The sequence below is a fragment of the Brienomyrus brachyistius genome, chromosome 17, assembly GCF_023856365.1.
Source record: "Brienomyrus brachyistius isolate T26 chromosome 17, BBRACH_0.4, whole genome shotgun sequence".
Taxonomy (NCBI): domain Eukaryota; kingdom Metazoa; phylum Chordata; class Actinopteri; order Osteoglossiformes; family Mormyridae; genus Brienomyrus; species Brienomyrus brachyistius.
Genome location: NC_064549.1, coordinates 12,246,057 through 12,532,258, shown reverse-complemented (window position 1 = coordinate 12,532,258; position 286,202 = coordinate 12,246,057). Strand labels below are relative to the sequence as shown.

Sequence of the window (286,202 nt, the reverse complement as noted above, 5' to 3'; positions counted from 1 at the left end):
ACCTTGTCAGAGTTGGAGCCCTGGTTCTAGTTTGTGAGCCAGGCAGGATACCACTCAGAAGTACGAGATGGAGAGGGGGGACCCCAAGTCACCTCACTGGAAGCTAGTGGTAGGGACAGCGGGGAAATGTATTAAATTGCAAATAGTACTAATGCTATTTGCAAAATCAGTTTTAAATTTAATGAAAATGACAGTGCTAACCTGTAGGGGGCACAGTTAAGGGGGGTCCATCCAGGGCACCATACATGCTAGAAGCACCACTGCTCAAATATATATTTTAAGTGCCTGTTCTGTTTAGGTACACCTTCTTGTTAAAGCAAAGTCTGTCTCTCCAAACACTGAATCAGGCAGCTGAAACTGAATATATACAGCTGAGTATTTGTATGATGCAAGCAATTTTTTTTTTAAACCTGGCATAATTGTTAGTGTCAGACATGGTGGAGACAGCTACCTTCCTTGGAATTTCACACGTCGCAGACAGGAGTTGGTGAAATAAAAAAAAATAAAAAAAACTCGTCGGGCCTTTCTGTTGTTGATAACACCTTGTTAATGAGCGAGGTCAGAAGAGAATGGCCAGACTCGTTAAAGCTAAGAGGAAGGGCACATGTGTAAAAATAACAGCTCATTATAACAGTGGTGTACAGAATGGCAACTGATTGCTGAAATGGCTCCATAGCCGACTGGTTCTGGAGACAAAGGGGATATACATGGTACTATGTAGGTTTATGTTATATAGTGGTTGGAGAGTGTAGTGCAAGAATCTACTTAATCACTGTTCATCTAATTTGCTCAAATATTACCCAAGGGGTTCAGCGAAATACTTATGAAATATCACCACTGAGGGTGAATTCTAGGCAATCCATACCATCCCCGCATATGTTTGTCCCCCCAAAGTCCAGTTTGTTTGACTAGTGTGACCTGGTACGTTTCACCGTGCCCAAGACCACTTGAAGAGGTGGTTCGGGCCTCAGTTGAATTGGACTCGGGTGTGTTACACATCCAGTGTGGTTGCTAACCATGCCCAAACGCGGAACACAGAGATGACGTCAGTGAAGCAACACTGCATTCGTACACTATAATGAACTGGACCCGGAAGGAACGGATCAGGTAGGTCGTACAGATCAGGTAGGCAGTGCTTGCTGGAAAGGAAAACAACTGGATGCAACACACATATAAAGTAAAATACAGGATTATCTTCTTAAATGTGCAGCATGAATAAGTGAAAATTGTTATGCGGCACGCACAATAAGAGGGCCGTGGATCATCGCACCCAGAACAACTCCAAATAAGTCACAAGCTATAGACTCCATTGTGAAACTCCATGCTGTGTGGTTGAGCTTTTCTTATTATATTTTGTTTTACACAAGAAGTTATATGCTCCTGATGAAACCGTGCTCAGGCCCGGAACATTAAGTGCAATGTGAGGCATCCGGGCCAAGTGTGAGTCCGCTTGGAGTTGCAGCTGAATGCGCCTCATAGGTGGCTGCTTCATGCTGACTGCTGAACACACAGTTGAACTGGATTGTTGGGTGCAAATGTTTACAGAACCATGTCACTTCTCTTAAGCTTTCAGACATGCACTGCTACTCTGAACTTTTCAAGACGTGACCCGGAAGTGCCGTTTGTGTGAATGCATGTCTGAATCGGATGTTACCTTGCTAGTTCCCTAGTGTACAGTGCGAGTAATTTCCATAAGAACATAAGAAATTGACAAATCTTATCAAATTCCTATTGACCCCCATGCGCAAATGGTGCAGGGAGAATTCCGGAGAATTGACTGCTAGTGAGTTGACGTGTTGATGACGTTTCTGTTATAAGACTGGTGTGAAAACGGAACAATAGAAACGTCCAAATACTTTGAAGACGGGTCATTTACACAAAGAAGATCCCAACAAACACAGCTAACTGGAGAGATGACAGGATTGAAAACTTCAATCAGTAATAGTGTTGTCACAATACCAAAATATCAAACTTCGATACGATACCAAGCAAAATATAGAAACGATACCATTTTTGATGCTCAATACAGTATGTAATGTAACTCCATAAAGAGTAAACTGTTTACAACCTTTTGAAAACTCTTCACTATAAACATAAAAACCTTTGCATTGTCAAAGTGTAATATTTCATACAGTAGTCGCTATTGTAAGTGCGCTGTAATCACATTCAAAAATATTCATGAGCAGTAAAACGGTTAACAATTAGATGTTGTTTTATATTGCAGTGCGTAACAGAACAGATATGCATTACTTGCCTTCTTTATCTTGTGTCTCAACACGCAACATGCTGCTGTTTCGGTAAATCATGGAAGCGATAAGCACTGAAGTGGCGGTGAAGAAAGAGACAGCTCAGCAGCCACAGCATCTTTTAAAAGAGGAGATATTGCGGATAAACAAGGTCAAAAGATGTGGGTGGTGTGGCGGTACTTTTTGCAGTTTAAAGTCTGACATCTATTAAGATAAGGATTCGGCAAATTTATCGAGATTACTGTGTTTTGGGTGTCACAATATGCCTCTCGTTAATACTTTAGGCGTACTACTCATCGTGGCCATAAGTAAACGTCCTTATAATACTGAAAAGCTGACATCCTGACAAATGTTTACACCGGCCATCATGATGTGATATCGTGCTGTCCTATTTGTAAGTAAGAGGTCTATCTCTCAAACTCCTTTGTATTGTTGCATGTTGTTGCTTTAAATGTTTAGCTAAATTCATGGTGTTTGTCAGTTTTGTGCAGTGGACCAAATTGCATACAGGCCTGCGTATGTCCTGCGGCTTACCATCTTCATTTGGCACACAGTTGGAGTATTTCCAGACGTCACTCTAGCTGCATTCTTTATTGATTAAGCGCAGTGGTGAAAGCTCTGACACTTTTGAACTAGTCATTTTAGTAACACCCCATGTGTGAAACTGCACTCAGGTCTAGGCGTGCATGGTAGCCCTATGAGAGTGAACCGGAAGTACAGACTCTAGAAAAATGAGTGTGTGAGACCATTTTATTCATAATAAAATCTTTAGTTTTGACAACACTAGTCAGTGGTGCTGTAAACGAAACACTACGATTTCTGCAGTGTACTTTTTGCATCATGCCCTGCCTCCTGCATGCTCTATCCAAACAGCACCCCTCTAAACCAACCAGAGTGTTTCTAGTAGGTGTGAATCGTTTGACACCCATGATCTCCAGTTGCGTGCTGTATGTGTGAAAGGGCAACTTCGGTAAGTTCATGTATGACAGCGAGTTTAGAGTTCCCTAGGTGTGATTCTGATGCGATCCACGGAGCAGGTACCCCTAGCCTACCTTTTTCACCTTGCGTGCCATAGCCTGTGAAGTTGCTCCTAAATAATAATAATCTTTGAACAAGTGTGTTCATGGAGAGCTCCAGTAATTTATGGTGTGTTGGCTTTCCAGAGCAAACGCTTGCCGGAACTTGCGATAAGTATCATCGGATACCATCGAGATGTTTCAAAATGGTCATTCTTTAGATTTATGTCTTCGCATTGCACCAAACACTGCCAAGTTACACTTCTTTCTGTTCTGCAAAGGTCTGTCTAAATTGTTTCATGCATGTTCTGCCTGTTCAGTTGGAAGTCAGAGGTCACGTGTAGGAAGGAGCAGTTTCCTGCCAGTCCTTGGTTCGGTACAGTTGACCTCTCCATGATTTGTTCGGTGCTGGTTCTGGGAAGAGCTGAGCTCTTTGAGGCCTAACCCGGCCTCCACATCTTCCCACATTGTTCATAGCGACCTGGTGCCAAAAGTCATCTTGATTGAATATCTTCTGTTTTCCCACACTCACGCCTCTTCTTGCCTCCAGCCAGCGAGTAAATCTTCCTGCCTGAGACATTCAGGGATAAGGTCTACTATTTGGCTTTCATTCCTAGGTTTAGTGTTTTGTTTTGCTAAAATGTGAAATGTTTTATGGGTCATTTATATGGATCACTGTAATGAAATTATGCTTCATTTACCATTTGCAGAATTCTTCTTTTTGCATATCCTGCTTTGCACTACTTGGAGACATACATATACACAGCCATTACATTAAAACCACCTCCACAAGACCTCTGTAGGTGTCCTGTGGTATCTAGCACCAAGATGTTAGCAGCAGATCCTTTAAGTCCTGTAAATTGTGTGGTGGGGCCTTCATGAATTGGGCTTGTTTGTCCAACACATCCCACAGATGCTTGATCGGATTGAGATCTGGAGACAAAATCAGCACCTTAAACTATGTTAAATGTTGGGGGGTCCAAACCAATAATTATAAAATGTGAGGAGGACACCTCCCCCTCAAATTTAATGGCGCCAATGCCCATTGTGACAGCCATTTATTCTGCGGATTAAAGGCCTAGTTTAAGGACCCGATGGAGATATAGATATTCTGCTGAAAACAGTACTTCAGTCAGTGACCTTCTGATCACAGGCACAGAGGCCTAACTTACTCAGCCATACCCACCCCTGGTGTTATAACACCAGGCATGTACAGAGACTCCAGTTTACACACTTAGTGTGTTTACATGCACACTAAGAAAATCATATTTTGTTAGTCCGTCTAAAACCAGACATTTAAAGTACATGTAAACATGTTAGTCCGAACTGAAATTTTACTAAATCTAATTTCCTAAAGTTAGACTAAGACACCCAGATAATGCAATTGGGATATGCGATTTACTCCAGCTTAGGTGCTCTCTGCATGCTTTACAGTTTCCCATCTCCCCCTTTGACCCGGAAGTAACTCAAGAAGCCAGTAGATAGAAGAAGCTTGGCGCATAGCAGAGGTTATGTTGTTGGCACAGATACAAAGAATAGCGTACATCTTGTTTGTAAAATATATATATATATATATATATATATATATTATATATATATAATTTTCCATAGAGCACCTACAAAATGCACAGCTGTAAAGGTGTGCAATTCACTGCTCAACTAAGGGTGCCCAAGGTACCATACTTTGAGTACTTCAAGAAGGTACCAAAATTATGGTACCTCAAGGTGTCGGTTTTTACACTGCTGTAAAAACTGGTACTGGCAACGAATGACATCACAATGAGAGGCAGGTTATTTCATACTGAATTTGGCTTTTCTTTGAAGACTTTTTCTTACCTTCAATTTCATATGGATGTTATAGCGCAGGGAGTTTGTCTCGCTAAAACATTTTTACTGTCAGGAAAAAAAAACTTAGCAAGTTTTGCAATTTTAATCCATCCATCCATTATCTTCCGCTTATCCGAGGTCGGGTCGCGGGGACAGCAGTCTCAGCAGGGAAACCCAGACTTCCCTCTCCCCGGCCACTTCATCCAGCTTCTTCGGGGGAATTCTGAGGCGTTCCCAGGCCAGCCGAGAGACATAGCGTAGCGTGTCCTGGGTCTTCCCCTGGGCCGCCTCCCAGTGGGACATGCCCAGAACACCTCCCCAGGGAGGCGTCCAGGAGGCGTCCTGACCAGGTGCCCGAGCCACCTCATCTGGCTCCTCTCAATGTGGAGCAGCGGCTCTACTCTGAGTCCCTCCCAAATGACCGAGCTCCTCACCCTATCTCTAAGGGAGAGCCCAGCCACCCTGTGGAGGAAACTCATTTCAGCCTCTTGCACTCACGATCTCGTTCTTTCGGTCACTACCCATAGCTCATGACCATAGGTGAATGTAGGAATATAAATTGCCTGGTAAATCGAGAGCTTTGCCTTTTGGCTCAACTTTCTTCACCATGACAGACCGATGGAACTGAGAGTAAAGGTTAACACGAATTCCGTTTTTGTTTTATTTTTTATCTCTCTTGGATTTTAAGTTTTTATAAGCTGCCAAACCGAAAAAACTGAGCCTATAGGTCTCATAGCTTTCAGAGTATGACTTGATGACTGTATCTATTTCCTGTATGTACTTTTGTCTCCTAAGCGAGTTTTATCTCGCTTGCTGTTTTACCGCTGCCCTTTTAAGCATTGTACAACAAAAAAAAAAAGTTTGATAATTTAACTTTGCTGTCCACCTTCGAATCTCTTTGGCACTTGAGCACCACAATATTTATTGTAACTTGCAACATGTTTATAATTTATTATTAAATCTGCCTGGCAGATCGATCTTTCGTTTTCCACAGAATTTTTTTATTTTTTTTTACTCTATTAAGCTCGCAAGTTGTTTCACTGCCAGCCCCAGCAGTGGTAGGCTAAACTATATTGGTTATGGACAGAATTTTCCAGGTATATGGAAAGTTTGGACACAAGATCCCGTCCCGCTTTCACTGATGTTATGGTTCCTGCTTTTCTGTGGGGCCGTATTTCTGACCCGGGGCCAGTTCTCTTGCAATGGAAACGCAGAACCAGTTTTGCTCCGGCTCCAGGTCCGGGACCATGTTAGTGGAAATGAGGCATTTGTGATTAGAGATCTGGATCCACATTTTTCCCACTCGTAGTGTGAGGAGCTGCACTTTTCTATAAGCGAGCACCGCTGTTGAATCCGAGCAGATGCTTCGCCTGAGCATAAATATGGCGTTAGTGTGAATCCTAGCAGTTTGCTGTGCTCCATGTCACCAACACAGGAGTCAAGTTCACAGCGCCGTGTGCTTTCGAGCCTGACTGAAGCTGACAGACGTCTGAGTCAGGCAGTGGTTAGTGGCTGAAAGAGGAGGCTGTGCCGGAGGGGAGCTCTATCCTGTGCTGAAATTCCCTCAGACGTTGTGTACGAGTGCAGGACACTGTGCTTTCTCACCCCAGTCCACTGGGAACGATAAATAAGTGCACCTTCAAAAGGGAGCGAGAGAGAATTCCTTTGTTCCACAGCCAGGATTTCTTTTTACTTCCAAGTAGGACAGTTCTTTATTTGGGTGGGTGGGTGAGTGCGGGGGGGGGGGCTGCTCATTACTGAAATGTTTTCTTTATGGTTCCAGAAGAGCTTCTAGAAGATTCCTAAAGGCTGGCTGACAGAGTATTATTTGCCCATTAAGTTGTTTGGCTGTCTGGGCTGACGGCACCAGCTAGGGTGTGACCTCACCCACTTTTCACTCCACGTTCTCACTTTCAGCCCTGTAATTAGATGCTGTCCTGCACCTTCTTTCTCCTTTTTTTTTTGCTTGTCCTTTTGTTGTCGACAGACTAGCCTGTGTGGATCGAGGGAATCAAAATGCGACTGAAGTTGCCATTTAAAAAAAAAAAAAAAACGTAAATCTTGTCCGATGTTGGATTTGAACCTCAAACAAAACTCTCCTGAAAACTTTCGTCAAGTTAGGCCACAAGAATACATGTCCAGGGCTTTGCAATCACAGTTTATAGGGGATATTTTTAACCCTGGCTGGCTTCTGAGCTCTCCAGTACTCGTGAAGGAACGCGTATAAGAGGATTCAGAACTGTGAAATAAAATATACTGAGTGTTTGATTAAAATGTGGCTCGGTTTACAGCTCTGTGGCTACCAGACCCTTTAAAACTGCTCATCCTCTGGCAGAACTTCTCTGTATTAGCCTGATTTTTTTGACAGGCTTCTGTTGACGGGAATATGACTGGTACCAACCTTTATGGGGAAAAAAAGGATTGCATTGGAAAGGAATCGGAAGACGAGTGGGTGAGAGGGACTGTTTTTTTTGGGCAAACCCGGAGTGGCTGGAGATAAGGGACAGGCCACGTGGGCAGTGCGACCCGCGAGCGCCCAGGAATGGGGTTCTCAGGTTCCGTAGGCTGTTTATAGCTCTTAGACTGCAACGTTCAAGGGCAGGGAAGGTCGTGTTTGTGCTGCTGTTGCCATTAGAGAAGAAATTGGGATTCTTCGAGTCTTATGCAAACCAGTGTATAATAGATGGTACTGGAAGTTCCTAAGGGAATCAAGTCAATCACTAGCAGGCTGACAGACATTCCCCCCACCCTCCATAAAGGACGTCAGAGTGATGAAAAGGAGGTGCTGGCTGAGTTGGAGTTACCGCATTGCGTGCGGTAAACGCGGTGTGTTAGTCACAGGTGTGGATTTGTAGCATTCAGAACTTCCCTCCCTGACTTCTACTGTCAGCATCATTTCGAGATGTCAGATGTAAAAACGGGATGCTTCAGATCGTTCTCATTTTGTGCGGACAATGCAGAAAATTTACTTGACCTCAACGGAGCTGCCATGTCCCTATGAAGAACACGAACACCCCCGCGCTCTGATTTATTTGTCGTCAGCTGTAGCAAACGGTATAAACAAATATTTTAGCAGATAGCGCCCGGAGACGAAGCGTCAAGTGTCAGCCATGGCGGGCCAGCTCCTGTGCTGCTTGTTAGCATTTCCTGGGTACTAAGATGTCCCTCATTTGGCCTGCTCTGCCTCTCCAGACCTAGGTAAACTCTTCACAGGATTGTCAGTCCCAGGGAATCCAGGAAGTTCCAGTTTTGGCAGTTTCCGTAGTTAAAGATACTCTCCCAGGAAAAAGAATTCTCCCACCCTGGGAACTAATCTTGTGTGATCGTTTTCGGAAGCATACCCACTGTGAACAAGCCCCCGATCTGGTGGAGACTTTAGGGTTAATTCAGGATGGACCTGTCGTGGTAGCCCATGTGGGTGTTGATTTAAAATGTTTCCGATTTAATATTGCTTGTGGGGGCGTGTGTGTATTGTTGTATGCCTGAGTGTGTGTATTGTGTTTCGGGTGCTGCATGTATGTGTGATTTGGCTGCCTGTGTGAGCTGTCATGCGGATTAGCCAATAGGATGTCGGCCAGCTGATGAGTGGGCTGAAAAGGTCCTTGGTCTCTCTCGTTCTAGTCTACCCACAATGCAATGCTTCCAGGCCTCGTTTGGACAGCAGCCCCATCTCAGTGCCGGTGGAGCTCAGTGTGGCCACAACGCATCATAAACATAGTTAGACACAGAATTCAGTGTAGTCATTTTGTGACAGTGCAGAAGATGGATAAATTATGCCACATATTGTGCAGTTTTCTGTCTACTTCCTGTCGACTTCCCATCAGCCACTATTTTCGGTCATTAGTTCAGCAGTGTTACGTTTGGTTTTCTTTGTTCAAACTCAAGAAGTTTTTTTTAAAAAAAAATAAAGTCAGTAGATGTCTGATAGTAGTTTTCCTCCCAGATTACACACCGTAAAAATGTTTAGCACCTGTGTGAGTCACTGCTGCAGTCTACTCAGGTCTGAACTTTTGGTTTAATGGTACAAGCATTTGATGTGTGAAGGACCTGAGGGTTTGATCATTGAATGGAGTGCTGCTTTGCGGGGGTGGTGTTTTTTGGTTCAGGGGCAGGGTTACAGTAGCACTGGTGCTTGTGTTTGGGAAGGAGGTGTATTGATGTAGAGGTGAAGTTAGCGTGTGCAATGCTGAGCTGAAGAACAGCTTCCTTATTCCCATATTTTGTAGGAGGTGAAGATCTTTCGAACCCTGATCTTGGGCGAGCTGGAGCGTGGTCAGAGGCAGTACCAAGTCTTGTGCTTTGTTACCAGACTTAACCACAATGAGCTCATCTCCAGCGAGTCCATGGCCCGACTACGTCAGGTAGGATCTCGCCCCAGCCGGTAGATCTGTGGTGACCTACCCTGGTCAACATGTCCTTCAGCCTATAGATAGTGCATCTAGCACCTGATCAGTATGCGGTAGGTGGTTAGGTTAGTGTGTAGATCAGGGGTGGGCAGTCTTATCCGCAAAGGGCCAGTGTGTTTGCAGGTTTTTGGGGTAACTTTAAGCTCAGTTGTTCAAACCCAGGTGTGAGGACTCTTCAGCCAATCAGTCCTCTAATTAGTGATGCAATTAGGCAGCGAAAACCTGCATAACCGACAGACCATTCTGGATATGACTGCCTACCCCTGGATCATTGCCTACAAAATTAGAATTGAAAGAACATGCTCCTCCTTCAAGATCAGAGTTGGCTCCCCTTTGCTGTGTCCTCACTACACCCCCCCCCCCCCACCCCGAGGTCAGCAAGCCCATGATTGTATTACAGAAGAACCCACGGGCGATTCGCTCAGCAGAGGAGCGACGGGGCATGGAACAGCTGAGCATGGGCGTGGCCGTGAATCTGAGCCAGGCCGGGCAGCTGAGCCCCCACCTCCATAACGTCTGCAGAGAGGCGGGTGGTGCCATCTACACCCAACAGGCCGACGCCCAGCACTGGCTGGACCATGGTGAGCTCCCCCCTCTTGATTACGCATGTGACCCCAGGAAGGCGACAGAGATAATGCGAGCCGTCAACAGGGCACCTGTTTAGCGAGTATTTATGGCAGGAAAGGCACTGCCAGTTTCCTTTCTGGAGCAACATGATGTCAAGCATCACATTAAGCTTAGTTTTGTTTCTCTGCTGGCTGCTTATTGATTCCCAGAGACGCATCATATTTTAGATTAACCCCCCCCTGACCTAAATCATGTGCTTGTTTTCCTCTAGGTGTGGAAGGGGCCACATTCCAGCCGCTGCCCCAGTCATGGGAGGTGCCGGGCTTGGAGGACTGTCCGTCCTCGCCGGGCCTGTGGCAGCCCTGCGTCTGCCGCTACAGCCTGCGGCTGGAGTGGTACCCCTGCTTGCTGCGCTACTGCCACACCCACGCTGCCAGAGCCAGCCCCTACAAATGCGGCATCAGGAGCTGCAGCAAAGGCTTCCACTTTCGCTTCTATGTTCCCTACAGGCATCTCTGTCTGTGGGATGAGGAGGACACCTAGACGCACTGCCAGAGGTCCACTGCAGCCCCACTCTAGTGTCTTGTCCTCCAGCAGCCTGCCGCATTCATTTCTACATGGGCTGGCATTGGGGCTCTATACTGCCCCCTTGTGGCAAATAGTAATATTACACACAGACATGGCAGCTTGTATCTGTGACTGACGCAGTCAAATTCCTGTTCCTCTGAGAAGGAAAGATTGTTGTAAGGACTGTTGAAATCCCTTGGTGTGAATCAGGTTAGCAGCTTCATGTCTGCAAAACATCTGATTGACTGGTTTCACTCTGTGGGGTCGTTAGTGTTTTCCTGAAGATGGGATGTGATGATACAGAGTGCCAGTTTGTCTTAATTTAGGAGGAGAAAAGCCCGCCTGGGACCAATAGGGCAGCATTAGAGTGCAGTCTGGCAGTGTATCGATGTGCACCTATGATGTAGCGCTCGCCTGATTGGTGCGTGCTCATTAGGGTCGCTACAGCAGGAGAATTCCACACCCCCCCCCCCATCTCCATGCTTGCAGATATAGAACACCTTCATTACTTATTTAATACAGATAATCAATTGACAAACAGAAGTTTTCTGTAGTTTCCTCCATTGGATTGTCACAGATTTTCTGTTGTATAGAGGTAAATTATAAAGAGGAATTATTTCAGGAAATGACCAGCTGAGCAGGGAAAGCGGGAGGAAGGCGGGACCTCCGTCATCAGCCTGTGATGTCATCACGGCCCCCCTGTATCCCAAATGTGTGAGCAGGTCTGGAGGCTTTTAGCTTATAACACACAGCTGAGACTCATTGCAGCTCATTTTAATCCCATTGAATAGCATATTTATATAGTTGAAGCATAGTTGAGGATGTAGAGTTTAGAGAGAGAGTGAGTGTGTATGGCTGAGTGTGACATAAGATGAGCAGGACCAAGTCTGACGTGAATTAAAATGGGTGTGAAATTTCTCGTTTTCAGCAAGCTGTTTCGCTTTTACATGTTCATAGGTGGGATTTGTGTTATGTGCCATTGTCTGGGTGATCTTATAGTTTTTGGTGACTATGTGCTGGTGACCGCAGTTTTGGGCAGCTTTACTGTTTGATCTCCTTCCCAAATAGAAACTTGGGCCACTTCAGATAAGACCTTCAGATAAGTCTTCTCCTCGAAAGGGAATTCAGTTGCCTGCCCATGCATGCTTATTGTTTGGGATACTGCATTTTCTTGCACGTATTCAGCTAAAGGCATTACTTTTCTTAGCCACGCAAGTTTCTTTCCATTTCAGGGATTTAATTGAAACCAAAGAATGCATTACTCTGTCAATCATGAGAACTGAGCCCTTCACTCATAGGGGATTTGGAATTTTGATGCGATTGCGGGAAATGACAGGATTGTGAGTTTATTTTCACAAGTCTATGCCTTTTTAGGCTTTGTCCTCTGAGGAGTGAAATATGCCTCTCAGTGCCTCTCAACAGATTAATGATGCTGAAAGCCTTAAGTGAAGAACACTGCCACCTGCTGTTTCTGTGAAGGAATGAAATGAGTCTGTGCGTCACAGAAATATATAACTTTAAGTGTCTGATGCCCCTCATCTGTTAGAGTTCTGTTTGACAAAAGAGTAACGCAGTGCTATACATGTAGTGGTATTTATTAAAATGTTTAATTTTGTTTATGCTAAGCTCTTTAAAATCATATCAATTAACTGCCACTTCCGGAAATTTCTTACAGGTGCCTTAATACGTCATGCAGCTAAAATGAAAGTTTATTTTTATATTGAAATGTGGACAAAGGACGAATACAGTAAGTAATTCGGGAGGTATAACGTTATTTATGTCTACATAGAAATATGTTGTCCTGCACACAATAAAGGCGTTTGATTGATTATATTATGGTTTTCTCTTTAACTTATTTTGAAAAATAATGTAACTACGACGAAAGCTTTCCACTGGAAAGCACCAATACCGCAGCAAGCGTCCGATTATATTTTTAGTTACAAATGAATACAATTGTTCTGTAACACAGTAATGGCACTGTGAAGAGGGGAAAATCAACTTAAGTTAAAACACAGCAATTGTCTAAGTACAGCAGGCGCCCAAAGGTGCGGAGCACGTACCTTCCTATGAAGCGGAGGATCTAAGCAGCGAGACTTGCCGCCGAGGTGCGCCTCGTACCTACCGGTGATTCGCCCAAATAAACAATAAAACAGCCGACTTTGACCCTGCCTTTCCCAGCTTCTGATGAATATACAAATATTTGACATATTCACATGTAAATAAATTACGACCGATGTCGAAGAGCAGCATCATAAGGTGCGCACGCTGGAGTTGCCTGTGGCGCCCGCAGCCGCACCTCCCGACACATGATGGAAGCCGCATCCCAATCTTTCTAAAGTTTATTTTTTGTTAGGTCCATGATGTAGTATAAAATATAAAGATGGTAACGGTAAACTATCCGTGCACATCTACAGGTAAGAAATAACAAAATGCGATATTACATTCTACCAGTTCAAAAGAAATTTAGTAAACGTACTAAATAGATTATAAAGGTGTCAGCGAACCCATTTTGCTAGCAAATCTGATTTATTTAATGCGCTGTTAAATGTTTGGTTAAATGTTTCCAGCCTCTCGTTAGTGCGGAAGTATGATTCCCCCCTCGCGTACCATCGGTCATGGATTCATATCCCAGGTGTTTGAGCAATTTTCTCCGGGATTAATGAAGTCTTCTACTTCTGATGATGTGAAATATATGATAGTTCTCAAGAATATGTGCAATGATGACCGTGACATGGTACGTAAGGATTTTATTTGATGTTGCGTTATAGATAAAAAAAAATGTAACGCAATCGGTCATATTCCACCCATCCAGCTTTTATACTGATTATTTACCATATTTATTGATGTTTATTTAGCAGATTTCCCATATACTTGGGAATAGATACCCATTTAACCTGGTGAAGTACTCGGGTAACGTGGTTTAAACTGGAATGATAGAATTTAACCTGTTAGGTGCCAGTATTTGTTACACGTCAGGGGTCATAACAAAACGTAGAACAGAGATGTCGCTGCATTTCTGTTTTATTGGTGCGGTCTGGTATTTGTGTAGCTATACTACGATAACACATTCAACAAACTTATTTCCCCTTCGATGACGTAAAACAAAAGCTAGAGGTAGTTTAGTTGATTCTCAAGTGGAACCAAAATTTAAAACATCTTAAACATCTTAAAACACATTGTGTGTTTGCCGTGTATGTAAAGTCCTTAGAGGGTATGTAATCTTGTATGTGTTGTCTGTGCATGATCTTCACACACTCATACATTTACACAGAGGGATGCATTGTTTTGTGTTTAGGCTTTAATCAGGTAGGCCTTGACCAGTGTTGGAGAATAACTAGGTAAAATTACTGGGAAACAACATAATCAAATTACAGTCACTAATCAAAATGTTGGGGAATTACAAATGGGCTACGTCCGAGTATGTTTTTTTCGTTAAAAGCTATATATGTGTAATATTTCTTCCTTCCTCTTTCTTTGCGCCTTTTCGCCATGCAGAAATATCTTCTTTTGGCATATTTCCAGAAAGAGTCTTTTCGGAATTATTGCCCATTTTAAAACATTTACTAGAGAAGAATTCAAAAGTAATCTAATGTAAAAAAAAAAAAATGACATTACTTTGATGAAATAATCAAAACAATTACATTACTTATTACATTTTTAACATGGAAACTAGTCATTTGTAATCTGTTACATTTCAAAAGCATGCCTCTCCACACTTGCCGTTAACCTCGTAGGGCATACAGGACATATGAAGTCCTTCACATTTAGATAGGTGGATTTGTTCATGGTGTAGATGTTCACTTGTAATATGTAACATATGTGTACATCTGCATGGACTTCCACAGTATAGACTTCCACAGTATAGACTACCACAGTATAGACTTCCACAGTATAGACTACCACAGTTAAACTCACATTATGTAGCTGGAGCCACTGCTGATTTATGCAAAATAGTCAAACACGGATAGGCTGCATCTGGAGACACATGCAAATTGTCCTTCATCAGTCTGGTGTGACCACTGAGAAAAGGATGGAGCGAGACCTTCTCTACCTCAGTGGGTATTGAGAGAATTTGAATTTTTGCCTTCTTGTCTGCAGTGGAAGAAGGAAAGGAAGATCCTGTAAGGTCACTTTTTTATACAGGTAAAAACAAACCGTCTGCATACTGTTCCTCTACTTTATGAATATGGACTTAATCGGTAAATCATGAGAAAGGATTGATTGGGGTTAATACATTGGCACAAATATGGGAAGATGTGAACATTTGAATCTTACAGATAAAGTGAATGTCAGAGAGAGAGTGAGAGAGATCCCATGCAAACAGAAGACGGGGACACCCCTAATCTTATGAATATTGTAACAGGAACTGTCTCTTTGAAAAAATGTCGGAGTTAAATTCATTAGCTGGGTTTACCGATGGAGGATGTTTCTGTGAGACCATTTAGTAAAATTAGCAGCTTTTGTTATTGCAGACATTAAAATGAGCTCTGAGCCGGAGGAACCAGCTCCATCTCACGACAAACAGCCAGGTGAGAAAAGTTCCCATGTCAGAAATCACAGACCGTCTATTGAACTGGGTGCTGCTGTGTTTTGGGAGACAGATGGTTACTCTGCCTGTGGGATTGTCATGCTCATCTTAACAGTTGAATTAAAAGTTATACGTAAACTGAAATGTGCTACCAATTAGCAATTCTGAATTTTAAATAATTATTAATTATTAAATGAAAAGCAAACAATATATTCAGTCAGAAGAAAGTATGTATATTTTTTGCTTAACAGAATAGAAGATTTGAGATATAAAAACATGTACAGTAATATGGTATATAGATAGTTGGTATGGGATTTAAGGTCCTGTTGTGTGTCTACATAAGGTGCTTTGTGTACATGCTGAATTCGACTTCTATTTTAAATGTTTTTTGAATGATCTGAAAGGCTAAATGTTGAACGTGCATGAACAGTAAGTAAAATGCGACCTCTGAAGTGAGTAAACTCAGAGACCTGCATGTACTCAAATGGCTGTATGCTTTGCATGGTGGAAGCCTTGTCTTTTCAAGAGAAAGTTTACGTGATTAATTGACGTAGGCTGTTTTTGTCTTTTTTTATTTTCAAGTATTTTCTATTAAAAAAAATAAATCTATTAGGACCACGATGCAAATGGGACCCTGGTATCTATTTCTGCTCTCTCAGCACGACTCATGTGGGATCTCTGCTCGGTCTCCAGGAACATCCGAGCCCTCTATTCAATGCAAAACAGAAACATGCAGAAGTTCAAGCCCTTTGCTGTGAAATGGTTGTTGTTATATTATACTTTTCACAAAAATGTGAGGAAATTGGTAACAATGGACATGGTCCTAAATTGAATAAATGGCAGCTATGCCATTTCTTGGTCGGTGAAGTTAGGGATTGGTTGATGTTCAGAGTTGGGTAATTCAGGTCCAGAAAGTATAAATCCAGACTGGGATTTTGTTCCAACCAACCAGTTGAGTACTCTGTGACTGTGACTCCTTAACTGCTTGGTTGAAACAAAATCCCGGTCTGGACTTGTACTCTCTGGACCAGAATTACCCAGAATTCACCCGCATGACCTCGCTGACATTCCAGTGGCACTTCTGGGCTCCTAGATGAAGAACATCAAGTCATCAGAACACAATGCAATGAACAAAAATCAGTCAGTGTTTAAGTAGCTGAAATTATTGGTAAAGAAGGTGAATGTTAAAGAGGAAACCACACCGACCTCAACCTTCTCAGACCCATCTTTAGTGTGAATTTGAGAGCCTCCCTGTATTGTGAAAAGTTCAGCTGCCCTCCACCTTGCGTATCTATCCCAAAGATGGCCGCTGTTTGCTTTTTGTGAGTTCAGACAGCCTGTAATCACACTGTGTCCTTTTATGTTCCTACACCCTGCCCCATAATGCTGCCCTACTGTTCATTCTGTTGAGTAGCTCACAGATTACAGGAAGTAGCTCACCTCGTCTTCCTGCTTCTGGTTATGACAGCTCCGCCTTATCTTTGAGCTTAGCGCCGGCCGCTTGCTTGGAAGCCTGTAAACATGTAAATGTGGTGGTCTCCGCATGGTTGCCACGGTCACACGCTCCTGCCTATTTGCATGAGCCCCTGGTTTCCATACTGTGACACAGTGGTAAGAAGCAAAGCATTTCCATACTGGAGGAGCAGCAGATCCCAGGCTTGCCACATTCCCCCAGCTCACTCATTTGACATTCAAATGAAGCCAATTACTGCTGTTAACCCCAACCCAGCCCTAAGCTTAACGATAACTAACCAAACAAAATACATAATTATTTTTTATAAAATGAGTTTCCCCTTGTGGGGACCGAAAAAACATCAATATAACAGGTTTTTATCACACTGTGGGAACATTTGGTCCCCACAATGTAATATTTACATGCCCACACACACACATATAATTATTTAACCAAAAACATTTTATTATTGGTGCTCAGTCTTTACTTTTATTATCACATCATATCTTCATTAAAATCTAATACACTTCCATGCTTTTCTCATTTTATCACATTTAAAATTTATTACGTTATTATTCATTCAGTTATTAGTCACAATTAATTATTCAATTAATACTTTCTAAATTGCTTGTATAATTCTGCTTGAAATACTCAGTCTTTTTGTTTTATTTGAAAAACAAGATACAGCCACGGAAATAATTAAGAGACCATTCATCTCTCAGTTTATGGGTGTCCATCTGTGAATAACATACATCTTTTCTGCAAACTGCAGTCTGGTTTCTCATTAATGAAGGGCTTCTATATATATATATATATATATATATATATATATGGTGTACTGTGGAAAAACTTAAGAGACCACAGCACATTTTTTGTCACTTATTTCTCAATTTATGGGACTGCATCTGTGAATAATACATACTTTTTTTGCAAACTGTAGTAGCCTGGTTCTTCCCTGTTTCTCATTAATGAAGAGCTTCTTCCTTGCTTTATGGGACTTCAGTCCTGCTTCTATGAGCCTGATATGAACTGTCCTAGCAGTGCACTTCACACCCGCACTTAATTTCCATTCCTTTTGATGGTCACTTGATGTCATTGTCTGATTCACAAGAAACTGTAGGATAAGTTAACAGTCATCTCTGGCATTAGAATACCACTTCCTCCCTTTCCCTGGCTGGTTTCTGATCATTCCCAGTGTTTCCTGCTTCACCTTATTCTTATGTACTGCTGTCTTAGAAACTTTGAACCTGAAAGCATCTTGCTGCTCCGCATTGCCTTCTGCCAGCAGAACCATGATTAAACCAGGATTAACAATGCAGATTTGTTTAAAAATATAGAACGGTCTCTTAATTTCTTCCACGGCTGTATATAAAAAGGAAGATGAGAGGGGGAAAACTGGGAAAACTAAAATTGTCATAGATGGGATTGGTGTTATATCTATAGAAATAAATGGAGAGACCTGAAAAAGATATAGACACCTAATCTGTGTGTGTGTGTGTGTGTGTGTGTGTGTGTGTGTGTGCCCTGCAATGGGCTTGTGCCACATCCTGGGTTATTCCCTGCCTTGTGTCTGTACCTTGCAGGTTGGGCTCTGGACCCCTACGATCCTGCACAGAACAAACGGGTTCAGAGAATGGATGGATTCAGATGTATCAATTATGTGAAATTGGATGTTAGCTTTGAAAGGTTGATGGACATTGAAGAAATGCAAATATTCCACAAAGAATGGTGGCATCGATAATTAAACATAAAGACAGCAGAGGGCGTAGTGATTAAAGCGCAGCAATCAAATACTGTAACGGCTCGCAGGCCAGCAGTGAGCAATGTCTGTGTCATGGTTTGACTCAATGTCTATGTTTCTTTCCCCCTAGATGAACAAAATGGCCTGGAATTTACGAGACAAGTAAGTGCATTTTGCCGTTCGGGGACTAGAATGGAGAAAGATGCCTGAGAGATGAGGTCAGAGCTCCACACTGATCAGGTGTCAGACTGTGAAAGGGGTCACGGGTCACACGGGAGAACAATGAGCCGCTTTTCCTCTTCAGATAAAGACCGAAGTCACCAGTGACTCTTCAGACTCGGCGAGCTCACGGAAGCCGTACGCGCTGCCGTGGGACGCCTCCGAGAGCACTGCTCCGGTGACAGCGGTATGACACACACCTGCCGTCCGGACCCCTGCAGACACTCACAGGCAGTGACCGTCCCCAATCCCCAGGAACCCCCCCCCCCCTATAGATATTCAGAGGATACCACCCCCCATTCCATAGGATTAACACCCCTCCCCACAAACACCCTGGGGGTATGACCCTTCACTTCCTCGGGATTAGCACCTCTCCCTACAGACATTCACGTGGCACGCCCCCGCCCCCCTCTGTTTGATCTGGTATGCCTTGTCTCATGGGGGGGGCGGGGGGGGGGGGGGCTTAGTCTCTCTCTCTATTTTAGGCTCTTGAGTCCTGCATTTGCATGTTCAGCTCCCAAGAATTTAACAAAAAACCCATCATAAATAAAAGAGAAAGAGAAAGCAGACTGATATGTACAGCTTATGGAACAGGGCGTCCGGCAAGAGCTGCATCAAGGTCTCATTCTATGCTGCTTCATGCCGGCTTTGCCAGCTGGCTCTGTTATCGTCATGCTGAGACGCAGATTACAGCAGCACTCTGCCTTTTGAGAGCTGCTACCTCTGAATGTCCCGTTCAGGTCCCTTTGCTCCCATTCATGTTCCATCTTTACAGCCCCCTCCCTTTCACAGGAGCCCTCGCCCCTCCACCCCCTGCAGCAGCTGCTCCTGGTTCCCGGCTCACACCTCTCCACCTCCTCCTTACTCCTGTCCCAAGCACAGGGCAGCCATCAAGGTTATTATTATTATTATTAGTAGTATTATTAGTATTATTATTATTATCTGTAATATTTACTATGCCGAGGTCTACTTGCACATCCTTATTCCATTTAAGTCTTATTTATTTCTTATTTATCGCTCACTTATTCCCATATTGTCTTGTATGTTGTATATTGTTGTATTGTCTTGGATGGATGGATGGATGGATGCTCTGCTGTTACCCTTTGCTATGACCCCGCCCCCCTCCCACCCACACACCCCACAATTGTGATATGCGAATTTCACTGTGTTCACTCCAAAGAGAAACTTGAAATTTGAAACGTGGGAACTACACAATTTGGCCTCTGGGGGCACTATATAAAGTACAGGCAAGATATTCAGTAACCTGAAGCAGATATTTTCAACTTTCCATGGACCAGGGGCCCTCTAAATGAAAGGTGACAAATGTCTGATCAGATAAATAACTAAGAACTAAAGACTGGGTGGGGCGGGGGGGGGGTGGGGGGGGTCACTTTTAATATACACTATATGGACAAAGGTATTGGGACGCACGTCTTAATCATTCAATTCAGGTGTTTCATTCAGAGCCATTGCTACAGGTGTATAAAAGCAAGCACCAAAGCATGCAGTCAGGTTTACAAACCTTTGTGAAAGAATGGGTCGTTCTGAAGAGCTCAGTGAATTCAAGCGTGGTACAGTCATAGGATGCCACCTTTGTAATAAGTCAGCTCATGAAATGTCTCCCCTGCTAGATATTCCATGGTCAGCTGTAAGTGGTATTATTGCAACGTGGAAACTCAGCCAAAAAGAAGCAGACCATGTGAAGTAACAGAGCAGGGTCGCCGAGTGCTGAGGCACGTAATGCGTAAAAGGCACCAGCGCTCTGTTGACACAGGAACCTTGGAGTTTCAAACTTCCTCTGGCATTAACCGCTGCATAAAAACTGGGCGTGGGAGCTTCATGGAATGGACTTCCATGGGCGAGCAGCTGCATGCAAGCTTCACCTCACCACGTTCAATACCAAGCGTTGGATGGAGTGGTGTAAAACGCCTCTACTGGACTCTGGAGCAGTGGAAACATATTCTGTGGAGTGACAATGCTTCGCAACATGTTAAGACATTTTGGACAATTCTATACTTCCAGCTTTGTGGTAACAGTTTGGGGAAGAGCCCTTTTTTGTTTCAGCATGACTGTGCCCCGGTGCGCAAAGCAAGAGCTTCTCTAGATCAAAGGGCAACTATTCCCACGGACACACTCCAAAATCTTACATAAAGCCTTCAGAGAAGAGTGGCAGAAGTCATAGCTGTACAGGGAGGACCAACTCCATACTGATGCCTATAGATTAGAATGGGATGTCATAAAAGTTCCTGTAGGTGTAATGGCCCGGTTTCCCAATATATATATAGTGTTCCACTTTGGATGGTTTCCCCACGTTGAAAACCCCAGGCTTAAAATAAGCATGACTGTCATTGGTAGGTTGTTAAAAGGATAACAATAGCGCTGACAGCTACTGTGTACAGAAGGTCTGCACCATTATTTGTGCATCACCGAGGAGTCGGTAGCTAGATATTATAGTAGCTGTAATATTTGTTTAGAAATGTAGAGACATGGTATTGCAGCCTGTGACAGGAAAAAGAATTAGCTCTGCTCATTGTGTTAATATGTTGTTCTTATGTTCCTAGCATTACTGCAGCAAAACCTGCTCTCTTTGCCCTCACAGTCTCAGTCTGGTCTACTTCAGCACCAGCCTGGATTAGCACTGATACCGCAGGTAAAAGCTCTGTTCACTGACCACATGTTGTACTGCTCGCATGATTAGCCTTCAGGTATGATACACGTCACATCCCTGTCCTCACGCAGGCAGTGAGTCGGACAGGTCTGGCGGGGCCCTGTCTGAATGGCCACCCAGAGGTAGCACAGGTACCCAAACACGTGCCTGCCTTGCAGCTGGATGAAGCCAGTGAGCTAGAGGACCTGGAGCAGTTCTCCAAGGCCTTCAAGCAGAAGCGGATCAAGCTAGGGTTCACTCAGGTATGTCAGCACCCTGGCGGCCATTTTGAAGTATCGCAGTGTGGGTATCCTCTGAATATCTACAGTTGCCTAGTGTACTTTCTGTTGCTGTACACATTAAACTAACAACCATAACCGTACCCTAACTTAAGCATAACCGAATTTTACCTTCAACACAAAAGTGTGGAAGCCTGTGCTAGTCCAGAAGAATGACATGAATTTGATTTGTTCACAGTTAAAGCTATGGCTCGTGAACAAGGACCTCTACACACTTGCACAGACACACTCTGCTGCGTCTTTCCTAGTCCAGACGCTGTTGCGTCTTTGTATTCCAGGGGGACGTGGGCCTGGCGATGGGGAAGCTCTACGGCAACGACTTCAGCCAAACCACCATCTCCCGCTTCGAGGCACTCAACCTCAGCTTCAAGAACATGTGCAAGCTGAAGCCGCTGCTGGAGAAGTGGCTGAGCGAGGCAGGTAGGTGCCTCACATGGGTAGGAGTCCCAGGGGGAAGGGGGGGGGGGGGGCGAGTATTTGGCAAAAATATCATATCGTGATATTTTTCAGGCTGGATTACGATCCACAATCTTATCACGATTCTTTTTCATGTTGGTTTTTACGACGATGTTGACAATTCCCCAATTTTTTCTTTTGAGGTGGTTAAAAAGGTCCACCATGTTGCCATTTGACATGTGAACCTCATATCTGCAAATTTCACTAATAACTGTTGGTTGCATCGTGTTCGTTTTGAAAAATCCAAAGTACTGATGTCTAACTCTTGCGACCAACTTCTCCGTGTCGCCTACGCCACTGCGTTCCCAAATAGGCAATGTGGTGCATGTTGGGGAAAGGGTGCAAAGGGGGGGGGGGAGAAATCCAAGGCAGTACCTACAGTTTGCTGTTACCGTTTATTGCCATGTCCAAACAGATTTTGTTTGACAAAATGTCTTTAGATGCGTGAAAGAGCTGTAAGGCTGCAGCTGCCACAATGTGCACTGTAGCACGATACTAACGATCTCTCCATAATGGCAGGTCATGGAGATATGTTATTTGTTCCTGATCTAATATTGTCAAATCTCACACGCCTAGTAGTAGTGACACAGGAGCATGTTTACTCCAAGAGGTGTTTACACTGCCCCCTGAAGGCAAAACTGTGCACCTGCACCTAAGTTAGAACCACTCTTCGTTTCTTGCTTTGTACATGCTATGATTTGTAACTAAATAATAATGAGGATGTGATGATGCCCCCCCCCTCCCAGAGAACTCCACCTCTGACAGCATGGTGAGCCCTGCTACTGTGCCCCCCCTGGTGGAGGGTTTCGGTAGGAAGAGGAAGAAGAGAACCAGCATAGAAGCTAGCATCAAGCTCACACTGGAGAAGAGGTTTATGGATGTGAGTGAGAGTCTCTCCATTCAGATCCTCTGCAGCCCATGGAGAAATTCAGCACAGTTTTCAGCATGCCTTGCTTGTGATGAAGGATTTCCTTCTACAGATGTATAATTGCGTAGAGGTATAGAGAAACAGGTATACTGCAGGGACCAATCTATGATTTGACATGGGGTCTAGAACTGGTTTTGTGTACAGTGGTGTTTCCCAGTCCAGTCCACAAGGACCCACAGACAGTCCACTGGGAGTTGGGAGGGAGCAAAAATGTGAACCGTCTGGCAGGGAGTATGGAGGGAGCAAAAAGATGGACCGACTGTGAGTCCCTGAGGACCAGATAGGGAGATACTGGTGTAGAGATGTGGTACAGGCATAGATGTGATCTAGTAATTTCTTCCTGGGTTCTGGGATGGTTGCTTACTAAATCGTTGGGTGTTATATGTGACCCAGAACCCCAAGCCAAGCTCGGAGGAGATCTTGCAGATCTCGGAGCAGCTAGCGATGGAGAAGGAAGTGGTGAGGGTCTGGTTCTGCAACCGGCGGCAGAAGGAGAAGAGGATCTGCAGCCCGGTTGCCATGACAGCAGCAAAGCCACCAGGAGCCAACCGGCTGGTGAGTCCTCTCCCCCAAACCATCGACTACCCCCTGGCTGAGTGTCCACACCTTTCCCTGACCTTTCACCTCATAATTTTTTTCCAGGCTGTTGGACTTCTGTTCTACTATGATGCTGTCAGACTCTGTTTGTTGTCATCTGATAGGTGTCCGTCTTTACTTCCTGTTTCAGGCAATCACTTCCAGGTCCTTCAGTCCACTTGCTATAAACGGTGGTAAGTGCAAACTAGTAGGAGCCTCATTAACGTTGATGGTGCTTATAGCCACTCCTACGTAAGACCGCAACCCGATGCTGAGTCTGCATTCTCCCTTCCAGTGTCCTCCACCACCTCCCTCAGCAGCCCCAGCCACAGGGCCTCCCCTACTGGCCTCTCCTCTGGTCCCATCACACTGACCTCAGAGGGGGCCACACAGTCCCTCAGTGCCACAGGGTTCGTGAGATCGCTGTTACACATATGTAAACACACTCAAATATACACTGTTGTCATTTATTCATTTGATTATATTTTATTGATTAAATGTCTTCATATGTATTAATCACCTTTGTTACCTACTAGTGCAGCTACTCTGATTTCAGTCTCGGTTTTCGTTTTTGTTTTCATTTAATTTGTTTTCCCTTATAGACCATGGTACCGTGCATGGAATGCTTCATCCTGTCTCTACTGAAAACGTACAACAGGAACTTTTGCTGCAGTGTCCTGGAACACCTCAAGAACCTGGACGTCCAAGGAGGGACGTTGTGCACATTAACCCCATAATACGAAGGTTTTACATCCACTGAAGTGGCAAATGTCCTTTATCTGTGCATTAATCGGGCAAATCTTCAATATTTACTAGTTTTGCTTTAAAGCTGCAGCGCTTACATACCCGAGAACGGCTTTGAACAGTTTGTGTCCACAAAGTTCTCTGTAACATGTATTATATGATGTATTTACAAGTACCTTAACAATTAACTGTTGTTTATTTCAAGGTAAAAAGCGCATATGATGCGTTTATCCGTCCAATGTAAATAGTAACTTCTTTGTATTTTTATATTTTGAGTATACCTTGATGATATGCGTTCGAACGTTCAAAGAATACTTTAACGAAAATTAATAAATTTTGTGAAAACAGATCACTTGCCTCTCTTTTTTGAACGGAGTTGGATATTCTGATATTGCTCGCACCTCATGTTAAAATATTATTCATAAAGGCTATCTCATCATGCCGGGAAATTTTAATTAGTAAAACGGTGCGGATTTTTGTGCAATGAATTTTTCCTCCAGCAGGGGCCGCCGAGATTTGCTCTGATGAAAAGAAGAGCTGCTGAGAAATCCTTCTGCCAACCCAGCGCCCTCGTTGTTAACAATCGATGCTTTTCTCCATGGATATTTTTTTAGCGAATGCTTTCCGGTTCTGACCGATCTGAGGTCCTCAGTTACCGAATCTCCTTGGCTGTCCGCTGAGAGAGGCTCCGCTTTGGTCCTTGAGCATCAGAAGATACCGAATATGTAGCGTTTGGAGCATGTGCGCAAAAGCATCGCGCAGGACGCGCCGCGTTCCCCGATGGAGGCCAGGTACGCCTTCACATTTTGCACCCTGGACAGCTCTCTTTTGCTGATATTTTGACCATCTCGTGTTTTAGCCATGTGGGCTCTTCATGCTGCAGCTGCATCCTACGGCTCATGCGTTATTTACTGGTCGCCCTTACTTACTGGTGTTCGCCATCTGAATAATATGGATATTTGTTTAATTTTTTTTATCGGCGCATTAGTGTACAAATTTATGTTTTCTTGTCACGGTGCAGTTATAACGCAGTCGGAGTTACAGTATCCGGCAATAAATAATTGCACGTATAATAAATCAGCTCCGGCTCAGAAAAAAAGCAATAATTAAATTGACGTCTAGGTGGCTCATTGTATGGTTAAATTGAGGATGGAAAGTGAAGTTGGATTATATTAACTAGCAAATAAGCGGAAATCGAGGGTGTTTTGGAACACATGCTGCAGGAGATGCATACCTATACCTGCCGAAGTGTCACATTTGTGCCCAACCCTTATTAATGTTTCTCTTTCCTGCAGACAAATGTTTGCTAAAGTGATAGTTGCTTAGCAACCGTCCCTTACTTACTGTGACTAAGCAGCGGTACATGTGGTGCTGGGCTGCCCTCCCACACCTCCTCATGCCCTGGGTGGGACCACAGCCCTGTATTCCAGTGACCCCAGTACACAGCTCAGGTTGTCAGTGCTGCCTCCCTGCGCAGATGTTTTTTCCGGTGGTGTTGTGAAAGTTCTTGGCCGCTGCGTTCTCCCCAGGCTCTTGTGTAAGTATCTCCAACTTGGAGAGCAATGAGAATTTAGGGGTTATTTGTCAGCGTAGAAATGAAGTAAGCCTGTATCGAACACAAGCTGTAGGGACAGCAGGTATGAGAGCGTTTAAACACTCATGACAGAAATTAAACTTGGGCTTTAGAACAACAGGTTGTCGGTTCTGCTGCTGGGCATGTGAGACCCTGGTTTTTGGAGTACGGTGTTCAGAACCCTACTGGTGTTCAGTCTTGCCATTCAGCAACACGCTCGCATGCCCACTTGTTCAGTAATGCATCCAGATGTGTAACCCAAGATAAAACTAGAAGCCAGGCAAATCACTTTGTATGAAAACCTTGCTGAAAAATCACAAAATGATGAGATATCGCCGCGCCCATGCCTTGGCGGCCATATTCAGTGGGACCTTTGTGCCAGTTTTGAAACGTTCCAAAATGTCTTAATGTTTCCCAGTATGAATAGTCTGAGCAACCTCTGCCTTTGTGTGTGTTGGGTGGGGCCAGCAAGGGAGGCGGTTCTGGTTGTGGTTCTGGCGACTCGGGCTTAGACGCATCTTCGCTGAAAGGCGTAGCGACGGCTGAGGCAGGACGGACCATTCCTCGGGTCGAAGTAAGTGAGGCAGAATTTCTTAGAAGTATCGCAGCACTTGTTACCCCTGGTTGCCCAGAAAGGCTGCTCTCTGATTGGACACGGTTCCAAAACGGGGATTGGTTGGGATGTGCAAATGTTATGAGGTGGATCCGGCGGAGTGCAGGTGTGTGGCGAGTCCTGGCATACCTGTCGGGGGGGGTGATCACTCTCCCCTGCAGGGTCGCTTACTTTCACCTGGATCTCCTCAAAGAGACCAGCAGAGATCAACTGAAGCTTTATCTCCTATTCGGAGTATAAGTATTCATTTTTTGTTTATTTTTGGGTGAAAATATCGGAGCAGACCACATTTTTGCAGATTGCTATGGACACTTAGTGATGGATTTTTTTTCCCGACTTTGGTTTCAGTTTACGCAGTGAAGACATGACCTCGCTTCTCCTACAAGTGGCTGTCTGCCTGGTCGGCTGGATCTCTTTCTATGCCCTGCTGTGTTTCCTGAATGGCCACCGTGGATATGAGTGGAACTGCCGCCTGGTAACGCTCTTCCACGGTGTCCTCATCGTCTGCGTCACGGCGTACATAGGCTACGTCGATGGCCCCTGGCCCTTTACGCACCCAGGTATATACGCACTGTTGATCTCACTCACTCCGCTGTTCAGGGATTGGTCCAGCCTTTCATTCTGATCTTAACTTTTGAAATTTCTGGTTTCTGTCACTTTAAATGATCTTGTTTACGTTGTTTTTTGAGAATGAGTAACTAACATAAAACAGCTGTCTGTTTTAATTCTCGCAAAACTGTAGCATTATAAAAATTCTAAATGTACCATAATCGGATATTTGAAACTGGACATTTAAATTCCTCTAATTCGGTTCCATGATTTTGCTCCTTACTGGGAGTCCACAATTTTGCCGGGAGCTGGGAGGGAGCAAAAATGTAGACTGCCTGTGGGTTGGAGAGGACCGGATGGGAAACACTGCTCTGATTGGCGGTTCTGGTCAGGGAGTAGACTGTCTCTCTATGCTGTGCATTTTGCAGGTACGGAGAACACACCCATGCAGGTGCTGGCCCTGGTGCTCAGCCTGGGCTACTTCACCTTCGACATGGGCTGGTGTGTCTACTTCCGCACGGAGGGGCCTGTGATGCTGGCCCACCACACGCTGAGCATCATGGGAATCATACTGGTGCTCTGGGTGGGCGAGTCAGGCATCGAGGCTTGCGCCGTCATCTTCGGCAGCGAGATCACCAACCCCCTGCTGCAGACGCGCTGGTTCCTGCGGCGGACAGGCCGCTATGATGGGCCGGCGGGCGACACCGTGGACCTGCTCTTTGTGGCGCTCTTTATCTTCATGCGCATCGGCGTGGGCGGCCACATGCTGTACTGCGAGCTGGCCTCCCCCCAGCCGCTGCTGGTGATGAAATGTGGAGGCGTGGCCATGTACCTCCTCTCCTGGGTCTTCTTAGCCAACATCATGCGTTTTGCCTACCGCAAGTGTGGCGCTAAGTACTGTCATTGGCAGCTTCGCCGCAAGGGGGCAGAGGTCAACGGGCATGATGGGAAAGTGGAATAAAACGTCTCCATCGATTGGCTCCCTTTCAGTTCTAATCTCCTTTCTGCTTTTTCTATTCCTACTTTAAATCTCGCTGACGTAATGTGACCTTTTTTTATGTCATGTGACCATGTCAAGTCCCTCCGACTTGTTTTTTTTAATATTTTTAAGCCATGAGAACTTCAAAACTTTCTAAAAACCATGAACCAAGTTTTTGAATGAACCTTTACTGCAGAAAAGCTTTTCCAGGTAGAGGATGTTAAGCTGAATTGTGTCTGAGACCATTTTAGGAACAGCTTCGTGGGATTTCATTGGCCATTTCCAGTAAGGAAGTAAACTGTCTGTGAGCTCTGGACAATATTAAAATATAAGTGGCACCATTTTCTGGGTCTGACCTTTGTGCTTCTTTGAGCATCTTGTTTGGAGAGCAAATGTTTGAGGGTGAAAATATGAAATGTCCCTGCGGCAAATAAAACAGCTTTTCAAAAATAATATAATGTACATAACATCATTTCCATAATTTTCAGTATTGATTATTGGTCACCTGATTCCTATATTACTGCATTTTAATCATACAGAAAATGTAAAGCCAAACATTTTTAAATGCCGCTGCGGATATTGATCAAAATCACAACAGAAAGCTCCAGTTTTTTACATCTAAAATATGGCTCAGTACAGGTGTAGTTGACGAAAATTTAAAATAAGATCATTTAAAATTGAATTGGATATAAGCAGCTGTGAATATTAATTATTGTTGCAAAAATCATTTGCAAGTGTTGATGTATAACATAGCCTCTGTTTGGTTTATATGGAGCATCCTATCCGGTGTGTAACCCTGCCTTGAGGACTATGCTGCCTTAGATAGCCCCATACCCCCCCCCCCCCCCGACCCAGGAGAAGTGGTTGCAAGACAGCTGGATATTAATGTTTCCCAATCTCGTCGTCTGGGACCCACAGATAGTCCACGTTTTTGCCCCTTGAGGGAGCAAAAACATGGACTGTCTGACAAGGAGTTTGGAGGGAGTAAAAATGTGGGCTATCTGACGGGGAGCTCGAAGGAAGGAAGAATACGGACTGTCTGATAGGGAGCAAAAATGTGGACTGTCCGGCAGGGAGTTTGCAGGGAGCAGAAATGACTAACTGGAAGCTGGGAAAGAGAGAAAATGTGGGCTAATTGACAGGGAGCAAAAATTTGGACTGTCTGACACGGAGCTCAGAGGGAGCAAGAATGTGGACTAACTGGCAGGGAGCTGGGAAGGGTGCAAAATGTGGACTGTCTGACAAAGATCTCAGAGGATGGAAAAACGTGGACTGTCCGACAGAGAGTTCGGAGGGAGAAAAAACATGAACCAGCTGTGGATCTCCGAGGACCAGCATGGGAAACACTGCTCTATATGAGACAGATCAGTAAATTTCTCCATAGGGTTGTTTTCTGTGGCTATTGACTGTTGTATATAAAATCTGTGATCTTTTGGATCTTTTTACCACTTTAAACAAAGTGAACATGCCCCTCTCTGTCATTGCTGGAGGCTGTAGGAGTGACAGAACCAAGCGGTCTTATACCAACACGGAATCTTTATGGGCATCCCTCCAAAGAGCTCCTGATGGGGAATAAGAGCCTCACATCCGAGCCGATCCAGAAGGCAACTTACTTTCCCTTTTCCCATAAGCCCTCCACATGATGTAATTCTGCGTGGTCTCAGATTAAGAGCTCAGAATTATGAAACACTCCAGCATTTTAAATGTTTATATGCTTTTGGTCACTGTAATTTAGAACATTGCAATAAATAAACATTTATCTTATTCCTTGATAAACACATTCATTATTAAATGGCTTGGTTTTGGATGCATGTCTTCATGCGATTTTTACAGGGTTTTTTTAACTTAAATAAGTCTTGTTTTATTCTTAATGTAAGACTAACTAGGTTAATTGAGTTTATTTTAAAAATGTTCATTTTCTTTAAGAAATGCACTTTCTTTGGTAGCCACATCCTTCTTGTGACCATTGTTGCACTAATTCACTATTTCAGCAGAATTACCATTAGCTTGTGTAAATTTGCATTACAAATCCATTTCGTTCAGTCATTCTGTAGTACTTTTTCAAGTAGGAAATTGTGGAGGAAAGGTGAAAATATCCAAGTTGCAAGTGATCGGGAATGCAATACATCATGTTGTGCGGTACTACTAATCCATGCATACCACCGTAAACCACAGGTAGTTTCATGTCTCCGTGCATTTTGAGATGGTGGTGACCCAACCAGCTCGGTTTAGTCTCACTTTTGGCCCTGCTTATTGGCAGGGCCATGTCAGTGTAGGTATGGCTTGCATAATTTACAATGGAAAACCATCTCTACACAGTCCAGCTCAGTTCTGGCTGGCAACGGAAAAGCGACAAAAGAGAACAGCCACCGACACTTGATCTTGTTACTTGTTACACAAAAAGATTTTTTGCAAACTTTGCAGACACATTGCATGGGTGAGATCAATCTAGAACCAGGTCAACACCAAATAACATTCTGATATTGTGATTTGCAATTGCAATTTTTACCACATTCATGGAATTTAAAAATGCATCCTAGTTTTTTTTTTTTTTTGTTTGTTTTTTTGTTACCACAGACAAGTCTTGCCATGGGCATATTTGTCCATATATGAACAGATTGATGATACTTGTCTGGAACTAATCAAATTTTGAGACAACTTGCATCAGAATGGAAGTAATTGTATATAAAAGAGAAGGACAGCTTCAGTCACTATATCTTGTCATCGTGATAAATACAGACGGCATCAATCAGTATCGGGCTAACGCCGGATAAGAAAGTGATCTGATTTTCTATCAGAGATTGATCTCGCTTGAAAATCACAAAAACGCTTGTAGCCTTAGTGCCACATAACATATACAGATATGAGGGTCTCGTGATGGTTAGTTGTTTCTGCAACGCATGTGCGTCAAAACTGTCATACTGGCCGTGTGGAAATACAATTACTGTCATTTATGCTGATTTAAGAAATAATCAAAATTTCAGAACGCGATGTATGTAGGGCCAGTGCTGAACACAGTTTGGTTTCTAAATGTGTTCTAAATCGTTTGGTTAATTCCTCTGCCTACTTAAAAGTTTTATCTTGGCTCTTTGTAGTATATCGGTTATCAGTCGAATTTTCCAATGCATAAATATGGCGTTGTCAGCAGAAAGATTAATTCAATAATTAATTATTTAATTCAATAAATGCATTTGAGGTACAAATACAATTCCATCTGCTCCACTTTAGCTCCACAACTTCTATCTCCTCACTGCACTTCCAAATTAGTGCCGGTGCTTGTGGTCAACCAATCATCAAGTTTGTTGCTATAAGCCCCGCCCCAGTAGTTCGTGGTTGAACAGAAGCCCATTGTAGGAACTCAAAGAAGGTTCTGGAACTACAATTGGACCCTGTCTCCGAAAAAAGTTCCTGTGAGAAAATGCATAACTGTTCCTACTAATTTAGCAACAATTTAGCCCCAGTCATAGCCTGGTTCACACTGAGGTAAGTCTTACAAAGTTGGGCTTTAAATCCTGATTTTTTTGGAGAGGTGGGTACAGTGTTTTGGATAGGCTAGTCTTGGGTGGTATTATCTTCATGTTTTAGATATACCGCGGTATTTTCATAGTGGGGATTCCCCTGTCTATGACTTCACAATTCCAGAATAGCATTGCTTTCGGAGAAAAAATAGTCAAAATACTGTATACTGTAGGCTATACCAGACACATTTTACTGCCAGCACCCCAAACCTCACCCACAGTTGATTTTTAATACATCATACCGTCCAGACATTATAGAGCGGCGTAAGGTATTTTAAAAAGCTGGCAATTCCTGTATTTCCAGATGAAATTAGCAGGGGGGCACCCCACCCCGGCTGTCACTCATCGGCTTCTCTGAAATCACTGAGCTTGAAAGAGGCATGTCTGTGTATACGCTATACTGTAAGGCCAGCATGACAGTCTGATACTGTCCCAACCTTACGTACGGAGGCTAGAGACCGAGTTTGGGGGGTGTGGGAGAAGTAGGGTTTTTGATGGTTTGATGGAGGGGGGGCAGTGACGGGGTTATGCAGGGAATACATTGCTGTCGTTGCGATATATTTTAAAATAAAATGTATATAATTGTAAATCATTTTCTGTACCTTATTGAATCTGGAATATGCATTTTCCCCACACAGGGTGTATGTTTAATATTCTCAAAATGAACTAATAACGTATCTTGTGTACTTGTGCTACATTTATATATAAATACATTGTACTGGTACAAATATATGTTCATTAAACATTCACTTTAGTTAAGAATAATTATTAGTTAGGAATTGGGAAACATAAGAATCCTTAATAATACCCATGCAGTGCAGGGAGAGGAATACTTGGGAATGCGCTGGATGAATGAATCCTTACAACCGTTCATTTGCGTTATTGGAGCCGCGATTGGCCAGATGGGCCACATTGTCCGTGCGGAGGGCGAGGGGGCGGCCGGGGAACGGGAGCAGCGAATCGGAGGTACCGGCGGTCGGTCCGTGACTGCGTGGCAGACAGATCTGACGCTCCGTGTTACACTTAATCACTTCGCTGTTAGGCGTCTCTGTATAATAAGGTGTTTTTAAAAATAAATAATAATAATAAAATTCTAATATAAATGCACAGTATGCGGTAAGGAACGGCCATTTTTCTAATATAAACAAATGCAGAAAGATATAAAATCACATAAATCACAGAAGCACGAGAAGAGCTTTAGTTGCTGCACTGCTATGCACTACATTGATTGTTTCATATAATTGGTTATTATGTATCATTCAAGATGGTTATGTATCTTACTACAGCTAGTGTTTGGGTGCGATCACAATAGTAAACCGACACGTTTATTTTCTTCCCGATAATTTGGTTTTCTTCTAAATGGGATGTTTTTCTGGCGGAAGTGTACACCCTGCGATGAGGGAGACTTGGGTTAGGGCGGAGTAACAGGAGTATTTTTGTTTAAGGTTTAAACTCATTTAATAGGCCTAGTTTTGAGAGGCACAATCCCGTATCGCTTAGAATAAGCCTTTTTTTACGCCTGGGGCTCTCATAGTTCACTAATAGTTACATCGATAGTGTTTTTGCTTGTTAGTGGATACTGGAAAACGTCCGTGCATGGACACTGCACAGCTTCGGGAATGTGACTGTAAAACTGCAGCACCGGGATGGAAACCCTATGGAAACATAGACACAAGAGGGGGGCGATCTGTAGGTCTGGCGTGTTGAAATAAAGAATGGCGGCCCACCGCTGTATTTCCAGCTGTCCCGGGCTACCGACGCTTAGTTGTGAAGGTTTTATTTATTTTTGCTCCTATTGAACCAAGGTCTGATCCAGCATCGGAAAGAAAAGGAGGTCCACCAAAGTTGTGCTTGAAACCTCGTTTCACTGCAAGTCTCCCCCCTCCGCGAAGACACTTTGATGTTTGGCCGTACGATACGAGAAGGACTCGTAAAGGACCATCGTCGGCTTATTTTTTTTTAAGGAAGAAGTTTTCTTATTTTCCAATCGCAACGTGGGATGTCTGTCTTATTGGCTTCAGTTAACGGAGGGCCCACGATTTGGGGAAAATTACGTTTACTTTAAGCAAACGAAGTGGATGAAATCAAACTTGTGATTTCGGTAGCTGTGTCGTGCAAACGCGGGCGTATTTTTGATTTTTTTTTTTTTTTGCTAAAGTTTGCGAACAAACACCAGATCGACGTCTTTTAAAGTAGAATTTGGATGCTTGAGTAAATCTGGACCTTGGCGATTCAACTTATTTGGACAAAAAAGGTTAATTGAAGCTGGTCGCCAGAAGCAAGGACTGCTAAAGGAAAGGAATAAATATCAGACATTGAAAAGCAGTAATAGAGCGCTGGGCGATCGGGGGACCTTCTCAGGAGAGGCGTTATGGAATGCGGGTATGCTTATTGTTAAAGAAGAGACTGCAAAACTCTAGCCAAACGTGTTCAGGTAGTTTTGCTCAGGTTCTTTGCCACGCCATAGCATACAGCAACCCTTCGACTAAGTGGCATATATATCTCGGCTTTGATTTTCGTTTTGCTTAAGGGAAACCCCGACTGTAACACGGCCACTTAAACTTTAAAAGAATATTGCTGGCTTCGTTAAACAATATTGCATACCTATGCATAGATGTTTAAGGGGGATCTGCTATTTGTCTGAATGTTTTAGTGTTGCTGTAGGATGCTAATTGGATATAAAACGAAGAAGTAAGGAAGGAATCCCAATGAGCGGATTACAATCCACTGACAGGTAAACACACGTACTCTGTGTGTCTTTGTGTCTTTACGGAGAATGTGTGTCTTTTTCCGATTGCTGACTATACATGTTACTGTTTAAGACGTGTAGCCTCGATCAGACTCCAGCCACGTATGACAATGTTTCACAATAACAAAATTTAAACTTTTAAGACATCTATTAAGTACCAGTGGTCTGAATCACTTTTGGTACGGTGCATGAAATTAGTGTATACCTCGTCAGAACGGTGAACTACGAAGTTAATGAAGAGTCTAGACTTTAATGTGGGCCTGTTTTTTTTCTGTATTCCACGCCATCCTTTTGACGTCACTTTGGTTCAGATGATGTAAGAATTAGGATCAGAGTGATGTGGTGGATGCTCGTGTGTAATCTCTGTGCATCTATTAGCAGTGGTCCTATCAGCAGAGGAAATGGAGCCAGCCGGGGACAGTCGCGGTGTCTGCGGGGTTTAAATTAGCCGTGGAGTCCTGGGCGGTCGCGATAACATGCTGCACATATGCGCTGCCACTTCAGTGCCCAGATTAGACACATCTGGCTTAGGGAGTAAAGGGGAGAGTGGAAAAACACTATAAGAGAATCCTGCATTAGTGATGCCTTCATTAATTGCAAGAAGTGATTTGGGTCATTTTGATGACAGTTTCTTAATTGTATTGCACTGTTAGCGTTGGTCAGGACTTGGTGGTGGATTTCAGGGAAAAGTGTGTTTTTACATCACTTACACGGAGTAGCCTGGACCTCTGTGTAATGTTTACAGCCCTGTTCTGTAATGTGTGCTGTCCCCTTCGCAGATTTACAGTTATCAGAAATAGCGAGGAGAGTCGGCTGGTGGGATATGAGGGCCTCAGAGGACAGGAAGCATTTTAAGTGCCAGCCACCTCTGACCCCCTCGTCCCGCCATTACATAACAGGGACATTCATGCTTCTGACCCCGATTTAATGTGACTTGTGGTAACGCTCCCTGCAGAGGCCTAGCTGAGGTTTGCGTGAGCCCATGCCCTTGAGCTCTCGTGGCCGTTATGAGCCCTGCTTCCTTCCAAAAGCGACGCTGTAGTTTTATTTAACGATCCCATCGGTGCCTCTCTTTAGGGCTGCTGTGCTTGTGAATTGATGCCAGTTCCTGTGTTGGGCATCCTGGGATGTGGGGCACCAGACCACACAGTCTCTAGTACCAAGCGAGTCACATAAATGGGTGAACGAGCTGTCGTCACGCCGCCATGCCGGCCTTTGGCGAAACACTCTGGCTGTGTGTGTGTGTGTGTGTGTGTGTGTGTGTGTGTGTGTGTGTGTGTGTGTGTGTGTGTGTGTGTGTGTGTGTGTGTAGCTGAGGTGCTCAGGGTTTTCCAGGAGCGGAAATCTCTTCCTCTCGCTGTCACTGTTAAAAAGGGAGACATCCTGCTTTTTCCACACCTATGCCTGCTGATGTTTGCCTCCCGTCACGTCTGACAGAGTCATGCCTTTTTGCGAGCGAGCGTGTGTGTCTGTGTCTGTGCGTGTTTGTCTGTGTCTGTGTGCAGGATCAGGTAACCTACCTGTCTGGGAATTCTGCATGCAAGCAGATGTTTTCAGGATAAAGCTGAAGGTGGCGTGGGGGTTGGGACATGATGGGTAATGATGTGGTGAAAGCAGCTTGCAGAAGGGCACTGAGCAGAGCCTCAAACGTACCCCCAGGGGGCGCTGTCCCTGGCTGCCTTGTGGTAAACATGCCAGGAGGGTTTCAGGGTTTGAGGTAAAAAATGAGTCCTGGTGGTGTTGGGTGGAGTTCTTCACATGTGTGGTTCTTCCTGAGCCGCCGGTAGCAGCAAGAGGCAGGCCGGGTTCTGGGAGGCCGAGCCTGAACTGTAGACTGGATTCTGCATCCAGACAGCAGTCTGATTGTGTTTGCTGTCAGTTCACGTAAAGGGTTAATGTTTATGTAGTGGATTCCTCCAGTGTGTCACCTTTGACCCACATTTACTCAGACTGGGGGCCACCTGTCAGCTCACCAGGCCAGTGCCGGATTGGCTGTTCTAGTGAACATCATCTCGCCGTAAATCCAGGCGTCGGCAGGCAGCGGCTCATGTGCCGTGATGCCGGATTCTTCTCGTGCCCTAAAGCAGCGTGTGAAACATCCTCACTTCTCCACACGTTAATCCCTGCGCTGTCGGTCTGCCAAACTGACGCCTCAAGTGCGTCTCCCTCTCACCCATCGTTCAGCGCCTCCTGTCTCCCTCTCTCACATGCCTTTGGTGTATCTCTACACCAAACTGAGATCAACTCAAATCCAGGCATGTATATAGACATTCACTATGTATATATAATATGGGTTCTTAATTTGACTTTAGCTGGAAAAGTGTGTGCCATATATATATATATAATATACATGCACACACACACACATGTAGTAATTCTTTGTTTTGTAAATAATCTCTATAGCCATAGACCTTCATTTCACTTCTTATGGAAATTCAGTGAAATGGAAGTTGCTACTTCCACGCATAAAAATCACGTTGGCACGCCCCGTCCGCCGGCTCCCCATGCCAGGACAAGCCGCTTTATGCAGCCCCTGGATGGCAGTGCGCCGTGGCCCCTTCATACCGCTGACCCTGGGGGGCTCCAGTAGCGCAGGTGATACCGGCGCTTATCTGCTGCATCACATCTGGGGGGGAGTCTGTGGAATGGAGGGGCAGGTCTGACTCACCATTAATCTGTATGGAGGGGTGGGTGGTTTCAAATGGATTGGGTCTGGAGGTCTCGCCAAACTGTGAGAACAGCCCCCTCGCAGAACTGGGAATTCCTGAGTCAGCCTTTTCCTGACATCCCCCCCCCCAGACTCCTCCTCTTGCAGGGTTTACCTAGTGCAATGTATGCCGTCACCATCCTATAGAGGGAGCTGGTCGGTAGTCGTCCCAGTTTCACTGCATGGTCGCAGCCATGGTAACAGTCACGCCCTCCTGTGCCATTTCAGCTTCTCAACCCGTGTTTTTTCCGCCCCTGTGGATCCCATGATGGTATGACTTTGTGACTAAATAAGACTCTGCAGATAGAGGCCACAGGAAGCCCGAAGAGGCGTAGCTTTGGCCCTGTGCAGTGTCTCTACACCAGTCCGGTCCTCGGGGACCCACAGACGGTCCATGTTTTTGCTTCTTCCTGAAGGCACTGATGGAGCAAGTCGTGAATAACACAGGTTAAATACTGATCTCATATTTGTTTATCATTAATGAATCGTGATGCATCTTTTATTTCTAGTAGCAACTACATTTGTTCATGATTTGTTCGTTTTTTTACTTTAGTAGTAACAGTTATTTCTATGTAGTTGTGCGCCATCAAGTGCAGTTTTACCGTTTTCCTTTCACTTTCTTTAGCATTTAATTTTAGGTTTTTCGTAACTTTCTTGATAAACCGTTTACTTAAATGTCTAATAGCTCGTTTTCTCCAAGTGATGTTGCTACATTGCTATGATGAAACGGGGAATTTCTCAGAGTTTTCTCAAGTTTAACAATCATGAAGGGAAACGGAAATAATTCACCAAGCAAAAATGTTGATGGCATTTTATCTGGACAGTGCTTTTAATAAATATTTAGAGAACTGTGTCAAAAGAAACCAGCGGGTTGTATGAAAAATAATCACAACTGAACGTCAATGTAATCTCTTGGTTAATGCCTTACGACTAAATTTATATGTGGATTTTAGGCAAAATCACAGCAAAATGTGAAGGATTTACTAACTTAAAATTTTCTTTGTGTTTACTGAAATAACTCAAATTAACCTCTAGTCATAACTGTAGTTGAAATGAATGATTACTTTGCAATAAACAACTTACATACAAGAAAACACCCCAATGTGCTGAGAGGTACATTTAAATAACTGAGTAATCAGGCTGCTTTTTATTAGCAGCGGACCGTTATCTTAGAGCGCTGATGGGGGGCACTTTCGGTTTGGGGATGGTGGCTCCGAATGGACGTCCGGCTGAGCAGAGACAGTGTAGAAAGGCGTCAGGGTCTGAATGCTCCTGGCCTCGCGCGGGGTGCCCGCCGTGTCTGCCTCCTGGCCTCGCGCGGGGTGCCCGCCGTGTCTGCCTCCTGGCCTCGCGCGGGGTGCCCGCCGTGTCTGCCTCCTGGCCTCGCATTCAGTTAGCAACAATTGCGCTCAGTGCACAGGCAGCTGAGGCGGCCTGTTAACACGTGGCGGTGGGCGGGATCCGCGTGTGAAGAAGGGTGTTTCCGGAAAGCAGAACCTCTGGGCTCTTCCTGGGCACTGTGAAAGGGGGCCTGTGTTCCAGCCGCTCAGGGAGACTTTCCATAACGTCGGAGTGGCCTCAGCTTGCAGCCATGGAAACGCAAGGGGGACTGGGTGGGGGAGAGGGGGGCTTAGCAGTGTATGACCTATGCATTGTGACCAGCCAATGCCATGAGACCCAGTAAATGCGGCCGATTCAGCCTCAAGAATCGTCCATGCTGTCTGACTGCTGGCAGATTTTAATTCCTGTCCTCCCCAGGCACATGGAGATGTAAACAGATTGCAATCTCACCCCGCCTTCCTACTGACCTTTTTTTCATTCCCAATTAGAGCCCCTGATTACTCTGAGTTATTAAGGGCCCCGGTATCGCCTGCCCCCTCCCCCCAACACACCACGATTATGAGCTGGCCTCCATCTGCCCTACCCCCTCTCTCGAGGGGACAGGAAGGCGGTGCCCATGCCCCCCTCGCCTATGTACACATGGCATCATTATGGAGCCTGATACTCACCGCGTTTTGTAGGAAAGACACCCCAGCATAGGTTGATTACATGGGGTGTGATGGAAATGGGGTGGAGTTTAGCCAGGTCACTGGGGTACATCTCTATGCAGCTGCATCATGTTCTTATTCATTGGGAATAAAGACTTTTATTTCTTTTTCTTTTTTTTTTAATACCCCCCCCTCCCAGGACTGGTAACATCCTCAGCCAAGACCAGCTATCCGACCAGAGGTCTCTGCACTTAGATTCTACAGGTAGGTCTGTGTATATCTGTTTTTGTGTGTGTGTTTATCTCGCTGTGTGTGTGTGTATATCTATGTGCGTGTAAGTGTATCTGTGTGTGTGTGGTCAGCCATGTGACAGGCTGAACCTCTGCTCTGTTCCTGCATGCCAGTGAGTAACTCTGATAACGGACTTTCCGGCTGTCAGGATCGGTGATGTGATTGGCAGGGCTTCTGCTCTACCCCAGCTGCGGGGGTGTATAAAATTTCATTGTGTCACCTCTCAGCCCGAGTGCCGTGTGCCGTGTGCTCGACGTCGCGAGGTGCCCCTCCTTTTAACCCCTGGATGATCAGCAGCGTGCTCTGGGAGATTCCGTGACCTTTCACTCGACGTACTGACACTCACTCCCATGTGCCAAAAGTTGCCACCAATATAATTTTCCGTCCCTTTCGGAAATGTTGACTAAATCGTCAACCCGGCGATATTTTTAGGTGTCTCCCAGCTGTGAGTCAGCTTTGTGTAGTTTCAGATTTTTATTACGTACCAAAATGCACACAGAGCTCATTTTTGTTGTACAATGTTTTTTCAGTGTTGCAGACACTAATTTAGTCTTAAACTGCTTCTTAGGATAACTCATATTCTGGACTTACCTGGAATTACATTACGCCTGCTGGAATAGTCCTGGCCACTGGTTGATTGAGTGACGAGACCTTTTAATGCTGGGAGTGCGTATGACAGGCGGATGCTTGGCTAAACCTCTGGTGGACACTGACATCGCCTCCCTAGAAAAGAGGCCACGTGGGATCGGGACTTCCCCAGTCTTCTCTAGTTGTGTATATCGGTTTTCCCAAACCAGTCATTTGAGACTTACAGACAGTTCAGGTTTTTGCTCCCTCTTAGCTCCTGGGAGCAAAAATGTGAACTGTCTGGCAGGTAGCTGGGAAGGAGCAAAAACGTGGACTGGCTGGGGGTCCCCGAGGACTGAGTGGGGTAACACTGGTGTAATTTACTGTTGCCCCCTGCAGGACAAACCTGCATGTGTATATGATGCAATTTGAGCTTCATAAATCACCCACTGGCTATATTCGTCTGCATTGTATGTCTTTGACTGATTTAACTAGCACACAGTTGGTTAGTTTAGAGCACTCTTTCCCAATATGGTCCTCGGAGACCCACAGTTGGTTCATATTTTTGCTTCCTCTGAGCTCTCTGCCAGACAGTCCACATATAGCTCCCTCCCATCTCCCAGTAGTGAAAATGTGTCAGTGGGTCCCCAAGGGCATAATTGGGAAACACTGGTTTAGAGGATTAAACCAGACTGTAAGTCTTAGCACATAGTAAATTCACCCATCAGGCCTGCAAAAGCACAGTGAGGCTACATGCAATTAATTAGTGGCAAAGTTTTCATTTAAATTCTGGAAACCCCTGCAATAAAAATGAAAAGACCATTAGTCATATAAAGACGTCATGTGTCTTTGTTCTGTGCTACTGAGGGGGATAAAAACCACTGCAGAACTTATTTTCAAATTAAAATTAATGGATTGTGTCACATTACTGTGTTTTGTCAATGTAATTATCAAATTTGTGAGTAATAGCTGGAAGACAACTGGGTTAATGACTGAAGTGGCCACCAGAGGGAGCCCATGTTCCTGGAATAAGCAGTAGTGGCGATGCGTGTGTGCACGCACACACACACACACACACACACACACACACACACTCTCACACACACAATACACTTCATGAAACTTAAGAGGGAACATTAATCCTCCCCCCGACTCGCCACGCAGCATTAAAGTTCGCTCCTGACTCAGAGTGGCCAACATGTAAAAAATAAAAATAAATAAATAAAAAATCCCATGACTCTCCTCGCGGCATGGGCGTAGCCTCGATGCCCCCGCCAGACCCCAGTGTCTGCCTTATTCAGTCTGGCTGTGTGGCCACTCCCTGTCTGCCTCGGAGGCCCCCGCCGCTGGAGAATGGCCCACACTGTCGCTGCAGCTGGAGCTCCACATCAGCCCTTTGCGGGGAGAACAGAATCTAAACTCTTTTGTAGGGTTTAATCTACCCATAGTTTATTTTGGTTTGACTGACTTGTTGGTTGGGGAGTAGCCTATTTTCCCCGTTATATTAAATTATTTTCTAAGTTAAATATAAAGTTCATTTCGGAGTCAGAGTGTATTTTGGCTTTATGATATGGTAAAGGACCATAGTTTTTGTGTGAAAAGTTCCATCCCCCCCCTCCGTGCTGAGTTTGGTACAGTCCAGAGTGAAGTAAAGGTCTCGTTGAGTGAGCACCCGCGGGCAGCACCATCGTCACCTTGGGGTACAAAGGAATAGAGGAGTGCCCTCTGTTTGCTTTGGCGTCGGCCCGCATGGGGCCTTGTGCGATGGCAACCAGAGTGTAAATAGCAGGAGTGCCGTGATTTTAATTTTTTTTCCTTCCAGCATTTGACCCGCCCGGTGTGACATATCTCTGTTGCATGCTCAGGGCTGGTGCAGAGATGTGTGATCATCCAGAGGGACGACAATGGCTTTGGCCTCACAGTCAGCGGCGACAACCCCGTGTTCGTGCAGCTCGTCAAAGAAGGTGGGTGACAACCAGCAGGGGGCGCTGTAGCCCAGTAAATTCGCCATTACATTTTGAAGCCTTTGGAACCTATGTTTCTACCTGTCATTTGTTTTATATACTAGAAGAGCATTATTTTCATATGTTTGGCATCACCTCGCAAGGACCTTTGTTCACACTGGGCGCCTTTCCCTTTTTGCCCTATAGATGGCGCAGCAATGCGTGCCGGTGTCCAGAAAGGAGACCGTATTATTAAGGTGGGTCTTTGGAAAGAGCCACTTCCATTCTGTGATCCTCCATTCCTTTAGACTTCTTCCCGTTTTAATCACGACTTTCTTTAAAAAGACTATACGGCTTTATCATAAACATTTTCCTCGTAATTCCACAACAGTTTCAAATGGCCATACAACTTCTGTGGGAGATATGCTCGGTTGGGAAATGTGTCCCCATGTTCCTGTTAGTGGGTTTTTAGTCTGTAATGTGCCATTATGGGCAGCGCTGGGATGATTCTGTGCGTCTGCGCTGAGGAAATGGTCACCGTGCTTCACTGGGTGGAATACAAAGATGAACCATTTTTCTGTTGAACCGCAGGTCAATGGGACATTAGTGACGCATTCGAACCATTTGGAGGTGGTGAAGCTCATCAAATGTAAGTCTTTCGAAACACCCCGTCGAGCACAATGGAGTTTTGCAGAAAAAACGTATCGCGTAAAGGAGAAATGTTGGTGTTTCGTAGTTAAGATCAGGTCCGCAGTAAGAGCTCGTTAAGCTGCAGTGATCACTTTTGGCCCAGGCTGTTCACTGTGGGCTGGATTGGACTGCAGTGGCGCTTTCGATGAGGGCTTCTCGTTCATAGATGTGTGTCTCCTTCCCAGCTGGATCGTATGCAGCCCTCACTGTCCTGGGGAGGCCCCCTGGTTCTCCTCAGATCCCCCTTTCTGAAGGTGAAACTGGGGCGGGGTCGCCTCTGACCCCACTCTACCCCTCTGGAAAGGTGGCAGGAGAGCGTGATTCCTGGGACCGGGATGCTGCTTCGAAACTGCTGCGGGTACGAGCCGCTCACTCCTGCGCATTTACACCTCCTGACTGACCCCCCCCCCCACACACACACCTTCCTGCTCATTCCCTAAGGATACTGCCAAAGAGTCCCATCAGGAATGATCATCACTCACCTACAGGAATTATCTCCAGTGCCTTAATAGGCTGCAAGCTGTTCCGCCCCATCGGCCTCCGATTCCACCCTATCTGCATCCACTTCCTGTTTTCTTGCCTCTGCCCCCTCCCCGCCTGTGAGTTCTGCCTGCCCTGCTCCCAGCGCACTCTGCATGCAGGAAGACTGCAGTGAGGCGTGTGCCTGCCCTGATCGGGAGGATGTGTGAGGAGCAGCAGGTTTGAAGGGCGGGGGTTGTGTTTGGGCGGCGGATGGCGGATGCATGTTCTTGTTGGGTGGCGGATGTATGTCCTTGTTGGTTTTGTGGAAAGTCCCTTTTCGGTAGAGCGGTAATGTGCTTTTGGATGCATGCATTCTGCTAACGTGTGTTCAGCCTGCTACGCCATGCCGGTTTGGCCTTTTTAAGCTCTGTTATAACATTGGTCTGCTTGGTACTTTTTCCCCAAGAAACTTTCTGTCCCATGGCAGTCAGAGTAGCTGGGGCTTTCATTTCAGTTGGCGATGGCTGTTTGTTCTGAGTTCTGAACCCCCCTGGTTCCAGCCTCTCATGGGGGTTGGGGGGGGGAGGGTGGTCTGGGTGTGGGCATGACTGATAAGCCAGGCGCTTCCTGCCTGCGGCTTCATGTGGCATCGGACCAGCCAATCGCACAGAGTCCTGCTAATGAGCGAGAGAGAGCGAGGGAGAGAGGGGATGGGGTCGTCCCTCAGAGTTAAGGCGGCAGATCAGTAACCTAATGTGAGGTCTTACTATTTGTCATGTCCGAGGGTCTTCATGTGCGTTTTTCATGAGTGTGTTTTACCCCATGTCCGTGACCCCTGTGGGGTGTGTTTCAGAAGCTGCCGGTGGGCATATTGATATGCTTGCGGTAGCACCTGGCTAAACATGAACCTAGTTCAGACACAGCGGCCACCCAACGGGTCGTGTTTGGAGGATTCTGACCGCACCGTCCTCTCCGCAGGCTCAGCCAGGCCTGGCGGAGGGTCCGAACCAAAGGGAGCCCCTAGAGAGCAGCCCAGGGATAACGCCCAGAAACAGCGTGGGCTCCTGCCCCTCCCCTGACCCCGAGGATATCGCTGACCAGGTGACGGGTGGCAACTTTTTGGGTTGCACTAATTTTCCTATCAGCCACTAGGCATTTTATTGTTACATCATCGTTTATGGTAACTGAGCATAATGATGCTTTGCTACATGGCTTTTGAGGGGGTTCCTAACTCTTTGGCCCTCTGCCCCTACACAGAACTCCCACTCCAATTCAGGAAGCCCATACTTGCGGCCAGTCACACAGATAATCGGTGCTGAAGATGACTACTTTGAGGCAGAACAGGAACAGGTGATACCCCCTGCACACGTTCTTATTGATTTGCTGTAACGTCTGACTCCGCCCCCTTCACTGACTCCGCCCCCTCCTTTTAGATCAATGGCCAGTGCAGCTGCTTCCAGAGCATTGAGCTACTCAAATCCCGGCCAGCCCACCTGGCGGTCTTCCTCCACCACGTCTTCTCCCAGTTTGACCCTGCCCCCCTGGTACGAGCCTGCATGGCCCGCTGAATCTGAAAGGCGTAGGTGCCTGCTGACCCCGCCCCCTTACCTGTGTGTTGCTTCTGTGCAGCTGTGCTACCTCTACGCCGAGCTGTACAAGCAGACCAACTCCAAAGAGACCCGGCGCGTCTTTATGGAGCTGCACTCATTCTTCATGGAGCGAGGGGCGGTGAGGCCAGCCGGCCAATGCCATGCTTCCCATCAGCGGCGTGACACAATCATGCCACTAACATGCCACACAAACATTCACGCTCCATGGCACACGCTTACTCCACCACACACGTCGCAGCTGAGATGAATTTACTGGAATGGATTAAATCTAGCGTTTAAAATAGGCTACTTAGTGAATTAGACAGCTTGAGTTTCAGAATCTGTATCTCCCACATACCTGTGCAACTCCCTCATAAACTGTCCCTTATGTTAATTATGCAAGCTTTGAGTTTATGGTCTTAAAGGTGCGGTGTGTGTTGTTTTTTTTTTTGTTTGTTTTTTTAATGCAGAACCTGAAAGTCTCTGTGCCAGAGTCCATCTCCTCTGAGCTTGGTAAGTGTGTGTTAGTGTGGTTGGAGTTCCTTTGCCCTTCTGACCTCCTTGAACATTGATTCCCAGGGAGAAATGGTCAGCCAGCCTCCCTAATGAGTTGTGGGTGAGAAAGTCTGAGGGTGTTTTTTCCTCTGTGTCTCTGTATGTGGGGGGGGCGGGCCACCCTCAGACCGCAGGAGACCTGAGCTTCTCCCCGAGGAGCTGCACAGGCAATATGTACAGGCGCTGCAGGACTCACTTCTGCCTGAAGTACAGAGACAGCTGGATGACTTCAGGTGAGAGTGTGTGTGTGTGTGTGTGTGTGTGTGGGTCTGCGTGTGGTCTTTGCGGGGACGTTTTGAAAGAGAGGAAGACCTCAAACTTTAGCGAAGCCTTTTAAAAAATAAGGATTTTTTTTTTTTTTTAAGGAAGGTCCACTCATCCAGATCCCATAATATGTAATCAGCCTCATGTCTTCTCCATGGGCTGGGGTATCAGAGCAGTTCACTGTTCTAACACTTGGTGGGAAGCTCTTGCATCTGTGCACGTGTTTACGAATCAGCTTGATGTGCGCAGGCAGAAGCGCTGCATGGGCCTGACGCTGGCCGAGGGGGATCTGGCTCGACTCGACGTGGAGCAGAACCGGGAACAGAGCCGGGGGCCACAAGAGCGCGAGCGGCTCTGTGCCGAGAGCATCGTCGGCAAGGTCGAGGACGTGCTGTGAGTTTTTCAACATTTTTTGTCTTTTGCGTCCGGTCGTTGCAATGGTAGGTAACGTAAAAATTTTAAATGGCAAATGATTTTTACGTTTGACTTAAGTGATCTGAGCTGTGAAATCCTAATAAAGATTGTAGCTGTTTTTAGTCTCTCCTACTTCTGCTAATAGACTAACATTCATAGTGACCTCTGTGTGTGTGCGTGTGTGTGTGTGTGTGTGTTCTTGTTTCAGCCTGACGTCGCAGCTGGCGGAGGAGGAGAAGTGGTGAGGGGGACTTCCTGATTCCATTCCCACACCTCATTGCGTGCTGTGCTTGCCGACGGGCTGCTGGGTCGAATCTTAACAGGAAGTGTTTCTGCTCCTGGATGACCTTTTTTTTGGTTTTAGTTCTCTGAAAGGCTCCGGTCCTCTGGTTCTGGCTGGCAGAAATGGCTCAGCCCTGTTTCAGTAGCATGGGGGAGTCAAAGGGTGGAGCCAGGACAGTGGGTGGTGTCAGACATTAGGGCAAGTAATGTGTGTAAGGGAGGCATCACCTGCTTGTCTTTGGCGGTTCTACATGCAATCCGCTGGTGGGACGTTAGAGATTCTGAAAGCCTGTGATCGTGTCCCTTTCCTGGGTTCTGTGTCGCCCTCCCAGTGCCACCATGCACTACGTGCTCCTCAGCTATATGAAGTACCTTGGCGTGAAGGTGAAGGAACCACGAGGCCTGGAGCCCAAGCGTACACGCATTAACTTTCTCCCCAAGATTAAGGTATGGAGCCGCTTTTTGGTGTCTGTCCGTCCGCCAGATGGACATGTGTTCTCACATGCTTCTGTGCTCTGCTGAAGCAGAAGAGGGTGGAGAAAGAGACGGAAGACAAGGGCAAGTCGAGGCTACTTCACAGCATCCTCGGCGGGCCCCCACGGAAGCCTGGACCATCCAGTCAGTCTTTAGTATCTCCGACCCCCCCTCCCCGAAATGAAGGCGATATTCCTGTCTGATTTCTCCCCAATAACATGGTGCGTATTTGTGTCTCTTCTGCAGGTGGTCGCGTCCCGGACCCACCTAAGCCCCGCCCACTTAAGCAGCCGTACCAGAGCTCTTTCTCGGTTCCTGAAACCCCCGAAGCCTCCCAACTGATGCGTCAGCGGGGGGGGCAATTCTCCGAGAGCTCCGAGCCGCCCACCGTTCCTGCTTTCCCATCACAGTCGATCGGTTTTGAGGGGGGAGATTCTGGTAGGAATCTGTGTTGCGCGATTCCTTGATATCGCCTGTTTGCATGTGTCGTATCGGAGACTCCTTAACCGGTCCCATGGTTGCTAATATATCTTAATTTACTTTCATAGACTGCATTGTGTTGTCACAGACCTATTTATTGAGCTGGTCTGATCCTGCACACTAGTGTGGGTTCACCGGTAGTTTCAGCCAAGCATGTTGAGCTACATTTTCCATAGATGCACGGGTTGTGGACCTAGGGGTTATGCAGATACTGCCTTCTCCTTACATGTGTTCCATGCTGCCCTCTAGTGCCTGGAGACCCCAGCAGTGTTCCCTACAGCACCACACAGTGCAATTTCAGCCCCAGTAACCAGGATCAGCTGCAAGAGGATGACCGGGAGAGTGACAGGTAAAAACATTAAATAGTCTTATGATACAACAACAGTCATCATTTCTTCAAGGTTACTGTGTGGGTGTGGGTGTGTTGTTATTTTATTCTGGTTTTGTACTTTGACTCTTCCCTTGCAGAAACCAGGATGGAGGAACTCCCAATCCAGTCAGAAAGTAAGACTGATTTGCTCTTTACCATATTTTTACTTTAAAATGGCTTTCTTTATAGGTTTTTACCCAAAGGGACGTGATCATCCTTACTTGATTATTGTCCGTCCCACTCACAGAATGGACACTACAGGACTCGCTGAGGTTGAAAGTGAGGATGACCAGGGGGGCGAGGTCAGCTCTGAGCCCCACCCTCCAAACTGGCAGCATCTGGTAGGGAAGGAGGTGCTAGATGGGCTGACTCCACATGAGATCAAGAGGCAGGAAGTCATCAATGGTGAGCAGTGTGACATTCTGGGTAGAAGGCAGGACCTTTGCTGATCATTGAGCAGTATGGCATTCTGGGTAGAAGGCAGGACCTTTGCTGATCATTGAGCAGTATGGAATTCTGTGTAGAAGGCAGGACCTTTGCTAATCATTGAGCAGTATGGCATTCTGGGTAGAAGGCAGGACCTTTGCTGATCATTGAGCAGTATGGCATTCTGTGTAGAAGGCAGGATTTTTGCTGATCATTGAGCAGTATGGAATTCTGTGTAGTAGGCAGGACCTTTGCTGATCATTGAGCAGTATGGAATTCTGTGTAGTAGGCAGGACCTTTGCTGATCATTGAGCAGTATGGAATTCTGTGTAGAAGGCAGGACCTTTGCTAATCATTGAGCAGTATGGCATTCTGGGTAGAAGGCAGGACCTTTGCTGATCATCATCATCGGATTTTTTATTTAAGGTGCAGGGGCATAATCCACACCAATGGGCCCCCTTCCAGGTAGCTGGCTAGCTGCACGCATGGCAGATCTCACCCCAGATCTCCAGTTGCCTCTGTCATTAGGGTCTACAGCTGAGAGCTTCCACTCTCTGCGGTCTCTCTCTGTCAACTTTTTCCATGATATTTTTGGCCGGCCAATTCCATGCTTTTCCGCAACTTATAAGTTAAATGTGTCTTTGTTTGCGCCGCTGGAACATTCCACATGACCATACCAGCGAAGTCTTCTTTCCCTTAGTACAAGGTGTAGGTCTTCAAGACCAAGCTGCGATAGCAGCTCATTTGACCGCACAGTTTCCACATCTTCTGGTTTAATGTTGCAGATCTGTCTGATCATAGCCCTGTCATTGCGCTGTAAGCGATGAAGGTTTGGCGCGGTCAGTGCCCAGGTCTCACTGGCATGGAGCATAGCGCTCCGCACACAGGTGCTATACGCTCGGCCGCGTGTCTTGTATGACAGGTAACGTGATGAGACCTGGTAGTTCCTTCAACCTTTTCCATGCAGTTTTTACACGCGTGGCGGTTGCAAGATCACTTCCCACAGCTGCTGAAAGCATGTCGCCTAGGTAGCAAAAGGAACCTACCACCTCCAGCTTGTAGGGTCCAACTTGAACTTCACTCTGTGGTCTGCCGTCAAGTGGGCAAGCATTTCCCAGGCATCTTGAGCACCTGAGCAGTATGGCATTCTGCGGAGAAGGCAGGACCTTTGCTGGGGTGAATCTAAGTTACAAGAATGCAAAGAGCATACTTGTGGTCTTGACAAGACTGGTCTTGCTAACTTGCCTTCCAATCATGGGATTGGTCTTCTTTGGCAAGGATGCAGCTGATGTATGCTTGATATTTGGGGTGGAACATCCGGGGATTTTTACCGTCCTCTGTACTTGTGTTCTTAGTATTGGAACTGGCAATGCAAGATGATGTAAAATGGGTACACAAGAACACAAGTATGGTTAAGTATGCATATTGCGATTCACCCATGATCTCTGAGTAGTGTGGCATTCTGGGTAGAAGGCAGACCCATTGCTGATGTGGGAGCAGCGTGGCATTCTGGGTAGAAGGCAGACCCATGGCTGATGTGGGAGCAGCGTGGCATTCTGGGTAGAAGGCAGACCCATTGCTGATGTGGGAGCAGCGTGGCATTCTGGGTAGAAGGCAGACCCATTGCTGATGTGGGAGCAGCGTGGCATTCTGGGTAGAAGGCAGACCCATTGCTGATGTGGGAGCAGCGTGGCATTCTGGGTAGAAGGCAGACCCATTGCTGATGTGGGAACAGCGTGGCATTCTGGGTAGAAGGCAGACCCATGGCTGATGTGGGAGCAGCGTGGCATTCTGGGTAGCTCATTCTTGTCTTGCAATTTTACTATCAGGGAATAGTTGTTTTCTCAGATTAAGCCATAAAGTAATGTGATAAGTGGTATGTGTAATTCAGCTGATCTAGTGTTTGGGTCACCTTCTCAGTAATGGCTGATTTCCCCAGTTCATCAATTAATTAATGAACAATTACTAGTGGTAATTAAATAATAGCTTCTCAGATTTTTATCCAAGTGCCAGAGGCAGTTCTTATTTCTACAAGTGTGTGTATGTGAAGACCAAATGTCCCCACAATGTGATGATAATGTGTAATTTTCACCCGGGCACTTGTCTCGTCACACAGAGCTGTTCTACACTGAGCGCGCTCACCTGCACATGCTCAGGGTGATGGACAGCGTGTTCTACCAGAAGCTGAGCAGGGATGCCATACTGCCCCCTGCTGATATCAAGAGCATCTTCGCCAACCTAAAGGAGATCATCCAGCTGCATGGTAGAGGCCGCCTGCCGCTATCGTTAATCTCGCTGCCTCTGTGGAGTTCACACTGATCTGGATGCTTGTGTGTTTTTCTCCGGTTTCCCAGTTTCCATCATGGAGCAGATGACAGCCATACGGAAGGAAAAGGTCTCTGTCATCGACCATATAGGAGATGCGCTACTGTCTTGGGTAAGGGCATGATGGGATGGCTCCCCTGTCCCAGTGCTGCTGGAGCATGGGCCTTGGAAACTGACCTGGCAGCGTTTTTGTTGCTCCAGTTCAGCGGTGCTGAGGAAGAGAAACTGAAGCAGGCTGCGGGAACCTTCTGCAGTAACCAGCCCTTCGCTCTGGAGCTCATCAAGAACCGACAGAAGAAGGACCAGCGCTTTGCAGCCGCCATGCAGGTAGGGGGCGCTGGCGCTCATCGGACTTCCCCACGCCTCGCCGTGACGCAGCAGTGACTCTGGCTCCCGTTTCCTAGGAGGCCGAGAGCAGTCCGCTGTGTCGCAGACTTCAGCTGAAGGACATCATCCCTGCAGAGATGCAGAGGCTCACCAAATACCCACTACTGCTGGAAAACGTCGCCAAGTACACAGGTGGGGATGGGCCGGCACAGGAAGGCGTGGGCTGTCCAGCCCAAATTTGGGCGTGTTTCTGCTTTGTGTGTTTCTGTGTCACCTCACTTGATCCCAGCGCTCAGGTTCAGAGAGTCAGACCCAGGCATTAAGTGGATCGCTCTGCCATGTCGAGCATTTTACTCATAGTGAAGAAACTTCATGGGGGGGGGGGGGGGGTGGTGACAGGGACCCCCCGATATCTGGGCTTGGAGCACGTGTGAGCTGCCATTCATTCTGTCAGTTAGGAGTTAGGAAACCGTCCTTCTTTGTGGGGCTATGACCAAATGGGCCACCATGCCGTGCATGTATGTCTGTGCAGGGGACCCTGAGGAGAGGGAGAAGGTGCGGAGGGCGAGCGAGTGTTGCCGGCAGATCCTGAACCACGTAAACCAGGCTGTGAAGGAGGCGGAGAACAAGCAGGTACTGTTGCTAGTGGACCGGCGTGTGACTGTACTCTGGGATCTTAAGTGGAAGAGCTGTGTGGGTAGAAACTACAGCGTCCGTGTGGAACCTTAGCAATTCGAGTTAAAATGTAGATTTTTTTATTACTATAGAGAGGGCTGCTACATGTCTCTAGCTGCTTTGAAGAGAAACGTACAGTTGATGTGAAGTGTCTGTGTCATATTGTGTACTGCACCCCCTAGAGGTTGGAGGACTATCAAAGAAGACTGGATGTTTCATCGCTGAAGCAGAATGAGAGTCCCATGGTCTTAGAGCTGAAGGTTTGTGCCTGTTGGGTCTTGCTGCAGCCTATAGCCTGGGAGCATTGCTGTGTGGAGGTGGGGGGTGTTCGCCAAGCTGGCTCTGGCGGGCAGGGGCACCATAAAGGGGGTGGGGGGCTAGTTAGGATAATTCCAAGGGCGCATGTCATTCAGAGGCTCTAAAGAATTGGAAAATAACTGGATTGGTCTGGACTGGGGAGCATAATATGATATGATATAATGGGGCCCAAAATCTCCAGCAACTCTCTTTTTTTTGGGTGGGGGGGGGGTTGTTGGCTATAGGGGCTGGCTGAGAAACCTCTTTGATCTTTGTGTTGCATTTCCTTTCCTATAGAATCTGGACCTCACCAAGAGGAAGATGGTCCATGAGGGATGTCTCTCTTGGAAGGTGAACAAAGACAAGCCAATCGGTGTGTTTGCTTTGCTCTTTCGTTTATTCTTCAAAGAATTCTATGCCTTTTTCTCAGTGATTATGTAGGAATGTATACTGACAAGCCAAGCTGAGGGACTTGGCAGTGGGAAAGTCTACAGTGGGTACTGCTGACTGGTAGTGTTAACCTGCTTTGAGTAATTGACAGCGGATTGTGAGATCCCTGCCAGTTATTTTGTTATTCCACCTCCCCATCCAGAGCTGTACACATTGTTGCTGGAGGACATCCTGGTCCTGCTTCAGAAGCAGGACGATCGGCTCGTGCTTCGATGTCACAGCAAGAACACCAAGCATATTTTCAGCCCTGTTATCAAGCTGAGCACGGTGCTGGTTCGTTCTGTGGCCACAGGTGGGGGTCACTGTACCTGATGTTTTACTCAAATCAGACAGACTAATTCTTGAGGATTTTAGCAGGACAGTCAGAATCATACTTACTGTGTCCTAACCTCTTGTGTGCGATGCTATTCTAGACAACAGGTCCTTCTTTGTGCTCTCCATGTCGGAAAACGGAGCCCAGATCTATGAGCTGATGGCTCAGTCTGTGTTGGAGAAAAAGATGTGAGTCCTTCCCGGGTCTGCCTTGATTATTGCAGATGATAGGGGCTTCCTTTAAAATTCACCTTGTGCTTTATCCTCCGTCCACCAGATGGCAGTGTCAGATCACTCAGGCAGCAGATGCCATGAAAGCAAAACCACACACGGTCATTCCTTTACCTCAGGCAGAGTATGTAGTTTGGTGATGCATTTGTTTACCCACGGCAGATATGTTAATTTAAGAGTTTTCTTTCTCGAGGCAGCCTTTGAATTTCTTCATCTCTTTTCTGTCCTTTAGTGAAGTCCGGGATGCAGCTGAGATCATGGCCACCAGCAAACTCCCGCCTGACTCCAGCTTCCCTGGGACTACCCACTCAGCAGGTAGCTCACCTCCACAACGTTCTCGAAGCCGACCGCCATGTCTGAGACGTGTGAGGCTCTGGGCATGATTGCAATGTTGCTGTCTTGTCCTCAGAGAGAGATGCCGAATTTTCACCCGCTTCTGGTCCCAACCCCTTTGATGGGATCAAGCTGATGGAGGGAGAGATGGAGGACGAGGCGTCATCGCTCATGGATCTCGCCGACAGGCTGGCCGCCCTACAGCCCAGGTCACGCAGGCGTGTCACGCGTGTGGACGGGGAGGTTGACGTGCCCGTGTTACCCTCCAGGGCCGAGGAAGCCTTGAAGAGCTGTGAGTTGGGGAGCGTGGATCACATGATTGCAGCGGCCAGTGCTATTGGCTGCTCCCTCTCTGCTACATTCTGTGTGTACCGTCCCGGTAACTCCCAGTAACTCCTGCTCCTTCAGTGGCCGCGCTCAGGCAGCTACTGGTGCTGCAGCTGTCGCAGGAAGGTAGCAGGGCGACGGGTCTCCAGAGAACCACCTCCCTACGGCTCCGACCCACACCATCCTCAGCCTTCACCCATAATGGCGGGGAGGAGGGGGGCCAGGAGGTGGCCTCAGTGGAGCAGAGCTTTCCGGAGGCTTCAGAAGATTGTGAGTGCTTTGTGGTACCTGTATGGGCCACACTGTTCTCCCCCGGAGGTCGTTCTGATCCTGCTGCCAGCTAATCTTGCATTCCCCCTCCCCTTCCTCCCCCTCAGCAGGGTACCTGGTCCTGGCAGGTTTCGGTGATCTGACTGAGAGCAGCACAGACGAGGAGGACCCCCTGTGGCGCGAGTCAGTGGATCCGGAGCCTCAGCTGGCCTCCGTGTCAACAGGGGGCTCCGCTGACCCTATGCGGCAGGTGTTGGCTCACCTGCGCGCTCTGCAGGTTAACCTGTACCAGTTGAAGGTGCGTACCTGAGGGCGGCCTTCTCTTATCTTCTGGGCCGTGGAACTTGCTGTAGCATGGCGAGAACATAATGTGCTTCAGTGAAGTGCTAGTGAAGATTTTAACCTGGGATACCGGCTTGGGCCGTTCAATAAACAGATGAAACGCATGAATGCTGGGAACATGCTGCATTTATGTGTGTATGTGTATATATAAAGATTGTTATTCCCGAGACTGGTGGCCGCAGTAGGATTCTCTCTGTATAGGCTTCCCTTTCAGAATTCTGCCTCTTTCCCTTGATTTTTCTCATCTGTGTCCTTGTATTTCAGGACATGGAGAGGAAGTATCACAGACTGCAGCAGAAAGCACAGAGACGATCAGCTGACGCAGACGAGAACAAAGGTGAGGCTGGGAGTGGGGGCCCCTGCTCCACTGGGTGTCAGAGTCACGGGCCATGCTCAGAGACACTTCTCATAAATTTCACGCCGCGAAGCAATGTGCCGGTGTTTGCCGGGGATGCAAATGCGGCTGCTTTTTGAAGACTCTTTCAAAGGCCCCCTGTGTGACGGCGTGGGGCTCTACGGGAGTTTCTGTGTGCCTGGCTATAATTTGGAAACTACCTTCGAGCGGGAATAGGAAAAGGGACGTCTCTCAGTTCCTCACAAAGAGAGCTAATTTTGGTGATTTTTGTTTTCTTTTGTGTGAAAAATACAGAAGAAAAGCCCTTTTTATGTTTCTATAAAGCCTATCTCTGTGAACCTGGCTCTGTAAACTTGTCATCACCCCCCCTCCAGATAAGGGTTAGAGTGACTCACCCCCTCCCCAGCTATCCAGCCTCCCCACCTGCTTCATCCTGCGCTGAGGGAAGACCAGACCTGCCCCAATTACACCCAGATCACGTGGGGAAAATCAGCCAATCAGGAACGACTTTGAAGCCTGGAGGTCCAGTTCTCCAGAAGACCCAAGCACACAGAGAGTGCCAAAATGTACTGGACTGAATCTGGGATACATTTAAAAATAAGCAGTGAAAGTAAACATTTTAAAAATAAGTCTGTTTTTAACCCTGAGGTATATTTATTGTTTTTTTTTTGTTATTGATTTTATTCTTTTCCTTTCTGACCACTTTGTCCTGTGTGCTGACCCTCTGTATTCAGGCCTCCTGGAAGCCTGAAGTTTTCCAAACTGACACATGGACTGATCTCTGATGCAGTGATGCAGACTGACTTGGCCTTTAGGATCATCAGGGAGTTTGGAGTTCACTGGCTGGGGGTTTAATGCCCCTTCCCAGCTGGAGATTATAACTGAAGCTGCCTCCCGTTAGCCATGCTGGGGGCAAGTGGCAGCTTCTAGACGGGGCTTTGGCTCTCGGTCTGACAGGGGTGACTGACACAGCCCCGTTATCGGGCATCTGAGAAGCCCCCAAAGCTGCATTTCCTGCATTTCATTTACAGATAAAATGCTCCCCCCGCCCCCCAAGATGTCTGTGGGTTTCATTCCGGTTTGTCTTTGGGTTGCACCCCCCCTTGCCGTGTTTGTGTGTTCACTTTGCTTGCACTCACAGCCTCGCCCACATGTCTGTGCCTCGCTTCCAGGGGCTCGTGCTGATTGGTCAGTGTCACCGATGATCCTGCCTCAGGACCCTCCCCTTCTGTCTTCCCCTGCCCCTTTCCTTGCCTTTTAACCTTTGCCAGCGCCTGCGTTTCTGCATGTGGGGCTTCTGCCCGTTGCCACGGGAACCCGCCAGTCTCGCTTCATTCCCCGTCGCTGCTGCGCAGTGACCTCTGGAATATTCCAGGCTGATGCTTATCCTGGCGAGCCGAGTGGGAACTGGTACCAGAGCTGGACTGTGGAGGGGTGGGCGAGTGGAAGGATCCAGGGAGTATTTCCTCAACTATAGCAACACAGAGAGGTGCGATTGCTTTGGGGGAGGGGGGGGGGGTTGATCATAATATTTTAGAAAGAACTGACGGAGAGCTGGACCTGGGGACATGCTGTATAAAAACTGTACATTTTGGATCTGATGGTTAGGCATCCATCATATTAATGTTTAAGACCCCCGTCATGATTGTAATAAGTTCTAAAAAGATGAAGAATAAAATGTGTGGAAACGTATTGCTGGTTACAGCATTGAAGTGAATCACTGGGAAATTAAGTTGCAGTAATAATAAGTGGAAGGTCTTCAATTATTAACTGATAAACTAATGATGCAGTGTGTGATTTCAAGTTCAATGCAAGAAAATCACTTTGTTTTTGGATTCCGGGTGTCCAGTCAGCTTTGGTTTGCTTGTTCGTGGGGCCCTGGTTCTCTGAGCAGTGCCGTCCTTCAGATGGTGCCCTGTTTTTGACATCCGGCTTGTGTGTGTGCAGGCCCTGTGTCCCCTGCCTTGGTGCAGGTTCCTTTGTCTGCCTTTGTCTGCCAAAGCAGGACAGCTTGAAGTGTCTGTGTGAGGAGTGGGGGGGGGAGGAGGTGGATAATGGTTTTAATTTACAAAGGATATGAGATCAGACCCTTGTATGTTAATTACGGAGAAGCTGTACAGATCACATGCAGGTAAGCTTTGCCCTGTGCTGCACCCGACATCCTGCCCTTCCTGGACGTTCATGGATGGCGGCTCCCTGAAACCCACGGGTGCCGCACGACGCCCCGGAAGTTTGTCATTCCGCTGTTGAGCAGCATGAAAATGAGCTGGCAGGTTTTACCACAACCCCACCCTACCCAGTCACCAAATTTCACAGCTATCCTCTTGACCCATAGCCATAAATAAATTTCATGGAGGGGAGTCCCCCTAGGCAGCTTTTACTAACATAAATAAATTTCAAGGGGGGTTCAAACTCGGGGGGGCAGCATGGTGGTGCAGTGGTTAGCACTGTTGCCTCACACCTCTGGGACCCGGGTTCGAGTCTCCGCCTGGGTCACGTGTGTGGAGTTTGCACGTTCTCCCCATGTCATCGTGGGGTTTCCTCCGGGTACTCCAGTTTCCCCCCACAGTCAAAAAACATGCCGAGGCTAATAGGAGTTGCTAAATTGCCCATAGGTGTGAGTGAATGGTGTGTGAGTGTGCCCTGCGATGGGATAGGCTCCGGACCCCCCGTGACCCAATAGGATAAGTGGTTTGGAAGATGGATGGATGGATGGGTTCAAACTCTAACTTAACCACCTGCCAACGTGCCTGATTTGTGACAAAAAAAAATTTCGGGGGGGGTTTAAACCCATTATCTTGCTTCTACATGGCCTTGTTGCGGGTGTAGAAAATGAAGGGGAGGGTATACTGTAATACCACCCAACCATAACCAATGCCCCTCTCTCCGCCTAATTGTCCCTCGTCGTCCTCCCTAAGATCAATATCCCTAATGTCTCCTACGCTGCCCTCTTTGAAAGATGTTCCGTTTGCCGCACCCCTACTCTCCGCCCCTCAGTGTTGGCCTCGTCTCTGTGCTCGTTCAGAGACACATGTTGCTGTACATTTAGCCTTTTTTAACAAACTGTGACATCTGCACTTGTCCTTTTCACTCAGTATAGCGATTATACACAGAATCACCGTAGGAAAACCCTTCCTGTCCCCTCCTGCCTACTTTGTCTGGCAGATGACCTGCAGTTCAGATCATCTGGCTAATATTTCAAAATGTTCATGTTTTTTGCTTGAAGCTAATGCTCCGTCTGTGCCATGAAAATCCCGATATTTCCCTTTGACTGCCTTTTACTTGTGGCAGCATTTATTGTGTTAATATAATCAATAGATCATTGCTTGTGGGCATCTGTAGTACAGGAACCACAGGAAGGTGGTTTGTATGCATTTGTACTGATGATGTTTCATTGATGATGCTTTTCCTCGGCATAAGCTGATGCAATGGACTGAAACGTGAAAGATGACATCATAGTTGCTTATAATGGCGTGCTGACCAGGGAAAGGGTTGGAACTGGCCCAGTCACCCAGCATGAGTGCTTATCGTTAGCTTTAGCATTCATTGGGTCGGATTGGATCCAAACCCCGGAATTTGTGGCCTGGAGGGGGCCTTTGGGGAGGGGAGCATAAATTCCGGTTTGTGACCCTGCACTTTTTTAACAAGACAGTAGCAGTTTGTAAATCTCATCCTGCCAGACACTTTGCAGCCTGCTGGTTCAGTCTGAGATGTTCAAGCAGACAGTTTAAAACCAGGGTTCCCCATTTCCGGTCCTGGTGGGCCAGTCTGCAGCACAGTTTGCAGATTCCCCTGCTCAAACACACCTACTAAACCTGCAAATTAACTGGTGAGCTGAATAAAGCATGTTTGAGTGGGGTAATCTGCAAACTCTGTTGGAGTCTGGTTTGAAGGGGGAAAGCTGCTATTATCCTCGCTTATGCACTCATGCCCCCCCCCCATTGGCTGTGCCCCTGAAACTCTTCCCCTTTCTCCTTCCTAATGTGTGACCCTGCTTAGAATCATCAATAACCTTCATTTGTTTTGCACATGACACAATGTGTCATTGTTGAGGCTCAGGCGAAGGATGAGGAGGAGCAGTGTGGAGGTCTACAGTCTATGACATGACATTGGGCCTCACAGTACATGTGGTCTCCTCGATAAAGACCCACTGTGGCTATAGCTCCTGCCTCACTATGCAGCGGAGTCGAGGACTGATGACCGTAACTGCTATAAAATCCATTGATTCTCCCTGTTGTGCACTAACCCTTCTCACAGTTAGGGGGCGCTGTTCCCCAGGTTGCCCAATCAGTTCAAAGCATGTGAGGTGTATTTTCTCAAAACCGCTTAAGTTGACATTTTTGAATTGGCCTGTTTAATTAATCCCAGCTCTAGGTATTAACACACGACCTCTTGTAACTGAATTAAGTGTGTGTTCGTAGTGAGTTGGGCAAACCTGTACCCAGTTACGGACTCCTTTGCAGTACTTAACGGGCTAGTATATGGATGAGAAGAGAATTAACGATGGAAATTATTTTTAATCATGGTACAAATGTACAATGAGACACACCCCAGGGGCTGAATGAAGGGACGAAAGCTGCCCTGCTCAGTCATTCTCACGATCTCTTTAAATATGCTGCATTCCCAATGCGTAGGTGATCTACATCATTAAAGCAACAAAATGAAGCTATTTTACTGTTGTGGGGACTCATCCGCATCGGTGAAGAATTTGCTGCGTGCGCGTTACTGGGAATAATGGCGGAACCCCTTAGTATTGTCTGTGACTGTGACATTTTCCTATAGTAAGTCTAAAACCAATGGTTCAGTGTGAGATATCCTGTGAGTCACGCCGTACCCCTTCTGGATGAAAGCCGGATCACCACGGTCGTATCATGTGCGACAAGGGGGCACATGGTGTCGATGCCAGGGATGGCGGCTACAGTGACGCGTCGGTCTGCCTCTGGCTGGTCCACGCTTTTTTTTTTTGGTGAACTGACAGCATGTCCGGTTCAGCATGACCTATCAGAAGCCACCAGACCATTGCCCGTGCAGGGATTGGGCTCAGGCGAAGGATGAAGAGGAGCAGTGTGGAGGTCTACAGTCTACGACATGTCATTGGGCCTCACAGTACATGTGGTCTCCTCGATAAAGACCCACTGTGGCTATAGCTCCTGCCTCACTATGCAGCGGAGTCGAGGACTCATGACCGTAACTGCTATAAAATCCATTGATTCTCCCTGTTGTGCACTAACCCTTCTCGCAGTTAGGGGGCGCTGTTCCCCAGGTTGCCCCAATCAGTCCAAAGCATGTGAGGTGACGCGAGTACTTTATGGTTGCCTGAGTATATTTCAAGTTATGGGTTCAGCCTCCACTGAACTCCAGGGTGGCTGGTAGCCTTTGGCAGCGCTCTCCGTCACTGTGGATACCCCTGACCCTTGGCTTCAGCCCACGTGCATCGCGCACTCTGATCGGTTGGTCTTCTCTCCCGGAGACCGTCCACACAGCGAGTGATCTGATCTCTGCACTGCATACAGGACGCACTGTTGTCCTATCACCTTTAATCTTTATTATTATGCCTTTTTTATTATCCATCTCTCTAAGTCTAAGTGTGCTTTTATTTTAGGTTGTTCGCTGTATTTTCAGAAGCAAGCCAATGTTTTTTTTAGTCTTTTCAGAAAAGAATCGCTCTTTCCACTCTGTTACTTCTATACAGCTTCTTAATGCATTGCATTTTAGAATTACTTTTATAATCCATTACTTGAGGCTGCAACGCTACTGCCTTTCTTAACATGTTTCATAACAGGTGTTTGGGGGGGGGGGGGCGGTCAGACTATCACGCCTAGTGTAATCTGAGTTTTCTGTGAAGAATTTGCCTGAAATAACGTTTCCTTTGTTGTGCAGCGGTAAGTTTCAGTGTTTTTTTTTTAAGGCAGTGGATATTCAACACCCCCATATTCCAAATTAATGAGCGTTGTTCACTGTGGTGCAGAAGAGTTTGCGTTTCCTTCCTTAAGTCTCTTTACCGTTTAGTTCAGACACAGAAAGCCTGAGGGGTCATGAAAGTTGAATGATGCCACACTGTTTCGCATAAATCATGAAATAACTGATGTGGTGTGGAGACCCGAATCCGGTCTACAGCCTTTTCTGTCAGAATAAACCTTTTCTCAAACACGTTTTCTCAGCAACACGATATATAAACGAGAGAGATCAACCTGTCCTACACTGCACGGGCTTATAAATAACGGTCCTTATTGCCGTTTTCTTTTTATGCTCACATTGTCAGCTGCAGTATATTGACTTTCTTGCTCGTAGAAAGACATCCACTAATTACGAGACGGACACTCTCATAGTTTATCTATAACCCTGTTCTCTGTGATGTTTTGTCAGCATATTTTATCTAACATACTTTACACACACACACCCATGCGCGCGCGTATATATAGACCTTTATATACAGAGTATAGGTAAGTGGAAATGGGAGAAACCGTACATTTTTCCTTTGCTGATAAACCCCCTACTGTCACTTCACTCGTTGAATTAGGGAAAAGTGGATGAAATGTAAGAAAAGAAGTGCACACGCTGAACGGCGCCTTTTGCATGCTAATATACTCCATGAATGTGGTCTGCAATAATGAAATGTCTTGTGCCCATTCCGAAATAGGCGGCGCGGCACTGAGCTCTCCCACACCTCGCGGCACCGACGACGGCCCTCAAGCGTCCAGCGCGGACTTGATGCAATTTGTGGTAAATGCATCAGTCGGTGAAGAATAAACGTGAGATAAATAATTCAGGAAACAGGATGCATCTTCTGGCACTTTCCCCTTTTCCCAGCTACGATGCAAACCAAGCGGCAGATACTTGGGAACAGAGAGAAACAGGAGTCCCACCACGGGATCAGTCTTTGGGCAGTCAGCAGGTGGCTGCAAATGACCACTTTCCGAATGCTTATCTTTGCATTTTATCATTCCGTAATACAATGCTTTTAGGCTACTGTGTTTTAAGCAGTACTTAAGTTTGCAACCTTTCCTAATTAATTAAAAACTTTCACCCCCACAATGATCTAACGATGAATTCATATCTAATTTCTATCCATTAAATTGCAATTGCACTCTTTGTATTCCGTTGTTCCAACATCACTGCATAAACAACACGCAAATCCATTAATAGCCTATTCACAAAACAATTACAAATCATGTGTCAAAAAATTTAATGTGGAAAAGAAATGCCCAATCCGTCATGATTAGATCTTTACAGTACTTGAGAATTATTACAGAGATAAGATAATACATGTTTAGTGTATGCGAGCATGGATGGGGATGCTGAAGAGAAACAAGTTGTGCGTGTTGCGAATCTGCGCGCTGGAGAAGCTCATGGTGGAGCCCCGGCGCTCTCTGGGAAGCGGTCTTCCGACTGCGTCTCATCGCCGTTTTACCCTCCCGCGCTAACCTGCTTTCTGTCCGCCACTTTTACTAGTGTTAATTACTCTGTCACGTCAATGAGAGAGCTTGGTCGCTAAGTCAGTGACTTCTCGGACCCGTACGCCGTCTGTAGCCCAGCCGAAGCGGCGGTGAGTCTTCTGCGGCAGGATCGAGGGGGGTGGTGCAGGGACAACGATGCCCTCTCCTTTCCGAGGAGAAAACTATATGTGCAATTTCTAACACTTATGTTTCATTTACTGCCGACGATTTAAGGTAGAATTAGAGTAACTGAGTCGTTTCGGAAGAGGAATGGTCTACTGAACCCCACTGGACCTAAGGGATCGGTATATTTCAATATCTTCATATGTGTGGATGCGGATATTTAACAGGGGCGACGTGTTTTGAAGCTGTCATTAAATGGATTCCTCTAATTTCAAAAAATTAAACTGAAACAGCCGCTGCGATTGACCAAGATAAGCGTTGGTCGCGATAGTTACTGCATGACAGTATGACGGGGTGAGGGTGCGAGCAGCGCCCGCAAAATGAGGTGACATTTTCTCACATTGCGTGTGCTTGCAATTCGTCCGATATACCGAAATAAAAAAAATATATAAGTAATCAAGAAAGGCTGAATTACGGAGACAGGGAGCCTGGAAGGAAGGCAACAAAGTGGGGAAACTGATGCTGAAGAGCCAGGTAAGGACGCGCCGATTAGTTCTGTACTTGAGCTTATCCTAGCCTTCGTGTTAATGAACGACTTTTACATTATAATTAAAGTTTACAAAAGTGATTTTCGATTGCAAAGTACATGACCCGTTTTCACATAAAACGCATATCTTTTACTATAAGCTGTAATTTTCCCCTCTATTTACGTATTTATTATGAATGCCGAACATGCTTTAAACATATAGATAAGAGTTACACCCATTTACACATATATGTGATGCATTTATTATACGGCCGTCTCAACGCGTATAAAATGCATTTACGTATCTCCCATTTGCTAGTTACAGATGCATATATTAGATTTTGTTACACTGCACTTTATCATGGGAAATTACAGTAATGGTTATAAATTTAAAAAAACAGCGGTATTCCCAGTGCCGGGATGCAGCTGTTCGGAGGTTGGTAGGTGGATGCATGCATGCATCCCCGCTTTGACACTCTCCCCTGTGCGATCCGGCGAATCTACTGAGGATCGCACCTTCACTTCACTCTATGCGCGCCGCGCACGCTCTTGCTTTCTATTCTACAGCACACTGCTGAAAGTAAATATTTGAACATGTTCTGCAACATGTCCAGAATTGAAACCATCTCTTGTAAGTATTTGCCTTTTTCCTTTGGCTTTATTCCACCTATAAAAATCAGCTGTCAGCTTGCCGTGCTGTTGATGAAGCACCGTTATTTCCTGCAAAACCATCAGTGCCTCGTTAGCTGATATTCTTTTCGTTGACTTTGTAATGCAATGGATTAGAACTTAGGACTCGGAAATTATAGTAAGGAATAAGTACAGTTTTACACTAGGAAAGCACAGTAAAGAAGTGTCATACATTTAGTGTTACTGATTAAGCACCTGCTTTTAACAAGTCCGCTGAAACTACATAAAAAATCACCAGCTCCAGAGGACATAGGACATAAGGCTTTTTAAAATGAGCATCTGGGAGATGGGTACCTTCTTGCATACACTGTACCTGAAACCACGGGACAAACCTGGCACCATTTGTACTTAAAAAGCCCTCCAGACAATTTTTCCAAGGATCCCGAAGTATTCGTCTACTAAATTTCCTCAAAGTTTTAAGTCAGTGTAATAGGTTGTAATGCTTTAAATGTCTCGGGTCTAGAATTGTTTGGTTAATTTTTCCTTGCTAGGGCCTGTGTTTGAAATCTGAGGCTAATCTCCCTTGTTTGTTGCCTGGGGTTGGTGTTAATAGCAAGCAGCCAGTTAGTCGCTGCTGACACTGCGAGACGGACCTCAGGTTTCCTGAATATCGTTGGGCTGCTGCTCTCCTCTAGTAACCTAGCTTCAGAAACAAATATTTGCATATTACGCTTTCCGAAATGACTGGCATTGTGGCTCTCTGGCTAACACTCCCTCTTCCATCTCCCCGCTGGTTGGTATAATTCCCAGCCTGATACTGAAGCCTGTATTTTCAGTGCTTTCCTCCACAGCGTTATTACATGCAGTTAGGTGAATCTTTTTTGTAGAAATTATAGGACTGTTCTATTAACAAAAAAAAAAAACAAGAATGATAAATAAGGTGGTAAAGAACAGAGGTTTCGGCGGAAAAGTGTGTTTGTTTGCGTTTGTACTGTACTTTAATTACAGTAAAGGCGCTGTCTGATCGGTTTTCATCTTAGGTGAGCGCGGAGAGCCCGTGCGCTGACGCGAAGGTAGACCGCTCGGCGGCTCCTTTACCGCGGTGCAGCCTCTGCAGAGCTAAGGGCTGCCGTTCAGCACTGCTGCTCCCGGGAGCCGCTCTCCTGTGAATGCACATGGGACATGCGGCGGCCGTTTGCGGGGGAGACCGGGTTATGTGGTGGAGGTAGATGAGTTTGAGGTGTGTGTGTGTGTGTGTATTAGCTTTATATTACATTGTGAGAACTAAATATATACGTTATGACGTTGCGGAGACCATTTTCAGGTCCTAACAAAGATATGTGAATGCAATCAAAAAAGTAAAAATGCCAAAAAGTATATTATTTTGTTTGGTTATTTATGGTTAAGGTCAGGGCTGGGTTGGGGTTAAGGTCGCCATGTTGGGATTAGAAATGTCGCCATAGAAATGAATGGAGAGTCCCCACAAAGATATAATTACAAACCAGTTTGTGTGTGTGAAACCGAACCGTTAGTCCAGATAACTACAGGCTAATTAAGAGCCAGTGGAACTGACCAAGGGGGCGGCATGGTGGTGCAGTGGTTAGCACTGTCGCCTCACACCTCTGGGACCCAGGTTCGAGTCTCTGCCTGGGTCACATGTGTGTGGAGTTTGCATGTTCTCTCCATGTCGTCCTGGGGTTTCCTCCAGGTACTCCGGTTTCCCCCCACAGTCCAAAAACATGCTGAGGCTAATTGGAGTTGCTAAATTGCCTGTAGGTGTGCATGTGTGAGTGAATGGTGTGTGAGTGTGCCCTGCGATGGGCTGGCCCCCCATCCTGGGTTGTTCCCTGCCTCGTGCCCATTGCTTCCGGGATAGGTTCCGGACCCCCCCGCGACCCAATAGGATAAGCAGTTTGGAAAATGGATGGATGGATGGAACTGACCAAAGTACCCCAGTTGAGGCTTAATTATCACCTGTCTTTTCTCATTTTCATCTTACCAAGAATGAAAACATATATAGAAAATTTACATTTCATTTGACATCAGTGATCTGTTTTAGTTGATCCGCTTAGTCACAAATTGTCACAGGTTTCTGGTGCAAGTCCGCTGTATCTTTGCATTAATATCATCTCGTGCCTGTTTTTTTTTTTTTTTTACACAACTGGTCCACTTTGATGTTTTCAAATGTGCTGACAGTTCAGTATTAATGCAAATTTAATGTTCAAGTGGCTTTACCCAATAAGCGACCCCCGCCACCTCATCTAAATTCTGATGTGTTTGATTCAGAAAAATGAGAACATATTCTGCCTTCGATTTAGATCCTTGATTTAATCCAAACGTAATATGTAGATGGAGTTTATTTAATAGAACCCTCTGAGACGAAGAGCAGAAATAAGTGGATTTAAAAAAAAAAAAAACTTTTCATGCTTTCCTTGATTTTATTCCACTGGGCATTATTACTGAAGCTTTTCGGTGAAAATTCGCTGCTAAGCGTAATTCGGCTCTTTCTGCTCTGGGATGGGAAGCGATGCCGTGTGGTGGCATGCCTGTCCCTGGGACCACCCGGCCTCCTCGCGCTCCCATCGAGCTTGCTGGGATTTTGACCGTGTGGGATTAGGTGTAAATGGGGCCGGCAAGCTGGAGGAACAATTTGAGATAAGTCTTGTTTTGAGATGGTAAAGTCCTGAGGTCAAATGGGTTTCAATTTAAAGTTTTATCTTACCTACAAGACACCACATTGCAGTTATTTAACACCATGTAGTCATTAATGATGTCTGTCAGAGCAGCTCCAAAGAGTCTTTGTGGTGTTGGGGGGGAGGAGGGGTAGGTCATTGGGTCTTTGCACACGGTTGTTAACCCCAGTTGCTCCAGCATCTGACTGACTCTGCTCTGTGATCCTCACTTGTACATCACTGAACTGAATGTGGTGGGGGGGGGGGGTGGGGGGGTGATGCACAGGAGTCTTGCGTTCCCATGAAAACCTGTGCCTTCAACGAACAGTATCTGCGACCCCCAGCATCAGTCACTGAGCTGCAGTTATCATCGAGGGGTTCAAAAGGCCTTCGATAAGACTCTGTAGCTTTGATACGCAACAGGCTGGTCCAGGAGCATCCAGTCCCAACATCCCTTGGCAAGTGGTTTGAGGAAGGAGAGCTGGGGATGGTTGGTCTCTTGCATGGATTGTATGAATGACACACTCAGAGGTAGATCTGAGACTGGTGCTCCCCGCATTGCATGCAGAGGAATATCTTGTATAAATAGTGACAAGGACTGAAGCAGCGGCCCACAGTATTTATGTAACACGTTCGGATGCTCATGGGAACAGCCACCATCCCGTCCTGCTGCCCGTTTCCGATCATCGTCTCGGCTGTTTTCCGCTTCGCTGCTGACTCGCTTGAACGTGAAGTGACTGCGTGCCTTTAAATCCCGTTTAATCCCCCATCCCTGTGTGTTTATAGTGAGCTAATGCGCGGGGTGACACCCCCCTAGCGTGCATTCAGAATGCCAAAACACCCACAGGGACATTGATCGCAAACCGTGATTTTTTTTTTTTTTCTTTCTGTTATTGCTGATGATTATTCTTGGCTTAATTCTCATGGCGATTTGTGGCTAAAGAAGGAGGGTTCTGTGTTTCAGATGCTGGTTCTTGCTATGTGGGGACTTCTCATGTCACCCTCCCTGTTGTGGATTTAAACCCCTGGAGATGCTGTCCTTAGACATAACAGACATTACTACTGAGTAGAGGGCAGCCATTACATGCGATGGGAAGGCTGGAGATGGGTGTGTTGTGCTCATTCTCCCAAAATGATCAGCTGCCATATTTCCTTTGTGCTACTAGACAGTTATTTTTCTAATTTAAAGTAGGTTAATGTCGCTGTGTTCTGTAGGAGTGGGTAATTCAGGTTGGCTGCAAATTGTGTCATTTTGTATCATAATTTGCAAGACTGCGATCTTGAATTTGTTCGTTTGAGAAGCACACCATCCGGCTCATGAACAGCCTTAGTTTGTAATCCTGCTAACTTTTGCGTAAAATTCCTTTATATATTAAATCTTGATTTCAGTTCCCCGCTCCTGATCTTACCTCTCAGAACTGTGTTTAGGCCGGCTTGAAAATTAATATTGTCTGGATCGATTTTTATCTGTTTGGTAACCATCCCCAAAACTCGTTGTCTCTGGGTACGTGCCAGTCGCTTCAGTGCGCGAAATCCCTATCTTTGGATGTCGATACTGAGTGACCTCCAAAACACCTAGACTGATCTTCCCACGGTACTTCAAGCTATTTTTTCGTGCAATCCTAGGTTTAAACAGGGGGTGTGTTTCTTTTTTTTACAGAGTTTTCATTTGGCTCACGGCCAGCTGATATCTCCATGGCAATCTCACGGCACGGCCAGTTTAAATCCACTCACGTAACCTCAGCCCCCGACTCTCCACACTAGACCGTGCTCCCTGCACAGGTCGCTTCCCAAACATGCAGTCCGCCCTCCTCCAGCTGTCCCCATAAACCACTGATTGCGACCCCCTATCCCACAGTCCTGCCACCCTGCAATGAGAGTGGACAGAGATGTCTCTCCTTAGCTGGCTTTCCTGCTGATCGAGAGGCCGTGTGCGGTCACACCTGAGCACGGGTGGCCTTGTACTGCAGAGCTGTGTTAGCCCTGGCCCTGACACCTGAGTTATCTGACTCTATACTCGGCCAGCAGGTGGAGGTGGATCTCAGGGAGAACGATGAAGATCAGGAGTTAAGCAGCTTCCAGTGTTGTGACTGAGCTCTTGATTATCACAGGTGGGGGAGAGAAACTCGAGTCACCAGCTACCAGGTACCGGAACTCTGATTTTTCCATGCCTGTACTATGAGGTATTGGATTTGACTGCAGGTTGGTACAGAATGCTGGTGCCCAAGGATGCTGGTTCCTAGACTGGCGGATGGGTCCTACTACACAATGACAGGATCAGGCCTGAGGTGGCATTTTTACATACAGTACCAGCAAAAGTTTGGACACGCCCAGCTACCTACAAAAGAGAGAGAGCGTATCATCACATGACCTCATTATCAGATGTAAACACAGCGGAAATGGTTTCAGAGGAGTTTTGCCAGTGAGTGAAGGAAAAGCAATCAATGAGTGCTTAGCATGTGTGGGAGCTCCTTTGGGACAGCTGGAAAAGCATCCCAGGAGGCCACCTGGCGTAGCGGAGAGTAGGGTTTTAAGGGCTTTGCTCAAGGGCCCAAGGTTGGATCACTCTGCCGACTTAGGTGTTTGAACTAACAACCTTCTGTGTCCCAACCCACAGAGCTGCCCCACCAATCCAGTAATGTTTTGGTCAATGCATATAACTTATATCTTACTTTATAGTTTTGGTGTCTTTATAAGTATTCTAAAATGTGGAGAATAGTACAAATGAACCTTTCTATGGGTAGGCGTGTCCAAATTTTTGACTGGTAATCTGTTCCTGTGTGATCACCCTTCTTTAAACTGGTATCCTGTCCATGGTGTCTCCTGCATTATACACTTTGCTGTCTTGGATTGACCCCCATGAACTGGATAAATGGCTGAAAGCTGAATTGATATTAGGAAATACGCAAATAGACTTTATTTTTCAGGGAATGAATCTGTGCAATCATTTTGAGAATTCAGCTTGAGAACTCCCCGCATATTTGATGTTCGACAGATTATAGACCGCCCATGAGCTCACGGCAGCTGAATTCTTTTAATTTTGCAGGATTTGAGAAATGAGTGTTTACGACTTGAAATCAAGGTGTGGAAAGCTGTCTTTGATGCTGTATGTGTATATCTTTGAAGTAATGCAGATGTTACCTGCCAGGAACATAGTGGGAATAGACAGGTATTAACCCTGGAACACGGTTCCCATGTAAAAAGGTTTTGTACCACATTGAAAGCAAGTAAAATCCATGATCAAAGAACAGTTCTTCAAACAAGTAGTGTGGCTCGTGGCTGAGCGTCATGGATAGCTGTTAGCACTAACCTCAGCTCGTGGCTGAGCGTCATGGATAGCTGTTAGCACTAACCTCGGCTCGTGGCTGGGCATACAGTACTGGATAGCCATTAGCACTAACCTTGGCTCGTAACTGGGCGTCCATGATAGCTGTTAGCACTAACCCTGGCTCGTGGCTAGGCGTCCTGGATAGCCGTTAGCACTAACCCCGGCTCGTGGCTGGGCGTCCTGGATAGCCGTTAGCACTAATCCCGGCTCGTGACTGGCCATACAGTGCTGGATAGCCGTTAGCACTAATCCCGGCTCGTGACTGGCCATACAGTGCTGGATAGCCGGTAGCACTAATCCCGGCTTGTGACTGGCCATACAGTGCTGGATAGCCGTTAGCACTAAACTTAGCTTGTAACTGGGCGTCCATGATAGCTGTTAGCACTAATCCCGGCTCGTGACTGGCCATACAGTGCTGGATAGCCGTTAGCACTAATCCCGGCTCGTGACTGGCCATACAGTACTGGATAGCCGTTAGCACTAACCCCGGCTCGTGGCTGGGCATACAGTACTGGATAGCCGTTAGCACTAACCCCGGCTCGTGGCTGGGCATACAGTACTGGATAGTTGTTAGCACTAAACTTGGCTTGTAACTGGGCGTCCATGATAGCCGTTAGCACTAACCCCGGCTTATGGATGGGTGTCGTGGATAGCCGTTAGCAGTAATTGTGGCACGGGACTCAGCTGTGCCACCTTTTGCCCCATTTCCCCCTCCCCTGCCCCTCTGCCCTCTGAGGACAACTTTCAACAGTTTATTATCCGCCTAGCGGCGCGTGGCTGACTCTCCCAGTACTGGGTGGGTGGGGTTTCCGGGGTGTGACAAGGGTGGCAAGACTCACAGGCTGCTGGTTTTACTGTTGCCATCTGTCACTAACTGAGGCAACCAGTGGCAATAGGTGTCAGGCAGAACTGAGACCAATAGACTGTTCGGAAAAATACTCCTTGGACCAATTTTTTTTTTTTTGTCCTTGACTGAACTTGTGACATCGTCCTTGAGTGCTGTTGCCAGGTTGCTAGGGACAGTGTCTTAATGATGGGTCCTTGATAAGGCATCCTTCCCCCTGGCCCCCACCTTCCTGGCCTGGGAATGGGTCTGTGCTTTGATTGAGTGAGTGATCCAGTCCGCAGTGATGCTGGACAGGATGGGAATTAACTATTAACTAAGTATGCCATTCCTATACGTATGCTCTTTTTCGTCGTGACCGTAAATAATCTTTAAAGCTGCGTGAGAACAACCAGTGATTTTAGCGTGAGAAATACGGGGGCAGCCTGTGACGGGGACCATGAAGCGATGGCCTGGCTGCTCGGCCATCGGCGCCCTTTCATCGGCCGCCGCGTTTCATCATTCTCGCCTCTCAGAGCTAGGTTCCTCTCCTCCACCCTGACAGCTTCTCCCCGGCGTGCCCCCACCCCCACGTGGCTGGTGGTCTGGCTCGAGTGACATTTCACACTCCCGAGAAGGCACACTCCATTCAGTGTGGCCTCAGGAAAATCACTGACAAAGGAGGCTCTCAGCAAGGGGGCTGATATGCAGCTGAATTAATGGTAGGTAAAGCAAGTAGCATAGACACCAAGGAAAAACAGAGGATGTTTGCATCCATGAAGAATGTTCAGGACATCGTATGTTCATGTCCTACAAGAGGCCATGCTCTTGTACCCTTAAGACAGTTGTTTGACCTGGTTCTGTTTAAAAATGAACAGATTTAATAGTATAAATGGGTAAACCTTCAAAAGGCTTGATGGACAGTTAATGCTTTATTAATTCTATTAATGTTTATAATCAAAGGTGTGGGGGAGAGCTTAAAGATGACAAATACTGTCTCTTCTGTCCACTGGACTGAATTGGACACACCCACCCGTCTGAGCACCACTGTGTCCTCCCTCTGTCACCCCCCCCCCCAAACTCTTCTGCTTCCCCTTGTGGGTAGCTACACCTTATCTGTCCTGGTTTCAAGTTTTATTGTCCTGTGTTTGGAGGAACACCATGAAATTCTACAGTTGTGAGATAGAGGGCAGGTTGCATCATGGGACTGGACAAACCGCAGTGTACAATACAAAATAAGACAAAAAAAATGAGTATACAATAAATAAATGTGCAATGGGGATAAGGATGCAAATAGACTAGAGTATAATAAAATAAATATTGATGAAGTGCAGAAGTGGAATTTTAACAATGTATAATGCAATGGAATGGGGGACAGATGCAGGTTACCGGAAGTTTAGCGACCTGAAGGCTTGGGGGCAGAAGCTGTCTCTGAACCAGTTGGTGTGGGTGGTGATGCACCAGTTGCATTTTCTTGGGGGCGGGAGTGTGAAGAGCGTGGGAGCTGGGTGGCTGATGTCCCTGATGATGGACTCAACCCTCTTTCTGGCAGTAGGAGAGGTTGATGGATTGCAGATTAGAAAGATCAGTTTTGATGATCTCGGGCAGTTAGGTTACCCAACGACACCGTGATGTATCCAGTGGGGATCCTCTCAATGACGCAGCGGTAGAAGTTCACCAGCTTGTTTTGGTTCTTAACCTAAAGCTCTCTCACCTCCTCAGGAAGGACAGCCTTTGCTGAACCTTCATTGAAGATGCAGCCGGTGATTAGAGACCATGAGAGAGGGAGCCGGTGATCTGAATGCAAAGGGACCTGAAGCTGTTGACTGTCTCGATGGGAAAGCCATCAATGAGCAGTGGAGAGCGGAGGCCTTTGGTCTTTCTGAAGTCAATGATGATCTTAGTCTTGTTGAAGTTCAGGGAGAGGTTGTTGAAGTGGCACCATGCACTCAGGTATTTTACCTCCTTCCTGACGACTGCCTTGTCGCTGTCACTGATGAGGCTGATCACTCTGGGTAATCCGTGTTAGGTAGAGCCTTTACCAGTTTGGCAAACTACCTGTCTGTTGTGAGAGTTCATGACCCACCCTATGACAGGGCTATCTGAAGAAAGGCGGGAATCTTCCACAGTGGCGTCGCCTCTCTGCCTGGTGGTAACCTTGCATGGACACGTACTCAGAAGGAATGTGTAGATCATTGGCGACTGTAGATGGTGCTTGTTCCTCTGCGGGAGGCCGTCTGCAGAAGAGTGGGCGAGCCTGCTGTTTTGACGCGAACGTGTTTCCCTGTCACTGTGCTCTGTGCTCCGCTCTTTTTCTCGTATTTTTGCAGGGTGTAAGGACTTCCTGCTTTAAGCTGCAATAGCACAGCAGCCCGTGGAGGCAATGCAGAGGTAACCACGGTGTGCTGTGAGCTGAGGGGGCACAAGGAGGTGTGGTTATGGAAGAGCTACCATCTGTCCATTCATCCATCCTTCTTTCCATCCATCCATCCGTCCATTCATCCCTCCTTACATTAGTGCATCTTATAACGACTTATCCAGTATAGCCATGCAGCACATAACGACTCTGGCAGTCCCACACTGCTGATTTATTCTATGTTAGTTTATCACTAGCCAGAACAATCCCCCCATGCTGTGTAACTCGTATTAATAATAGCAGCTTAATGAGCGTATGATTTGGATCGAGCACCTGTTAGCCTGTCATGCTAAAGGCTTCGGCAGAAAGCCGCACGTTGCTTTAATGTTAGCTTAAGTGCGACGTAAGCGGCCGGCTAACGACTGTTAAGCTACGCAATGTGGGTGATCTTCCAACCGGGCTGGAGCATGCAGTGACCATTTCACCAAGAAATTGATCATGAATCCCAGGGATAGTTCTCATTTCCTCAGTTTGACCTCTTCATTGTCTGGCCCCAGGCCTCATAGAAACTTGTGTTGTAAACTTTTCCTGCTACTTGTGGCCAGTAACCAGTTAGTATTCCCATTCTCAAAGTACAAATGGTAGCGCTCAACGTGGAAAGCTACCAGATCCGAGAGAGCATTTGAGCAAAGATGAAATTAATAATCATTGCAGTTACCTGTATGATTAACATCACTGTAATTAAAAAATTTCTGTGGGATTAGCATTTTTAGCCATTAGCAGCTAGCCACAGGATTAGAAATATTGCGATTAGCATCCTTGTCATTAGCAGTTATGTGTAGGATTAGCAACGATGTAATTGTCCATTACCTGCGGAATTAATCTCCTTGTCTATTTGTAGCATGTTGGGTTATCGGAGTTTAGGAGAGCATTGCTATTATGTAAAACATTCATTGTGTGCTGGGCTTTGCATACCATGCATCTGAAGCATGGCTGATATCAGCAGTGGTGCAGGCCTTGACTAACGTAGCACAACTACATTTGGTGATGTAAGCTAGCAGAGGGTAGCAGGTAGCGAAGTGGCTAATGATGTGACTCATGTCCTACTGGACGCTAGCTGCCTGCAGGGCCAATTTGATGAATTATGCTAATATCCTCCCGCGCCATTAGGCCGCCGTGTTAAGGGCAACCTTTTAATTAACACAGTTGGCTGTTTAATTTTTTTTCAATCTCGAGTATTTCGGGACGTCGAGCCACTTAGTGAACAGACTCCGGGGCAAGGTCGCGGGATCACCGGAGGCAGCGGGTCGTGGTCACGAGCACCTGCTGTAGCCGGCCCGTGCTTAGCGAGCACAGAAAGCCGTAGCAGCTGCTAGAGGAATGTTGGGATGCCGGCTGCCGCTTGGTGGGCGGTTCAGGAAATGAAGGTACCCTCCTGGGCTCTTTTCGAAGCATATCCTCAGGCGAGGAGCACTGTTGGCAGAGTATAGCCCTCGCTAGTACTGTATATATTGGTTTGGCTCCTGTCACCCAAGCTGTTCTTCATAGAAGTTAATGTCTTGTTTACGGTATTGGTGTTTGTGACCCTGAAAATGCAAATGCTACTTTGATCATTTTATTTATTTATTTTTGTGTATTAAAGCTTACCAGTCCAGCTTCCCCGGCCACCATGGGGCAATGTCATCGTAACAGCTTATGAATGTCGGCTTTCCTTGTGTATGCAGCTAAGAATTTGTCTGGATGTGGATCAGTTGAGTTGAGGAGGAGGTTTGGAAATTTAAAATGAAGAGTAAGGATGGTCCCATTGCACCAGCCTGTCACAGGGCATGCACTCACTCACTAGCCTATCAAAGGGTACTCAATCACCCAGAGAGTTCCACAAAAAGGGCAGTTTAAAGTTACCATTTCACTTTAACTGAATTTCTTTGGTTTATGAGGTTAAGCCAGGCTATCCAGAAGAAACACAGAGAAATATACAAGCTCACACAGATGAGGCTGATTTCCAGCTCACAGCTCCTGTGGTGTAAGGCGACAACACTACCCAGCGAATGAGTTTATAAAGAGCACTTTAAAGGAAATCATTATCCTTTACAGGGAATCTTTTATTAACTTCCTGTGTTTGTCTACGTCCTTGTGACTTTAAGTCTAGTTGAGTGACGGAGGAAGTTCTTTCACTGAGAGTTTTTCAGAGCAGTGCAATTGAGCCCCCCTGCCCCGCCGGCTTTGTTGCGGCAGTACCCCCCCAAGGGGCTGTGGACCATACTCTGTGTTCCCGTGGAGACGGGCAGAACCTGTCATTCTTAATGACACGCTAACCTTTAGCAGCGTCTGCTGGAAGTACTGCTTCCTGCATTTCCTGTCACTGGTTTTTGTTGATATAAGAAAGGCTGCTAGGGTTCCTGTGGATGAGATGAGGGTCATGGAGTGTGCTAGTCCAGTAGGATTCTGCCCTGGATAGATCTGCCATGCGATGCGTGATGCAGGAGGACATTAAAACTTAAAGTTTACCCCTTCAAAGAGCCATTGAAGATGTGTTGAGGGAATAGGCTAGGCTACACGGTTTACCACACCTCTGTGGGGGTGTGTGGGTGTGTGTCTGTGTGCGGTTTTCCATGGGCTTCCATCTCCTCACCTTGGAATCTGGTTCCAGGTTGGAATCTGATGGTTTGTACTGTAATCTAGTGTTTCTGAATCTGGTCCTCGGGGGGCCCCAAGACAGTCTCCTACTGGGAGCTGGGATGGAGCAAAAACGTGGACCGTCTGGGGGTCCCTAAGGGCCGGTTTGAAAAACACCGCTGTAATCAGAGGTGCTGATTTCCTTCCTTTTGTAGAGTTTGACTGAAGCACAGGCCGTAATATTCCAGACGCCTACAATTGTAACATTGTGTCTTTTTACATTTACATTTCTTCCTGGGCTCTGGCTAATTAACATTTTTGCTGGTATCACAGTGATTTTGAGAAATACAACCCCCACATACAGGGGGATGGGGGGGCGGGGTGGAGGTTTGAACCCACAGCCCTTGTGTCGTCAGGTTTAGAGCCTGACGGCCAGCCCAACATTGCTTGTCATCACCAGCAGTGTGAAAAATAGATGTCTTATTGGTGAATGCGAATTGGGGGTGTTTTCACCTCTCTGAGAGGATCCTTCGGTGGCTCATTTGGAGATTGTCCCCCACAGCAGGCAGCGAAAGTTCCTAGCAAACCGGATGAACTGGCAAACGGGAACAAGGAGGATCGGTTTGATGTGATCACATCTCCTGCATCTGTGGAGATGCAGGTGCTTCTTGCCGGCGTCGCATTGTGCATCGTGTGCCTGGGAGAGCGGGAATCCCCGGTAACCTCTCCCCCCTCGTTCCTGGGAAGCATGGCCGACCTCAATGCTGGCATGTGGTTTCTCGATCTTAATCATACTTAAATATACTTAAGTACCCGAAATATGGGGAGTTCAGATCTGTTTAGATTTATGGATCTCCTGATTTTTCAAGCTTCCATTTTATCATCTTTAAAAGTAAACCAGCATTATCAGTCCTTTTCTTACTGTCGAGGTGAAACATATGAGCTTAACTGTTAGCTGTTAGCTGTTAGCTGTGCACAGTGTGCACTGTGTGTGAGGTCCCACCCGGGACCTGAACCTGATTAGTTTGTTTCTTCTGGCCAATGTGTGAACACTGTGAAGTGGGTTCGTGCTATATGTGTGTTTCATGTTCAAAAAAGTCCCACTGTAAACACCGGCTGCGTCTTTGAATCCATCTGCCGGGTGACTTTTGCACAGTATGCATACTTGATGTCTCTGTGCTGAATGTGTTGACCAGGGAGTGCATTTTCACTTAATACATCAGATGCACGGGGAGTCATTGACTACATTAATAAACATAGTGGTGTGAAAACATCTCTTGTTTTGTGAGATTGGATGACCACTTGTTTGTTGCAGAGGCAGGATTCATAGTAAAACACATGTGCAGCAATTGCCTACCTGCAAATGAATTATTTCACAGATGCAAATGGAAAGTAAGGGATCTCTCAGCTCGGGTGGCCTGTTAGGCTTTTGTCACTGCTGATCTCCTGAAGACATTAGCTTGTGGTTAGAATGAGAGCGCCTCGAGACCGGATTATGTTCATTATGAATAGCCATGCTGTGCGCATTAATTATGGATTTATATAATATTCCTGCTAGCACTTGGACGTATTGAAACATCCCTTCACACCACCTCCTGGCAATATTCGCTTTTAATTTCTTTGCGCTCTAACTGCTCTCTCCGTAGAGTTTCCCTGATGTATGCCCCCCTAGCTCCGCGCTGTTACGTTGATTAGTCTCTGCCTCTTCCCCCCCGTCTTACTCATATGTCTTCGGCTGCTCATTAGCACCGTACTTCCAGCCTGGCTGTTTCCTTAGTTTCCAGACGGCAGCAGCTGCTTCCGTGGCATGGGTAAGTCGCGGCGGCTCGGGTGGCAGCTTGATGTTTTGTTATGTTGCAGAAGACAAAGTGAGAAGCTTGTTGTGTGGAGCGGCGTGTGTTTAGTTACCTGCTTTGCAGAATCCGGCACCAGTGGAGAATAGCATGCTTGCTCCGGGCGGGACAGCGAACAGAACCACATAACATGAGAATGTAAGGATGACTTTGTTTGGGGAGTGGAAGGGGAATGGGTGTAAAGAAACAGTGAGGAAGAACTGAAAGCCAAGGATTCAGCACAAAGGGCGCATGGGAAAATAGCAGAAACCAGCACAGTGGCTCGGGCGTAGCGCTGTTGCATGAGAACTCTGATGGTTCAAATCTCACCTCTGCTCTGTGTGTCCACGCTCTCCTTGAGCCATGCCAGTGTCCTCCTGCATAGTGCAAATGTCTTGTGCTGGCATCTCATCCAGGGTGTCCCCCAGCCGGGTGCTCTGTGCTGTTAGGGATGGGCTCTAGGTCACTCTGACCAACGTAAGCGGTTAGAAGATGGGTGAACTGACAACTTGGATGAAGTTAATGTGTCTCGGTTAAGGCTGAAGCCAAATTTAAACTGCTTTATCAATATTAAGGTTTATCATTATTAACTGAATGCCAATGATGTCGTCCTTCCAGATGGATTTTCCATGTGGACTGAGGCTGTCTGGGCCCCTGGAGAATGAGAGACCAGGGTTTCTAGCTCAGCTTTGTGATTTGCTGCCAGCCAGGAGCTGGAGAATTATCTGTCAATCAAATGAGTTTCCAAACCCATAAAAGGTATCATCCCTTGTTCTCCACGGTTCTGATGTTCCCGCATCGGGAGTGAAAGTGAAAACATGGTCTGTCTGGTGGCGAAATGCATCATTACACACTAATGGCTCTATTTATTCCTATTAAACTGCCTCCCTCACTAGTAATCTTACAAACACCCTGAATTCTTCTGTTGTGTCGCTAACATGAGCTTGTTAACACAAGTAAGCGAGAATTCCCTCCTTTATTAGAGTAACACATTTTCTCCTCCGGGGATCCTGAGGGGAATAGACCTTCGGAAGAGATGCCCATTATGTTCACATCAGAGTGCCGCATTTGAACGAGCTGCAGTAACACGACCTCAGTTACCGGCCTCGGAGGGGCGGGGTCAGAAAGGGCCCGCCTCCGGGATCCAGGAACAGGGGCAGGGGGCCAGGCAGATGTATGCCAAAGGGACAGAGTGGTTTGGCTGCCTGAGAGGATAGGATTTACGAGGTCAGACGTTCTTCTATATCTCCATGTTTAGTTTGCCTCGAGATTCTGCCGGCTAATCGGTCTGAACTGCCTTCTCCATGAGCTTCCCCCATCAGACGTGACTTTATCAGGTGTCGTGAAAGAGTCGTCACTGTCAGCCACTTTCCTGGGGCAGCGTGATCCGAGCCGTGTCCGCCCACCTGATAGTCATTTTGGATCAAGGTTAACAAGAGGCCTTCTCCGGGCTTGTTGACACCTGCAAAGAGGGATGAACTTGGACTCAAGCATATGTTATGGAGGCGGGGCACATGCTGAAGGGATGTGATGAAGGCACGGCTATTGGCGGAGCAGATCCACACCCAGATCTGATGAGGCGTGTCGGGTTGGGCCATGGATCGCTGAGGCTTTCGCACAAACGTGGAGCATGATGTCACTTGAGTTGTCAAAAATCTGCAAGTTGTCCTCTCCTTGGGTGACAGTGAAAAATGCAGACATGTAAGTCATGGTACCGTTTTGCATAAAAACCTTCATCTTCCTCCTGCAACCTTCTCCACGCTGGGATCTGGGTTGGAAGTGGTGCAGAGACGGCAAAGGATGCCCCTGGAATGTCCAGGATCTCGACTTATCGAAATTCCACAGCGGCCTCATGAGCAGGCACAATAAATCCGCATGAAAGCGAGAATGCAGCCTGCTTTCTGTTACAAATGACCCATCTATCAGCCGCCACTGATAAACCTGAGCGATGAGCATGGATGCCCTTTGTTCTTCCCCCTGGCTGCGGCTGAAGGGCGTCCTCCTCAGGAACTTCGTCACGATGAGTTTCTGACATGATACCCGCGGGGCGCCGGTAAATGGCCACATGGGACCTGCTGGTGCCGGTTGTCCTTCGGTCTGGCTTCTTTTTTTTGGTGGTAAACTGTTTGCTGAATCATGTTGGGCTTTTTGGCTGAGGCCAAGTGAGCTGGAATGAGAGGAAAATGTCAGACGGGGGGGGGGGCCAGAGTCAGGTGACACACAGTCACCTCATTACCGTCTCTTTACGGTCGAGACCGTTTTTCTCTCAGGCACTGAGAAGGCACTCAGAATCTGTCAAGGCAGCCCATTTCAGGACCCCATGCCGATGTCCTCTCACGACGTTTCATTATTCCAGTCCTCACTGCAAAGTCCCTGTTCCATCCCTGTGTCGTGCGGTCCCCATTCTTCCGGGCAACACACGGTCGGGTCTGGCAGAAGTGGCGCAGGATCCGGGACGACTGGCAAGAAGCCTGCTGCAAGTGACAGCCCCATGGTTGCGTGGGTGAGTCCGGCATGATCTATTTACTTCTACACGGGTGCGAGTCCCGCAAACAGCCAGTGCTCTGTGCTTCATGCGATGGCCTTCCACGCTACGGAGCAGGGAGTCAAAAGTAAAGGGGGGAGTCCTGGGCTTCTAGCAGAAGGATAATCAATGATTTCCGTAGAAGTGCTTCAGGAAGTTATGGAGCAGCAGGGTGCAGGCACAGTAAATGGACAGAGTGCTGGGTTGATGATTTCGGGTTTAAATCCCCAGATTTAAGCCGCAAGGCTCTTCTGAAGAGCCTCTGTAATTGGCCTGATGTGTAACTCGGTAAGGATCAATGCTGGACTGGTTGAAGATCTTTCCCCAGTAAATGAACGAAGAAGTAAAGTTCAGAATCCATACCAAGAATACTGAAGCTTTTCTTAAATGGAGTTATTTTGCTGTGAGAAAATAAAAGACCAAATGTATTTCCCTGTTGAATTTGTTTGGATCCAATCAGTTAACTGCAGCTATGAATCGAAGCTGACAATGTTTCCACCTCACAGATTCGTTATGTACATGTCCGCCTGGCCTCCAGTCTGGCCAGAAAGGGAGAGAGACTGGAATCTAGACGGTGCATCAGAGAGTTTCCCCAAGTGTGATGCCATCTTTCTGTCATCCCAGCAATGGTAAAATCATTGGCTGTTTACAGCAGTTTTTTTTCCCCTGGCCTTCTGTTTGCCAGATAAGCACCAGACCTGCCAGTTTAACCAGTTCTGGGGGGAATAGCTGTATGTCCAACTGGACTGGATTCATTGAACTGGTTCCTCATATGTGTGCTGTGTACAAACTGCGTTTTGTTCCCTGCATCTCTGTAAATGTTGCTTTAACTTGAAATGTGTCACCGCTTCATGCATGATAATCAAACAAAACTGCATTCTGGGAACACTTGATGTGGTTCATCCACACACACACACACACACACACACACACATTTTGTTACAAACTGAGATGTGCGACTGACATGGACCCTTAAGTATCTTCACAAAAGCGCCATTGTACAGAAACAATAGGGGCTTATTGAATAAGTAATTAGTCCTACTGTTCTATTTATTAGCTCTTTTAATAGTCTCTCTTATGATAATTGCTTTTAGATTTGTTGGATTGATTGTTCTCTCCCTGCCGTGCGGAGTGAGCCTCGGCATAACAAGTTTCTGTCAGGGTTTGTCACAGACACACAAAACGGGATGCAGAGTAAAGCGGAACGGGAAGCGTCTGTGAGACTCTGTGAAAGTGGGTCGGTCATTTAAATTTGAGGATAATAGAGAAGAAAGGAAGCGGATAGGTTATAGGGAAAAATGCACAACTGGATAGGGTACTGAGGATTGAGTAAGAAGGAAAACTGGGTAGGTTATGGGGAATTGAGAATAAAGAAAACCTGATAGGTTCCTGAGAATCAAATATATAGGAAATCCAGATAGGTTACAGAGAATAATGCAAAACTGGATAGGCTGCTGAAAATTTAGAATGAAGCAAAACTGGATAGGTTATAGAGAATAAGGGGAAAGCAAACAGGTCACTGAGAAATGAGTATGAAGTAAAACTGGACGGGTTACAGAGAATCTAAAAAAATAGGAAAAACTCAAGAATTAAGGAAAACTGCATGTGCTTGTGAGAGTAGAGCGCACGAGATCTGAAGGATTCTGAGCGCAGCATCACCCAGACGAGATCCCCACTGCACACTTCTGTACGCTGCAGCTTTGCTCAGCTGCTGACTGAATGAATCACTTCATAATTGAAAGTTTTAAGATTTCAATTTAAGGAATTAAACCATCTTGTTAGCCTGACTTGCGTTAATATTATAATCTTGTTAAGTAAAACTGTTGTTGGAAGCAATCGTAAAGGTGATATGTAGACTTTTTCCCAGTCTTTTACATCTTTTCTTTTGATGATTAATCTAAATAGGAATGAATGAGTCTATTATACTTTGCTAAAAGCTTTATACATGATTTCACATGTGACAGGTTTGTATTACAGTTAACGAGAGTGAAATTTATAGCGAGCCTTCGGGTGGGGTATTGCGTCACACGATTTGAATTCTGCAATGTGCAATTAATATCTCAGCCAAGCCTGGTTCGTTAAGAGCTCATTAGGAACAGGCACATGGATCTGGAGAGGCACATTCTGTCTGATGTCTTGACCCCCCCGGCTGTGCATGTGAGTCACCTTAAAGTCGTGTAACGCGGGGCGAGCAGGTTAGCTAAAAGTGATTTTAACACAGAGCTTGGAGTAGGGGTTCAGGCAGTTTTCAGATCCGCAGTGTGGGTGATGGTAAACAATGACGCACTTGAGAATGGAAAAACCTTCAGATCAGTGGCACACTAGGGTCACATGGTATGCCAGGGTCACATGGTACGACAGGATGACATGGCAGGATCAAATGGTACGACAGGATGATATGGCAGGATCACATGGTACGACAGGATGATATCGCAGGGTCACATGGTACGACAGGATGATATGGCAGGATCACATGGTACGACAGGATGATATGGCAGGGTCACATGGTACGACAGGATGACATGGCAGGATCAAATGGTATGACAGGATGACATGGCAGGATCACATGGTACGACAGGATGATATCGCAGGATCACATGGTACGACAGGATGATATGGCAGGGTTACATGGTACGACAGGATGGTATCGCAGGATTACATGGTACAACAGGATGATATGGCAGGATCACATGGTACGACAGGATGATATCACAGGGTCACATGGTACGACAGGATGATATCGCAGGGTCACATGGTACGACAGGATGATATGGCAGGATCACATGGTACGACAGGATGATATGGCAGGGTCACATGGTACGACAGGATGATATGGCAGGATCACATGGTACGACAGGATGATATCACAGGGTCACATGGTACGACAGGATGATATCGCAGGGTCACATGGTACGACAGGATGATATCGCAGGGTCACATGGTACGACAGGATGATATGGCAGGATCACATGGTACGACAGGATGATATGGCAGGATCACATGGTACGACAGGATGATATGGCAGGATCACATGGTACGACAGGATGATATCACAGGGTCACATGGTACGACAGGATGATATCGCAGGGTCACATGGTACGACAGGATATCGCATGGTCACATGGTACGACAGGATGATATCGCAGGGTCACATGGTACACCGGCTCCCTGCACCTGTCTGAGAAGCACCTGGCTGAAACGAATAGTGGAAGCCGACCTGACAGGCACGCTTGAGCACTCACACCTGGGGAGCTGTCAGCCCAAACAGTAAGGGGGGGTCAGCATGCAGCACGCACACTGCAAGAAGAGCAAACTGTTTATCTCTGCTGTGAGCATTCCCAGGGCAGATGACTTTTGAAAATTGACGATTATGAGAAAAGGATGAAAAACCACAACATCTCTCTTTTATTTTCTATTTTTTTTCCGCAGATAAAAAAGTACATCACTGCTACACTGCTACAAAGATTAGATTTGCCCCTCTTGGAAAATTGTACTTTGAAAATCCTATTGGGGTTTCTGTTACTTCCAAAACCTGAAGGAGATTTCAGTCGTCTTGGAGATGTTTGCCTTTGTCTCACACTTTGTATGGTAAAAGATTTAGGTTTGATTTTCTTCCGATCTCTGATAATCCATGTTGTACTTCAGAAAAAACAATGGACTGGGAATGAAAACATTCCCCTGAATTATTTGCATTCCGGTGGGGAACGTGCCTTGCTCTCAGGCTCTCTATGGATACTGCGGCCTATTAGGAATTCTCATGTGACTCACTGATCTCTCATTTTTAAATCTCCATTTTTAACGGTGCTTTTGTTATTTATCCTATATCCCTTTTTGGAGAAATTCAGATAACAAAGGTACTTTAATTACTTAAAAAGTTAGTATCTGCTTGTTCACCTAAGAGAAAAAAACTAAACCAAAAAAACAAACTTTGACCAGTAGTTTTCTTATTCTAGGATTGTTTTCCACAGGAAAGCTTTGGATTTATTTGAGCCTGTCTTTGCTTGCCTCACATTTTAAATTGCGGGTGAGGTTGAGTGTGCACTGGATTGTACAAGCTGGAAAAGCATTGGGTCAGCAATCTTCCCAGGGAACGTGGCTGTAAGACACTCAGATTGAATGGCTTTCTAAGCCCTTTTGAATGCGGCGGAGATGGATGTTGCCTGGGAAAGTTCCCTTGTTGTTGATCATCTGTGAGCCGCCTGGATTACTGGCCGCGTTGAGCTTGTCGGCGTCCCTTTTAGCGATCTCTCTCTCTCTCGGAAACCTTCATCAATCTGGCGGGAGCCTGATATTTAGAAACTCCATTAGCTGATAATTAGCTGCTAGTTTCAAACCCTTTTAACACACGCGCTTGCAGGCGAAATGTGATCTGGGCGGGGAGGGTAATCACAAAGTAAACCGAGTACCACCCCACAGCTCTAAGGGGTCTGTGAGTTGGGGCTTTTAAAAGAAAAGATACTTGAAGCACAAATTAACTGGAAAATGTTTAAAACCTTCCTCTGAAAGCCTACGACCTTTAGCCGCCTGTATTCTCCGATGTTCCTCTGTTCTCCGGCTTTACACAAGTCTGAGGCATGCATACAAATGTACCGAAAGACATTTTAGTAACTCTGTTGGTAGCAATGTAGCTGCATAAATACAGACCTTGGTTTTGTGTGCGTTTGGCTTACGTGTTTTCCTTATGTGTGAACGCTTGTGCAGTGCAGGATCCATTTCAGTGGGCTATTTCAGTATATACAAGTAATACAGAGTCCAGAGCCATTTCAGTGTATGCAAGTAATAGAGGCCAGAGCCATTTCAGTGCTTGTGAGTAATATAGAGTACAGAGCCATTTAAGTGTATGTGAGTAATACAGAGTCCAGAGCCATTTCAGTGTATGCAACTAATAGAGGCCAGAGCCATTTCAGTGTATGTGAGTAATATAGAGTCCAGAGCCATTTCAGTGTATGTGAGTAATACAGAGTCCAGAACCATTTCAGTGTATATGAGTAATACAGAGTCCAGAACCATTTCAATGCATGTGAGTAATACAGAGTCCAGAGCCATTTCAGTGCATGTGAGTAATACAGAATCCAGAGCCATTTCAGTGCATGTGAGTAATACAGAGTCCAGAGCCATTTCAGTTCATGCAAGTAATACAGAGTCCAGAGCCATTTCAGTGCATGCGAGTAATGCAGAGTCCAGAGCCATTTCAGTTCATGCAAGTAATACAGAATCCAGAGCCATTTCAGTGTATGCAACTAATAGAGGCCAGAGCCATTTCAGTGTATGTGAGTAATATAGAGTCCAGAGCCATTTCAGTGTATGTGAGTAATACAGAGTCCAGAACCATTTCAGTGTATATGAGTAATACAGAGTCCAGAACCATTTCAATGCATGTGAGTAATACAGAGTCCAGAGCCATTTCAGTGCATGTGAGTAATACAGAATCCAGAGCCATTTCAGTGCATGTGAGTAATACAGAGTCCAGAGCCATTTCAGTTCATGCAAGTAATACAGAGTCCAGAGCCATTTCAGTGCATGCGAGTAATGCAGAGTCCAGAGCCATTTCAGTTCATGCAAGTAATACAGAATCCAGAGCCATTTCAGTGCATGTGAGTAATACAGAGTCCAGAGCCATTTCAGTTCATGCAAGTAATACAGAGTCCAGAGCCATTTCAATGTGTATGTGACTAATACCGTGTGCAGAGACATTCCAGCCTGTGTGACTCAGAGTAGGAGAAGAGTGGGGATGTAGCCGCAGTGGAGTCGGCGCTTAACGCTCACCCTGTGCATACAGCTGATAGCTCCAGGCTCAGTAGTCGCACGTGTAGCAGAGGGGTTCTAGACAGCAGCCCCAATGCCACCTGACAGGCTGCCGATGTTCGTCAGGGGCCGCGGCCACCAAAAGGGCAGGGTTCTCCTCATTAGCGTTTCACGCAACTTTGTCCCCTGGGATCCCCCCCACTCACGAGGCTGACAGGCGGGGGGCCTGTCAAATGGCTGCCATGGCGACAGGAATATCAAAAGCCACGACCTGCCGTTTCACACAAATGAGTTGTGCCTTATTTGGGATTATTTCTTTCGCTCCCTTTTTTTTTAAGTGGGTGCATCTTGCTTTCTGCAGTGACAAAGGGTCGTCCTCAGGACATTGTCAGATGTTCATTTTAGCCAACTCCCCCACCATTAATGGCGCCTAATTTTCGCCATCACTTGGTTTATTATGTGTCCCCCCCCTGCCTGTGATGCTGTCTGGTCTGCATCATCTATCATCACCCCGCCCTCTGTTATTACAGCCCCCACTCTCTTAAGCGACACAGTTTACCCATCATCTGCCCAGATGAGTCACATCCTTCTGCCGGTCCACGGCAGTCGTGAGCTTCGCTTCCCGGAAAGATGCCCACAGGCCTCCCATTCTCAGGCTCCTCTGGAGGCTCCTTCTCCACGTTTGTGGGCTGCTTCTGATCTGCGTTTCTTCTCTATTTCAAGCTTTTCTGGGCTTCGCCTCCTCCGCGTTGCCCTGCTATCATCGGCGTCCCGGGACGCAATTTCGAAAAAACACCTGTTGTGTGTTTGCCCGGTCCAGACTAGCATGTGACGGTGGGGACTCTGTGAGTCTGTCCTGTTGATTTTCAATGAAAACACAGTGAAATGTCAACACATCTGTGAAAAAGATCTCATATAATTTTGCAAACAGGCACAGCTGGACATTCGTGTGGAACCAATTTACTTATCTTGAGGTAAAAATGTAAACCTTTTGGTGATGAGCTAAAATCATTAACTACTATCTGCTCCCCTGCCCCCCCCCCCCCCCCCCCCACCACCTCTCTTTGACTCCTTTTGACTCTTTCTTTGGGGGAGGCGGGGGTGGCTCCTCTGTTCATTTGCGTGGGCTGAATAGCAGCACAGAGGTATGAATCTAGTGAGCAAACCCTCACGGCAGAGGCCAGGTCTAGCGGACCTGACTAATTCTGACACATCGATACGCCGCAAACGGTTTTCAGGATCTCTACTTATTTCGTGAGGGTCTGAATTCCCGGCTCGTACCATCTAGATGGCAATAGTACACCTGGCTCCATGGATTAGCCCCTCGCCGCTGTTGACGTGTGATGGCGGATGACTCACATTTAGCTCCATGTAGCGATTTAGAACCACAGGTGAGACACAGTGGGGAGATGAGGCTCTGTGTGGCGCTGGCATGCACAGCATAAACACTGATATTATCTCACCACCCTGGGTTTAAATATGTCCCTTGGTTGTCTGGGAAGTGTAATTATAATGTTGTTGAATTGTCAGTGCTGGAGCAGATCAATTAATTGTAATTTAGCGCCTAATAACGACAATGGATCTCTTTAAGTGGGTCCTTCCTGCTCTCCCTTGTCCACGCGTCTGTTATTCTTCGGAGAGGCAATAGTTTAACGTTTGATCAGCCTGCAGTTCTGAGAATGTCCACTGAGGGCGCCAACTTTGAACCCCAAGCAGTTATTTCCAGGCATGTTATAAACTGGGTTTAAATCATTGCATGGGATACACTCTGTAAATCCACGTTTTTGGATTTCGGCGCATTCAAGGTGGGAAGCGAGGTGAAGGGTCCCTCGTCTCTCCTGTGCAACGCCTGCAGTCTCGCTTTCGTTCTCCGTTTGCTGTCAGGGTCTCTCTCTCATGGACATTCAGGGCAGCCTGGCCCTCTGATTTAATGCTGCCTTCCCTGCTCTCCCAGCTGCCCTCTCTAAGCGCCGTGTGATACTATCTCCTGCTGGCTGTTTATCTCCTGACCAAGGTTCATTTTTCGTTGTGCTCGCAGACCATATATTATCATGCCTCCTGCTCATCCCATTCGCTGGGACACCTGTACGTTTTTCCATGCTAAATTTCTTCCTTCAGTTCATGATTCACTGGTGTCTACTGTTTGGGGTATGGGGAGACCCCTAAGGCCACAGGGTGAACACCTCCATTGTGGTTACAGGAGTGGACGTCCGCAAATCTGGGTCATGTGACCAACTCTCATGCTCCACGTCCTGCTGGCATTAGGGAAGTATTTGTGCCTGCCTGTTAAGGAAAATAGTGACCTGTTAACGGTCCATCCCTCCAGCATGAACGAACGCTCTGATGGGGCTCTTGCCTTGACTGGGAAATCCAGTCAAAACACCCCCACCCCCACACTTAATTTCAGGACTGTCATTTAACCCTGAGCCATCGGCAAACTTTTTACTTCTACTTTATTGTTCCTTATATTTGAATTGAATAAAAACTTTTATTGCACTAACATAGCGCTTAAATTAAATGACTTTTAAGCCTGGATTATGGGATACTAGGACTCTACAAAAATGGGGAAGAAGGTTCTTTAATAAGGTCACTGAAGGATGTGCATCCCTACGACCCCCAACACCCCAGTAAAATCAGGCTTTTATCCCCCATGTCAGGAATGTTATCTCTGACACGATGTCATCATGTAGCAAAATGAGGCTTTTGTGTTGTTCGTGCTCCCAGAAGGACCCAGATTAATTTTTTCCTCTTGTCGTTTATTTTTTGCGGCCACCTTTTCTCTCATTTCTGACTCTTAAATGGCCGTGTGTGATTTTTATTTTTTTTTCCCTCTCGCCCTCTTGTCTGTCTTATTGATGCCTTTTCAGTAGGAAGCAAACCTTGATAACGGACGCAAATCGGGTGAAATGAACGAGGCTCTTTATCGGTGGATTCTGGCGCGTCTCACTGCTGAGGAACGAATGATCCATTTGCCTACAAATTGCCCGCTGCCTCGCCAGTTGCAGCCTGATAGGAATTTGCAGCCCTTTGTACAGGTTTTATTTGAAGGTGCCCACTTCTCCAGCAGTCCTCTTGGCTGTCAGCTGTGGGATTAGATGGTGTTCCGGGTGGCATTGAGATGTTTACGCTACAGTCGGCATTCCTGCCCTAAGGCTGTTGCTCAGGTCTAAAGGCAGGGGTTCGGATCTCATTCTGGCTCTTTCTGTGTGCCGCTTGCGCGTTCCCCATATGTTCATGCTATGTTCCCTCTGGCAGACTTCCATTTAGGTGAATTAGCCTTTTTAAATTGCCCATCATTTTGAATAGACACAGTACACTGTGATGGACCAGAATGCCATCCTATGGCCCATGTCTCCTGGCACAGGATTTCAATGATCCTATCCTGGATAAGTTCTTCTGAATGGGTAGCGTCAATGTTTTTTGCGTAATACCACAAGTGGAAGGACAGTTTTTCAACTGAGAGCTTTCCCAGTGCTGAGGCAAATGTCAGATTGCTGTGTAATAGTCATATCAATAATAAATTTGGTATTTCTGTGCCGTTTTAATAGCTGTTCGTCCTATAGGGGGAAGATGCATGTTGCTATCCCAAGGGTCACTTAAGGGTGAAGGCGTGGAGCTGGCTGCCTTTTAATGGTTGGGGGCTGGATTTTAGGTCTTCAGGGTGGAGATGTTCTCCCTCTCTGCCTCCTTCTTCAATGCGAACACTAGCACCCACCAAACCGTGACAGCATTTCGTTAGCAGCTAAATACGAATACCGATGGCTCTTTCAAGGATCAGCACAGAACGTCCTTCTCTTTTGTATTTTGGGGTTAATAATAAAAAAAAAAGAGAACAAAACTCTTCTTTGTTGGTCTGTGAGAACGTCTCCATGGGGACAGCAGACGGGGTCATGTGACGCGGGGGTCTGACGGCGGATAACAGGTTTATTCTGCGAAGATACTTTTTAGAATTATATGGGAGTGGGGAACAGTTGGGCAGGTGGAGCAAGATAGTATTGATAATTATGGAACTGATGGAGGTGATGGACTGTATTCCTCAAATTACTGAAGACATTAATTTATGCACATTAAGCCGAGGGGAAGGGTGGGGTTCGGACAAGTAAAAGAAACAAACACACTCACAGGTCACAGCCCCCCTGTCCTATAGTAAATATTCCTTATCCTTTCCTATCTGAGCTCACTGATTGGCCTGTCCTGTTAATGGGCTGTTCCATTTGACTTCTACAAGAGGGCAAATGAGTCAGCTGGACAGCCCAGTGTCCTCTGGGTCCTAGGAAAGCACAAAAACAAACCTACTCAACGTGCGGGCGAGAGATTAGGCAGGCCTGATCATCAGAGAGAGCTCTAATTCGAAGGCATCTTCCTCTGTGATCACTCATCACCGCTGGAGCTGCCTGCACAGCTCTGAAGTGTTTTATATGTTCGTCCACCTGCTGTTGATGAAAGCTGGATGAAAGGGCTTGTTTACTTTGATCATCTCTAACGGGGACAGGAATTCTACTCAGCGGACGCTGAGGAGAGATGGGTTATACCGGAGCTGCTTAATTACGCCTGTCTGAGGAGCCTGGCATATTCCTAAATGGCACAGTGCATGTTTATGTCCTGCTCTGGGATTAAATGAACTCCGAGACACATAGTAACTGGGCCTCCTTAGACAGGAATGGCTCGTCCGCCATATGGAAAGCGGACCTCTTCAGACAGGAAAGGTCCATCTTCCATACAGCAATCGGACCTCTTCAGACCAGTAATGGAAATAGTCCTTCCTACATACAGTAATCGAGCCACTTCAGACAGGAAACATCCTTCTTCCATACAGCAATCGGACCGCTTCAGACAGGAAATGGAAATAGTCCTTCCTACATACAGTAATCGAGCCACTTCAGACAGGAAACATCCTTCTTCCATACAGCAATCGGACCGCTTCAGACAGGAAATGTCTTTCCTCCGTACAGTAATCAGGCTGCTTTAGACAGGAAACATCCTTCCTCCATACAGTAATTGAGTCACTTCAGACAGGAAACGTCCTTCCATGCAATAATCGTGTCTCTCTGGACAGAAATTGTTCTTCCTTCATACAATAATCGGGCCTCTTTAGACTGTTAGTGTTCCTCCACCATTCCATAATCAGGCCTCATCAGACAGCTTCTTCGAAGCCTGTCCGTTTGTGTCTTGGTCTGATTTGCAGGGTGTCTCACATAACATTCATTCAGGCAAGTCCCTGCCGTTTGTCAGTCTGTCAACCAGGCTCCCATAGAGAAGTACCAAAAGCAGACATAATTGTGTCCCTGCTCTGATGGAATTGCGTTGCCGGCACAAGAATACCAATCTATTTTGAAAGGTTACATCAGGCTTTTAAAGCCATGTGAGGTGTGGAGTATTTTGTAATCCCCTGTTAACACTCGCCATCCCTATGTTTGGCCACGTCGATTTAACTTAAAAACTTTTAATGAACATCTGTTGATTTCTCACAGCCGCTACCTCCAGCAGAAAGCTTTTATTGAATCACAAATTCGAATCACAAATAGACGTTTTATTATGATAATTAAACATCATGAGAAATGTAACCTTTCTAAATTGATGTCAGTTGGCATCCCTTCAGTGAATGCGTAAGAAAATAAAGGTTTGGATCGATATCGTCATTGACTCGTAAAAGCTTTTCGATCGGGATCGACCGCCTCAAGTTAGTTGGATCAGAAGAGTCGGCCAGGTAGTGAGATTTTCTTTGGGGGGGGGGGGGGGGGTTCAGAGGCACAACATAACAGCTCAGTCCCCCCCCCCACCAGGTGACTGTTTATGTCTGCAGAGCGGCACACTGCACCCACTGCAGGTGCAGTGACATGGGCATCAATGCTTCCTGTGTCTTTGGCACCTATGCAGTTCCTGCCAGACGTTATGCGTCTTTTCATGCGCTGTCATCTGTCAGCGACCTGTCTGTCCCCTGCTACTTGAAATATCATCGCTTCACTGTCTCACTGTGGCTGTAGAGGGCCGCCTGCAGGTGAGGGAGGGGTGGCTGAGACTGTGTCATTACGTGCCCCCCAGATAGAGCTACAGTTAAGAAACTTCATCACTCTTTCTCGGTGTTTCACTGCTGTGCCCACTGCTGTCTTAATCGATGAGAAGGCCTTTGCTGTTGTGTAATGCAGACCTCTTTGTTTCGCTCCCCTGGGAGTTTGCAAAGGCGTGAAACTCTGGTTTACTTCAGGGTTACGTGTATTTTATCTTGGGCTCTGATGATATAGCCCCATTGGTCTGATGTCCTCATCGGTGTCAGATTCAAGGCCATACACAGGGGTGGGGCCCCTGAGGCATTGGCCGTAGGTGAAAGCTCATTGGCCCCTAGAGTGCCCCCTCCCCTGTCACTCACTGATTCAAAACATTATTGGCTGATGATAAGGTTGGCCCTTTTGTATGAATTACGGCCCCTCTTATGCCGCCTTCCACCCCCCCACCCCCCAACTTTAAAAAATGTAAAATCCTTCATGTGATTGGCCCTGGAAATGCATGAGAGGTGACAGGGGTGGACAGCTGTCAGGTGCCACGTCAGCTCGCAGTGACCGATTAAACGGGGCGCAGTGACAGCGTGCTAATTAGTGCCCGTCAGTCCACCTCGCCATCGTTAAATCCCGGTCTCCACTGCCCCCATTCCGTCACCTCAGGTACGTCCATCCGTCCGTCGGCCTTTCAGGAGAAATTTCGGTGCTTAGAACATGACGCGCGCTCGGTCTCGTAAGCCGGCAGCCACAGGAAAGCTCCACTGTCACCCGGGCAACGGCGGAACACATCGCACACAAATTAAGCATCGGTTTGACAGGCGTGTTTGGTCAAATTGCCCGGGATACTGTGTAATTTTACCTGCTTATTAATGTGCTGTTTAATTGCCGCATGCCTCCCATATACATGCTACATCTCCTCCCGGTTAATTCCTGATCCGCAGGGATGCCTGCGCTTCACATCGCGCCTGTTCTCTCCAGCGAAACAACAAGACGGCAGTGAAAGCGGCGGCGGAAAGGTATTTAACTGATGTCGCATTAGCATGTGCGTGCATGTGTGCGGGAGAGCATCCCACAAATTTGGATGCGCTCAGTGAAACCAACGTCGCTGCTAATGAACACAGGAGAGGCTGCTGAGAAATATTTTCTTCTTGTCAGCTGTCAAAGATGTGAAAAGAATTTTGAAAGAAAAAAATTTCTTTCAGAGAAAAAAAAAAATGTGCTCCAGAATGTTCCAGCTCAAATAATTGAAATATTGACTCGGGAGGCTGGAAATGGTTGCCCATGCCATCCATGTTTAACACCCTCTGGAGAGGAGGAGTGTCTCTGGTGAAGTTCTGTGACCTTCCCACCTCCTCTCTTTGTGACCCAAGCTTGCACACGTGGCTGAGAGTGATAATTCAGACTCTCCCAAGAAAATTACCCGACGTCCTGCTGTGGTTGTTCTCTGACAGAGCGTGGGGCTGGTTTGCAAGTCCGACTTCGCCTCGTCCTCCACAAGCACCAGGCTTTTTTTCCTTCTAGTGGGGCAGTGGGCTGCTTGAAATTACGAATTATATCTCATCACCGACTAAACTGTTTCTCGAAGAAGTAGCAGCTCCTTCGGTGAAATGAAGGATAAAGGAAAATAGGCAAACCAAATCTGACAAATGTGAATTTTCCACACTCTAGCCATTTAAAAATGACAGGGAAAATGTAAAAAAAAAAAAAAAAAAAGTATATGTATAGAAATATATCCAGGCGGGAAGAATGAAAGATTTTGCCTTGGAAGAAGAAAAAACAGTAGAGTTAAGGTGAAGTATGAAAAACCTGGAAATGCTGATACAATTTTATTCCTCATAACTCAGGGTACATATCACCTGACAGAAAGACATGACAGACAGGGGAATGCCGGTTGGATTGCGCAGCTTCACAGTGCTTCTTTGTTCATCCTCAACCATTTTCAGCTGTAAGTATCTTAGCGATAAGCTTTTAGCGTGGTGGTATCGTTAGTTTTAGCATCTGTCGCTGACTTGCCATCAGTGTCAGTCCCTGGTTACTGGCTACAAAAGAATGTCCCTTTCTGGATGCGAACCCATAACCTACCAGCCATGAATCTGGCATTTGCTTGGGTTCAGGATCCGCGGAATTTCTTTGGAATTAGTTTGCTTTCACTCGTCGTGATGCTCCATCAATTACTCCGTTGCAGAAGTGTCTTTTGACTTTACACTCTATCGTGTTAGTCTCTTTCTGGCCCAAAGAACTGGAAAACTGAAGGAGTCCCACGCTATGCTGCGTGGAGGGGGGGGGCATGGAAGAGCACTTATCTGAAATCGATGTGTTGGACAAGTGGTACACAGAGCACATTATTCCAGATAAGGCCGGAATGCGTGTGACCGGATAGCGGCACTGAAAGCGAATCTGGCTTCCTGGCACTCCTTAAAACTCTTATATCAGCAGGTGCCAGATCAGGCAGCAGCCTGTGGTCAGGGTGTAATTCCTGGGAAAACAGCCATTGATTCCAGAGCCAGATCGCATAAGTGGAGTAAAGACCCGAGGGCTTAAACCAAGGTCTGGAGAGTTTAGGCCCAGTCTGTTTGTTCATCACTCAACTAATTATTCTTCATCAGTGATCATTAAATCAGGTATTAATGACCAGATATATCTGGGCATTATTGTTTGTTTTTTTTTTTCGTTTTTGTAGTTCAGAGAAGTTTGTAAAATGGCCTTGAGTCTGTCTCATAAAAAGGCGGAAGGTTCCGGAAGGCTTCTGAAGATTGTTATCTCATGCTGTCATCCCCATAATGTCCAGCAGACAGGTTCATTGTTAGCACATCCATGTCCTGCCTGGGATTCAGGCCACTGTCCCTCACAAGGTTTCCCCTCATTGGAAATTGGACGGCATTCCAAGTCTTTAAATCTAAAGGGTTGTGGGATACCGCTGTGGCTCAGAGTGACCAGGGGCCTCTATGCCCCCCCCCCCCCCCCAGGGTGTGAGGCAGTGCCTCCTGGCCCCCGTCCCGAGTGTGACGTCCCCACTGCCAGGGAGATGCACACCCCTCAGTTGAGTTCGGCAGGATCTCCCTCCTGTCAGACTTCATTAACACCACTGCTTTAGTATCTCTCAGGACAGTTTGAAATTGCTCCTCTGGGTAATTCTACCTCGCTCTCCTCTGGCTGTTCTAGATCTTTCTCCCTCCATTACGGACTGTTCTGGCCACTGTCTTCATTACTGACACTGGCTTGGGTGATATCTATTTTCTCCATACCATCATATCTTACAGACACCACAGAAAACAGTATTTAGACGATATTTCCAAAAGTAACATGTGGGGTCCCTGACCCCCCAACTCAACAAATTTTTGTTGAGACGATTTCAAAATATCACGGTATACCCCATTTCCTTAACCCCACCAAAGCTAATTAAGTGACCCCTCTCCTTTTTTTATCCATGTTATCCTTTGTGTTCTTCATAGATTCTTGACCCAGCCGAGAGCTCTGGGCCTCGAGTGGCATAGTGCAAGTGGACAATTTGTATGGCTCAACTGCTGGTATATGTGACCAAAAAAAGGTCAGACATGATATCTGGCATTTAACTTGGACAGGATATTCCAGGCCACATCCATTAACAGCTCAAAATTTCACATTAGTATCTGTGCTGCCTTATAAATGTCCTTCAAAGGTGTGGAGTTGCATGTTCTCCAGTGCTATCGGAAGGGTAGGTGCCGCGTCCTGAGATATTCTCTGTCCTGCACCTTTAACTTCCAGACCTTCCCCAACCCTGCACAGGACAAGCGGGTATAGAAGATGGATGGATGGATGGACCGACTGAGCGACCATCAGAATAATGGAAATGATAGACTTTGCCCTGCAGACTCTTTCTCTCGTATAGTCCAAAATCAACATCCCTCTCTATTTTCCCAAGAATCCTGTCCTCTTACGGTGCTGGTTCCTGTCGGATGCTTGCTAAGTATCACTGTGACACGCTCGTTTTCAGACGGTAACGAATCAGTGTGCCTTTATGCAAGCTGTGAGCAGATTAGTGAAAGCAGATTAAAGCCGATTAGCCGAAATGGGCCTCTAGGGGCATCGTCAGTGTTAACGAGCTCCACGATCCGCCATGGCTTAAGTTCACGACGCCTCCTACTGTCCTGCTGTATGTAATTGCGAACTTTATTTAACCGTATCACGGATTCTCTATGCAGCCTCTCGACTGGCGTTCCGGAATGACGTCCCGGGGAAGTAGGTGCCCTGTAGAGCAGAAACACTATCGGTGACATTCATGTTTAGCGTCACGCTAAAAATTCCGTTCAGACTTTCTTATCCAAAATATAATTATGCGCATGAGTGTAATAAAAGTTTCTGTTTGTGCCGGAATTAGGCTGCTTTGATGTCTCCTGTTGTTAGTCCGTGGTGCTGGCATATTTTATAGATAAATAGCGCACCCTATTTAATGTTGCTCTAGAGTATGAGGAAAATGCATTTAAAAGGGAAGCCCAGCAAGAAGATAAACGTTTAAAGTTTAATTTAAAGCCAGATGGTATTTTTAGGCACAGGAATGATTGCGCTGTATTTAGCGTATTGGACGTGCATTTCTGTCTAGTGTGGAATGATCTTAGGAGGTGCTGTATGGTAGGGGGGTCACATGGAGAGCCACATGGAGGGGTGGCCATTTCACAATGACCATGTGCTTCTTTGCTCAGACGTTGGGCCCTCAAGCCACCCTCATGAAGTCTGTCTCTGACCAAACAATCAGAGACATTCACACCAGTGGCCTGCTGGAGGTCATTTTGTAGGGCTCCAGCAGTGTTCATCCTGTTCCTCCTTGCACAAAGGAGCAGATACCGGTCCTGCTGATGGGTTAAAGACCTTCTACGGCCCCGTCCAGCTCTCCTAGAGTAACTGCCTGTCTCCTGGAATCTCCTCCATGCCCTTGAGACTGTGCTGGGAGACACAGCAAATCTTCTGGCAATGGCACATATTGATGCGCCATCCTGGAGGAGTTGGACTACCTGTGCAACCTCTGTAGGGTCCAGGTATCGCCTCATGCTACCAGTAGTGACACTGACCGTCGCCAAATGCAAAACTAGTGAAAAAACCATCAGAAAAGATGAGGAGGGAAAAATGTCAGTGGCCTCCACCTGTTCCTGTTTTGGGGGTCGTCTCATTGTTGCCCCTCTAGTTCACTTGTTGTTAATTTCATTAACACCAAAGCAGCTGAAACTGATTAACAACCCCCTCCGCTACTTAACTGACCAGATCAATATCCCAGAAATTTAATAGACTTGATGCTATACTCTGATTAAAAAGTCTTCCTTAAATCTTTTTGAGCAGTGTATATATATTTATATATATTAAAGAAACAACAGCGAAAGTGTCCAGCTGGCAGGTTGGAGCCGCCTTCTGGTGGCCCTGGTGTGATCAAGGACCTCACAGCAGACTGGCCAGATATACCCCATTATTAGTCTAGAAAAGTGTGTGTAATTGAATTAACCAGCTGTTTCATAAAGACCCTGTGATTTGGCTTATAAATATATTCATGTATTTTAAATTACAGCTTGTGGCTGAGAAATGAGGTTTCGGTGACTTTATTATTATCTTGCATTGAACCTTCTGCAATGAAAAAATACAGGTTATTTTTTTTCAAGGTGAGTTATGGCTAGAATATCAACAATGACTACATGAAAGTAGCAGGGAAACTACACCAAGCCAGTAAATGACTGCCGGATGCTTATAACTAGGTGTGCCTGTAAGGTGCTGCTTCAGAACAGCCTTCATTAGGCTGTATTCCAGCACCAAGCTCATGCCATGACACCTTTTTTTTCTGGTTTGCTGACATTATTATATTCTTATGATGTGTTTACAAATCGGGGGCATTTTTCTGAGACTGAGACATTAACCGAGACTGTGACTGACACTGAGACTTCAGTTGAGACTTGACATTGACAGAGACTCTAGCTGAGATTTGTCATTAACTGTGACTTTAGCAGGGGCTTGACATTGACGGAGACCAAGCCTTCAGCAGGACTGATTAGAACTTCACACATTTTTTTTTTCACAGTTCTGGAAGCTTTTTCCATTGCTAATGTTTCAGCTCATTCTGTTTTTTTAGGCTGAAAAGCAGGATAGTTGCTGCGGTTGTTATTATTCGTATTATTAGTCTGTTGTTGTGTTGTGTCGGTTTGTGAAATTGCAGCAGACTGGAACAGCCCCCCTGTTTTCTCCTGCTGTACCACATATTCCCAGAGAGAGGTGCACAGGTTCTGACCCCTCTCTATGAAATTGGGCCTCTTATCTTCCTTACTACTAGGCGATAGGTGGTTGGAAGATAGAAAGATGGGAGGCTCTTCCTCACTAGGCTCCATGGCTTTGAAAACACAGTCATCCTGACAACCTAATTGTACTGGCAGTGACGTCCTCCGAAACATGTTTGGGCTTATGCTGTAATGCAGCGAAAATGTTACCGGTAAGCATCAACAAAGCTATATTATTCACAACATTACCACGGTGTTAAAGGTAGGTGTTCAAATAAATCTCATTACACATACAGAATGAATTTGGCAATAAGTTCCATCAGCATGTTAATGGTGTAACGCGGCACAGAGATTGTGCTGGAAACCTGAATCCGCCAGTCAAGGGCAGAGAGACAGCGAGCTGTGATTGGCGGTGGAGATGGTGCCCCTTGGCTGGGGTGTTTTGGGGTGGGAGGAGCTTAGATTGACTGCCATTACAAAGCCTGTTCTAGTTAGCATTGCAGGACTGCAGTGCAGTCGACTCCCCCCCCCCCCCCCACCTTGCTGATAGCCGTATGTGAAATGCTGTAAAATGCGTGTCCAGGCTTGTGACTCCCCCGCCGGAAATGTGGAGTAATCGTTTCTGATATCCCTGCTGGGACACCAATCAGTCAGCACTTTCTTTCTCCTGTTTCTTTTTTATCCCTGCTAATGTGCATGATGTAGCAGATGATGATGCTTTATATTTTCTTCAAGTTCAAAGACGGATCTTGTCTTGGGCAGAGAGTGCATTTTAATTTAAGGCAGATTGTCATGTAGACGGAAATGGTCACACGCTTATATCACAGCCTCTGGCCAGTTAGGTTTACTGTATCCCACAAGTCTCACAAAAATCGAGCATGGGGGGGGGCGGGGGGGGAAAGGGGGAGTAGGGCAGGCAAATTAGATAGCTGGAGGTGGCTGGCATCAGGCAGTGTCACATGGTGTCGTTTGTATGTTTACAGTGAACGGGGTCCTGTTTGCCTTGATTGATTTACACAAACAGACCGTGGTTTTGCCCGCAGACTGTTTAAGCGTCGACATCAGCCCTTTCAATCCATCATCCTGCGGCCGAGATCAACAGACACGCTGATATATTACGAGGTTCTTTGCGAGCAGGAACTCTCTAAATTATTCCCCGTCCTAAGAGCCGCTAATTAAAAGCATTAACGACAGCACAGCCGAAGAAGGAGAAGATAAAAATGTCATATATGGCCATTGGAAAAATAAATATATTAGCGGGCGGCCGCATGAACTGCAGCGTGACGCATTTCCGCTTCATTAAGGGTGTGCCTTTAAGCCCTGTACATGCCACGCTCATTTCATGAGCGCGTTTTCTGTCCTGCTTTCACAGCTTTTAAGCGCGCGTCTTGTTGACCTGCGATCCCGGCCCTCTTCAGTCAGTCAATAATTCTGGATATAATGGAGTCCCATAAGTTTGCAGGACCAGGATGACATGCTGCTGCGCCAACCCCCCACCCCCACCCTTCCAGACTCTTAAATTACCTCAGGGTTGTTTTGATAACTCAAGAAACCACTTGCTTGTTTTGAAGTAAAAATGCATTTTGAGCCAGGAAGCTGTTAAAATAATAGCACTCGCACCATCTTTTCTCTCTGCATTTGTTTATGTGTCTGTGTATGTGATTAAGGCTTATGGGAGTTTTACTTACAGAAAAATGTTCTGAGGGCAGAATGAAAAATGATTGGTTCAGAGAGATATCCAATCATATTGTATAGGAGGTGGGTCCAAACAGCTAGAAGAGGCGGGACCAACCAATCAAATGTCTTTGTCCCACTTCCTCTAGTTGCTTAGACTCACATCCTCTGCAATCTGATTGGTTGTCTTTATGATTGGCACACTCTTAATTACACATTGCTTATAGTCCAGTTCCTCCATCATTCAAAATCCAGACAATGGGACAGATTCTTTGGCCTGGCCTTAGGGGTGTGTACATGGGCGGGTTCACAGGGTCATGAGCCCCAGCTGAAGACTGGGCTGATTGGCCCCTGGAATGCCTCCTCCCCTGTCAAACACCAAGTCAAAACAACATTCGTTAATGATAGGGTTGGACCATCTGTATGAATTATATGCCTTCTTTTGCCTGCCCCCACCATTAAAAATCCTAGATTTGGCCTTGCCTGGGCTCCCCCACCACATATCTTCTGTTATTTTTTTTTAATCCCCTAAAGCAGTAATAAGCTGCCAGACGTTACATTATTCACCACCTCACACCCTAACCAAGTTTATGACGCTGGGCGTCAGCCATTCATCTCAGTAGCTGTTTCTCCAGTACAAGGTCACGGCATTGTCTGGAGCCTATCGCAGGAAATGCAAGGCGCAAGGCAAAGGAGCACCCTGGACAGGGCATACACACACAACCACATAATAGGGGAAATGCAGCCTCGCCACTTCACCTGGTCGCATGTTATTAGAATGCAGGAGCAAATGTCAACAAACATGGGGTGAACATGAAAATTGCAGAAGCGGGGGGTGGAGAAACCCCCATCCACCACCACCACCTTAATCCTGCATCCCTCCCCAAAATTATTAGTCAGCTGCTGACTTCCTGGTACATATGGGCCGAGCATTCGCACAGCTGGGGTCCGACTTCGAGATCTCTGAGCATAATTCTGAATGCTGTGAGGGAAACAGGAGTAGCAGTTTATAAATAAATACTGCAAATAACAGACATCTTGCCATCTTGCACCTCTGTTGCCGCACAGAAACCGCGGAGCAGTTCGGCCCTTACTGGTAACTAGTCTAGGTTGCATGGTGATCAGAAAGCTATAGTTTGCGCCTGGCCGCTTAGCTATTTAAATGTGCATCTGGCTAATGAGGCTGTGGACAGGCGTTCGGCATGAGATCACAGTGTATCTGTGCGGCGCTGAGATTTCCGTGGGTGTTCAGTTTGACGTCTGCTCCTAGAGGCGCTGTTTGCAAGAGGCGTATGTAGACACCTCTACCTGTATGTCTCTGAGGGACTCTTAGAAGCATCACAGCTGGGAGGGGGGGCATGGAGACCCCCATGGTCCTGCCGATCGTTGGAACGGTGGGGGGTGGCACCGTGCCTCCCCACCCTCCTGCGTCGCGCATTAACATCGAGTGTAGCTCTCGCTAATCGAACCAGCGCTAAACCAGAACAAAAATGGGAGAACGACGATAAAACAGGAGACAGTCCTGTGGCCAGTGGGTGAAACTAATTACTTCGACACGCTGGTGGACGGGCTGCTCGGCCAATCGATGCAGTGCTGCACACTGAGCCCTTCCTGCGTATTAACTTAAGACCAAGAACACCGGCGGTGTGATTTACACCCTCGCCAAGCGGCCCGGCCCTGCTGTCTCTGGCGCTGATGCGTTGCCGTGGCTCCCGGTGATATGGATGTCGCTGTGATACATAAATCCCCTTGAGTCGCTCCTCGGCATCCCCCCCCCCCCGCAATGCCACCCGATTACCCGAGGGAGGCCTGTCACAGGTTTACGCTGTAGGTCAGCCAACGCCACCGTGTTGTAATGTTCAGAATTTTTGCTGCTTAAGATTGTGTAGCCTGAAGATTCTCCATGCTGTGGTATAAATAGGAGACAAGGTGACTACAAGCAGTTTTACGGATACTTTTGAAGCTGCGCATTAGGGCATTAAAGACAGTATTAGGATGGTTTTTGAACGCGGCCTGCTGAATCACTCTTACTTTCTCAGGAGCTGAAAGCTGTAATTATTTCTACCTGGTAATTTTGCGATTGCTGTTTTTAAGAGTTTAATGGATACGCACTTTGGGGACTGCAATCTTCCACCGCTCTGCCCACGTAGCCACCAGCTTGCGGGGACAGGCCACCATAATGGTGAAAGGCTTGAGTCTTCTCCTAGGAAGCTGCCAATCTTGGGGTACAGCTGTTGTACCTGTTGAGAGAGGACCGCAGTTTGAAATGTGGTACTATGTTGTGTGAGCTGCTTGGATTAAAGAATCTGCCAAGGGAACTCATTCTGCTGGCTTTCTTCACCTGGGGTAAGAGGAAGATATCGGGGCAAGAATGAACTGGGAATCCTAATGATTTTATCAGTCCACCACAGCTGGGATGCTACACTCTTCTTTATCTGCTCCATGCTTCATGTTTAATGTGCCTACTCAGTTGGTATCATGTCTGCGCTTGAAACTGAATGCATTTTATGCACAATTTGAAGGCTTATTCTGTCTGCGTTGAGCGGTACAGCATTGGGTCTTCGTCAGAGGCGCACTCCCTATAAAATACAGACATGGCGCATATCTATACTGTGAGATTTACGGCTGTGGAACGCAGTACGCAGAAACCCAATAATTAACGTCTAGATTTGCGCAGATGGTGATCTTTGTGGCTGAGGAGAGCTGACTTTGTTGACAGCCTTTCTGGGGAAAGCTCGGGATGTGCCTCACAGGATATGTATACTTACGCGCACACACACCAACTCTAACGGGGTGCAGAGGTCTGTGCCATGCATTAAGCTCACACCACAGAGAAGTCAGGTACTTCCATCACCACTGTTTCATTGACGGAATGTTTTTATTATGGATTTTAACCCTCGCTAGTTTTATTTTTCTTTCCTAAGAAAATGCCCCAGCATGCTTTGCAGGTCTCCTTGTCCTCTGATTGGATGTTCTGGTTGCTTTCTGCAGCACTGATTGGGTTCACATGGTCTCGGTCCTGCTCTGTGAGGCACATGTGTTTATAAATCAATAAAGAACATGCTGTATTTTGCAGTAGGGCCTGCTGGGCTCCCCATTCTCTCTGCTGTCACCAGACTGCACTTAAGGCCTGAAAATGTTTCTCGTGACGTAACACAAGTGAGCTCCTGGCAGGTGTCAACATACAGGAATTATGGGAAGGCAAGGGTAAGGAAACAGTGAAATGACACCTGGTTTTGTTATTGCTGTGAAACCGTCACGCTGTTTGGAGCTGTTTTCTCCTCGGACACGCTGATGCTGTCAGCGAGATGAGCAAAGCGAAGGCATCGCGTTTTTCAACTTCAAACTTCCTAGAGCGAGTAAAAGGTGTCACTTTACCCGTGTGCTCCTTTAACTGGCTGGTTGAGGGCATGTGTGGAGTGTGGCACTCCACGGGCAACACAGCGGGAAGGGCTCTGCTCAAACACCTCCAGGGTTGTGGGTTTGAGTCCCATCCCCGCTGAGTGTGTGCAGTTGGCATGTTCTCCATGTGTTTGCGTGGGCTTCCTTCTGCCTCTCTGGTTTCTTCCTGCAGTCCAAAGACACATCATGCGTTGTATGTGAGCCGGTGTCCCTAAAATTGCTTCTGTGTTCCCTGTGATGGACAGATGTTCCTTCCAGGGAATCCCCTACCTCATGCCCTCTGCCAAGCTCTTACAGAAGATGGATGGATTTTTCCCACACTTCCTTTTTGGTGCCGTGACTTTACAGGCTTCTGGATGCCTGCTTCGCTTTAATGGGAAGGAGATATGATATGAAATTTGATGTGAAGAGGGTGCTAGTAATGTATGTGTCTGCGGGGGAATCGGCTGGTAGTCATTCATGCGGAAGCGGCGCTGTGATCCGCTACAGTCTGGACTCACAGTGTAAAGCGATTATGAGAAGAATCCCATTTTACTCCTCAATTGAGTTAAATTCTACAGTAACAAGCAAATGCATTTAAATGCAGCCACACTAGATTCAATATATTAAAGTATCTTTTAAATCTTTATAAGATGCCTGTTAAATATTCACTAGTGCAACAGAATTAATTTAATAGCAATAAAATAAAACGTGGTTTCTTTTGTCCCTTTGAGGGCAGGCAGCTGAGACCGACCTTGACCCCATTCAGCTGTGTTTCTATGTTCTGACGCCTCTGCAGAGCTCCCCCTTTTGGCTGGAGGGTGTCACCTCAAGATGCTCGTTTCGTATGATGAGGGGCTAAAGAGCGGTGTAGGCAGTGGCTGTTCTGGACCATTTCAACTAGGGGGGGGTGAGTGGGGTCAGACTGGGACCAGTTGTTCTGCTAGGGGGGGCAGATGCATTTGACCTTAATGTCCACCAAGTATTACTTACACTTGATTGCCAGCATTAAGAAGCAAAAGATGATTTTGAAAACCAATACATTTTACAGTTTTCACAAAAATGTAACTCATTCTGATTTCTTGTTTAGACTGTCTTGCCTTGACAAGTTTGATTACTTTGTTTCTGTCGATAACTTCGCTTTACACCAACTGAAGCGACTGGACCTCCCAGCGCACCGACGTTAAGAGTCCATCAAGAAAATGTGTTTGATTTGTGTTTCGCCTGTTCCCAGCGCATTCAATTTTGACCTGTGTATTTAAATGTAAATAATAATAGTACATTTATTTCAGACCCAAATAGTATGCATTTAGGAGGCCTGTGGGGGGAGCCCCCTATACCCCTGGGTGTAGGTCATTTAACAGAGCGATCATTATGATTAGGTGTGAAGCAATTAAGCCAGTAATTTGTGTCGGGGGTGGGGCATGTATTAGACAGCAAGAAACACAGAGGACTGCGCCCCCACCGAGACAAATTATGAGTTTTGAGCTACCCTGCTAATTCAGATTCCCCCTGATCTCCTGCTCTTGTGTTAAAATTGTTTATAATGTCTGCAAAGACATTCAGCTGTTTCAAGGCTTTGGTGGATTCAGGAGTCTAACCCCAACCCCCACCTCCTCCCCCCCCCCCCCCCCCACCTTGTAGGAACGCTTTAAGCTCCTGACAGGAAATGGAACAAATGCTTTGAAGTCTCTCGCTCCTTGCCTGGAGCTGCAGGATGCAAGATTGTCCCCTCAGAAAAAGAAAAAAAAAATGGAACAATAGAATGTCGCATTTCCCCGTCGCTCATGGCGCATTACTGCGACCTGCAGCCAGCTGTGACTGATTGCACAGGTGCTCCGAGATGCAGCACCGAGATTCTTCATGTGCAGGTGGCGTTAATCCCTTTTAAACTGACGGACGTGCTGTACGATCCGAACGGTAGAGAGGGAGCACAGCCTGGGACCTGCGATAGGGTGGCATAAAATGTACAGACCCTGGGGCGACACTGATGCTGTGTTGCTCCCTCTGGTGGTGGGGGACGGAACCACAGGACGTGGCAATATGAGAAATGGGGCTTGATGATTTGGCTTGAGCACAGGGAACATTCGCTTCACCCATTTCTTACTCCCATTGACTATACAAGACTTCTCAGAACTCTCAGACTCTGATTCCCAGGGGAGGGAGGAATGGGTGGAGTTAGAGTTGTCGCCGCGAGGGACAAATTTTTCCCAGAATCCCTTGCTGTGCCCCTGGGTGGAGTGAATGTGTTTGTCACCTGACTTTGCCCCGCCTCCCGCTGTCTCACAGGCTTCATGTAAGTTCCTCCAGAGTTTTGGTAACTTCCCCAGAGTTTTCAAAAGCAGTTAATCCTCTGCTCAGCAACTCCCCCACCCCACCTGATTGCCCCGGCTGTCGTTGACTGATTGATGGTTTCGCTCCGCGTGGCTCTGTACCCGTGAGCTCAAGTCGGGGGCCATAAATTCGGGTGCGGAGGCTGCAGGTGTGCCTGGACGCCAGGTCGTGTTGATCTGGGGGGGTGTGTCACCACTGACACCCTGATCCAAGAATCTGTATGCAGGGAGGGGTGATGTGAGAGGATTTAATCTGGGTAACCGCTTCCTGTCAGGGGCACGAGTGACAGGCACTTATCTCGCACACACTGGCTGAGCTAACTGTCGGATTTGGGTATACTTGTTAAAACGTGTCTGCTTCACACAAGCCGTGCCTGATTTCTATTCTATTTCTCATGGGGTGTTATTTCCGAGCCCAACAGCAGCACGTTTCTTGAATATTTTTTAACCGTCTATATGGTTTCCCTCACGCCAAATTCAGGCAGCCCCCCGGTGGCCTGCTGACCTTGCCAGCTCCCAGTCTGACATCTCAGCTTCACTCAACCCTGAGTCTGGTTGATGGGGGCAGTTTTAAAGGGTCAGGTTGGCCTCACTCGCCAACGCCCTTCATACCTGAATGGCGAGCATGGGGGGGGCGGCGTTGTGGGTTCAGATCCAGATCTGGATCCCAAAAGGCAGCATACTCTAAGAGCTCTTTGACGCACACAGCTGTATCAAAGGGGTAAGCCTCTTAGACCATTAGACGATCTGCTATGTAGTAATCAGGCTTGTTTACAGGCTACGGAGGGCAGCATGCCAGCAGGTGCCTTCCTTTAATGGGGGTGCTGAGATCTTTCTGCTCACAGCTGCATGCTCTGCTTCTCTTCCCCACCATCAGCATCACCGCACGCTCGTGTTCATGTCACAGGAAGGACGTTTCTCCTGTTTCTTAAGCTGTTTTATGGTACAGAGCCTAAGTTAGATGATGAAGTCACTGTTTATGTACTGTTTACATCCCGGCGACCTGTTTGGCGGGGGGGGGGGGGGGGGGGGGTGTTCTCTCATCCAGTGCCTGCGTGTGGTCGGGCAGAGTAATGAATGAGTGTCACCGGGACACCCCCGGTTTCTGTGATCGATGAGAGGGGAACCTCCCTTTCCCCCAACCGTGGCACCAGCACACCCACATCTCGCTTTTCAGCCAAATAAGCCAACCAATGGTTTCGTGGGGGGGGGGGGGGGGTAAAGAAACTGCCCTATTGGATTACGGGAGCCGGAGGCGTGTTGTCAAGGTGACAGATTCCATCTCTTGGGGAAGAATCCTGGGCCCTTTGTTCTTGGAAAGACCAAACTCTTCTCAGGGTGGGAATGAGTGTACTGACTGTCAAAGGGCGCAAGGGCGCATCTTATTTTTATTTTGGGGGGTGGGTGGGTGCTGTTAAACTCTGCCTCCAGCGATCTTCTCCGTGATCCCAAAAGTCCTCCTGTGTGGCTCCGTTTTCCATTCCTTCTAGGAATACGTGGAGCTCCTGGCACTTACTAAAATTTGCTAACCAAAGCACGAAATTACTAAACTGGGCTATGCCAATAAATATTAATTCACTGATTGACTGAATCTAGGCTTATTAGTCAGCCTGTCTAGGAGTTTAATGAGAAATAGCTAATGTATTTAGCCTCACGGCAAACGCTTCCATACGGCTCGTATCTTTGCTCCTCCCGCTCGGCCCCACAAAAGACTGATTAGGTACTTCGATGAATGAACAGAGCCCATTTGCTGTGATTTGCTGTGTGCTCCCTGCCAGGGTGATGGAGAGATTTTTTTTTTTTTTTTTTTTACCTAAAGCAAAATGTTCTGCTCGGAAAAGGAAGAAGGAAGGTCTGGGCAAAAATTGTAGGGATTAGATGTAATGAATGAATCTCAATGTGATGTTATCTGTATTATAATGGATTATTCTCAGTGTTGAAGGTTTATTGAATTCATATGCTAAAATGGTTCGGGGGTGTTTTCATGGAATGACTGCATGGCGTGCAGTGTTGGCTTTTAAGAATTTCAGAATGCAACTTTAAGAAGCCACTTTCATTTTTCTTCTGCCAAGGGGGGCCATGGGTTACCTTTCAGATAAGAGGAGGCTGGATTTGGACCCACCGCACAGCTGTCTGGCGAGGTGAAGTGGCATCCGAACCCTCATACCTGCGGTGGTCATTATTATATTCTGACACTTTATATGTGAGGGACGTGTGAGTCTGACCTCCTTCAGACTGCCCTTCCAGCCTCATTTCCTATCTATGTGGAGACTTTTCTGACATCAGTTCCTCACTGCAGAATGTAACACAACTACAGGGCAATGAAGTAGCACCATCAGGCAAAGAATTCCAAGTTGGTTTGTCTGTTGTGATGATTTGGGGTCAGCTGGAGCTCAGACTTGTACACAGCTGTGATTTCACATAAAGCTAAGTAGGAATATGCTGGAATTTATCAGTGTTTAGGGGTGTCGCCCAGTTGGGAATGGACTAAGCTACTTGCATGTGATGTGTCAAAGCAGTTTCATGGTGTACATGATGAGCAATGACCCTCTGGTGTAGCTTAAATGCTCAGTCAATCGCAGAGGGACTTCTGAGACATCTGGAACAGACGATTGTCAGGATCACACAGACGGCACAACGTTGTCTCTCTTCTCAAAGACAGCTTTGGATGAACAACAAAAGGACATAATCCTCTGTGATCTTCTTTGGCGGTAGGAATTCCATCACATCCCAGATTACAGACAACACCATCCTCACCTGTTCTCCCGGTGACTTATGAGTCACTCCTGTGCCGGTGGAGTGGAGCAGAGTGTTCTGGGTTTCTGTGAGCGTGTCGGGGACCGGAAGGCCGGGTTGACGGCTGGGGCTGTCCTTCAGCGAGACACCGTGCAGCTTCCTTAATGGCTTCCGCTGTCCTTCAGCCAGCAATGTGTTTCCTGGAACCTCCTCTCACCTGGCTCCCTGTCCCCCTGCCATGTGACGTCTTCATCCCCCTAATTAAGCCTTCGGATATTCAGCCTGCGTAATGATGTTTAAACTTTTGACATTTATTTTCGGCTAGTGTTTAAATTTAGATGACGTTCGCGCTGCAGGAAAAGGTTGCGATGGCTTTTTAATAGCAAAAATTAGCATTTCACCGGTTATGCAAGAAACGCTTCAGACTTTAACGAGGTTGTGTGGGCAAACTATTACAGAAAATGTTAAATCAATAAAGTAATATTGACCTGTGACGGTAGAGCGCTGGATTAAACACACATTTAAGTGGTGCTGTCTTATAACGGGAGCCTGATGTTTCATGGCACATCCGATTGGGGACAGGTGAGCTCTGTAAGACGAGCTGCTTCAGGCTCTTCGCAGTCTTCCTGCCTCATTCTCGCTGTCAAATCCGAAGGCGGTTGTTTGGTGCCGTCCACCAGGTGTTTCCGCTCGAATCTCAAACTGCAAAAGAGGGGAAAGCTGTACGACCACGCAGAGAAAGTTGCTACACGGGGCCAGTCACATGCAGGAGCCAGTGGACTCCCTAGAGACGTGACAGAGGAACCTTCCGGAGAACTCTGAGCTGTTGATGGTTTCGCACGGACCCCAAAGCATTAAAAGAAATGCCTGACCGTTTGTGGTTGGGTTCCACAGTGATGGTCATGCCTGATCCACCATGGTCATGTCTAGATTGTTACTTAATTCTTATCTCCTTATAAGTCTAATCAGCAGGCAGGAGCGTTGTCACGTACCTCAGATGCATCATTCCAGAATGGACTGCGTAGAACGTCACTCGACAGTGCCAAGCAGCGATTGGTCCGTGATTCTTCACAGACACCGATTGAGCAGAACTCAAGCTGCATGTGATAAAGAAACAGTCAGCTCCTAATACTAGACAGGCCTGCACAGGCCTCTTCCAGGTTGATGGTGGAAAAGCTCTGTTTCTGCCCGGAAGGCTGCAGGTTCACATCCCCCAGGTGAGGCTGCATGGGGTGATATGGCAGCTGCAGTGAATCACGAATCTCTCGGATCTGCCCATTAAATAACTGGAAAAAATTTTTAAATCCTGCACTGCGTGTTTGTAATAAGTGAGGGTGTGCTTGCAACAAATTGCCATATTGTATGATAATTTAACGGATTATCCCCACAAATCCCCGCTAATTAAGCTGCTGTTAATTGCATGATCAAAGCTGTTCTAGCTTTTGTATTGCTGATATGTGCCTGCAGATGGCGATAGATGTCCTCTTCACTATGGATGTCCTCTTCACTAGGGATGTCCTCTTCACTGCGTTGGAGGTTGTCCACCACTGGGGAACTCCACAGGGGGTCCGGGGGCATTGGGTGTGAGATGTGTCCTCGCATGCTACTTAGGAAACCTTGTGCCAAACAGGAATGACAGGTTGAAGGGCTCTTAAAGCCCTGATCAGCTGAGCAATTAGTCATGTGATCTTTAATGCGAAATGCAGAAGACTAGGACAGTGATGGTGATCAGTATGTCAACTGACAGAATTAAGCCGTGATGCATCTGTTCCCCAGTCTACCATCCCCCAACCTGCAGCCCTGCCATGCTGAGAGAGGTTCCTGTGTTGCTCTGGGCATGTCAGAACGTGCCTGATGTTGTAATGCGGTGCAAGTCGACCGCCTGTGCTTCAGCCTCCAATACGTTTGGATACTGCCAGCAGCAAAGGAGAAACGATGCGAATGTGTCCAAAATCAATAAGAGGAGTTGAACCTAAGAGAGGGCCAGAGCTGGGGGGTGTGGACAGGGAGGGGTGGGGGCGTGTCTGAAACGTGTCTTTCCTGAATTGTGATAGGTCAATTCAGGGCAGTATGCAATACAGCAGTTTATGAATTTTCATGCGACTGGATGGGTGCCAGATCAAGTCCCGGGAGAGAATGCTCTTGTACCCTTGAGTGAGGTGGAAAAGCTGAACAGCTCCATTAAATGACATCCATCTGTATAAACAAATAATGGAAAGGATGTAGTTTGAGCCGACGTTAAGCCTCTTTGGCAAAATCGTTTCTGATGTTCTCTTCCTGCTAATACCTACCCGGTCAGTCTATTTTGTTTTGGAAGGAGCCCCAGTACAGACAAATCCCCATGTTCTATCATGCATCCTGCTTCTAAACATTTGTATAACATAGGGCCATGGATGGGGGCTGGAGCCCGTCCAAGGTGGCATAGAGCAATGCTCTGTTATCACCTCTTATTTTAGTTTCTTTCTTTTTCTTCTATTAATTTGTCTGTAAGGCGTTTTGTAAACCCTGTAGCTAAAATATCCATCCATCCATCCATCCATCCATTTTCCAAACCGCTTATCCTACTGGGTCGCGGGGGGTCCGGAGCCTATCCCAGAAACAATGGCCACGAGGCAGGGAACAACCCAGGATGGGGGGCCAGCCCATCGCAGGGCACACTCACACACCATTCACTCACACATGCACACCTATGGACAATTTAGCGACTCCAATTAGCCTCAGCATGTTTTTGGACTGTGGGGGGAAACCGGAGTACCCGGAGGAAACCCCACGACGACATGGGGAGAACATGCAAACTCCACACACATGTGACCCAGGCGGAGACTCGAACCCGGGTCCCAGAGGTATGAGGCAACAGTGCTAACCACAGCACCACCTTGCCGCCCCCGTAGTTAAAATAGTGCTATATAAATAAAGATTGAATGATTCATCGATTCATTGATTTATCCTGAATGGCGTGCCATTCCATCACAGGGTGCATGCAGACACATTATGTCTATTGAGAGACACAAGTTCAGCTGCCTGTGTGTCTTCAGACTGCCGGAGGGGCCCAGTGTGGCAGACGCAGGCCTCGCAGGGGAGGTGCCACGATCGAGAGGGTGCTTCTTCCAGGGCGAGGCTCAGCTATCGCCCTCCGGCTGTACTGACTACTGCAAATCCCCCAAACATAACAATCGAAAATGCATAATTTCTGCTAGTGCGAGTGGAGGAGCTGGGAGCTCCATCCCTCGACCATCTCTCTTGGTATCCCTGTTCATCCCCCGCACTTCGGACTGGCAGAGAGAGAAGTGCGTTCCCATAATCCTAACGAAGCTCTTTGCAAGCTCTAATTGGCATAGAAGCGGTTTTGGCAGTCAGAGGTCAGGGCCAGACTGCGGTGCTCGTAAAATAACATTTAGCTTGGCATCATACCCAACGCGTCTCTCCCCTAATAAAGCCAGAAAGCTCTGGTTAACTTCAGACAGTTGCCAGCCAAGGTATAAGCTGTGTGTACTGGGATCCCAGAGCTCCAGCGCCCCCTGCAGCTGGTGGAGCATCATATCAAGGAGTGAGGCTACAATCTAAACTCAGGCTATGGGTTCGAATCCCAACTAGGGCTGATTTTTTACAAACAACTGAGATTATCAGCAAACGCAATATGCTTGTGGCCATAAGGCTTTACCTGACTTATTTCTTACCAGGACTCATCTGTTGGACCTTTAATGAAGGCACAAATGTCTCATTGCTTGCAGCAGAACTGGGAAAAGTGTTAAAAAATGAAAGTATTCTATTTGAGTGATGCAGAGTAAGGTGCACTCGGATTGGCTGAATACAACAGGAGGCATCAGCAGGTAAAACGTAAATGACAGGTTGTTACAGATGCTCCTGTAATGCGGCATCATTCTTGCAGGAGGCTGATTCATTACGTCTTGGCCGCCTCTTGAACGGCAGTGATTGTCAGGCTCTGTAATCAGCAGCTCGGTGCGCAGACATAATGAAGGTCTTACTGGCAGATTGAACACATCCTAAGAGGGGCACGGTGGGGCCTCGGCGCTCCGCTCCGCTCCGTCACACTCGCAGGGTGATACCAGGAGATGGAGAGGTACGGCTCCACCGCCATCAACGGCACCCTGCACCAGAGCGCCCCCTTCCTGATGAGACGACATGGAAGGTAAACGGGGCTGTGCCCAGAACAGTCATGTGATCCACAGCAGATTGGATTCTCCTTGTCCACCTGGGAGTGTGTGTGTGTGCATGTGTGTGTATCTCTGCCTTAGGGGAATGCGACACACTGCACACAAGCAGATAAACACACAGGACAGCAGATACACTATCATACGCAGACACTCATTTCCTCTACCAGCATGTTCTGTTGCATATTGATTCATTTTCTACACGTAGCACGTAGCGCAGCAAACGGATTCATTTAGTCTACGAGCCCCAGGAGCACATGATAATCGAACACACGTGCATCCGTAAGATAGCAAGGGAAGCTCTGTTTATGACTGGAACGTGAATTAAACTGATTTTATTGGGAGGAATGGCATTGCGGAAGCGTCAGTTCTGTGGGGTAGTGTGAAAGTACCGCATTCGCGGTGAGGGACCTACGAGTTGTTATTCATATGGAAACGGGGTCTGGCGGAACAATCCGGAAGGTGCTGATTCCACAGAAAGCCGCAAGCTGCGGCAGGCATGGGGGGGGAGGGGGGGGGGGGGGTTGGGGTTTTCTCTTAACCCCCCAGAGCTGGAAAGTGGGTGTCAGGCCCCAGTCCCTTAAGCATTAGCGAGTAGCTACAGAATGAGCACAGTGTACCGGTAGCCAGACATTAACGTGACACAAAGATGGTGTTTACCCTTGATTGCATCTTAAGCTAATTAAATCAACAGGCCACTGTGCTCTCAGCTGATGTGGGGGGAGTCATCCGTATGGGCAGCACATGTTCCGTTCATCAGCACATGGCAGCCCGGGGAGTCCTGGGGTTATGCCGTTAGCTGCTTAACCTTCCAGGTCGGTGCCAAGTGGAAGGCAGAGTTTAGCCTGTCGCTGCATGCAGCCTGCCTGCTGGATCGATAACCCTGGTGGCGTAAATGGATTACCGGCACTAGTCTCACTCCCCCCACCAACCGATCCTCGCTCCACCCTGATTGGCAGGTACACTGGGGCGCCCCGAGGCTGGGAGCTGATGGTTCGGTCAGCAGGCATTTCATTGCATTAAACTTTAATTATTCTTTGATTTAGGCGTAATCTCCTGTTTAAATGTGCTTTGATTGTGAGTGGGGCTGAGAGACTAATAAATGAGCGTCAAGCCGGGACAGATCACTTGGCTTTTATTTATTTCTTTTTAACAGCCTCTGAGAGTCTTCCATGTGGGGGTTGGGGGGAGGGGGGGTGGAATGCTGATGCACTTGATACAATACTCTGAGGCTGGGTGTGGCTGTGGCCTTGGGCTGGACGAGTGACGATGCAGAGAGTGGGACCTTGTAAGGGGTGGGACCAGGGAGTGCTGTTGGGATTGAGATTGGATAAGAGCAGTTTGGGGGCAGCTCACAGTGTGGACCAGGGTCCCGGTGATCCTAGGACTCTTTTACCTGAAACAGGGTCATCCCTGTATCACCTCTTCACTTACAGAGCAAACTGCCCCAAAAGGAACCTCCTGTCCTTCTTTTCTTGCATATCTCCGAACAAGCCATCAACTTTGATGGCCAGTTTGATGAGGGACCTGCAAGAGACTCCTGCAAAACAGCCCCCTCTACTTAGGTGTGTAAAGATGTGGGTTTCACTGGGACATGCAGTTCTCCTCAGTTTTAGCCAGTGTAGTTCAGATACTCTGCACTCTTAATCCAAGCTGGGAGGTCCATTTGGGATGTTAACATCAATTACCATAAAATGTGAGTTTGCATCAAAGTTGATTATGTGTGTTTCTGTGAGCTGTGTTGATTCTGCATATTGCAGGGTGTCAGTGTTGATTCTTGGTGTTGTTGGGTGTCAGTGTAGATTCTGTGTGTCACTGTGTGTATGTGTTGATTCTGCATGTCACTGGATATCAGTGTTCATTCTGTCTGTATATTAATGATGATTTTATGCCTCCCTGTCTCAGCATTAACACGTTAACACTGCCTGTTAGTGTATTTGTTTGAAAATGCATTCTTTGAGGAACTGGCTGTGCTTTTAGGGCAAATATATACATAATAAAAGATGGGATACAGGCAACAAAATCCAGGTATTAACCTCAACCCCAGATCAGTCATGCCTCAATCTGAGCATATAAAGATCTGTGTTATTGGAAATGTGTGGTAGCAGGTGTGTGTGTGTGTGTGTGTGTGTGTGTGTAATTAGTACATTGTTGGGTCCAGATTTCCGCACAATGTGGTAATAAGAAGTAATGTTTTACCTTGCTTGAGTTGAGGACAAACTCAATTTTATAAAGATCTGTGAATGCAATCAAGCAACTAAAAATACCAAAAGTCTTGTATTTTGGTTCTGTATGCTTCAGGTCAGGTCTGGGTGGGGGTTAAGGTCATTATATTTTGGATGAGGGTTATGTCCATAGAAATGAATTGAGAGTCCCCATAAAGATATGAATACATGGACTGTGCGTGTCTGTCTGTCTCTGCGTGCCGTCATAAGAGTGCATGATGGGATATGCGAATTCCAAAGAATTCATATTCTTACCTCTGCTTATACTTGAATCTGGCCCCCACTGTGTGTAGAATGTGCTTGTTCTCCCTATTCTGTAAGTTTCTTCCAGATACTTCAGGTTCCTTGTTTCAGTCCAAAGTGATGCAGCTGTATGAACTGGCATCGCTAAATAGCCTGGAGTATGTTTGAATGTATGCTTCCTGTATGTGTCCTGAAAGTGTTCTGCATGTGTTCTGTATGTGTGCCTGTATGTGTGCCTGTGTTTGTCCTGTATGTGTCCTTGTATGTGTGCCTGTATGTTTCCCTGCATGTGTCCTGTATGTGTCCTGTATGTGTGCCTGTTTGTGTCCTGTATGTGTCCTGTATATGTCCCTGTATGTGTGCCTGTATGTGTCCCTGTATGTGTCACTGTATGTGTCCCTGTATGTGTGCCTGTATGTGTCCTGTATGTGTCCTGTATGTGTGCCTGTATTTGTCGTGTATATGTCCTGTATGTGTGCCTGTATATTTCCCTGTATGTGTCCTGTATGTGTGCCTGTATGTGTGCCTGTATTTGTCCTGTATGTGTCCTATATGCGTGCCTGTATTTGTCCTGTATGTGTGCCTCAATTTGTCCTGTATGTGTCCTGTACAGTATGTGTGCCTGTATGTGTCCCTGTATGCGTCCTGTATGTGTCCTGTGTGTGTGCCTGTATTTGTCCTGTATGTGTCCTGTATGTGTCCTGTATGTGTGCCTGTATTTGTCCTGTATGTGTCCTGTATGCGTGCCTGTATTTGTCCTGTATGTGTGCCTGCATTTGTCCTATGTGTCCTGTACAGTATGTGTGCCTGTATGTGTCCCTGTATGCGTCCTGTATGTGTCCTGTGTGTGTGCCTGTATTTGTCCTGTATGTGTCCTGTATGTGTGCCTGCATTTGTCCTGTATGTGTCCTGTACTGTATGTGTGCCTGCATTTGTCCTGTATGTGTCCTGTACAGTATGTGTGCCTGTATGTGTCCCTGTATGCGTCCTGTATGTGTCCTGTGTGTGTGCCTGTATTTGTCCTGTATGTGTCCTGTATGTGTGCCTGTATTTGTCCTGTATGTGTCCTGTATGCGTGCCTGTATTTGTCCTGTATGTGTGCCTGCATTTGTTCTATATGTGTCCTGTACAGTATGTGTGCCTGTATGCGTCCTGTATGTGTCCTGTGTGTGTGCCTGTATTTGTCCTGTATGTCTTGTATGTGTCCTGTATGCGTGCCTGTATGTGTCCTGTATGCACTCCTGTATGTGACCCCAACTATAACCCTTTGCTCCCCCCCCCCCACATGATCCTGTACTGGATAATTGTTTATAAGATGGATCGATGTAAGAATATCCGAAATCCCACAATGTTCAGGAAGCAGAATGTTCCTGCACATGAATGAGAAGACCACAAATATATGTTTCGTACATCACAAATGTATGTTTCTGTTTCATTACTAGTTGAAGCTGATGAAGTGGCAAATGTCAGATGAGTTTTATGAACAGTAATGCCACCTTTTTGTGTAATCAGGGCTACAGGTTCAGTACAGCATCAAGTACATGTGTATATACAGTAGCAAAAAGTTCAATATAATATGTGCTACTGTATAAACATTCTGGGTGATGACTGTCCGTAAATAAAGTTGGCCTTGTAGGAGGCTCTAAAGGCTCAAGGAGTTAACCTGTCAGCTGTTAAGTTCTCCCCCCACCCCCCACCCCCCCATGAAAACCAGGTTGTGTCACCGTGTTTACCTGTGGTCCAGTGTAAGCATTCATGGGAAAATCCATAATCTTTTCATTTCCTCGTTACTTACTCATACATCAGTGTGAGCCAAGCAGCGCACCTTTTTCAAAGGAAGATGATTAAATTATCTTCAAGCGTTGCTTAGCAACCAGTGCTACCTCTTTCCTGCGTGTTTTTTTCTACCGGTAATACAAATTGTGCTTTTCAATTACTTTAAACGATGGCATTGTACTGCTCTTGCGTCTTGCATTTCTGTGTGAATTATTAGCTATGAAATGCAGTGCGAGAGGATGTTAAATCGGAAAAATATCATGTCCCAAGATGCAAGTGCGTGGAGCTTCTGGGGAGGATGATTCTGCATGGGAGCACGAGCAGTGCCAAACCTGGGAGGCTTCCCTGGCGGTGATTTGGGACGCTGGTACCACCCAGCCAAGGTCAACCCATTTTGGGGGGGGGGTCCCCTGGTTGCATGACGTCAGGTCACACCTAGGTCCATATGGTCTGCCTGACCGTTGCCCTTGACCTCGCCTGGCTGTCATCAGTATAGTTTGGGAGGTCGTTCTGGCAGAAATGAGCTGGTGGGGCAGCCCCCAGCCCCCTGGCCCCCTGCCCTCACGAATTGCATTTTTATATGTATTAGATTGCCTTTGCACTTTGCCTGTACTTTTAATCACTCAGTATTGCAGAAGGACATTGGCAGCAGTGGGAATTTCAGGTCCAGATACTACAAATCCAGACCAAGGTTTAGATTCTACCTATCTGTTAAGTATAAAGGGTCACAGTCACAGAGTACTCAGGTGGTTGGTAGAAACAAAATCTTGGTCTGGATTTGTAGTATCTGAACCTGAAATGCTCAACACTGGACATCGGTGCGCATATTGTACCTGGCACTGGCAGCGTCAAACGATCCTGTAATGTGGAGGTACTTCAATTCTAGGGTGACCACCTAATCCGAGGGGTCATTATGAGCTGGGACAGGGTTTGTACTCGAGTTCTTGCTGTGTGCTGATTGGTCAGTCTCTTATAATCATGCCTGTGTCACTAATGTTAATGTGAAACAGCTGGATGAGTCTCTCAATCAAGAAAACAAACCAGTAAAAGCACAAGAAGAACTGAACTAATTAGCCAAGTACAGGAGCCTTTCAGTTTTAAAGTAGCCGATTCAGGTCTGACAGAGCATGGATCCATGCTGAATTAAATGGGCATGACCAGTAGCATGGATGATACCGGAGGAGGGGGTGTGGTCAGGGGCTGGGGGTGTGACTGGGGGTGTGGTCAGGGGGTGGGGCTGGGGGTGTGGCTTGAGGTCTCAGGGTTCATTCCAGGAGGATACCAGGCCAAAACTATTGCTGATTAAAAATAGTAATAAACGAGGATGTAATTTAGAAAGTCAGCAGAAACGTATTATATCTCTGTGGGCCATACTGTGGCTCTGACCTTTGAGTTGCTGTCTCTTGAAGGAAACGATTGTGTTGTTCTGGGTGTCACGACTGATAGGGCGGAATGCTGAGAATCACCTGCAAAAAAGGAGTCAGGGGATAAAATCCTCTCAGAAAATCTGCTGAATCTTCGACTGCAGCAGGTCGGTGAATTGTAATCTGTCAAACGGTCACCAGCCAGATTACCTGGAGGTGGCCGGCATGCACACAGCAAGCGGGGCAGATGGGGGGGTCAGGCTGACAAAGATGTGTGCTTTCACTGGTCTTTTGGTGCCAGCGGGGGCCATTACATCACCCGCATTACGGAGCACTGCATTAGCTGCAGCCCGTTAGTCGAGGGGGCCCCCCTTTCCCTCCCTGATCATTTCCATGTTAGAGGTTGTGTTATACATCTCACCCCCCGTCATGCCGAATAGCCAGAGGATCCAGTACCGGCTGAAAAGTCATCACAGTCTCTAATGGAAATGCATAAGAAGACTGTGCCATGCCAGCAGCTACCAGCGGCGGTGGACCCTGAACTTTCAGAACCGGGCCGAAATTGGCCGTGGGCTGAACCTCGGCACAGGTGCTTCTCAGAGCTGCTGCGAGGACAGACTTCTGTTTCCAAAATGCAAAGAAAGAAGATTTAGTGCGTTAAATAAATACCACCTGAACACCTGAGCGAGGGGTGGGGGGTGGGTTTAGAGGCCCAGCTCTGTGCTGCCCTGTGTACACAGCAGTGGGGGGACGGAGGGGGGTTTCTGAGGGACAAAGCTATAGTGATCACTTTGTATTTCTTGTGAAACTCGCAGTGTTGGTACTTTCATGCCCTCGTTCCCCTACTGTCAACATTATTAGTCTGAATTTTAAAATCATTTGTAGCCATTTTTTCCATACCGAAGTGTTTCATTATTTTTTATTTTGGTCGGAAAAGGTGAAGGTGACTCTTCATCATTTCCTTCTAAAGCCCAGAGATTTTGTAGTCATCAAGCAGCATGGTGTTCAAGATTTACTGGCCTGCAGTTGTGTTCATGCTTCTCAGTGACCTGTCAGGCTGCTCAGAGTCAAATCCAACTTGTGTATCAGTTGTCTGTCACAGCTAAGGAGCACGGTGCCGCTGCCCAGTGCTGGCCCATGTCTGGTTAAAACAGGCTAGTTTTCTCCTGGATTCTGACAAGCAGGAGAGCGCAGGTCTTTGAAAGCAGGTGAGAGAGGAGGTGGGTTTATTGAGCTTAGCGAAAGTGGAACCGCTCCTCACATGAAGGTGAAAGCGTGTCAAGGGGATCGTATTATTGCCCTGTGTTTACAGCATTTAATGTTGACATCTGAAGTGCAAGACTATCTTCAACTAAGCTTGGAGAGTAACTCCACATTCTGCTCACACAGTGCCGGTCTGGCCAAGTGGAAATACACGGACTACACATCCAGAAATAAAATACGTGGAGCAATTCACCGGAAATTGTGCTCTTCTATTTAGTCCTGTGACAAAAGAAGAGTTTTGCAAAACAGGTATAGAACAAAAATTTGAATGGCTTTATTGTTTTTTGCATTCATCTTGTCAGTATTTAAATTCATGAAGTATTGTCCACTTTAAAAAGGCTTTGAGGCAAGAAATGACCTGGCTACAAGCATGTGAAGGGCTTATTTTCTTTATGTTGTCTTTCATTGTGAATTCTTCTCACAAACCATTTATTTCCACTTTTCCTCACGATCTCTACCGTAGAGAGAAAACCTTCTCTCAGTTTTCCCAAACACTTACTTTTTTGACCAGGGGACCAGATTCCGGCGAGGAGGGGGGGGGGGGTCACGTGACTGTGTGAGATTTCCCGTCAAACCCCGTGTACATGCACATCACAAACCTCGTTTTCTCAGTTTCCCCAAGGCTGAACTTTTGTCCTCTGCTGTCAAAGATCAGATTTTCAAAAAGTGCAACTGCACATAAAAAAAATAAAATAAATAAACATAGAAATATATTACCCTTTTTTAAAACTTTTGTTTGTGTGGCCCAGAATTGGTTTTGGTCTTATACTCCATTCCAGCGTAATTACCGCATAACCTTAATCGCCGCTATTATCTGTGAATCGTGGGCCCTTCATGTCTAGTGGCCATTAACACAGGTGCAAGAGCCAGACTCTATGACAGAGGTCTGACTCACGGTCTAACATTACATTATTTTTGTCTGCTCGTTTTGATTTTGTTATGCTAGATTTTATTTAGCTTGTATGGTTACACGCTATCATGACCTCCTTGGCAAACCAGGACGGTGTTTACCGATGGGGTCCTGAAGGGTTCGAGGTTGGTAGTCTGTGCTTGCAGTACCCTTCTACCCACAGTCATTTTTATGAGCATTTTGTCTGGCTGGGTAAACTCTGTGCCTAAACACATGTAAATCCGTTTTAAAGCTACACACTGTAGGCTACCTGTGGCCTGTAACACCAGGTACATGCCCTCTGTGCCTAAGCGCTAAAAAAGCACCCTCGCTTGTTAGAGTGGTACCAGAGGCGTATTAACTGCAATCATAAAGCCTCTTATAACTTTTAAAGGTGCAGTGAATTTGATGTCAGTGGCGTTCAGCACTACCAAGCAGTGTGGTGGGTGTATCCTTGGTAACGCCGGAATGTCTGGGGTCTCTGGTGCGGTTTCAGTGTTTTGGGGATAACATCTACACACTGTCAAAAATCACTCTCTCACTGATCCGAGATCCGATTCAAGTTTTAATCTATTCTATTTTGAAATTTTGAAGAGGATATATATATATAATATTTCATTTGATGACAGCAGCCACAAGGCACAGAGCAAAGCCCCATGACATTGTTTGTTTTGCTGGAAATTCACCGTTGCCATGGTGCCACTCCATGGCAGTGGTTCGAATGGCTGGTCTTAAACTTCAAATGCTCTTTGCTGTAATCCACATCCGTTCTGTTTACCCAGATGAGCCTGTAGGAGCAGTATTTAGCTGCTTGGAAAAAAGAAGTTATTCTAAGCTGATTTTACATGGCACATTTATATGGAGTGAGATTTTGGTCTTGTTCCCGGGCTTTGGGCTGATCATGTCTGGTCCGGAGGCTTTGGGCTGATCATGGCTGGTCCTGGAGCTTATGTCTGGTCTGAGCTGGTCCTGGGTCTTCTGACTTTTCAGGGCTGGTCCTGGAGCTTTTGTCTGGCCAGGAGTAATCCTGGGGCTTCTGCCTGGTCAGGGCTGGTCCTGGAGCTTGTGTCTGGTCAGGGCTGGTTCTGGAGCTTGTGTCTGGTCAGGGCTGGTCCTGGAGCTCCTGCCTGGTCAGGGCTTTTCCTGGAGCTTTGATCCTTCCAGTACCAACGTGAGACTTGGTCTCTTCTGAGAGTTTATGCATCTTCCTTCACTGGGATCTGCTCTTGACTTCCCTGCAGCTGTTCTTCTTCTCAAAACTGATTAATTGGACCTATTAAGGTCACTTCTTCATGTCACAAGAGACAACAATGTCACTGCCGCAAGCCCCAGACTGCTGCAGCCATGTGCTTTTTGTGAGAAACATGTGCAGATGCAGGCACCTCCCTCTACCCCTTCCTTCCCTTCCTCTCCCCCCAGCTCCATCTGCTTCTCCCATCCCCCTCCTCCTTCCATCTCACATCTCCTCCATCTCTCTTTTTTCTCCCACCCACTGCCCTGCTCCCTTTGCCCCCAAACCCACTCTGCATCCCCTCGTCCTCATCATTTTCTTCTCCATCCTACCTCCCTTTTCTTCCTACCCTAGCCTTGTCGCCCCCACCCCCGGAGCCTGTTTGTCTCTCTCCTGACCAGCTGCACATCTAATTTGCTCTTATTAGAGGCAGCTGGTCAGCATTAATCGGGAGACAGTTGGCACACCCCTGGCATCCCATGAACACTCAGTAGGGAATGAAGTCATGTGACCGGTTTTATGGTGTGGGGGGAGTTCATTTACTTGGACGTCACACAGGACAAAATCTTTATTGGAGCTTTATTTATTCTACAAAATTTTGATGGAGCTATTCTGGAATGTTGCTGGATTGCATGAAGAGCAAATACAGTATGAGTGGGCCTAATGGGGAATAACAGTACTTCAGGGGCAGGTTGAAGACAGGATGTCAGGCGACGTAGGAACTCCACAGAAAGACCGTTATTAAAAGGCTTCTACTGGTGTCCTAAACACTTAGCGAATTCTAACATAAACTGAGAAGTCACTGAATGGCTTAGCAACATGGTGCTAATTCCCAGCCAGTGACCATAATGACGTTGCTGAACATTTGACTGCACCAACGTTAAAACGATGCTGGCCTTCTGCTCACAGAGATGGCACAGTTAGTGTAATGCTGGGGAGACATTTACACAGCTATTGGCTGTGGGCTAACAGAACCAATTAACAGCTGGTGAAGTGGATCAACAAACACTATATTAGAGCAAACTAAGTTAACGCTTTACTTGAGGAGACATGAATAATGTAGTAATACATGCTTACTTAATGCATTAATTAACCAGTAACTAAGTGTTTAAGTACTGATCCCATGTTCATCATCAATCATGACAGTTCATGTATTTCATGGGAAAACCTATATTAGTTCATGATTTGCTCTTTAGAAGTAAATGAGTTAAGTAATTTTTGTACCCTACTGTGAAGTCTTACCATTTGAACTAATTAGTTAACTGTTTACTAATATAGGATCTGAATGGAATACATGAACTGTCATGATTAATGTTGGACAAGCATTGAATCAGTACATCACTAAGACTTAGTTACTGGTTAATTAATGCATTAAGTAAGCATGTACCTCTACATTATTCACGTCCCCTCAAGTAAAGTGTGACCCAAACGAATATGTGTGTATTTGTTTGCAGGGGACATAAGGATGAAGATCTGAAGCCTAAATTGTATGGAAAAGAGTAAATTAAGAAGAAAGTATACAAAAAAAAAACAGCCCACATTAATGTGTAGTGACCATCCTCTTAGATGTAATCTTAGCTTTGCCCTGACTGGTTCACCCTCCTTCGGCGGACACTTTTTTTCACGTTTTACTTCACAGCCCCAAAACTGACCAAGTCTGAGGGAAGAGTGAAATGGACTTCAGTTAATCCTCCTTCCCCTCTCTAAGCAAAGACTTAATCTTCTCCTGTTGACGTGGCAGGTCTGCACACGATTGCAGATAGTAAGTCGAGTCGCCCACGCGTCGACTTGTGATATTTTTATCTGCATGTCTAGGCCAGGCTTGGAGGAGAAACTGGCCCTGACTGTTGATGCTTCTTCAGGCACAGTGGAGGTGAGGGAGGGGTATGAATTAATTGCGGTGATTGTGAATATATTGCTGTGCCTCATTACGCAGTCGAGCTGGTATCCCCTGTAAACACAGCATCTTGTTATCAAGGATCCTCACTTCCTACTCGTAATAAATCAAATGATGATACTGATTAACAGCAATTTATTTCCGAACATCAAATGAAGGCTGGACTTTTCATGTGCGCGGGCTGAAAGTTTCTTAAGCCGTTGGGAAGGTGATTGGATTAATTAGGATCTGGGTTGCAGCTTTTCCCTTTATTAGATATTGACGGTGTTTTGCTGTGTCCAAGTTGCGTGGACCTCATATTGAAACCGTAACTGAATGCAAGTCTGAAGGTTTTCACATTTGCACTCATCTGGGTACCTTCGTCTGCATTTTAGGGGATGTTGTTGGAGCAGTAAATGCTGTAGTGCTCTTATGTAGGGGAACGGAAAGGCCTCTCATGTCAGACAGATCTGTACTAGCGCTGTTCAGCTGGGGCTTGTTAGGAAGGCAGTGTTGAGCAGAGGGAAAGTGGCATGTTTTTGTGCTCTGGCACTACATGGGCATTATACTGGTGCTACACCGGTAAAATGTAGATACTCCATGCTGTAACATTTTTCAAGAGTGAAAATGTGACTCAGAGCCAATAAGGCCACCTCCCCATGCCGGTGGTGAGGGTGCTGGGTCTTCAGCCTCTGCTATACTTCTACCCTTAGGTCTTCCAGCCCGGGGGTTTGGGTGTAAAACCGGTAATCATTTTGTTTATTGTGTCCTTCCCTTTCCTGCAGCATTGTTCATAGCAATTAAGCTAGTGGTATGCTAATACTTCTCTACAGACGGATGGCTGTTGATTAGATGCTTGTGTCCACTTGAGGTGATTGAGCCGCAGACAGCGAGCGACGATTATGTTCTCCTCTGAATATAAGCTTTCCGTTACGGGCCACATTCTCCGCTTCCCGGAACATGTGCTGAATCAGCTCAAGGCATTATGGGTAATTATGGACTCATCCTCAGAGACGCTTTTACATTGGCAGGCATTAGCATAATCTTACATTGGCTATCATTAACTGGGGTTCTTAAGATCAGCTGCTCCACAATTGACCTTCCACAGGTGCTGGCTGGTTGCGGTTCTTGCCTCTCTGGCATGGCTACCGCGAACATGGAGATTCACAAAAATGGAAAAACAAGGATTTGTGAATTATTAATACTGCAGACCCAGAGGTGAGCTGCCAAGCAGAGGCACACGGGGTTACTTCTGAACGTGAAGTTCTAGTGAAACTTTTGTCAGTGGCTAAGTGACTGTGACATGACTTCTTCAAAAACATCAGTCAGATGCTAAGGCTAACAACAGGATTTCATTCAGACGCCCAGAGAACGGTATTGAAACATTAAACTTGGCTTTGTTTTCCATTTTGCCTGGCATCTGAGAGAGAGTCTTTAAAGCCAAGAGGGTCTCCATTCTCCATTGCTCTCCTCAGGTCCAGTAAAGTGAAGAGGTGGGTCTGGTGAAGTGGACCTTGTTTGGGTAATTCCTGAAGTAGCTGCACAAGAAGTCCGCAGGAACTGAAGCAAGAGCTTCTCTAATGGCCTTCTTGTTTCTGGATTCTTCTGTTTCTCTAACCAGTCAGGTGTCCTCCTAGACCCTGTTACTGATTTTTTTAACCAATTAAATATCTTTTTAGACCCTTTTTAGTCACTGCTCCTTCAACCAATTAAGACCCTTCCTAGCACCTGTTACTGACTCTTTAACCAATTACCTCTATTCTCATACTCTGTCACTAGTCCTTTAATCAATCAGACATTGTCCTAGACTAATCAGGTCTCTTCCTAGGCCAGGGGCGGGCAGTCTTATCCACAAAGGGCCAGTGTGTATGCAGGTTTTTGGGGTAAACTTTAAGTCAGCTGTTTGAACCCAGGCGTGAGGACTCTTGAGAAAATCAGTCCTCTAATTAGTGATGTAATGAGGAAGCTGCAGGGAGAACCCGCATACACAGTGGCCCTATCTGGATAAGATTGCCCAAGCCTGCCCTCGACCCTGTTACTGCCCTCCTAATCAGGTTGGACCCTTGAAAAACAAACCCTTGAACCCAAACAAACATAGTGATTTTATATACAGTGTCTTCTTATTACACTATATACATAAATATCAACACAGGTGTGCATGGAGACAGTGGCCTCAAGGGATTTTCCTGATTTTCCCCTGTCCTACATTATTTATCTATATAGCAGATATGTTTTTTTTTGGAATCTTAAAGATCCCTCAAGGGTTTGTGCTCTGAAAAGGCTCTGAGCAGCTGCTACTGTGACCATCATGCCGCTACATCAGTCCAGCAGCAGGACAGAGATAGGATTCATTCATAAATAACACGTCACCCTACAAAGGTGACAGGCAGGCACGGTTAAGCGAGGCCAGAGGAGTGAGGCATCTGCCCGCTAAATATCGAGAAACTGAGAAAAAGGAAGAATGAGAACTGAAAGGTTTTCAGTGACAAATCAGTAGAAGCTCAGTGCGCTCCTGACACGCGCTTGGTTCAGTGGACAGTTTCAGGACACATTTGTAAGAGATCCTGAACCAGAATTTCTGGTCTCCAAAGCTACAGGTAACAGCTCTGACATTTTCATTGTGGTGTGTTAAACTCCTGACAGCAAATGCTGAGCCAGATGTTAAAAGAGCGTAAGAATCACTTTGTAATTCAGGCCATTGCTCTGAAGGAAATTACTCTGGAAGTGGTAATGACCAGACTTAGGTTTCCCTAAAGCCAGCAGTGCATGAACATGAAACATATACATTCATCTAACCGTCAGATAGTTTGTCATTATCGTTGTGTCAAACTGTTATTATTAAGCTGCATAAATAATATGTTAGCTGTGTTGGAGCATGAAGCCAGGCTGCGCACGTCGTGTGAGCGGCATTCGAGTGTCAGTCAGCCTGGAAGTCTCGCTCCAGCGGAGTCTGAGTCCAGCTTACTCATCTGGGTGTCAGTCAGTGCCGTAATCTCAGTCGAGCACGAACTCAGTAAAGCTCGGTAATCACAGTCAGGCTCAGGCGTCCCGAACGAGTCTCAGCGAGTTTGATGAAATGTGTTGACGTTCTTGCCGAATTAGAAGAGCAAAGCTAACCTTTCCTTCAAGACTAAGTGCTCAGTTAGTGTTAAAACCCCCACATTATTGACTAGTGAAAGTCACCTAATTCATCAAGCTCACCATCTCATAGGCGGCTGTCGATTCATGCCATATATTTCACTTTCCTGTTCATTTGAGTTCCCTCCCCCACAATAGGATGTAGAGGCACCCCCACCGTCGCCCTGCTCCGCTTTCTCCCCAGGCACTACAGGAAGCAGGAAGGAGACTTTGAAAAGCACCTGGTACATTACCCCCACTCTCCAGATGCTTTGCGAGATCTAAATCACACTTGGTCAAACATGACACCGATGCCTTGGAGCGTCCGGAGCTAGCAGGATCCCCCGTGTCCCTCAGGACCGTTTTAAGTGTTGCGTGAAGGTTAGCAAGTGGATGCCTGCTCAGTCACTCTCATGGCCATCTGGTGCCACAGCTGAGCGTCAGAGTATACGCTATTCACAAATCACAAGTTGGATGGTAATACCCAATGGGGTACAGTACCATGTGACACGCCAAACGTGAATGCCAATGAAGACTGATGGCAATGTAACAATGCCCAATCAGCTGCATATATTTCACACAGATGTTCCTGTATCTTATACATTTGAGCACGACTAGCCAGTGCTTTCCTTGTCAACCTGCAGCACTTTTGCCAGGAGCATGGTTGATGTGTTGCATGCATGACACCTGATTAATCTGGCTAATCTATAAATGACAGATGATATCAGTTAATTTACATAAGAGATGTACTACATAAGAGGCTTCTTTGCATCCCTTACGAAAAAGTATATTTAAATGTACTATAAGTATAATTTTTCAAAAAAATTACTGAGTATGCTCTCAGTAAACGTCTTATGTACTTAACAGATATATGCTGACTTAAATCTGACTTAAGTATAACAGGCTTAAACTGACATGTATTGAGAAAAGTCTAGCTTATATGTAAAATGTATTTTATGTTTAAATTTGGCATTTAATATTTGTTCATTCGCAGTGACTAAGAGAAAAAAAACTCTAAGCATGTTAAGCAAATTTTTATTAGTGTAATCTAAATGTAGTCATATCGCTACTGTGCTGTTTGTAGCAATTTCAGGCATAAAAATACAAAAAACTAATATTGTTAAATGAATACACTTAAAATATATACTTTAATAAACTAAAAGTGGGTCAATTTAATCCCAAAAAGTACTTTAAGTTTTTTTTTTTTTTTGGTAAGGGATGACCTGTCTGATGATGATACTGGCTGTTTTCGAAACTGCATACATTGTACTGTATATCATAACTGGTATACTGTGTCAGTGTAGTGTCTGGTATGGCAGCTTTTTGTAAGAGTTTTACATGATGTTGCCATGAGCCTTTTAAATACCTAATGACCATTTACAATAATAACTAAATAATAACTAAACTGGTATCTTATCCAGAGCGTCACATCTGTTAAGCCCCGCATGTATTGAAAGGACAGGTACATTAGGAGTGTGTAGTTATTTACAGGGACTGAACAGAATTACAAGCGCAGTCAGGACAAACAGCTGCAAATTCACAAATTACAAAAGAATGTACCACTTTAATAAATACATTTCAAATAAATGTAAATAGGCATTAACACAGAATTACACCTAGATAAAGGATGGTTACTGTTGACTCACACATCTTGGATCAGGGTTCGAGTCTCTGCCATGCGTGTTCTCCTCATGTCATCGTGGGGTTTCCTCCGGGTACTCAGGTTTACCCCCACAGTCCAAAAACATGCTGAGGCTGATTGGAGTTACCAAATTGCCCATAGGTGTGCATGTGTGAATGAGTGGTGTGTGAGTGTGCCCTGTGATGGGCTGGCCCCCCATCCTGGGTCTTTCCCTGGCTTGACCCATAGCATCTGGGATAAGCTCTGGACCCCCCCGCAATAAGTGGCTACAGAAAATGGATGGATGGACAGATAAACCTAGATAAATTAATCAAAATGACAATATCATTTAGTTAATCCTCTTGCAGGCTGCATTTAGAGGGCAGTATTTGGGTTAAGTCCCAGCACCTGAAAACTGCATTGCGTCTTGCCTATGGGAAATGTGAGCAGCTATCATTAGCTAGCTCACTGATCCGTGTAGAACTGCTAATTCATTTGGTCCAATTAGTCTGACTTTGGTTCGTTATATTTTGCCCCCCTTTTAAAAATGATAACAATAATAATAATAATAGTAATAATAATAAAGGAAATTGAATAAAAGTATCAGAAAAAAAAATTTATTCTGAGGCTGTGTCGTGTGCCGTCTGATGATGTAATATTATGTGAGCCATGAAGTCACTTGTTATGTCGTGACCCGTATGGTGATGTAATATTTTGTGAGCCATGAAGTCACTTGTTATGTCGTGACCCGTATGGTGATGTAATATGGGCTGGTTCCTTTAAGCAAGATGTCTGTCATCATGCGTCTGTCTGATGACGTCCCTGAATGTTTCCCAGGGGCTGGCCAATCCCTTAAAGCTCACTCCATATGCCTTTCTGCACTCATCTGTCGTTGAAACTCATTGGCTGTAATTGCATTAAAGGAAACTGATTTGTCTCAGAGTTCATGTTATAAAAGACATTTTCTTCCTGTAATATACTAATTAGTGACATGTTACAAAGTGTCTGTACTGTACAAAACCTTGTGGGAAGTGAATCTATGCTGGTTGGATAGTATTCTGTTATATATTTTTGTGTGTGTGTCTCTCTCTTTGTAACTTGTGATGATCTATAATGTGTTTTTATATAAAGCAATGCACTGTGCCCAAGCCAAAATTCCCCATGGGGACAATAAAGTTTGATCTGATCTGATCCAATCTAATCTAATCTAATTTTACCCCCAGAAAAGCAGCACAACTTAAGAAAGGTGATAGAGAATTAGAAAAGAATAACAGCATTTAAACTAGCCTTGAGAAAACTCACCCGATGGAAAAAACTTTATTCCGTTTATTTATTTATTTTTTTATTTTACACTTAAATAAGTGACTGATGTTTCCTTTGGTGATTTCTGCATCTTTTAGCGGCAGAGGTTTTTATTTGCAGACAAAGAGAGAGAGGGAATGAGGCGACAAGACGTCGGCTTGATGGTGCCGGTCCACTGGCGATCCGCTTCTGTTTGAGTGATGCTCTACAGAAACATATTCATTGGTTTAAGCTGAAAAGGCACAGACTGCCTGGTCAAGATCACTGCAAAAGATTTATATTCTTCATGATAAGAGCCTGGCCTTGAAATGTCTGGAGCCACATGTAGCATTAAATTCTTGAACAAACCTGCCTTCATGCTTAAACAGGGAGTCTGCATCCAGTATAGTCCAGTGTGTAGATGAGTATGTGTGAGTTTGCCGTACTGAGCATGTCTATGGAGTGTAGCTCAGTTTCAGGGTGTGACTGCAAATCCGGTACAGTTTGTTCACACTGTGTATGTACATGGAGCATAACTTGCTCGCACCCAAAAAAAGGAGGTTTTTTTCCCCAAGTAACAGTGTACTTGACGGGGGCACAAATATAGTATTATACTGTTACTCATGTATTAACTAACCGCTAACTAAGTGTTAGTTACATATTGATCTCATGTTTGTTCATAATGAATCGTGACGCATGTTTTATCTCAAGCAGTTACTATATTTTTTACTATATCTACAATTCTGTAAACCTTTGTGAAATACTGAAGGAGCCACTCAGTGTGCAGGTAACGAGTGAAATACTGATCTCGCGTTTGTTCATCATTAATGAATCATGACGCATCTTTTATCTCAAATAGCAACTATATTTGTTCTTCAGTTGTAATTGAGTTTTTAAGTATTTGTGCCCGGTCAAGTGTTACCAAGAAATCAAACAAATAAACTAATTAATTAAATTACGTAGAACATATACAAGTGTCATTAAACATGTCCATAAATAAGCCCTTAAAAGCAGTAATTGAAATTCAGTTTAAGTGTTTGCTGTAGCAAGTTTCAATCATCAGGAGTAGTAGACTGGAATGACAGCAGGCCTAAAGATGTGTTATATTTATGGTTTATTAGTATATAGCGTAGCTCACTCACTCTGTGTGTACGTAGTGCAGCTTAACCTCACTCCATGTACGTAGCATAGTTTAACCTCATTGTGTGTGTGTACGTAGCGCTGCTTAACTTCACTGTGTGTGTGGGTATATAGCGTAGCGTGTACACAGGTACATGTAGCATAGCTTGCCGTCACTCTGTGTGCAGGTACAGTATATAGTGTAGCTTGCCTTCACTCTGTGTGTACATGCAGCATAACTTTCTGTCACTCTGTGTGCATGTATATAGTATAGCATGACCTCTCTCTGTGTGTGGGTATATAGCATAACTTTCTGTCACTCTGTGTGCAGGTATATAGTGTAGCTTGCCCTCATACTGTGTGTGGGTATATAGTGTCGCTTGCCCTCATACTGTGTGTACATACAGCATAACTTTCTGTCACTCTGTGTGCAGGTATATAGTGTAGCTTGCCCTCACTCTGTGTGTGGGTATATAGCATAACTTTCTGTCACTCTGTGTGCAGGTATATAGTGTAGCTTGCCCTCACTCTGTGTGTGGGTATATAGCATAACTTTCTGTCACTCTGTGTGCAGGTATATAGTGTAGCTTGCCCTCACTCTGTGTGTGGGTATATAGCATAACTTTCTGTCACTCTGTGTGCAGGTATATAGTGTAGCTTGCCCTCATACTGTGTGTATACTCCTGTGTAGGAGGCTGTGACAGGGGGAGCCCCAGCCCAGGACCCATGAGCCCTGTGGAAGATGCACACTGCCTGGGCGCCTCTGCTCTTCCTGGCCGCGTGCATGAGGAGCAGCACCTCCAGCCCTCTCTCCTTCCGCATTGGTGAGTCCCTAATACCCCCACCACCACCATGCCAGGGTCACAGCATGTCACCCTCCACTGCTAACATCAGCAAATGCTAAGCCCAAACAGTCATCGTGTCCCGCAGAGATGCCAGCGAGTAGGAGGACACAGGTACTGACCCAGGACTGGGCTTGACAGGAAGTGGTTATCAGCATCCTCTAGCAACCTCTCGACTCCATTCTTCACAGCGGTTACCTGGTAACAGGAAAGAGGCCCCTCTGATAGGACCCCAGAGTTGATGTGGTGTGGAGTCTGGAAGACTCAGATACAGGGAGCACCCGAAACCTTGGAAGCTGTTGACAGCCATATTGATCTCTTCAAGCCAGGGTTTACTGAAAAGCTCATTTCATTTAATTAAAAACAAGATGAAGCATCGCACCTTCAGCTCAGGCTGCTGAATCAGGGATCAATTACTGAGAACCCAGTTCACTCCAGCACAGCCGGCGTTTTGCTTCCAGTCTGTTTGCAAACATACCGCATCCCTTCATTGTTGAGATAGATTCCTTCTCGGTTTTTTCATTTTGATATTTTCATGGAGATGCCTCAAAAGCCTCACCTGTTTTACTCTTACCTGTTTAGTTCTCTTTTTCTTGGGAGGTTTGGTGTTCAGGCTGATTTACATGGCAAGATAGCGTGCGCCAGTGGCCATACTCCGATCAGATCAGTATTTATATATGCGGATTCCAAGTCTTGATTGGATCTTTTAATAAATATGTAAATAGCATACACATACAGTAGAGTATAGGGTAAGCCTTGTAATATCGCAGTATTCTTCCTTGTGATATTTCTGCAAGTCCCTGATTCGATTTCTTGTATTAAACATCCATCCATCCATCCATTTTCCAAACTGCTACTGGGTTGCAGGGGGTCCAGAGCCTATCCCGGGAGCAATGAGCACGAGGCAGGGAACAACCCAGGATGGGGGGCCAGCCCATCGCAGGGCACACTCACACATCATTCACTCACACAAGCATTCCTACGGGCAATTTAGCAAGTCCAATTAGCCTCAGCATATCTTTGGACTGTGGGGGGAAACCGGAGTACCTGGAGGAAACCTTACGACGACATGGGGAGAACATGCAAACTCCACACACATGTGACCCAGGCGGAGACTCGAACCCGGGTCCCAGAGGTGTGAGGCAACAGTGCTAACCACTGCACCACCATGCCGCCCTGTATTAAACATATGGTATTTAATTAGTCTCAAAACCTGCACGAATAAAAACCATGCATATGTATACACTTGCGAGCAGAGAACTACGGAAAGCCAAAAGGGTCATAAACACCTCAACTTACGCATTGCTTTAAGCGCGTTGTCTGACCAACAAACAGATGTATCTTATGGCTCAAGTATGTGGAAATTATGTGACGTCAAGGCACCTTTAGTGAGTGAAGAACCACAGGAGTAAAAAACGCCTCAACGAGGTACGGAATGGCAAAAAAGAGTCATAAATGCCTCAACTTACGTGTCTTGTATGTGCCTTTATGTCACATAATTTCTGCGTACTTAAGGCGTACAATATGTGCATTTTATGCGTTTTTGGTGTGTGTGCTTAAAACAGCGTGCAAGTTGAGATGTTTATGGCTGTATTGGTGTTCCATAGTGAACACATCCTCTTTGCACGTTCACATCTGCACAACACTCACTCGGCATTAAATTAGTCTCAAAACCCGAACCACACACGCGTATGCATTCACAAGCAGAAAACCCATCCTCTCTACGCGCTCACACTCGGCCCTCTCTACGCGCTCACACTCGGCCTTCTCTACGCGCTCACACTCGGCCCTCTCTACGCGCTCACACTCGGCCCTCTCTACATGCTCACGCTCGGCCCTCTCTACGCGCTCACACTCGGCCCTCTCTACATGCTCACGCTCGGCCCTCTCTACGCGCTCACACTCGGCCTTCTCTACGCGCTCACACTCGGCCCTCTCTACACGCTCACGCTCGGCCCTCTCTACGCGCTCACGCTCGGCCCTCTCTACGCGCTCACGCTCGGCCCTCTCTACACGCTCGCATCTACTCAACAACCCACTTGCTCAACAGGTTGACTTTTGAAACTTTGGAGGCAGGAACAGTGGCTGATTTCTCCACTTCATTGATTGGTCACATTTAATCCTATAACTGGCTGTTTGCTTTGGAAGACCATTTGATGAGAGAACAGCCAGTTTCGCCCTCTGTCATGGTGCTGGAGTAACAAGGTATGCACGTTCAAGGTGGTAATCGGAATCATATTCATGTGTGTGTAGTTAATTAAAGCAGCGCTTGAAATTCAGCACAGGATTGCTGGAATTTCCCACTTCATCATACTGTATATAAAAGTCATTGCAGATTGGACCACTGTACAGTAAATTTCATTGTGAACAACTAAGCATCTATCTTCCTAACATCACAGAACCAATTTAATTCCTGGGGGCTCCCCTGATATTAGTTATATCTAGTGTTAGAACCAACGAAAAGTTGGGCTAATATTGCACTTTCAGTGCACGTGCTCAAGGTATGTTGTCACAGTGTGCAGCGTCCATCCATCCTCCAAACCGCTTATCCTACTGGGTTGCGGGGGTGCTGGGGTCTATCCCTGGAGCAATGGGCACGAAGCAGGAAATAACCCAGGATGGGGGGCCAGCCTATTGCAGGGCACACTCACACAAGCATTCCTATGGGCAATTTAGTAACTCCAATTAGCCTCAGCATGTCTTTGGACTATGGGGGGAAACCGTGTTACATGGAGGAAACCCCACGACAACATGGGGAGAACATGCAGACTCCACACACATGTGACCCAGGCGGAGACTCGAACCCGGGTCCCAGAGGTATTAGGCAACAGTGCTAACCACTGCACCATCATGCCGCCCCGTGTGCAGCATTAATGTGTAATATGTTTGAGTGCGTGGAGAGGATGGGTTCTTTGCCGAACTCATATGGGCATATGGGTTTTTATGTTTTGAGACTAATTAAATGCTATCATCTAAATGACACTCTGTTGCTACCTTCTCTCGAAAGGATGGCATTATAAACATTGCAGGAAGCTGTTGGGCTACGAGGAGTTTCCAATTTAAAGAATTTCCACACGGCTAGCATCTTGCTAATTTTAAGCCATGTGCCTCAGGCTTACTTTAGTGGGTGGCAGAACCATACAATCTGCGCAACTAACGTAAATTGGGCGGGCACAGGAAATTAAGTAGGTTGGCCTCTGGATCGGGTTGTGGTAGGCGATATTGAACAATTAAAAAATACCTGGATCAGCCCCGATTCCGATCTTTCATATCAGCTTGGAGCATCACTGCAATTTAGTATTAACGGTCAGGTGTGCATTACCGTTAGCTCTCTGTTAGCATTAGCAGTTGCCTCCGGGTCAGGAGTACATTCGCACCAGGACTGCATTAGAATTAGAAGTTGCTTTGGGGTCAGGTGTACATTAGCATCAGGTCTCTGTTAGCATTAGCAGTTACCTCAGGGTCAGGTATACATTCGCACCAGGACTGCATTAGAATTAGAGGTTGCTTTGGGGTCAGGTGTACATTAGCCCCAGGCCTGTATTACAATTAGTGGTTGCTTTGTGGTCAGGTGTATATTAGCATCAGGTCTCTGTTAGCATTAGCAGTTGCCTCAGGGTCAGGTATACATTCACACCAGGACTGCATTAGAATTAGAGGTTGCTTTGGGGTCAGGTGTACATTAGCCCCAGGCCTGTATTACAATTAGTGGTTGCTTTGTGGTCAGGTGTACATTAGCAGCAGCTCTGTGTGGAGATTAGCGGTCCCTTCAGGGTCAGGTGTAGATTACCATCAGGTCAGGTCTGTATTAGCATTAATGGTTGCCTCAGGGTCAGCTGTGCAGTAGTATCAGGTCTGTATTAGTGTGAAAATTTGCCTCAGGGTCAGGTGTATATTAACATCAGGTCTGTATTAGCATTTACGGTTGCCTCAGGGTCAGGTATACATTAGCATCAGGTCTGTTTTGAAATTAGCGGTCGCCTCTGGGTCAGGAGTTTAGTAGCCTCTGCTTTGTATTAGCATTAGCAGTTGCCTCAGGGTTAAGCTGTGATCATGTAGCTTTAAGTTAGCATTCATGTTAAAGCTACATATCTCCCTATTTAGCATATTTATTTCTTTAGAAGCAGGAAGGTGCTTTAGGGGAAATTTGCGGTAATGCTGTCTGTTCTCTGCGATCTAACTGTCACCCTTGTACGCAGAGTGCTCTCGGGCAAATGCAACATTTAACGCCACTCGTACGCTCAAGAAATACAGGTGTTTAAACCACCCTGCAGACGCTGCTCCTTTGCTCCTATATCCTCCAAAGATCGAAGAGAAGTTTGCTTCCCAATGTCATATTTTACCAGTTGTCCTATACGGAAATCTTTGGACTGTAGTGTCTGTGAGCGATGAGGTTTACTGCCGCCGATTATCATTTCAATACGCAAACACATAAAGGACGTACGAATATAAATTGTCATTTAATTTAGAATGTGTCTGTGAATACGGATGCTATCTGGAGGTAACATATTGGATGGGGGGGGGTATTTTAAAAGGAGGTGAAGGCAGTTAATCAGCTCCATCTCTGCTGTCCTGTTTCCCCTCCAGCCTCAATTCAGGAGCTTAAATTGTGAATGTTTGGAACAAAGATGGAAAAAAATATATATTCCTCCCAGCACCATATCTAACACGAAAAGTTTAAGGCTGTTACGAGGCCAAATGATACACCACCCTACCAGCTCACCATCACTCTTTAGAAGTGCCCATTACTCTCTCCCTTCATGATAACTTCAGTTTCCATTTATTTTACCTTGTATTATTTTCCTTTGAAGTTGTTTTATATTTTCCAGAGGTAATACACAGAGGTGATTTACAGTCTGTTTTTTTTTCCTCATTGATGAGAAACAGTGACTTCTATAGCATAGAGTTGCAGTTGCTATCCGGTAAATAACATTGTCAAATGCTCATGGTTGTCGAGTGGCATTCCTGATGAGCTTGAAGACAGTGCAAATGTCCCAGGAAACAGGTGGAAGTCAAGTAACCTGTGTCCTTGACAGCGGCACGGTCCGTTACATATACGAGAGCAGGCCATTCCTTTTCCCGGCTTTCCGTCTCACGCCATCGCCTTCCCTCAGGAATGACTTCCTCACGTGCTGCCGTTACGCGAGAAGTGTTGCGCATTCTTACATCAACCTCACCTCCACCTGGCTGTCGCCTGGCCTCACATGGAATTCACCCTTGAAATATTCATTTGCGTTTGCTGGCAGCGGGGGCAGGTAATACTGTGCAAACTTTCATCTAAATGAAATAAGCGATGAGCAAATGGTGTCGCACACCCACCCACGCTCTCCCTGCCCCTCTCTGCTCATACCAAAGATTTTGACTTTGAGATGCGCGCAATATGTGACGCATGGGAATTAATGCCTCCGGGGGCAGGTATTGGCAGTTAGACTTCTTTGTATGAGGACTGATGCTCGTCGGACACCCTGACCTGAGGTTTTTTTGTTTTTCGTTGGTTGGGGGAGGCAGATGCCTGGACTCTACGAAATGAAGGTGGGGGGGGGGGGGGTAGCTGGTGGGAGGCAGACGAGGAAGCAGCCTGGACTCAAGAGACAGCGGGTGACTGAGAGCAGGCCTATGGCGTGAAGCAGACAGACTGGCGATTGGTGCATTACCAGCAAGGCAGGAAGAGAACCAACCAGACTCCTCCTCAGCAGGACGCCCTGGCCATGCGGCGTGGGCACATGTTGCTGTACCACGACAGCTCATTTCAGATATGCTCCAAGGAATTAACGGCAGTTTCTCCCGGAGGGAGGCGCTTAGCTGGATTTCCTGCTTGGCTGGTCAATGTAATCGCAAGGAAACGCACCACAGGGCTTGGAATGTCCAGCAAACTGCTGTCAGACCTGTTATGTTTCCCATTTCCCCCGAAACGACCTAAAATGGCTAACCTGGAGAATTTCATCAGCAAAACCGAGGTGCTTTCTACTTTGATGTAATAATTTTTATGTTTTTTTTTATTTTGACATAAAGATCCTGACCTAAATTTATCTCAGCTGGCTGAGTTCTTACTAAATGGATCAGCAGACAGTGACTGAAGCTTCCGCCAGATTTCAGCGGTTACCTCTCTGTCTCTGTGAATCAAAGCGTTGTGACTGATGGGCCGCGGAAAAACATTTCGCTGGTAGGCATCATCGTCACCTGTTGGGGGGGGGGGGGGGTGGGGAGGGCGTGAGCGGAATAGAAATGTGACAAATGAGTGCATAGTCATAGAGGGAAAGTAAGCTTTAATTTGACCCTGAACTGAACTCTGTGCCAGGGATTCACCTTCTTACTTTATTTCGACATAGTGTGCCATGGTGACATACCTCCATGGTTACCAAGCTGCCGGTGAGGGCCAAGACCATTGGGAGATTTGTGAGCCTAAGACCCACGGTCCAAAAAGGCCACCGCGCTTCGTCAGGGATAACTTCTTGAAAGGACAAGCTTTCCGTGACTGAAATTTCTGTGCCCGGGCAGGCGCCGGCCTTTCTGCCCATTCCGAACATGGACAGCTGCCAGTCAGGAGTGTGATCCATGAGGGAATGAGGTTAGGTCCGCCACACGCTAAAGGCAGATGAGCGCACATATTATCCTCCTGAGCTGCTGTCAAGGTTTAGTGTGGAGTCTGGAACATTCGAAGCAACACACTCAAAACAGGACGCCAGTCAGAGCTTAGCAAGGCGCGTCGTTTGACACACTCGCCCTTTTACATGCCTTGCGTCCATTAGGGGTCCAGATTGTGTCCATCAGCAGGACGGCACCCCCCCCACTCCCACCCACCATATCTTCTTGCATCTAGATTCCTGGTACCTCTTGGTCTCAGGCTCAGTCCCCACTACTCTGTTGGTAGCCCCGCCAATGGTGCGGCTAGCAGCTAACGTGGGGCGCCATCTTCATGGTGACGGCAATGAAGTGTTGGAGCCACTCTACCCTGGGCTCATCGCTTCACACCAGAACAATTGTCTCCTGGGGAATTGGAGCTGCTTCATTATGATCCAGAGTGCGTTAAGGTGCGGTGTGCAAACCGGGACCGTCTGTGGGGACAAAAGCCACACCTGCTGCTCCAGGGCCTGTTTCCAACACCTCCAGTTCCCTACATTTGGGGTCCCCTCCCACTCCTCCATATGGTGGGGCATCTGAATCTCACACTCCCACTGCTCCATACAGCACAGTGCATGAATTCCAGAACCACACCCAGTGTTTTATAGAATGACATCGGATTGGCTGATTTAAATAAATCTGCATGTAATTAAGCCAGTGATGAATTCTGGGTAACTTGGTTTCTAATGGTTATGAACCAATATCCAACCACCTGTCATGTAATGATAACTTTCTGTAGAACGCTGCTGTTGGGGCAGCAGGATGGAAACAATATGGCAGTTAAGGATACAATTAGTCCTGGAATAGACCAGGTCTGTTGTGCATCAATAAAATATTCAGCTTTTTAAATTACTGGCATCTCATCTAAGCTGTATCACTGCCATGCGCCAGTACTCCACAGGCTTCCCACGACTCTGTACTGGATAAACAACTGGAAGATGGATGGATGGGTGGATGATGGATGGATGGTAAACCAAATTAGTAATTATAATAACATCCTTCAGGACAGCTGTTCTGTTTGGGGGTTGTGTTACAGGAATGAATACTGTGGAGCAGCATAGTTTCACCTTGTACTGGATCAACCCAATTAAGAAAATTACCCTGAAGCCACCAGTCATCTATACAAATCCTGTGCAGTTACGCAACACCAGAGAATCTAAGTCAGAGGTTAAGAGGTTTGGAAATTTGCACTAGAGAGGGCTGACTTTATAGGGGAGGTTTTCTGGCTCAACGATGTGCTCTGGATGGTTTGGTAAGTTGTCTCAAGAAGACTGACAAAGGTCTATACGTAAAAGATGGTGGACCTACTGGAAGGAGCACTAGCTCATGTTGTGCTCAATTCTGGCGTTTGATCAGCCATTTTAGCTGCTCAGACTGATCTAGCATGTGTAAACACAGCGTCCCCTACAACAAACAGTACTTCTCCCAGTAAAAAACGTAAAGGTGTAGACACCCCACAGAGATATTTTAAGAAAGACCTAAATGTCTTTAAGCTTCAAGGCAGTATTTAAATAACTTCTTTTAGGGCTGTATTTGTTTATGAGGGAGCACAGTACAGTTTACCCTATGATTAATAACCATTAAACAGAAGCAATTTAGCTCGCAGCAAGATAAATGACTGTCCACAGGTGGCCAAATCTTTTATTTGCATTTTATACACAAACAAGGTTATTCGATTCTGCACACACTCAGTGCGAAATTGGCACCTATATGAGCATCTGCATGTGCTTAGGCTGTGTCTGAATTCAGGAGCTGCATCTTTCGAAGGATGCGGTCTGCAAAGCTATTGCAGGCTGCATTCTTCGGAGATTCTCTAAAATTCTGCACAATGAACCTTGGGATTTGTTGGGCTGTGAAGGATCCCTCAGATGCATCCTCTGCAGAGCGCGCAAAGAAGGATGCAATTTAGGCAATATTTGAAGGCGCCTTTGAAATGCAGCAGTCTTGTTGCACTGCTGTGATGCATTCGGTCTTCGAATGCAATTTTAGAAGGAGACAGGCTGTAAATTTGGACACTGCCTTAGCGTGAATTAACACCTGCATGCACTCAGTGTGGATTAGCATCTGCACACGCTCAGTGTGGATCAGCATCTACACACGCTCAGTGTGGATCAGCATCTGCACACGCTCGGTGCGGATCAGCATCTGCACATGCTCGGTGTGGATCAGCATCTGCACACGCTCAGTGTGGATCAGCATCGGCACACGCTCAGTGTGGATCAGCATCTACACACGCTCAGTGCGGATCAGCATCTGCACACGCTCGGTGTGGATCAGCATCGGCACACGCTCGGTGTTGATCAGCATCTGCACACGCTCAGTGTGGATCAGCATCTGCACACGATCAGTGTGGATCAGCATCTGCACACGATCAGTGTGGATCAGCATCTGCACACGCTCAGTGTGGATCAGCATCTGCACACACTCAGGATTCTCTCAATATTCATACTTGTGTTCTCATGTACCCATTTTACGTCATCTTCCATTGCTGAAGACCACATCCAATACTCAAGAACAGAAGTACAGAGGATGGTAAAAATTCCCAGATGTTGTTTTTGCCCCACTTCAAATATCAAGGATACATCGGTTGTATCCTCGACGAATGAAGTTCATTCTTGGAAGGAAGGTTAGCAAGACCGGTCTTGCCAAGCCCGCAGATCTGATCTTTGCATTCTTGGTATTGAAAAATGCCCTCAGTGTGGATCAGTGTCTGCACGTGCTCAGTGTGGATCAGTGTCTGCACGTGCTCAATGTGGATCAGTGTCTGCACATGCTCAGTGTGGATCAGTGTCTGCACATGCTCAGTGTGGATGAGCATCTGCACATACTCAGTTTTCTCTGATGCCTGTTGATGTAACCACAGTTTCTGGGAGTGAGTCCTTCTACCTCCATATCCGCACCTTACAAACAGCTTCTCAGGAAGCCAGCTCCCCAATCCTCTCTCTACCCTCCCCAGTTTCTGTACAAAACAAAACATCACTGAGATCCTGCCAGTTAATTATTTCATTAATTATTTATTCCAGCGCTGTACCTGCGGTCTGTGTGACACATGCCTGGCTGTGTTTTACTTGTGTTTTATTTGTCTGCTTGCTTGTGTATTTATGGATTATTTATTCATATTGTCATTAGCCAGAGCCTGCTGCTAATTGGAGAGGTGCTGAATCTTAAATGGTAGCACAAAAATTTGCCAGCCACCATAGTTATATTTATGACCTGTCGCCACGAAATGAGTCTTAAGTCGCACTGGTAGAACTGCACCTATAAGACTCATTTCGTGGTGATGGGTCACATTTAATAGTTCTGTCTTCCATCACTGGCTGCCTGATTTTTAGCTTGCTCCAGAATTTCCGCCATTCCAAAAAACACTCCTTCAGGTGGGACCACCTTGACCCTGTTCCAGGGGAACACCAATGATTAAGTGGGACTGTCCGGGCCGTTATCCATCTTATTCTGCCCCATTCCTGCTTGGTCCTCCTGTCCCCAAGCACACATACACCAGACCATGCTGGTTACCTTCTCAAACGCTTCCTTGTCGTTAGCGGCTCGGTCGGTTGGCTGTCTGGTGAGCTGCCTGGCACCATTTCCATGGCTGAAGGGAGAATAATAATCTCGTAAGACGGACCTGAGTTCTTCAGGATCCACACCCACGAGTGCGTGAAAGTGAAACAGATTGAATTCGCTGAGCCTCGCCTGCAATCGCGCTCCCCCAGTGAAGGAGACAAAAGATTTAGTGCTTATCGTCACGCCACCCCAAGGCAGTATATATTAGCGCTGAGGCATGTCAGAAATCTTTTTACACTTTTACACAGATTTATTTGGCGGTGGATAAGGTAAAAAATAAAATAAAAGTGAGTCCTCTTGTGCACGTGAACAAAACTCCCAAGATGTCCTTGAATGGATGTGTGACGGCATGATGCCGTTTTCTACACTCTGTTCCGCAGCCATGGGGCCTGACTGATAGCAGCGCATGTAAGAAAAAATATTTTTTGTTGTTCTTTGGAAATCATCCTGATTTCTGAATACCAAAAGGATTCTGGGAAATGGAAAGAAAAACTAAATAATGCCCCCAAACTCCCGAAACACTGACCCCCTTTGCGCCGAGCCCGGATTTCTCCTGCCGTTTATCGGCTCCTATTGTTTCCTTCCTATTATCTGTGATTCTCCCAACCAGGGCTTCTCGCTCCTTAATTAAAAAGTAGAAGCAGGGAAGGGTGTCGATTTCAGGTTTCATGCCCACTGGCGACACACATGCCCTCCAATGAGGCAGTGGCATGTGGCTGGGTTCCTGACCTTGCTATTGTCATCATTCCAGTACTGACAGGCCAGGCCCTCATACAGCCTCCCTTACCCCATCACAGGAGGGACATTGTCTCCACACCCCTCCTTCACACTCCTAAAAACCTCTGGCTAGTCTTCTGCATGTAAGGAATCCACCAGTAAAATGGTTCACCAGTGCAATTTCAGTAAAATGATGATTCATGGAAAAGCAAAATGATGTGATATAATGCAGTGCAGACAAACACTGGGCATTGAAAGTCAATGCAAACACAAATGAAGGACAGGTCTTCACTGCACCCCCCCATACCCCCTAAGGCCCTCCCCAACAAGGTGCAGGGCAGGACAGCACAGCTTTGGAGACTTCCCAATTTGTGATAACTAAAGCAAATAATCAGCTTCCCAATAAATACTAATTCGGTCATCCCTCAACATCTCATGAAACCTCCATGTTCTCCTTGTCTTCCCCCAAGATCCTAATTTGCTACCAGTGTCTCTAACCATCTCATCGTCCAAACTCACTGTTCTTCATTAGTACTTTCCCTAACAAGCTCTCTGAATGGGTCCCCAGTTCTATTCCGTAACATTGTGGGTTTTTTTCAGTTGTCTTGTTGGGGGCACGTAAACAAATGGCTCATTAAGTGATTTTTATTTATTTTTTTGCAATGTTCCCCATAGCACTGTGCAGTTTCGAAGTATATAAGAAAACACATTTTTCTGAAAAAAAAAGGGAATTTAAAAGGGTGAAGATGCATTTAAAAGGGATGAGGATGCATTTTTTTAGGAGCAGGGAAGCGGCTGGTTGGATATCAGTCCACCACATGCTTATGTCAAGGAAATCTCTCCCAGCTTGCATTGTGTGCTGCTCTAGACCCCGGATTTGTTCCTTTCTAATCTCAGATATTTATTTGTTTTCAGCAACTGCTGTACAGTGTTTCAGCTTGATAGAAATCAAAATATTCCGGCGGGCAGATGGTCACAGCTTTTTAATTATTGTAGAAATAACTTGCACAGCAATTTAGTATATAGTTCAACTAGCTAACGACATGAAAATAGCTGGTGAGGTAGTGTGGTGTAAGTCTTTTTTGAAGTAGGGAGACTACTTCTGCAAGCTATGTGATACCTTATAACAGTGTGTAATATGTGATACCTTAGTGTGTAATATGTGGTTCTTCATAAGACTGCGTAACGTGTGTGGTACTGTGTAACAACAGGTGGGGTTATATGGTGGAAGGTCTTTCTGTGAAATGGGCCATTTTTATCTCTGGGACTTTTAGGAAATGTCCTGATAAAGATGGCTCCAGATTCCTGCTGCAGGTCTCCATGAACATACCCCATTGAACATTACAGCTAACCTTGAAATCACTTCTGTCTCTTCGCCGAAATTGTCCTGAATTTCAATCAGGTCTAAATATATCTCGCAGGCCTTTCTTTGAACACAGGAAAGAAGTGTGAGTATCTGAATGCTAATAGGAGAGGTATTTAATTCCATTAGGGCAGTCGACACATTCATTTGGTGTGTTAAAGAAGGGTCTGATCCTCCATGATTCCTGCAGCTTGATTTTATTTTTTGTGAGGGTATTTTTGAAACGCTCCTTTGAGTTTCCCATATCAGCATCAAAGGCGATCGGATCTCTGATCATATTTCTGGGGGAAATCAACTGAATGTCTCCCCTGTGAGGTTTGTGTCAGTGTGTGTGTGTCTGTGTGTGTGTAGGTGTGTGTGTGTATTGCGATTTTCTTATATGGTAGCTTTTTTTCTTTTTTTCCAAAGTAAATGAGGTCTCATCTTTTTTGTTTTTTTGTGTGAAAAACCTTTTTGTTGTCGATACTGTTTGGAAACATCGTCACAAATATAGAAATGAAATCATTTGCGTATGTGTCTTTGCATGTGTATGTGTGTGTGTGTGTGTTTCTGTATGTGTAAGGTGTTTGTGTGTATTTGATTGTTTTGCATGTGCGTATCTGTGTGTGTGTCTGTGTGTGTGTGTTTGTGTCTTTGCGTGTGTGTGTATGTGCATATCTCTGTGTGTGTGTGTTTGTGTGTGTGTGTGTTTGTGTCTTTGTATGCGTGTGTGTGGAGTTTGTGTGTATCTGTGCCTGTGACTGTTTGGGTTATGTTTTTGCATGTTTTTATGTATCTGCGCCTGCATTTCATTTCTGAGCATGTGCTTGTATGTGTGTGTCTGTGTGTGTGTGTGTGTGTGTGTATGTGTGCCTTTGCGTGTGTGTGTATGTGCATATCTGTGTGTGTGTGTGTGTGTGTGTTTGTGTGTGTGTGTGTTTGTGTCTTTGTATGTGTGTGTGTGGAGTTTGTGTGTATCTGTGCCTGTGACTGTTTGGGTATGTTTTTGCGTGTTTTTATGTATCTGTGCCTGCATTTCATTTCTGAGCATGTGTGTCTGTGTGTGTGTGTGTGTGTGTGTGTGTGTGTGCCTTTGCACTCTGTGTCCCCTGCTCCTCAGACATCTCATCTGTTCCTCGGCCCTGAACACAGCGCCCGCAGCTCTGGGTGATTCACGGCGGCTCTGGGGCAGCGCGGCACCAAGCGTTCAGCACGCTGCTTCCTCACTTAGGCCACAGACGCGAATCACTCTGACGCTGGCAGCCAGCTGCTTCATGTGGAAGCTGCCGGTTCACCTAGGGCCACTCAGCTGGATCAGGCTCAGGAAGGTGGCCTTCTCAGGCTGGAGAAGACGCCCACAGATAGACACTCACGACCAGCACGAAGAAGAAGCATAAATTACCGCGGTACCTAGAACTCAGAAGTAGGCTTTGAGAAACCTCGCTAAGCCAGAAAATCCACTCTGTATTACATCCCTCAGGACACTGCTGTAAACAGAGAATATACAGCTATAAACATAGCATACAGCGAGACCAGGGGAGTGTGCGACTAAGCAAGATTTGCACACCCAGATTTAACCTGGTAGAGTTGGGTTAATGAGCTCTAATTGCTGCAATCAGTATTGAACGGTGCCACAAAGGTAGTTATCAGCTTGGTAAGTTGGTCTGTAAGCACAAAATAGAGCGAGAAAATAACATCATTTTCAACACAGAATATACACATATGAAAACAACATACAGCAAGACAAAAACACTGAAAACATATATATGTCTATATATAGCTATAGAAGCAGAACCTACTGCAAGCAGAGTCAGACTGAAAACACACCCCCCACAAAAGCCCATCTCTAGTAAATCTCCCCCTTTAAAAACCTGGGAAAGAAACTTTGGGGTGTAGGGTGGGGGGGTTTCTCTTCTTATCCATTCAGTCTTTCACGACCCTACATATGGGAATGTCACGCGATTAGCATGAGACATGACGGTAGAAAGACAGAACTGGCAAAGTTAGTCATTCCTCTGGTGTCAGAAGGAAGCGAAGTCACTAACGGAACTTGAGTTCAGTCACCTCGTTCTATTTCTCTGTAAAATTTAAATGAAAGGACCCCCCCACTGCAAAACAGGCTTTCACATGTGGGAGGTTTTTCCTTTTGTTTTTCTATGGTCTTGATTTTTAATTTACAATCAGAGATCCGCTGGAGACATCACAAGCCTTTCTTAATTGCATTTCTTACCAGCAGTTCTCTTGTTCCGCCTGGAATTTCGCTCAGTACTGATAAAAATAAAGAAAATAAAAAGTAGTACTTCTCCAAACTGTTTTTTTTTTTTCGTGGAAAAGTGACCGTAATTGAAAATGCAAATCTTGCGTACGGCCTTCACCGAGGTGTTTAATCACACGCCTCTCCATCCATTTAGTCATTTGTATTGCGATGAGGCTAACTGGGCTAGCAGCTCTGCTGAGGCTCAGTCTGTCAGAGCCGCCCGGCTCCTACCGGAGACTGGCTCGCAGTCGAGAGAATCCCACTGGGACATTCGGCAGAGCCCCAGAGGCCCTTCGCCACGGGCTGTCTGTGGCATCTCCTCTGCCACTCATGTCACCCACCCGATACCTGAGACTGCCCTCCGTTGTCCTGGGCAACAGCCCGAGCGTGATCTGCATGCCTAACCTGTCCCATCTCTTAGCTGAGCTTTACTTCACAGCGTTCCAGCGATCCTCAGCCATCATTTCACAGGGAGCAAGACCATCACTGTGGACTTACTCCAGGCGGGATGGAGACTGGAAACATGTGACAGGGGGAGGGGGGGGTGGACTTAATTTGGGGACCGAATGGTTTCATGGAATAAGGAATGGGAAGAAAGCCTGTTTGGCTTCACCATGAAGGAGACACACAGGGAATTAGAACAGATGTCCAGACTTGGAAAGGCTGCAAATGGGTGTTGGATCAGGCAGTGGGGTCTGGATCTGATACCCAAAACAGAAGTTGCTTCTATTACCAGATCCTCTCGTGATTTCCCTGTACATTAGTATGTAACAAAGAAATGATGACATGCATCCAACAAAGCATACATTTGATTATTTGTGACACTGTGTGATTATTTGTGATAATGTGTAAGGTGAATTATGTTTAATAGGAGCTCCTTACATCTTGGTAATGCACATCAGACTGGCAGACAGGTGCGGTTCTGACCCGGCTTCCTTGTGCCACGTAGCCGCCATCCTCGACGACCCGATGGAGTGCAGCCGGGGGGAAAGGCTGGCCATCACCCTGGCCAAGGACAGCATCAACCGGGCCAGCAACCGCTCCACTGTGGGCAAGCTGGAGGTGGACATCTTTGAGCTGCTGAGGGACAGCGAGTACGAGATGGGGGAGACCAGTAAGTGCTGATGGGACGGACTGTTAAGCACTCACGAGATGAGGAAGACCATTCAGCATCCCCCAGAATGGGAAAGACCACTTAGCACCCACAAGGTGGGAGAGACCATTCAGCATCCCCCAGAATGGGAAAGACCACTAAGCACCCACAAGGTGGGAGAGACCATTCAGTACCCCCCAGAATGGGAGAGACCATTAAGCTTCCACAAGGTGGGGGAGACCATTCAACACCACATGGGATGGGAGCGACCGTTAAGCATTCACAAGGTGGAGGAGACCCGAAACCCCCGAGATGGGAGATACCAATTAGTTTCCTTTATAAGGGAGGCTCTCTTAGTAACATCCTCCCAGTCCTATTGCTGGAAGGGATGCGCTTTAAGCCAATAGGCAACAAATCTGTTCTGACTTTCATGGCAGGGAATCATGTTGGAATGGGGCCGAGGAGACTCTGATTACAGAGTTAATAATTCATTACCCAAATCTCTTTTTCCCCAAGTCCCCATCATTCTGTGTGGGGGCCAAGCACCAGCCCCTATTGGGTTTCATATTAGCTGACACCCCCCACACACTAATTAAAAACCCAGGGATTACAGACACTCTCTAAATGGGGTTTTGTTCCTTTAAAGGTCAGTCAGTGCAGCCCGCAAGTGAGATGCAAGTCTACCGTGTTTCTTTTAGAAGGAGATTAATAATTGAGTGGGATGATACATATTTTACAGAAACTCCGCAGAAAATTGCTGTTCCGCTCACACCGGCCAGTGATCTCTTTAAATTTCATTTTATCGCTATAAACTTTGTGTAATTGTGTGATGGGGGGTCTTTGGGGGGGAGCAGAAGCAGAGATAAATGCAAGTTTACTGCTTCCATTGTTACACTGTATCCCTGCCCCCGGGTGAAGAATTTTTAATTCTGCTCTCGCCTCCGTCCCTCTAAAGCAGCCCTGTACCAGCGGGAGTGTCCTGTAATGGCAGAGGAAGGTCTTGTGACCACGATAGTGTCCCCACTCTTCTTTTTCGCCAGTGTGCCAGATCCTCTCCAAGGGAGTGGTTGCGGTCCTGGGCCCCTCCGGAAGCCCCGCCTCCAACTCCATCATCAGCAACATCTGTGGGGAGAAGGAGGTGAGCAGCGCACCCCCCCCTCCTTCATGCTGACCTCACGCACGGTGATGACCGCTTGATGATGGGTATAGCTGCATGTCTGTGGCAGTGAGCCTCCTGACTGAAATGATCCCAGCAGAAACACACCCAGCCGTGTAAATGGGAACAGTGCTCTGAGGTGTCAAGGTGGCGGCGCAGCTAATTAGCGACGGCGGTGATGATAATTACCCATGTACTGACGAGCCTCGCTGACAAGCTCGCCACGATACAGAACCTTAACAGACATGCCCCCTCTTCCCACCCCTATCTAGGGCAACATTTAACGAAAGTTAGACTACCTGGAGCGGGCTCTCCACAGTCCTGTTTGTAAGTACCCCCCCCCCCACGCAGTAATACTCTCACATAATTCCTAACGGCTGCCAGGATTATGAGTTCCTTGGTTTTTAAAGGTCACTTGATTTTTTTCCAGTTAGTCTGTCAGTCTGCAGCAGGCCGATTTACTCACCCCAACCGTCTATTTGCTTTCACCCTGAGGGAGTCAACAAGAGGTTGCTTTACTTCTCTAAATCCTTATATAAATGAATAAATGTACTGAGGGTTTAAACAGTGCAATTGGAGGATTCAGTCTGGACACAGTTTCATTTGAAATGACTCCGGGGACATGGTTTAATATCCAATCCACCCCCCAGCCATCAAGACCAGCTCCCCATCCAGCTGATAGTCCCCTCCTTGGGTATAATGAAGATGATGGTCCTTTGATAAGTTTTGTTTAAGTGCATAAGGTTAATGTGCCCCATTCACGGTACCCCTTCGGAAGATTCATACCGGAGAATTTCGGGATTAATTGGCATAGCTTTGACCTTTCTCTGCAGCTTCAATCGCTTTGTGGGAGATTGACTTGTAGAGGAGGCTGTTCATTTTTAACTTTATTTAAGAAGGTGATCTAAAGGCAGGACTCACGTCTTTAGCATGTCTTCGACGTGTGCAGTGGCTGAAAGGCAGGCTTTCGAGGTCTTTCAGGCAGCTTTGCTTAGTGGGGAGTTCGGTTAGTTGTTTATTTATTATTTATTATATTACGGATGTGTGAGCGCAGACATGGCTTATTAAACCAAGGTGTGGATATGGATATGTGTTTTAATATTTAATCGAGAGGTGGATGTATAATTTAATCTGTAACACTTTACTTGAAAGGGCACAAATACTTAGTAATAACTCAGTTACTGCTGAAGTAAAAATTATGAATAAATGTAATTGCTGCTTGAGACAAAAGATGCGTCACAATTCATTAACGATGAACAAACAAGTATTTCACTTGTGTTATTCATTATTATGTATATTCAGTAGTTCCTTATATGTTTCTTCAGTGTTTCACAAAGGTTTACAGAATTAACAGACATAGTAACAAATATAGTAACTGCTTGAGATGAAACATGCATCACGAATCATTAATGATGAATTAACATGAGATCAGTATGTAACTAAGACTTACTTTGTGGTTAAGTAATACACATGTAACAGTATAATACTGTGCCCCATCGAGTAAAGTGTTACCATTTAATTTTTAAGCTGACACAGAGTCGTGTTCTTTAATCGAGCTGTGGGTATGGATATGTGATTTAATCTTAAGACAATGCCGGGTCTCCATCGATTAGCCTGGGTGCCACACTGCCTGCCTGATGGCAGAGAGCCAGCATTCAGGGGCCATTGCTGTGACTCCCTGGACAGGGTTAGCTCAAGGAGAGAGTTTCCATTAAAGTGCATAAACGATTTCATTATTACAAACTGCATTTGTTCATTTATTAAAGGCGTCACAGCAGAGACAATGGGACCTTGGAGATCTCCATAGCTCTTCATCTCCTTAGCTTATGCTTTCAGCAGCTTCCTGGCTCCTGGTACACGGTTGTCAGCAGGGAGAGAGGTCAAAGGGGCTCAGCCCTGATGCTAAGTCATATGACTGACCTGACATAAACCCAAGGACCAGTCAAATGGGTTCAGCTCTGATGCTAAGTCACATGACTGACCTGACATAAACCCAAGGACCAGTCAAATGGGCTCAGCCCTGATGCTAACTCATATGACTGACCTGAGATAAACCCAAGGACCAGTCAAAGGGGCTCAGCCCTGATGCTAAGTCATATGACTGACCTGAGATAAACCCAAGGACCAGTCAAAGGGGCTCAGCCCTGATGCTAAGTCATATGACTGACCTGACATAAACCCAAGGACCAGTCAAAGGGGCTCAGCCCTGATGCTAAGTCATATGACTGACCTGACATAAACCCAAGGACCAGTAAAAGGGGCTCAGCCCTGATGCTAAGTCATATGACTGACCTGACATAAACCCAAGGACCAGTCAAATGGGCTCAGCCCTGATGCTAACTCATATGACTGACCTGAGATAAACACAAGGACCAGTCAAAGGGGCTCAGCCCTGATGCTAAGTCATATCACTGACCTGACATAAACCCAAGGACCAGTCAAAGGGGATCAGCTCTGATGCTAAGTCATATAACTCACCTGAAATAAACCCAAGGACCAGTCAAAGGGACTCAGTTCAGTGAAGTCACTCATGGCTTATCTAATACAGGCCTTGAGACCCATCAAATATGCTTGGCTATGTCTCTGTGATGTCTGGAAGTCTGGATTCCAGATGGATGATGTAGATGTGAGCAGTGTTTTCATGACACAGCATATTTACTTAATTTCTGCCGTTATTATGGGATGCAACAGCCCCAAGAGTGTGTATGCCATTAGCCATGCTGTTGCTGTAAGTGTGGATGGTGTACATGGCAGTGGTGCCACACAGCTTTGCATTATGGGTATGTGTCAAGCTCCATCAAAAAATGTACAGCATCAGCACCAGCCAAATGGCATCAAATCCCAACTGGATAGAGCTGCTGCAGACATTGTATTCATCCCATTTTACAGTAACTGTCCTGCTGCTAAGGTGGGTGAAGATGTAAGATTAAACTCATTATTTAAAAACGACTGCTGTTAGCCTAATACATTTGGGGAAAGCAGATCAATATGACTGTGTTAGCTGTTTTCTTCAAGAAACTTCACAAAGAGCCATGTTTCACACTCCTTGACTGTGTACCAGCTCTGCAATGGGAGACAGGAGAAATGATCTCAGTGTAAAAAGAAGGGATTTAGTGGCAAGGGAGTCTGTGCTTTGAGCCCAACACTAATCAAACATCAATCTCCCCTCCCTAAGAAGTTCCGGGAATGAATTGCACATGTAGTTTCTTTTTCTCTCGCTTGATGGAAGGGTGATCTAATCACCTGAGAGTAGTACGGTGGTTGGTGAAGAGAAAGCACCCCTATCCCCCCCAACGCCGATGGCTGCTGTTTCCAACTAGCAGGCAAAACGCCTCGGATGCAACGACAAAACGAAAGCCTTCAGTTGTCACCTCTCGCCGGGGTCCTTCTATCGGCCGTCCGCAGCTGTCGCGGGCAACACACAATGGATTTGCTTTTCAGGTTGCCAGCGAATATGCCACAGAGCCAGACTCCTGCTCCAAGCGTGAGATGTGCTGCGTATCCGATCAAAGGGCTAAAGCTTACAGTTCGCCGCTTTTTAGGTTGGAGTCAAGGAAAGCTGCTTTGCAATTCAATTTAACTTTTTGTTTAAGTAACAGCTAGCACAAAAAAGATAGCTGAATCCATCCTCATTTGTGCCATTGTTGTCCAGTTATCTATATTATGACATAGACTCATCATTGTCCAGTTATCTGTATTATGACATGGACCAATTGTCCAGTCATCTGTATTATGGTACAGATCCATTGTTGTCCAGTCACTGTATTATGGAACAGACCCACTGTTGTCCAGTCAGCCGTATTATGACATAGACCCATTGTTGTCCAGTCATCTGTATTATGACATAGACCCATTGTTGTCTAGTCATCTGTATTATGACACAGACCCATTGTTGTCCTGTCATCTGTATTATGACACAGACCCATTGTTGTCCAGTCATCTGTATTATGACATAGACCCATTGTTGTCCAGTTATCTGTAGTACAACATGGACCCAGTGTTGTCTAGTCATCTATATTATGATATTGAACCCATTGTTGTCCAGGAGTCTATATACTATGACATGGCCCATTTTGGTACAGTCATCCGTTTTATGACATAAATGGATCGTTGTTCAGTTGTATGTACTGTGACATAGACCCATTGTTGTCTAGTTGCCTGTATTATTACATTTTGTTCCAGAGTCAAACTGACATTTACAGATGGATATTCTTTTTTATTCGGGGCTTGGCAGCACACTGGATAGCACTGTTACCTTTCCCCTCTGTGGTTTTGGGTTCAAATCCCACTCTGTGTGTGTGGTAGCTATGGGTTCACCTGTGTTGTGTGCGTTTTCTCCCACTCATGCAGTTAGGCATATGTGGTGTGTGTACATGTGCCCTGTAATGGACTGGTATCCCATACAGGATGCCCTCCATGCTTTGTGCCCAGTGCTGCCAGTGACCGACACAGCTGACACAGGTCAGAGTGACTGGGATGAGGGAAAGAGAGAAAAAGAATGTGGGATTGTGAACGACAGTATGACGGACACTGAGGAAGACAGGATGAGAGAGAGGAAGCTGAGATAGAGAACAAGGGCTGTACACGAAAAGAGAGATACAGAGACTAAATGAAAGAGTATATGTCAGGCAGCAATGAAAGTGAATGAAAGACAGAGAGATAGAGACGGAGATGGAGAGACCGAGCCAGAGGTACAGAGGGATATAGAGAAATGATGGGGAAAGAATGAAATAGAGTAAAAGAGAAACAGGAAGAGAATGATACTTGAAATCATAAGAAACAATGATACCACTGAATTTGGCAGAAACTGAGGGGAATGAAAAAATAAAGGTATCATGGTGCTGGTAGGGCTGAAAGAGACACGCCTCCCAAATGCCTCGCTGCTTCTCATTGGCCATGTCATTCAGCCCTTCCACCAATGAAACTGAAGAGTGGTTTCCTTAACAATAATGCAAGTTAAAATCCTTAGAGGTGAAATTTCTGTTGTACTTGCAGGCTATATTATGGGATGCAATTCATGTAGATGTAGGAATGAGTAGTTTAGGACAAATGGACTGTGAGTGTGGACTGCTTCAACCTGCAGCACAGAGCAGCCACACGTCCCTCTTTTAAACAGTCCATCTGCGGCTTTGAAATAGTGACGCTCGTTAATTTTCCAACCGGTGGACCACGTTACATGATATAAAAGGTTTATTTCACAGAGTGTGGTCCTCTCGGAGTGGCTGAGGGCTGCAGCCTGGGTGAAACGCGAGTGATATTTCATCGAGGGAGAGATTTGCGATGAGGATGCAGGATCCAGAGGGCTCAGGGCGTGCGATGTCCTGCACCTTGCCTCACTCAGCAGCAGCAGTGTCACCATTACGTGCAGCCAGCACATTTCGCGAAAACATTCACATAAACAGGAAGTAAGCGGTTTCTCCAGAATCATGGGCCCCATCCTCTCCAGGAAAGCAGAAGTCCGCCTTGTTAAAACACCTCGGCTGGCTCCATCCCACGAGGAGACTTTTCATGCTGTTTAGCTGACGGTAGCTTTTAAACTTGTTCACGGGACAGGCCAGACCGGCGAGACAAGTAAAGCTGGCAACTACAAATAGACAAGCAGGGTATTGAAGAGGCTGTTTCGGGGGCAGCAAGTGGCCCTCTGCATCTCCATCACTGGGGCTGTTTATCACTGAAGTTCGCAGATTTGTGCAGGAGCGCTGTGACTGAAAGGGCACTTAATTAGCTGGTCACATGACCGACAGCCTGCCGCTTCCCCTCCATGCGTTTCCACTGGAGTTTTCATTTTAAAATCCAGATTCTTAACTTAAATTCCTTAGATACACAAAATCCATAAATAGATATTTTAATAGCGGGGAAGATGTTCTCAAGGTTTTTACATTCGACGTGCCATTGATTAGAGTCTGGCGCCTCATCTTTGCAAGGAAGAACAGCCCTAACCTCATCTTCATCGGGTACCTTTGGCTCGGACCAAACTCCCTTGCTGTTAGTGTGACGGCCTTTTGGGCCCTGGGTCTGACAGGCACTCTATCACACGGAGTGAGTCAGCTGCCCAGGGAGGAACAGGCAGTAGCCGCGGGCCCCCTCCCCCAAGCCCCACCCCACTTGGTACGAGGTCAGCTCAGCGGGAGGAGGCGAAATCGAGGTAGCCAGTGCACTTTGCGCTCTGGTGGAAACGGCAGGGGGTGGATATTAGTTTTCAGGGTGAGGCAGTCACACTGTGCCGGTGCTGGTTTAACAGATTAGATCAATGAGAAGTGCTTCACACTGACAGGAGCTGTGGGAAGAGCTAACCAGCAGCTGATTGTGGGCCAGTGAAAGCCAGGGCTCCATCTGCTCCTTGAAGGAATATGTGCTGATTAGCTGAGAGTTTATGTGGTTAATAAAGACAAACATATTCCCTTTATGTGAAATGTCCGCAGAAATAATTCAAATGATGTTATAACGATTTCTATCATAACACAATCTGATCCACTAAAGCTCACGAGATTTATGTATGTAGAAACACGCACACGCTCAATAGATATGTCAGCACAAACAGGGCTGTGTGCGCTGAAGTTATCCCAAGAATAACAAGTAAGACTGCAGAAAAATCGTGTGTAAAGCGAATATGCATTGCGCACATTGTGATAATTACCCAGGATATTTAGGCCAATCAGGTAAAAAAATCTGAGAGGTGTCTGGGTAACAATACCTCGTTAAAAGAGTCATTATGCTGTAATAGCGGCATGATGTGTTGCTTTTTATCATTCACAGGCATGAGCATAACACAAGATAAACCAGCTTACCTGTGATGCCTCATCTAGAGGCAGGCTTTCCTGTGTTTGGCACAGTTATAAGCGGGTTTTCCTGTGGGGCTCCGTCTAGAGGCAGGCTTTCCTGTGTTTGGCACAGTTATAAGCGGGTTTTCCTGTGTGGCCCATCTAGAGGCAGGCTTTCCTGTGTTTGGCACAGTTATAAGCGGGTTTTCCTGTGGGGCTCCATCTAGAGGCAGACTTTCCTGTGTTTGGCACAGTTATAAGCGGGTTTTCCTGTGGGGCTCCATCTAGAGGCAGACTTTCCTGTGTTTGGCACAGTTATAAGCGGGTTTTCCTGTGTGGCTGCATCTAGAGGCAGGCTTTCCTGTGTTTGGCACAGTTATAAGTGGGTTTTCCTGTGTGGCTCCATCTAGTGGCAGGCTTTCCTGTGTTTCGCATAGTTAGAAGCAGGTTTTCCTGTGTGGCCCCATCTAGAGGCAGGCTTTCCTGTGTTTGGCACAGTTATAAGCGGGTTTTCCTGTGTGGCCCCATCTAGAGGCAGGCTTTCCTGTGTTTGGCACAGTTATAAGCAGGTTTTCCTGTGTGGCCCCATCTAGAGGCAGGCCTTCCTATGCGACCTCTTTTAGAGGAGGAATTTTCTGCATGGCCTTGTCTAGTGGCTGGTGTTCCTGTGTTGCCTCATTTAGAGGCACATTTTTCTGCGTGGTCTCGTTTAGAGGTGTGCTTTCCTGTGAAGCCTCATCTAGTGGTGCGCTTCTCTGTGCGGCTTCATCTAGAGACAGGCTTTTCTTTTGAGGCCTAGAGGCGGGCTACACTGTGCAGCCTTATCTTGAGGCAGTCTTTCCTGTATGGCCTCTTCCAGAGGCAGGCTTTTCTGTGTTCGGCTCGTTTAAAGGCAGGCTTTCCTGTGTGGCGTCAGACTTGGGTCTAACACAGCAGTGACAAGTTACTGGTCTTCTTGGGCCATGGAGATATGTGCTGACACACTGGTCTTTCCAGAAAGAAACACGCTTTTAACTCTTTGGGGTCGACGGCGTCGACAGCATTGCGCATATCTTTGTCGCGTATCTCAGTTCATAACTCGTTGAAATTTTATTGTAGAAACATGAAAAAAATGCTGACTAAATCCGTAATCTGTCTTCTTTTCATAACAGCCATTGTCGGTGGTATTAAAGTTTTTAAAATTAGGTTAAATTGGAAAAAAATTAAACCATGTCACCTTACTTTGTTTTACCTGCATCGGGGGTGCGTAGTACCGCTCCCACATGAAGATTGTTATTCGCATTATAAATAGCCGCATTTCCGCGTATTCAAATCGCATTCACACGGTAATTTGATGAACAACGCAACGGTGAAACGCGATCCAAATACATACCCATCAGCGCCATAAAAGGGGGGGGGGATGTGGCCAGGTGTGAATGACTCATTCATACACATGAAAGTTGCCACATATTCAATGAAAGGAGCCCAGAAATAGTGACATGAGTTCAGTTTTTCATATTTATTTATCCAACTGAATGGTGCAACTACACCATTTAGTTGTCTTCATGTAGCCAAGACTTTGTTGATCAGATATCTGGGATCAAAACAAACTGCCACCATTGCTTACTATGTACTTCTATAATGTTTCTGTAAGATTTCCAAACTGCATTTTGCAATGTCTATACTTTGATGTCAAATTACAAACTTCACATCGTAAATCTGACATATTCACAAAGTACACTAAGATTAAGTTAAATTGAGTTTAATGCCAAAACAAATATATAAGAAATAATTTATTTGCCATGAATTAAGTTTATGAATGAAATGTGTGACCATGCCCCCCCAGTCAGTGAATGCGTGTTCCCTACCCCTAGACCCCAGAGGGTTAAAGCAGTTTTATTTATTTGAGCAGCACACATCCTGGCATCTAACTTCCTAGGCACTTTTGTAGTTCCCGTGATTCCCAAACATTGTAAAACGTAAAAGAGGTGTCACATGCTGTTCAGAAAATTACTGACCAAGCAGCTCATGAACCTGACCAGTACCCAAGGCCATAGTGATTTGTCACACATATTTCTACTTGATATTAACGCCGTCATGGGGCAGGTCGCGCTCTTCAACATTCTGCAAAATACCCTGGAAGCATTTTATGAACTCCGCTGTGAAAAATGTATTACATACTGCTGGATTTGATTGATCATTGTGCGCAGGGTATCATGCTGCAAGTAAGCCCTTTATTCCGAGCGCGAATCCTAATAAGCAGAGAACTCAATCGTTAAATCTTTTAATAAGAGTGATGTTGTTCTGTGTCCTCTATGACATTTTATCATTTGTAAGCCATCTGTGGAACACGCTTGGACTTGATTGGTTGCCCCACAGGTGACACGCACATGCCCACTGGTCCTCTCGCCACGGTATTGGATTAGAAGGTGGCCTGTCAGAATTGGAACATTCTCCATCCATCTCAGTTCAGTGGAGAGCGGGGTGGGGGGATTGGGTACAGCTTAATGGGTGGGAATAGCACACAGGCAGAAGTCACAGAAAGTGACATGGAAGTGCAGGGTAGCTAACATCTGCAGGTGACAATGGGACAGATCATCTCTGGATTAACACTGGGAGAAATTCATCTGGACGTTCTTTCATGGTGCTGTACTGCCAAACAGCCAGGGCTGACCTAGGTGTGCCATTTCATTTATACCTGAAGGCCTCATTTTCACTTAAAGTGATGGTACGTTCGCTGGTCTCCGTGGCAACATCATGATACGCATCCTGGTGACACCGTATGCCCTAGGGAAGCTGATACATAAACACTGATTAATTCATCTGCCACATAGACCTAAGAGGGAAACACTGAACACATAAATGAGTGCTGAACACTAAACACAGACCTAAGAAGGAAACACTGGACACAGAAGTGAGTGCTGAGCACTAAACACAGGCATACCAGTGGAACACTGAACACAGACCTAAGAGCAAGCTGCCACACACAGATCTGACTGTGAAATAAGCGTTAAAAGTTCTTCCATCTTCCCTGAAGCTTTGAGGGTGTGTGAGGCGTGCGGAAAGCTCACAGCTCCCTGCACTGGGACGTCATGCTGAAAATGATTTCTGCTTACGGACTCCTCTAAGTCACATGGGACTGACTTGTTCACACTGCGTGAAGTGTTTGTTTTTTCCTGCTAGTGCCTGGTTCCCTCTGCCCACAGGTGCCCTACGTGAAGGTGGCCCCCGAGGACATGCTGAAGGTGCGCTTTCCCCGCTTCACCACTCTGGACATGCGGCCCACAAACACGGATGTCAGCTTGGCTGTGGCCGACCTCCTGGGCTTCTTCAACAGTTCCACGGCCTGCCTCGTCTGCGGCCGCGATGACTGTGAGTGCTGCAGCCTTTCTGGCTTCTCTCTGCTGATGCCATGACACACAAACACCCACACTTGTTTATACACACCCATGCCCCAGCCTTAAACACCCATCATCATACAGGGAAATGGTCACCATCATATATTGACATGCCTACCCCCATAGAGGGACACGCCCACCACCTTACAGCAACAGGTCGCTTATCATATAGGGACATGTTCATCACTATGCAGAGACACACCTATCACCATACAGGGACACGCCCATCACCCTACAGGGACACGCCCACCACCGTACAGGGACACACCCACCACTTTACAGTGACAGGCTCCTCATCATACAGGGACACGCCCATCACCATACAGGGACAAGCCCATCACTATACAGAGACACGCCCATCACCATACAGGGACACGCCCATCAAAATACAGGGACACGCCCACCACTTTACAGTGACAGGCTCCTCATCATACAGGGACATGCCCATCACTATACAGGTACACGCCCAACACCATACAGGGACACGCCCATCACTATACAGAGACATGCCCATCACCATACAGGGACACGCCCATCACCATACAGGGACACATCCATCACCATACAGGGACACACCCACTACTATACAGGAACAGACCTGAATCCATCCTGTACATGCCCATCACTATAAAGGGACCCGCCAATCACCATACAGCTGCCTGTCCATTCCCTGATGATAACCACTCATTATCATGCAGGGACACGCCCACACACTTGCTCATCCACTCCCTGATGATACCTGCTCATTATCATACAAGGACACGCCCACACATCCTTCTGCACACAGCCATCACCATTCATTGTCAATCTAGTTTTCATTACAATCCGAGTGTTACACTTGAGCGCTTTAACTGGGCCGCTGAGCCATGAGTCGAGGCGGCGTCGCTCATAAATGATCTCCTGTCCCATTATTTCCACGGTTCTGTTTTGGTGTTCGCTTAATTTGTGCGACTCTGAAGTGCATGTAAACAACCAGGAATTAGCGGAGACACAACAGGAGGATGAGGTCACCCCAATTACCCCCGTCTACGTCGCGGCCGTCCTATGTTTCCAATGTTTTGTTTACGCAGCATTGGTCCTGTTTTTTCTTGTACTCCTCCGGACAATAGAGCCATTGGCTTCAACAGCATGGAAGCCAGAGCTGTGAAGCCAAATATCTCATCCGTGTCCTACTTGCCCATCTGTCCCAGAAATGGGGAACCATAACAGGAAACTCTGAGCTTGTGGGGCTCAAAATCACATGGTTCGGTTTACCGAATAAATAAGGCTTTTCTCAGTAAACCTTTAGGAAAAAATGACTTTATATGTCCTGGAATAACCTTCAGGATACATTCTGGCAGATTAGCTTTAGATTAACCCCGCATTTACTCATGTCCTTAGAAAACCCCCTGCTGATACTCCTCGCCCCCCCCCCCCCCCCCCATACTGGACAGGGTTTGACTCGCCTCCATCCTCAGCTGGGAAGAGAGTGGGAGTCAGCATCCCCGGTAGGGATGTTCTCCAGGAAGTGATGCTGTTAAACCTGTAATTTAAGTGCAGCTCATATGTATGAAAATGTGCAGCTGTGTTCCTGAAAGTACTATCCATAAAGCCCTAGTTATCACTGAAAATCAGATGAATCATCGGCTTTATGACAGAAATTTCGAAAGGGACTCAAACCCACACCCTTCAGGTCACAGTTGTGGCAACACGCATCACCACCGCCAGCTGTGCAGCCCCGCCGTCTGGCGACCGCTTACAGTGGGTCTGTGCTGTCGCTGTGGATGTCACAGCTGCTTACCCAGAACCCATTGTGGGTCTCTGGGCACTGGGGGGAAGGGTACGCTGGGCTGGAGCCGCAGTTGTCAGGAAATGACAAGTTTGGTAACGGCTGGCCCGTGGTGGTGTGACCCCCATATGTTTTCACTGATGAGTCCCTCCAGTGCCGCAGTGGCTCAACTGAGCACCGTCTCTGTGAGAGCATGAGACTCTGTCCTGGAAAAAATCCCATTACCCTGCAAGTAAACAATGATAGATACAAAACAGTAGAACTTCAGTTATGAATACCAGCCTGTCTGCTCAGTCCCTGCACACATGGCATAAAGTTCTAAGGTAACCTGAGACCCAGCTCATTAGGCTGATACATCTTCATACTTGGAGAGGACTCCTGGGCTCCATCCATCCTCTGAGAGGCCACTGTGGGGCGGAGCCAGCTTGGGGGGAGGGTTTTCTCTCGCGAGCCCCAGCCCAGTGGCCTCATCAAGCGAAGCAATTAAAGCATCCTGACTTAGCACTTTCCCTCCTGCTCTGAAGTGTCCTCCATTACCTGCAATTAAAAATGATGAAGAAAGAAATAAATCTCCGTCCATCAGGCTCCAGGATGGTGGTGGATTGACAGGGCCTACTCAGGGGGATCCTCTCCCCTTCAGGAGTCTCGTTAGTGGTTTGATTCTGTTCGATTTCGACACAGACTTCACACTTCAGCTATATATGCATGGGAAAGCATTAGAAAAATAAAAACGATGATTTTTTTTCTGCAGTAAGCGGGAGATGGAGAACCATTGATCAAACATTATAGCTGTCAGCATACAGAAATTACAGAAATCTATATAGCATAGAACTTTATTTTTCCCTTCTTAATATACAAAAGTCCGGACCACAAAGTGTCCCCTCTTTATCTCAGATCCCAAACTGAGGGAAAGGGATGACCGTATCTGCCTCCTTTATTGACTGCTGGAGATAGAGTGAGTTACCTAACAGGGCTGTCTCTTGTGAATGGGAAATGGTGGACGGGGGGCACACTGGAGGTACATCGACGGCCAGCAGTGTCAAGACGTTACCCCATTCCCAAGACTGACTGTGTTAATTAACAGATTTTAGATAAAGAAAATGGGCATATTGGGGAAGGTTATTTGCTAATACTAGTTAATTAACATGTTCTGTTCTTTAAATTTTTTTATTATCTTCCATAATTACCTGAACTTGTGATTTTTTTTTCAATACTCTATCTGTGTTTATGAGACTTGAGACTGAGTAGAAGATTATGGTTGTCATGGTTGATCTTTAATATCTCACCTTCTTCATATACTGTAGATACCAGGATTTGTGCCTTTTGAACTTTCCCTTGATTTTCTTCTAACGTTCTAATGTTCTCCATCTTGACTCACAGGCCTGTTGAACCTGGAGAGGTTACTCCGCCATTTTCTCATCTCCAGAGAGACACTTTCAGTGCGCATGCTGGATGACAACGAGGACCCTACATCGCTCCTCAAGGAAATCCGTGACGATAAGACTGCCACCATCATCGTGGATGCCAATGCCACCATGTCCCACATCATCCTGGATAGGGTGAGCCCTCATGATGTCATCATGTCTCACATCATCTTTGAGAGAGTGAGCCCTCATGATGTCACCACGTCCGACATCATCCTGGAGAGGGTGAGCCCTCATGATGTCATCATGTCTCACATCATCTTTGAGAGGGTGAGCCCTCATGATGTCACCACGTCCGACATCATCCTGGAGAGGGTGAGCCCTCATGATGTCATCATGTCTCACATCATCTTTGAGAGGGTGAGCCCTCATGATGTCACCACGTCCGACATCATCCTGGACAGGGTGAGCCCTCATGATGTCATCATGTCTCTCATTATCTTGGAGAGGGTGAGCCCTCATCATGTCACCATGTCCCACATCATGCAGGAGAGTGTGAATTATCATGATGCCACCATGTCCACCTTGTTCAGGAGCACCAGGATCTGTGTTTTTGTGTGTGTAGCAAGAGGGTAAGCAGGCTTTCATTTCATAAAACTGAAAGTAATCAAAATGTGATTGAAATTACCACGCTGATTATTTAAAAATTTTATGTTTATTGAAGCTACATTATATTCCATTATTTTTAATGAAGGCCGACCACAAGTCACAAAAACACGCCATGTCGTTACTGTTCCACGCTGCTTGTTCCGTATTTTTTTTAACAGACTATTAGTCACACAACGCAGGTGTTTGAGAACCCTTGACCACTCAGATATTCTGTCTAGTCCATCCAAGTAACCATTTTCCTTTTTGAAAATCAAGAAATACGGCCTTTCCATAGCAGTCTTTAAAAAGCTTCTTTGTTGAACTGGATTCCTTGATAAAATAGGGGGAAAAAATCATGGTGGCAACAAGCTGTACTGGTTCGTTTCTTTTTCAAGACTACGGAAACTTTATGATTGCTGAACCTTTTAAGGGGCAAATCAAAGTTCGCCTTGCTGATGAATGCAAATAAAGGCATGAACTTATACGTATGTGTAGCAGCACGCTCGACGTTCAAGGCAGCAATAGGCCTGTGTGTCTGTTATGTGCACGCTTTAATGCGAGTTTTTATAGTACTGAAGGCTTCTGACGTACTGAGCCACCATTTACTTAGACGAGCGGAGGAGTCAAGCGTCTCATCGGCACCAGCGCATCTCACGGTTCCTTGAGTGCCAACAAAAGCTTACGTCAACAGAGCGGCCTAGCAGATAACAGGGATTGAAGGGAGCTCGTATTAAGGGCTGCGTGTGAGGGGAGTGAGGCGTGATGAGCAGTAACATACGGCCATGTCCTGATTAAGCAGGCAAAGGAAGGCTTGCTGAAATACCGCTGCTGCAAGGTATTCTGGGATATGACAGCAAGTGGCAGCATAGCTGATAAGCCTCCGGACACGAAAATCTCACCTGACAGCAGCTACAATATTCAGTGCCATTCTCTCATTGTGTCTTCTGTCAGTCTTTCTCGTGACCCTTTTTAGCAGCAGTCCTTTTCCCCTCGCGATTTTTCTGTGACTGATCCATCCCTTCTTCACATTGTTGATATGCAGAGCTGCTCATTGTAAAACCATCACACTTCCCCTTGTGGACTTCTCTGACACTGCACCTCCTCCCATTGGGTAGTCCACTGAAGCTCATGCTGCCAATGCCATAGCGCCCGAACGCTGACCCCACCCCCCTCCGGGATACTGTGAAAATGCCATAGGCACAATCAGGAGTATCATTAGGTGGAGATTATCAGCTGTCAGGTGAACCCCAACCAGCAAGGCCATCTGAGCAGCGTGATGCTAAATGACAACAACGAAGGTAGCATTAGCAGTAGCAAAAGCTGCCCCGCCTTGGGGGCGCGGCCTACCCTGGCAGGCTGCAGGAAGACGCCTGTGTAGGCAGGGAATCAGCTGGTCGCAAGCTCAGTCATTCACTTTAATTCCAGTTGCATATAACCTGCAGCTAAATGTCATCTGCACTGGGGTGCACATGCCCCATTAGCTGCTGCAGTAAATAAACAAGACTTAACTAAGCTGGATTGATGAAGTCATTTGGATACGATGTTTAAGACAGGAAAGTAAATGATGAGGCCGCTTAGAGAGATATTTATGCAAATTTGAGGGCTGATGTATGAAAATATGAATAATGTTGTAACGTTAAGTAGAAGGGCAAATAGGAGGCATTACCCCAGGGCAGAAGAGGGTTTAATTACCATGTAGCATAATATGACACAAACACATGTGTTAGTCCTCCTGTCTTCTTGTAACTGCTCACCCTACATCTATTGATCTTAAATGACATCCATGGTTTACAGGTTCTAGCTTTGCCATATGTTTCAATGGCAGTGGTGACCTCATGGTTAGGCAAGTGTACTTCTAAATGAAAGGTTCCTGGTTCAAGTCCCCAACCAGCAACTTACCAATGAGGTGCTCTGAGCAAGGTCCTGCCCCCACTCACTGCCCCCCAGCCACTAAATAATAGTTGCTGATTGCTATGGGTTAAACGCAGTGGATGCATTTCGTTGTTATGCACTGTATGCTGTGGTATGTCAACAATGATAATTAGTCACTTTCAGTTCTTGACGCTTAAACGTGCTGATTCATGACACCATTCGAGGCAGGAAAGGGTAAATGAGGCACTGCTAAGATACCGTTTCTGCAGTTGTGTATAAGTATCATACGAGCTGCTGCTGCCTAATTTTGTATGAGGGGAAAAATCAAAGCTTATGTGATTTAGGTGCCTTCATTTTGTGAAGATACTTGTAGCCCTGCACATCACCTGGGTGTAACAATCAGTGCGCCGCTCCTCGCTTTTTGGTGTGCCCCCCGCCCCCCCCGAAAGGAGATTTCCCCTGAGTGCTGTCTCACAGATGGCTTGATAGGACAGAAATTGATTTTCCTCTTTATGGAGTTTAGGCAGATCTTCAAGATTCCATGTTGACTACGACCAAAAGATGCTGCCTGCTCTGTCCATCGTGTGCTGTTCTCCTGTGCGGTATGAGTCTGCTGTTTGTGATGGTTCTGCAGCGCACCTTCAGGAGCTAGTTTGATCTTAGAGTGTGATTTCCTGTGACTCCAGGCAGGGACTGCCATTTGGAAGTGACCCCATGACCTCGTCATGTGACGCTTTTCATTCTCTGTCTCCTTCAGGCCTCACGACTCGGGATGCTCTCTGTGTACTACACCTACATCTTCACCTCGCTGGTAAGCACTCCTGCCTCGCCACTGCCTGACACATGCTAATGCTAATGGCGACCCATGCTAATATTAGGGTGATGCATAATAGGTCAGTACCAAGTACCTGAGTGCTTAAAGAAAAGTGGGGTGGTTCTTGGGATACCTCCCCTTTCCTGGGCTAGTGGTTTATCCCTGAGTAACATAAAATGGATTCTTAATACATAAATAAACATTTACAGCATTTTCTAAAATTGCTCAATGAAGAGGACACTAAAAATAACTGAAATAAACAATTGTGACGCTTCTCGAAATTGCTCAGTCATTCAGATTACACGGGGCGGGTGGTCTGTGCTTTGTGCAATTATTCAAATGTGATAAAGCAATAGCAGTATTTCCAGGAAAAGCATGAGGTGGTCAAATACAGGCCTTCCGAATAAGCCACGGTGTGTGTGTGTGTATGTGTGTGTATGTGTGTGTGTGTGTGTGCGTGCACATGTGTGTGTGGCGATTATAACAGCGGAAGGCCCCACCTCAGCCATGCAGTGTCACATTATCCTCACCCCCTGCGCCAGCAATACTCCCTGCAAATAAGAATCGACTGCGCACTGCAGGTCACGTCCAACATCACTATGTTGTTTTCATCATTCCATTACCAGCAATTCGGCTGCCGAGGTGTTTTTTTTTTTTTTTAAAGATCCAGTACAAGCTGTTCGTAAGAACAGAAGAAGCAAGCGTTACACGGAAAAGCATTGGGGCAGGTTCATCGCCCCCCGCGTGGCGATGTGCGTGCTTTGCTTGGACCATGGCCTTTGTAATTCACGTGGATGCCACACGCCAACACACGCCCCAGGACACGCCTGAACCTGCTTCCAAACCATCATTATCCTCAGACAGGGAGAGACTTTAAAACTCAATAGACTGTGCGGAATTAATTTTATAGGGCTGAGCAAATTCCGTTTGTTTCTGAGCTTCAGCGTCTCGTGGCGTGTACCCTTCCTGTGAGCGCACACTTTTATCTGCGACAGCCCGGTGTTGACACACACTGTCACTTTAAAGCAGGCATGATGTTCATCACACGCCACACCGCCCCCCTGTTGGTGCGTCAACTGCCTGAGCTTATTTTTCACCACCTTCGGATTTATCTAGATCGTCCCGGACAGGCAGAAAATTTGCCAGTGTGTGTTTTAAAGCTTTAAGGGGATTATCATCTCGGATGAGTTATTTAACATGACATGATGACAAAACGCAGTTCGTGATACGAGAATTCGGAGAGATAGCAGAGGTTTGAGCCTCAAAAATTTGCGTTTTCTTTTTTTTTTTTACCTAGAGAGTGAATATTTACCTAGAGGAACTGGAACCAGTAAGGGGATTGAAAAGAATCGGATCCTAAGGTTTTACACAGCTTCTCAAAAGCTCTGTAATGGTCACCCTCCTTGTCTTCGTCATTGTGGAGAGTCTGTCTTCCCTCCCAAATTTCCCAGCAGTCCTCTCTGGGGAGATAGGAATATTTCACTGCTGGCTTCCATGGGCTCCTTGCGTTTAAACCACCGGCTGCAATTTAATCGTAGGGGCCAACTAATTAGCAATCAGCCAAAGTCCTGCGGCTCAGAAGTATCAGCTGGGAGATTCTCTGACCTTTATTGCAGTCTGAGGTCTGGCTTTTAAAAATAAACAGCTGTCACACACCTTCACATGCTGCAGAAGTGGCTCGCTTGCTACTGTCTAAATGTACTGAACCGACTGTGCGGCTTTCGTCCCGTCGTTACAGGAGTTCAGAGACAATTGTTCATTTTTTTTTTCATTTTTAGGAAATGTAGAAAAAAAAAATATTTTTAACGTAAAGTTGCACTAGTTTGCTAGGTATCGGGGCTCGTTGGGGGACTCGAAGGAAGATTACTGCATCCCATCAAACAACTGACCTCAATCAACAGTTGTACCTGGACTCCCTTATTTCTGCTTGATATCGCACGCTAAGTTGTACTGGTATTCGGGGAGCCCCCTGCCTCCTGCCCTGTGCTGCCTGGGCCAATTTCCAGGCTCTCCCTTGCCCTCTACTGGATAGGTCTTTGGAAGATGGATGGACGTATGGATGGATGGATGATTTGTGAGGAGCAGTTCAGGCTTGCTGTCCTTCACAGGAGACTGAGCCAGCTGATCCCCCTGGTTCAGGTTTGCTTGGCACACCTGTTCCCTCCTGTGACATTGATTTATATGGGTTTAGCAGTTCAGCTGCTAACCCAGCCCAGCTCCCCAAGGCCCCCCGATGCCAGTCTCAGCATTACGCTTCCCAGGCTGCTCACCTTGCAGTGTTTTACTTTATATGCACGTCACCTTTCTTTGGAGACCCTCCTCTGCATTTGATACTAGGAGCTTCTGTTCTTTTCTTCCTGCTGGTGTCTTTTTGGGGTTTGTCTTACCTACCTTGATAAGAATTTAATTCCCCAGCAGTTTCAGGTACTCAGGACACCAGGGTCAGGACACCCTTTGGTTTCTTCCCCAGCATCTCACCCTTGCCGTACATTTGAACCAGCAGCCATTATTGTTGAAGTCTGCATCCCTAACTCTCATGCTCTCTTCTGCCCCTAGAGGATGGAAGGGGTATGGCTTCAGTTTGCGGAGCCTCTTAGTTCAAAAGGAGTCATCCATCTTTTCTGCAGGCTGCGTAGATTTACGCTTTTGTGTGGCAAATTAAACGCAGCGAATGTGGTAAAATAAGAGTGTGAACATGATTAAGAGGCTGTTGGGAAAATTACCAGTATGAACTTTAACAAAAGGCCCCCTGAGAATTATTGGTATAAACGTTATTAATGGACACATGATAAAATTACGAGCATGAACTTTAATGAAAGACACGGTGAAAGAGCAGCATAAACTTTACTGCACTGTAACACAGTAAAAGATTCATATGAGTGCGTTGAAGGTACACAGGCTCTTCTTGCCTGTCTTGGTCGGTACGGCCAGCTGGTATCTCGGTCCTGATAGATAAGCGAGGCCTTCACATTGGCTGGACCAGGGAGCCTCCGCACTCTTTGTAACTTAAAGATCTGCAGAGATAGCCTCTGGAAAGGAGTAAGCTCTCTCCACGTCCTGGAAAACTCGGCGACAGATTGCCAGCAGGGAGTGTCTGCGCAACAGCCGAATTAGCGTGGCAATCGATGCAAATGTGAAACGAATGACGCTTCACGCTTATTTGGTTTAAAATGGGAGCATGCTGAGCCAGCTTACTTTAGCGTGCATCCTGGAGGCTTGGCATGAATTATGCCACGTCGTGCGTGCAGTAATTAAATCTGTTTTCAGGCTTGATATGCATCCGATAGATAAGCCCACACTCTCGGTTTTTGCATTTCCTCATCGCCCAAGAGGGACTTTCACTTCACTCTGCGTCTCACTTGCAAATAAACGAGCGTGGACTCCTGAGAGTCACCGCTGAGCTGGAGTGATGGTCTGAGGATCAAAGCAGGGAGAGAGGGAGAACAAGCAGGGATTGACTCAGGGACACCCCCTGGATGGGGATTGATGCAGTGGGATTGATATGATGGGATTGATATTGTGGGATTGATGCAGTGGGATTGATACGATATGATTTATGTGGTGGGATTGATGTGATGGGATTGATATTGTGGGATTGATGTGGTGGGATTGATACAGCAATGCAGCCTTGGGAGGCTGTTCGGTAAACTGTGTCCTACTTAGCAGGAATTGATACTGCAAAACAACATGTGGGGTTATTAGAGGGTCACGACCTGCTTAGCTGGGATTTCTACATCATTACGGACTGGGGGAGGCTGTGAGAGGGCTTATAACTTATAACTTATAACAGGATTTATATCTGATGTCTGTATCTAGAGCTTTTATTATGATGTCTGAGTCTGATGCTGTGCTTTGTAAACTGGCAGTTTTCACATCCCAGTTTGTATCTGGTTCCAGGGTTTCCTGCCAGTTTGTAACTGCACTTCGATTCCTTCGTCTTCTGATAAGTTCGGTGCATATTTCGGGCTCCGGTTTCGGGCTGCGTTCGCTTACAGTTTGGCCAGCTGTCACCACAGGTCCAGGCCAAGACGGAATATGAGATTTTGGGACAGATAGTGGCACTCTAACATCAAATGATCTGGCTTGATAAAACCCCACAGATTGTTTCGGGTGGTTGGGTTTCTCATACGCCTGTCTGGCTTTCATGTCCCGCAACGGATGCGGTTTGGTGTCTGAAAGCTCGGCGGAGGCCTTGCTGTGTTCACAGAGCTTCCTGCTCGATGGAGTGTAGGCTGGATGGGGAGGCTTGCAGCAAGAGCATTCAAGGGCAGATCTACATTCACTGCCTGTCTTAAGTACTGCACTTAGAGTGAGAGTTTCTAGTGTATGACTGGAGTAATAGTTCAAAACTGGAAAGTATGAATGAAGTATTTTTTGGACCCTGAAGGCATGACTGGAGTACCACCATTAGCATGGATTACTTGAATCCACAGTCAGAAATGTCAAAATGTAAGCGACAGGGTGATAAATGCAGTGACTCTGAATCAGCTGTGAGTGGGAGCTGCTGGCATTCTGAGCATGTGTGTGCGTGGCATTCCTGCTGCCCGGGGAGCCGACTGTGCGTGGTGCACGCTGGGGGCGTGTGTCCGTGCCGGCAGGCACCCAGGGCAGCGTGTTTCTCCAGGGAACTCATTACAGGTTCCCGGATGCGGAGATGTGCGCCATGAGGCTGTCGGTGCGTCCGGGGAGGCCGGTGACCTCTGAGACAATGTCAGAGGACAACAGAATCTCTAATTAAATACAAACACACATAAAGTCGGGCTCGTCTCAGTGTCGGAGAGGGGCGGGGGGTAGAAGCAGAGGGGTGTGGAACACAAGCAGTGGGGCTAGCTATTAATAATAATAATCGATACTTCATTGATCCCCGTAGGGAAATTGTCTTTATGCCTCCCACAACTTGCTCTTTTTTGTATAGGAAGTTGTATGTGAAGGGCTGCCACCCGTAGCAGCGCCCAGGGAGCTGGGGGTTAAGGGCCTTGCTCAAGGACCCGCAGTCTGAGGCTGGGTTTGAACCTATGACCTTCTGATTACAGGCACACAGGCTTAGCCCACAGAGCCACACGCTGCCCCCGTGGACTGGATTAAGTGTGTGATAATAATAGTAGTTAATAACGGGACGGGGGGGAGACCCTGCTTTGCCTTGCCCTGTTTCCCTGCTCCTGGTCTCACGGTTACCATGTCAACACTGCACTCAGATCCAGCATAATAGCATGGTGGACCCGGGGGGGAGTGCGTAACGTGTGTGTGGGGTCAGGGGGGGATTCCCTAACTGTTTATGCAAACGAAATGGTAGGCAGCTGTGTGTATCCGTTTGCATAAAACACGTACATTATATGCAACTTAGTTACTCAGCTTTTCAATACTGCTCCAGTCTGTACTGATTTCCGTACCAGAGCGATTGTTGGCTGATGTCATCCCCCTCCCAGGAGTTCTCTCTGCTGCGATTGGACGAGGTGGCAGACCAGCACGTCACCATCGTGGGCTTCTCCGTGTTCAACCGCTCGCACCCGCGCTTCCAGGACTTCCTCGTTAGCCTGCACCGCTCTTGGCAGGAGAACTGCGACCACGCCCCTTTCGCCGGGGTGCCGGTGAGGAGGGGGTGGGGATGTTTTAGGTCTTGGTTTGTCAGTGGATTCTGAGAGATGGTGTTGGTTTCATGGTGGATTTGGGGGCATTTATGGCACCAGCTGGGCATCGGGACCCTGGTCAGGTGACCCATGCCTACATATGGCTGATGATTCTGCTGTTGGGCGCTGATGAGCAAACCTGGGGCTGCTGGGAAGGGTAGGGGGGTGGGGGGGCATGTAAGCAGTGTTATGCTGAGTACGTCAGATCCAGCAGGCGATGGGCTCAGACTGGGGGGGTTGTCCATCCTCTCTTCACACACACACACACACACACACACACACACACACACACACATGGACACTCCCCCCTGACGAGCAGTAGGGCACAGAGCAATTTCTCCGAACATAAGCTATAAATGAGCCCCCATTTTCCCGTTATGCTGAACAAACTCACTCTGCCCCTTGCAAAACGAGCCCCTCGCCTCACATTGGGAAGCGCAGCCTGAGTGTGCTGTGTAATCGAGACCCCCCCTTTCTAAACACCTACCTCCCCATCCACTGAGGCTGCACCTTGCTGCAGTAATACCCTAAGCCTGGTGGTGAGTGTCTGTGTGTGTGTGTGTGTGTGTGTGTCTGCATGTGCATGTCCGTGCGTGTCGGTGTGTGTGCGTGTCTGTGTGGCTGTGTGTGTCAGTGTGTGTGTGTGTGCGTGCCAGTGTGTGAGTGTCTGTGTGTGTGTGTGTGTCTGCATGTGCATGTCTGTGCGTGTCGGTGTGTGTGTGTGCGCGTGTCTTTGCGCATATGTGTGTGCATGTCTGTATCTGTGTGTGCTTCTGTGTCTGTGTGGCTGTGTGTGTCAGTGTGTGAGTGTCTGTGTGTGTGTGAGTGTCTGTGTGTGTGTGTGTGAGTGTCTGTGTGTGTGTGAGTGTCTGTGTGTGTGTGTGTGTGTGTGTGTGTGTGTGTGTGTGTGTGTGTGTGTGTGTGTGTGTGTGTGTTTCACGGTTGTTTCAGCGCCATGTGTGCTGTGCTGCTTCCCCCAGCTGTCCTCTGCGCTCCTCTTCGATGCAGTGCATGCGGTGGCAGCGGCCGTGCAGGAACTGAACCGCAGCCAGAGCGTTGGAGCTACACCTCTGTCCTGCAAGTCGCCCCGCATCTGGGAGCACGGCACCAGCCTGATGAACTACCTGCGCATGGTGAGCCGCCACAGAGCCGCTTACCGCAGGCGCCAGCATCTACCCGTCTGGCCCTGAGGCGCCACTGTGCCCCCCTTCCCAATTTGACTTTGCTGTGCTACCCCCCCTCCACCTCCAGGGACCCGGTTTTCAATCTTCATCCGTAGAACTTGGCATGATCCCGGCGACAGCAAATTTATTTATGTCCCCATAACACAGCAAAGGGGGAAAAAGTATGAATTGAAAACGGCCCCCGATTTCTGAGGAGAAGATTAAATACGGTTTGTGCGTGAGATGTTGGCGGGTAATAGCCTGCGGGAAGCTAGGCTGCTGGATCTCAGGAGGGCTCTGATGTTGTACCCTTGCAAAACCTACTTAACACAAATTGCTCCTGTAAAATATCCAGATGTGTGAATCACTGGACAGAATCATGAGGCACTTTGGATAAAAATATGAAGTAGCGAGGAGTTATAATACCTATTAAGAATAAAACTGCAACTCACAGCTCGGTAGTAAGAATCATTCAGAGACTTTCACTATTACTGTAACGGAGATGAATGTTAGCAATAAGACTGGCATATTGATCCTTATCTAATTAATGGCTAATAAATGACTTGGCCTCAGTTTCGCTCCAGATTGCCAGGTAAATGAAAGGATGCCTCATTATCTGACTGGTCAAGGTCCAGGGCTGGTGGCCGTATTGGTTCAAACTGATCCACTCTTATGCACTGCAGTTTAGCTGTGAGTCTTGGTTGAGTTTGTTGTGTGCAAGTATGTATGCGCATGTACACTTTTGGTTTCTGTTTTTGCACATGTGTGTGTGTAGGTGTATGTGTGTGTGTGTGTGTTTGTGTGTGTGTGTGTGTGTTTGTGTGTGTGTGTGTGCTCTAACTGGATCAGAAGGACCGACTGTTTGTCTTTCCTCTTGGACAGGTAGAATTGGAAGGTCTAACTGGCCACATCGAGTTCAACAGCAGGGGGCAGCGGTCCAATTACGCCCTCCGCATCATGCAGAGCAGCAAGGAAGGGCTAAGGCAGGTAAAGTGCTGTGATCACACACACACACACACACACACACACACACACCGGACAGCTCCGGAACATGTCATGAGACCCCCCTTGCCTTCTTCTCTGAGGGGGCATTAAAGACCATTAATAAATACTAATCAATGTCCCACAGGGGTAAGTTTAGAGTGGAGGCAGTGTGTGGCTTAGCAAATCCGGACATGGTGCCTGTGATCAGAAGGTTGCTGGTTCAAATCCCCATGTTAGGGGAGTGGATTTGCTGTTGGGTCCTTCAGCATGGCCTTTGACCTCCAGTTGCTCCAGTGACTGCCTCACCCTGCTCTCCAAATAGATAACAGCATCAATGTAAACACACATGGGGTGGGCCTGATAAAGTGTGGTGGAGGGAGCCCTTTACCTGCCCATTGGCTTCAGTCCTCCTTTGAATGGCATCACACAGATCCTGACCTGCCTGTATTGGGATTCCGGCCCCACTTGCTTTTATTTCTCCCTGAAAAGCTTCTCAGTCTTTAGGGCTGAAGATGGGAATCTCCTTCGCACTCTGTGTTCAGACCTTCTCAGAAAAGTTCAGTGATGTTTATATCTGCTGGTTAAGGAGGTCGTGGATGGTGTCTGTCTATGTTGTGGTCTTGATGGCAGCACTGCTGCATTCATTTAGCAGTCTGCACGGGAACTGTATCATGCTGGAATATGGGGAGGGGGTATTTTACCAGTGTGGAGAAACTCTGGTGCACCGCGATGAGCTCCAGCCCAGCTCCAGGTGTTCCCCTGGAGACCACACTCTAGGGGTCCAGCATCCCCCACTTGACAGCCTGCCACTCCTCCCTTGTAGGGTACAGACCTGCAGGAGAGCTCCGCGCAGCTGTGCTCTGCTGACACCGGGCCGCCATACTAACCGACCCGATGGGGGCTGTAAATCCACAGGAGTGAAGCGTAAAGCTTTACTCGTTAATGCGGATGCCGTAATGAGGTGCCGCAGCCTCTGATGGGACCAGGACGCAGATGGCACCAATACCGGGATTAAGCTGTAAAAGCAAAGCACCTTTACATGTATATTCATTGGCTGATTAGCGCTCCAAGGAAGCAACTCTCCCCCGAAGGCTCGTCTCACCACGTGTCTCTGATTTACGCTCTTTGGAACACACCAGGCCAGGGGTGACACTAAATCAGTGTTTCTCAGCCCGGTCCTCAAGAACCCGCACATGGCCCACGTTTTTGCTCCCCGCCAGCTCCTCCCTTACACACGGGTTCAGAAACACTGGGCTAGATCGTGGCGAACAGCATCTCATTCTTAGGTATGAATATGTTGTTAACCATGGCGCCCTCTGCTGGCTTCTCTCCCAGCCCAGCGCTTGTGTTCTGTCTTTCGGACTGACTCCTTTTCAGATTGAGTGAGGAAATGGGGTTGGGGGGGAGTGCTCTTTAGCTAGACTTAGTACTGGGTGCCTCCTGGCATACGATTTACTAATTAAGTTCATTAGTGGAGGGGGTTAATCAGGGTCCTCAATTAAAGCATCGACAACTAGATCTCAATGATGGAGCTGTTAGACGGAAAGGCTAAGTGTTTTTGTGCATGTGTGTGTGCGCAAGCACGTGTGTATGTGGTGTGTGTGTGTGTCAGAGAGCAGACGGCCTCCACGAGGCTCATGTTTGCTGAGTCTGACAGGAGGCACTTAGCACAGGCCACCTGAGTGCCGCCCGGCCAGTAGAGGGCACTGTTTCCCAGGAACTGTGCATCTCTGTCAATTAGCCTTCAGGCAGAGTGAAGACACCTGCAGGAAGTTTGAGACGAGGACACAAAACTAAATTATTATTTTTTTAAACTGAGCACCTTGTAAAGGCTCGTCTTCCCCAGGGGGCTGTACCTGTGCAGTCAGAGAGTATGTATGGTGTCATGGAGCCCACTGAAGAAGGACTGACCTTCCTGTAGTATTTGCATTGACTCCGAGGAGGCATGGCGAAATGGATTATGGGTAACAGAGAGATAGGTCAGAGTGCAATTATAAGGAGGCGGGCTACAGTGCAGTCTTCAATTACCATCCCTTCACCAAGTGAGCATCCTCCAACTGCTGGAGATCTGGGTATTTTTAGGTGTTTAATCCTCAGTACTGATCCAGGGAAGGGCTTTAAGCTCCATTCCGGACATGTTCTGATCCAAAAAGAAAATGTGCCTGGAGAAAACTAATGAAATCTACACAGGAAATTGGAACCCCTGTTTTCATCTGCTCTCGTAATGCCGTTAAATGTTTGTTATGCTGTTTACTGTGGTATGATATTCGGGTGGGGGGGGGGGGCTTCCCTGTGTGTCCCCCTTTGCTCTGCTTTCCAATCACAAACCAGGCCCCCAGTTCCCTCTGATCCCGTCCAATCAGCACCTCCCAGGCACGGTGGTCGGTGGTCGTCATGGCGAGCCGAAGCCGCCAGCAGAGGCAAAACAGTGGACATGGCGATTTCGCGACGGTGCTCCCGCGCACGACCCATTTCTGAGGCGTAAATTGAAATTCGCATCACATTTCAGGGAACGGCTGCTTGTTTGCCCTCGTGTCATGTGACAGCAGCCTGCGGGAGCGGTGGGAGGAGCCCCCCCGATCGAGACCCCCAGCGATTCGGCTGTCTCTCATGGGACAGCACTGCCGGCGCCGTGGTAGTGGCACGGTTAAAGTAACTGCAGTTAACTGGCTTTAATTCGCCAACTCAGAACCTTCGAGGGAGCTGCTTTTGGACCTTTGAACCCGAACTCTTACAGTGACGTAACGCTGACTCTTTCAGTGATGTGACACCAAGGCCGCTTAGACGGAGAAGCTGGAGCCGCGTGATCCACATCAGGCAGGGGGAAGTGCTTGCCAATTAAATGATGGTATCTTGATGACGAGGGCATCATTTCAAGCCAGAACCCTAAGACAAGGTGTCCAGCCGCTCGGCGTAATCACTGTAATGCCTCTCCGCCAGCAGCGGGGCTCCGGTGTCAGAATCTGCCGGAGGTAATCCTTCAAGCTCCGCTTCACTGACCCCCCCAACCTCCCCCATTGATTTTACAGCCCTTTTCACAGCAAACGCCTCTCGGCACCACTTCCCGGTCAGGGAGTCTGGGCCGCGAGCTACACAGTCTGCGGCCTTTAACAAGAGGCAGCCTCTGATCGATAACAATGTTTTTTTTTACACTCTCACACATCACACAGCTTGTTTTGGTGTTTTGCCCACAGACCTGCAAATAATTTTGCCCCTTTGCTAATGGGGGCTTTTTGGGCGCCCGGGTGTGAGGCCTACCTCACCCCACCTCAGCAGGAATGTGGCAAGCAGGATTCTCAAGGTCAAACTGAAAAGGGAATATCTTCCATGGACCCATCTGTTAAAAAAAAGAAGTGTTTAATTCATGGTATCAGTTTCTTCAAATTAAGCGTAATAATTTTAATGAACATGTTATGGTTGCAGTTTCATCCATTACTTATGCTGGTGATGCTCCTTTTAAGGAATTAAGCTGCAGACGCTGGCTTATGGTACACTGGGGAAGGTTCCGGAAAATACTGGAACAGCTTGCGGTGTATGGCTGGATTGTGGGGTCAGTGAGGAAGGACAACTGTGTGAGGATGATGCTACTGTGTGTGTGTGTGCTGGGGGGGGGGGTTCGGACTACATCAGGTGTGTTTGTATGTGTGTGTATTTTTTTTGGGGGGGGTGTATTTTACACAATGTGGTTACTTTTTATACTATATGAACAAAAGTATTGGGACACCAGGCCATTACACTCACAGGAACTTCTATGACATCCCATTCTAATCTATAGGCATCAGTATGGAGTTGGTCCCCCCTGTGAAGCTATAACAGCTGCCACTATTCTGGGAAGGTTTTTCCACAAGATTCTGGAGTGAGTCTGTGGGAGTTTTTGCCCGTTTAGCCAGAAGAGCATTTGTGAGGTCAGGCACTGATGTCGGACGTGAAGGCCTGGCTCACAATCTCCGTTCTAGTTCATCTCAAAGGTGAATCTGCTCCCTGCTGGAACAGATGGGGCTCTTCCCCAACCTGTTTCCACAAAGGTATAAGCATAGAATTGTCCAAAATGCCTTAGTATGTAGACACATTAAGCTCCCTAATCCACAAAGGGTTGTTTTCCGGGGCTGGGCTTGGCCCCTTAGCCCCAATGAAGAGAATTTGTAATGATTAGCTTAGCTTTTGTGGGACAATGTGCCAGATACCGCAGGCAATGTGCTCAAACTTTGCTGTCAACTCGGGGACATTTTTCAGGTCTCCACAATATAAACCTTAATTTTGTGAAAAGCTGTCAGTGCAATCAAAAAACTAAAAACACCAAATGTCTTGTATTTTGTTTGGTTACTTATGTTTAGGGACAGGGCTGAGTAGGGGTTATGATTATGGTTAGGGTTAGGGTTAGGGTTATGCCCATAGAAATGAATGGAAAGTTGCAACAATGATCGGAATATATGAACTCTGTGTGTGTGTGAGAGAGAGAGAGAGAGAGAGAGAGAGAGAGAGCGAGAGAGAGAGAGAGAGAGAGGGTATACCTATCCTTATGGGAACACAATGTCCCCATAACATGATAAATATCCGTTTTTTTCCCTTATGGGGACCGGTTTCCTGGTCCCCATAAGGGAAAACTCTATTTTATAAAAATCAGTGACTGCTATGAAAAAGTTAAAAATGCAAAAACTCTTGTATTTTGCTTGGTTACTTATGGTTATGGTTAGGGCAGGGTGGGGGTTATGGTTGTCATAGTTAGCGTTAGCATTTTTCCCATAGAAGTGAATGAGCAGGCCCCATAGGGATAGGTATACCCTACACGTGCGTGTGTGTGTGTGTGTGTGTGTGTGTGTGTGTGTGTGTGTGTGTGTGTGTGTGTAAGCAGTCAGCAGTCTCCTGTAAGAAGGTTCATTCCTTTCTCAGAGATCCTCTGAGTCTCCACACTCCCCAACCCCCACTGTCCCAGCTGTTACTTCTATCCCTCTTCTATCCCTAGAAACAGGCATGGCTGCCCAGAATGAGCCTGTCATTGCAGTCTGATTCAGTCCTTAATGTCCCCCCCCCCCCCGGCAGGCACAGCTTCAAGTTAACTTTGGTGTTTTAACCTGTTACGGCAGGGTGGTCATAGCCACGGGGGGGCTCCACGGCAAATGGAAAGCGGGGTGTTGGAGGGTGTTTATATCAGAAACCTGCTTTGTTCCCCAGGCAAAACACAAGTTTATTCCCATACAAAATGGAAATGTGTAATTAATCAGGTATGTAGTGATCCCCATTCCAACCGCAGACAAGCAATACTAATCAAAATACAGTACAGGGCCTCATTTGAAACTGTGTGTTGTTTTAAATCAGCTCTGCCGGATTGGTGTTTGATGAAGAATTAAACTGTGGTACCTCTCTGAGCATCAGAGAAGGAATTATTCTCTGTGGTGTTTTAAATGAAATTTTCTCTTTGAGATTTGACTAAAGAAATGTTTTATTCAGTTCTGAGTGGCCACTGAACCCTGGAACGGTGTGTGATTGACAGCCATTGTGTCTGTACGTGCAGGTGTGTGTGTGCAAGTGTATATACTGCATGGACTAAAGTACTGGGACACCTGACCATTACACCCACTGGTATTTTATGACATCCCACATTAAATCCATAGGCATCAATTTGGAGTTGGTCCCCCTCCCCCCTTTGCAGCTATAATAACTGCCATTCATCTGGGAATGCTTTCCATAAGATTTTGGAATGTCTATGAAAATTTTGCCCATTCATCCAGAGGAGCATTTTCGAAGTTAGATACAGATGTTGGACATGAAGGCCTGGTCAGTGATCTCTGTTGTAGGTCATCCCAATGGTGGTCGGTGGGGTTGAGGTCAGGGCTCTGTGCAGGCCAGTCAAGTTCTTCCACACCAAACACACCAATCAACCCCTGAAAAACAACCCCACACCATAATCCCCCCTTTACCAAATTTTACACTAGGCACAATGCAGTCAGGCAAGTACCGTTCTCCTGACAACCGCCAAACCCAGACTCGTCCATCAGATTGTCAGACAGAGAAGTGTGATTCGTCACTTTAGAGGACACGTCTCCACTTCTCTAGATCCCAGTGGTGGCGTGCTTTACACCACTGCATCCGGCGCTTTGCATTGCACTTGGTGATGTAAGGATTGGACGCAGCTGCTCGGCCATGGAAACCCATTCCATGAAGTTCTCTATGCACTATGTTCTTGAGTTTATCTGAAGGTCACACAAAGTCTGGAGGTCTGTAGCTGTTGACTCTGCAGACAGTTGGTGACTTCTGCACACTGTGCACCTCAGCATGCGTTGTCCCCGCTCTGTGATCTTACTGGCCTACGACTTTGTGACCGAGTTGCTGTTGTTCCCAATTGCTTCCAATTTGTTATAATGCCACTAACAGTTGACTGTGGAATATTTAGTAGCGAGGAAATTTCAGAAATGGACTTAATGCTCAGATGACATCCTATCACGGTACCACGCTTGTGATTGGATCACCTTGATTTGCAGGGGTGTCCCAATACTTTTGGCAATATAGTGTATAATCATAAGTGTGTGTGTGTGTGTGTGTGTGTGTGTCCTCCATACAGATTGGCCAGTGGCACTCGGACCAGGGCTTGTCCATGGTGAGGAAGCTGTCGTCGCCCAACGTGACGGACGCTCTCTTCAACACCACACTCGTGATCACCACGATCCTGGTGAGCTTGCACGAGGACACGCTTTCTTGCCCTGTGACAGATCCTCGCACGGCTGTGGTGTGCTGGACATGCCACTTCACGAATGGCTGTAATACAGAATAACGAACTGACCTTATTGTGAAGCAGACGGATTCTATGGGAAGTGTAGCGTCATGCGTTTAGAGGCAGGGAGTTGCTAGATTCAGGAGTGCTGCATAATCCAGGAAGATGTTCATGCTCAAGAAGCAAAGTTAAGATCTAGAAGAATGGAAGCAATCCCCGCAGAGAGATCATAGTCAGAATAAAAGAAATATTCATGACTCTGCCTCCACATGCTGTAGAAAAAGCAGAAGATAAGGCTCAATCAGCTCGATGTGAATTGAGGCTTTCTTCTGCGTTTATCTGCTCACAGGAAGCAGAACTGCATTATGGGATGGTGGGGGGGCTTGTTTTTTCGGTCATTTTCAGTAATTGGGTTGTTATTTGAATGGCTGGCTTAGGCCCAGCTGGACGCAAAGCTTTTGCGGGGGGAGCTGCAGGGCAGTCGGAAGAGTGCGGCAATCTCACCCCAAAGATGTATGGAGCCCTCTGCCTAGCAGCAATTCTGCAGCTATCAGGCCTCATTCATCACGCCGTAACTGCGTCGTCAGTCCCAGGGCCTGGCCTCCGGGCGCCTACAGCGGTCCACTACTGAGAGGCGTTATAATGCAGCTGGGACACAAACATTCAAAAGCACGCACTCACGCAGATGCAAGTATGCCATTGCACACGCACATGTGACATGTATGTGTTTTTCCATTCCTCCCACGGACAGTATTTTTATATCATGTAGGATTTTTTGAATATGCAATAGAGATGGCCTCACATAGCCCTGAGTTTGAGACGATGCCAGATCTTACACAGCTGGTGCATGCTGGGATGGATTTTCTTGGCTCGGTGCCAATACCCTTCTTTTGCATTTGGGATTAATGATGGTGTGAAATAGTAACAAGGAGAAGAATGTCTGTTCCTAGCCTGGGAAGGCACTATAATCAGCTTTCAGGTAGCCAAGGGTTCTCCTGATCCTTCTCCACGTTTCAGCCCGCAAATGGAGCACAGGCAACTGTGTTTATTCGTTGGGTGGCGTCCCTCGAGATGCCCTACAGTTTAACCTGGGGCCAGTCTGTCAGACCCCGCCTTTCCACCCAGCACCAACGACTTAACGAGCGATTTGCGTTTGGTAGCAGCCCCTGGCCGCCGTTCTGCCGCTCGCCTCGCACTGTTTGGCACAGAGCGGTTCTGCAGCGTCGAATTCTGAGAAGTCTCTCATAGACTTTTAAAGTCTTTCCTGCCAGGGGACTTTGTTCCTGGAATTTTGTCTCGCGGGTTATCTTGAGGCTCCTACGACACTCAGCAGTCGGCAGGAAGATTGCGAAATCCCTCTGAGAGTGGGACTTGTTCCCAGTTGCGTTGAAAAAAATGAGGCCTTATTGGGTGAAAACACCATTGATCTGGCGCACACTAGAGAGTCCATGCAGGCTTGATTAAACCATTCTCTGGGAAAAGAAGCTGAATTTTCCCTTTACGGGAAGATGATGATGTGAAATATGCCCTCCCTCTATTTCAGTGCTCCGTAAATGTGTGCCACATTCAACCTAAATCAGCAAACGGTCCCATCTGGACAAGATAACAAACCATAAATAATGACAGGTATTCGATGGGAGTGAGTTACTGAGCAGTCTGAGTGTAAAATGCACGACGGGAGATGGCAAGTTCAGCAGGTGGCGTAGCAGTGATGGAACTGAGCTTGGAGCCAGACTGTCGCATGTCATCCTGTTATACGCTCCTAGTTTCAGCCGTTGGGAATAGATGCATTAGATGAAAGCATGAGCAGGGAGGATCGCAGCGTGAATGACGCCGTGTGATGTGCCCCCTGCAGGAGAATCCCTACGTGATGCTGAGGGAAAACCACCAGGACCTGCAGGGTAATGAACGCTATGAGGGCTTCTGCGTGGACATGCTGAGGGAGCTGGCCCACATCCTCAAATTCAACTACCGTATCCGGCTGGTGGACGACGGTGTCTACGGCGTGCCAGGGACCAACGGCACCTGGACGGGCATGGTGGGCGAGCTCATTTCCAGGGTGAGGTCCACACCTACAAGAACCCACGACGATCCATGACACCTGCTCATTTACACGGACTGTAGTGTTTCCCCAACCAGACCATGGAATTGGGAGAGAGTGAAAATGTGGACCATCTGGGGGTCACTGAGCAGCGGTCTGGGAAACACTGCTGTAGACCTTCTGCTTCCATTGGCAACATCATCCCTAGGTCTCACATCATCAGCAAGTCATCCGTACATCTCAAGCCTCATCACCCTGCATCATCAGCTCATCCCTGCATCCCACGAGTCATCAATACACATCATCAAGTCTTCCTGCATGTAATACACTAACAACATAAATAATTTCATGGCAGGTACACATCCTTGAAGATTGATCTTTATCAATGTAAGATCTCTCTACATGCAATGGACATCTAGTCAGAGCGCACAAGGCATCAGTGTGTATGAAGCACTAGGTGCACCTCCGCCCCTTAACACCTGGTCTGAGATCAGTCTGACCTTATAATGTTACGCGTAGAATTTGGAGAGAGTGATCTGGTGTGAGATATGTATTAAGAGGGAGCATTAGAATTTTGTCCAATCACAACACACCCACCAACCTGGGCTCTGCTCACAGACACAAATTTCAATAAGCTCCCCTTGTCCCAATCAGACACACACAATCTGAAATGCCCAGTTAACCATGAAGCGAATTAATCCTAATTCTGACACCCGCTAACACAGACTTGATTGAGCTGGATTTTTACATGTCATTAATCCCCATCTACTTGAGGAGTTTGCCCTTTACAGTAAGATTATTTATTTTAAAAAACAATTTTATTCTCTTGGCGATGCATTTTTGCAGGCCAGCTTGTAATTTGTGGAGCAAATTTAATGGATTTGTTTATGAATGAAATGTTGTCGCGCCTAAATATCGGAAACAATTAAATATTGCTTTCAGGTGGATGCAGACAGGGAGGCCAGCCCATAATAAGTTATCCATCTTAATTCCCAGGGCTAATGGAGGGCAGGACCATTAAGGATATAAAGTGGGGGCTGCCGGCTCCTATTACAACAGTGATTCATTTCTCAGGATTCCTGTTGCTTGGTGACCTTGCAAAGATCCATCCCCATGTGTCCCCCCGTGTGGGTAAATGTGGTTCTTCCTCACAGAGCAGGGATCCAAACCCTGAAGTCAGGCAGATGTTATCACTCCGAGTCTGATCCCTCTGCCTACGAGGAGGAAGCTCCATGGATCAGAATTAAAAGAAAAATAAACCAGCAGAGATACATTATTTAAAAGCTGAATTTGTACCTTTTTTGTTTGTTTTTTTTTGTTGTTTTTTGTTGTTTTTTCAATGAGAGAAGCATCAGCCGATCAATATTAATGTTCTAAAGTATTTATTGTTAATATTTCAGTATGTGCTGCTTGGACGTGCTCATTTTTCAGAAGGAGGTCAGATTTTCCCTTATTAAGTTTGGATCTCTCCCGTGGTGAATATTCGGGAAACGTGTGAGATCTGTGTGAAGTTTGCTCAAGGCAGCACTCGCGGACCATTGGGGAGAAGCTCTGAACCTGTTACTTCCAGGTCCTGCACGTCCCCGGAAAAACCTGAGGCACTGAGATAACTCTCAGCGAGCTGATATGTCCCCTCAGGGAGTTATGTTCAGACAGGTGGAATCTGTGTAACATGCACTCCTGGGCTCGCATTGGGGTACACAAGTGTTCATAGAGGAAAAAGCTTCAGCTTGGAGCAAAAACCTGACCATGGAGAGCTTGGATCAGGGTCTGGTATGACTGTTGCATTTTACATGACACGCGCTTCTCTGACTGGTCGTAGAGCTTCGTCAACAAGTTTGGCTGGCATGACGATTATTGGGTCTAAAGGTTCTTTGTTTTCACCCCCCCCCCCCCCCCCCACCGTGTCTTTGTTGGAGACTGACATCCTTGCCCAAGAACGTCTTTAATCACCAAGAATGGTTCCGGCTGAATTATTAAGCATTTGAACAAACGTGAGGTCACTGGGTTTGGAGGCCCTGACTGAAGCTTAGCTGACAAGTACAGAGACTTGACAAGCTGGCAATGTAAGGGGGGGGGGGTCTGGGAACTGTCACTGTGGATCACGTACGGATTGTGGACTAGGTGGAATCAGCCAATTGTGGAGCTGGAATTCTAGGAGTTTGTTTCTTGATGCCCTCACTATGGTTTCTAAAAACCGCACTGGTCCTCCAAACCATGACAAGGCTCTGAAACTATCCCCTCCTTGCATTTGCCCCCCAGAAAGCCGACCTGGCCGTGGCAGGGCTGACCATCACCGCTGAGAGGGAGAAGGTCATCGACTTCTCCAAGCCCTTCATGACACTGGGCATCAGCATCCTGTACCGGGTGCATCTGGTGAGACCCTCTGCTTATCTGCTGGCCCTCTGGCCGTTGGTGTGCAGAAGGCACTTTACTTGCCGCTCTCACACCAACCATGGTGAGAAGAATGTTTGGAAAATGTAAACGGTCACTCTTCCTACCAGCCTTTCTGTAATCTTGGTGATTATCTCGTTCGCAGCAGAAATGCCTTTGATGTAGCCCTGGGTGACATGTTTTCTTATTTTTACATATGGCTCTGGAAAAAATTAAGAGACCGCAGCAAAAATTTCAGTTACTTGTGTTTTGTGTCTGTGTAAAATTTACTTTTTTTTGCAAACTCCAGCCTGGCTCTTCCCTACTTCTCATTGACGAAGGGCTTCTTCCTTGCTTTATGGGTCTTCAGTCCTGCTTCTAGGAGCTGCTATAAATTGTCCTAGCAGTGCACTTCACTCCACTTAATGTTTCCCATCCCACTTAAAGGTCACTTGAGGTCATTTTCCGATTTATGAGGCACTGTTGGATAAATTGATGGTCATCTCTGGCATTAGAAAGTTGCTTCTGCCCTCTTACCTGGCTGGTTTCTGGTTGCTCTCAGTGTCTCCTGCTTCGCCTTGTTCTTCTGTACTGCTGTCTTAGAAACTTTGAGCCTGGAAACAACCTGCTGCTCGGCGTAGCCTTTTCACAGCAGAACCACGATTAAAAATGGATTTAAAAATGGCAGCCACTCCTATGTCTTGAGAACTCAATATGGCTGCTGGGTATGCCTTGGCGAGTAGACTGTCACTGTGCCAGGAGAGGGCGCCCTACCCACTGGGGCACGTTCATCAGAGACCTCAAAATCACACTGGCTACGTGCCACGTTCCGTCCAATCACACAGCGCGGGTCCGGCCCGGAGCAGGAACTCACACCCTGCCTCTGATCCAGTTATGTGTAGATTAATAATAATAAGTGAAGCGGTCTGCATGTGTGTGTTATTGCTGAAGTGTTTCTGTGCCAGCTTATTTGTGAGTATACAGTCATCATGTGCTTTATTCCAGGGCCGCAGACCTGGCTATTTCTCCTTCCTGGACCCCTTCTCCCCAGGAGTCTGGCTTTTCATGCTGCTTGCTTACCTGGCTGTCAGCTGCGTTCTCTTCTTAGTCGCCAGGTGAGCACACTGCCCCACCTGCTGGCGGGTCCCAGAACTGCTACCAGCACCTGGACATCTCCAGTTCCAGTTGTGCTGTAGGATTGTGAAACCTTAAACGGTTATAATAAATTACAGCCTTTTCGAAGCTGTGCTTCTATGATCCTGGAGGATATTTCTGAAGGATAAGCCTCGCTTCCGAACGCGCTGTGACCCTCGGCGTCTTCAGTGACTTGGCTTAACCGTCGGCAATCTGCCACACGCATCCACAGATTGCTATTCATTTGCTTGAGCCTGCCGCAGAGCTGGGGGAAGAACATGATGCTCACCCTGGGAGCCACATAACTCATGTCCCTGGTGCTCAGACTAATGCTCAGACTCTTCCTTGTAAATTTCAAATCTCCCTGCAGGCCTCTGAGATCATCACAGCTGTCATCCTTTAACATGCGTATCAGCCAATGGAATTCATCGGTTGATGTACAGCTGAACCAGACTTTTCTCCTTTTCTCTGCCATCTCTCTGTGCTCAGGTTAACGCCATATGAGTGGTACAATCCCGACCCTTACCAGAGGGGGCGCTGCAGCCTGGTCATCAATCAGTACTCCCTAGGAAACAGTTTCTGGTTTCCTGTAGGGGGTTTTATGCAGCAGGGGTCCACCATCGCCCCCCGTGCCCTGTCTACACGCTGCGTCAGCGGCGTCTGGTCAGTGTGTAGTGGCACACACACAAACTATCATACAAACACACACACACACACACAGTCAGGTAATCATATCTTTTTGGGGATCGCTCATTCATTTCTATGGGAAAAATGCTAATGCTAACTATGACAACCTTAACCCCCACCCAGCCCTAACCATAACCATAAGTAACCAAATACAACAAAATACAAGAGTTTTTTTTTTATTTACATTTTTAGTTTTTTCATTGCGATCATGGATTTTTATAAAAGAGAGGAAATGAGAGGTCCACATAAGGTGAAAAAAAAACTGTATTCATCACGTTGTGGGGAAATCTGGTCCCCACAAGGTAAGGTATTCCTGGACCAGACACACCCACACACACGTAGAGACACACACACATACACACACAAGGACGCATCCAGAACACATGATGAGCCCACTTCCCTTCCTCTCTGAGAGGGCAATAAAAACTACTAATTCATAACAGTTCATAACAGGGTAGGCTTATAAACACACCTTTTACTTATTAGATTCAGGTGTTTCATTCAGACCCATTGCCACTGGTTTATAAAATGAAGCACCTAGTCAAGCAGTCAGGTTTACGAACATTTGTGAAAGAATGGGTCGTTCTGAAGAGCTCAGTGAATTCAAGCGTGACGCTGTCATAGGACGCCACCTTTGTAATAAGTCAGTTTGTGACATTTCTTCCCTGCTAGATATTCCATAGGTTTATTGCAAAGTGGAAGCATTTAGGGACAACAGAAAAACACACAGAAACACACACAGACACAGATACACACAGACAGGGGTGAGTAACACCTCCTCCTCCTCCTGCAGGTGGGCCTTCACCCTCATCATCATCTCCTCCTACACGGCCAACCTGGCTGCCTTCCTCACTGTGCAGAGGATGGAGATGCCCATCGAGTCTGTGGACGACCTGGCCGACCAGACCGCCATCGAGTATGGCACTATGTATGGGGGCTCCACCATGACCTTCTTTCAGGTGTGTCAGTGTATATGTGTGTGTGTATGGTCCAGGAATACCTTACCTTGTGGGGACCAAATGTAGAGATGTAAAGATATGATTACACGACTGTGTGTGTGCGTGTGTGTGGATGTGTGGATGTGTGGGTTTTAGATAACCAAATGTTATCTAGTGGGGACATTTTTTCAGTCCCCACAATATAAACCTAATTTTACAAAAAAGTGTGCTATCAAAAAAAAATGTAAATAGCCAAAGGTCTTGCATTTTATTTGGTTACAACATGGTTAAGGTTGGGGGCGGCATGGTGGTGCAGTGGTTAGCACTGTCGCCTCACACCTCTGGGACCCGGGTTCGAGTCTCCGCCTGGGTCACATGTGTGCGGAGTTTGCATGTTCTCCCCGTGTCGTCGTGGGGTTTCCTCCGGGTACTCTGGTTTCCCCCCACAGTCCAAAAACATGCTGAGGCTGATTGGAGTTGCTGAATTGCCCATAGGTGTGCATGTGTGAGTGAATGGTGTGTGAGTGTGCCCTGCGATGGGCTGGCCCCCCATCCTGGGTTGTTCCCTGCCTCGTGCCCATTGATTCCGGGATAGGCTCCGGACCCCCCGCGACCCAATAGGATAAGCGGTTTGGAAAATGGATGGATGGATGGATGGTTAAGGTTAGGGCTGGTTAAGAGTTATGGTTATCATAGTTAGGATTAGGGTTATGGCCATAGAAATGAATGGAGAGTCCCCTCAAACACATATACAAGATATACAATTCTTTGTGTGTGTGTGGTGGGTTCAAGCCCTGGCCTCAGCAGTACAGTCACATGTTTGTGGGCCCTTGAGTAAGGCCCTTAACCCCCAGCTCCAGCAGCACTGCGTGTTGGCTGAACTTGTGCTGCGAGCCCCCCAGCTATGGAGAGTAAGACTGGGTCAGCAAAGTGAAGCATTCTAACGTACCTGTACTTGTCCTAATGGCAAGAGCAGCATGTGGGCATACCCGTCTGTTAATGTGTGCACCTGTGTGTCTAAGCCTGTGTTTCCATGTTTTGTGTGTGTGCGTGTGTCTGTTTATCTCTGTTGATGACCGTGTTTCTTTTTCTGTGGATGTATATCTGTGTATTAGTAAACGTGCGTGTGTGAATGTGTGTATATGCTAGTGATAGTATAAAATAATACTTCATGAACCATTTGCTGTATTTTTTTACCCCACTAGATGGTGCTGTTTAAAGCCATGCCCCAAAGCAAACCAAGAGCACCATCTAGTGGGGTCAAAAAATACAGCAAATGGTTCATGAAGCATCATTTTGTCTGTCACTAGCTTATGTGTATCTGTGTGTGTGTGTGTCTCCCAGCTTCCTGTCACCTGTTTAACTGCCTGAACACTAACTTTCAAACTCGTCACCCTCGTTTACCCCACTGGCACTTTGCTTCCATCCCCCTCACTCTGGGCAGAATTCGCGCTACCAGACATACCAGCGCATGTGGAACTTCATGCACACCAAACAGCCCAGTGTCTTCGTGAAGAGCACAGAAGAGGGCATCGCCCGCGTCCTCAAATCCAACTACGCCTTTCTGCTGGAGAGCACCATGAATGAGTACCACCGGCAGCGCAACTGCAACCTCACTCAGATCGGCGGCCTGCTGGACACCAAGGGCTACGGTATCGGCATGCCTGCTGGTAAGAGGGCCTGCAGCCCTTATGGAATATTCCTCACGTTTGGGAGGATCATGCACCATACTGGTTCTCATGTGACACTATTAGTATGAAGAAAGCTGATCTGTGTTTCACACTTTCTAATTAGTAGTTTCTGTAATTTATCATTAACACTCACACTTACGCATAGACACATACACACACATCAATTAAGCCTCACTCACTGTTTGTCTCTCCTTTTTCCCGTTTTTCTCCATTTTTCTCTCTCTCTCCCTATCTTCTCTCGCTGTCTGTTTCTCTCTATCTCTCATCTCTCTCCCTCTGACTCCCTCCATCCCTCTGTCTCCCATTTCCCTCCCTCTCTCCCTCATTCTCTCTCTCTCACTCCCCATATCTCTGTTTACATAGGTTCACTCTACAGAGACGAGCTGGACCTCGCCATCCTCAGGCTTCAGGAAGATAATCGGCTAGAGATCCTGAAGAGGAAGTGGTGGGAGGGGGGCAAGTGTCCCAAAGACGGCGACCACCGGGCCAAAGGTACCGCATGGGCCACCGAGACACATTTGGCATCTAAGCACTGCATAGAGGTCATGGGCATGCTCTGGGTAACCCTCTTTTCCCTAATATGTGGCTCCTGGCTGCTTTCTGCCCCCACAGGCCTGGGTATGGAGAACATTGGGGGTATCTTCGTGGTGCTGGTGTGCGGCCTGCTGGCGGCCGTCCTCATAGCCGTGCTGGAATTTGCCTGGATGCTGCGTCGAACATCCAGCACTGAGGTGATGCCCCTCACACAATTGGATAGCACACACCCCCCCTAATCATGTCCCCACCTCCAGTATGGAACACATAATGTATATGCAGTAGTGATGGCAAAAACTGCACTTCAAGAACCATTTGTGGTATTTTTTTTACCTGAATAGATGATGCTGTCTGTTCTAAAAAGGGATCAAAGCATCCCTCAAAGCAAGCCAAGAGCACCATCTAGTGGAGTCAAAAAATACCACAAATGGTTCATGAGGCGTCATTTTGGCTACTATCAGTAATATGCAATGTCAAGATGTTTTTTGCCCAGATAAAAAACATTGGACTGCACAAGGAGAGGATGAGGCATTAACGACCCACATTTTCAATGACAATTCTGATAAATTTGCCTGTAGACCTCCAAGGTGCATCGTTTAATTTTTGGAAAGACCCCAGATAACCTTAGGCTGTTACCTGCCTTTATGAGTGTAAGTGTGAAATTTATCGTACCAGTAAATCCTGCTAAAACAATGTATGTCAACTAGCTAAGGCCATGTACAATGTCTTCAAGTCTTTTTCTTTCGTCGTTTCTCTATCTCTCTTTTCTTCTCTCTTTCCTCTTGTCATCTTATCTCCTTTCTCTCCCTCCCCTTTTCCCTCTCCGTCCTCCCACCCCCCCAGTCAGCGTGCGAGGAAATGCTGCGTGAGCTCCAGGGGATCCTCCTCTGCCAGGACAGCCTTCAGCACCGCCGTCGCCGGGTGTCTGGGGGGCAACACCCCCGCCGGGCATCCCTGGAGGAGCGCCGTGCCCGAGCGGCTGCTGCCAGCCTCAGCAATGGCAAGCTGTGTGGGGGGGTGGGCCTGGGCGGGGCCATGGCTGAGGGCCCTCCCCCAAGGCTGCCGCAAGAAGTTGCCCTGGTGACACAAAGCTGCAGCCACGTGCACGTGTGCCCTGAGTGTCGCCGCTTTCAGGCTCCTCGTCCCCGGGACTCCCCGGTCCCCGGTGAGGAGGCTGCAGAGTGGGACAAGAGCGCCCCTGGCGGACCTGAGTAAATCCTGGAACACCAGGGCCCATCTGGCCCAGGGGAGAGGCCATCGCCAGTGGCAACGTGGCACTAAACCACACCGGCCATCGAGTCTCTGTGGAAACCGCAGGCAGACGTCCTTCTGTGAAGTCTCCTCTTCCTCTGCCAGTGGACCAGTTCCCCTTCCACAGTGTCGTTTTTGGCGTCAGCGTCGTCATTCTCATCACTGAACCGCCTTCAGATTGGCCGTGTGGAAAGAGCTGTTTTTAATACTTTTTATTGTAAAATCCCAGCAGAACGTTCTATAAAAGCATCTTAAACTTCTTCAGAGTGACCCGGGTTGGCTAGGGTGCGTGGGTGGGGCCCTTTACAGTGCAGCGTCCAATCAGACGCACCCTCCCACAGCCTGCTGTTCCAGTTTGTCTTCTCAACAGTTTCCTCATCTCCATAATTTTTTGTCTCATAGTTTTCCACCCTCCCCCCCCCCCTTCATGTCAGACCGCCGGGCACTCCCTCATCGACAAGGTGATGAACCACGGACAAGGCGGAAGAGACTGGGCTGCCCCCCCCACCCCCACAGGTAAACATGTCATCCTTCCATCCACTTCCTCCCCCCTCTCTGGGTGCATCAGATCTGATACTAAGAGGCCAGCGGGCTGTGAACATGAGCTGTATGTCTGCACAGTCAGCTACAGTAAGGGCAAAACCAACCTTCTTGAGCAGGAACGTCCACGAGGCAATCAGCAGAACCTTCCAGTGGATGATGGTGGACTGCCATCTAAATAGCTTGCTTCAGATTATGCAGCACTGACAGACCTACCGACAGCCCCACAGACAGAGCCTCTCCATATGGCGCTACGGGCGCTGCTCTCCTGGTTGAGAACATTGCATTTAAATGACGAATCGGCAGCAGGTGGCCACGTCCCTGCCTGTTAAAAACTTCATTATAAATGCTAATGGATGTCTCCCCCCTACCCCTCTGACATCTGTAATAATGTCGGGACTGGTTATTTACCCCAGATTACATGTTAAAGTGATTTATTTCTGTTCAAGGCGCTACTACAGTGGAGGCGAGATGGAAATGGGCCGAGTTGAGTATAATGTTATTTCAGGAGGAAGACAGCAGTAAATAAGGTGGCTTTTCATCAGGCTGGGAGCTGTCGTCGATGGGACCCTGGTTCTGATGTATGACTGTATCAACGGGGACGCCCTCAGTCACGGTCGTCGTCTCAGTTTCTGGCTGCTGTCACTGTCTGGCCAGCGGGTTTGATGCAGTGGCATTGGTTCCCTGGTGCTGCCAACAGTGTGTGTGTGTATGTGTGTGTGTGTGTGTGTGCGTGTGTGTGTGTGTGTGTGTGTGTGTGTGTGTTTGTGGAGGGGTCCCATTCAGCCCAAATGGACTCCTGGTCTTCAGGTTGCCGTTCACCCTCTAATGACAGCGTTGTTAATTAACAGGCTCATTAACTAGCTCTCTCCGGGAAGTTTCACGTCGGGTTCTTTAGTTCGGGTAATATGAAGAAGGTGAAGGTGAAGAAAGCGAAGATGCAGGCTGGTTGTCCATCAGCCTTCAGGCATACACTCATAGTGCGCGGAGCTTTCCTGTACCTCCCCTACTCCTACCTACTGGGCAGAATTTGGCTGCTGATTTTTATATGATTTATTTTCCTATGTTGTCATTTTTATTCCACTCTAATATATTGTTTGAAAACAGCCCATTACGATTGTGTCGGCTCTTTTTTCATACATTCCTCCGTGCATTGGCACCTAAAAATGATCCAGTCAAAAACAAGGTTACATAATACTATTATATCCAATCACGGCTGACTAAACAAGAATCCTCTAGAGCATTCTTGGGCTGTGAACTGACATCTCTGCAGTGTAAACAATCTGATCTGAAAGGGAAATTAATTCTGCGCCACGACGAACATACATGCATGCATATGTTCAAACAGCCGGCTGGCTGGCAAAGACTAATCAGGAATGGACCAAAGATATTCAACAGATGATTGACTAATGAGATACCTGGCTTCTATCAGCCTGGCTTGCTTGTGAGAAGCATCTTTATATGCTTTTTATGTCTTGATCTGTTCGTTGAACTTCTTTCAAGCCGAGTTGCTCTTCTATCCCATCACTATGCACATCTGGCAGCACCGCCTAACAACTCCACGATGACCTTGTCCTCGTTAAGCGAACTCTTCTCGCCTTGCGTTTGTCAATGCACTGCCAGACAGCACAAATTTCACTTAGCCTGTCCATAGCTATGCCCTCAATTGTGTCCGTGATGTTTCCAGTGAGGTGAATGCTTCAAAAGTTTTATGGAGCCAAGTTAAGAAAAACCTGTGTCCAGAAAAACTGGGTTCTCTCAGCTGTTCTTTCATGTACCACCACTATGTGGTGCTGCCTACGTTTTGGCACAATTTATCTCAAAATGAAACAGGTCTCAGATCATCACCTATACAATGTTCCTGGGACGTTTCACAAGGATTCATCAAAAACGTTTTGTTACTGTCTTCAGGTAACCTCTGTAGCCACCTTTTCCTTCTTTTGCTGCTGCCTAGGGCTGCTGTTTCAGTTTTGGTGTCTCGAAATGATATCAGATATAGATATCTATCCTTATGTTTCTGTGAAATGGAAACAAGTTCCATCAAATACTTTTTGTGTTTCCACGTTCACAAGGTTAAGTGTCCTTAGTGGTCACCGTTCCCTTTGAAGCCACTAAGGGGTGTGCTTCAGTTTTGGTGCAATTCATCTCAGAATTAATTGAATTTCAGACCTCCTAAAGGAAGTTCCTGTGAAGTTGAATAAGATCCAACAAGTACTTTTTGAGTTATCACACTAATGAGATGTCTGTCTGCTGCTACACTTTTTTGCTACCATAATTAAAGCTACTGCTTAAGTTGTGGTGCTGTCCCAAAATTTTATCACTTGCAAATCTTCATGCATACAGTTTGTCTGCAAAGTTTGAAAAAAATCTGTTAAATATTTCGGAGTCATCGCACTAACAAGATCAAGTGTCTGAGGCTGCCCTTCTTTTTGGTACCACTAGGTCACAATGCTTCGTTTTGGCATATTTGTCTCATAATTAATTCCACATCTTTAGCCTTCCGAAAGATCTGTGAAATACTTTTGGAGTTATTGCATTATCAAGATAAATGACTGCAGCACTGGACCAGTCCCTAAGGCATACATATTTCCCATGCGGAGAATACAATGGAACAAAGATATATTACAGTAAAATGACAGACCATGTCATGTTCCGCTAACAGTAGACAGGATTCTGATCGATGTGAACTTTTTTGCGGCAGGAAGAGGTCATTGAGTGGGCGGCCTTCCGGTGTAATGAGAACAAGTTAGAACTTAGAACCTTCGTGGGTGGATGTGAGCCTGTCACAGCCAGCAATAGCAGGCTTTTGAGCTCAATTGGTTAACTGTCGAGAAGCACCTCATTCTTGCTGTTGCCTTCAGCTAGCATCACCATAATTGCCGCATCATCTTGCTTTTTCAAAAAACCTGGAAGATTTTTTTTTGTCACTGAACGGACAGTGAAGAATCAAAGACTCAAAATTGAGTGTGTGTTTGTTTGACCTCCTAACTGCTAACCTGGATGAGAGAAAATTGAGGAGCTGTCGAGTTCCTTTTCGGTTGTGTTGCTCTTTAACAGGTTTTTCTTTTAAAGGATTTTAAAACGCCTCATCACAGACTTTCTTCTTTCTCATCATTCACAGTGGCATCGTCTAAAAACCCTCTTGAAGCACCGTGGGACTTCCTTTGAGGATATTGCATTGATAAACAAGATGACTCGCATGATTAATGTCGACTGATGTACACTTCCTGACCACCTTATGCAAATGGACCTCGTTATATGTAGCGTAAGCATGAGCACAAAAAGCATGTGATTTTGATGCATCGCAGATCACCACAGGCCTCACATGTGACTTTCAGCAGCTGCTGTTTCAAGCCGGGTGCCATCAACCTTGTTCATTCTCCGGCAAAAATTAAATTGGGTGCCTATTTGTTCACATAGTGCCCTCAGCCCCCATCTTGCACCCTGATGGCCCCTTGCTTGGGGAACACCAATTACCCCCCACCCCCCATAAGCATCCTGAAGATGGCAGACTTGATTAAATGTAATGCAGTATTATAGATAAATGTGCTCACAGGCCAGCACTGTTTTCCTAAAACCCCAAAATCAGATTTTAAACATTTACGCATTATAAAACCGGCTCTTTAATCTGTTAAACCTTTTCATTAAATCCTTCACAATCCCTTTCATAGAAATTGGTTTAAAAATTAATTTGAGTCAGAAGTGATGGAGATTACAAATTATAACTTAAGCTTGGTGTATTTTTTTTGCTCCTATCAGAAAGGCCAGATAACAGGATTTTCACACTCACCTGTTCCAATATGTAGGATCTGAGTGAAAACTGACATAAGAATTGCCTGTTAGACTTCTTTGCCCCCAACTTAGTGATATCTGAATATCACACATTTCCATATACTACTCATTCAGCTCTGATTTTCACTTTACATTCTCAAAGCTGATATACCATTTTGCAGGCCTGTAAACTTTTGTAGACAATTTACATGAAATCTCATTCCATTCTCGCGTCTGTTAAATAATTCTTCCTGGAATCTTAGTGCCATCCAATGGCCGAGTGTTAGTACTGCAATGTAGCACGGAGACTTTCCATTCGGGAGTTTCTTTCCATTCAGGTTTTCCATTAAGTGCCATCTGGTGGTAAACTGATATACTGCACATAACCAACTTCTTGAATTGGTTGGTTTAAATTTGTTTGCCCTCCTCGGAAGTGGCTGCAGTTTCTGTGATTTCAAGGTTTCTGAAAACTGGCCATTTTAACAGATTCACATCTTTGAAGCAGAATCAATAAAATAGTAAACCTGATTTCCATTTTTATTCGTTTGTAGTTTTACTCTGTACATTAAAAGCATTCTTCAAAAAAACAAAAACATTTTGCACCTGACACAATTTGAATTAGCTCCACTTGCACTGCAGAGCTGGCCAGCCTTTGACCTCCAGGACGGGGTTCCAGGAGGTTCCGAGTGGGTTCAGGTTGACCTCGGACAGCACACTCTTCAGCTCCTGGTGAGTGAAGGTGCTCTCCCCCTGCCACTTCTGTCGCTCTCCAGCCAAGAGGGTCAGTAAACTGTCCAGGCAATCCTGAAAACGAGAGCAGCACTTTGACTTCTGGAGAATCGGGGGGGGGGCAGCTAATAATGACGAAACTCATCCTCACATTCAGGATCCTCTCATAGTCGCTGTCCATACGATCTAGCCTCGCTTGCAGGTAAGCGATAGTGGCATCCTTCTCCGCTGTCATCCGCTTCTGCGCATCTCTCTCTGCGCCCAGCTGCTCCCTGCACTCGGCTTGCAGCCAAAAATGTGGCAAATCAGCAAAGAGCATCAATTCGTGTCCCATTCAACAAGTCAAAGTAGCACAAGAAAAATGCAAATGTCCTTTATAGCCAGAAAGAATAGTCAAATTTCAAATACATCGCTGTTAAGTCCTCTTCGAAATATAAGCTCCTCCAGTTTGGTCCACCCTCACCATGGCTAAACTGGCAGGTTGTGCAGCAGAAGGAAGACGCAAACAAAACGAATCCGCCTTACCGAGTCGCTGGGAAAGATCTCTGGCCTCAGTCTCCAGTCTGTGAACTTGAATCTCCATTTCCCTCTGCGCTCTCATATTCTGCCGGTTGAGTTCTAACCGAGAGGAGACCTTCTTTAAAGCAGCACTGTTGCAGTTGTAAAACATCAATAAGCCGTTCCAGGAATTAATGTGTAATATTAACAGGCATTGCTGATGCAAACCCCCTGAAAATCTAGTCAGTCAGGCACTCGGGATCCATCACGTTATGTGTGAGTGTTTATTTTATTAAACCCTAGTAACAATACAATGTTCTAAACAGGGTGGGTGGGGGTTATGCGGGGTTGCCATGACTACAGCGAGGCCTGAAAGGGGTTTCCGCGGGGTACCTGTAGTAATGTCCCGTTTGTCACGCTGTCCCTGCATGACCTTCTGCTCGAGCTCTCGCACGCGGGACCGCAAGTCTGCGCTGGTGCTCTGAGCTCTGCGCGCGGCCTCCGCCCGGAGGGCTGACATAGACGCACGTATGCACATACTTAGTACCATATTTTACACTCGTATTATGTTACACAGCCTTAAGCACGCTTTCAAACACACAAAAAAGTACTGTGAGAAGTTTACCGAGATGTTCTTTCAGCACCGCTACCTCCACGTCGTTTCGCCTGTACTTCTCCAAAAGATCCTTTCTATCGTCTAGGACTTTTTCGGGGGGAGAAAAGAGTTTACTTGAATATCATAACGTGATCCTTCTACGCGCTATGCACCATTTAGGGAGTGAATTTCACGTTTCAGTGTAACGTGCATTTGAATAAGGCAGATACCATGCAGATAATGCAAAACCATCTAACTAAACATAGCAACACACAGCTATTGTTCCCCATCACCTGGAAAACAACCTAAATCAAAATAAACGAGGTGTGACAAGTCTGTCTGCTCCTTATTCCTGCTCACTGTCATCTCTAATGTTTAATACCGATGTTCCAAAACATAGGCCCTATATTATGTAACAAGCAATGTCTGTAATACAGTCGGAATTACCTTCACCCGATTTCTCCTTTTTCTCAGTTTTATTCACTTTTGCTATACTCTTTTTCTTCGGAGGCATAACAGACGTTTTTCTGGAAAGTGTTTTCTGCTGTAGGAAGGCGAAAAAGAACTTTTGAAGTCATGACGACTAGTACGAGAACGTTTCCATATAACTATACATAAATACCCCGCTTTTTTCTTCACAATAGGCTATATGTGTATATAGCTTTTATTTATTTAAATTCCTAGTGTTAACAACATAACCTGTTCAGTTTCTATTAATACTGTTTTATTGTCAAAGGTAGCAAGCCTTACCGGGCAAGATCCCTATTCTTAAAACAGGAACCGGCTTTTCAGTGGTGTCTGGGCAACCGGAGACACCTTATTTGATGTGTTTACTGGTATATCACTGGATTGCGTTTGTCATTGCTTAGAAACAGCAGGCTACCAACCCATATGGTAACAATATAACAGGTTTCAACCAAGATTTTTCAAAACACCGTACAATTGTAAACGTTGAGACATTACATTTAGAGACAGTAACTTCATTGTTTTATCTTAAAACTTCCTCAAATCACCTAGGTGAGAATATCCGGCGTGTCGCACGAAGACCGTAGTATTAATTTAATGCAGAACTTCTGTTACTGCATTCCAAATCATCTCAGTTTCTCGGAACCATTAAAGGTGCCGTATCATGCAGACCTACTTTAAAAACATTTCATTTTCGTCTTATGCTACCATTATCCATTTTTGTTCAACTACGTAGCCTACATATTCATACTGATAATGATTTCTAACATCGCCAAGAATTGTTCTATTGGTGCGATGGTGAATCAAAAAACTAGTCCTAGTCTTTTAAACTCAGTAGTGTCTTCCGATAAATTCTGCATTTCCATCGCGGTAACTGCTATGCATATTTTCCCTTTGGTATCTGAAACATCCGAAATCTATTTTGTTTTAGAAATCCAATATTTCAGAAATACTATGTTCTCAACTATCGGTGTTATTGCTTATAGTGTATTCAATGCATCAAAAGCAGCTAAAACGCTCATTCATCCCTTCAGTTTGCTGCATAAACTTGCGTTATGTATGAAGGGGGAGTGTTCGGGAAGGCGGGGCTAATTCGGAATTGGGCGGGGATTGGGCGGGGCATTAGAAGCGGAAGAGGATGTACAGGAAGAACTATGGCCACGCACACGGGAGGGGGAGTTTAAAGGCGGTGATTATTCCCCCTCCTCCCGAATTTATTTATTTCACTTTTCTCCCCCGAATGTCCTTTTGCATCTGATTGCAGCGTGTTAGTGTGCATTTAACCGGGGATTTTCTCAAGGGGGCAAATCCTGGTTTGCTTCCTATAACTGCTGCAAAGCGGCGCGAGCTCGTTTGCCAGGGCTGGCGTTGCCTCCTGTCTCTCACGGCCACTTCCCGTCACGGAGGAACCGTGTAAGAGGACGGAGGGAGCCAGCTCCGGGAAGGCAAGCGATCGGTCCAGGAAAACGCAGCCCCATCCGTGGAGGCAAGGAAAAGATTATCGCAGCTTAACGGATCTGCATTTAGTACCAATCAGTACCGTTTCGAAAGTCTTTTTTTTCGGACGGATAGGTGACCGGCCCTTCTCTTTTCCCCGTCCCGAGTAGGTCTACAGGATTAATGGGACATTTGCCTCCGTAGGTCTCGCTCCCCCCGACGGACCCTCGCTGCAACTTTACTCCGGCGCTGTCCAGCCTCTGGTCGGGTGAGGGGGGGTGAGCTGCCCCGCGCCTCGCCCGGGTCGGGCATAGGGGCCGCAACGCTAGTCTAACATGGCAGGAAACATCAAGAAAAGCGTGGGGCTGATCGGCATGATGAAGGACGCGTTCCAACCCCACCATCATCACCTTCATTCCCACCACCAGCCCGGGGCCGTGGACAAGAAGACTGTGGAGAAATGCTGGAAGCTCATGGACAAGGTGAGAGTCGGAGACCTGAAACGATCGGCCGGAGTAACCAAACCGGTCAGTGAACTGTCCAGAAACACGTCAGTCCCACGATGATGCCTTAACTGCCATTCCATCTCCGTGACCGCGCATCCAGTGCTGGGTCATGGTGTCCCTTGCTGTTATTCGCTCGATGGATGGTGATTTTGTTATTCTCACAGCGCCGAATTAGGCACGTAATGTTACCGCTATTCGTGTAGAAGGTGCATAAAATAACTGGGAAATCTGTCATTAACATTAACTGATTTTGATCTTAATTGCGCATCTAATAGTAAATTTAAGCAGTAGGATAAATCATAGTCTAATTCTCGCCATATAGGCTTAAATGTGGCACTATTTGTATATTTTAGTCGGAATTTGCACGTTTATTTACATTATGTTACTGCATTGGGAATGCAGTGTAAACATGCCGATAATACTTCACCTCTGCAAATGCTCAGTACTTAGTGAAGCCCAGTGTTTGCCTCGTCGCACTTAAACCATTAACTGACATGTTCCGTGGCTGAGAATGGATAACCCGCCTTAGCGCGACTGGATTACATTTATTTATTTTTTTGCAGTTTGGGGTTTGTGTTCGAGGATTCTTGCATTTTCAGCAGGAAAACTGTGTTAATAATAGTTGCCCTATGTTTGCCTCCACACCCAGAGGTGATTAAACTAGAAGCAGGTCAACAGAAACGATGAGCACAGCCACAAGTGAAGAGGAACACTGGTGTTTAACATTTTTTTTTGCAGATCTGCATTTCTGCCACAGAGTGAAACATGTGCAGTTTCTTGTGTGTAGTTGATGTTGAGCCCTCACTATGTTCAGGTCCCTTTAAAAGTTAGACACCTTTAAAACCAGAGGTCAAGAGGGTGTACGTGTAAGTTGGGTCAAAGGTCAGAAGTTATAGCCTTGGGGAAACGTTTTATTACTGATGTAGGGTTCAGTGGGAGTTTGTAGTAAATAAAATAAGCTGCTTTGCCGGGTCAGAGCCTCGCATAGGCCAAAGGCAGAGCATTTTTAGCCTGTCTGCTGTGTGGTCCTTCAGATCTGGCACTGTGCGCTGCTCACTGACGTCTGTCTGCATTAATTTACCTTCTGAGCACAGACGAGCACTTCCTGCTTGGGGAATTCAGTCTCTGACATGAGAAAAAACTGTATTCGTGGTTCCCCTTGGGTAGATCTTCTTGAAAATGGGCTCTTTAGGAAATTGCAGCACTTTTCAAACTTATTTTGCTCAGATTAAGGGTATAGTAGTTAGATTTTTTTTTTAGATCTCTTGAGGAAGATGTAAGGTGGAGTCCCTTTCGGGGAAGTGTGATTTCTCTGTACTTTTAACAGTAGGCAGGGTGTTTTGATTAGTGTCCCATGCATGTCCCCGCAACTTCTGCTTGTGGCATGGGGTGCTAGAGTTGTTATTATGAGCCCATGTGTTCTGGGGGGAATCCCACTTATAAGATCATGGGACAAGGTCCAGAATGACACATGAAATATCCAGGTACATGAGCGCCTTGTGATGACAGTCGAGGGGGAAAATGCATGTGGAGTCATGAGACAAAAAGCTACGGTCCTGGTCTGGTTAAGCTACTTGCAAACTGCCAGTTTCTACCACAAGACCCGAAAACCGCTGCATTTAAACTAATCGGTGGTCACATTCTCCAGGAATTGCCGCCTCTCCCCCCTTCGTTTTTCCCTTGGTCTGTTGCCTTCCCTTGCTATCCACATCGCACCCTCCTTTCCTCGCTTGAATTTGCTTACATCCTCTTCTAGAACTAAAGGTTAACAGAATCTGCCGGCTTGCTGCCGCACTACTCTTTCATCACAGGACTAATTATAAAAGTCCTACTTCCCCTGTTAATCGCTGCGAGTAATGTGGGGGGTTTGATTTTGAAATTTTGAGAGTACCATAGATGGTAGTTTCCCATGTGCGTTATATGTGGACACATCGTACATTTGAATTTCTGTGGCTCTACGCTCAGAACTACACACCTGCCTGCTCCTCTTGATAGGGGACAGTGGCTTGATGGTGACACCCGCAATTGATGAATCGAGTGCCCCTGCCCCCCAGACCACCTTCTTGTGCATCTTACCCCCTCTCCTGTCTGCTTTTTCCACCCCCCCAAGCCGGGATTCTGCTATGTCAGCGCCTCAAGATGGAACTACTTCTGCTTTGCAGTCTCCGACACTCCAGCGCTCGCCTGAAAGCAGAAGTCACGCTGACAGAAGCACGCCAGTCCACATTCCCACATGCACGTCCCGGGTCGGTCCAGCCAGCCCTCCTTTGGGTGGCGCTGTATTCTAGAAAGTATTTATTTTTGCTCCTCCTCTTTTTTTTTAAACCTCCTTTCCAAATCTGTCTCTCTGGGAAAAGCGTGCCGCCGGTCAGCTAGTAGCTGGGAATTTCCCTGCCTGTCAAACGGTGAAGGGGAAACAGGCCATGAGCTGGATGGAGAAGGCCAGGCTCGTCCGTCGGAGGTCGCATACCGCTTTGCGTGACTCGCCGTGCAGTATATGCTACCCTGTCTTTGGCACTTATCTAGAAGTCAGTGGAAAGCGATGAGTTTATAAAGGGCCACGAAAGGGTCTGAGGTGGGTGGGTCGACCCAGGCCGTAGGTACTCCGAAGAGCTTCAGAAGTCATTTTAAATGATTATTGTCTGTGGTGGGTATTTCTGCACCCTCCTGTCGGGGGGTGGCAGGGGGGATCTTATCAGAACACAGCACAAGATTGCCGAGGGCTCTGGTTCGTCTCCCGTCCCCATGTCGGGTCGTCTGTCCGCAGCTCATACAGTTTATTGGGGCTTTTTTGCTTAGCGATGCAAGTGCACAGCTAAAGGTTAAAGGTCATGTGCCTTTAGGGCATCACACTCTCACAGGACCCAGTTACCTTGCTACTATTTCCTCATTAGGTGCATTTTGTTATGTATGTGCGTGTGCAAGTCCGTGTATGTATGTGGGGTGGGGGTGTGTATACCAAATATGGTTTAGGAGACTTTACTCTTGTGAATCGTATCAGCAGAAGCAGTGTGTATTGCAGTTTCCTGCTCTGCTGTGTGTGTGTGTGTGTGTGTGTGTGTGTGTGTGTGTGTGTGTGTGTGTGTGTGTGTGTGTGTGTGTGTGTGTGTGTGTGTGTGTGTTGAATCGCCTTTGTGAGGTGTTGGTATATGTGTTTGCTTTCTTCTGTGGTCAAAAAGCCACCCCCGTTCAGTTTTTATTTCCTACAGTTTTCAAAGCTTCAATTTAATGTCATTTAATTTAATTTTGTTTTTATGCTGTTACAGTAAAATGTGCAGAAGAATCTTGTGTTTTAATGTTTGCATGCATGCTTGTGTATTTGTGTATCTGCATTGTTGTTTGCATACTTATGTATATATCAGTGTGTACTGTTTGGATGTGTGTGTGTGTCCTGATAAGGCTGCTGCTGGTAAACGCCCTATGAATTATCTCTGCGCTCTCAGGAGTTGATGGCCATGGGGGGGCTGTTGCACGGTGACGTCCCAGTCCACCGACCAACCGCAAGCGTTGCTAGGAAGGACATGGCTCCCAGGTTGCCTGCCGCACTGGCCCAGCTGGGGGGGGGAGCGGTGTGGCAGGCCTTCGAGCGCTGCAGTGCACTTTGTGCTGGTGCCAGTGAGTTCTGCTTTTTCGGTCAGGTCTGACTGAATGGGGGAAGCCTTCTCGCATATATTAGGGGCCGTGTGCCTGTGACACTCAACACCCCACACACACACGCGCACACACTTTACACCCTCTGGACCCCAGCCTGGGACCCCCGAAATGGCCGTGCTTAGTACACGAGCAGGTTACGTGCTCTGGGGGGACCAAGGCTGCCGTTAACCTGGTCAGATGATGTTGGGCGTGACCTGAGGTTTAAACCCTCATTGGCTCATGTGGCTGATGCAGGTTAGAGAGAGTCTATCCGGGTCGTAGGATCAAACTTCTGTAGTCTGTGTTTGGGGGGGTGGGGGGGTGGTAAATTGGGGAAGTGGGAGAATGAAGGTAACAGTTTAAAGTTCTCATGTGAAGCTGTGGGGAGCGGGTGTGAATGCGCGCACACACACACACACACACAGGCACATGTTACAGGACATAATTACCAAAACAGCTGCCTCACATTAGTGCCTCTGAAAGGTTTTGTGTGGTTACAGATATCTTGGTCACTGTTCGTCTCTACGCCCCGCTTAACCCGTGGCATTGACACAAATATAGCATAAGCAGGGGGTGGTCCAGTGGGTTAGAACACTGTGCCTGCGATCAGAAGGTTGCTGGTTTGAATCCCAGCATCATCTAAGTGTTTGTGCCATTGGGTCCATAGCCCTGAGTTGCTACAAGGTCTGGCTGTCCCTGCTTTCGTGTTTCGCTTTGGATATACGTGACTTAAATAATATGTAAACTATTTTTGTATTCTTCCACGCTGAAGCCAACCCTGTCCACCCCTGGCACTCACCCCCATCTCCAAAGGCTTCACCTTCCTCCCATGTTCTTCTTTGAACCCGAGATGAACAGTTAATTTTAGCCTCTCCCAATGTGTCCCGCCCCAGGTGGTCCGGCTGTGTCAGAACCCCAAGCTGGCGCTGAAGAACAGCCCGCCGTACATCCTGGACCTGCTGCCCGACACCTACCAGCATCTGCGCACCATCCTCTCGCGCTACGAGGGCAAGATGGAGACGCTGGGCGACAACGAGTACTTCCGCGTCTTCATGGAGAACCTGGCCAAGAAGACCAAGCAGACCATCAGCCTCTTCAAGGAGGGCAAGGAACGCATGTATGAGGAGAACTCGCAGCCCAGGTGAGGGGGGGCAGCCCCACATATGCACACAGGCTCATTTCTGGAATGTTCTTTTGGTACTTCCAGGCACATTTTGAGGGGTGTTCAGGTCCAGCTCATCTCCCCCCTCAAGGTCTTGCACTCTAGCCCCCCCCCCCCCCCCAACTGGTTTTCTTCATTCTCTAAATTTCACACCACGCTGCTGTTTTCTGAGTTGTGCAAACGCCGGGCAGGGGGGGAAGACGGGTGTCAACTCGCCACCTCTCTGCATTTGCACGGCTGCCTCGAACCGGCGGCCCCTCGGGGTTCTAGACAAGGCCGACGACTCATTTCAGTGGGAGTTTTATGGCTTCTTTCATTTTTAAAGTATGTTTAGCCGCTTTGTGTCACAGAAGTTACACGGTTTCACATGTTATTCTTTACTCTTGCTTCTTGCTGGGCAGGAGAGTTCTCAGTGTGGAGTGGTGCAGCTGGGGAATGGCCCACGTCTTGGAGCCGGTGAATACGAGGGAGATAGGGGGTCCGTCTCGCTGGGAGCAGAAGTCAGGGTGCAGGCAGGGTCGAGGTGTTGCTCAGCACTGTCTCCTAGTGGTCAGACAGCTTCCTGTTCCTGCTTCTCTGCTCTGTTGGAGCTCTCTCTCTCTCAGTGTCTCTCTCCCACCATACCAAATCTCTGTGTTGCCTGAGTAACTGCTGATATAACAACCCCCCCAACCCTCCCGCGTTTGTTTTTGATCAGGTACCAGTTGGTAGATTTGCGTACTGTCTGATCTTATCTCCGGCATGTCATGGCTCTATGTTTGCTATTCTGGCTTCAGGAGGAAGTTGGCAAAGAGGTTGCGTGTATGTCAAGCGCGAGACATCCAGCGAACTGCTTTTCTTGTGGCCGAGAATGGCACACGTCTCCCCCTACAGACCCACGGTGGTACTGCTCGTGTGCAGCGGCCCGTCGGCTGCCGAATTTTCGCGTATCATTCATTGCTGGATCCCTTCCAGGTTTAATGTGTCTGGTGGACATCGGCTGTGCTTTGGATGTTGTGTAGCTGTGGCAATCTGGCCACATGACCCTTCACCTCATTGCATTATCGAAGGAGAATTTCCACAGCTCGTTCACGATGCCTTCTTAAGGCCTTATTTGTGTTTTGCAATCTGAAAAACCAAAAATAGGAACAGAGAGCTTGAAAAAGCCTCGAGCAAATAGGTTTTAATGACACGAAGCGCTGCCGGATGTGGTAGATGACATCCAGATGTGTAGCCACATTGTTCGAAACCTTTCCGTGTCCTCGGGACATTTGGAATAAGAGGCAGGCACCAGCGTCAGGGAGGCTCTGCATCCTGTCAGGTCAGGCTGACAGCCGGCGTCGTCCTTACGGCGGAAGATACCCTCCTTGATGTCGTGGGGGCCCGGGGTGCTGCAGAAAATGCAGCTGGCGGCATGATTAATCAATTACAGTTACAGATTTTATTATTATATTCAGTGACCTGATTATTGGAAACAGGAAGCCTTGAAGCAACTTTACCCATAATACCTTGTGTTCTGCACACCAATTTTTATTCTTTTAATTTACCTTTTTTGGTGGGGGGGGGGGTTTAACTAACACTAGCTGAAATTTGTCCTGTTTAATGTGACATTGGTCGTCTTAATTTAAATGCTTGTGTAGATTTAAATAGCTCTATCAGACTTAACGTTTTCCGCTTCACTGACAGTGAGCCCCCTCCCCTGACAGAGCCTCGATTCCGCTGCGTTAATCGCTGTGTTGCTGTCTGACTGTGACCCCGTTTTGTGGACAGTGTTACCCAGGATTCTGCCACCGACTGTAGCATGTTTTGCCGGCTGGAGCTGCCTTGTGCGGCTTTCTGCCTTAGTTTGTTCGTTTGTTATTGTCTTCTCCTCCAAATACTCTCTCATATAAAGCTCACACTTTATCATCCAGTGTGGGTATTATTATTTTAACAGCTGGTTTTGGCGGGAAGCTGTTGCTTCGGCAAGTTCACAGAGCACATTCACACCGGCGGAGTATGCAGAGGTGCCCGGGCGGTCGCTCTGCATCGTCTTGCTCTCGTTTATCCGTTTGGGGGGGATAAACGGCCATCTTCATACCACTTGTTTGCTTGGTTTTAGCTGAACCCAATAATTTTTGCCACATTTTATTTTGTGATTTATTGTTGTTTATTTTTAGCGGATTCTTTAATGTCAGTCACTTCGGGGAATGTTGCGCCCTCTGGGGAGCTGGAATTATGGTGCGTGACAGATGTTCCGGTTATGTTTTACACATGGGGGGGGAGGGGCAGCAGTTGAACAGCTGGGATTTGAACCTGCAACCTTTTGCATAGACCGCCGTTATCTCATTGGTTGACTTTCGTATACCATGTGTTACACGCTTTGTATGGATCTTTGAGTCGTGATTGACTGGCTTTTTAAACACTTGGTGACAACATGTGGCTGTCTGAACATGTGTGGTTTTAGTGGCTGGACTCTGTTCCGGTTTGGCATTGCAACAGGGCCAAGAACTGCAGGAATGTCCTGCCGGCCTCCAAAATGGAAGTCATATGGGTCGGTCCAGTCTCAGAGATACTATGTGGGTCAGAGGTCAGTCGACTGGGAGGTCTCAGAGGGACAGGTGACTTCATCCAATCTGCTGAAACTTGCCTAACCCCCTTCAGTTCTGGGTCCTGCCACACCAGGCAGGAAGCCCTGTCTCATGGGATACATGGCAGAGCAGGGCATGTAGCCTTGTGTAGCTTAGCGTAGCATGGCTTTGCCCAGCCTCTCTTGCCGTATCAGCTGTGCCTTCTAGCGGGCCGAGTGCCTTCAGCTACACGTGAGAAAATGGCATCAAGTTGTACAAGCGCAGGATGGCAACCTGCAGCCAAGACACATTTTCATATTTAAATATGCCCGTGGTCGGTTTTCACATTTGTCAGCCTGAGGGCCTGTGGGCCTGTGGGCCTGCTCCGGTCATCCCCACCAGTGCCAACGTTTTTATCACAGGAAGCGGTAAGAGGCTAAGCCAGGTGAAAGGTCAAGCCTGTGGTATGTGGATGGTGGGGGACAAACAGGGTAGGCATGTAGGGACTGTGCTAGCAAATGGTTCGCTGTATAACAGAATTTATCATAAGGAGGTATGCAAATGAACAATACTACTCTTAATATTTAAATGTATTTTTTCCCACATATGTAGCAGGGTGGGGTGGCTTCTGTTACTTGCTGTGTTTTTCACCCCGTTGGCCGCCGTTGGCACCCATGCGGGCGGGGAGGCCTTGTTGACTCTGGTCAGGCGCCCGTGGGCCTCGTGTGAATTTGCCCTCATGCTGAATTTTGACCGATTTTTGTTTTTGGACGCTCTGGTTTATTACTCAAAATTTTCCATTATGGTATTTTATAATGAACTCTTGGCCTGATTTGCCTTGGGAATTATAAATGAGGGAGGAACACAAAGATGCATTTAAATAGAGCGGATATTTTTAGTAGAGAACAAAGGTAAAGACATTCTGATTTAAATGATGTTTTTAATGCTGTCATGAGGTCCCTATCTGGAGTTCTGTGGGATATTCACAGGTGGCCGTGTCAGTTTTGCTGGTATCTTATACTCAGATAAACCTTATTGCTTCGGAGTCTGATTCTTCCTAAGATTTTGGGATATTTATCAGAGGGTTTTTGGGATGACGGCCAAAGTTGGGCAATACTAAGGCCGGTTCCAGCTTCCCTCCTCCCTGGGTGTAATGCTAATGTTCTGGCCTGTTATTCTGCCAAGTCGTCAAGCCTTCGACCGTCTCTGTGGCTCAGTTCCTCTTGTGAGCAGTTCAATGTTTGAGCTCTTTAATATGCTCACACTCTCTCTCTCTCTCTCTCTCTCTCTCTCTCTCTCTGTCCCTTCCCCCTCGCACCCCCTAAATCCACCAGGCGGAACCTGACCAAGCTCTCGCTGATCTTCAGTCACATGCTGGCCGAGCTCAAGGCCGTTTTCCCCAACGGCCTGTTCCAGGGTGACAACTTCCGGATCACCAAGGCGGATGCGGCAGAGTTCTGGCGGAGGTCCTTTGGGGACAAGTGGGTTCCTTTCCGGCCTCATTTACCATGTTCTGTCACAGTCTACCAGTCTGCTGACCGCATTCCATTCCAGTCCAGCTTCGTAGAACTTCCCAGTGACCAGAAGCCTGCAAAACCGCTGCAGCATCTGCTTATCTGTCCCTTATCTGACCCTCGACCTCGTAATCGGCCAGTCTGCTGCCATAATATTTGAGGAATGTCAAAGTGTGCCTGAGTTTTGGCTGATTAAGCCGCTCCTCTGAGTTCTGTTCTGGCTCCCTTTGTTCTCCCCCTGTCTGACTGAGCAGGACCATCGTGCCATGGAAGATGTTCCGTCAGGCCCTGCATGAGTTCCACCCCATCAGCTCAGGCCTGGAGGCCATGGCCCTCAAGTCCACTATCGACCTCACCTGCAACGACTACATCTCCGTCTTCGAGTTTGACATTTTCACCCGCCTCTTCCAGGTGAGCAGGACTGCATCCATTGCCTTTTTCCTGCCAGGCTGACTTTGCAGTAAGCAGTTTGAGTTTGGCAGCTGGTCATTTGGAGGGGGGGGGGGGCAAAAATGTAAATTTAGTAAGTGATTCAGTTCCGAAGGGGGTGTATGTCTGACCCAGTTAAAAGTGGACTCCTCTCCCAGCACACAACTGTGGCCGAATTTGTGGGCCTGCTTTTGTGTATCAGCGCATGTGTATATCATACATGGTGGAGGGATGGGGGGGGGCCTGTGTTCATCCTCCACTTTGAGCTGTTCGCGTTCCACCACTTTTGCACCAGGCATCAGAAAGAACCTATGGCAAGGGGGGATTCCAAGAATTGTAGTAAGTGGGTCCTTTTAGAATAGTCCTCCTTTGTGTAGCCGGAAATTTTATATTTAGGATAAGAGAGAAAATTGATATTTCTTAGAAGGCACAGGAGTTGAGCCTTTTCTGAAGCTGTTTCTTGCGTTTCTGTTTCTTTGTTCCTCGAGTGGTTCCTTTGTCACTACTGCCCCCTGCTGGTGTTTTTGGGGATCAGTCTGCCTGTGCATGTGTTCCTCTGCCCCTCAGCCCTGGTCCTCGCTGTTACGAAACTGGAACAGCCTGGCTGTGACTCACCCCGGGTACATGGCCTTCCTCACCTACGATGAGGTCAAGGCCCGTCTGCAGAAGTTCATCCACAAACCTGGCAGGTGGGCTCACAGCCGGCCTGCCTGTTTCCACACCTGTTTATATATGCGTGCCTGGGCCGCAGGGTGCTAACCATCCTCCCCACTTCCTCCATCTCCCCAGCTACATCTTCCGCCTGAGCTGCACCCGGCTGGGCCAGTGGGCCATCGGCTACGTTACCGCTGACGGCAACATCCTGCAGACCATCCCGCACAATAAGCCCTTGTTCCAGGCCCTGATTGATGGATTTCGGGAAGGCTTGTGAGTCCCCCTGCCCCCCGCGTTCATGTACAACAACGCATTTGAATTACCGCAACAGATCTGTACCAAATTTAAACTCATTTAGTTTTTGCCAGTTAAGGGGGTGGGGTTGCATTTGGATAGAGCCAAAGCTCATAACTCACTGAATGCATTACGTTTCATTGAGATTGATTTTGCAGTTGCTAATTGGATGTTGGCCGTAAATTTTCAGCACAGGGCTGCGCGATACTCGAAAAATGTCAAGAATCCATCCATCCATTTTCCTATTCAGTATCCTATTCAGGATTCTGGGTAGGGATGCACCGATCCAACTTTTTCCGTTCCGGTACCAATACCTGGCTTTTGGGTACCGGCCATCCCATTACCAGTGATTTATTTAATATGCTGTATGTCACACTGTGCGGAGGAACCTGAGATTAAATACTTGACTTGCAAAGTTAGGAAACAGTATTTAAGATAGTGTAACAAATACACATACATGTATACATTGAATTATTTATTATTAACAATCAGTCGGCTAATGGTTACTTTTAATCATTATTCCATATTCATGTAATTTAGTTACATCGTGTGTGGGCTGCAGGCCACTAGCAAACATAACACGCCTGGGCCAACGACAGAAACGATGAGTCAGGCAATCGAAACCTGCGCATTTCAATGTGTGCATGTGATGGACTTTCGCTAAATGTTTCAACAGATTGCTTGTGTTACTGCCCTTGCATGCAGAAAGACTTGGGCATTGTCAGCATCGAATCTACTGAAATATAATTATTCTTTTGAACGTTTCGTTGTCTCCACCATGTCATTATCAGCAGGGTTTTTGTGTTTTGTTGTGTGTGTGAGAGAGAGAGAGAGAGAGAGAGAGAGAGAGAGAGAGCGCGAGTGTTCTGCTTCGTGCAATGTTAATTTATTTTGGTAAATCTTGCAAACAAAGCCTGTAAAAAATGTTTTAGTGAAACCTTACACCCTCACTGGTGGTAGAATGTCCAGAGAGTATGAAGATCCTGATCTCAGTCTGTCTGACTGCCATGGCATGACATGTGATGTCTGTATTATCACACATCGCCCACCCTGCTTAAATCGGAGTAAATTATCAGACTTCTCTTGTAGATTATTCATAGGAAATGAAAACGGTCCAGATTTTCCTTGTGTAACAAGAAGTTAAAAAGCTGTAGCATGACGTGTTCGATCTCATTTGCTTTACTTGACATTGCACACACTGCAGTGTGATTGATGTGCATTCTCACATTGCAACGACGATGCTGAATTGATGTCTCGCAGCCCCACTTCAGCGTAATACATGATTAGCATGTAGCTCTTTCCAGTGGCAGGGAGTCCTTAAGGTGGAACTTTACAGAGAGTCAGAGGAGACAAAGAATGACGACCAGGGGGGTGTTTGGTTTCGTGTTTGAGGTCAGCATAGATATGCCCTGAGTTTGGTCCTGCTGGGGCGTCTGTCTGCCCAGCTCCTGCCACTGAAGCCTCCACCCATCTTCTCCACAGCTATCTGTTCCCAGACGGCCGTGCTCAGAATCCCGACCTGACGGGTCTGTGTGAACCGTCTCCTCAGGACCACATCAAGGTCACGCAGGTGAGTGGCCGCCGACCCCATTGATCGGCATGACCCTGGACAGCACCCCCCCCCCCGCCCATCTCACCTGCACCCCCCCACCCCTTGTCTGCAGGAGCAGTACGAGCTCTACTGCGAGATGGGTTCCACCTTCCAGCTTTGCAAGATCTGTGCCGAGAACGACAAGGATGTGAAGATTGAGCCATGCAGCCACCTCATGTGCACGTCCTGCCTCACTGCCTGGCAGGTGAGTGTGTGTGTGTGTGTGTGTGGGTGTGGGTGTGTGTGTGCCTGCATGTGAGCCCACAGGCTCTGTCCCCTGACCTTCTCACCCGGCTGCAGGAGTCCGAGGGCCAAGGCTGCCCATTCTGCCGTTGCGAGATCAAGGGCACGGAGCCCATCGTCGTCGACCCATTCGACCCCAAGGACAACAGCGGCTTCTCCTATGGTGGCTGCAGGGGGGCCCTGGGGGCTGAGGGGACCCCCTCCCCCAGCTATGACGACGATGATGACGACCGGCTGGATGACCCCCACCTCATCATGAGCAGGCTGGCCTGTGATAAGGTGAGTGGCTGGTTCCACCCCCACCCCTGCCAGGCCCAGCCTAGTGTGCACCCTTACACTTCACTCCCCCATGTGTGACGACACGCATGATAAACACACATGAGCCTGGGGGTGTGACGACATTCTGTGGTGTGCCATAGGTGGAGCGCCCCCCCTCGCCCCTGTCGCTGACCCCCCAGGCAGCACTGCCGCCAGTACCCCCCCGGCTGGATCTCCTACCACACCGGCCCCCCTCTGGAGCCTCCAGTCCGGGAGCGACGTCAAAGGCAAGCTTCCCCCAGTGTTACCTTCTCCAGTGGCTTCTTAAAACTGCGGATTCAAAAGTCCGGCCACCCTCTGCCCGTGGCAGGTAATCATCATCTTCCTCCCCTGTCACTCCCAGGCTGCAGCTCACCACAAGGACAAGCCCCTCCCACTGCCACCAACGCTGCGTGACCTGCCACCCCCCCCACCCCCTGAGCGCCCCCACTCGGCGGGGGCCGATGCCCGTATACTGCGCCGCCCCTTGCCCTGCACACCGGGGGATCCTCCGCGGGACAAACTACCGCCTACTCCACCCAACCGGCCCACGGCGGACTGGACCGCCCGGCCTGTTCCCAAGGCCCCCCCGCAGTCGCTGGGCCTCCGTGACCTGTCCAACCGCCATTCCCTGCCCCTGGCACTACCCTCGGACACACAGAAGAACAGCGGAGCTCTCAGCCTGGATCCTCAGCTGGTGAGAGTGCCCCCTACTGTTATGTGGGATCGCAAAGCCACATGATAGGGCAAACATGTGATCAATCGTTCCTATAGAGTGGCGGTGCCGGGTCCTCTGCGCCCGTGGAGGGGGACGTACCCAGGGTCAAGTGCTCCGTCTCCGCCAATGCCATCTACAGCATGGCTACCAGGTGGGTGTGTGAGCATGAGTCTGTGTCCGTCTGTCTGTCCCCGAGTGCATCTGTGACCACTGTCCCCCTCCCAGGCCCCTCTCCAACCTCAAACAGCCCCTTGCAGCCGAGGTCCATGAAGGTGATGAAGAGTCGGACTACATGACCCCCAGCTCGCGGCCCGCCCTGCCGGGCCTGGCTGCCAGCATGGGAGAAGCCGCCTCTGGCCCACGGCCGTCTCAGTCTGGCATCCTGAGCTCACGGTTGGTGCTGGTCCTCCTGCAGTTCCCCCAGCTCCCCCCTGACGCCACCTAGCCTGACGTGTCCTTCCTCCACACTGTGTTTGCAGCTCCCTGCTGGCTGACCTGGACGTTGAGACGTATGAGTCCATGTACAACATCCATGTCCACGCGGCCGCCGCACTTGATGCTTGCCAGGCCGGAGACTCTGGTACAGCTTCATCTAATCTACCAATCAGTTAACCAACATAACCCCAGACCCCTCCTAATCCAGCTTTTCACTCCCAACCCCCAGATTACTCTGAGCTGCCCACCACAGTCTGCTCCAACGGCCCTGATGCGACAGGAGATGAAGATGAGGAAGACGAGGATGATGGCTACGAATTCCCTAAACCGGTCCTGCCCCAGTCAGGTCGACCTGCCTTTCTGGAGCCCTCTGCTGCCTCCCCCTCTCCCTCCACATCCTTCAGTCACCTCTGTCTGGACAGTGAATCCTGTGCAGCAACCGGTATAAACCCCTGGGGGGGCGCTGGCACTAACCAAATTGCTCAAACAGCACTAGCAGTAGTATCTGGAAAAATCTAGTTCTTAACTCTGTATAGTTAGTGAGAAAGGATGTTGAGTGAGTGAGCAAATGAGACCTGGTCCTATTTTAGTACATATAAGTGTTGCCCATATAGAGTATTCAGTCATTATAAGTAATGCTGGTACTGGAGTACTCAGTATGTGACTCTTATTTGAATTCTCACTCATTATAAGTAATACTGTTATTTGATTTGTTAAATTTGCTCTCCACTGATGTTTCTCTGAATCCACCACCACCAGCATTCCCCCCTGAGCTCGGAAACGCCCCAGAGAGGCCACCCAAACCGCTGCCGCGACGGATGCCCGTGGAGCATCGGGGGAGCCCCGGGGGCAGCCCTGCACCCACCCCACCCCCCGCTCCTCCTGGAATCAGCAGTGAGGTGGAACAGCTAAGGAGCCTGGGCTACTCCTACCAGGACATCCAGAAGGCTCTGATGATCGCACAGAACAATGTGGAGATGGCCAAGAACATCCTGCGAGAGTTTGTCTCCGTCCCTTCCCCGGCTCACATCCTCACATAGCGCACGTCCCCCCCCCCTTGGCCATTGCCGCCCAATTGGCTGGGTCTTGCCCCCATGTGAGCTTTTCAGATGGTTTTGCTTTCTCTTGTGTGGTTGATGACTCACAAGGTTGATATCTTTAATTTTTTCCACCAAGAAATGGATGAAGTATAAATATCTGTAGTAAGCCTGAATCTCCCCCTCCTGGCTCTGAGCTGCTACTGACTGGCTGGGAAGTACTCGGGCTGTACTCGGACTGGCTGGGAAGTACTCGGGCTGTACTCGGAGCCCTCTTTGACACACTTATGTGCCAGCAAGTGTACTTTTATCCCCTAGTTTTTATACCCCAACCACATATTCACACACAGCAGCATGGTTCTGACGCTCCAAGCTTGCCTTATAGTCTCTGCTGATGACAAATGCCTCCTGCTGAGAGCTCTGTAGCTACACACGGTCAGGGGGATTGGCTCGTCTGGTGGTCGTCTCCCCCTGTGACACGAATGTCATGCCTGTTTTCCAAGGAAGTCGCGCGCACTCATCCGCAGAACTCGGAAGCTGACACTGACCCGCAGCAGGGGATTCTGGGAGGTCCGTGTCAGACTCATGTGACTCCCCTAGACGCGATGAGGGACTTTGCGGCCTAGCGCCGTATTGAAATAAATGTGGACCACTGTAATGCCCCACCTCTCAAGTAGTTTTTCTTCCAGAACCCATTCAGTGAACCTTTGAATGACCGGCTTATATGGGTGAAGAGAGAACATTTCAAAGTGTGTTGATTAATTGGTGAGGAAGCTAATTTACTAATGTAGAAGCCCCCCCACCCCCCAATGGTGGGAGGTTGTGAATGGGTCCGAACATGTTCAACGTGTTTAAAACCTTATCGTTGTTATTATTGTTATTATTATTAATAATAATGATAGTTCAGAAGTGCTTTACTGCTGCTACTATTGTCAGTGCTAAACAATTAAGCCTTAAGTGTACATTTGTGAATATTGTATGGTTTAACAGTTTAGTTTTTTTTTTTTTTAGTTCGTTTTAAAAGTGACAATACGCTTTATTTTCTTTATTTTGTGGTGTAGCATACTTGAAAAATATAAGCAGCTTGTGAAACCGCTGCAAGGCCTCTGTTGACTTCAGACTTGTTTTTTGTAATTACGATACGTTTCTGAGCGGACAGTCGTGTGCAACAGCACAGGGTTTAATTGTAGCAGGAAATGGTTTGATTTTAAAAGTCGAGAAATGCTAATTCATTAAATACAAATAAATTAATGATGACTGTACAATAGAATCTTTGGTATTTTATGATAATTGGAGTAATTTGCTGGGTCTACCTCATTAGCACGTGTGCTACCAGTTTGAAACTGCTTCAGCGTCCTCTCTCTCTCTTTCCCTCCCTCTCCCCTCCTGTTCCTTCACTCCATTGGAATATATGCTACCTGGTGACTATTTTCCATTTGAGCAGGATATAACATTGTTGATTAATTTAAATACAGCAGACTGGCCAGCAATGTGCTGCATCTTATGGGTTTCCGGGGATCTGTTTTGGTTGGTGATAGTCGGGGACTGGGCTGCCACTAAGAACTCTTTTTATATGGATTAATCTATCGACTGTTTTACTGATTGCTCGATTAATTGACATGATTAACTTTCCTCCAGAAAATCAAGTTGACTATTTAGTTTAAGTTAATGGTATTTTGACAACAAACTAATTGCAGGGCTTTGGATAGTGGACGCCGAATTTTCGGCACTATAAGGACATTCTTTTCACTTACAGTTTGATAAGCAGATTGGTAGTATATCTAAAATATTAGTGAGATGCGCATTGTGATGGTAAAAAGTTCACCTGTATAAATTCAGCATATCCTTATGCTAATTTAATTCAAATAGCATTGCACGCTACATGCTACTGTTTTTGTAAATAATTGAAGCCGTAAGTACTGAAGTCGCAGTGGGGGGAAAAAAGGACAGATTATTCCATGACATCTTTTGTGGTTTGTGGTTAAACTAGGTAAAAACACATTTGTGGTGTGGTAGTACTTTAAGTCCGAAGCGTATTTTTGGCAAATACAGTTTTCATTTTTATTTCAATTCACGAATTATTTTCGTTTATTTAGCGTCCCATTTTCGTTTCAGATTTAGCGTACGATAACTAGTTTCAACAAGCTCAATGCGCATGAACGCACACGGGCACCATCAACCAATTTCTCAAACACTTACTCGGTGGAGATTCTAACGTAGCAGGCAGATAACTCATTAAAAGCTATGAAGTTATCTGCCAGCTAGAAGGACAAAAAATATTAAAAAGCTCTCCATACTAATGGTAATTTAAAGACAACATGAGGACGACACTTACGGCTGTTTTGCCTGTTCTTCGCCTAACTTTTATAAATCGACTTGAAACCTTTGGGCATCGTGGGGTAGTTCTGCAGTTGGAGAGATTGAAGGCTATACAGTGTGTATTACATACAACACCTTTTGATTTATTATGGAAAGAGGCGATCCTCTGAATGAATATTGATATGGCAAAATACAAAATTAGTTATGTCTCTTTTACGCATAGGATTACTAAATTAGTGTCCTGAATTGATTTGTTGTTTGTTTCAGATAAATATCCGGTTTGAGTACTTAGGTTTACAAATGATATGTGTGAATGATTTATGAAAATAAAATAAAATAAAAAAACGAAAAGATAAATCGTAAGTTTTGAAAATGTCAATCCTGCACTTTCAAGTCTTTGTCAGACGTATCAGGATAAATATTAAGGTGTAATTTCACTATAAAAAGGAGATTTATTGCTGTAACTCGCATAATTCCTCTTCAAATACCCTGCAGTATTAAACACTCCGTCTGGGTGCATTAGACTCCACAGCATGAGACATGAGCATTAGACAATTGTGAGACGTTTTATCTTTTACCTCAAGATGGAGCTCTTTCCGCATATTGCCTATAACTAGTAACTCGCAACACTATGTACTGCAGTTTTTACACACAATTTTTTAAAAATTAAGAAACTCTACAAATGTAAAACATTGGTCAAATGCGAGGATTACTTTGCCTCGAGGACACATCTTATGCTGTAAAATGTTTTATCATTTAACTGTTTGTAGTGGATGGGGCGGCATGGTGGTGCAGTGGTTAGCACTGTCGCCTCACACCTCTGGGACCCGGGTTTGAGTCTCCGCCTGGGTCACATGTGTGCGGAGTTTGCATGTTCTCCCCATGTCGTCGTGGGGTTTCCTCCGGGTACTCCGGTTTCCCCCCAGAGTCCAAAAACATGCTGAGGCTAATTGGAGTTGCTAAATTGCCCGTAGGTGTGCATGTGAGAGTGAATGGTGTGTGAGTGTGCCCTGCGATGGGCTGGCCCCCCATCCTGGGTTGTTCGCTGCCTCGTGCTCATTACTTCCGGGATAGGCTCCGGACCCCCCGCGACCCGGTAATATAAGCGGTTTGGAAAATGGATGGATGGATGGATGGATGTTTGTAGTGGTTATTTCTTTTCAGGAACCAAACACGTGACATAACATTTACAAGCACTTATGACATGAAATACCTGGTAGGGGAGCTATTTGGGTCCTGAATATTAATAACTACTACAAACAGTTAAATGACACGTTCTTATAATTTTTGTTTGCATATGTAGTAATAAATTTTGATACAAATTCTCTTTTCCCTGCTGTATCGATATTGTACAGAATTGTGAATCCAAAACTGCAGTACGCACTGAACCGTTTGTGTGTATTACACCCCTACTCTATAGTGATACAACATAGTCTTTAGTGTTATAACACACAGTCCAATTTCGAAAGAAGTCCTACATATACAAAAGGATAATTAAAGTGAGAAAACTTTTGTAATTTTCACTCCAGGGGAACACGACTTGACTGTAGTACCTTGGAGGCAGTTCCAGGCCCCCTTTTTAGTACCTACTCCAGACTCGGTACAGTGAACCGTTGACTTACAACCTATGCGACTTATGACTGATCGACCTTGCGACCGTTCCGAGACTGCAAATATCTGGCCACGACTGTGCCGAGCCAGGCAGCGTGAGTCTTGATGGGGTCCGACCCAACTGCCGACACCGCGAGCATCAATGCCAGATGCTCATTCCTTCATCTGGTGCTCAGACTATTATTCGCAGCTGTCAGTTATAACAACAATGAACTAAGAAAGTAGTGATTAAAAACATCAAACAATATGATTTAACGATGATATAATTTACAGTATATTATACATATGATTATTTTTGCATATAAAATAAAGTACTGACATGACCAAATCGACTTTTGGCTGGTCAGTCGGAACTGTTCGCGGTTGTAAATTGATGGCGGACCTGTACTTCTGGGGAGGCGCTTACAGCGATAAACCTGCTGATTGGCCACGAGCACCAGCGCATAATTTGGAAGTTACGTGGAAGAGCGGAAAAAGAGTAGCGGAGCGAAATTTGAACAGATGGAATTGTTCTTGTACCTCAATTACATTTAATGTGTCAGTTTTGCATTTTTTGCTTACATTTTCATGTTTCTGCATTGGATTCATAATCATTATACTATTGTCTAATATCATTTGGTGCTGGCGGTAAAACCAGCACTTATTAGCGGGATAACATTACATAAATCTTATTTCTGTGGAAAACCAAGGATCGACATGCTGGCCAGATTTAATAAGAATCATAAACATGACACAGGTGGTATAAGTAAATATAAATAAAAGGTGGCATCCCGTTTTGATCGCGATCTGTCCATCCAATAACTAACAAAATAAATTATTTATCCTTCCATTGTTTTGGCTTGGCCACATAACGTCTTATGAAATTGTGTGATGTTTAACCTGCAAGCTTCTTAATTGCGTCTGTAATGCTTATTTAGCATAAAGGTGCTGTTTATGTTGTGTGGTGTAGGAGTAGCACACAAAAGTTGCCGGGTCGAAACAGCCCAGGGACTTGTAAACCAGGACCAGGTTCCAGAACTTCAGTGTGAAAACACCTGTAGTTAGAGATAAAGGACAGCAATAGTGAGTTCATATTGTTTAGTGTTGCTCGTCTCAGTTGGAGCAACAAGGGCAGCGGTGCCCAAAGAGTCGATTGCGATCGCGAAGTACGATGTACAATCAATATTTAAAACATCCCATAATGTACGATACTTTTACCCCTTCATTTTAAGGCTAAGTTATTTCATTAGCACGACAAGGTACAGAACTCTGTTTTCATCCGGCTGAGCAGACATACTTGGCTTGTTTATGTGCACTAGTCTCACGTGCCTTTACAGCCAATCAACGCACGATGTAACACGTGGTGACGCACAGAGTAAACAATGCTGAGCGGTTTAATCACGGATCTGCATGGCGGAGGTGCGGTTACGGAAGACGCAAAGAATAAGCGTACGCAACTTCGCCATCATACTGACAGACATGAATGGGAGAAAGACCCCCGTTTTACTGTGCTAGAGGCGCTGTTCTGCCTAGAGGTGGTTTTTACAAACGTTCTGTGAGTAAAAGTTGCATTATTATACTATAATATTCACAGTCTATGATAATATGTATTATTGAAACAGATTTTCTGAGTAACGTCAGAATGGAAATTGCGTGTGTACGATAAATTTTCTCAAAAATACGATCATTTTAAGCTGCTGGTACGATACTTCAACATTTAAGATCTGGCAACACTGAATAAACATTTAGCACGCAAACATGTCAGAAGCCAGAAGATCAAAAACGTATCATTAAAAGTGGGAAGATGATTTATTTATTTTTGTGAAATTCGAAGTCCATATGTCTTATATGCAATGCGAGCATGGCTTTACCGAAGAAGGGCGATTTGAAGCGGCGTTTCAAAGCGATGCATAAAACAGCCACAGAAGCCGAGAAGTGTGAGAAGTCAGTCAGCAGCACAGCAGTCAGTTTTTACCTAGTTGCATCTTCCCAGTGCCAGCGGTCCTACTAAGGTAGAGAAATACATTTATTTACACTTTTTCAATTTGGAGAATTACCTGGATTTGTCTGGATTTGCTGTGTGCATGTTAACTATGTAGAAAGGCAATAGGTAGAGTAATAGAGTAAGAGAGTAATAGCTATGGCTCCCTATTTAAACTGGTAGATCTCAGCACTCTGGCCACTTGAAAAGTAGATCTTGAGTTAAAAAAGGTTGGGCAGCCCTGGCCAAGGCGGCGAGTTGGAAAATTAACCGAGTTTGGATTGTATAGATTGGATTGGATTGTATTAGTGGTGTGTTTTCAGAGAGATGAATTTTCATTGTTTCGTATGTTCTAGCAAAATGTGTTTTTCAGATTTCCAATTTTTCTTGAACATTGAAACTACGAGTGGTGCCCCAGAAACCCTGGCGCATGACGCTGACAAACATTAAGGGGCTCCGTGGCAAATAAGCAGCTATGTAAAATATCATCATGGAATGTCCAAGGCCTCTGTGGTTTGCTGAAAGGAAAACAAGCGATGACCAGGCTGAAGCACTTGGGCTCCAGGAAACACATTTAACTTCAGGTGAGGTTATCAGGCTACGGAGATGAAGGCAGGGCCAAGTCCTTCCAGCTCATTCTACATCTCACGCTATGCTTGTTTCTACCTTAATCCACAAGTCCATCCCCTTTCCGTTATATGCCACCACTTTGCATTTTGGGGGTAGGTTTCTATTTTACAGGGTAATTTATTTAAACAACATCTCAATTTAGTCAATGTCTACGGGCCTAATAAAGATGATCCGCGGTTTTCTAATAATATTTTCGTAACACTTGTCTCATTGAGAAGGAAAAGTTTCATTCATTCTGTCTTTCAGGTCAGAACTTCTGAAACCTCACATTCAATTAAATGGGAAACCTTTAAGTCTTATATTACCAGTTATACATTTAAACAATTCATAAACAAAATACTGGAAACTGAAAAGGAAAAAAAGAAATTGAATTAGAATTAGAAATTGAGATGATAATTAATGGAATTCCAGTAACAACATAAACTAACTATACTTGATCTTTAGACTTTAGAGCCCATTAAAGAATTTACTATTATTCTATTATTAAAGAAAGAACTAATTTAGACAAACTAAGACGGTAGTTTTATAACAAAGGTGGAAAAACAGGGAAACTGTCTGGCAATTAAAAAATTTACAAAATAAAAAAAATGACTTATGAGGCAGAGGACCCAAAAGAAATAAACAAAATATGAAAAATATTTTATGAAAAACTTTATACATCAGACTTGTCGCTAACAAAAGCACTTAAAGCAGTTTTCTTGATAAACAGTTTTCCTGTTTATGAAATACCTTAAGTGTCACCTATCAAGATGTTTGCTGAACACCTGAAAATAATTATGCAGTTGCATAAGAATTGCAATAAAAATTGCATGTGTATGTATGTATTAAGAATATGTATGTAATTCTTAATATGTTTATGTGTTGTGCATACTCTGGAAAACCCAATAAATATATTTCTCAAAAAAATAAAAGAAATAAGCACTGCATGAAGCACCTGCTGCAGATTAGGGTTATAGCTAAGTTTACGATTAAGGGTAGGGGACTTGCAGGGCAGGGGGGGTGTGCCTCTCCTTCTGGCTCAGGTGCAGCGTAAGCGGGGCCCTTTGTTACTGCGCATAGCATGCATAGAAATGCCATTAAATATCTCGCTTCATTGCAGAAAAATTATAAAACAAAAACGTAAAAATGTTTTCTTCTGAATAGGTGCGTTTAAATTCTGACAGACCTCTGTATCCTACGCAAGACCTAAGCAACTTTGTCCCAAGTCTCTACAACCTTCCTAGACCAAGATGCCAACTTGCAGTTTTAGAGCTATTGAGAATGATAAAATGCCACTTTTGAGATATCAGGTGGGAAAACTCGCAGAAGCAATGTTTGATGAAATTAGCGTGCCAATGTCAGCGTTGTGACGTGTCCTGTGAATTTGGCATGGTCTGAAGCATGCTAATGAAACTAGCATCAGGACCCTCCCCCACCCCCCCCGCTCTGTCCCATCCTGTCTGCCGTGTCGCTGTTTGACCAGCTGGTGTTGCTGGCTATTCTGTTCATTGTTCCCCTAGTTGTTTCCATAGTGTTAGCATCCTTCACAATCCCTAGCATGTTGTCTTGTTTCCCAGGCTACTGTGGTTAGGCTATCTGCGCTTTGCCGATACACGATCACAACATGGCCAAAGAACCAGAGATGCTATAGTAACATTGTATCGCGAATACATGGTAGTTATGTTTCGGCTACCAGAGAGACATGCGCCAGTGGATCACTCTGTAGGTTTGAGGACAATGTTTTGGAGGAAGACTACCCAAGGAACATTTCTGTTGGGTTCGAAAAAATCCCAGACAATGTGGATGTCACCTTTACTCTCCCTGCAAAAAAATCACCATGGCAAAGAGAAGGTGTACTTCAAAGGTATGGCGTGTTCCAGATCGGTCAACCCATAAACCAAACACTCACATGCTGATGGTAATCTCCTAACCTAGCGCCCTCTATCTGTCTCCAGGGGACCAGTACTACCAGTATGAATTCAAGCAGCAACCCACCCATGAAGAGTGTGTCAAGCTGAATACGAGGTCTCCCTCCACCCTGTTTGGGAGATACACGGTGATGTTCAGCAGCACTTGGGGAGGCGCCTTCTCCCGCCCCTTCAGTGGCAGTAAGAACCACGGTTTGTGTGCATGTCCCTGTCTGTTCAGATGGGACCCCCTGAAATATGTCCCCAAGTGAAACCAAGTGAGGCTTGTTGAGGAAGATATGAAAAACTTATGAATCTGAAGTCCAAAGATGGACAGAGTTTATATGAAAAATGGGAAGAGTAAGAAAGACATGAAACACAACAGAACACCAACCGCAAACAGGACTGGGATCAGCAGGGCATCCGTCACAGGGACTGGGGGCAACAGGGCTGGGGGCAGAGAAGCCGGCAGAAACGGTCACCGCAATGGAGCATGGATGTCGTCAGTGTGGGCCAGGGCTTCATGGAGAGGTTCTACAGAGAGGAGACCCACAAGCAAGACTGGGATAGGGGCCGGGCCCTCGACTGGGACCAGCACCGCCGCATCAGTGGGCACCACAGACAGCAGGAAGACTACGATTCCAGAAACAGCATAAATAACCGACTGGGGCAGAAGGTCTATTTCTTCAAGAAAGGTGCTGAGAGAATATGGTCCCCTGAAAGAAACATGTAGAGACAGAAGCAACTTACCGATGGAAAACAAATTTCTAGTTCTTTCATTACTTTTATTAACAAACAACATGGATAACAAGACGGGCAGAAGAAGCAGTGAATATTAGCTACTCGTATTCATCAGGGTAACAGAATCTTTACAGCAAGTATAATAATTGGTGATTATTATAATGGATCAATCAATAAAAAATGTTTGGCTACATTTCTGAAAATGTCATAACTGCACCATAAAACTAACTGAAGTGGCCACTGCAGCCAGTCAGTCCTCTACATGTATTTATACCTCAGTGTAACAAAACAGCAAGGTGAGGTAATGACAGTGCAGCGGAGACCTCAGCACTTTGCAGCCCAACGCTCGTCTGTTTCACTAACACTACCTTCTCTTTTTGGCAGATCGATATTACAGAGTGGATTTACGGTCAATGATGGTTGACCTTGTATATCCCCCGTACCCAAGATCCACAGCGAAACACTGGCCGGGCTGTCAAAATGGACCAAGGGCAGAGAAAAGGTGAAGACAGAAGGACTGATTTCATTCAGATCTCAGAGAGAAAGCAGACAATCTGACCCCAATCATCAATGAATCAAAAGTGTAAAAAGTGATGTAACCAAATGTTTTAATATTTCATAGCTAAATGTACAAATGAATGAAATCATTTTGGAAAATGAACTACAGAGAATAAAAAGGTATTATCTGCATTTTACTGTGGTGGCTAGTGAACATGCGCTCATAGTCGTGTGATCAAATCTGGCCAAACCTGGCGGCTTCCCATGATTGTCTTTAGGGGTGACGGCCAGCCTTCCTCCCTGGAAGCTGCTGCTCTTTTTCCAGTCAATCAGATCTGAATCTGCTGCTCTGGATGATAACAGAGGCCAGAGGTTCTTTAGCCAGAGTCATTTTGCATTTATGGTTGATCTATGCAGGGACCAAGTGAGTTCAACGCAATGCAAAAACATGAACATTACATTTTAAGAGCAATATTTCAGGAGCTCTTCTGCATGGCCGAGACATTCAAAATGATAATCTTTTAGGCTGCAAGCTGTTATGACTGAAACATCACTGCACTTTTCAGCAAGTTGTGGCTCCTTTGCTCAGTGCCGAGATGGGGGGGCACTAGGGAGCACCTCGATGGGACTCCACAGGCTGACCCCAGAGGGCCCTGCTGTCCCTCAGAGCCGGGAAATGCTGAACGTGGCCCCTGCTCTCTGTCCCTGAGCTGGGCACACACAGCACACGTCGCGTGAAACATACATGTGCATAAACACACACGTCACATTAAGCATACGTGTGCATAAATGCTCATGTGGTGTTAAACACACGTAATGTTAAACATACATATAACCTCCTAAATATTCTGATTGCTGATATTTGGAGAGGCTATCTCACCTCCTCCGTCCATGAAGTCCTGCGCTCTGACTGGGAGGCTCACTCTGGATTTCAGTTTGGGCTGGATATTTCTCCCCACAGGCAACAGCCTGCAGGGCCCAGAGAGGAGGCAGTGCCACCAACTGGCAAAACAGAGGTATGGCAGAGATGAAAGGTGCATCAAATCTTACAGCAGTCCTGACCAGTCGTGAAGGTCAGTAAAAATTTATTGTGTATTTCTCAGCCACTGGGAGGGAAATTTCACTTGAATTGCTTAATTACACAGGTATCACACAGGTTGGGAAGTTGTTGTAAATGATAAGGACATAGAAGGGCATGGCACAGGCTGGGGAGTGTTATAAATGTTAGGGGCACAGGAGTGCATCGCAAAGGCTGGGGAGTGTTATAAATGTTAGGGGCACAGGAGGGCATCGCTCAGGCTGGGGAGTGTTATAAATGTTAGGGGCACAGGAGGGCATCGCACAGGCTGGGGAGTGTTATAAATGTTAGGGGCACAGGAGGGCATCGCTCAGGCTGGGGAGTGTTATAAATGTTAGGGGCACAGGAGGGCATCGCTCAGGCTGGGGAGTGTTATAAATGTTAGGGAAACACACACAGACACATAGATATCAATGCATTTGTATTCATATCTTTGTGGGGACTCTCCATTCATTGCTATTGTCAAAACCGTAATCCTCACTATGACAACCTTAACCCCTACCCAGCCCTAACCTGAACCATAAGTAATACGGGACTTTTGGTACTTTAGTTCATCAATTGCATTGACAGATTTTTTATAACATTGAGTTTTCCATTGTAGGAACTGGAAAAATGTCCTCACATGGTCAAAGTAACAGGTTTTTATCCCCACCACACACACACATAGTCCACTTAAAAGCAGAACTTACCTGTTAAATTACATTAGGATAGCAGGCAGAATATTGATACTCTCAGAAACAGCACCTTAATCATTCTAGTAAAATGTCAAACAGTTTGGTGTCTGGGTGCTATGTGACCCAGATCATAACTGTAATACTCCTGTGTCCTGACATGCAGACACTCACAGCACGGCGTCTGTGCAGGGGGCTGATGGCAGCTAACGGCAGCAGATGATGGAGACACTGCAGGCTGCAGTGAGCGTGTGCGGTCTTTTTGCAGGATACAGCACGGTGTGGCCAGTGTTTTTGCTTCGTTTGTCTAACTGTTACAACTTACCCCAGCAAGTGTTACAAGCTACACGGTAGTGCACCATGTATTTGTTATGAACTCACGAGCTCTGTCGTATTCTAGCAGAGGTTTGATTTGGTGCAGTTTGTAGCAAACAAATGTCGGTACTTTATATGAAAATTTAAAGACTCTAGCTCAAAAACTCAGTTAGTTATAGGAGATAAAGCAAAAAGTGTTACAACCATACCCGGTCTCCCCTACGCATTCCCTGTACACGCGCGGCAACTCCTTGTTGTAGCAGCGCAAATGCGTACTTATTTTATATATGTTCACGCTGTTATGACAAAAAAAATGACCGTGCATTTTAACATTCATGTGGCTAAATTGTACTTTCGCGGCATGAAGGCCAAAATGCACAGTGATTTCTTGTCAGCGCGAATGCACATAAAATAAATACTACAAGACATTGCATCGCGTATAGCTTTAGACAGCAAATAAATACTTTCATACCATTATGTGCCCCCTGTATATGATCATTTTTGCATAGGAAATAAGGGGCCGACTTACGCTGGGTTGCCAACTTTGGTCAGCTGGTTGACCAATTCGAGACTAAACACGTATTTACATGTATAGAACAGTCTTATCACCTTGTAAATAGTGTGTAGGGTTGTGAAACTGCAACCAATTTTTAGCTTTAAAATGGATTAATGGAGATTCGCCGTAAGATTTCTTGCTGTGCGCGTTTCAGTTTGAAAGCGTGAATGTCACGCGAGATGCGTCAGCGTTGGCAACCCTGCTTACGGCCGAATCGGACATACGACCTGTCAGTGGGAGCCGATCGCGGTCGAAAGTCGCCGACGACCTGCATAACATCGTATTGTCTGTCATGATACGAATAGGCGTCCGTGACAACAGCTTGATTACTTTTGAATCGCATGTACCTCTTTTCTCCAACGTCTTTCGAGCGCGGTTGTCTTTTGAACAGCTTATTAGAAAATGGAGGGAAAAGACTTGAAAGTGCTCAAGATTGAAATAAGAATTAAAATAAGACTGAAAGTAATAACCGAGGAAGGAGATACGGAGAAGCCCCGTTTTGCACAGAGGACGTGCGACATGCAGAAGGTAAAGCCTTAGATTAAGAGACTTTATTAGAACACTTGAGTTAGAGTATAAAATGACCTATATTGTGGTGAATTGATGAGACCGTCCCAGAGTTATAAGGAAGGGGGCGGAGTTCGACTTGATGCGGGCAAATTAATTATTGGGTTCACCTGTGGTCAGCGGTGGAGGGACATGCAGCTGAGTGAGGTGATAAGAGGGAAACGTCTGCGACAGCGGGAGTGATCGAATGGCGCCGGTTGCGGTCAGTAGGATCGCCGCCGGTGAAGATAGTTAGTGGGGGAAATGTAGGTATATGCCTTGTGGATTCATTAGTGCGACACTGTTGCCGGCGTGTCGGGCCATTTTTATTGTGGGGAGGATTTGGTTCACAGCCGTGCTTTGTGGACTCTGGCAAAACTATCTGCGAGTTAGCTGACCAGACCCCGTGGGTGGCTCTCGTTGAAGATGGGGAAGTGCCTTTTTTAAAGTTCTGTGTGTTTAGGAGGATTAGTTGGGCTCGTGCAATATGGCGTGGTAAGGGATGGGGGCTGAACGGAATCGTGTACGCCGCTGCTTGGAGGGGTGTTTTGCATGCACCCGAGTGTGGATTAGGACTATTTCTGGGTTGCTGTGCTTCTGTGAATGGGGTGCTGGTGATTATTTACTGAGTTGCTGTGTTGCACACTCTGGCGGTGGGGTTGCGGTCCGTCTATCTGTTCCCTTGCTGGTTGAATTTTGCTGAGGATTGGCTAAGTGGAGATGAATTCAAGTATTTGATCCCTCAGTTGGTGGTGTGTATCCAGTTGGTGGGTAACCTGTGGGGAAGGGGGCTAGGATAGCTAAAGGATATACCTTTAATACCCTTTCCTTGTCCCACAGCCCCAGCCTGTAACGTCAACAAATGACTTCGGCCAGAGGATTCAACCTTGCACCGGGAGGACCAGGCCACCCCCCCAGGAGGAATCGGGCGGCTTCCGTATGAGGTCCCGTTTGGAATACCTGGAACGCAAGAAGCAAGAAATGGAGCGCAACGGCACACTTATTCGGCGACCGAAGAGAGACCAGCCTCGGCCATCCATCGAACAGCTCTTGACCCCGATCGATGGGCTTGTGGGCTATGGCAGAGGACGGAGGATTAATAGAGATATCCTTTAAGTGTTGGTATTGTGTAGTTAAGAGTAGAGTTAAGAGTAGAGTTAAGAGTAGAGTTAAGAGTAGAGTTAAGAGTAGAGTTAAGAGTAGAGTTAAGAGTAGAGTTAAGAGTAGAGTTAAGAGTAGAGTTAAGAGTAGAGTTAAGAGTAGAGTTAAGAGTAGAGTTAAGAGTAGAGTTAAGAGTAGAGTTAAGAGTAGAGTTAAGAGTAGAGTTAAGAGTAGAGTTAAGAGTAGAGTTAAGAGTAGAGTTAAGAGTAGAGTTAAGAGTAGAGTTAAGAGTAGAGTTAAGAGTAGAGTTAAGAGTAGAGTTAAGAGTAGAGTTAAGAGTAGAGTTAAGAGTAGAGTTAAGAGTAGAGTTAAGAGTAGAGTTAAGAGTAGAGTTAAGAGTAGAGTTAAGAGTAGAGTTAAGAGTAGAGTTAAGAGTAGAGTTAAGAGTAGAGTTAAGAGTAGAGTTAAGAGTAGAGTTAAGAGTAGAGTTAAGAGTAGAGTTAAGAGTAGAGTTAAGAGTAGAGTTAAGAGTAGAGTTAAGAGTAGAGTTAAGAGTAGAGTTAAGAGTAGAGTTAAGAGTAGAGTTAAGAGTAGAGTTAAGAGTAGAGTTAAGAGTAAAACATATACTTAATATTAAACTGTGTCTTTGTCGTCTCTTCAGTGTTGTGTCTGTCTTGGTTTGAAAATCCTTGCATCGTTAATGTGTTTTGCACTCTCCTGAACATCAATGAGCAAGGACAGAGGAAGGGGAGGAAGTAAGACTAAAAAAAGTGTTGCCTTATTTTAACACAGTCATTTCAGCTTTACTACCACCTATGAGTCAATGGCTGCCAATGTTTGTGTTGAAAGTTTCTGTAAGTTTAACTCTGGTATATTACTGAAGAACGTGCTGCCTGCTGTCAGTGGGCTAACGTATAAGCCACTCTTCTGGTAAGTACCAGGTAAAGTTGTCATTTAAAGTAATGCTAACGTGCACTGTCAGTTAGCAATTGTTTTGCTATATCACATTACATCCTTTATAGTTGTAGTACGGTACATTCTGAATACATCCTAACTAGCCAGCTAGCTCATGTGAACATGAAGCAGCACCGCCTTCCAGCTTGGGGATTCCCACCCCGGTCCGTGGCCAGTGTTCCGCGGAGGGGTTGGTTGCAAATGATCCCTTCAGGTTCATGAGTTGTGTTCAGATGTGAAAAGATAAACATTGAATTTGATAGTTATGTCCTATTATACAAGATAAGACTAAAATAATTTGCCGTGCATATGGACGCCATGCAGCCAGAGCAAGATGAAGATGGTGTGAGTGTGAAAAAACACAAATGTGACAATATTTGAGGGATGAGTGGGAAGGAGGGATATATAAGGAGAGGTTCCTCGGAGTGCCGAGATGTGATTAGCTGTAATAAATCTGGAATATGGCTCTATGATACAGTTTTTGATAACACCAGCATTTGTTTTTGGGCAAAAGCGGCAAGCCGATCAGAACGGGCCAGATTTGATGCTGCAGCTTTTCTTGAAAGACAAAACAAAATTGAAAAGTGCTGAAGTTTGAATCACTGTGTGTTTATTTCAGTTATTGATGTTGATAGGATTGGTTTCCTCATACAAATACAACACACATGATGTTTACTTGAAATGACTGAAAAGTGATACCAGGACCAGGGGCTCAATAAGCTGTTCAGTAATAAGGTGGATTGTGCTCAGGATAGAAGCTGCACTTTGTGTTGAAGAAAAGTATAGATTTTCATTTCACAAAATATTGTAATATTATATGACATTAATTACATGACTAATAATATTTTGAGAAGAAATATTTTACCAGTATTATTTTGCTATAATCATTGCTTCTTACAGTAAATTATTCTTGATGGCCCCCAGTTGGTAAGCCCATGTATGTAAATATGTGGGTAGGATGACGGGTTAAAAACCCCCCCGATTCCCGTGCAGCATTTGATCACAGTTGATCGCATTCATGCTGGGAGGAGTCATCCCGTCTTGGCAGAGTCGCTGCTGAAGCTGTGTGTCAGCTTATTCTCCAGGTCTCACTAACTTGTGTGGCTCCCCACACTTCTGTCACAGTAGATAATCCTGCCTGCTTGCAGCTTAATCAATGAAGCGGCTCTTTCCTTGCATCTAATTAATGTAGCAGCTATTTACTTACATCTGTCACAGAAGCTGATGCTCCCTTACATTAGATCTATTACAGTTTTTTATAAGGTGTTTCCTTTGCTTTTGTCAGCCCTAATTCCCAAGTTTCTTTTGCAGTTTTTCCTGATATCTCTGCCACAGCTTCAGCTGCATTTTTTGCAGCCTCTCCTACACTGTCTGCTCTGGCTGTAGCTTTGGCTCCTTCAACCTCCCTCCTGTAGCTCCTGCTGCAGCCAAAACCCCCACAGCTACACCCACTATTCCTACTACTGCTCCTACACCTAATGCCCCAACTGCCTCAGCTTCTGCAGCTGCTGCCCCTAATGCCCCAGCTCACTCTCTCTCTTGCTTGTCTCCTGATCTGACTCCTCTGCTATAGCGTCTGCTATTACCTGGAGTGATTTATTTGTGTAATGACAGGGAGTCCTTATTCCCTGGCCTGCTATGTAGCTCAATGGGTTGTTTGAGCAGCTTAAAAGTTGACACCCTTCCAGTCATGGAACAAGGCTGGACTTTGGACTGTCTCTCCTGTTTGATTTAAGGTTTTATTTTATCCTTTAGTTTTTGGTGAATCCTGCTTGTGTCTTGTTTTTTCTGTGATAGCATAACATGGCACAGGCAAGGAAAAGAGTATAAAGTCCATAATCCTAGTATTTCGGTTTTGATTTATTTGTCAGGTGAAAGTCTTATGACCGTATATGTGTGTGAGTAATTTGGTGATTATTGGTGGCAGATTTTTTACTGTGATCAAGTACCACTACAGACTGTTTTGGAAAGGGGGGGGGGTTAATTGACAGAGACTGCTGCATTCACTCACCTGGAGATAATGAGACTGAGGTTTTAATGGGAAGTCTGTCTTTTATCACGTGTGTATCTTCCTGGTCAGGATTGCGATGTTGATTGCTGTGTAGACTTTCTTATTGGTGCCGTGCTGTGATGAGCTGGAATGATTTATTGCTTTGAGAGCGTAACCTAACTTATTTCACGTGTGCTGTTTTATCAGACGCCCTCAGTGTGTGCGGGGGAATTGTGTGCTGCGAGGCATCCAACATGAGCCCATTGATTAATTTACTAATTGAATAATAAAGTATTGTTATTGCCTCAGTTTGCCTGATTTTGAGTGTAGTAATCTAACCTACTGGACAAGAGCAGGGTATAATTAAAGGCGGTTAACCTGTTGTTTACCGAGGTTTAAATATCGCCCTCTAGTGGCAAGGAAAATCTATTACAGTACATTAAGTCACGTCAAGCCTTTTCCTTACACAGCCTACAAAAGCCTAATGAATCATACACTACAGTTGTTCCTGAGGATGTTTTGTAAGGACCAAGTATATAAATTACTGCTGAACTTTTTCACATACAGAGTAAAGTACTGTCATATGGCACAAGAGGCAGGCCAGATGACCACCTGCTCATTATAGATCTCCAGGTAAGAGGCACTCAAGGAGACGTCGCCATCCATCGATTGGGTTTGGTTGAGAAGATAAGACACTGACCTCTGCATCAAGCCATACATTCGAGGTTCTTGTCAGCTTCCTAGGAACTACGAATCAGACCTACGACCGTATGGCATTAAATTAGTGCCAAAAGTCGCGCGCATGAAAACCACGCTCGCGAGCAGAAAATCCATGCTCACTACGCAATCGCGATTGCACAGGACTCGCTCGGCGTTAAATTAGTGCCAAAAGTCGAACCACGCGCGTGTGTGCGCTCAAGTGCTGAAAACCCATCCCCTCTACGCTAAAGCTAAGTGATTTTTGATGAGGGACTTGAGATATAGTTGCAAGAGAAATTACTGGTGCGAACAGGATCTGCACTATCTGTATTAATTCAGTAAGGGCTTGAATGTATGCATTTCTTTTACAACTGTCTAATATAAATGGTAAAATCTTGAGGAGCACAAACATCTGACCAGAAGATTGCTTCAATTTGTTGTCATTTGATAACAACGTTGTGACAGTAATAGGACTTGGCTTGTCTTGGACATCATCTGCATATGAGTATCCTAGTGATGCACTATTGAATGTGTCAAGGTCAAGCTGCCCTGACAGCACAAGATGTTTCAACGCATTTTTTATTTCTAGTGGTGCTACTCCCGCTAGAACTATATCTAGAATTATATCCCGAGGAGTTAGTTTGATTAGGTGAAATGATGGAAAGTCTACCAATTTGTTTTTCCTGTTAACTCCATATGTGGTTTTCAAACGATTTCTTAAAAAATCAGAAGCCCTCTCAATTTCACTGCACTCTCTCATGTGCTTACTGTACGTATAACGTGTTAAACAGAGGGTTAAACAGTTATCTTTCATCCGTATACAGTATCAGTTGTAGGCCGCCGGGTCTAACAGAGAATAATGGATGTGACCCATCCTCTCTATGCGCTCGTGTCCTTGTAGCTGCTAAATACACTCATTATTAAAGCTATAAAGTTGTCTGCCTGCTATATTGGAATCTCCACTGAGTAAGTGTTTTTGATGGATTTTATTTAACTTTATTTGACTCTGGTCCTTAGATCTAATGTCATACTTCTTCACTTATATTGTTTGTGAAAAGGTTTACCACGGTCAAACAGAGCAGCCACTACATCATCATACATGAACAAGCACCTCACAAAACAAAAACATTTCATTTTCACAATTAATACTTTTGAATGGTAGGCCTAGTGTGTGGATCAGAGACAAGATCTTGACACCTCATTAACTATAATTTGTTCTGTAAACAGCTCAGATACCACCTTCTCAAAAGTCTTCTGCATAAAATAGAAATGGGATTCAGCGCGACTCCACTAAATTTGGATTACCTGGAGTTCCTTTGTCATCAGGAGCTGTATCTTCTGCAGGCCCCGTCTAATCACATTGAAGTACCTCCTGCTATCACCCTGGCTTTGCAGGAGCTCTTTGACCTTGCGAGGGCATATCTGGAATGTCCGGCCCCATGTGTCACACAGGAAGTCACTGCCACCAATGGACGACCCAAGATTTTGATTGAAGAACAACGTTTGAAAGAAATGTTCCCTACTCAACTTCCTGTGCCTTGCATAGCCACACTGATGGGTGTTTCAAGAAGAACAATATTAAGAAGAATGAAAGAGTATGAGCTCTGTGTTAGGGACACATATAATTCCATCAGTGATGAGGAACTTGACAATTTGGTTTCTTCTGTCAAGAATGATCTACCAAATGCAGGCTACAGAAAGGTCAGAGGGAGGCTGCAGTCAGTGGGCTACAGGGTTCGGTGGAGAAGAGTTGCAGCCTCCATGCATAGGGTTGATTCCATGGGCATCATATCAAGGTTGTCAAGTCTTGGCTGTGTTGTACCCAGAATGTACTCTGAACCAGGGCCCTTGTCTCTGGTACATGTGGACACAAACCACAAGTTGATGCGGTTTGTATTAACATCAAATTTATTTGAAGTTTGTTCATCTACAGCCCTGGGTGGATTGGTGTGAGGTGGTGGTGGGGCTTTGGAGAAGATTTCCTGCCGATCAACACTGGCAACTTGTATCTATGTGTTTTGGCGGTCTTGGGACTCAGAGATATTCAGTGACATGTAGATAGTTTACCAGTGTTTTTCAGCAGGAAATAGTTATTACTACAAATCGTCAACCCCCCCCCCTCCCAGATCACACAGAAACTGGATCTGGCTATAGTGGGAAAATCGTTTTTTTTTTTTTTTTTTTATTTGTGAGAAATTGAAAGCCCCTAAATTGCTTTCAGCAAAGTAAACAAAACTTGGAAAAAAATATATGCTCATTCACCAACAGTTTCTAATCTGGGGTCTAAAGTGCTCAGGCTTGCTAGTGTATTTGGTTATTTGTCTATCCTAGCCTGTTGCAGTGTATATTTCCTGTGTATTTTGCATGTTAAATGTTTTGTTATGTCATTGCTTAATATTATCATGTAGTCTTCATGAACTTTTTTAACCCGACTTAATGGCTTTCTTCATCTTGGCCAGGGACTGCATTTTAAAAGTAGCCACTTGACTAAAATTGGCACATTTTCAGAAATGCCAGCAACAATACTGATAATGAACACCCCTCTAACTGACTCTCAGTTGGTTTAGAAAAAATACTTTTAAGAGAAAAGAAAGCCTTCCTTTGGTTTTGCATTTTTCTCTTTTTTGTTAGCTGTGCACAACATATCAGAAGGATTACTTAACACGCACAATGATGATTGCATATGTTCACAGTAAATTTTTGAAGTGAAAGTTTTTATTTAAAAAAATATACAAGAAAAAATCTATCAAGGCAAAAGAAAGACAAGAAACCTTTAGAAAGTTCTCAAAGGGGATTCCTCTCTAACCCCTTTAAATGCATCTAGACATTGGCTGTGATTTCATTTCATTTAAAATATAAATAATATTTTATACTTTATAGACCGGGAGCCCAGAGAGGTCAGCCTAGCTGAAAAGCGAAGCTTTGGGAAGGTCAAGGGATAGCATCATGATACATGTTTCTACTTCCTGCAGGGACATAGGAATAGGGGTCATTCTATGGCCTTATTTTGGAAATAGCTAAGTGATTTCTTGTAAAAAGGGATTGAAATTTAACAAATCCTCATACTTAACAGGAAGCAGAGTACACTTGTCTAACCTAGCTGTTAACCCATATGATTGTGTTTACCCGTTAAGATCCTGATGAGGGGGCGGGCTAGTTTCATTCAGTTCGGATATCTATATCAGCTGATCTAGCTCAAATTTTGGTGTGTCTGTCAGGGTAACCCACCACAGGAACTGTCTGGCAATGTTCATTCATGATACCTAGGCTGATACTGAACAAATTCCAGCTAGTTTTATTCAGTTCGGATGTAAGCTGATTTAGCTCAGTTTTGGGTGTGGTCTTTTTGGGCATGTCTGGCAGGGGTAACCCACCACAGGAACTGTCTAGCAATGTTCATTCATGATACCTAGGCTGATACTGAACAAATTCCAGCTAGTTTCATTCAGTTCGGATGTAAGCTGATTTAGCTCAGTTTTGGGTGTGGTCTTTTTGGGCATGTCTGGCAGGGGTAACCCACCACAGAAACTGTCTGGCAATGTTCATTCATGATACCTAGGCTGATACTGAACAAATTCCAGCTAGTTTCATTCAGTTCGGATGTAAGCTGATTTAGCTCAGTTTTGGGTGTGGTCTTTTTGGGCATGTCTGGCAGGGGTAACCCACCACAGAAACTGTCTGGCAATGTTCATTCATGATACCTGGGTTGATACTGAACAAGTTCCAACTAGTTTCATTTGGTTCGGATATCAGCTGATCTAGCTCAATCTTTGCAGGGTAGTTACATAACTCTGCCAAGGGTACCCCACCACTAAAAATGTCTGGCGGTGCCTGTTTATAAGTCCTGATTGTATAAGGTACATTGAAGCACCATTTTCAAGAAGTACATTTTTGAGCTGACCTAGCTCAATAATTTGAATTAATTTCCACACCCCTCACAGCCACACCCACCACCACGGACCCGGCAGACATCCATTCTGATGAACTGTCATATGCCCCCAGCAAAATTACACTAAGGGAAATTGGTTCGCTTTTCAGCTAGGCTGACCCCTCTGGGCTCCCGGTCTATTATTGCTTCACAGATACAACATTGTGATATTTGGAGGAGTGGATGGTTTTTCAAGAAAGGTACCTGACTTAGTAATATCTTAGTAATTTCACATGCTGTGCACTGGCTATATAAACGTTGTGTACTCTGTAAAAACATTTAGAAGCTTTAGTAATAATCATCAATTTCAGCCCACTAATAACTTTGTAGTACATTTTGTCTTTCTGTACTTTAACTGGACATTTTCATGTTGTTATGCCCCAAGCTAACAGGAAAGCAACAGTAGAGGGCTGCACAACATGAGGAGGCAGAGGCTAATTATGTCAAAGGACTGAAAAGGAGGGCAAATTTAGCAATAACATACAAATAATCAACCAGCTACCCTCTTTCTTTGACCACTGTTCTCTTGTTACACACATACACCTTTGATGCCTTTTAATTGCTTTAAACTTTACTTTTGTAGATATTGTACTTGAATGTGGCCACAAACACCTGTGCATCAACTGCATTTCAGTTCTTCCTGGATGCAACGCAGCGACATGGCTTACCCTCAAGGTAGTGTGCTTTAGATTGTACACAGCTCTTCTAAAAGTCCTCTAAAAGTCTTGGCAATGTAGATAAGTAGGCTGGGGGAAAAAATCTATTTGCTCTATTCCAGCTTGAAAATACAAAAGTACATAAATCTGCCATTTACCTGTTCAGTTTCCTCAAAGCAAAATGCCATCAAAGATAAATTTATTGAAAAACTTTTTAGAAATATTGGCAACTCTACATCCATTACTTCATATACCTTCCCTTTGCCAGGACAATAGCAATATGGGAACATATTTTACACCATTCCACCTTACAGAAACTCATAGTCCTTGCTTGTTGCACCCCACATTTTTAGTTGTGACTGGGTCAGGGGACTTGAATGGCTATTGCATTTGTTTGCTTAAGTTTAACGCAAGAATTTTGATCACATTTACCAACACTAATATACATTTACATTTACATTTACAGGATTTGGCAGACGCCCTTAGCCAGAGCGACTTACATACAATATAACTTCTTTGAGGGTAGTGTTGATGTATCTAAGAGGTTACAGAGCCCGTGATTTCAGGGTAAGAGCTGACCAGGGAGTGGAGAATGTGGACATCGCCCGGTTTATGTTCACTGTCCGTGGCAATGATCAGAACAGCTTCATCTCAGGAAAAAGTGTGCACAACCAAAGGTATGATTCATATTTCTTTACTTCCATAGTGTATCCCTGATACTTTTTTTCATTTCATTTTATTTATTCCAATATACTGTATCTGTATGGAATCAGGTTTGTAAGGTTATTTAAATGCTGACTGATAACTTGGAAATATTCACTGAAGGCTGGAACCACCATTCACTACGTACTGAGGGAAACTGGAGTCCAGCACAGATCTGGGAGATTGCACAAATGCTAAACACTAATGTCCATTCTGAGAACCTTGCAGTAAGTGTTTTTTCTGGTGTGGTTGCTTCCAAATACAAAATATCAAAGTACACAGACTAAATGTGTGTTTCATAAGCAATGCTCCATGACGAGTTACCTTAAATGTACATGTAATAACCATATAATTGTTGATCTTGTGAGTAAACTGAAATATCCAGTATTGTTACCACATGAAAGCTATGATTCGTTATGTCTTCTGTTAAATTTATAGAACCTACAAGAGCCAGACATCGACTGGGAGACTGTTATTGACTATGATGGCCTTGACTCAGAAACTGGCGTTGTAGTGCCTGAATATGAGTGCCCTCTGACTGAGGAGATGAATGAAGTTCAAACTTTGGTTGATCCTACTGACCGAAACATTACTGATGAACATTTACATTTACAGTATTTGGCAGACACCCTTAGCCAGAGCGACTTACATAAGTGCTTTGAGACTCTGCGATGAATTTCCGATGCTAGCTCAATAAGGTCCCAAGCTACGAATACCATCTCTCTGAAAACGACGTTGAGTAGTGCAGAATTTTTTATTTATTTATTTTTTTAAAAAAAACACACACCAGAAAAAGAGCCAAGTAAGAATACAGAAGTTCTACGTCAGGTATTTCTGAAAAAGGAATGTTTTGAGTCGTCGCTTGAAGACATTCAAGGATTCAGCTGTTCGGACATCTAGGGGGAGTTCATTCCACCAATTAGGTGCCAGGACAGACAAGAGCCGATGTGTGTCGTCCTTGTGCCTTGAGGGGAGGTGGGACCAGTCGGGCAGTGCTGGAGGATCGGAGAAATCGTGGTGCAGTGCGGGGTGTGATGAGGTCCTTTAGGTAGGATGGTGCCAGAGAATTTTTGGCTTTGTATGCGAGCATCAGTGTTTTGAATATGATGCGGGCAGCTACAGGAAGCCAGTGGAGGGAGGGTTAGGGTTAGAGTGGTGTGGGAGAACTTGGGAAGGTTGAAAACAAGACGAGCAGCTGCATTCTGAATCAGTTGGAGGGGACGGATGGCACTCAGTGGTAAACCCGCTAGAAGCGAGTTGCAGTAGTCAAGGCGTGAGATGTCGATGGACTGGACGAGTATCTGGGTAGCCTGAGTGGAAAGAAATGGACGTATCCTCCTGATGTTAAAGAGGAGAAACCGACAAGAGCGAGAAAGACTGGCGATATGTGAGGAAAATGACAACCGATCATCTAAACTGATCATCTAATCTGAACAGCTATACACTGTTTGCTATGAGCATATAAAACGACTGCAGGCACAAACTTAAAAACCTGCTCAGTTCACTCCCATTGGACTCCTCACAAACACACACTGCTCCGTTCAGGTCATCTCTAACTCATTCACACGCTAAGGAATTTTGTCTTATCAGACGAAGTCTGTTAACTTCTGTCTTTGAACATGTTGTCCTGTTTGAATTATTGTACACATCCTTTGTTTTACATTTTTATTTCATGGCACAATTATTCTGATAGACTGAAATCCTCAAAATGCTTCAGAATCCTTACAGAAAAAGTGTACATGAAAAACAACAGAAAAATTACTGAAAATGCATTGAAACTGTATATACTGCTTAACCATAATAAAGTGCTACTAAAAACTCCAAGGTTTTGTTTATGACATCGTACATCCTGTACTTAATATTATGCTCTAATTTTGCAATCAATTTCAGCTTCATTTGTAAATCTTTGTACTTGTCAAGTGTAATGTCTTTAGAATAGACCTGACCAATAAGACAAAAAGTGAGCCGGAACATTCAGTTCCTAACAGCGGCCAAATTCATAGCCATGGACAATCGCCTTTGAGATAATATTTTTGAATTCTATGTATGTACTCAGGTGTGTTATTGGGAATGTGACTGAGCATGAATATGCATTAACTACAGGATAGCATATGCTGTGATGTGTCCCATAATGCACCTGGCAGTCATGGTAAAATTCTATGACAATTCTGAAACCTTCCCTATCTGAATGACTTAGTGGGATATGATCCTGTCCTGTCAGCCACTGGCAGAACTTGCCTACAGTAATGTTCATGTTGTTGGTATGTCTTTCTGCCTTGATGACATCTTCATCCTCACTCTTGATCTCTTCAGGCATGTCTTCTCTGTTATTTTTACCCTCTTCTTCTGACAAAAGTAATTTTAAAAAATCATTGTTAGCAAAGTTTATTTTAAAGGATGATTAAAAGCATTGTCACTTGTCAATAAGATTTTACAATTCTCTTTGTTTGCTGTCCAATCATGAAGTGATATGATTGCAAAAATTTTAAAGAAATATAAATGCTTTCAAATACATTTCATTTGTATGTTTTCCAAAGTGAATCATGCAACAGAAATGCCATCAGAAAAGTTAGCATTCTCTACTGTTGTATGACATTAATGTATAGAAATCATTTACCCTCATCTTCCAAATCCTGTATGAACATCCATGACCCTTTCAATTCGGCCATTTTAGGGTAGTTCTCCTCAAGTTTTCTGGACAGCTGTAAAAGAAAAAACAGTGTATAACGTGTACATTATTTTTATTAGCAATCTGTCAAGGAAAATTTACTCCTATTTCTACCCACGCCAAAAAACATATGTTACAAACACGCCATCGTTGCATAAGAGTTAATTGCTTAGCAACCTACCTCTTGTGAATAATGGTTAATGCTAAATCATTAAAACTATTACCACTTTTTAAAATATTACATTTCAAATAAAAAGTCCACAGTAACTCAAGATAACAAGGACAGATCACCACTGACTGGTATGAAATAGCACTAATGCAATTATTAATTACACAGCTTCAACAATGCAAATGTTTTTAGTCAGAGAAAAGTGTAAATTAGTTTACATTGAGGTGAATGATAAAAGTAAACTCACAGAGTTTGATAACATCAAAAATATATCGAAATACACATCAACTTCAACAGTTTTTTCAAACTATTTAAACTCAGCATTTGCTCTTTCGGGCATGTTTGTTTGAATTCCGCCTGCTTTTCTTTTAAAACGACGCTAAAGTTTTTCTTAAAGATTTTGGTGCTTTCTTTTAAAATATGCCATGGCGCTTGTGCCTACTCCTAACAACACATGGATCCGGCCGGACGGGTCCCCGCTGGACGTGTATCTTACATTCATCCCGTTATGTTTTATTCCTTAAACGTAATTAAAAATACAACATAAATACATGTAATGTATTTTCATTCTATTGAAGTTTAAAGGCAACCCCTATCACCCAAACCATATGGCCCCCTATAGGCAACACGTGTAATAGACATTTGGAATATTTCTGACATTTAACATCACCTACTCACATTCAATTGAAAACACCTGACTCTTCTTCGTTTTTAATGCTTTTATTTACAAGTATGTACATATAGACTATAAGTATTACTTAAATATGTTCTCATCCACTACTATCTTTCTCATCTTGCCTTGTACTCCTCCACCAATCCCTTGCACTCCTCCACCAATCCCTTGCACTCCTCCACCAATCCCTTGCACTCCTCCACCAATCCCTTGCACTCCTCCACCAATCCCTTGGACTCCTCTCCTCCACCATTGCCTTGCTCTCCTCCACTATTGCCTTGCACTTCTCCTTCATTTCCTTGCACTCCTCCACCATTGCCTGGCTCCCTTCCTCCTCCATCATTGCCTGGCTCCCTTCCTCCTCCACCACTGCCTGGCTCTCTTCCTCCTCCACCATTGCCTTGCTCGCCTCCACCATCGCCTTGCTCTCCTCCACCATCGCCTTGCTCTCCTCCACCATCGCCTTGCACTTCTCCTTCATTTCCTTGCACTCTTCCACCATTGCCTGGCTCTCTTCCTCCTCCTCCATTGCCTTGCTCTCCTCCACCATCGCCTTGCTCTCCTCCACCATCGCCTTGCTCTCCTCCACCATTGCCTTGCTCGCCTCCACCATTGCCTTGCTCTCCTCCACCATTGCCTTGCTCTCCTCCACTATTGCCTTGCACTTCTCCTTCATTTCCTTGCACTCCTCCACCATTGCCTGGCTCCCTTCCTCTTCCACCACTGCCTGGCTCTCTTCCTCCTCCACCACTGCCTGGCTCTCCTCCTGCACTCCTGTCTTTTCCACTTTCGAACTCCTGCAGAGGAGTTTCATCTCCAAACTCACAGTGTGAGTTTTTGTCGGCCTCACATCACCTATAGGAAAAATCTTCCTTAGCCAGGATTTCTTCATCTTTCCTACTTCGTCCTTCCTTTTTCTTTCCTCCTTTGCTTTTGTAGCTTCCCCAGCGTCCTTTGGTACCACCGGCAGCCTAAAGAAGTCCAGAAACCACCACTTTATTAAGAGATGCGTCTTGTTCAGTGTCTGATTTGTTTTGAAGTCGTATTAGTGCCTGCAGCTCAGTTTATACCTTCCGAATGATAACATCAGAGTTGTCGCGGTAACATTATGTTCTAGAATTCTATTTGAAAAACTGTAGGTGCCATATTTGGTCAATGGTTCAATTTTTTTTTTTTATTCTTTGCAGTTTTAATATGCTTTATTCAGCTCATATTCTGCAGCGTATATTGTATGAATTTCCATATTTACCTTAATTAGTTTACGCGCAGATAATATTCTGTACTTGCAAACAATGCAGAAACTTACCAAACATTGCCGGGCCGTTCCTGTGCTCACAGAGCGTAGTGAGCTTTGCTTTACTCAGGAGGAGGACAGGCTCACATTTTCTGACCGTGGCCATGCTGTGGTATATCGTGAAAGGTGCTGAATTTAGTGATGAGACCGTTAATACCCAGATTCTGGAGATTGCCTCCTCAAAGTGTGGCCCAGCGACTTCAAGCTGGGAATCGGGGCTTTATATATAAAAAATATGACATTTTCAAAATACACAGTAGCAGTTCTAACTAATTCTAGTTTTTGGTAACACTTTATTTGAGGGGGCACAAATAATATAGTATTATGCTATTACTGATGTATTAATTAACCACAATATACATCTCAGTTACACAAAGATCTCATTCATTAATGATGAACAAACATAAGACAAGTGAAATACTGATCTGATGTTTGCATCATTAATATATCGTGAGGCATCTCAGGCTGTTACTATATTTGTTACTGTGTTTGTTCAGTAACCGTTTGTGAGCTACTTAAGGAATTACTGAAGGTCAAATGCACAATATATGCTCATCTGTTCATCATAAAAAATCACGATGCATCATTTATCTCAAGTAGTGACTATATTTGTCCATGATTTGTACTTCAGTAGTAACTGACTTACTTCTAAGTAATTTGTGGCCCCCAAGTAAAGTGGGCCGACTGTCTTTGGGGAGGTGGCCATGACCTTATAAGAGTGTCATATTCCATTCCTGTTGGGTTTCTTATTAAACGTTAAATAAAGAGCAAATGAATCATAGTTAATACAAGCTTTAATTTACGGGCAGGTTTTACTTTATTGACAGTTTACACATGCCTCACTGTTATGCCTTCGTTTGCACAAGTCACGACCCAGTTTAGACTGGAAACCCGAACTGGGCTGTGCACGAGCAGATAAGTATCATTTCCGCTCACTACTGCTTCACGGCAGCTGGACGATTTCACAAATTGATTTATTGCAGTTTATTTAAACATAGGTTGTACTTAGCACTTATTTGAATTATTGTGGATATATGTGTTTTTAAATTACAAAGATTATTTTATTTAAAAATAGCATTTAGCACGATTTGGGTTATTACAGTTTAATAATAGTTTATAATTATGACATGTTATAATATATTTTTAAATTATTATAATCGTATATTTAAATAATTTGTACTAAAAAAAAAGTATGTGGTACATTGGGAGGAGCTTAAATTTGGCTCCGCTTATGACGTCATAAGCGGGAGGGGGAGCGTATCCCTTATTCTGATTGGTCGAGGGGTTATCTCCATATACCGTATATTGCCGATAGGGGGCCATATGGTTTGGGTGATAAGTTTTGCCGTTAAACTTTAATAGAATAAAAATACATTACATGTATTTATTTGTGTTAATTTTAATTATGTTTTTAAGAAATAATAAAACATATGGCAGGATGAATGCAAGCTAGCGCATACACGTCTAGCGGGGCCCGTCTGGCCGCAGGCACGGGTTGTTAGGAGTAGGCACAAGCGCCACAGCGTATTTTAAAAGAATGTGGGGATCTGAACGGGCTGGTAGGAGTAGTTGCATGGCACTGGTAATTACACTATATTGGCAACCACTTGAGCCAGGTCATATGACCTACCAGGAAGTTATAAAAGGCTGCCAAGATGGAATCTCATTCTCTTGCTGCTATGTCTTACAACTGGACATGGGGTGGGTTCTTCTTCCCTGTGGGTAAGGAAAGGAGGAGAGGGTTTGTTTGAGAACTTGAATGTTTGTTTAATTTTACCAGGGTGACTGCTAGCAGCATGTAACTCTTCATGGAGGACGCGGAGGCAACTGCAATTTTATCATTTGACGTGATCCCCTACGGGCTGCTGGGCTACAGACATTGAGGCTCTGGTAACTTGGGTTATACTGTGACATATAAAAGGGTCTATGTTTCTTTGTTGATTGTTTCTTTGTACCTGTAGCATTGGAACGCTTCCTCTTGGTGTCGCTGTGCTGCGAGGGCATTAAGCATTCCTGCAAAGGACCAGACTAGCCACTGTTTTAGGTTTATTTGATAGGCTTTTGGTTTTGTTTTATTAGTGCCCTGGTTGTTGCTATGGGCTAAGTTGTAAGTGTCCATCCATCCATCATCTTCCGCTTAATCCGGGGTTGGGTCGCAGGGGCAGCAGTCTCAGCAGGGAGGCCCAGACTTCCCTCTCCCCGGCCACTTCATCCAGCTCCTCTGGGGGGATCCCGAGGCGTTAGTTGTAAGTGTAATTTTAGTATTGTATTTTGGGCGGTGGACATCAGCCGCTACCCTCCTCTTATGTTTGTACATGGGATCTTTCTGTACAAGGCTGGATCCGCACAGGCTTTTGCTCTCTGCTGTTGGGGTGCCACACTGAGCGGACACTGTACTGTTGTGTGTAGTGTTTGTCGTGTTGCATGCTTAGTGGTGTTTTGCTGTTTTCTTTGTCACCAGGGGCCTCCTGAGCCGAGAGCTGCCCGTGCTGACCTGACCTTACTATCTGGAGGATAGTCAGCCGCCCGCCCCCCCCCAGCAACCTTCTTTGTCTAATTGATTTTAGATATTTGTAATAAAGTGGATTGGATTTTATTTTTACATGCCTCTTTGTTATTGTCCCTTTGCGTGGGGTTCGAACTTGGCCACGTTACAGAAGGAACATTAGGGGTTCCTCCTGCCCTTAACAGGAGGTAGCGTAATCAGAGCAGTGTGGGTATTCTGTGCTTTGGGCACCACAAGAAAGCACCGAAATGTTTTAAAGAAACTTTAGCGTTATTTTAAAAGAAAAGGAAAAAGAATCAAGGAATAACCCAGTTAATTCTTGTTTAAATAAATTAACGCAAGAGAGTCGGCTCTAAAGAAAATACTGTGGCTCTACGCGCATGCGCTACATGAGAGCGAGCCAGAGAGGAGAGCGCATGCGCTCTTTTAAACAAGAATTAACCGCGTTATTCCTTGATTCTTGTTGAAATGCTTAGAGCGTTTTACTTTATTATTCACATTGGCAGAAAAGTGCTTCATTACGTAAACTATAACATAACGTTTTTTATTTGAAATAGGCGCTCTGCTGGTGTCGCCATTTTGAAACGGGCTGGCCACTTCGGTCTCAAACAGACCTGCCTATTTTGGGCGAGCTCTGGGACTCGCTCATTTCGCCTTTTGGCCTATTCTGAAAGTTTGCTGTTAAAATGCTTTATTCAACCTAACACTGGTAAATACCGCTAAAGTTTTTCTTCTAATTCTTTAAGCATGTTGATTAAATGTAACGAGTTTAAGTGCTTTCTTTTAAAACGACGTGCTGTATGTTAGTTGGTTTCACTTGTGCTTGTTTGAACTCAGCATTTGCTCTTTCTTTCGGGCATGTTTGTACTTGTTTGAATTCCGCCTGCTTTTATTTTAAAACGACGCTAAAGTTTTTCTTAAACATTTTGGTTCTTTCTTTTAAAATACGGCGTGGCGCTTGGGCCTACCCCTAACACATGGCTGCGGCCGGACGGGTCCCCGCTGAACGTGTATCTATCATTCATCCCGTTATGTTTTATTCCTTAAACGTAATTAAAAATACAACATAATTACATGTAATGTATTTTCATTCTATTAAAGTTTAAAGGCAACCCCTATCACCCAAACCATATGGCCCCCTATCGGCAACACGTGTAATAGACATTTGGAATATTCCTGATATTTAACATCACCTACTCGCATTCAATTGAAAACACCTGACTCTTCTTCGTTTTTAATGCTTTATTTACAAATATTTACATCTTGCATCATCTGCCTTGCTTTGTACTGCTCCACCATTGCCTTGTACACCTCCACCATTGCCATGTACTTCTCCACCATTGCTTTGCTCTCCTCCACCTTTTCGTTGTACTCCTCCACCATTGCCTTGTACTCCTCCACTGTTGCTTTGTTGTACTCCACCGTTACTTTGCACTCCTCCACCGTTGCATTGCACTCCTCCACCAATCCCTTGAACTTGCACTCCTCCTCCAATCCCTTGCACTTGCACTCCTCCATTGCCTTGCACTCCTGCTCTATTGCCTTGCACTCCTGCTCTATTGCCTTGCACTCCTCCTCCATTGCCTTGCTGTCCTCCACCATTGCCTTGCACTCCTCCATTGCCTTGCACTCCTCCTCCTCCATTGCCTTGCACTTCTCCTCCATTGCCTTGCACTCCTCCATCACCACTGCCTGGCTCTCCTCCTCCACCATCACTACTGCCTGGCTCTCCTCCTCCATCACCACCACTGCCTGGTTCTCCTCCTCCATCACCACCACTGCCAGGTTCTCCTCCATCACCACCACTGCCTGGTTCTCCTCCATCACCAGCACTGCCTGGTTCTCCTCCTCCATCACCAGCACTGCCAGGTTCTCCTCCTCCATCACCAGCACTGCCAGGTTCTCCTCCTCCATCACCACCACTGCCAGGTTCTCCTCCTCCATCACCACCACTGCCTGGCTCTCCTCCTCCACCACCACTGCCTGGCTATCTTCCACCACCTCCACCACCACTGCCTGGCTGTCCTCCACCTCCTCCACCACCACTGCCTGGCTGTCCTCCACCTCCTCCACCACCACTGCCTGGCTCTCCTCCATTGCCTTTTTTCCTTTCCCTTTTTTTGCAAAAAACCTCCTTAGCCAGGATTTCTTTTTCTTTCCTCTGTCCTTCCTTTTTCTTTCCTCCTTTCTTTCTGTACCTTCCCCAGCGTCGTTTGGTACCGCTGGCGGCCTAATACAGTTAAGAAAACACCAATTCATATTGAGATTATATTAAGAGATGCGTCTTGTTCAGTGTCTGATTTGTTTTGAAGTCGTATTAGTGCCTGCAGCTCAGTTTATACCTTCCGAATGATGACATCAGAGTTGTCGCGGTAACATTATGTTCTAGAATTCTATTTGAAAAACTGTAGGTGCCATATTTGGTCAGTGGTTAAATTTTTTTTAATTCTTTGCATTTTTAATATGCTTTATTCAGCTCATATTCTGCAGCATATATTGTATGAATTTCCATATTTACCTTAATTAGTTTACGCGCAGATAATATTCTGTATTTGCAAACAATGCAGAAACCTACCAAACATTGCTGGGCCGTTCCTGTGCTCACAGAGCGTAGTGAGCTTTACTGTACTCAGGAGGAGGACAGGCTCAAATTTTCTGACCGTGGCCATGCTGTGCTATATCGTGAAAGGTGCTGAATTCTTCTCCATATATTTGTTAACCTGGTAAAACTGTACTGGAAAACACTTGACTGGATTGCGCCTTCTTTTCAAGTGATTAAAAGCAGAATTTTGTCTCTTTTTCCCTGTCATTTTTTCCCAAACAGTCCTGGGGAGGATCTATAAAAGAGTAAAATAAGACATGAGAAAGTGTAACAGTAGTGTAATGTAAGTAATGTAAAGCACTACATATAAGATTGACATTGAAATAATCATAACAATTCAAATCAGCACATACTCTATTGGCTGGATATAACAAACCTTGCCATGTTCTGCTCTAGTTTGTTATTCTGCTATAGAACTCCTTGTCCACCAGTGTGCTGCTGGTTTGCAGAATCTCATTATCATTTCAAACACAAAAAACTACAAATTTGCCATTGTTACAAGGACTACCCTCTGAATAATCAATTACATAAAATGTTGATCCATCATCAACATATGCTGTTTTTTATAGCTCCTACTGACAGCACTGTTGCTTTAATATAGTGTCATGAAATACATTACAATTAAATTAGTTAAGAAATAACAGATTGCGTATATACAAGGCGATAACAACAACCCTCACTGTCTCTAGGTGCTGGTTCAGACAGGGCATTCTGCAGCAGGGACACCACCCGACGTGCAGCATCCTGCAAATCTCACTATCACAACAGCCCACATAACAGAATAACATTAGTGTATGATTCAGTAGGGCTAGTCCAGGTCTGGAAAGTAGTTGGGCCACATTTTCAAACCAAGAAATTTAGCTGGGCCAGACATTTTCAGCGGCCCAGTAAGCAGCAGGTAATGGCATTTTAAACAAACACAAATCAAGGTACATTATTTTAAAAAGCTACAACTGAACAGAATCTGAGAGCAATATTTTTTTCCCCTTCTGAAATAAGAAAAATATTTTAGTCGAATCTGACCTAGACACATCTCAAAGTGCATAAAAAGAAAAAAAGTGCACAGTATTAGCAATAACATTTGTTTCTTTTTTAAATAAAATGCATATTTTGGTCATATATGACACAGGCACATCACAAAAGTGCACTAAACAGAATGAAAAAGAACTATCAATGCATTGATCCATTAGATGGATCAGGTATCAGCCATACTAATAGGTCAGGCTTATATGGATCAAGAAGCTTGGAACAAAGTCATTCCTGTACAAATACTGTTTAAATAATTTGCTTATAGTAATCAAGTAGTCCACAGCGTTCATTTTGGGTATTTCTACACAGGACAACATACGGAAAAAACTAACACTAGTTTTAAAAAAAACTTTACTTTGATAACCTGCTTTGCAGTTACCCGTGTGATTCTGGCTAGATACCTGAGGCTAACGGTCCGTGCACAGAAAACATGGCTGGAAAAAAAGACATTTTCAATCAATGACAAATATATACTAATCAAAGCTTATAATTAACTGCCAAAGACGAGCCAACGAGATGCAACAGTGAAAGTACAATAAGCGTATCTGAATTCCCCACAGTACTACAAATTACAGTACTGTAATTCGAAAAGCGTTTGAAACAGTTGTACTGCATTTTGAAAGTAAGTAAAAGTTAGTATTCTACTTTTATTGCGCTATATTCATGTTATATATACATATATATATATATATATATATATATATACATATATATATACATACATATACATACACATATACAGTGGGGCAAAAAAGTATTTGGTCAGCCACCGATTGTGCAAGTTCTCCCACTGAAAATGATGGCAGAGGTCAGTAATTTTCATCATAGGTACACTTCAACTGTGAGAGACAGAATGTGAAAAAAAAATCCATGAATTCACATGGTAGGATTTTTAAAGAATTTATTTGTAAATTAGGGTGGAAAATAAGTATTTGGTCAATTCAAACAAGGAAAATCTCTGGCTCTCACAGACCTGTAACGTCTTCTTTAAGAAGCTTTTCTGTCCTCCACTCGTTACCTGTCTTAATGGCACCTGTTCGAACTCATTATCTGTATAAAAGACACCTGTCCACAGCCTCAAACAGTCAGACTCCAAACTCCACTATGGCCAAGACCAAAGAGCTTTCGAAGGACACCAGAAAAAGAATTGTAGACCTGCACTAGACTGGGAAGAGTGAATCTACAATAGGCAAGCAGCTTGGTGTGAAAAAATCAACTGTGGGAGCAATTATCAGAAAATGGAAGACATACAAGACCACTGATAATCTCCCTCGATCTGGGGCTCCACGCAAGATCTCATCCCGTGGGGTCAAAATGATCATGAGAACGGTGAGCAAAAATCCCAGAACCACACGGGGGGACCTGGTGAATGACCTGCAGAGAGCTGGGACCAAAGTAACAAAGGTCACCATCAGTAACACACTACAACGGCAGGGAATCAAATCCTGCAGTGCCAGACGTGTTCCGCTGCTGAAGCCAGTGCATGTCCAGGCCCGTCTGAAGTTTGCCAGAGAGCACATGGATGATACAGCAGAGGATTGGGAGAATGTCATGTGGTCAGATGAAACCAAAGTAGAACTTTTTGGTCTAAACTCAACTCGTCGTGTTTGGAGGAAGAAGAATACTGAGTTGCATCCCAAGAACACCATACCTACTGTGAAGCATGGGGGGGGGAAACATCATGCTTTGGGGCTGTTTTTCTGCTAAGGGGACAGGACGACTGATCCGTGTTAAGGAAAGAATGAATGGGGCCATGTATCGTGAGATCTTGAGCCAAAACCTCCTTCCATCAGTGAGAGCTTTGAAGATGAAACGTGGCTGGGTCTTCCAACATGACAATGATCCCAAACACACTGCCCGGGCAACAAAGGAGTGGCTCTGTAAGAAGCATTTGAAAGTCCTGGAGTGGCCTAGCCAGTCTCCAGACCTCAACCCCATAGAAAATCTGTGGAGGGAGTTGAAAGTCCGTGTTGCTCGGCGACAGCCCCAAAACATCACTGCTCTCGAGAAGATCTGCATGGAGGAATGGGCCAAAATACCAGCTACTGTGTGTGCAAACCTGGTAAAGACCTATAGTAATCGTTTGACCTCTGTTATTGCCAACAAAGGTTATGTTACAAAGTATTGAGTTGAATTTTTGTTATTGACCAAATACTTATTTTCCACCCTAATTTACAAATAAATTCTTTAAAAATCCTACCATGTGAATTCATGGATTTTTTTTTCACATTCTGTCTCTCACAGTTGAAGTGTACCTATGATGAAAATTACTGACCTCTGCCATCATTTTCAGTGGGAGAACTTGCACAATCGGTGGCTGACCAAATACTTTTTTGCCCCACTGTATATACATACATATATATATATATATATATATATATATATATACACACATATATATACACACATATATATATACATATATATACACACACATATATATACATATACACACACATATATATATATATATATACATATACACACATATATATACACACATATATATATATATATACATATATATATATACACACACACATATACATATATATATATATATATATATATATATATATACATAAACATAAACAATGTCTATTGGATGGTAAACTGCCAGACATAAAGAAAAAGGAAAATCGGTTATGATCTTCATCCGTTTATACTGTAGTGATCCATTTCACCCACATAGGCGTGATCACCATTTGCGGTTTCCACATTATTGTCTAGGTGACTGTTAAATATAACTCTGCTTTCTCCGGCATCTTCCTGATTTTGCCGCCAACAAGGAGCTCACAGGGTGGAGACTAAGGGTGTTAGACCAATCAAAGAAGCGGAGTCATTAGCAACTGTTCCCGCCTCCAAGGTGTCAAAATTCTTCCTGTCGAGCGAACGAGTGCAGTGCAATCGCGAGCGCGTAGTGAGCATGGATTTTCTACTCGCGAGCGTGATTTTTATGCGCGCGACTTTTGGCACTAATTTAACGCCATACGTACGATTGGGTCTCCGTAACAACAGCTTGATTACTTTTGAATCGCATGTACTTCTTTTCTCCAACTTCTTTCAAGCGCGGTTGTTTTTTGAATAGCTTGCAACAAAATGGAGAAGAACAAGATGAAAGTGCTCAAGATTGAAATAAAAATAAAGATAAAAGTGAAAGTAATAGCCGAGGAAGGAGATACGGAGAAGCCCCGTTCTACACAGAGGACGTGCTACTTGCAGAAGGTAAAGCCCTAGATTAAGAGACTTTATTAGAACACTTGAGTTAGAGTATAAAATGTGCTATATTATGGTGAATTGATGAGACCGTCCCAGAGTAATAAGGAAGGGGGCGGAGTTCGACTTGATGCGGGCAAATTAATTATTGGGTTCACCTGTGGTCAGCGGTGGAGGGACATGCAGCTGAGTGAGGTGATAAGAGGGAAACGTCTGCGACAGCGGGAGTGATCGAATGGCGCCGGTCGCGGTCAGTAGGATCGCCGCCGGTGAAGATAGTTAGTGGGGGAAATGTAGTTTTATGCCTTGTGGATTCATTAGTGCGACACTGTTGCCGGCGTGTCGGGCCATTTTTATTGTGGGGAGGATTTGGTTCACAGCCGTGCTTTGTGGACTCTGGCAAAACTCTGCGTGTTTAGCTGACCAGACCCCGTGGGTGGCTCTCGTTGAAGATGGGGAAGTGCCTTTTTTAAAGTTCTGTGTGTGTGTGTGTGTGTGTGTGTGTGTGTGTGTGTGTGTGTGTGTGTGTGTGTGTGTGTGTTTAGGAGGGTTAGCTGGGCTCGTGCAATATAGCGTGCTAAGAGATGGGGGCTGAACGGAATCGTATACGCTGCCGCTTGGGGGGGTGTTTTTGCATACACCAGAGTGTGGATTGGGACTGTTCCTGGCTGCTGCTGATTATTTACTGAGTTGCTGTGTTGCACACTCCAGTTGGTGGGTAAACTGTGGGGAAGGGGGCTAGGATAGCTAAAGGATATACCTTTAATACCCTTTCCTTGTCCCACAGCCCCAGCCTGTAACACAAACAAATGACTTCGGCCAGAGGATTCATCCTTGCACAGGGAGGACCAGGCCACCCCCCCAGGAGGAATCGGGCGGCTTCCGGATGAGGTCCCGTTTGGAATACCTGGAGCGCAAGAAGCAAGAAATGGAGCGCAACGGCACACTTATTCGGCGACCGAAGAGAGACCAGCCTCGGCCATCCATCGAACAGCTCTTGACCCCGATCGATGGACTTGTGGGTTATGGCTGAGGACGGAGGATTAATAGGGATATCTTTTAAGTGTTAGTATTGCGTTAAGATTAGGCTTAAGAATAAAACATGTACTTAATATTAAACTGTGTCTTTGTCTCTTCAGTGTTGTGTCTGTCTTGGTTTGAAAATCCTTGCATCGTTAATGTGTTTTGCACTCTCCTGAACATCAATGAGCAAAGACAGAGGAAGGGGAGGAAGTAAGACTAAAAAGTGTTGCCTTATTTTAAGTCATATCAGCTTTACTACCACCTATGAGTCAATGGCTGCCAATGTTTGTGTTGAAAGTTTCTGTAAGTTTAACTCTGGTATATTACTGAAGAACGCGCTGCCTGCTGTCATTGGGCTAACGTATAAGCCACTCTTCTGGTAAGTACCAGGTAAAGTTGTCATTTAAAGTAATGCTAACGTGCACTGTCAGTTAGCAATTGTTTCGCTATATCACATTACATCCTTTATAGTTGTAGTACGGTGCATTCTGAATGTATCCTAACTAGCCAGCTAGCTCATGTGAACATGAAGCAGCACCGCCTTCCAGCTTGGGAATTCCCACCCCGGTCCGTGGCCAGTGTTCCGTGGAGGGGTTGGTTGCATATGATCCCTTCAGGTTCATGAGTTGTGTTCAGATGTGAAAAGATAACTATCAAATTCAATGTTTATGTCCTATTATACAAGATAAGACTAAAACAATTTGCCGTGCATACGGACGCCATGCAGCCAGAGCAAGATCAAGATGGTGTGAGTGTGGAGAAACACAAATGTGACAATATTTGAGGGATGAATGGGAAGGAGGGATATATAAGGAGAGGTTCCTCGGAGCGCCAAGATGTGATTAGCTGTAATAAATCTGGAATATGGCTCTATGATACAGTTTTTGATAACGCCAGCATTTGTTTTTAGGCAAAAGCAGCAAGCCGATCAGAACCGGCCAGATTTGATGTTCCAGCTTTTTTTGAAAGACAAAACAAAATTAAAAAGTGCTGAAGTTTGAATCACTGTGTGTTTATTTCAGTTATTGATGTTGATAAGATTGGTTTCCTCATACAAATACAACACACATGATGTTTACTTGAAATGACTGAAAAGTGATACCAGGACCAGGGGCTCAATAAGCTGTTCAGTAATAAGGTGGATTGTGCTCAGGATAGAAGCTGCACTTTGTGTTGAAGAAAAGTATAGATTTTCATTTGACAAAATATTGTAATATTATATGACATTAATTACATGACTAATAATATTTTGTGAAGAAATATTTTACCAGTATTATTTTGCTATAATCATTGCTTCTTACAGTAAATTATTCTTGATGGCCCCCAGTCGGTAGCCCATGTATGTAAATATGTGGGTAGGATGACCGTTAAAACCCCCCCCGATTCCCGTGCAGCATTTGATCACAGTTGATCGCATTCATGCTGGGAGGAGTCATCGCATCTTAGCAGAGTCGCTGCTGAAGCTGTGTGTCAGCTTATTCTCCAGGTCTCACTAGTTTTTGTGTGGCTCCCCACACTTCTGTCACAGTAGATTGTCCTGCCTGCCTGCAGCTTAATCAATGAAGCGGCTCTTTCCTTGCATCTAATTAATGTAGCAGCTATTTACTTGCGTCTGTCACAGAAGTTGATGCTCCCTTACATTAGATCTATTACAGTTTTTTATAAGGTGTTTCCTTTGCTTTTGTCAGCCCTAATTCCCAAGTTTCTTTTGCAGTTTTTCCTGATATCTCTGCCACAGCTTCAGCTGCATTTTTTGCAGCCTCTCCTACACTGTCTGCTCTGGCTGCAGCTTTGGCTCCTTCAACCTCCTTCCTGTAGCTCCTGCTGCAGCCAAAACCCCCACAGCTACACCCACTATTCCTACTACTGCTCCTACACCTAATGCCCCAACTGCCTCAGCTTCTGCAGCTGCTGCCCTAATGCCCCAGCTCACCCTCTCTCTTGCTTGTCTCCTGATCTGACTCCTCTGCTATAGCATCTGCTATTACCTGGAGTGATTTATTTGTGTAATGACAGGGAGTCCTTATTCCCTGGCCTACTATGTAGCTCAATGGGTTGTTTGAGCAGCTTAAAAGTTGACACCCTTCCAGTCATGGCACAAGGCTGGACTTTGGACTGTCTCTCCTGTTTGATTAAGGTTTCATTTTATCCTTTAGTTTTTGGTGAATCCTGCTTGTGTCTTGTTTTTTTCTGTGACAGCATAACATGGCACAGGCAAGGAAAAGAGTATAAAGTCCATATTCCTAGTATTTTGGTTTTGATTTATTTGTCAGGTGAAAGTCTTATGACCGTATATGTGTGTGAGTAATTTGGTGATTATTGGTGGCAGTTTTTTTTACTGTGATGAAGACTGTGATCAAGTACCACTACAGAATCTGTTTTGGAAAGGGGGGGGGGGGAATTAATTGACAGAGACTACTGCAGTCACTCACCTGGAGATAATGAGACTGAGGTTTTAATGGGATGTCTGTCTTTTATCACATGTGTATCTTCCTGATCATGATTGCGATGTTGATTGCTGTGTAGACTTTCTTATTGGTGCCGTGCTGTGATGCGCTGGAATGATTTATTGCTTTGAGAGCGTAACCTAACTTATTTCACGTGTGCTGTTTTATCAGACGTCCTCAGTGTGTGCGGGGGAATTGTGTGCTGCGAGGCATCCAACGTGAGCCCATTGATTAATTTACTAATTGAATAATAAAGTATTGTTATTGCCTCAGTTTGCCTGATTCTGAGTGGAGTATTCTAACCTACTGGACAAGAGCAGGGTATAATTAAAGGCGGTGGCAGCTTAACCTGTTGTTTACCAAGGTTTAAATATCGCCCTCTAGTGGTAAGGACAATCTATTACAGTACATTAAGCCACGTGAAACCTTTTCCTTACAATTTAATCAATGGAGGGGAAAATGCTTAACGTGGTATAAAATCCATATTCGTAGCATTTTCTATTTGGTTTTTTGTCAGGTGAAAGTATTTATGACCAAAAATGTGTGAGAAATTTGGTGTCGCTTTTTTGGTACATTAAGACACATTAAGCATTTTCACATTAAGCGTCTTAGAATGTCCCCAAATAAGATGACGGAACAGAGAGTAGAAACGCTGCTGCTGTGAAAAAGTCTGCTGTCTTGAACAATTAAAATAATTACGGTACATAAAATGCGCAGAAGGCAAGTGCATGTGAACAGGAACCTTCATTCCCAATAACATGTGAAACAGCGCCCCTGAAGTCACACATTACGACGGTGACAAAACATGGTGCAACACCGGCAAGGAGCTACCCAGCTCCGCCTGGACCCTGTGCAAATGCCAGACGGCGTTTTGGCCAGAGCGCACCGCGTACATTCTTAGTTGCTTTCGCGATTTTCGTTCTGCTTCGTATAAGTATCTGCTGCTCAAGGGGTGTCCATCTTCTCGACACGAGCGGGGCGATGCTGCTACCAGTCTGAGATGAAATGAGCTCTGTGACATGGCACACTACCCTGCTGGAAGTAGCTATTAGAAGCTGGGCACACTGTGGTCATAAAGGGATGGACATGGTCAGCAACAATACTCAGGTATAGGCTGTGGCATTTAAGCATTGCTGAGTTGGTACTAAGGCCCTAAAAATGTGTGAATAAAATATTCTCCACAACATTATGCCAAAACCAGTCTGAATTGTTGATAAAAGGCAAGATGGATCAATGGTTTTATTTTGTTTACACCAAATTCTGAGCCTACCATCTGGAGGTTGCAGCAGTGAATTGAGACTCATCTGACCGGGCAACCTCTTTCCAGTCTTCCATTGTCTAATTTCGGTGAACCCGTGCCCACTGTGGCCTCAGTTTCCTGTTTGTAGCTAACAGGAGTGGCACCTGGTGCGGTCTTCCGCTGCTGTAGCCCATCTGCTTCAAGGTCGGACGTGTTGTGCATTCACAGATGCTCTTCTGCATACCTTGGTGGTAACGAGCTGTTGAGTTACTGTTGCTTTTCTATCACCTTGAACCAGTCTGTCCCTGACCTCTGCCATCAACAAGGCATTTTCTTTCCCTGAGAGCCTCAGCTCACTGGATGTTTTTTCTTTCTCGGCCCATTCTCTGTAAACCCTAAAGATGGTGAAAACACCAGTCGATCAGCATTTTCTGAAATACTCATACCAGTCCACCTAGCAGCAACAACAATGTGACCTTCAGAGTCACTTAAATCACCTTTCTTCCCCATTCTGGTGTTTGATATGAGCATGAATTTGATCTGCATGATTTTATACATTGTGCTGCTGACATACAAACAAGTGAACAGGTATACCTAATAAAGTGGCCAGTGAGTGTATTTCAAGTCTGTGGTTTGTGGCATAGTCTGCCATGCTGCTTAATAATCAACCCAGTAACAGCACTTAGATCAACAGAGGAAGGTGCATGACACTTTGAGCCAGTGCTCCGTGGCCTGGGAGCACCAGCCTGTATCAAGGACATGGACAAGAAGCATGAAGCTGGTGGAGATGCTGCTCCTGGCTGCAGTGGCCACTGCTCTTGCCACAGAGGGTAAGATATCCCTCACTGTATTTCTGGAATCACAAAGTGCATGAGGCCAGTGATGGTTTAGCTCCTGTTAGCAGACCAACTCGGTTCCATCAAATACCAGTCATACCATGTGATGTCTACTCAGGACAGCAATGAGACCTAAATCTTGTGTGAATTGTGGTAATTCAATGGAATGTTTCCTGCTCTGTCCTGTCGTGTCCCTTCAGTGCACGGGGACACATTTGCATTTGCAGATGATGACGACTATGACGAGGAGCTTGACCCCATTGTTATGCCGTCGCTGGGTAGGAAGCAGGCCCATTCTTCCACACGGCCCCCATTAATTGCCCAGCCTGACCTGAAAACATCGGAACTTGTCTCCAGCTAACCAGTACTACCCGTATGAATTCAAGCAGCAACCCACCCATGAAGAGTGTGTCAAGCTGAATACGAGGTCTCCCTCCACCCTGTTTGGGAGATACACGGTGATGTTCAGCAGCACTTGGGGAGGCGCCTTCTCCCGCCCCTTCAGTGGCAGTAAGAACCACGGTTTGTGTGCATGTCCCTGTCTGTTCAGATGGGACCCCCTGAAATATGTCCCCAAGTGAAACCAAGTGAGGCTTGTTGAGGAAGATATGAAAAACTTATGAATCTGAAGTCCAAAGATGGACAGAGTTTATATGAAAAATGGGAAGAGTAAGAAAGACATGAAACACAACAGAACACCAACCGCAAACAGGACTGGGATCAGCAGGGCATCCGTCACAGGGACTGGGGGCAACAGGGCTGGGGGCAGAGAAGCCGGCAGAAACGGTCACCGCAATGGAGCATGGATGTCGTCAGTGTGGGCCAGGGCTTCATGGAGAGGTTCTACAGAGAGGAGACCCACAAGCAAGACTGGGATAGGGGCCGGGCCCTCGACTGGGACCAGCACCGCCGCATCAGTGGGCACCACAGACAGCAGGAAGACTACGATTCCAGAAACAGCATAAATAACCGACTGGGGCAGAAGGTCTATTTCTTCAAGAAAGGTGCTGAGAGAATATGGTCCCCTGAAAGAAACATGTAGAGACAGAAGCAACTTACCGATGGAAAACAAATTTCTAGTTCTTTCATTACTTCTATTAACAAATAACATGGATAACAAGACGGGCAGAAGAAGCAGTGAATATTAGCTACTCGTATTCATCAGGGTAACAGAATCTTTACAGCAAGTATAATAATTGGTGATTATTATAATGGATCAATCAATAAAAAATGTTTGGCTACATTTCTGAAAATGTCATAACTGCACCATAAAACTAACTGAAGTGGCCACTGCAGCCAGTCAGTCCTCTACATGTATTTATACCTCAGTGTAACAAAACAGCAAGGTGAGGTAATGACAGTGCAGCGGAGACCTCATCACTTTGCAGCCCAACGCTCGTCTGTTTCACTAACACTACCTTCTCTTTTTGGCAGATCGATATTACAGAGTGGATTTACGGTCAATGATGGTTGACCTTGTATATCCCCCGTACCCAAGATCCACAGCGAAATACTGGCCGGGCTGTCAAAATGGACCAAGGGCAGAGAAAAGGTGAAGACAGAAGGACTGATTTCATTCAGATCTCAGAGAGAAAGCAGACAATCTGACCCCAATCATCAATGAATCAAAAGTGTAAAAAGTGATGTAACCAAATGTTTTAATATTTCATAGCTAAATGTACAAATGAATGAAATCATTTTGGAAAATGAACTACAGAGAATAAAAAGGTATTATCTGCATTTTACTGTGGTGGCTAGTGAACATGCGCTCATAGTCATGTGATCAAATCTGGCCAAACCTGGCAGCTTCCCATGATTGTCTTTAGGGGTGACGGCCAGCCTTCCTCCCTGGAAGCTGCTGCTCTTTTTCCAGTCAATCAGATCTGAATCTGCTGCTCTGGATGATAACAGAGGCCAGAGGTTCTTTAGCCAGAGTCATTTTGCATTTATGGTTGATCTATGCAGGGACCAAGTGAGTTCAACGCAATGCAAAAACATGAACATTACATTTTAAGAGCAATATTTCAGGAGCTCTTCTGCATGGCCGAGACATTCAAAATGATAATCTTTTAGGCTGCAAGCTGTTATGACTGAAACATCACTGCACTTTTCAGCGAGCTGTGGCTCCTTTGCTCAGTGCCGAGATGGGGGGGGCACTCGGGAGCACCTCGATGGGAGACCTGCAGGACTGGGGCTCCACAGGCTGACCCCAGAGGGCCCTGCTGTCCCTCAGAGCCGGGAAATGCTGAACGTGGCCCCTGCTCTCTGTCCCTGAGCTGGGCACACACAGCACACGTCACGTGAAACATACATGTGCATAAACACACACGTCACATTAAGCATACGTGTGCATAAATGCTCATGTGGTGTTAAACACACGTAATGTTAAACATACATATAACCTCCTAAATATTCTGATTGCTGATATTTGGAGAGGCTATCTCACCTCCTCCGTCCATAAAGTCCTGCGCTCTGACTGGGAGGCTCACTCTGGATTTCAGTTTGGGCTGGATATTTCTCCCCACAGGCAACAGCCTGCAGGGCCCAGAGAGGAGGCAGTGCCACCAACTGGCAAAACAGAGGTATGGCAGAGATGAAAGGTGCATCAAATCTTACAGCAGTCCTGACCAGTCGTGAAGGTCAGTAAAAATTAATTGTGTATTTCTCAGCCACTGGGAGGGAAATTTCACTTGAATTGCTTAATTACACAGGTATCACACAGGTTGGGAAGTTGTTGTAAATGATAAGGACATAGAAGGGCATGGCACAGGCTGGGGAGTGTTATAAATGTTAGGGGCACAGTAGGGCATCGCACAGGCTGGGGAGTGTGTTATAAATGTTAGGGGCACAGGAGGGCATCGCTCAGGCTGGGGAGTGTTATAAATGTTAGGGGCACAGGAGGGCATCGCTCAGGCTGGGGAGTGTTATAAATGTTAGGGGAACAGGAGGGCATCGCTCAGGCTGGGGAGTGTTATAAATGTTAGGGGCACAGGAGGGCATCGCTCAGGCTGGGGAGTGTTATAAATGTTAGGGGCACAGGAGGGCATCGCTCAGGCTGGGGAGTGTTATAAATGTTAGGGGCACAGGAGGGCATCGCACAGGCTGGGGAGTGTTATAAATGTTAGGGGCACAGGAGGGCATCGCTCAGGCTGGGGAGTGTTATAAATGTTAGGGAAACACACACAGACACACATAGATATCAATGCATTTGTATTCATATCTTTGTGGGGACTCTCCATTCATTTCTATTGTCAAAACCGTAATCCTCACTATGACAACCTTAACCCCTACCCAGCCCTAACCTGAACCATAAGTAATACGGGACTTTTGGTACTTTAGTTCATCAATTGCATTGACAGATTTTTTATAACATTGAGTTTTCCATTGTAGGAACTGGAAAAATGTCCTCACATGGTCAAAGTAACAGGTTTTTATCTCTCTCTCTCCCCCCCCCCCCCCCCACACACACACACACACACACACACACACACACACAGTCCACTTAAAAGCAGAACTTACCTGTTAAATTACATTGGGATAGCAGGCAGAATATTGATACTCTCAGAAACAGCACCTTAATCATTCTAGTAAAATGTCAAACAGTTTGGTGTCTGGGTGCTATGTGACCCAGATCATAACTGTAATACTCCTGTGTCCTGACATGCAGACACTCACAGCACGGCGTCTGTGCAGGGGGCTGATGGCAGCTAACGGCAGCAGATGATGGAGACACTGCAAGCTGCAGTGAGCGTGTGCGGTCTTTTTGCAGGATACAGCACGGTGTGGCCAGTGTTTTTGCTTCGTTTGTCTAACTGTTACAACTTACCCCAGCAAGTGTTACAAGCTACACGGTAGTGGTGTAGGTTGTAACAAAGGAGCACCATGTATTTGTTATGAACTCACGAGCTCTGTCGTATTCTAGCAGAGGTTTGACTTGGTGCAGTTTGTAGCAAACAAATGTCGGTACTTTATATGAAAATTTAAAGACTCTAGCTCAAAAACTCAGTGAGTTATAGGAGGTAAAGCAAAAAGTGTTACAACCATACCCGGTCTCCCCTACGCATTCCCCGTACACGCGCGGCAACTCCTTGTTGTAGCAGCGCAAATGCGTACTTATTTTATATATGTTCACGCTGTTATGACAAAAAAATTACCGTGCATTTTAACATTCATGTGGCTAAATTGTACTTTCGCGGCATGAAGGCCAAAATGCACAGTGATTTCTTGTCAGCGCGAATGCACATAAAATAAATACTACAAGACATTGCATCGCGTATAGCTTTAGACAGCGAATAAATACTTTCATACCATTATGTGCCCCCTGTATATGATCATTTTTGCATATGAAATAAGGGGCCGACTTACGCTGGGTTGCCAACTTTGGTCAGCTGGTTGACCAATTCGAGACTAAACACGTATTTACATGTATAGAACAGTCTTATCACCTTGTAAATAGTGTGTAGGGTTGTGAAACTGCAACCAATTTTTAGCTTTAAAATGGATTAATGGAGATTCGCCGTAAGATTTCTTGCTGTGCGCGTTTCAGTTTGAAAGCGTGAATGTCACGCGAGATGCGTCAGCGTTGGCAACCCTGCTTACGGCCGAATCGGACATACGACCTGTCAGTGGGAGCCGATCGCGGTCGAAAGTCGCCGACGACCTGCATAGGATCGTGTTGTCTGTCATGATACGAATAGGCGTCCGTGACAACAGCTTGATTACTTTTGAATCGCGTGTACCTCTTTTCTCCAACGTCTTTCGAGCGCGGTTGTCTTTTGAACAGCTTATTAGAAAATGGAGGGAAAAGACTTGAAAGTGCTCAAGATTGAAATAAGAATTAAAATAAGACTGAAAGTAATAACCGAGGAAGGAGATACTGAGAAGCCCCGTTTTGCACAGAGGACGTGCGACATGCAGAAGGTAAAGCCTTAGACTAAGAGACTTTATTAGAACACTTGAGTTAGAGTATAAAATGACCTATATTGTGTTGAATTGATGAGACCGTCCCAGAGTTATAAGGAAGGGGGCGGAGTTCGACTTGATGCGGGCAAATTAATTATTGGGTTCACCTGTGGTCAGCGGTGGAGGGACACACAGCTGAGTGAGGTGATAAGAGGGAAACGTCTGCGACAGCGGGAGTGATCGAATGGCGCCGGTCGCGGTCAGTAGGATCGCCGCCGGTGAAGATAGTTAGTGGGGGAAATGTAGGTATATGCCTTGTGGATTCATTAGTGCGACACTGTTGCCGGCGTGTCGGGCCATTTTTATTGTGGGGAGGATTTGGTTCACAGCCGTGCTTTGTGGACTCTGGCAAAACTATCTGCGAGTTAGCTGACCAGACCCCGTGGGTGGCTCTCGTTGAAGATGGGGAAGTGCCTTTTTTAAATTTCTGTGTGTTTAGGAGGATTAGTTGGGCTCGTGCAATATGGCGTGGTAAGGGATGGGGGCTGAACGGAATCGTGTACGCCGCTGCTTGGAGGGGTGTTTTGCATGCACCCGAGTGTGGATTAGGACTATTTCTGGGTTGCTGTGCTTCTGTGAATGGGGTGCTGGTGATTATTTACTGAGTTGCTGTGTTGCACACTCTGGCGGTGGGGTTGCGGTCCGTCTATATCTGTTCCCTTGCTGGTTGAATTTTGCTGAGGATTGGCTAAGTGGAGATGAATTCAAGTATTTGATCCCTCAGTTGGTGGTGTGTATCCAGTTGGTGGGTAACCTGTGGGGAAGGGGGCTAGGATAGCTAAAGGATATACCTTTAATACCCTTTCCTTGTCCCACAGCCCCAGCCTGTAACGTCAACAAATGACTTCGGCCAGAGGATTCAACCTTGCACCGGGAGGACCAGGCCACCCCCCCAGGAGGAATCGGGCGGCTTCCGTATGAGGTCCCGTTTGGAATACCTGGAACGCAAGAAGCAAGAAATGGAGCGCAACGGCACACTTATTCGGCGACCGAAGAGAGACCAGCCTCGGCCATCCATCGAACAGCTCTTGACCCCGATCGATGGGCTTGTGGGCTATGGCAGAGGACGGAGGATTAATAGAGATATCCTTTAAGTGTTGGTATTGTGTAGTTAAGAGTAGAGTTAAGAGTAGAGTTAAGAGTAGAGTTAAGAGTAGAGTTAAGAGTAGAGTTAAGAGTAGAGTTAAGAGTAGAGTTAAGAGTAGAGTTAAGAGTAGAGTTAAGAGTAGAGTTAAGAGTAGAGTTAAGAGTAGAGTTAAGAGTAGAGTTAAGAGTAGAGTTAAGAGTAGAGTTAAGAGTAGAGTTAAGAGTAGAGTTAAGAGTAGAGTTAAGAGTAGAGTTAAGAGTAGAGTTAAGAGTAGAGTTAAGAGTAGAGTTAAGAGTAGAATAAAACATATATTTAATATTAAACTGTGTCTTTGTCGTCTCTTCAGTGTTGTGTCTGTCTTGGTTTGAAAATCCTTGCATCGTTAATGTGTTTTGCACTCTCCTGAACATCAATGAGCAAGGACAGAGGAAGGGGAGGAAGTAAGACTAAAAAATGTGTTGCCTTATTTTAACACAGTCATTTCAGCTTTACTACCACCTATGAGTCAATGGCTGCCAATGTTTGTGTTGAAAGTTTCTGTAAGTTTAACTCTGGTATATTACTGAAGAACGCGCTGCCTGCTGTCATTGGGCTAACGTATAAGCCACTCTTCTGGTAAGTACCAGGTAAAGTTGTCATTTAAAGTAATGCTAACGTGCACTGTCAGTTAGCAGTTGTTTTGCTATATCACATTACATCCTTTATAGTTGTAGTACGGTGCATTCTGAATGCATCCTAACTAGCCAGCTAGCTCATGTGAACATGAAGCAGCACCGCCTTCCAGCTTGGGGATTCCCACCCCGGTCCGTGGCCAGTGTTCCGCGGAGGGGTTGGTTGCAAATGATCCCTTCAGGTTCATGAGTTGTGTTCAGATGTGAAAAGAGAACTATCAAATTCAATGTTTATGTCCTATTATACAAGATAAGACTAAAATAATTTGCCGTGCATATGGACGCCATGCAGCCAGAGCAAGATCAAGATGGTGTGAGTGTGGAGAAACACAAATGTGACAATATTTGAGGGATGAGTGGGAAGGAGGGATATATAAGGAGAGGTTCCTCGGAGCGCCGAGATGTGATTAGCTGTAATAAATCTGGAATATGGCTCTATGACAGTTTTTGGTAACACCAGCATTTGTTTTTAGGCAAAAGCGGCAAGAACGGGCCAGATTTGATGTTGCAGCTTTTCTTGAAAGACAAAACAAAATTAAAAAGTGCTGAGGTTTGAATCACTGTGTGTTTATTTCAGTTATTGATGTTGATAGGATTGGTTTCCTCATACAAATACAACACACATGATGTTTACTTGAAATGACTGAAAAGTGATACCAGGACCAGGGGCTCAATAAGCTGTTCAGTAATAAGGTGGATTGTGCTCAGGATAGAAGCTGCACTTTGTGTTGAAGAAAAGTATAGATTTTCATTAAAAAAAATATGCAAATTAGTTGTAATATTATATGACATTAATTACATGACTAATAATACTTTGAGAAGAAATATTTTGGCATTATTATTTTGCTATAATCATTGCTTCTTACAGTAAATTATTCTTGATGGCCCCCAGTCGGTAAGCCCATGTATGTAAATATGTGGGTAGGATGACGGTTAAAAACCCCCCCGATTCCCGTGCAGCATTTGATCACAGTTGATCGCATCCATGCTGGGAGGAGTCATCGCATCTTGGCAGAGTCGCTGCTGAAGCTGTGTGTCAGCTTATTCTCCAGGTCTCACTAGCTTTTGTGTGGCTCCCCACACTTCTGTCACAGTAGATAGTCCTGCCTGCCTGCAGCTTAATCAATGAAGCGGCTCTTTCCTTGCATCTAATTAATGTAGCAGCTATTTACTTGCGTCTGTCACAGAAGTTGATGCTCCCTTACATTAGATCTATTACAGTTTTTTATAAGGTGTTTCCTTTGCTTTTGTCAGCCCTAATTCCCAAGTTTCTTTTGCAGTTTTTCCTGATATCTCTGCCACAGCTTCAGCTGCATTTTTTGCAGCCTCTCCTACACTGTCTGCTCTGGCTGCAGCTTTGGCTCCTTCAACCTCCCTCCTCCCCAACCACCTACACCCACTATTCCTACTACTGCTCCTACACCTAATGCCGCAACTGCCTCAGCTTCTGCAGCTGCTGCCCCTAATGCCCCAGCTCACTCTCTCTCTTGCTTGTCTCCTGATCTGACTCCTCTGCTATAGCGTCTGCTATTACCTGGAGTGATTTATTTGTGTAATGACAGGGAGTCCTTATTCCCTGGCCTGCTATGTAGCTCAATGGGTTGTTTGAGCAGCTTAAAAGTTGACACCCTTCCAATCATGGAACAAGGCTGGACTTTGGACTGTCTCTCCTGTTTGATTTAAAGTTTTATTTTATCCTTTAGTTTTTGGTGAATCCTGCTTGTGTCTTGTTTTTTTCTGTGATAGCATAACATGGCACAGGCAAGGAAAAGAGTATAAAGTCCATAATCCTAGTATTTCGGTTTTGATTTATTTGTCAGGTGAAAGTCTTATGACCGTATATGTGTGTGAGTAATTTGGTGATTATTGGTGGCAGTTTTTTTACTGTAATCAAGTACCACTACAGACTGTTTTGGAAAGGGGGGGGGGGGTTAATTGACAGAGACTGCTACATTCACTCAATTGGAGATAATGAGACTGAGGTTTTAATGGGATGTCTGTCTTTTATCACATGTGTATCTTCCTGATCAGGATTGCGATGTTGATTGCTGTGTAGACTTTCTTATTGGTGCCGTGCTGTGATGAGCTGGAATGATTTATTGCTTTGAGAGCGTAACCTAACTTATTTCACGTGTGCTGTTTTATCAGACGCCCTCAGTGTGTGCGGGGGAATTGTGTGCTGCGAGGCATCCAACATGAGCCCATTGATTAATTTACTAATTGAATAATAAAGTATTGTTATTGCCTCAGTTTGCCTGATTTTGAGTGTAGTAATCTAACCTACTGGACAAGAGCAGGGTATAATTAAAGGCGGTTAACCTGTTGTTTACCGAGGTTAATATCGCCCTCTAGTGGCAAGGAAAATCTATTACAGTACATTAAGTCACGTCAAGCCTTTTCCTTACACAGCCTACAAAAGCCTAATGAATCATACACTACAGTTCCTGAGGATGTTTTGTAAGGACCAAGTATATAAATTACTGCTGAACTTTTTCACATACAGAGTAAAGTACTGTCATATGGCACAAGAGGCAGGCCAGATGACCACCTGCTCATTATAGATCTCCAGGTAAGAGGCACTCAAGGAGACGTCGCCATCCATCGATTGGGTTTGGTTGAGAAGATAAGACACCGACCTCTGCATCAAGCCATACATTCGAGGTTCTTGTCAGCTTCCTAGGAACTACGAATCAGACCTACGACCGTATGGCATTAAATTAGTGCCAAAAGTCGCGCGCATGAAAACCACGCTCGCGAGCAGAAAATCCATGCTCACTACGCACTCGCGATTGCACAGGACTCGCTCGGCGTTAAATTAGTGCCAAAAGTCGAACCACGCGCGTGTGTGCGCTCAAGTGCTGAAAACCCATCCCCTCTACGCTAAAGCTAAGTGATTTTTGATGAGGGACTTGAGATATAGTTGCAAGAGAAATTACTGGTGCGAACAGGATCTGCACTATCTGTATTAATTCAGTAAGGGCTTGAATGTATGCATTTCTTTTACAACTGTCTAATATAAATGGTAAAATCTTGAGGAGCACAAACATCTGACCAGAAGATTGCTTCAATTTGTTGTCATTTGATAACAACGTTGTGACAGTAATAGGACTTGGCTTGTCTTGGACATCATCTGCATATGAGTATCCTAGTGATGCACTATTGAATGTGTCAAGGTCAAGCTGCCCTGACAGCACAAGATGTTTCAACGCATTTTTTATTTCTAGTGGTGCTACTCCCGCTAGAACTATATCTAGAATTATATCCCGAGGAGTTAGTTTGATTAGGTGAAATGATGGAAAGTCTACCAATTTGTTTTTCCTGTTAACTCCATATGTGGTTTTCAAACGATTTCTTAAAAAATCAGAAGCCCTCTCAATTTCACTGCACTCTCTCATGTGCTTACTGTACGTATAACGTGTTAAACAGAGGGTTAAACAGTTATCTTTCATCCGTATACAGTATCAGCTGTAGGCCGCCGGGTCTAACAGAGAATAATGGATGTGACCCATCCTCTCTATGTGCTCGTGTCCTTGTAGCTGCTAAATACACTCATTATTAAAGCTATAAAGTTGTCTGCCTGCTATATTGGAATCTCCACTGAGTAAGTGTTTTTGATGGATTTTATTTAACTTTATTTGACTCTGGTCCTTAGATCTAATGTCATACTTCTTCACTTATATTGTTTGTGAAAAGGTTTACCACGGTCAAACAGAGCAGCCACTACATCATCATACATGAACAAGCACCTCACAAAACAAAAACATTTCATTTTCACAATTAATACTTTTGAATGGTAGGCCTAGTGTGTGGATCAGAGACAAGATCTTGACACCTCATTAACTATAATTTGTTCTGTGAACAGCTCAGATACCACCTTCTCAAAAGTCTTCTGCATAAAATAGAAATGGGATTCAGCGCGACTCCACTAAATTTGGATTACCTGGAGTTCCTTTGTCATCAGGAGCTGTATCTTCTGCAGGCCCCGTCTAATCACATTGAAGTACCTCCTGCTATCACCCTGGCTTTGCAGGAGCTCTTTGACCTTGCGAGGGCATATCTGGAATGTCCGGCCCCATGTGTCACACAGGAAGTCACTGCCACCAATGGACGACCCAAGATTTTGATTGAAGAACAACGTTTGAAAGAAATGTTCCCTACTCAACTTCCTGTGCCTTGCATAGCCACACTGATGGGTGTTTCAAGAAGAACAATATTAAGAAGAATGAAAGAGTATGAGCTCTGTGTTAGGGACACATATAATTCCATCAGTGATGAGGAACTTGACAATTTGGTTTCTTCTGTCAAGAATGATCTACCAAATGCAGGCTACAGAAAGGTCAGAGGGAGGCTGCAGTCAGTGGGCTACAGGGTTCGGTGGAGAAGAGTTGCAGCCTCCATGCATAGGGTTGATTCCATGGGCATCATATCAAGGTTGTCAAGTCTTGGCTGTGTTGTACCCAGAATGTACTCTGAACCAGGGCCCTTGTCTCTGGTACATGTGGACACAAACCACAAGTTGATGCGGTTTGTATTAACATCAAATTTATTTGAAGTTTGTTCATCTACAGCCCTGGGTGGATTGGTGTGAGGTGGTGGTGGGGCTTTGGAGAAGATTTCCTGCCGATCAACACTGGCAACTTGTATCTATGTGTTTTGGCGGTCTTGGGACTCAGAGATATTCAGTGACATGTAGATAGTTTACCAGTGTTTTTCAGCAGGAAATAGTTATTACTACAAATCGTCAACCCCCCCCCCCCTCCCAGATCACACAGAAACTGGATCTGGCTATAGTGGGAAAATCGTTTTTTTTTTTTTTTTATTTGTGAGAAATTGAAAGCCCCTAAATTGCTTTCAGCAAAGTAAACAAAACTTGGAAAAAAATATATGCTCATTCACCAACAGTTTCTAATCTGGGGTCTAAAGTGCTCAGGCTTGCTAGTGTATTTGGTTATTTGTCTATCCTAGCCTGTTGCAGTGTATATTTCCTGTGTATTTTGCATGTTAAATGTTTTGTTATGTCATTGCTTAATATTATCATGTAGTCTTCATGAACTTTTTTAACCCGACTTAATGGCTTTCTTCATCTTGGCCAGGGACTGCATTTTAAAAGTAGCCACTTGACTAAAATTGGCACATTTTCAGAAATGCCAGCAACAATACTGATAATGAACACCCCTCTAACTGACTCTCAGTTGGTTTAGAAAAAATACTTTTAAGAGAAAAGAAAGCCTTCCTTTGGTTTTGCATTTTTCTCTTTTTTGTTAGCTGTGCACAACATATCAGAAGGATTACTTAACACGCACAATGATGATTGCATATGTTCACAGTAAATTTTTGAAAAAGTTTTTATTTAAAAAAATATACAAGAAAAAATCTATCAAGGCAAAAGAAAGACAAGAAACCTTTGGAAAGTTCTCAAAGGGGATTCCTCTCTAACCCCTTTAAATGCATCTAGACATTGGCTGTGATTTCATTTCATTTAAAATATAAATAATATTTTATACTTTATAGACCGGGAGCCCAGAGAGGTCAGCCTAGCTGAAAAGCGAAGCTTTGGGAAGGTCAAGGGATAGCATCATGATACATGTTTCTACTTCCTGCAGGGACATAGGAATAGGGGTCATTCTATGGCCTTATTTTGGAAATAGCTAAGTGATTTCTTGTAAAAAGGGATTGAAATTTAACAAATCCTCATACTTAACAGGAAGCAGAGTACACTTGTCTAACCTAGCTGTTAACCCATATGATTGTGTTTACCCGTTAAGATCCTGATGAGGGGGCGGGCTAGTTTCATTCAGTTCGGATATCTATATCAGCTGATCTAGCTCAAATTTTGGTGTGTCTGTCAGGGTAACCCACCACAGGAACTGTCTGGCAATGTTCATTCATGATACCTAGGCTGATACTGAACAAATTCCAGCTAGTTTCATTCAGTTCGGATGTAAGCTGATTTAGCTCAGTTTTGGGTGTGGTCTTTTTGGGCATGTCTGGCAGGGGTAACCCACCACAGGAACTGTCTAGCAATGTTCATTCATGATACCTAGGCTGATACTGAACAAATTCCAGCTAGTTTCATTCAGTTCGGATGTAAGCTGATTTAGCTCAGTTTTGGGTGTGGTCTTTTTGGGCATGTCTGGCAGGGGTAACCCACCACAGAAACTGTCTGGCAATGTTCATTCATGATACCTAGGCTGATACTGAACAAATTCCAGCTAGTTTCATTCAGTTCGGATGTAAGCTGATTTAGCTCAGTTTTGGGTGTGGTCTTTTTGGGCATGTCTGGCAGGGGTAACCCACCACAGAAACTGTCTGGCAATGTTCATTCATGATACCTGGGTTGATACTGAACAAGTTCCAACTAGTTTCATTTGGTTCGGATATCAGCTGATCTAGCTCAATCTTTGCAGGGTAGTTACATAACTCTGCCAAGGGTACCCCACCACTAAAAATGTCTGGCGGTGCCTGTTTATAAGTCCTGATTGTATAAGGTACATTGAAGCACCATTTTCAAGAAGTACATTTTTGAGCTGACCTAGCTCAATAATTTGAATTAATTTCCACACCCCTCACAGCCACACCCACCACCACGGACCCGGCAGACATCCATTCTGATGAACTGTCATATGCCTCCAGCAAAATTACACTAAGGGAAATTGGTTCGCTTTTCAGCTAGGCTGACCCCTCTGGGCTCCCGGTCTATTATTGCTTCACAGATACAACATTGTGATATTTGGAGGAGTGGATGGTTTTTCAAGAAAGGTACCTGACTTAGTAATATCTTAGTAATTTCACATGCTGTGCACTGGCTATATAAACGTTGTGTACTCTGTAAAAACATTTAGAAGCTTTAGTAATAATCATCAATTTCAGCCCACTAATAACTTTGTAGTACATTTTGTCTTTCTGTACTTTAACTGGACATTTTCATGTTGTTATGCCCCAAGCTAACAGGAAAGCAACAGTAGAGGGCTGCACAACATGAGGAGGCAGAGGCTAATTATGTCAAAGGACTGAAAAGGAGGGCAAATTTAGCAATAACATACAAATAATCAACCAGCTACCCTCTTTCTTTGACCACTGTTCTCTTGTTACACACATACACCTTTGATGCCTTTTAATTGCTTTAAACTTTACTTTTGTAGATATTGTACTTGAATGTGGCCACAAACACCTGTGCATCAACTGCATTTCAGTTCTTCCTGGATGCAACGCAGCGACATGGCTTACCCTCAAGGTAGTGTGCTTTAGATTGTACACAGCTCTTCTAAAAGTCCTCTAAAAGTCTTGGCAATTTAGATCAGTAGGCTGGGGGAAAAAATCTATTTGCTCTATTCCAGCTTGAAAATACAAAAGTACATAAATCTGCCATTTACCTGTTCAGTTTCCTCAAAGCAAAATGCCATCAAAGATAAATTTATTGAAAAACTTTTTAGAAATATTGGCAACTCTACATCCATTACTTCATATACCTTCCCTTTGCCAGGACAATAGCAATATGGGAACATATTTTACACCATTCCACCTTACAGAAACTCATAGTCCTTGCTTGTTGCACCCCACATTTTTAGTTGTGACTGGGTCAGGGGACTTGAATGGCTATTGCATTTGTTTGCTTAAGTTTAACGCAAGAATTTTGATCACATTTACCAACACTAATATACATTTACATTTACATTTACAGGATTTGGCAGACGCCCTTAGCCAGAGCGACTTACATACAATATAACTTCTTTGAGGGTAGTGTTGATGTATCTAAGAGGTTACAGAGCCCGTGATTTCAGGGTAAGAGCTGACCAGGGAGTGGAGAATGTGGACATCGCCCGGTTTATGTTCACTGTCCGTGGCAATGATCAGAACAGCTTCATCTCAGGAAAAAGTGTGCACAACCAAAGGTATGATTCATATTTCTTTACTTCCATAGTGTATCCCTGATACTTTTTTTCATTTCATTTTATTTATTCCAATATACTGTATCTGTATGGAATCAGGTTTGTAAGGTTATTTAAATGCTGACTGATAACTTGGAAATATTCACTGAAGGCTGGAACCACCATTCACTACGTACTGAGGGAAACTGGAGTCCAGCACAGATCTGGGAGATTGCACAAATGCTAAACACTAATGTCCATTCTGAGAACCTTGCAGTAAGTGTTTTTTCTGGTGTGGTTGCTTCCAAATACAAAATATCAAAGTACACAGACTAAATGTGTGTTTCATAAGCAATGCTCCATGACGAGTTACCTTAAATGTACATGTAATAACCATATAATTGTTGATCTTGTGAGTAAACTGAAATATCCAGTATTGTTACCACATGAAAGCTATGATTCGTTATGTCTTCTGTTAAATTTATAGAACCTACAAGAGCCAGACATCGACTGGGAGACTGTTATTGACTATGATGGCCTTGACTCAGAAACGGGCGTTGTAGTGCCTGAATATGAGTGCCCTCTGACTGAGGAGATGAATGAAGTTCAAACTTTGGTTGATCCTACTGACCGAAACATTACTGATGAACATTTACATTTACAGTATTTGGCAGACACCCTTAGCCAGAGCGACTTACATAAGTGCTTTGAGACTCTGCGATGAATTTCCGATGCTAGCTCAATAAGGTCCCAAGCTACGAATACCATCTCTCTGAAAACGACGTTGAGTAGTGCAGAATTTTTTATTTATTTATTTTAAAAAAAAAAAACACACACCAGAAAAAGAGCCAAGTAAGAATACAGAAGTTCTACGTCAGGTATTTCTGAAAAAGGAATGTTTTGAGTCGTCGCTTGAAGACATTCAAGGATTCAGCTGTTCGGACATCTAGGGGGAGTTCATTCCACCAATTAGGTGCCAGGACAGACAAGAGCCGATGTGTGTCGTCCTTGTGCCTTGAGGGGAGGTGGGACCAGTCGGGCAGTGCTGGAGGATCGGAGAAATCGTGGTGCAGTGCGGGGTGTGATGAGGTCCTTTAGGTAGGATGGTGCCAGAGAATTTTTGGCTTTGTATGCGAGCATCAGTGTTTTGAATATGATGCGGGCAGCTACAGGAAGCCAGTGGAGGGAGGGTTAGGGTTAGAGTGGTGTGGGAGAACTTGGGAAGGTTGAAAACAAGACGAGCAGCTGCATTCTGAATCAGTTGGAGGGGACGGATGGCACTCAGTGGTAAACCCGCTAGAAGCGAGTTGCAGTACTCAAGGCGTGAGATGTCGAGGGACTGGACGAGTATCTGGGTAGCCTGAGTGGAAAGAAATGGACGTATCCTCCTGATGTTAAAGAGGAGAAACCGACAAGAGCGAGAAAGACTGGCGATATGTGAGGAAAATGACAACCGATCATCTAAACTGATCATCTAATCTGAACAGCTATACACTGTTTGCTATGAGCATATAAAACGACTGCAGGCACAAACTTAAAAACCTGCTCAGTTCACTCCCATTGGACTCCTCACAAACACACACTGCTCCGTTCAGGTCATCTCTTTAACTCATTCACACGCTAAGGAATTTTGTCTTATCAGACGAAGTCTGTTAACTTCTGTCTTTGAACATGTTGTCCTGTTTGAATTATTGTACACATCCTTTGTTTTACATTTTTATTTCATGGCACAATTATTCTGATAGACTGAAATCCTCAAAATGCTTCAGAATCCTTACAGAAAAAGTGTACATGAAAAACAACAGAAAAATTACTGAAAATGCATTGAAACTGTATATACTGCTTAACCATAATAAAGTGCTACTAAAAACTCCAAGGTTTTGTTTATGACATCGTACATCCTGTACTTAATATTATGCTCTAACTTTGCAATCAATTTCAGCTTCATTCGTAAATCTTTGTACTTGTCAAGTGTAATGTCTTTAGAATAGACCTGACCAATAAGACAAAAAGTGAGCCGGAACATTCAGTTCCTAACAGCGGCCAAATTCATAGCCATGGACAATCGCCTGTGAGATAATATTTTTGAATTCTATGTATGTACTCAGGTGTGTTATTGGGAATGTGACTGAGCATGAATATGCATTAACTACAGGATAGCATATGCTGTGATGTGTCCCATAATGCACCTGGCAGTCATGGTAAAATTCTATGACAATTCTGAAACCTTCCCTATCTGAATGACTTAGTGGGATATGATCCTGTCCTGTCAGCCACTGGCAGAACTTGCCTACAGTAATGTTCATGTTGTTGGTATGTCTTTCTGCCTTGATGACATCTTCATCCTCACTCTTGATCTCTTCAGGCATGTCTTCTCTGTTATTTTTACCCTCTTCTTCTGACAAAAGTAATTTTAAAAAATCATTGTTAGCAAAGTTTATTTTAAAGGATGATTAAAAGCATTGTCACTTGTCAATAAGATTTTACAATTCTCTTTGTTTGCTGTCCAATCATGAAGTGATATGATTGCTAAAATTCTAAAGAAATATAAATGCTTTCAAATACATTTCATTTGTATGTTTTCCAAAGTGAATCATGCAACAGAAATGCCATCAGAAAAGTTAGCATTCTCTACTGTTGTATGACATTAATGTATAGAAATCATTTACCCTCATCTTCCAAATCCTGTATGAACATCCATGACCCTTTCAATTCGGCCATTTTAGGGTAGTTCTCCTCAAGTTTTCTGGACAGCTGTAAAAGAAAAAACAGTGTATAACGTGTACATTATTTTTATTAGCAATCTGTCAAGGAAAATTTACTCCTATTTCTACCCACGCCAAAAAACATATGTTACAAACACGCCATCGTTGCATAAGAGTTCATTGCTTAGCAACCTACCTCTTGTGAATAATGGTTAATGCTAAATCATTAAAACTATTACCACTTTTTAAAATATTACATTTCAAATAAAAAGTCCACAGTAACTCAAGATAACAAGGACAGATCACCACTGACTGGTATGAAATAGCACTAATGCAATTATTAATTACACAGCTTCAACAATGCAAATGTTTTTAGTCAGAGAAAAGTGTAAATTAGTTTACATTGAGGTGAATGATAAAAGTAAACTCACAGAGTTTGATAACATCAAAAATATATCGAAATACACATCAACTTCAACAGTTTTTTCAAACTATTTAAACTCAGCATTTGCTCTTTCGGGCATGTTTGTTTGAATTCCGCCTGCTTTTCTTTTAAAACGACGCTAAAGTTTTTCTTAAAGATTTTGGTGCTTTCTTTTAAAATATGCCGTGGCGCTTGTGCCTACTCCTAACAACACATGGATCCGGCCAGACGGGTCCCCGCTGGACGTGTATCTTACATTCATCCCGTTATGTTTTATTCCTTAAACGTAATTAAAAATACAACATAAATACATGTAATGTATTTTCATTCTATTGAAGTTTAAAGGCAACCCCTATCACCCAAACCATATGGCCCCCTATAGGCAACACGTGTAATAGACATTTGGAATATTTCTGACATTTAACATCACCTACTCACATTCAATTGAAAACACCTGACTCTTCTTCGTTTTTAATGCTTTTATTTACAAGTATGTACATATAGACTATAAGTATTACTTAAATATGTTCTCATCCACTACTATCTTTCTCATCTTGCCTTGTACTCCTCCACCAATCCCTTGCACTCCTCCACCAATCCCTTGCACTCCTCCACCAATCCCTTGCACTCCTCCACCAATCCCTTGCACTCCTCCACCAATCCCTTGGACTCCTCTCCTCCACCATTGCCTTGCTCTCCTCCACTATTGCCTTGCACTTCTCCTTCATTTCCTTGCACTCCTCCACCATTGCCTGGCTCCCTTCCTCCTCCATCATTGCCTGGCTCCCTTCCTCCTCCACCACTGCCTGGCTCTCTTCCTCCTCCACCATTGCCTTGCTCGCCTCCACCATCGCCTTGCTCTCCTCCACCATCGCCTTGCTCTCCTCCACCATCGCCTTGCACTTCTCCTTCATTTCCTTGCACTCTTCCACCATTGCCTGGCTCTCTTCCTCCTCCTCCATTGCCTTGCTCTCCTCCACCATCGCCTTGCTCTCCTCCACCATCGCCTTGCACTTCTCCTTCATTTCCTTGCACTCTTCCACCATTGCCTGGCTCTCTTCCTCCTCCTCCATTGCCTTGCTCTCCTCCACCATTGCCTTGCTCGCCTCCACCATTGCCTTGCTCTCCTCCACCATTGCCTTGCTCTCCTCCACTATTGCCTTGCACTTCTCCTTCATTTCCTTGCACTCCTCCACCATTGCCTGGCTCCCTTCCTCTTCCACCACTGCCTGGCTCTCTTCCTCCTCCACCACTGCCTGGCTCTCCTCCTGCACTCCTGTCTTTTCCACTTTCGAACTCCTGCAGAGGAGTTTCATCTCCAAACTCACAGTGTGAGTTTTTGTCGGCCTCACATCACCTATAGGAAAAATCTTCCTTAGCCAGGATTTCTTCATCTTTCCTACTTCGTCCTTCCTTTTTCTTTCCTCCTTTGCTTTTGTAGCTTCCCCAGCGTCCTTTGGTACCACCGGCAGCCTAAAGAAGTCCAGAAACCACCACTTTATTAAGAGATGCGTCTTGTTCAGTGTCTGATTTGTTTTGAAGTCGTATTAGTGCCTGCAGCTCAGTTTATACCTTCCGAATGATAACATCAGAGTTGTCGCGGTAACATTATGTTCTAGAATTCTATTTGAAAAACTGTAGGTGCCATATTTGGTCAATGGTTCAATTTTTTTTTTTTTATTCTTTGCAGTTTTAATATGCTTTATTCAGCTCATATTCTGCAGCGTATATTGTATGAATTTCCATATTTACCTTAATTAGTTTACGCGCAGATAATATTCTGTACTTGCAAACAATGCAGAAACTTACCAAACATTGCCGGGCCGTTCCTGTGCTCACAGAGCGTAGTGAGCTTTGCTTTACTCAGGAGGAGGACAGGCTCACATTTTCTGACCGTGGCCATGCTGTGGTATATCGTGAAAGGTGCTGAATTTAGTGATGAGACCGTTAATACCCAGATTCTGGAGATTGCCTCCTCAAAGTGTGGCCCAGCGACTTCAAGCTGGGAATCGGGGCTTTATATATAAAAAATATGACATTTTCAAAATACACAGTAGCAGTTCTAACTAATTCTAGTTTTTGGTAACACTTTATTTGAGGGGGCACAAATAATATAGTATTATGCTATTACTGATGTATTAATTAACCACAATATACATCTCAGTTACACAAAGATCTCATTCATTAATGATGAACAAACATAAGACAAGTGAAATACTGATCTGATGTTTGCATCATTAATATATCGTGAGGCATCTCAGGCTGTTACTATATTTGTTACTGTGTTTGTTCAGTAACCGTTTGTGAGCTACTTAAGGAATTACTGAAGGTCAAATGCACAATATATGCTCATCTGTTCATCATAAAAAATCACGATGCATCATTTATCTCAAGTAGTGACTATATTTGTCCATGATTTGTACTTCAGTAGTAACTGACTTACTTCTAAGTAATTTGTGGCCCCCAAGTAAAGTGGGCCGACTGTCTTTGGGGAGGTGGCCATGACCTTATAAGAGTGTCATATTCCATTCCTGTTGGGTTTCTTATTAAACGTTAAATAAAGAGCAAATGAATCATAGTTAATACAAGCTTTAATTTACGGGCAGGTTTTACTTTATTGACAGTTTACACATGCCTCACTGTTATGCCTTCGTTTGCACAAGTCACGACCCAGTTTAGACTGGAAACCCGAACTGGGCTGTGCACGAGCAGATAAGTATCATTTCCGCTCACTACTGCTTCACGGCAGCTGGACGATTTCACAAATTGATTTATTGCAGTTTATTTAAACATAGGTTGTACTTAGCACTTATTTGAATTATTGTGGATATATGTGTTTTTAAATTACAAAGATTATTTTATTTAAAAATAGCATTTAGCACGATTTGGGTTATTACAGTTTAATAATAGTTTATAATTATGACATGTTATAATATATTTTTAAATTATTATAATCGTATATTTAAATAATTTGTACTAAAAAAAAAGTATGTGGTACATTGGGAGGAGCTTAAATTTGGCTCCGCTTATGACGTCATAAGCGGGAGGGGGAGCGTATCCCTTATTCTGATTGGTCGAGGGGTTATCTCCATATACCGTATATTGCCGATAGGGGGCCATATGGTTTGGGTGATAAGTTTTGCCGTTAAACTTTAATAGAATAAAAATACATTACATGTATTTATTTGTGTTAATTTTAATTATGTTTTTAAGAAATAATAAAACATATGGCAGGATGAATGCAAGCTAGCGCATACACGTCTAGCGGGGCCCATCTGGCCGCAGGCACGGGTTGTTAGGAGTAGGCACAAGCGCCACAGCGTATTTTAAAAGAATGTGGGGATCTGAACGGGCTGGTAGGAGTAGTTGCATGGCACTGGTAATTACACTATATTGGCAACCACTTGAGCCAGGTCATATGACCTACCAGGAAGTTATAAAAGGCTGCCAAGATGGAATCTCATTCTCTTGCTGCTATGTCTTACAACTGGACATGGGGTGGGTTCTTCTTCCCTGTGGGTAAGGAAAGGAGGAGAGGGTTTGTTTGAGAACTTGAATGTTTGTTTAATTTTACCAGGGTGACTGCTAGCAGCATGTAACTCTTCATGGAGGACGCGGAGGCGACTGCAATTTTATCATTTGACGTGATCCCCTACGGGCTGCTGGGCTACAGACATTGAGGCTCTGGTAACTTGGGTTATACTGTGACATATAAAAGGGTCTATGTTTCTTTGTTGATTGTTTCTTTGTACCTGTAGCATTGGAACGCTTCCTCTTGGTGTCGCTGTGCTGCGAGGGCATTAAGCATTCCTGCAAAGGACCAGACTAGCCACTGTTTTAGGTTTATTTGATAGGCTTTTGGTTTTGTTTTATTAGTGCCCTGGTTGTTGCTATGGGCTAAGTTGTAAGTGTCCATCCATCCATCATCTTCCGCTTAATCCGGGGTTGGGTCGCAGGGGCAGCAGTCTCAGCAGGGAGGCCCAGACTTCCCTCTCCCCGGCCACTTCATCCAGCTCCTCTGGGGGGATCCCGATGCGTTAGTTGTAAGTGTAATTTTAGTATTGTATTTTGGGCGGTGGACATCAGCCGCTACCCTCCTCTTATGTTTGTACATGGGATCTTTCTGTACAAGGCTGGATCCGCACAGGCTTTTGCTCTCTGCTGTTGGGGTGCCACACTGAGCGGACACTGTACTGTTGTGTGTAGTGTTTGTCGTGTTGCATGCTTAGTGGTGTTTTGCTGTTTTCTTTGTCACCAGGGGCCTCCTGAGCCGAGAGCTGGCCGTGCTGACCTGACCTTACTATCTGGAGGATAGTCAGCCGCCCGCCCCCCCCCAGCAACCTTCTTTGTCTAATTGATTTTAGATATTTGTAATAAAGTGGATTGGATTTTATTTTTACATGCCTCTTTGTTATTGTCCCTTTGCGTGGGGTTCGAACTTGGCCACGTTACAGAAGGAACATTAGGGGTTCCTCCTGCCCTTAACAGGAGGTAGCGTAATCAGAGCAGTGTGGGTATTCTGTGCTTTGGGCACCACAAGAAAGCACCGAAATGTTTTAAAGAAACTTTAGCGTTATTTTAAAAGAAAAGGAAAAAGAATCAAGGAATAACCCAGTTAATTCTTGTTTAAATAAATTAACGCAAGAGAGTCGGCTCTTTAAAGAAAATACTGTGGCTCTACGCGCATGCGCTACATGAGAGCGAGCCAGAGAGGAGAGCGCATGCGCTCTTTTAAACAAGAATTAACCGCGTTATTCCTTGATTCTTGTTGAAATGCTTAGAGCGTTTTACTTTATTATTCACATTGGCAGAAAAGTGCTTCATTACGTAAACTATAACATAACGTTTTTTATTTGAAATAGGCGCTCTGCTGGTGTCGCCATTTTGAAACGGGCTGGCCACTTCGGTCTCAAACAGACCTGCCTATTTTGGGCGAGCTCTGGGACTCGCTCATTTCGCCTTTTGGCCTATTCTGAAAGTTTGCTGTTAAAATGCTTTATTCAACCTAACACTGGTAAATACCGCTAAAGTTTTTCTTCTAATTCTTTAAGCATGTTGATTAAATGTAACGAGTTTAAGTGCTTTCTTTTAAAACGACGTGCTGTATGTTAGTTGGTTTCACTTGTGCTTGTTTGAACTCAGCATTTGCTCTTTCTTTCGGGCATGTTTGTACTTGTTTGAATTCCGCCTGCTTTTATTTTAAAACGACGCTAAAGTTTTTCTTAAACATTTTGGTTCTTTCTTTTAAAATACGGCGTGGCGCTTGGGCCTACCCCTAACACATGGCTGCGGCCGGACGGGTCCCCGCTGAACGTGTATCTATCATTCATCCCGTTATGTTTTATTCCTTAAACGTAATTAAAAATACAACATAATTACATGTAATGTATTTTCATTCTATTAAAGTTTAAAGGCAACCCCTATCACCCAAACCATATGGCCCCCTATCGGCAACACGTGTAATAGACATTTGGAATATTCCTGATATTTAACATCACCTACTCGCATTCAATTGAAAACACCTGACTCTTCTTCGTTTTTAATGCTTTATTTACAAATATTTACATCTTGCATCATCTGCCTTGCTTTGTACTGCTCCACCATTGCCTTGTACACCTCCACCATTGCCATGTACTTCTCCACCATTGCTTTGCTCTCCTCCACCTTTTCGTTGTACTCCTCCACCGTTGCCTTGTACTCCTCCACTGTTGCTTTGTTGTACTCCACCGTTACTTTGCACTCCTCCACCGTTGCATTGCACTCCTCCACCAATCCCTTGAACTTGCACTCCTCCTCCAATCCCTTGCACTTGCACTCCTCCATTGCCTTGCACTCCTGCTCTATTGCCTTGCACTCCTGCTCTATTGCCTTGCACTCCTCCTCCATTGCCTTGCTGTCCTCCACCATTGCCTTGCACTCCTCCATTGCCTTGCACTCCTCCTCCTCCATTGCCTTGCACTTCTCCTCCATTGCCTTGCACTCCTCCATCACCACTGCCTGGCTCTCCTCCTCCACCATCACTACTGCCTGGCTCTCCTCCTCCATCACCACCACTGCCTGGTTCTCCTCCTTCATCACCACCACTGCCTGGTTCTCCTCCTCCATCACCACCACTGCCAGGTTCTCCTCCATCACCACCACTGCCTGGTTCTCCTCCTCCATCACCAGCACTGCCTGGTTCTCCTCCTCCATCACCAGCACTGCCAGGTTCTCCTCCTCCATCACCAGCACTGCCAGGTTCTCCTCCTCCATCACCACCACTGCCAGGTTCTCCTCCTCCATCACCACCACTGCCTGGCTCTCCTCCTCCATCACCACCACTGCCTGGCTCTCCTCCTCCACCACCACTGCCTGGCTGTCCTCCACCTCCTCCACCACCACTGCCTGGCTGTCCTCCACCTCCTCCACCACCACTGCCTGGCTGTCCTCCACCTCCTCCACCACCACTGCCTGGCTCTCCTCCATTGCCTTTTTTCCTTTCCCTTTTTTTGCAAAAAACCTCCTTAGCCAGGATTTCTTTTTCTTTCCTCTGTCCTTCCTTTTTCTTTCCTCCTTTCTTTCTGTACCTTCCCCAGCGTCGTTTGGTACCGCTGGCGGCCTAATACAGTTAAGAAAACACCAATTCATATTGAGATTATATTAAGAGATGCGTCTTGTTCAGTGTCTGATTTGTTTTGAAGTCGTATTAGTGCCTGCAGCTCAGTTTATACCTTCCGAATGATGACATCAGAGTTGTCGCGGTAACATTATGTTCTAGAATTCTATTTGAAAAACTGTAGGTGCCATATTTGGTCAGTGGTTAAATTTTTTTTAATTCTTTGCATTTTTAATATGCTTTATTCAGCTCATATTCTGCAGCATATATTGTATGAATTTCCATATTTACCTTAATTAGTTTACGCGCAGATAATATTCTGTATTTGCAAACAATGCAGAAACCTACCAAACATTGCTGGGCCGTTCCTGTGCTCACAGAGCGTAGTGAGCTTTACTGTACTCAGGAGGAGGACAGGCTCAAATTTTCTGACCGTGGCCATGCTGTGCTATATCGTGAAAGGTGCTGAATTCTTCTCCATATATTTGTTAACCTGGTAAAACTGTACTGGAAAACACTTGACTGGATTGCGCCTTCTTTTCAAGTGATTAAAAGCAGAATTTTGTCTCTTTTTCCCTGTCATTTTTTCCCAAACAGTCCTGGGGAGGATCTATAAAAGAGTAAAATAAGACATGAGAAAGTGTAACAGTAGTGTAATGTAAGTAATGTAAAGCACTACATATAAGATTGACATTGAAATAATCATAACAATTCAAATCAGCACATACTCTATTGGCTGGATATGACAAACCTTGCCATGTTCTGCTCTAGTTTGTTATTCTGCTATAGAACTCCTTGTCCACCAGTGTGCTCCTGGTTTGCAGAATCTCATTATCATTTCAAACACAAAAAACTACAAATTTGCCATTGTTACAAGGACTACCCTCTGAATAATCAATTACATAAAATGTTGATCCATCATCAACATATGCTGTTTTTTATAGCTCCTACTGACAGCACTGTTGCTTTAATATAGTGTCATGAAATACATTACAATTAAATTAGTTAAGAAATAACAGATTGCGTATATACAAGGCGATAACAACAACCCTCACTGTCTCTAGGTGCTGGTTCAGACAGGGCATTCTGCAGCAGGGACACCACCTGACGTGCAGCATCCTGCAAATCTCACTATCACAACAGCCCACATAACAGAATAACATTAGTGTATGATTCAGTAGGGCTAGTCCAGGTCTGGAAAGTAGTTGGGCCACATTTTCAAACCAAGAAATTTAGCTGGGCCAGACATTTTCAGCGGCCCAGTAAGCAGCAGGTAATGGCATTTTAAACAAACACAAATCAAGGTACATTATTTTAAAAAGCTACAACTGAACAGAATCTGAGAGCAATATTTTTTTCCCCTTCTGAAATAAGAAAAATATTTTAGTCGAATCTGACCTAGACACATCTCAAAGTGCATAAAAAGAAAAAAAGTGCACAGTATTAGCAATAACATTTGTTTCTTTTTTAAATAAAATGCATATTTTGGTCATATATGACACAGGCACATCACAAAAGTGCACTAAACAGAATGAAAAAGAACTATCAATGCATTGATCCATTAGATGGATCAGGTATCAGCCATACTAATAGGTCAGGCTTATATGGATCAAGAAGCTTGGAACAAAGTCATTCCTGTACAAATACTGTTTAAATAATTTGCTTATAGTAATCAAGTAGTCCACAGCGTTCATTTTGGGTATTTCTACACAGGACAACATACGGAAAAAACTAACACTAGTTTTAAAAAAAACTTTACTTTGATAACCTGCTTTGCAGTTACCCGTGTGATTCTGGCTAGATACCTGAGGCTAACGGTCCGTGCACAGAAAACATGGCTGGAAAAAAAGACATTTTCAATCAATGACAAATATATACTAATCAAAGCTTATAATTAACTGCCAAAGACGAGCCAACGAGATGCAACAGTGAAAGTACAATAAGCGTATCTGAATTCCCCACAGTACTACAAATTACAGTACTGTAATTCGAAAAGCGTTTGAAACAGTTGTACTGCATTTTGAAAGTAAGTAAAAGTTAGTATTCTACTTTTATTGCGCTATATTCATGTTATATATACATATATATATATATATATATATATACATATATATATATACATACATATACATACACATATACAGTGGGGCAAAAAAGTATTTGGTCAGCCACCGATTGTGCAAGTTCTCCCACTGAAAATGATGGCAGAGGTCAGTAATTTTCATCATAGGTACACTTCAACTGTGAGAGACAGAATGTGAAAAAAAAATCCATGAATTCACATGGTAGGATTTTTAAAGAATTTATTTGTAAATTAGGATGGAAAATTAGTATTTGGTCAATTCAAACAAGGAAAATCTCTGGCTCTCACAGACCTGAAGCTTTTCTGTCCTCCACTCGTTACCTGTCTTAATGGCACCTGTTCGAACTCATTATCTGTATAAAAGACACCTGTCCACAGCCTCAAACAGTCAGACTCCAAACTCCACTATGGCCAAGACCAAAGAGCTTTCGAAGGACACCAGAAAAAGAATTGTAGACCTGCACTAGACTGGGAAGAGTGAATCTACAATAGGCAAGCAGCTTGGTGTGAAAAAATCAACTGTGGGAGCAATTATCAGAAAATGGAAGACATACAAGACCACTGATAATCTCCCTCGATCTGGGGCTCCACGCAAGATCTCATCCCGTGGGGTCAAAATGATCATGAGAACGGTGAGCAAAAATCCCAGAACCACACGGGGGGACCTGGTGAATGACCTGCAGAGAGCTGGGACCAAAGTAACAAAGGTCACCATCAGTAACACACTACAACGGCAGGGAATCAAATCCTGCAGTGCCAGACGTGTTCCGCTGCTGAAGCCAGTGCATGTCCAGGCCCGTCTGAAGTTTGCCAGAGAGCACATGGATGATACAGCAGAGGATTGGGAGAATGTCATGTGGTCAGATGAAACCAAAGTAGAACTTTTTGGTCTAAACTCAACTCGTCGTGTTTGGAGGAAGAAGAATACTGAGTTGCATCCCAAGAACACCATACCTACTGTGAAGCATGGGGGGGGAAACATCATGCTTTGGGGCTGTTTTTCTGCTAAGGGGACAGGACGACTGATCCGTGTTAAGGAAAGAATGAATGGGGCCATGTATCGTGAGATCTTGAGCCAAAACCTCCTTCCATCAGTGAGAGCTTTGAAGATGAAACGTGGCTGGGTCTTCCAACATGACAATGATCCCAAACACACTGCCCGGGCAACAAAGGAGTGGCTCTGTAAGAAGCATTTGAAAGTCCTGGAGTGGCCTAGCCAGTCTCCAGACCTCAACCCCATAGAAAATCTGTGGAGGGAGTTGAAAGTCCGTGTTGCTCGGCGACAGCCCCAAAACATCACTGCTCTCGAGAAGATCTGCATGGAGGAATGGGCCAAAATACCAGCTACTGTGTGTGCAAACCTGGTAAAGACCTATAGTAATCGTTTGACCTCTGTTATTGCCAACAAAGGTTATGTTACAAAGTATTGAGTTGAATTTTTGTTATTGACCAAATACTTATTTTCCACCCTAATTTACAAATAAATTCTTTAAAAATCCTACCATGTGAATTCATGGATTTTTTTTTCACATTCTGTCTCTCACAGTTGAAGTGTACCTATGATGAAAATTACTGACCTCTGCCATCATTTTCAGTGGGAGAACTTGCACAATCGGTGGCTGACCAAATACTTTTTTGCCCCACTGTATATACATACATATATATATATATATATACACACATATATATACACACATATATACACACACATATATATATACATATACACACATATATATACACACACATATATATATATATATATATATATATATACATATACACCACATATATATACACACACACATATATATATATATACATATATATATACACACACACATATATATATATATATATACACACACACACATATATATATATATATATATATATATACATAAACATAAACAATGTCTATTGGATGGTAAACTGCCAGACATAAAGAAAAAGGAAAATCGGTTATGATCTTCATCCGTTTATACTGTAGTGATCCATTTCACCCACATAGGCGTGATCACCATTTGCGGTTTCCACATTATTGTCTAGGTGACTGTTAAATATAACTCTGCTTTCTCCGGCATCTTCCTGATTTTGCCGCCAACAAGGAGCTCACAGGGTGGAGACTAAGGGTGTTAGACCAATCAAAGAAGCGGAGTCATTAGCAACTGTTCCCGCCTCCAAGGTGTCAAAATTCTTCCTGTCGAGCGAACGAGTGCAGTGCAATCGCGAGCGCGTAGTGAGCATGGATTTTCTACTCGCGAGCGTGATTTTTATGCGCGCGACTTTTGGCACTAATTTAACGCCATACGTACGATTGGGTCTCCGTAACAACAGCTTGATTACTTTTGAATCGCATGTACTTCTTTTCTCCAACTTCTTTCAAGCGCGGTTGTTTTTTGAATAGCTTGCAACAAAATGGAGAAGAACAAGATGAAAGTGCCCAAGATTGAAATAAAAATAAAGATAAAAGTGAAAGTAATAGCCGAGGAAGGAGATACGGAGAAGCCCCGTTCTACACAGAGGACGTGCTACTTGCAGAAGGTAAAGCCCTAGATTAAGAGACTTTATTAGAACACTTGAGTTAGAGTATAAAATGTGCTATATTATGGTGAATTGAAGAGACCGTCCCAGAGTAATAAGGAAGGGGGCGGAGTTCGACTTGATGCGGGCAAATTAATTATTGGGTTCACCTGTGGTAAGCGGTGGAGGGACACACAGCTGAGTGAGGTGATAAGAGGGAAACGTCTGTGACAGCGGGAGTGATCGAATGGCGCCGGTCGCGGTCAGTAGGATCGCCGCCGGTGAAGATAGTTAGTGGGGGAAATGTAGTTTTATGCCTTGTGGATTCATTAGTGCGACACTGTTGCCGGCGTGTCGGGCCATTTTTATTGTGGGGAGGATTTGGTTCACAGCCGTGCTTTGTGGACTCTGGCAAAACTCTGCGTGTTTAGCTGACCAGACCCCGTGGGTGGCTCTCGTTGAAGATGGGGAAGTGCCTTTTTTAAAGTTGTGTGTGTGTGTGTGTGTGTGTGTGTGTGTGTGTGTGTGTGTGTTTAGGAGGGTTAGCTGGGCTCGTGCAATATAGCGTGCTAAGGGATGGGGGCTGAACGGAATCGTATACGCTGCCGCTTGGGGGGGTGTTTTTGCATACACCAGAGTGTGGATTGGGACTGTTCCTGGCTGCTGCTGATTATTTACTGAGTTGCTGTGTTGCACACTCCAGTTGGTGGGTAAACTGTGGGGAAGGAGGCTAGGATAGCTAAAGGATATACCTCTAATACCCTTTCCTTGTCCCACAGCCCCAGCCTGTAACACAAACAAATGACTTCGGCCAGAGGATTCATCCTTGCACAGGGAGGACCAGGCCACCCCCCCAGGAGGAATCGGGCGGCTTCCGGATGAGGTCCCGTTTGGAATACCTGGAGCGCAAGAAGCAAGAAATGGAGCGCAACGGCACACTTATTCGGCGACCGAAGAGAGACCAGCCTCGGCCATCCATCGAACAGCTCTTGACCCCGATCGATGGACTTGTGGGTTATGGCTGAGGACGGAGGATTAATAGGGATATATTTTAAGTGTTAGTATTGCGTTAAGATTAGGCTTAAGAATAAAACATGTACTTAATATTAAACTGTGTCTTTGTCTCTTCAGTGTTGTGTCTGTCTTGGTTTGAAAATCCTTGCATCGTTAATGTGTTTTGCACTCTCCTGAACATCAATGAGCAAAGACAGAGGAAGGGGAGGAAGTAAGACTAAAAAGTGTTGCCTTATTTTAAGTCATATCAGCTTTACTACCACCTATGAGTCAATGGCTGCCAATGTTTGTGTTGAAAGTTTCTGTAAGTTTAACTCTGGTATATTACTGAAGAACGCGCTGCCTGCTGTCATTGGGCTAACGTATAAGCCACTCTTCTGGTAAGTACCAGGTAAAGTTGTCATTTAAAGTAATGCTAACGTGCACTGTCAGTTAGCAATTGTTTCGCTATATCACATTACATCCTTTATAGTTGTAGTACGGTGCATTCTGAATGCATCCTAACTAGCCAGCTAGCTCATGTGAACATGAAGCAGCACCGCCTTCCAGCTTGGGAATTCCCACCCCGGTCCGTGGCCAGTGTTCCATGGAGGGGTTGGTTGCATATGATCCCTTCAGGTTCATGAGTTGTGTTCAGATGTGAAAAGATAACTATCAAATTCAATGTTTATGTCCTATTATACAAGATAAGACTAAAACAATTTGCCGTGCATACGGACGCCATGCAGCCAGAGCAAGATCAAGATGGTGTGAGTGTGGAGAAACACAAATGTGACAATATTTGAGGGATGAATGGGAAGGAGGGATATATAAGGAGAGGTTCCTCGGAGCGCCGAGATGTGATTAGCTGTAATAAATCTGGAATATGGCTCTATGATACAGTTTTTGATAACGCCAGCATTTGTTTTTAGGCAAAAGCAGCAAGCCGATCAGAACCGGCCAGATTTGATGTTCCAGCTTTTTTTGAAAGACAAAACAAAATTAAAAAGTGCTGAAGTTTGAATCACTGTGTTTATTTCAGTTATTGATGTTGATAAGATTGGTTTCCTCATACAAATACAACACACATGATGTTTACTTGAAATGACTGAAAAGTGATACCAGGACCAGGGGCTCAATAAGCTGTTCAGTAATAAGGTGGATTGTGCTCAGGATAGAAGCTGCACTTTGTGTTGAAGAAAAGTATAGATTTTCATTTGACAAAATATTGTAATATTATATGACATTAATTACATGACTAATAATATTTTGTGAAGAAATATTTTACCAGTATTATTTTGCTATAATCATTGCTTCTTACAGTAAATTATTCTTGATGGCCCCCAGTCGGTAGCCCATGTATGTAAATATGTGGGTAGGATGACCGTTAAAACCCCCCCTGATTCCCGTGCAGCATTTGATCACAGTTGATCGCATTCATGCTGGGAGGAGTCATCGCATCTTAGCAGAGTCGCTGCTGAAGCTGTGTGTCAGCTTATTCTCCAGGTCTCACTAGTTTTTGTGTGGCTCCCCACACTTCTGTCACAGTAGATAGTCCTGCCTGCCTGCAGCTTAATCAATGAAGCGGCTCTTTCCTTGCATCTAATTAATGTAGCAGCTATTTACTTGCGTCTGTCACAGAAGTTGATGCTCCCTTACATTAGATCTATTACAGTTTTTTATAAGGTGTTTCCTTTGCTTTTGTCAGCCCTAATTCCCAAGTTTCTTTTGCAGTTTTTCCTGATATCTCTGCCACAGCTTCAGCTGCATTTTTTGCAGCCTCTCCTACACTGTCTGCTCTGGCTGCAGCTTTGGCTCCTTCAACCTCCTTCCTGTAGCTCCTGCTGCAGCCAAAACCCCCACAGCTACACCCACTATTCCTACTACTGCTCCTACACCTAATGCCCCAACTGCCTCAGCTTCTGCAGCTGCTGCCCTAATGCCCCAGCTCACCCTCTCTCTTGCTTGTCTCCTGATCTGACTCCTCTGCTATAGCGTCTGCTATTACCTGGAGTGATTTATTTGTGTAATGACAGGGAGTCCTTATTCCCTGGCCTACTATGTAGCTCAATGGGTTGTTTGAGCAGCTTAAAAGTTGACACCCTTCCAGTCATGGCACAAGGCTGGACTTTGGACTGTCTCTCCTGTTTGATTAAGGTTTCATTTTATCCTTTAGTTTTTGGTGAATCCTGCTTGTGTCTTGTTTTTTCTGTGATAGCATAACATGGCACAGGCAAGGAAAAGAGTATAAAGTCCATAAT

At 45.6% G+C, this 286,202-nt stretch overlaps 9 protein-coding genes, 5 long non-coding RNA genes and 1 other non-coding gene across 31 annotated transcripts in view; 12 read left to right on the top strand and 3 right to left on the bottom strand.

Annotated features, from left to right (window-relative positions):
• Positions 1-12,462, top strand: part of oafa (OAF homolog a (Drosophila)) — a 17,473-nt gene extending 5,011 nt beyond the window's left edge. Inside the window, exons 2-4 of the mRNA XM_048981467.1 lie at positions 9,316-9,450; positions 9,896-10,076; positions 10,334-12,462. Of these exons, the coding sequence (XP_048837424.1) occupies positions 9,316-9,450; positions 9,896-10,076; positions 10,334-10,605 (588 nt within the window). The 3' untranslated portion in view covers positions 10,606-12,462. The remainder of the gene's footprint in view (positions 1-9,315; positions 9,451-9,895; positions 10,077-10,333) is intronic.
• Positions 12,463-12,600: 138 nt separating this feature from the next.
• On the top strand, positions 12,601-24,569 carry LOC125711962 (POU domain, class 2, transcription factor 3-like). Of its 2 annotated transcripts, XM_048981465.1 has the most exons (15): positions 12,601-13,363; positions 14,728-14,772; positions 15,102-15,158; positions 18,482-18,513; positions 18,656-18,757; positions 19,363-19,465; positions 20,345-20,559; positions 21,170-21,220; positions 21,310-21,480; positions 21,795-21,936; positions 22,719-22,852; positions 23,294-23,455; positions 23,628-23,670; positions 23,772-23,886; positions 24,079-24,569. In XM_048981465.1, exons 3-15 carry the CDS (start codon positions 15,110-15,112, stop codon positions 24,119-24,121), a joined length of 1,362 nt encoding a protein of 453 aa, XP_048837422.1. In that variant the 5' UTR covers positions 12,601-13,363; positions 14,728-14,772; positions 15,102-15,109; the 3' UTR covers positions 24,122-24,569. The 2 variants fall into 2 exon arrangements, with proteins under 2 accessions (XP_048837422.1, XP_048837423.1); XM_048981466.1 differs by lacking the exon at positions 20,345-20,559 and having other exon boundaries at positions 12,601-13,043; positions 21,132-21,220.
• A 160-nt stretch (positions 24,570-24,729) lies between these two features.
• Positions 24,730-28,277, top strand: LOC125712369 (TLC domain-containing protein 5-like). Of its 4 annotated transcripts, XM_048982330.1 has the most exons (4): positions 25,065-25,757; positions 26,262-26,367; positions 26,755-26,966; positions 27,384-28,277. In XM_048982330.1, exons 3-4 carry the CDS (start codon positions 26,771-26,773, stop codon positions 27,914-27,916), a joined length of 729 nt encoding a protein of 242 aa, XP_048838287.1. In that variant the 5' UTR covers positions 25,065-25,757; positions 26,262-26,367; positions 26,755-26,770; the 3' UTR covers positions 27,917-28,277. The 4 variants fall into 4 exon arrangements, with proteins under 4 accessions (XP_048838284.1, XP_048838287.1, XP_048838286.1 ...); XM_048982327.1 differs by lacking the exons at positions 25,065-25,757; positions 26,262-26,367 and adding an exon at positions 24,730-25,011; XM_048982329.1 differs by having other exon boundaries at positions 25,065-26,367.
• A 4,521-nt stretch (positions 28,278-32,798) lies between these two features.
• On the top strand, positions 32,799-55,639 carry LOC125711964 (rho guanine nucleotide exchange factor 12-like). Of its 9 annotated transcripts, none has more exons than XM_048981469.1 (37): positions 32,801-33,834; positions 34,117-34,186; positions 39,096-39,160; positions 41,620-41,718; positions 41,905-41,954; positions 42,289-42,346; positions 42,573-42,745; positions 43,828-43,950; positions 44,107-44,199; positions 44,283-44,393; positions 44,479-44,577; positions 44,909-44,953; positions 45,099-45,226; positions 45,507-45,650; positions 45,880-45,912; positions 46,286-46,400; positions 46,478-46,571; positions 46,674-46,865; positions 47,157-47,256; positions 47,376-47,411; positions 47,525-47,682; positions 49,820-49,966; positions 50,058-50,140; positions 50,230-50,355; positions 50,433-50,547; positions 50,888-50,988; positions 51,213-51,290; positions 51,625-51,700; positions 51,920-52,069; positions 52,191-52,278; positions 52,367-52,444; positions 52,553-52,635; positions 52,730-52,945; positions 53,062-53,250; positions 53,358-53,548; positions 53,857-53,929; positions 54,322-55,639. In XM_048981469.1, exons 2-37 carry the CDS (start codon positions 34,161-34,163, stop codon positions 54,330-54,332), a joined length of 3,747 nt encoding a protein of 1,248 aa, XP_048837426.1. In that variant the 5' UTR covers positions 32,801-33,834; positions 34,117-34,160; the 3' UTR covers positions 54,333-55,639. The 9 variants fall into 9 exon arrangements, with proteins under 9 accessions (XP_048837429.1, XP_048837426.1, XP_048837425.1 ...); XM_048981468.1 differs by having other exon boundaries at positions 34,106-34,186; XM_048981470.1 differs by having other exon boundaries at positions 32,801-33,886; positions 34,106-34,186.
• Positions 55,640-61,295: 5,656 nt separating this feature from the next.
• Positions 61,296-190,028, top strand: LOC125712198 (glutamate receptor ionotropic, kainate 4-like). 2 transcript variants are annotated; one of them, XM_048981987.1, is made up of 20 exons: positions 61,296-62,040; positions 129,777-129,909; positions 145,375-145,539; positions 146,559-146,656; positions 156,621-156,786; positions 159,961-160,139; positions 163,222-163,275; positions 168,705-168,866; positions 169,886-170,038; positions 170,951-171,055; positions 177,612-177,719; positions 179,617-179,820; positions 182,065-182,178; positions 183,181-183,290; positions 183,799-183,972; positions 184,790-184,955; positions 186,379-186,604; positions 186,989-187,117; positions 187,238-187,356; positions 188,003-190,028. In XM_048981987.1, exons 2-20 carry the CDS (start codon positions 129,828-129,830, stop codon positions 188,372-188,374), a joined length of 2,886 nt encoding a protein of 961 aa, XP_048837944.1. In that variant the 5' UTR covers positions 61,296-62,040; positions 129,777-129,827; the 3' UTR covers positions 188,375-190,028. The 2 variants fall into 2 exon arrangements, with proteins under 2 accessions (XP_048837944.1, XP_048837945.1); XM_048981988.1 differs by lacking the exon at positions 61,296-62,040 and having other exon boundaries at positions 129,390-129,909.
• Positions 109,970-110,138, top strand: LOC125712448 (U1 spliceosomal RNA). Its single transcript, XR_007383316.1, has one exon. It is a non-coding gene; the product is annotated as a U1 spliceosomal RNA (small nuclear RNA).
• A 3,208-nt stretch (positions 190,029-193,236) lies between the features above and the next one.
• ccdc153 (coiled-coil domain containing 153) lies at positions 193,237-195,525 on the bottom strand. The gene is made up of 7 exons (XM_048981235.1): positions 195,294-195,525; positions 194,991-195,087; positions 194,574-194,651; positions 194,342-194,461; positions 193,976-194,068; positions 193,602-193,732; positions 193,237-193,525 (listed from the first exon to the last, which is right to left on the bottom strand). The coding sequence occupies exons 2-7, from the start codon at positions 195,055-195,057 to the stop codon at positions 193,340-193,342; spliced, it is 675 nt and encodes a 224-aa protein (XP_048837192.1). The 5' UTR covers positions 195,058-195,087; positions 195,294-195,525; the 3' UTR covers positions 193,237-193,339.
• A 621-nt stretch (positions 195,526-196,146) lies between these two features.
• Positions 196,147-212,737, top strand: LOC125711728 (E3 ubiquitin-protein ligase CBL-like). The gene is made up of 16 exons (XM_048980949.1): positions 196,147-196,927; positions 201,478-201,725; positions 205,609-205,755; positions 206,043-206,199; positions 206,785-206,906; positions 207,007-207,144; positions 208,648-208,735; positions 208,830-208,961; positions 209,057-209,278; positions 209,419-209,544; positions 209,661-209,993; positions 210,071-210,165; positions 210,240-210,407; positions 210,494-210,594; positions 210,679-210,891; positions 211,209-212,737. Exons 1-16 carry the CDS (start codon positions 196,781-196,783, stop codon positions 211,487-211,489), a joined length of 2,718 nt encoding a protein of 905 aa, XP_048836906.1. The 5' UTR covers positions 196,147-196,780; the 3' UTR covers positions 211,490-212,737.
• A 3,917-nt stretch (positions 212,738-216,654) lies between these two features.
• LOC125711859 (uncharacterized) lies at positions 216,655-221,316 on the top strand. 2 transcript variants are annotated; one of them, XR_007383120.1, is made up of 4 exons: positions 216,655-217,407; positions 217,733-219,849; positions 219,941-220,587; positions 221,018-221,316. It is a non-coding gene; the product is annotated as an uncharacterized LOC125711859 (long non-coding RNA). The 2 variants fall into 2 exon arrangements; XR_007383119.1 differs by having other exon boundaries at positions 216,667-219,849.
• A 4,582-nt stretch (positions 221,317-225,898) lies between these two features.
• On the top strand, positions 225,899-236,410 carry LOC125711862 (uncharacterized). The gene is made up of 6 exons (XR_007383123.1): positions 225,899-228,975; positions 230,269-230,930; positions 233,553-233,644; positions 234,092-234,302; positions 234,451-234,554; positions 234,766-236,410. It is a non-coding gene; the product is annotated as an uncharacterized LOC125711862 (long non-coding RNA).
• Positions 236,411-239,076: 2,666 nt separating this feature from the next.
• LOC125711860 (uncharacterized) lies at positions 239,077-241,733 on the top strand. Its single transcript, XR_007383121.1, has 4 exons — positions 239,077-240,832; positions 240,912-241,021; positions 241,291-241,377; positions 241,593-241,733. It is a non-coding gene; the product is annotated as an uncharacterized LOC125711860 (long non-coding RNA).
• A 1,146-nt stretch (positions 241,734-242,879) lies between these two features.
• LOC125712016 (myosin heavy chain, striated muscle-like) lies at positions 242,880-279,253 on the bottom strand. Its single transcript, XM_048981593.1, has 4 exons — positions 279,094-279,253; positions 278,691-278,952; positions 277,574-278,345; positions 242,880-243,200 (listed from the first exon to the last, which is right to left on the bottom strand). Exons 3-4 carry the CDS (start codon positions 278,210-278,212, stop codon positions 242,880-242,882), a joined length of 960 nt encoding a protein of 319 aa, XP_048837550.1. The 5' UTR covers positions 278,213-278,345; positions 278,691-278,952; positions 279,094-279,253.
• LOC125711864 (uncharacterized) lies at positions 263,356-269,463 on the top strand. Of its 2 annotated transcripts, XR_007383126.1 has the most exons (5): positions 263,356-265,274; positions 267,893-267,984; positions 268,432-268,642; positions 268,791-268,894; positions 269,106-269,463. It is a non-coding gene; the product is annotated as an uncharacterized LOC125711864 (long non-coding RNA). The 2 variants fall into 2 exon arrangements; XR_007383125.1 differs by lacking the exon at positions 263,356-265,274 and having other exon boundaries at positions 265,563-267,984.
• On the bottom strand, positions 269,917-273,328 carry LOC125711856 (uncharacterized). Of its 2 annotated transcripts, XM_048981268.1 has the most exons (4): positions 272,581-273,328; positions 272,306-272,526; positions 271,288-271,372; positions 269,917-271,016 (listed from the first exon to the last, which is right to left on the bottom strand). In XM_048981268.1, exons 1-3 carry the CDS (start codon positions 273,139-273,141, stop codon positions 271,327-271,329), a joined length of 828 nt encoding a protein of 275 aa, XP_048837225.1. In that variant the 5' UTR covers positions 273,142-273,328; the 3' UTR covers positions 269,917-271,016; positions 271,288-271,326. The 2 variants fall into 2 exon arrangements, with proteins under 2 accessions (XP_048837225.1, XP_048837224.1); XM_048981267.1 differs by having other exon boundaries at positions 272,306-273,328.
• LOC125711858 (uncharacterized) lies at positions 275,061-276,146 on the top strand. Its single transcript, XR_007383118.1, has 4 exons — positions 275,061-275,245; positions 275,325-275,434; positions 275,704-275,790; positions 276,006-276,146. It is a non-coding gene; the product is annotated as an uncharacterized LOC125711858 (long non-coding RNA).
• Positions 279,254-286,202: the final 6,949 nt, after the last annotated feature.

Excerpts from the sequence above, each read along its gene's own strand:
- LOC125711962 (XM_048981465.1), top strand. The coding sequence starts at position 15,110 with ATGAGCTCTGAGCCGGAGGAACCAGCTCCATCTCACGACAAACAGCCA. Across the intron at positions 21,937-22,718 it reads GAAGTGGCTGAGCGAGGCAG|AGAACTCCACCTCTGACAGC; the intron begins GTAGGTGCCTCA and ends CCCCCCTCCCAG. Across the intron at positions 23,671-23,771 it reads TCCACTTGCTATAAACGGTG|TGTCCTCCACCACCTCCCTC; the intron begins GTAAGTGCAAAC and ends TCTCCCTTCCAG.
- LOC125712369 (XM_048982326.1), top strand. The coding sequence starts at position 26,475 with ATGTGCAAATGTTATGAGGTGGATCCGGCGGAGTGCAG. Across the intron at positions 26,513-26,754 it reads GTGGATCCGGCGGAGTGCAG|TTTACGCAGTGAAGACATGA; the intron begins GTGTGTGGCGAG and ends CTTTGGTTTCAG. Across the intron at positions 26,967-27,383 it reads CTGGCCCTTTACGCACCCAG|GTACGGAGAACACACCCATG; the intron begins GTATATACGCAC and ends TGCATTTTGCAG.
- LOC125711964 (XM_048981469.1), top strand. The coding sequence starts at position 34,161 with ATGAGCGGATTACAATCCACTGACAG. Across the intron at positions 45,227-45,506 it reads AGACAGCTGGATGACTTCAG|GCAGAAGCGCTGCATGGGCC; the intron begins GTGAGAGTGTGT and ends TGATGTGCGCAG. Across the intron at positions 52,636-52,729 it reads TGGGACTACCCACTCAGCAG|AGAGAGATGCCGAATTTTCA; the intron begins GTAGCTCACCTC and ends TCTTGTCCTCAG.
- LOC125712198 (XM_048981987.1), top strand. The coding sequence starts at position 129,828 with ATGCACACTGCCTGGGCGCCTCTGCTCTTCCTGGCCGCGTGCATGAGG. Across the intron at positions 156,787-159,960 it reads CGTCTGCGGCCGCGATGACT|GCCTGTTGAACCTGGAGAGG; the intron begins GTGAGTGCTGCA and ends CTTGACTCACAG. Across the intron at positions 171,056-177,611 it reads GCAAGGAAGGGCTAAGGCAG|ATTGGCCAGTGGCACTCGGA; the intron begins GTAAAGTGCTGT and ends TCCTCCATACAG.
- ccdc153 (XM_048981235.1), bottom strand. The coding sequence starts at position 195,057 with ATGCCTCCGAAGAAAAAGAGTATAGCAAAAGTGAATAAAACTGAGAAA. Across the intron at positions 194,462-194,573 it reads GGTGCTGAAAGAACATCTCG|CCCTCCGGGCGGAGGCCGCG; the intron begins GTAAACTTCTCA and ends CGTCTATGTCAG. Across the intron at positions 193,526-193,601 it reads ACTATGAGAGGATCCTGAAT|GATTGCCTGGACAGTTTACT; the intron begins GTGAGGATGAGT and ends TCTCGTTTTCAG.
- LOC125711728 (XM_048980949.1), top strand. The coding sequence starts at position 196,781 with ATGGCAGGAAACATCAAGAAAAGCGTGGGGCTGATCGGCATGATGAAG. Across the intron at positions 196,928-201,477 it reads GCTGGAAGCTCATGGACAAG|GTGGTCCGGCTGTGTCAGAA; the intron begins GTGAGAGTCGGA and ends GTCCCGCCCCAG. Across the intron at positions 208,736-208,829 it reads ACCACATCAAGGTCACGCAG|GAGCAGTACGAGCTCTACTG; the intron begins GTGAGTGGCCGC and ends CCTTGTCTGCAG.
- LOC125711856 (XM_048981267.1), bottom strand. The coding sequence starts at position 273,141 with ATGAAGAAATCCTGGCTAAGGAAGATTTTTCCTATAGGTGATGTGAGG. Across the intron at positions 271,373-272,305 it reads GATTGGTGGAGGAGTACAAG|CTGTCCAGAAAACTTGAGGA; the intron begins GCAAGATGAGAA and ends TTTCTTTTACAG.
- LOC125712016 (XM_048981593.1), bottom strand. The coding sequence starts at position 278,212 with ATGGAGGAGAGCCAGGCAGTGGTGGTGGAGGAGGTGGAGGACAGCCAG. Across the intron at positions 243,201-277,573 it reads CAATAGAGCAGGAGTGCAAG|GCAATAGAGCAGGAGTGCAA; the intron begins GCAATGGAGGAG and ends GAGGAGTGCAAG.